This window comes from Mytilus edulis, chromosome 9 (genome assembly GCF_963676685.1).
Source record: "Mytilus edulis chromosome 9, xbMytEdul2.2, whole genome shotgun sequence".
In the NCBI taxonomy this organism is placed as follows: Eukaryota; Metazoa; Mollusca; class Bivalvia; order Mytilida; family Mytilidae; genus Mytilus; species Mytilus edulis.
Window position 1 is genome coordinate 5,808,115 of NC_092352.1, and position 288,358 is coordinate 6,096,472.

General features: G+C 31.9%; 7 protein-coding genes across 66 annotated transcripts; 4 read left to right on the forward strand and 3 right to left on the reverse strand.

The window, feature by feature from the left end:
- Positions 1-2,416: 2,416 nt before the first annotated feature.
- On the forward strand, positions 2,417-171,500 carry LOC139489457 (uncharacterized). 50 transcript variants are annotated; one of them, XM_071275791.1, is made up of 60 exons: positions 8,380-8,670; positions 34,272-34,373; positions 37,918-38,016; positions 41,642-41,740; positions 43,033-43,131; positions 45,198-45,218; positions 47,841-48,029; positions 48,424-48,453; positions 49,649-49,747; positions 50,073-50,171; positions 50,479-50,577; positions 51,273-51,371; positions 52,604-52,702; positions 54,584-54,682; positions 55,249-55,446; positions 57,080-57,097; positions 59,089-59,286; positions 59,550-59,747; positions 60,124-60,222; positions 60,817-60,915; positions 61,192-61,290; positions 62,220-62,318; positions 62,705-62,803; positions 63,884-64,058; positions 64,810-64,872; positions 71,667-71,737; positions 72,655-72,813; positions 74,994-75,155; positions 76,241-76,477; positions 78,023-78,207; positions 78,975-78,992; positions 84,621-84,845; positions 92,728-92,882; positions 93,272-93,489; positions 94,185-94,389; positions 95,897-95,920; positions 97,896-97,992; positions 98,622-98,850; positions 99,455-99,706; positions 100,696-100,774; positions 101,014-101,217; positions 101,707-101,835; positions 102,215-102,315; positions 104,552-104,618; positions 107,445-107,609; positions 108,782-108,922; positions 110,980-111,144; positions 111,673-111,807; positions 113,452-113,520; positions 116,447-116,599; positions 118,575-118,664; positions 138,960-147,230; positions 147,902-148,507; positions 149,760-149,822; positions 151,866-159,113; positions 161,148-161,207; positions 161,891-161,977; positions 164,673-164,723; positions 166,265-166,313; positions 170,227-171,500. In XM_071275791.1, exons 1-60 carry the CDS (start codon positions 8,473-8,475, stop codon positions 170,423-170,425), a joined length of 23,145 nt encoding a protein of 7,714 aa, XP_071131892.1. In that variant the 5' UTR covers positions 8,380-8,472; the 3' UTR covers positions 170,426-171,500. The 50 variants fall into 50 exon arrangements, with proteins under 50 accessions (XP_071131920.1, XP_071131905.1, XP_071131908.1 ...); XM_071275788.1 differs by lacking the exon at positions 64,810-64,872 and adding an exon at positions 66,482-66,577; XM_071275795.1 differs by lacking the exon at positions 64,810-64,872.
- A 4,983-nt stretch (positions 171,501-176,483) lies between these two features.
- Positions 176,484-220,427, reverse strand: LOC139489460 (uncharacterized). Of its 4 annotated transcripts, XM_071275848.1 has the most exons (8): positions 220,338-220,427; positions 218,267-218,322; positions 186,972-195,732; positions 185,679-185,729; positions 181,270-183,380; positions 179,118-179,201; positions 177,812-177,895; positions 176,484-176,866 (listed from the first exon to the last, which is right to left on the reverse strand). In XM_071275848.1, exons 3-8 carry the CDS (start codon positions 195,719-195,721, stop codon positions 176,823-176,825), a joined length of 11,124 nt encoding a protein of 3,707 aa, XP_071131949.1. In that variant the 5' UTR covers positions 195,722-195,732; positions 218,267-218,322; positions 220,338-220,427; the 3' UTR covers positions 176,484-176,822. The 4 variants fall into 4 exon arrangements, with proteins under 4 accessions (XP_071131949.1, XP_071131947.1, XP_071131948.1 ...); XM_071275846.1 differs by lacking the exon at positions 220,338-220,427 and having other exon boundaries at positions 218,267-218,372; XM_071275847.1 differs by lacking the exons at positions 218,267-218,322; positions 220,338-220,427 and adding an exon at positions 209,900-210,036.
- A 209-nt stretch (positions 220,428-220,636) lies between these two features.
- On the forward strand, positions 220,637-236,734 carry LOC139489461 (clusterin-associated protein 1-like). 6 transcript variants are annotated; one of them, XR_011656186.1, is made up of 13 exons: positions 220,637-220,766; positions 225,744-225,855; positions 226,217-226,301; positions 226,655-226,837; positions 227,306-227,401; positions 228,131-228,214; positions 228,527-228,660; positions 229,436-229,577; positions 230,105-230,204; positions 230,793-230,879; positions 231,134-231,150; positions 235,384-235,445; positions 235,898-235,971. XR_011656186.1 is itself a non-coding variant. In XM_071275850.1 (13 exons), exons 1-13 carry the CDS (start codon positions 220,745-220,747, stop codon positions 236,054-236,056), a joined length of 1,290 nt encoding a protein of 429 aa, XP_071131951.1. In that variant the 5' UTR covers positions 220,637-220,744; the 3' UTR covers positions 236,057-236,734. The 6 variants fall into 6 exon arrangements, 4 of the variants coding, with proteins under 4 accessions (XP_071131951.1, XP_071131952.1, XP_071131953.1 ...); XR_011656187.1 differs by having other exon boundaries at positions 230,105-230,195; XM_071275850.1 differs by lacking the exon at positions 231,134-231,150 and adding an exon at positions 233,154-233,177 and having other exon boundaries at positions 235,898-236,734.
- A 9,664-nt stretch (positions 236,735-246,398) lies between these two features.
- On the forward strand, positions 246,399-258,300 carry LOC139489462 (serine hydroxymethyltransferase, cytosolic-like). Its single transcript, XM_071275855.1, has 8 exons — positions 246,399-246,502; positions 249,507-249,730; positions 251,540-251,898; positions 252,179-252,391; positions 252,722-252,835; positions 253,673-253,795; positions 254,839-255,066; positions 256,297-258,300. Exons 2-8 carry the CDS (start codon positions 249,522-249,524, stop codon positions 256,461-256,463), a joined length of 1,413 nt encoding a protein of 470 aa, XP_071131956.1. The 5' UTR covers positions 246,399-246,502; positions 249,507-249,521; the 3' UTR covers positions 256,464-258,300.
- Positions 258,301-263,167: 4,867 nt separating this feature from the next.
- On the reverse strand, positions 263,168-275,547 carry LOC139487542 (large ribosomal subunit protein bL12m-like). The gene is made up of 5 exons (XM_071272421.1): positions 275,413-275,547; positions 267,379-267,562; positions 264,666-264,731; positions 264,261-264,395; positions 263,168-263,340 (listed from the first exon to the last, which is right to left on the reverse strand). The coding sequence occupies exons 1-5, from the start codon at positions 275,466-275,468 to the stop codon at positions 263,224-263,226; spliced, it is 558 nt and encodes a 185-aa protein (XP_071128522.1). The 5' UTR covers positions 275,469-275,547; the 3' UTR covers positions 263,168-263,223.
- On the forward strand, positions 275,463-279,245 carry LOC139487543 (translation machinery-associated protein 16-like). Of its 3 annotated transcripts, none has more exons than XM_071272422.1 (2): positions 275,463-275,600; positions 278,606-279,245. In XM_071272422.1, the coding sequence occupies exon 2, from the start codon at positions 278,606-278,608 to the stop codon at positions 279,140-279,142; it is 537 nt and encodes a 178-aa protein (XP_071128523.1). In that variant the 5' UTR covers positions 275,463-275,600; the 3' UTR covers positions 279,143-279,245. The 3 variants fall into 3 exon arrangements, with proteins under 3 accessions (XP_071128523.1, XP_071128524.1, XP_071128525.1); XM_071272423.1 differs by having other exon boundaries at positions 275,533-275,642; XM_071272424.1 differs by having other exon boundaries at positions 275,572-275,658.
- A 3,979-nt stretch (positions 279,246-283,224) lies between these two features.
- On the reverse strand, positions 283,225-285,978 carry LOC139489408 (uncharacterized). Its single transcript, XM_071275726.1, has one exon. It carries the CDS (start codon positions 285,976-285,978, stop codon positions 283,225-283,227), a length of 2,754 nt encoding a protein of 917 aa, XP_071131827.1.
- Positions 285,979-288,358: the final 2,380 nt, after the last annotated feature.

The window sequence follows — 288,358 nt, forward strand, 5'->3', positions numbered from 1 at the left end:
GCTCAAAACGGACAAGCTATGACTCCCTTGAAAGTGGTCAGATCCAAATGATGGTATCTTATGGTAAACTGTTATACAACCCTAGCACATATGAGAGCTTAAGAAGCTCTAAGAGGAGTTGCGCTAACATGGTGTTTTAATTTTGGCACAACTTACTGCTAAATATTTAAATTTATTTTTCTGTAAAATGAAGGAACTTCTTTACAAGTAACAATCTCACATTACGTATTAAAAATATGAACATTATGTTTAAAGTGACTTATAGCTGGGAACAGTATATCTAATATATATGTTCCTGATTATAGGTCTAACGGGCCGGGTGTAAATTTATTTAACTATTGTATTCTTATTATGTAATATTATTTATGCTACACATGTCACTATAATAAATGATATGCTTACTTACTGGTAATAAATGATATACTTACTGAATGTGTTTTTTTTTTAATTTGATAGAAACTTTTTGTGCTTTTTTGTAAACGTTTGTTTGTTTTGAGATTGCTGACTGCTGTAACCATATTTTGACTATTTTACCTATTATGTCTGTTTTGTTCACGCATCGTTGTAAAAATAGCGGAAATTGATGCGACTGTCATTAAGTGAGTGGTTTAGCGCTATAAAACCATGTTCAATCCACCATTTTCTACATTTAACATGCCTGTACCAAGTCAGGAATATAACAGTTGTTGTCCATTCGTTTGATGTGTTTTGTCATTTGATTTTGTCATTTGATTAGGGACTTTCCGTTTTGAATTTTCCTCGGAGTTTAGTATTTTTGTGATTTTACTTTTTACTGGTAATCAATAATATACTTACTTACGTACTTACTTCAATTCATTGCCTAACTTCTAAAAAATTGCCAAAGTTGCATAAGCCTGTAAAGATCAATCAAGAGAATATAAGGACAAATAGGAACACAAATATGAAAGTTCTATGTCAATCGGTTTCAGCAAATTGATGTGTTTGGTACAGGCGGACACCTAGACTCAAGGACAAACCGATATGCAGACTGAGACCATCACTATATCCCCGAGCAACGAGCGGCGATAATCAAGGTGCGGGCAACCAAAAAATGACTTACTCGTTTCTTAAAAATGTTATGAAAAGACGGAGATCTAGGGACACCTAGTTTACATGTCTGTTAATACTTAAGGGTCTTGTTTATATAGTGCATGCATACTAGTATATATACCGACCAATGCTGCTATAAAGTATTTATGAGCATAACCAATCTATATGCAACTTACCTATACATATGCTGATATGCAGCGGCACAGATTGTTTATGTAGGGTTTGAAGACCACAAATTAATTCCTTGAATGAGGAGGATATATGTAACACCAGTGGCTTAATTGTATATAATTTTCCTGTTTCATTATTAGATGAAATTACCAAACTGACAAGCAATTTCTTAATAAAACGATTCATTATCCAATATTTCTTCACTCGCAAACAGGTTAACAAAATGTATTTACTTATCTGATATCAAATCTAAGATAATAGGTATGGATTTTTCTCATCGTTGAAGGCCATAAAATAACATGATAATGTCTGTCCTCCAAGAGAATAAAACAGAGGATTTTTAGAGTATCGCTTATCTGGGTTAATGTACATCTTCACCATTTGAGGTCATATTGAAGATTCAAGACATATTGCTAAGATATAAGAAGATGTGGTACGAGTGGAAATGAGACAACTTTCTATCCAAGTCACAATGTGTAAAAGTAAATAATTATAGGTCAAAGTATGGTCTTATACAAAATACCGCCAAATGAAATAAAAAAAATGAACACAAGGTGAATGAAAATTGTTTTGTTGTTAATTTCTCTCGTCCTGATCATGCATGAAATATTTGCCACTTGACGTTAAGCAACCAACAACTAATCACCAAATTAATGACGTGGATATCATTTAGCAATTATCATGTCATTTTATGGCCTTCAACAATGAGACAAATCCACACCTTTACGTATAGTCGTCGATAAAAAAGGAATGGACATGCAAGACACATGCGAAGCTATTGAAACGAGAAAACTATAACAACCAAGTGATCACCATACAAATCCTCGATTACGAACAGCATAATTTATAACTATACAATTTACGAAAACATACACAAAGAATGTGCATAGTACCATAGAAATCCTTGCATACATGGGCCATTAAAAACGCCGGGCCACTGAATATTACAGGGACAACCCCACAAGGAACATTACAGACCCCCTTTCCCTCTCACTGAGTATATGCAGCTAAAAGTTTTAAAGATTGTTTAATATTCAGTCGAGAAAAAAAAACATTGTCTATCTTGAACTGATTTTTGCCTGCATTAAAAAGACCTATTCAAATGATATATGATGAGATTGACTCTTCTGCATTAGTAGGTAACGTTAACTCAGAAAATACACTAAAATAAACTAGAGTTAGTCCCCTTTTCTTAAAATTGCCAAAATTTTGTACTACCTACCTGGTCACACCTGTGTTTGTAATGAATGGTTTCTTCTGTGTATGACTTTCTACCGCCATTGAATAGAGTTGTTGAGTTCAGACGCTAGAGGAAAATAGGGGTGTAATCTTACGGAGGGTGCATATTGTGCCTCCAAAATTTGAAATCTACAGAGGAGTTTGCAACATTGAAATAGTTTGGGAATTTTCTAGCTATAGAAGATGTCGACAGCAGAGGAAGCGACCGGTGACAGTAATCCGGATCTGAGAGAATCAGACGAAGAGGTTTGTTTTTATTTTTATTTCGAGTTTTAAATATCTGTCGATCTGTCATTTATTATGTGACACATTGTATACAACTTGGTACCCGATCCCTTATTAAACCAATTCCCTCCAATAATGCCATGTACAAAACATCTACCTGTACTTCCGGAACACCTGTGATTGATTTTTACCTGTCTAGACTTTCAATTTAATTAATGGAATTGGATTAAATTTTAATTATTTTTAGTGCCCACTTTAGAAAATTTGATGTTTTAAAAAAAAAATATCTTCACTTCAGAAATCAAAAAAAAATATTGAGTGAATTTAAATTAATGTTTGAAATTCAAAGTATTATAATGTGACATTACAACTCAAAAATAATATATAGCCTCAGTGGCAAATACTATCATTAAAGATGTTAAAGGAATTCTTATGGTTGAATGATGTAGAAAGGTATAAACAATTTTGTTGTAAATTATAGATGTTTTGCCATTGGGTACATTACAGTAAAATAAAATACATGTTTATAGTCTTAGGTATACAGGTATTGGTTGGAAGGTTTTATAGTTATGTAATGTTAGCCTGCCTTGAATCTAAATCACATAGTTTTTATTTTATTTGAAAAATCAAGGATTTATATAATATGTCCTTGAAATAAAGTAAAGTAAATTCTGTAACCTAAGATTCTAGCATGTATATTTTAGTCTAGAACCATTAATAATGGCACATCCTTCTTGACCCTCTTAAAATTTGCAGTTATAAAAGATTGAAAATCCAAGAATGAATATTGGATAAAATAAAATAAACAATATTTTCAGTGGCGGATCCAGAACTTTGCCTAAGGGGGGGCCCGCTCCAGTCATGCTTCAGTGATTCCCTATATAATCAACCAAATTTTTCCCACGAAAGGGGGGCCCGGGCCCCCCAGGGCCCCCCCCCCTGGATCCGCCTATGATTTTTGTATCCTATGATATTACAATATCTTAGACAGTGTGTTGACAAACATGTAAATGAGTTATTATGTAATACTGGAGGGAATTGATAGAACTATTTATGACATACAAAGGTACATGAGGGCCGTTAAATGTCACTATCACTCACATAGATAGGAAGTGTAAACTTTAATAAGTCGGTGAAATATTTCACAAATTAGAATGTAGCTAATAATGATATTTGGAATTTTTAGAAAGGATGATGTCCTTAATTTCCCCCTTATTATTTTGTTCAATCTGAATTTTATTTTACATAAAAACTGGGACTTATAGATATAGATGTATTTGTCCCAGATTAATGAGACTTGTCTGTGCAAAAGTATGTGAAATTGTATGATGTATGATTTATCATTTAAACTTGGAGACATAACTATACTGCTGCATTGTTTTTACAGTCAAGTTATAAAAGTTTAGGGGAATATTTATCCATTTAGAAAGGATGGTAAACTTGATCTGATTAGTGAGAAAGCTAACATAAAATTCTGAACCAAAACAAATTACAATTGCAGAGAATAGGATGTGTGTATATAAAGGGCAGAAGTGTATGATGTAAATAGCATTGATAATTACCATTATAACAGTGCTTTATCTGACAGATGGTTAACACATTCAGTCATTAACTGACTACACAACATTGTCATACACTTCACTCTCTCTCTCTCAGAGATCTCTACATTACATATAGATTCAGCATATATATATAGAGGTTTAGCACACTTCTCTGTATTTCTTGAGTATTTATAGATAGAGTTTTAATGCAGGAATGTTGTAAAATGTTTTAATTAGCAACACAGCTGCAGATGTTGTTTGCTATTAATAAACTATAAAGCATTTTTTGCCTTTGATGAGAAAGTGTAAAAAAATCATGTATTGTTTTTCTAATTTTCATTAATTTATGCTGTAATTAAGACTCTTTTCAGTGGAAAAACTAATTTTGTGGTAATTTTTTTTCTCATGTATCCTATTAAAAATGTTATTTCTCTAAAATTGAATGAAATATATATGTCTGGAACATTTCTAATTAGAGGTAAAGGTAGACCACTTCCCCCATGATGTTCCTTTCTGAAATTCAGGGTTGGAATCTTCCATTATTCTATTAGTAAAAACCAGAGACTGTTGTTTGTTCTATGGTTGGGTTGTTGTCGCTTTGACACATTCCCCATTTCCTTCCTCAGTTTTATGTATAATATGTATACAAGTACCTGCAGAGATTGCCAGATCTTTAAGCGAATTCTTGTTACGTCACACAAGCCTCTAGATTTATTAAAAAGTTAATGTGTATGAATTAAAATCTTTGCATCATAAAAACCCTGAGTAAAAACCACAAAAAATATATAAATAATTCTAATAATACCTGCAAATTCCTTTCGTCAACTCATTTCAATTTTCATGTTTATTGTTTCATATTTGTTTAGACTGTCTAAAACCAAAAAGAAGTATCAATCATCCAAGACAACCCCCTACTCACGACTGTTGTTTATACAATATCTTGATATCAATTTTAGACTTTGCTCATCAATCTCTATTTTAAACTTTATTGAAAAGCACTTTACGCCCATATTTAAAAGATTCATGTTTAAAACTTTTTTATAACATATTTGGAAAACTTCTAAAAACTAACAAAAGTTAAAACTTTAAAAGGACTATGTTGTAGTCTGAAAAATAAAGAGAGGTATAGATGTTATTCAATAAATCATGAAATGATAGGGTCATTAAATGTGAGTTGTCACATCTTTGGTGTTATATGTCTCCAGTGATATTGTTTGCTTTAAATTTCCGGAGAATAAAGGCTTTTTCCCCTGGAGAAGAATCCCAATTTGAAAAAAAAATGGCTTAAAATTATTCCCAAAAAGACAAATTTTTTTCCAAACAGTGCAGTTTCAGTAGTAATTGTACATGAATACAAACTGAAAAACACTAATTTTTACATTTTTCATGCCTAAAATGACTACTTAAGCAGATTTGAGGGTCTATTTGTGTATCATCACTAACAATAAGGGGTCTTATTTCAAATGAGGGTTTACCTCTTGAAAAGGGGTCTGCAAATTGAAGTTCCAGTCATATTCATGGTTTCTTAAAAATTTCCCAATTTGATAGAAATGACGCATATTTTCTGAATAAAAAAGGGTAGAGGTAGTTTTGAAAAAAGCCAACAATATCACTGGTCTCTAGTAAAATGAAAATGATACAACCTGATCTATTGAAAGTAGTCATTTCTAAATAGATGTGCCATTCAACTTTCTTTTTATGTGACAGTTTCATTTTGCATGTGCATTATTTGTCAGTTGTTTATGATATTAATGTGCCATAAGTTCAGAGGAGATAATCAGTCATTGTTTTAGGACAGTGGAATTCTAATTAAATATTGAAAGTCCTCTTTAAAATAGACAAATTTTGACCAATCAAGTTCTGGCTGGAAAAAAATAGATCCTCAACCTGCAGACAATTTCAATTTCAAAAAAGAATTTAGGACTGATAAGTTATCACAAATAATATAATCTTTATTTGTCTTATAAGTAACAGTATACTTGTGACATAAACAAAAGTAACAACAACAATAAATAAAGTTAAAAATGATTTTTTTGGGCTAAATTTCTTTTCAATAAAAAATAGTTGCTCATGTTTTTTTTGCCTTTGTTGTAAATCAATTCTTAACTTTTGCTCACCCAGGGGCCTTGGTACCTGGATGGTCTAAGAAGTTCATCTACTGTATCACTAGCTTGTAAGCATATAATAGTTGTTAGGCACAGACATACATGTAACATGTACATTTGACTTAAATCTTTATGGACTATGAATGTATGTTTTTGTTGCTCTTCGACACATTCTCATTTTAATTTCCTGCTTATTGTCATTGTTCTCTCTGGGCCTTCCTCCACCATTAAAAGTTATAGCCAATAGGTTGTAAGTCATTGTTCTCTCTGGGCTTTCCTCCACCATTTAAAGTTATAGCCAATAGGTTGACAGTGGTGCTAAATACCAATCAATCAATTCTTTGCTTTCATCTTTGTCATGTTTGTATCTTATTGTTTTTTTTCCTCATGTTTTTAGGTTTATAGTAACCGTAATATTATTTGTCCCCAAAATGACCATCTCCATCTTGTCACTTCTAAAATGTGAACATTCCCCATTTCAATTTTCAATTTTATACTATATCATTTTAAACTAAAGTGGACTCTCAGTTTTGTATTAGAAATAAGTATTCAAATTGATATTTTATAGTGTCTTTTACTATGTTGTGATGTTATATTATTGTTTCAGAAAAGGGAGAAGGTTTGGTACTATTAAAACGTTTAATCCCCCTGCTGTTTGCACCTGTCCTAAGTCAGGAATCTGATGTACAGTAGTTGTCATCTGTTTTTGTAATATTCACGATATAGCAATGACCTGTAAAATGGTGCAAATGTATTTTTTTTGTTGGTACAAATAAAATGCAACCTTGTGACGCAAATAAAAGATTGGATTATGTAAAAATTGGTGTGAATTCATTGCGGTCTTATATAATAATAATTGAAGTTTTTACATGACGAGGATGATGTAATACCAATTTAAAGAAGTTTGAAAATTTTATTCAATCCTCAAGCTCAAAGTTAATATTGCAGAAGTTGAAATCTAGATATCAGGTTTCCACTTGTCAATATCATCTGACAGTTCGATGTAACTTTTTAAAAATTTTACAAATTGAAGAATTTGTGATTTTTCTGTATATTTTAAAAATTTTCTAAAACTTATTTTTCAACTTTCCACGTTGGTAGTATACTTGAAAAACTTTGTTTCTGAAAATATGCATTAGTTTGGATTGGTTCAGTATTAAATTATTATTTTTAGTTTTTTTATCCTCATTGGAACTATCGTTTGCTTTATAATATTATTTTGATTTTGGATTGAGTCATTTGTTGAACTAATTGTTGTAATTTGATTAGTTCCCTGTTCAAGATTTGTCCTTTACTGAAGATTGTACAAGATATTCCCATTAACTCTTGTTATGCTTTAAAAAGACATATTGTATTCAGTTCTGTCACTATTATAAATATTCAAAAACATATATATGCTAGCCCTGTCAAGATAACTATTGCATTAGGTAAAAGTTAATTTGAACTAAAAAATATGATATTTATCTAAATGTTGAAATTAAACGTTAGATCATGAGAATGAAATCGGTAATGACAATCATCTAGCCATGCATACTCCTATTGTCGTTCTAATAACAAGTCAATTATAGGTTCTGTCTCCGATAAATTCTACAGAACTGTCTTTTACTTCAATAATCTGAAACAAGCTTAAAATTAATGGAATGGAATGTCAGTGGCAGGACTTAATGCATTTGTAAGGTCCTATAGTAACCTTAGGAAATATATCCACAGATTGTTTCATTGATAAAAGTACTTTTATTGTGCAGTTAAATGCAAGGTTACTTGTGACAGGATTGATTATTTTTTTCTCAACACTTAAAGCTGTCCGATCTATTGATCTCCATGGATAGGTGGTCAGCAATTAACAACTGTTGTAATTACTAGGATGTGATTCATGTTTAACACTGATTTTCTCCATTGGAAACTAACTGTTGATGGGGAGTATAAGTGAATTAGAGTAAATACAGCTATTAGCAATGATGTAACTTATTATGGGATGGATCCACAGAGACCAATGTAATCAAGGAGTATTAAAACATTCTCTTTGCCTTAGGAACATTCTATATATTGGATTTACACAGATTTCAAGCACTTAATAAAAATAAAACCACCATAAATGATTGTTATATTGCCTATTAAAAATGGCAAATATTTTTACTTCAACTTCTGCACAGTTTGTCTTAGAGCATCAACAACGCAGGCCATCACGTGTGGAATTTCGTGATAATCCACATCCACCTCGCCATGTGAATCATTATCACGTCCACTATCTTGATGCTCCACCGCCTCATCATCATCATCATCGTAGAGCTTCACACGAGTTACACACTCATAAAGAGGTAGGACCCATTTTTCTTTCTTCACAGAAGTATTTTTTTTATTTGAAATGATTGAAAATCAATTTATTTAACAGAATTTATAAATAGTCAACCTATCTAATTTCACACATTGGTTGTGGTGTTTCATTCTTTCAAAGAATATTCTTATATAGAAACCAGTGTCTTTTGTTGAAGAGTATATGTTGCCCTGTAGATGTCTTTAGTTTATTTTGTTGTTGGTTTGCTGGCTCATCTTCGTATATCATATTCTGTTTGGTTGAGATGTTTTGTGACTGTCAGAGTATCCTAAGAAAAAAATTAGAATAAATCGAACCATAAGATTATTTAGCCTAGACTTAATCTGATTTAATCCTGTTATCCACAGTCAGTTGATAAGATACCAATATATATATATACATAAATGCATATTCTTCTTGTATGCATTACTTTCTTTAAAAAAAAATTTGTGTTCCAAATTTGTGCTAAAATTAGTTAATAAAACAAAAAATTGCTAATTTACATTAGATTTTACTGTTCTTAGTTATGTACAAAACCACAAACACAATATACCAATTTATTTATAATGTGTAAACCACAAAGTGTTAAATGTAGGTGAAGGTACTAACACATTACACAAATTATTAAAAAGTCACTGATTCTGCTACTTTTTCCAAGGAATTAGTGATGCATTAATTTGAAATATTAAAATCAAACTACCCTGGAAGTGAATCACTTTGTAAAAGGCACTGTCAAGATATTGTTTTGTTAAAAGGAGCGCTTGCGTAGAAAGGACATATTAAGCCAATTATCTTTTGTGTAGAAGGCACATATTTCGCCTCAGAGTGCCTTAATTTAGCACATACATGATGTAACATCATTTAAGCATAAAAGTAAAATATTCAATTCATACATGTATGATTTCAAGTAAGGTTCAGGTAAAGCAATCAAACAAAATAGCTAAAATTGTAGAAACTTCAAATGAAATGAGACGGTTTAAATTTTTTATAACAATAATGTTGTAGAAGATGTTTTATTTCTATTAAATGGGCTCACTGTTTTGTAAAGCCTTTTTCAACTGATTTTTATAGTTCGCTCTTATGATGTACTGTTATACCACTGTCCCAGGTTAGGGGAAGGATTGGGATCTCGCTAACATGTTTAGCCCGCCACATTATGTATGTATGTGCCTGTCCCAAGTCAGGAGCCTCTAATTCAGTGGTTGTCGTTTGTATATGTGTTAAATATTTGTTTTTCGTTCATTTTTTGTACATAAATAGGGCTGTTAGTTTTCTCGTTTGAATTGTTTTACATTGTCATTTCTAGTCCTTTTATAGCTGACTGTGCGGTATGGGCTTTGCTCATTGTTGAAGGCTGTACGATGACCTATAGTTGTTAATTTCTGTGTCATTTTGGTCTCTTGTGGAGAGTTGTCTCATTGGCAATCATACCACATCTTCTTTTTTATATAAAATTCATACATTTATACATTGTTACATAGATCTAATTTATTATATTTATGAATTACAAATATAAGGTAAACTAATATTTCGATCTTGTGAAATATTTGAAATGTAAACAATAAATGAAACTGATGATTGATTGTTGTTCTTCATCTTACAGTAACAGCTGTTGGAAGGTCAGCGTCTTCAGCAGTGACTGGAAAACGCCATTTATTACAGCAAAACCATAGGGTTCAAAATACATTGGCCAGGCCAAGGTCACTTGCTTTAGAACATTTTTATAAATATATCTTACACCCCTTAAACATTTTCATTTATTTTTCATATAATGTTTTGATTATTTTACATACCGGTAAACAGTTTATTTAATGTCTGTTAAACCATGAAAGTATTATATTGTCAATATGATATACTTCCATGGTTAAACTTACTTTTAAATGAATTAATACAGAGGACCTATAAAGTATAGGAATCATAATAATTTGTTCCTGACTGTGACAAACCGATTCAGTACAATTTGTCTTCAAGCAACACAGAACTTTCCTCTTGTCTATAAATTGTAATTTTATATATACAAAGTTACATTAAAATTTATTAATTTCAGGAAACAAAATGGAAAACCTTTCATAAATTCTGTTATTTATTGCCCAATTTTAAACATGCAGACATGAAAAGAGTTCTATAGAAATATTTCTTTGGGGGATTAATGCAGTAAAATCTATAACAACAAATGGGACATAGTCAATACGAAGTCTCACTGTAATAAATTCAAAATTGAATTTGAAAATAAGGAAATGAAAACATGTGCCATTAAAGGTGAAAAGATCATGTTCAGGTCTATAATACATGGCCTAGTCAGGTTTTTTCTTCAGTTGACAATTGAGATTTCCACGGAAGTGTAAGTTATCCTCAGTCCACGAAAATTGTTACCCGAGAAAATAACTGAATCCACAGAATGTTTATTTCATTCCGGAATATGTAACTACATATTTAAAAATTTCTGTTATGACCATTATATTGTTAAAGCCTATAGTAATAGACTCACAGACAACTTTCATTATAGTCAAATTGTGGATGTCTATCATGTATATAGTGTATGTCTATCATCTATCAAGTGTAGTCATTCTCCTACGATCACAAACAAATAAACTGGTGGGAGTGAAAACCTTAAAACTGTCATCCATTTTATCATAGTAGTGTGAATAACATCTATACATGTAATAAATGAAAAGATAAAAGACGTGAGAAAACACATCTTAAATAAGATATTAGAATTTAAATAGGTATCTCACTGGCAGAGTGCAATAAAGCGTTTATAATTTAAAATTTGGTTAGATAAAGTATGAATCATTGTATCATTACACAGTTTTATAAGAGACTATACCAGGTTGGTGATGTTAATGTAGTCCTGTACCCACAAACTGTTTTATTATACTTAGACTTGGTGAAAGCAGTGACTATGAGATCCAGGCATAGTGTGAATATGTAATTGCTATTTTTCTAAATATTCTTTTTACCTTTTGTATGATAATTTTCTATCTCAAGCTACTCAACCGACAATTTAAAGCATATAGTGAGAACATGATGACACTATAAACATAAAATTATGTCAGTGTTGTCGATGTTGTCTAAGAAAACAGAGGATTATCAATGGTCTTTCGACTGGAAGAAGTTTCTTGTCTACATCTCATCTGAGGTCTATCAGTCTTCGATAAAATTGGAGCTGAGAAAATCTCTCATATTTGCAAAACCCCCCTGATAATCTATAAATATGTTTCCTAGTCACAGTTACATTGCCTATAAGCTGGTGCTTTAGAAGTTGCAATATTAATGGAATCAGTATCTGTGTATCAGAAACCAGCTTTAATCTGATTGCCACAATAAATTAACAATAAGATGACAGTGGCTTAAGAAATTGCACACCAAAAATTACAATTTATATCAGAAGTGGCAGTATAAATACCACCAATAAAAGTTGCTGTTGGTAATTTTATTGTAATTGATTATTCTACTGCTTCTACAATACTACAGTAATGGAATTTTATTTTATTCATGCAATTCTTAACAAAGTTTTTTGATTGAGTTAAGCCATTCCAGTTGATATTTTATAGTAAGTCTTTCTTTTTTCTTTTCATATTTTACTTATAATTGGACTTTTCTGTCAGTTAACATTACATTCACTCTGTAGTTAAAGTTTTTTTAAAATTTTAATAACTTTCATTAACTTTCCCCGGATTTCTATCAAACTTGAACAGAAGCTTATTTATGATCAAAAGCTAGTATCTAGAGGGAAATTTGGTAAAAATGTATGTCCAGTTTTTCAGTATGTTAAATATATATATGGACTTAGTTTTTCATCCAGTTAACATAACATACAGTCTGCAGTTAAAGTTCTTTAAAAACCTTTATTAGATTCATTAAGTAGGTAAGACACTGGGTTCTGAGAAACCCTTACAATTTTTTCTTATAGACTAGACTGTTGGATTTCCCGTTTGAATGGTTTTACACTTGTAATTTTTGGGGTCCTTTATAGCTTGCAGTTAGGTGTGAGCCTAGGCTCCGTGTTGAAGACTGTACCTTGACCTATAATTGTGTACTTTTATAAAATGTGACTTGGATGGATAGTTGTCTCATTGGCACTCATACCACATCTTCCTATATCTAATGACTGGATAATTTGTTTAATTGTTGAAACTATAATAATGAAAATGGCTTTATTACTACCCCAATACAATGTATCATAAAAGTGGCATTTTGTTTATTGTTGCCACTTAAATTGATTTGGTTGTATTTTTTACCCTGTATCATGTGTGGAAATTTGTTTTATTGTTGCATCCCCATTGACCATGAAGATTTGTTTGATTGCTGCTACTTTAATACCGGTAGTTACTTTTGGCCGGATAATAAGCACCACATCCATGGGTGTGCAGAGTGTGGACTCTATTCATGCCACCATTATATTGCTATTCATGATTGTTTATATAAAATTGGATATAAGCTGTAATAATTGCCATTGTAATACTTACCATTTGCTGTATTTTAGCACCAGAACAATGGGATTGCCTTTTACAGCTTGCTATGCATAAAGGCTTGTTCATTGTTGAATACCTTACAGTGACCTTGTTGTTAACCTTCTTAATCATTTGGTCTCTGGTGGGGAGTTGTCTCATTGGCAATCATACCACACCTTCTTAATCATTTGGTCTCTGGTGGGGAGTTGTCTCATTGGCAATCATACCACACCTTCTTATTTTTATATTGGTCTATATATAGATATTTTGGGTCCTCAATGCTCTTCAACTTTATACTTGTTTGGCTTTTAACCATTTTGACCTGAGTGTCACTGATGAGTCTTATATAGACGAAACCTGTGTCTAGCATATCAAAATAATAATCCTGGTACCTTTGATAACTATTATGTCACTTTAGTATTGCTGTTCATTATTGGTTCCATACAAGTGGCTATCAGTTGCCACTATTAGTGTGGCAATTTCATTTAGTATAGTCTTTTTACGATATTTTGTCTGACTAATTGGGTTTTTGAAAAAGAGGTGAGGGTTGAGATCTAAAAAAGCTAATTTGTATTACCCAGCCACATAATGATGTACCTGTCCAAAGTCTGTCAGAAACCTCATCTGGTGTCTTCTTTTGTTATGTTTGAGTCATTTAGGAACTCTGGTATTGATGACAGATCTTTTGTAGTATCAACTAAACTGATTCTGATCTTCTAGCCGGTTATCTTGACGTATATCATATAGACAATTGAAATATAAGAATATTTTATTATTCCAATCAAGGGCCCTTGATGGGCAGCATAACATGTACACATAGAACAATACATCATGATTTGTAACAGAAAAACATTTTTTATATAATATATGAATATTTTCAAAGATCATACTGAGTGAACTCTTTATTAAAATAGTCTCTTTATTTCTATTGTGGAAGATCATATACTGATCTCTTTATATAAAAAAATTTAATTTACATTGACCTAAAAAATCTCTTTATATTAGGTCAACATATATTAATTTTATCTTTCTGTAACACAATCATTTGATGATAATAAAAGCCTTTGTACAGACAAGTCATTATAAAACAGGTATAATTATAGTGTTATCATCTATTGTTTATTTCTCAATGTTAACCTGAACCAGGTTTAATCATAATTGATCCATCCATCAGTAGGTCATGATCTATTTACACCTGATGAAATAGGGTCTATCAACTTTGAACTTCATTAGAGGAAACAGTGGTAATAAAACATAATAAAAAGTCCAAATTTAGTTAAATATTTTATTACATCCAGGTAAAAATGAGAAAACATCAAAGAATAGAAAGTAGTTCAATGTTTGCCCATCTAATTACGGAATTGTTAAATCAAAGTATTGATAAAGCTGGAGTTTATAGAAAAGCCATCACAGGGTAGAAGTGCTGATAAAGTTTTATTCTGGTTAAGATATAATTTGTGAATTATGTATCTTACAATATAATGACAGATTAAATACAAGATCAATATAGTTACAACATTACGCTCAACAATAGTTTTTCTCTATTGATTTTCATCTCTACGACTGCCGCGTTTCCTTTATTGGTTGTGGCATCCAGAATAATGCCAAGACATTTCTGTGTCAACATGAATCTGGATTGTCATTTCTGATATAGTATGATATGTAGATGAAGTCCCTTGAGTCATGTTTATTCAGAAATAGTTTTGCTGTTATGAATTATTGCCAGGGTTTATATCTTGGGACAGCATTAAGTGTTGGTCATTTATGGCTATATAGTAATAATAAATTGGTCAGTTCTATCTTTACAGTAATAACCAATTTGTCTGTCACAATAAATGAGATACTGGAAAATTTACGACCTTTTAAAAGATATTAACCAGAATTTTAATATTTTTGTGGACTGAGGAAAACATGAAAATTCATAGTTTTTGCCAAAATCTGCCCAAAATTACTCTTTCAGATTTTTGTTAACTTTTTTTTTTGCATGAAATCCATGAACCTTGGCATCACACAAACAATAATGAATCCACAGTTGGCATCACACAAACAATAATGAATCCACAGTAACATAAATTAGAAGAACAACAGAGTTCATATGGCCAATACCCAGTGGAATTTTCATTTGAACGACTTACAGACAAAGAAATGAATTTTGAATTCTGATATGTATAATGAAGACTAACCAAACAAAATTGGGATAGCCATGTACGCTTGTCTATTAAAGGGAGCTAGTTAGTATACACTGACAATTTTTAGGGCCCTTTATAGCTTGCTGTTCGGTGTGAGCCAAAGCTCCGTGTTGAAGGTCGTAACTTAACCTATTATGGTTTACTTTTATAAATTGTTACTTGGATGGAGAGTTGTCTCATTGGCACTCATACCACATCTTCCTGTATCTTTATGTTTTTTCAAGGAGGTAAAATGCAAATGAATGGCTTGTCCACTTATTTGAAGGTCAAGTTTATTTACCGGTTGTGCTGTTGTTTTTCAATTTTTCATCTTTTACATTAGAAGTTCACTAGTTATTCCTTTTTTATTATAGATTTTCTCAACTTTTATTTTAAGATACACTTGCACTTTTATATAATAGTGATTTGTTGATTGATTATAGCTTGCTTACGGATCAATACACTAGTGCTGTCAGCAACAAACTGATGTAATACAAATAAACAAGGAAAATTAAGATAAATAAACAAATTAATTATTCTCTGAATTTCCAAGGTAACAGAACAGAAACATGCCACATGTATCAGGCCTAGATTATTATAGTGTTTGTTTCCCCAATCCCGACCCTGCCCAGCCAGGTGTGGGTAGGTAGGTAGGGAAATAATTTTATTTTTCCAAAAAGCTTGAACATTATGGGACGATCCAGCAAGCTTGAAAATCAGAAATGAATAAAATAATATTTGACTTAGTTTTGACAATAAAATTTTATGAGTAGCACCATTTTTGCAGGGTCGGTCGGGATTGGGGAAACAAACAATATTTTATTTTAGGCCTCAGTCTGATTAATTTGTCAAATGTTTTTTTGTAGATTACATTATGCAGAATATAATGAATCATATATATGTATAGTATATAAAAACTTAAGATTTGGGTAACGATGTTATACACGAAATTTAATGCTGTTTTCATATTCTCTTAAAAACAATATACCTGATCCATTATATTTTGAACCAAATCATTACCATAAGTCCTTTATCCAGAATTAGAAGATGGGGTATGAATGCCAATAAGACAACTTTCTTACAGAATTCAACAATGCTATAAACCCATATGTATAGTTCATTTCAAAAGGCCCAATCATGACACAAACTTTGAAAGCATTTGCTTTCCAAAACACACCATCAATCATCTTGGTTTTTGTTTTGAAAATCGGTGCTCTATATGTTAATTTTAGATGAAAGATTCAATCAATTTTAATGATAAAGTAAACTGTCATTCAATATAGTTAGATTTTTTTCTCATTAGATTTGCTGCCAAAAAGATTGTTTTATCTCATTTTAATGGGTTGAAAATCACACTTAATGTTTTAGTGAATTGTTAAAAATGATATCAGTAAAAAATATCATCAATGAATACAAAAATCAGGATTTGAGCAACTGTAAACCTGTCTCTATATATCTGTATATAATATGACCATGATGACTTTAATGTAAAGCTTCCTTGGTTACATATTGAAATCAGTTATAAAACAGGAGATGTGGTATTATTGCCAAGGAGACAATTATCAAAGTCCAAATGCCAAAGTTTTTTTTCTATTTTGGCTCAAAATATCACATTATTATATTTTAATCGGGAAGTTGTTTCAACCAGTTTTCAACAAGAGTTCCCATTGAGTAATCAGTATTAAAAAAAGAAAATCAAAATTTACTCATGGATTAAAGAAGAAGTATTAAAAGGGTATAGTTTCTAACATCCATGTCATTTGGAGTCTGGAGGGTATTTGTCAATTTGCAATTATACTATATCTCATCATTTTTATATTTTGTTGAATGTTCATAATATTGGAATAAGATAAGATAAGATAATTTTATTTACCAATCATGGTGCCCAAAATTTGAGCTATACAATCAAATGAATTACAAAATAAAGCACAGAAAATGATTAGAATGATTAAAGTACATTTAAACAAAAAAAAAAACAAAAAAAAACACATGAATATACATTTACACTAATTAACCTGATATAAACCAAGTAATTGACAACATAGTTGTTATGGGTGCCACTGTGACCTGGAGAAATTACATAAATCTTTATAGTTCTAGGTGTATGGGAGACAACTCCTGATCAATTTTATTTCCTATATATATATATCTATATATATTTTTCTTCTATTTTTTTTTTTATTTCAAACAACAATATTTTCTATAATTTTCTTTCGTTCTTCAAAAAGAGAGTGCAATAAATTAGATAAGTTTGAAGTAACAAACAAATCTTCAGATGAAAGAATCCAAACAAATTTCATTTCATCAGATAATCTTGAAAAATTTTTGAATTTTGAATTTAAATTAGATAGATGTTGAGATCGAGTATCTTTTAGAACAGGACATTTTAAAAGAAAATGTAGTTCGTCTTCAACTGCGTTCTTACATAGCTTACACTTTCTGTCTTCAGCTTTAATTCCAATATACCTCCCTCTTTCGATTTCAAGATCATGACAGCTAGTTCTAAATCTTGTGATTATTTGCCTATCTTTTTTTGAATTCATTTTTAAATATGGTTCAAACATAAAAATATTTTTAAATTTTCTGTAAGTTCTTAATTTATTGCCAGATTGTAAATTAGTACACTTCCCAGAATTGTTTTCTAAACTAGCTAACCAGCTTTCTTTAAATTTAATAGTTAAAGATGTTTTTACTTTTTTTAGAATATGGTTTTGTTTAAAGTTTGACTGGTTAACAAATAGATATTCTAAGTCTAGAAATTTAAATATATGTTTAATGCTTCCTATCCAAGATTCCTGGTTATGTTTGTCCATAGAATGAGATAGATTTATGGCTTCCCTTAGAATAATATTTGAAGGTTCAATATCTTTCATAAGATGGATTCAATATTTTACCATATTCATTATTACATAATACAGTGTAGGGAGTGAACCTAGTTCTCCTCTACATGCCATATTTGATGTTTTTATATTTACTCCAAGTGAAAATTTACAAAGCTTAGTATGAATTTTCTCTAGTACAAGATAATCAGTTTCTTTTGATATAAAGTTATCCAAATGTATTTGTTTCTTATGTGGTATATAACCCCAAATTTCAGATCCATACAACAAGATTGGTCGGATTGTATGGTTATAGATGTGTAATAAAGTACTAGGTTTTGGGCTTTCCACTGAAAAGGTCTTCCTTAATTTGAAATATGCTTTCATTCCTTTGTTATAAAGTTCTTTCTTTGCTATTTGGAAACTCCCAGATGATGAAAAATTTATACCTAAGTATGTGTAGTTCTGTACACATTCTAAAGTCTGGTTTCCTAATGATATTTTAATATTTTTAAGTCTTCCTGATTTGTTAAATACAAGAACCTTGGTCTTTTTTGTGTTAACTGTCATTTTATAATCAACTGTAAATTTATTTAATTTGTTAACACAATTTTGAAGTCCTTGCTCTGATGATGATAAAAGAACTACATCATCAGCATACATTAAAATATTTAAGGGATGTGTATTTAATGGGATTGGGTCACATGTTTGGTCAAAATAGGTTGGCAAATCATTTAAATATATATTAAAGAGACAGGGACTGAGATTATCCCCTTGTCTTACTCCTATATTTGATTTAAAAAGGTTTGTCCTGTGTTGGTCTATTTTTACACAAGTTTCTGTGTTTTCATACATACATTTTATAATGTCATAAAATTTTGTTCCAACACCTATACATTTAAGTTTATAAAAAAGGTGGAGATGTGAAACTGAATCAAATGCACGCTTAAAATCTACAAAGCATGCATACAGAGGCTTCGAATTATTTTTCACAAATTTTTGAATGATGGTATTTAACACATACATATGGTCTGTTGTGCAACATCCTTTAGTAAAACCAATTTGCTCACTTCTAATTATATTTCTAGTTTTTAAAAATTTTGTCAACCTGTTATTTAGAATTGAATTAAATAACTTGCCTATGTTATCTGCAATAGTAATGCCCCTGTAGTTTGATGGATCATGATTAGATCCAGACTTGTGAAGGGGGGTGATAAAGCCTTGACCCCATAATTTTGGGTAAATACTACTTGAAAATACTAAATTAAAGAGTTTTTGTATTAGAGGGATACAAACGGTTTGACTATACTTTATCATTTCATTCGAGATCATGCTGAATCCACTCGATTTAGAATTCTTAAGACTTTTTATTGCTTTTTCTATTTCCTCAGGTGTAATATTAAGTAGTCAAGTTCATTAAGAACATTTTCATTATGGAATGATTCAAGTTTCTTCTTAATCAAATCATCACTATATTGTTCATTCTTATTTAATTTTTGAAAGTATTCTTGCCATTCAGATGGGTCGATAGTATTCTCAGATTTGTTTTGACTATTATTTGAGATATTTTTAATTTTATCTAGTAGTTGCCAATAGGCTTTGGGATTTTGATCATATAAATTATCGAGTTTATTCATGATGTCTTGTTTGAATTTTCTTATTTTTGCTCTTCTTTGTTTTCGATACGATTTCAGGCATTTAAAAAAGGACCCTCGTACATAAGGATCTGTATTGTGATTTTGCATTAATTTGTATTTTCGATATAAGTTTTGTTTTAAATTTATTATATCTTGATCTTGCCATTCTCTATTCTTTTTAATTTTCTTCTTCTTGCTTTTTTTTGGTTTTCTAATAATTTTCTTTAGTGATAAATCTGTGGCTTTTAGAAAAATCTTATTTAAATCTTCTGCGGCATTATTAATTGAATCTTGATCATAAATTTTATCTTTATACTGTCTAATAAATTTTTTGATTTCATTTGAATTTATGGCATCTTGAAATGCTGAGACTGAGTTATCATCCCATATATATTTATCTGGCATTAAAGCTAGATTTAAGTTTCTTTCATAAATTTTAGTGTTGCATTTTAACATGCATGAGATCTGACAATGATCTGAGAAATCAGGTAAAAAATTATGAGTGTGAAAATATGTGAAATTTGGTAAGAGTTCCTCAGATGCTAAAAAATAATCGACAACACTACTTCCTAAAGGTTGGAAGCAAGTGTGTGCACCCATTAAATCACCCATTGTTCTACCATTAAGGATACGCAATGATGAAGATATACATAGAGATAGGAGTTGTCTGCCCCTAGTGTTAATAGAACTATCTTTACTTTTTCTTTGAATTAGACTAGAATCACATTTGTAATTGTCAAATAATGGAATATGTTTGTCTGAATCCATTTGAATATGATCAATTTCACAAGCAGTTCTTGCATTTAAATCTCCTGCTATCATGATTTTTCCTGATTGGGAATATTTTACTATATCATTTTCAATCATTTCAAGAATATTATAATTCAATTTTCTATAGTAGGAAGAATTTTCAGGTGGATTGTATACAAAACAAATGTATAAATCTTCCTGAAACCCGAAGAATGTTCTGTCTAACTTTAACCATATAAAATCATTTGTGGCATGTTCTAAAAATTTAACACCCGGTCTTATTGTATTAAGTATATATACTGACAAGCCACCATGTCTTTTCCCACTAGGTTTGGTTCTAGGTCTTATAAGATGAACCGGTCTTTGAAAATTTGGAAGTTTTAAACAATTATCCAGATCACAGTGGGTTTCTTGCAAGCAAAAAATGTCTTGCTGTAAAAGATTGTCAACAAAAATATCATCTTCAAATTTGTTAAATCCCTTACTAATATAACCATTGATATTCCATGTTGAAATTTTCAAGTTTTTTTTTGTATAAATCATTTGTGCTTACAATGATCAATAAAATAAGCATACACTAAAACCAGTAAATATAAGTCATAAAAATATGAGTTGCATGTAACTGTGTACTATAAAGATTTGTGATGTATAAAATAAAGTACATATACATTTGTTTATATTCATAAAATTGTACATTTTCTTAGGAAATGTATACATATTATTATTTACAATATTTTATTGTTATTTACAATATTTATATAGCGCATTATCTAATTAAAAATTACTCTAAGCGCTTAACATAAAACAATCAATGCAGTTAAAAAAACCCCAAAAGGTGTTAAACATTAAAACAATCAATGCACAGAAAAGTTAAAAAAAATTAATTATCATAGTTAAAAGACATATTATACTACAACGAAAAGAACAAAGTTAAAAAGTCAAGTCAGTATAAAAAAAGTTACATGTAATCACTAAAAGCGAGTCTAAAATAATGGGTTTTCAAATTTTTCTTAAAAAGTTCGATTGAGTGTTCATGTCTTAGATGGTTAGGAAGATTGTTCCAGAGGCTCGCAGTAGCTTTGTCGAAGCGTCTTTCTCCATAGATTTTGGTGCGTACACGAGGTTGTATCAGCTGCATGGCATTTTCCGATCTAAGAGATCTTGATGGTTGGTAGGCGCTAATGAGTTCCTCAAGATAGACGGGCGCTAGGCCATGCAGGATTTTGAAAGTATACAAAATAAGTTTATATTGTATTCGGTACTGCACCGGGATCCAATGAAGAGACACAAGAACTGGTGTTATATGGTTATGTTTCTTTGTACGTTTAACGAGCCTGGCTGCCGTATTCTGTACTCGCTGTAACTTATTGACTAAACTGGCATTTACTCCATAAAGCAGAGCGTTTCCGTAGTCTAGACGTGACGTGACGAGCGAGCAGACTAAAGTTTTACAGGCATCCTCAGTGATATATTGCCGAATTCGACCAATATTCCTTATTTGGAAGAAGCACGACTTCGTGATGCCATTGACCTGCTTTTCCATGCTTAATGTTCTATCGAAATAAACACCAAGATTTTTTACGACAGATGGATTACTTACTATTGATCCATCAAATAACAGATGACAATTCGAAAATTCCTTTACACGATGTTTTGGTGAAAATAAGATTAGTTCCGTTTTGTCTTGGTTCAGTTTCAGCATGTTTAAGCACATCCATTTACTAATGTCAGCTAAACAAGTCTCTAGACGGGAAGATATGTTGTCCCAATTATCGAGTGGTTTGATAACTAGGTAAACTTGTGTGTCATCAGCATACCCATGATAGCTAAAGTTGTGTCGCCGACATATTTCACTGATCGGTTTTGCAAAAATACAATACAATCGGGGTCCCAATACCGAACCTTGTGGAACGCCATATTTAATGTTTATTACATCTGACAATACAGAGCCAATTGCTACACGTTGAGTTCGACTTTCAAGATAGGATCTCATCCATGACAGCGCTGAGCCAGTTATGCCGTAAGAGTATTCTAACCGATTGATCAGGATGGGATGATCGATAGTGTCGAATGCAGCGGATAGATCGAGCATAACAAGTACCGCACAACAGTTATTGTCAAGTGCCAATGCTATATCATGGTGAACCCGTAGTAGAGCCGTTTCTGTTGAATGACAAGCACCATATGCCGACTGCATGTTGTCAAAAAGTGAGTTTGCTTCAAGATGCTGTTCAAACCGAGTTTCACTCACCTTTTCCAAGATCTTTGAAGTAAAAGGCAAGTTCGAAACGGGACGATAGTTTTTTAACTCATCAGCGTCAAGACCGGGCTTTTTCAACAAAGGTCTTAAAACCGCTTCCTTGTAAAATGCAGGAACATATATCAGTTGTTGCGTGTGTGTACATACATGTATTTATATAATTTATAGATTTGCACAATATTTATGTCTGAAAAATTGTTACTTATGATATACATTTATAATATAATTATTTTTTCTTTTTTTCTTTAAAATCTAGTTCTCATTCATGTATCTTTTAACATGTTTTACAAATAAAAAGTCAGTGTCATGATGGTCTTTTTAAATAACTTTATCTGTCCTGATTTTAATATTATTAACTTTTGTATTACCACATATCATTTGCACCAGTGTTTTGAGTCTTTAATCTCACATTAAAAAATTAAATAATAATCCATATACAGATCATAAAAACAGTGACCATGGTACTTAAATTCTTAACTAGAGAAGTACATGTATATGTAGGAAACTATAAGTATATAAACATCTATAATAATGCAAAAATAATAAACAATTTAAAGTCTTGTTACATTTTTACATATATATATGTGCCTATTCAATCATATTATCTAAAGTATGGATAATTCCAGTCATAATTGTTTTGATCTGAATAAGAGGCAGTTAGTATAATACTGTGAAAGGGAGATAACTGCAATTAAATTGCAAAATGGTTTTACATTATATGGGAGACAACTCTGTCTTTCTTACTTAAATTACTGAATTGCATATCAAAAAAGTAGACCATGGATCATATTGAATGATTCAGTCCAATTCTCCTTAATGAGTAATATATTAAGCTGTTAGTTATTATCAGACTCGTTTTTTTGAAATATAATGATTTAAGGCTTATTAAGATTTTCCATTTGAATGTTTATTTAAAAAATATAAAATCAAAAATGGTAAGTCAGTTCATTGTAAGGTTTTAAATACAGTTTTTCTATTGGTAGATAAGTTTTGCTGTCAGTAGGAGATTATATTTAATATTTATATGAGAAATAGATAAACATAATAGATGATGAGGAATTTGTATATTTTATTTCCTGATAAGTGCATGTTGCAGCTATATTTTTTCTTCATATCTTATATTTTAGATATTTTTTAATGTGAACTTGTGTTCTAAGGTTGCAGGTCTTCTTGATTTGATGATTTTTAACTGGATTAACAAATGAAAATATCAGTTTACCGTTATTATTTTGGTGATGTACGGTGCCCAGGCATCAGCGAGTGTGTAGGGCTGCCAAACAGTTTCCATGCAATAATTTGACAACGTTTTGACGAAATCTTGTTGAGTTGTAGACTTTTAAGTAGAGACAATTGATACTTAGAGTGTTGTTTCTGTAATGACTTGATTACGCTTTGACTAAATCTTTTCAAATTTCGGTGGCCGAATTGGTCTAAGTAGTTACTACTGTGATCACTAGCCAGTCAACACTGAGGTTGTGAGTTTGAACCCCGCTCGCGCGGGTGCTCTTGACTCCAATCTTAATTGACTAGGATTGTCAGTTTTCCTATCGAAGGTCAGTGGTTTTCCCCAGGCACTCTGGCTTCCTCTACCTGTAATAACTGGCCGCCACGATAAAGCCAGTGCTTAAAAGTGGCGTTTAAATACCCCCAAAAAATTTAAAAATCCTTTGACTAAATGAAGGTCAAGTTTGATTTTCATAATTTCATCATTGTGAAGTTGTAAAACTTTAAGAAGTTAAAGGTGATTCTTAGATATTTTTGTCTTTCTATTTCTGCACCCTACAATTTTTTGTTTACTTGATCCTGTTTTGGGGTTCATGTTTACTAATATCAATTTCATGCAGAAAATCTGGTTTGTTGTCAATCTGACTGCCTCTTGTTCTATATATTATTATGAGAACCATTGCAACCAAGATATAGTTGCAAAGACCCTTTGTGGGGTTATGTTCAAATATTTTTACTTTACCTAATAATTGAGAAAAAAGGCAATTGTTTTAGGATGTTCATCTTTGATCAACAGGTTGAGGACAGTTAAGTGAGAATATGAAAATTAGTAGATGTGATTTAATTGCCTACGAGTTGATAAATATAATTATCATTCCCATTCTGATTCTGATTATGAATTACGCACATGCGTAACAGCCTCTCAGAACCATGTGTTATCTAGCATGGAAGATGACCTCTGACCATTAATGTCCATGGAATCAGGAAAGGTGTTTCTGCATGGCTTTTTCAGTTTAAACAGGGGAGTGACTATTTTAACAGAGAAGAAGTCCAATATATGGTTAATGCATAGAATTTTTACAGATTCATCCTGCTCTTAATATTGTCTTGCCTTGGGTAACTCTCTTTTTCTAAACCTTGGATCAGCATCTTTGATTCAACCACTCAACCATTTCTTTTCTCATTTTTTTATGCTTTTTGTCGAGCCTCAGACTTTAGTCGAAATAGCAAGACATATCTATCCTACATTCCGTCGGTGTCGTCATCAGCATTTGTGGTTAAAGTTTTTGAAATTTTAATAACTTTCTACCAAACTTGGACAGAAGCTTGTTTATGATCATAACATAGTATCCAGAAGTAAATTTTGTAAAAATAAAATTCCATTTTTTTCTGATTTTTACTTATACATGGACTTAGTTTTTCTGTCGGAAACATTACATTCACTCTGTGGTTAAAGTTTTTAAAATTTTAATAACTTTCTTATACTATTTTGGATTTTTACCAAACTTGGACAGGAGCTTATTTATGATCAAAATCTAATAACTAGAAGGAAATTTTGTACCTGTGTATCCGTATTTTACTTATAAATGGACTTAGTTTTTCTTCCAGTTAACATTACATACAGTCTTCAGTTAAATTTTTATGCCCCACCTACGATAGAAGAGGCGCATTATGTTTTCTGGTCTGTGCGTCCGTTCGTTCGTCCGTCTGTGCGTCCGTCTGTGCGTCAGTTCACTTCAGGTTAAAGTTTTTGGTCAAGGTAGTTTTTGATGAAGTTGAAGTCCAATCAACTTCAAACTTAGTACACATGTTCCCCATGATATGATCTTTCTAATTTTAATGCCAAATTATAGTTTTGAACCCAATTTCATGTTCCACTGAACATAGAAAATGATAGTGCGAAATTCAGGTTAAAGTTTTTGGTCAAGGTAGTTTTTGATGAAGTTAAAGTTACATCAACTTGAAACTTAGTACACATGTTCCCTATGATATGATATTTCTAATTTTTATTCCAAATTAAAGTTTTTACCCAATTTCACGGTCCACTGAACATAGAAAATGATAGTGCGAGTGGGGCATCCTTGTACTATGGACACATTCTTGTTTAAAACATTTATTAGATTCATAAACTATCCTGGATTTTTACCAAACTTGGACAGAAGCTTCTTACAATCATGACAATCAAAAGATAGTATCAAGAGGAATAATTTTATTGATTTTTTTTCTCAGTTTTGTTGGGCCTGCGATTAACAGCAAAAGTAGGCGAGATACTGGGTTCCGCGGAACCCTTACACATTTTTCTGATGATAAAATGATGTCAAGTTCCACTTTTGAGGATTTTCACTTTTTGGTGTTCATAAATCATTTATTGATTGGAAAATGGCATTTTTAAGATTTTAAGTTATTTCTTTGCAAAATAGATTGAAGACTTCATTCAATCCTTTAATATTTTATTATTGATGACAAAATTAAGGTTGAATTTGGTATTGACAAACATCAGTTAATGTGCCATTCAGAAGGCTTTAAATCATGACATTAATAAATGTAATAAAAACCTTGTTTGATGTGGTTTTGACAACCTCTTGTTTAAAATTACACCACAAATTAGGCAGAATGCAATATTTCCTTAATAAAAAATGATTTAAGATAAAACATTGCTTTTGACTGTATTTACATATTTTGAATATATGGAACCTTATTAGGTCATTGGAGTGTTTTGAAATGGCCTAATTTGTTTAAAATTTATCAAGCAGCATGAAGACCTTATAATTCTTATTCTAACACTCAATTAGACAGGAATATTTTTTGACACATCTGAGAATTTTATTAATCCATTTATGAATTTATGATTATTATTACCATAAAAAGAGAGAATTTGAACAGTAAATCGTCCATTACTATAATTGGGAAGGATTAAATTCTAGCATTAGTTGATAATAAAATGTCTTACAGCATTGTAACAAGAACCTAAGATCAATATTAGATGTTGATGATGTTGATATTGATTTTTGTTGTTTCCCTGGACAGGTTGAGCAAATAAGCCACATCTAATATGCAGATCAATATACAAATCTATACTCAGTCTATAGCATCCATAGTGTAATTTATGTATTTATTTGACGGCAGTCGGGGAGTATTATTGTCAAAGTTTTTAGACTAATAGCCACAAGTGGTCAAAAATATTTTCTCGGTGTGATGTCATGTAAGGATAAAAAACTGTTGCTGGTGTTTTAGACATTCTCTCATCATTAACCAATCAAATTTAAGGACATAAAATAGCCAAATTGGTGATTTTAACATGTGAGTCATGGTGCCACAGTAAGAAGTTGGTCAATAATTTGCATGACATTTTGTATGTGTTCATGTAAATATTGAAATGGTAAGTACCTATTATCATTTATTGTCAACAGATTACATTTTTCTCAATTTTTAACCCAATTTAGAAGTTATTAGGTAGACAACTCAATTGATGTTACTAAGAAAATGCCGGTACCTCATTTAATATGCAAAAGATTTATTCATTCAAATTTCATTGAATTTTTAAGATTGAAGAGAAAATATATCCACATGCAAGATAAAAAAATAACTATCTAGGTGTGACATATTTCTAGGATATTGATTTTTGGTTGTGACATTTGAAATGCTGATTAATTACCCTCTGGGATTGTGTTAGGAATACAAAAATCTAGTCAATATCATCAATTAAATTGATTAGAAATTTTTTATTAGTAGATTATTTAAATGTGATCTGTCTAGGCTAAATTACAGATGAGCTTTTACTGGTTTGAGGGATATTTTGAAATGGATATTTCAAAGTCCATTCATATAAAATTTTCTGAAAAAATGGCTGTATAAACTGATATTAGAATTTCCTCACAAAACGAAGAATGGTTTTACATATGATTATTGTGTGTCATAATGAAATAAGCCAATTGTCCTCTTAACTCTGTAGTAATATTTGTCATTTCAAAGGACTCTTTTAAAGTCTTTATGTAGACAATTTCTTGTAGGTAAAGAGGGGATGTATAGTAAGTAACTGCTACATAAATTTTATTCCTCAGGTTGAAAGTTTTGGTGTAAGGGACCTTCCATGTGGTAAAAAGATACCTTACAAGGAGGGTATATTGGCATAATATTGCATGATAAAAGATTTGACAACTATATTGATAAACTCATTTTTTAGCAGGCAGTTGTTATTCTAAACAAAATCTTTTTCTTCCTTTCTTTTTTTTTATAGATTAGACAGTGGGTTTTTCCTGTTTGAATAATTTTACACTTGTCATTTTGGGGCCCTTTATAGAGTGCTGTTTGTGTGAGCCAATGCTCCATGTTGAAGGCCATACTTAGACCTATAATTGTAAACTTTTTATATAATGTGACTCATTGGCACTCATACCACATCTTCTTATTTATATTAGATGTATTGATATTTTTGGTATAATTATATTTGTATGGTTGCACCTCTGCTCAGCCATGAAGTCTACTCCACATTAAATGATTAGAAGTTAATTTTGAGTTAGCCCCCTTTGCCTGCTGATTATCATAAAATCAATAGGTTAGAACATCTGTTGATTAATCAGTACACACATCTGTTTATGTCTTATAAATATGGTGTTGCCATTTTATGTGTGAATAAAGTGTCACAATATCCCTTATTTGTAATTCAATACCAAATAAGGAATGACATTGGTGGATGTTTATAAATTTCTTCTACAGTATTTTACCCTTTTGAAAGTTCAATGAAAATAAATATTCCACATTACCTTATACTGAATAATGCTCCCCTTCCCCCCTAATAATATCATACCTATATCTTGTATATTCATCATTTATCATATATTTCATTATTTACAGGCGACAATCACTAGAAAGGTAACATTTCTTTCTCCGTCTTACTTTATGTTGTGTTTTGTCCTCATCAGCTATTCGTCTTTTTTATGTTGTGTTTTCATTACTGCTTTTTATCAAGTTTTAAAGAGATTTTCCTATTATGTTTTCACCATAGCTTTTCCCCAAAGAAGAAAGTGAGAAATGATAAAAGGCAAATTTTGTCATTCTTATATTTTGTGTTGTATTTCTTCACTATTTGGCTTCACAGTTAAGTGATTGTTTTCTTTACAAACACATTGTCTTTTCTATCTATGTTGTGATCTTTCATGTTCATATCACTGTCAAAACTTACACTAAGTTATAAAAGTTAAAACTTACAAAGACTTTTCATTTTATATGGAATTGGAACACCTGATGTATTGGTTAGTTAGTAACAGGTTACAATTATCAACGTTTTGAAATTGATTCAACTTGACATTGGTAAATGGAATATTTTAGAATGAGAGAATTGACTTTAAATGAAATAGTGAAACTCAGCTTCAGTGTTGTGTAAATATATATGGGACAGGTAAAACAATATTCATTTAGGTAGTAGTTACAAAATTAGATTTATTTTATAGGGGAAAAAAAGCTTAGCTCTGCTTAAATATGCTTTAGTTTATAATTATAAGTGTTGGGTAATGGGACCAGCTTTTGAATTTGATGTTATATGTGCTGTTAGAATTATCACATGGCTCACATTCACCTATATTTTACCATTAACAGATACCAACAATTTTTATTGGATTTTTGTTTTATCTTTTTGAAATCCTTACATTATTATAGATTTTATATTACTACACTGAGTGAGTCATTGAATTTTTTCTGCTGCTAGGTGAGAAATCTTAAATCAGGTTTACTCAGTAGCAATTCAGCCTTTTTGGAGACTCTAGTAAAAATAGGAAATTAAATCAATTCTTATATTTTTCATATTGTTGTGTATTAATTTTATGCCGAGATTGACTTGGGAATTATAAGTACACAAATTTTTATAACATTTTTTATTGTTACTAGAAAATTGAAATACATGATAATAAAATATTTCATATCACGTTTAAAAAAAATGATATTATTATTTGTATAAAAAGTAAGCCAATGGGACAAAAGGGGATATATATTCGGATTATAATATAAATAAAGTCCAAAGCAAGCATTTAAGGAAATATAATAATAATCGTGCGCTTTTATCAATATCAAAACATCTATAATAAATGCACTCAGTACTTCTACATGAGCAGCATGTATATATACAAATGGTCAATTTGTGTAAAGGGTACTTGTTTATTTGGCAGAATATCCCATTATAAATTAGAATGTCTGTTTTCGGCTGTACAGCATTTTAAATAGGCAGTAATTTCTGGATTAGGTCTGTTAAATACCATGCTTTACATACACTGGCACTTGTCTCTGAAAAAATGACCAATAAAGAACACTTGTAACAACCTTTTGAGGGGTCCATAGCAGCATTGCTTGTTACAAGTCAATATCCACTATACCCTCATTTTACAGTTTCAGTTAAAATTCCTTCCTTTTCATCATTGCAGAATCTACTATGGGTAATTGGATTTATTGTTAAAAAAAATATGCTCTAACTGAAATGCATGAAATATTTGCCTCTATTAACAAACAACAATCTTCATTCTGCTTCAAGTTCAAATTAAATCCATCTTATCAAAAATTATATGAGAAATGGAAAAAAGATAGATATTTTGATTTGTTTTTGAGTTGACAAAATCAGTATAGATACAGCACTGATATGCAAGAAATTATTGGTGTCCTGTTATCTATTTTACATTCCTACTGCTGAGTAGACTATTCAGTAACAGTGATGCTGTATAGAGAAATTAGACTGTACCATTATGACCTGAAGGGATGATCTCAGTATGCTAGTTTCAGCAGCTTATCTCTTCAGTTGGTGTCAGATGCCCCACTCTATAATTACATTAACATTGTGTGAGTGACCACAAGACAAGGTCACTTATTTAAGACTCATGGACAATTAATTGTGAACTTGGAAGTTGGATTACCAAAAATTATTCCTTAGTTTATAAAACTTGAAAAACTTGGAATTAAAAAAAAAGTGGAAAATTTAAAAATGTTAAAAAAATGGAGGATGTCTTGGGTAAGAAATACAGATTTGTAGATTTTCTGATTAAAACCAATTTGATTTCTTGTAGAATGTTCAAAATAAATGTTAATGTTTTTATTTGGTGAATGATTTAACTTTTTTTTCATTTGATTTTTGATCAGCAGGTGCTTGATAAAGTTGTTTATCTTCAAACAATTACACAGATGTAGATTCCAGATTTTAGGGAAGCACCTGGGTTTTTATAAGAGGAATTAATTAGAAAATTAATTAAAGATTTTAAGGAGTATAATTCAGTTGCTCTTGCATAGAATCTTTTTTGTGTGTACAATGTATCTTAGTCTTAGATTTAACTGTCAGATTGATTTAGTAAACATGCAAGTACATTGGTAGTAAACTTGCAGCTTTCTTGAAATAAAAGTCTTTTTTTTCTCTCTTGAGTTTTTTTACTGCCTGTTTTAAAGTCAGTACATAAGCAAATAGATATAAACACTTAGGCATCCTACACTCTGTGGATACTATTATTATGGCATTGCACAAGGTCATTTTCTCTCTCTCAGATTTTGCATTAAATCTATTGCTGGGTATTGATTGATATTTTAGTCTGGGAAAAATGATAATGTAATAAGTTGTAATTAACATTGACCTACCTTTCAGAAACTGTGAGTTTAGTAAATTTAACTCTTGAAACTGATTTTAACAGAATTTTCTTTATATTGTGCTGTCCTAGCTAGGTTTGGAGAGGTTTGAGACTTGAGAGCTCACAAACATTTTCAAACTGCCACATTCTATAAATGAGTCTGTTCAAAGTCAGGAGCCTGTTATTCAGTGGTTGCTCTTGGTTGCTGTTTGTCATATTAGTTTGTTTGTTCATTGTTTTGAACATAAATCAGTCCTTCAATTTCTCATTTGAATTGCTTTACATTTGGCAAGTTTGGGCCTAACTATATCTTGCTTTTGGGTTTTGCTCAGTGACAGTAAGTGCTTACCTTGATGTCCGTTGGTGGCAGATGTTGCTTACCTTGATGTCCGTTGGTGGCAGATGTTGCTTACCTTGATGTCCGTTGGTGGCAGATGTTGCTTACCTTGATGTCCGTTGGTGGCAGATGTTGCTTACCTTGATGTCCGTTGGTGGCAGATGTTGCTTACCTTGATGTCCGTTGGTGGCAGATGGATAGCTGTCTTAAGGCCATATAATTTAATTAAAATAAAGTTATATTAGTATAGTAGTATTATGGTTATTTCTTTTAATTATCAATCTACAACAGAAACAGTTACTACATAAGCATAAAATTTATCCCACTTTGCAATATATTTTCTACAGTTCCCTGTTATTTTTCAAAGTTTGTATGAATTTTTTTAATTGCAGCTAAAGGTTTATCCAAGGTTGTCTTGATTTTACTAAGTGCACACACTTTACTTAAAAAAATCCATTGAGGTTTTTCTAATCTTTGATTATATCAGAGACTAACATGATTTGCTGATAATTATCATGTTTTGGCACATCATGACAAACACCATATGAACACTTACTACAACACATGTGTAGATAAAAAACACAGTTACTATAGTACACAAATAGATATAATGTGTGTATGGGGGAGGGGGTGTGTAAAAATCAAAATACAGATTATCTTAATTATATCATTATGATAACAGCATGAAAGTTTGGAATCTGTAGTAATATTAAAGACTAAACTAATGCTGTAATTTGAGGGGGTAGCTATCTAGATTTAAAGTATTTAAAGTATAGGAGGATCATCAGAAATTTGGTTTAGCAATTAATATACTATCTGAACTTAACATGTTTAATGAGGGGTTTCTTAGTATGCAAAAATAGATCCTTCCATAGACACATAGCAGAGGTATAACTTTTAAAAATCACTTATTTATTTTTGTATTGATTGTCTTGCAAAATTGGTAGATTTATGAGACATGTGTCCTAGCTTTGAAAAAGAAGTTAAAACAGAAGGTAATCCTTTTCATAAAGTAAAAGACTGGTCAAGAATATACTACGCCTAAGTTTTTAACCTACAAAGACTTTGTACTATGAATTTGACCATCTTGTTTGACTGATATGTATCTACATGTTTTTAAGGTAACACCAAATAAACAGATTTATAGGATAAACTGACTTGTCCCTCAGCATTGATTCTCCAGAACATACAAACTGAAGGCACTTTGATTATACTACATTTATACTATGTCTGGTCTTTTCTTATTTTCAACAAAGACATATTATTTTTTTGGAACATAAAGGTCAATTATCGGACATCTTTTCAAAAATAACAGATGAGATTATTTTGTTTGAAGAATGCACTGTGCATTCCCCCTCTTCCATATACCGATATGCTATATCAGTTGGGGGAAAAAAGAAGATTATCCTAAGAAGATATGTGATAATATGAATGTTATGTTCTGTCTTTAAACTTCTCAAAGTAATTCAAACAGACATCTTAAAAGGAAAACAACTTTTTGAAACCAGATGTGCACTTTATGTAAACCAAACAAGTCTTCAGTATTTATACAGCATGTTAAGTGTCTGTTTAATAAGCGTAAACGTGGTAAAGATAAAAGCATAAGTGCTTTAGAAGGCATTGAAATAAAAAAAAATATGTTTATTTGAATGCTTGAGAAAAACATATTTACTGTAGAAATTGATTTTTCCACAATCAGAAGATATTATTGCCAGTTTACAATAAGCTTTTCCAACACTAAAGTTTTGTGACCATTAAACCTAGATGGATGCCTGCAAGTAAATTCAAACACCATAGTACAATTGTTTTTTTTTTTAATTATTAATAATATAGAGGGAATATTTTTACTTGAGAATGGTAGGTCTGTGTCATATAGGATATTTTATAAAGCAGAACTAGTAGGTGAAAAGTTCTGCTTCCTTTAAATTTGTATGAAAAAAATAATACTATGTCTTGATTCACTTGAGTATTCAAAATATTAATTGGTTCCATCCAATAATGCCTTTGATATTGGTGTGGTGGTTTTTTGTAGTTGATGACGTTTGTCAGAATGTGGATACCATTAGTCTTATCTTAATAATTAGATAAACATGATGAAGATTTATAGAAAATAAAATGCACCAAGACAGGTGTAATATCTGTTAAAGTTTCTCAAAGTTTTTCCCTAAACTGTTATAAAGATCCTTTTTTTGTACGATACCTAGACTTAAAGCGGTATGGACTTTGCTAATTGTTAAAAGCCATACAGTGACCTATAGTTGTTAATTTCTGTGTCTTTTGGTCTCTTGTGGAGAGTTGTCTCATTGGCAATCATGCAACATCTTTCTTTTATATAACTAATGAATTGTTTTCTATTTTCAGGGAGATGGAAACAACAGTTTCCTGAGGGCAGCGAGGGATGGTAACCTAGAAGATGTGTTAGAGTACCTGAAGGGCAGTACTGACATCAATACTAGCAACTCTGTAAGAATTATCTCCCTTAGTTCATTATAATGCCACACAATGATTTCTCAATTAGATAGTGCAAGGATTTTTATAGTGAAATCTCTTAGTGTTTTATTCAAGAGTGACAGTTTTTAGACCATATGATAGACTAGGGAAATAACAAATTAATTTAACACAAGTTCAGTGGTCACACATAGGGGTGTATCTGGGCTTCATGTCCACATGAAGTCATGGATGCATGAACTATTAAAGGTATGCTGTTTCTGGTGATAATTGTGTCAGTAATTTGTGATTAGGCCAGTTTAAATTAAGGGGAACCACTTATTATAAGTTAATGATATTTGGTATATAGTTGTACTAGCATTAATTGGGATGTCTCATTTCCATGGAGATTTTTAACCCTTTCTATCTGTCAAGCTCCAAAGACTTAATTTTGATTTGAATAGTTCATATGTCAAAAAGTTATTAATATTAAAGTCAGTTAATTAAGGCAACCATTATGGTAAGTCAGTTATATTTGGTAGGCACCTAATTTTCATGGTGATTATTTGGCACTCCCCTCTGTCATGCTTCTTTTTTTTTGAAAACTTAACATAATTTTCATGTTAAGATTTGTGATTAGGTCTGTTTACGAGGAATCAACTATACTATACATCATGCAAGCAACAATCAGTCAATCAAAATCTATGACAAACTCTGATAATCTTAGAGTGCATTTGTTTCTAACCCGAAATTTTCTCATCGATGACTATCGTTTAGTAAACGTTAAGCTGCTAGAAACAAATACATCGTTTAACACTCTTTATCGACCCCACGTTGTCAGACAAAAATAGATTACACTCACGCACTGTAAACAAACAGGTAAAAGTGCGGGAAATAAATAACCAGGACTTTGCGAAAACAACACGTGCTCGTAATTATTTAAACGACAGATGCAGAAACAAATTTATCGTTTACACGTCTCAACGATAAACGATCAACGACTACGCGACTATTTTGCGCGTACATCGTTTATGTGAACGATGTCAACGTTGACCAAAAAATGTAAGAAACAAATGGATTAAACGACTACGCGCGTAGTCGTTTACATCGTTTAGGTAAGAAACAAATGCGCTCTTAGATCCTCACAGTCAACAAGATTCCTGGAGGTTATTGATTATATTGATTGGATTATATGCAGCATCAAACAGAAATTTATGATTGCATTAACATCCCTAATTATCATTTTCAGCTTTAAATTATCCATGATATCCTCTTAATACCATGTAATACTGTGTTAACTTATTTGTTAATTTATTTGAGTTCAGTATGGATACTGATGTCACATATTGGCCAACATCCTGACATTTTACTAATTGGGATATGTAGGAGGATAACATGCTGTTTTACTTATGTATCATTATTATTTTAGTAATGAGTTCTAAGCTAGATTCTTGCTTTAATGTTTGTTTGTTTCAAGTCTTGTTTTTTGTATGACTGCTGACTGTGTTTAAATCTGTCTAGATATTTATCTCTACCTTATCTCCAACAGGAAGTTACAAGGTTGAATCATTTACTTGTTATCCTAAATGTCAGAATATTTCTTTTTAACCCGGCTCATTTTCATCATTTATATACTTTTTGATGTAAATTCTCCATCAATTACATGATATTTTCACATCAGGTTGTTCATGTAATAATGTATAATTCCATGTTGTATTAGTGACACAGAATTTAACCAGAGTTTGTGCATATCCATCATTTATTCTTGCTAGTCTAAAAAATCTGTCTGTATAACTTTTGAAATCCAGAAAACAGTTAAAGTATTCACTATGTTGCTGGTTAAAATCAGTTTTCCTTTAGATGCCAGTGTTTACATATGATATTTCTTGGGAATTGATCTCTTATGGACATAATATATTCCTTCTGCCTATCCTGAAATCGATCAGAATATAATCTGCTTCACATGATACAAAGATTGTTCTAAACTGTTTACTCTGTCAAAAAGATCCAGGAATCATATCTTATTACTCTGCCTACACTGAATTTATGTCATAAGTATTGATTTTTTTCAACTATAATGATGGTCTCTAAACAAGACATATAAAAGATTTGGTATAATGCCAATGAGTAAGGCTTTTAGTTAGCATGCCAAACAGTTTTACGCTGAGTGTTTATAACAGTTTAACACCATTACAGATTCATTATTTGTCATTTTCTGTTTACCAAATATGCATATACATTATATATTCTACTAATAATGGCCAGTTTGTGAGATTTTATTCGGATTTTCTAGGGAACTACAAATAAGAGTTTCCAGAATTTTTTTTATAAGTCTTCATGTCAGCATTTAAAACCCAGCAGTGCTGAGCATGCTAAGTGTGGATTTTAACACCAAATATATGAATAAATCAGCATTTTCAAAACATAACTGCTAAGGAATTTTTTATGGTTGCATGAATATCTCCAGACGTCGGTAAAATATTACAACAATTGAATCACTTTCATTAAGGTCTTTCCTTTTACAAAAGGGAAAGACCTTACTGTATTTCTTCTGTTTATTATTATTATTATTATTCTTTTTCCGCCAAACTTTGACGAAGTTAGCCTCCGTAACCGTAAGACGTGTCGCTTTCAAATTCACACTTTGTATTCGTGTCATGAATACCTATCCGGAACTCACCCTGTTAGTCGAAAACTTTTGTCGGTTCGGAGTTATTCCTCCGAAACCAAAAAACCTTGTTATCGTTCCAACACCGTAACCGTAATAGGTAGAGAAAAAACAAAGGGTGAAATTTGTTCAGGACCAGACCCCGGTTCTTCGTTACATTTGGATCGAAAAGATTCAACGACTCATTGGTAGGGTTATGCCCCTATGAAAATTAACCGGTGTCGGTTGACCACCAAAACTCAGAAACCGTAAGTCGTAGACACCTAGGATCTTCACCATTCATCATCACTTCATGTATCTTTGAAAAATACCTCAAGGTCAAATTTGTATGTTGACCTTGACCTTTGACCTAACACCTTGTTATGGGATAATCTCAGAAACCATTATACTTACAGAAGTTTTAAATAGTGGAAAATGTTTGGGTCATTACGGCACAACTTTGTTACATTTTGACCGAAGAGATTTGACCTTTTTTTAAGGGGCATAAAACCTGTTTTAGGTTTCTGGAAAGACAAAATCATCTTTTACTATATAACCAAAGGTCCTAGACCCATGGGGTCTTCGACAATGACATTGGGGACTAATGACCTTGACAAAGGTCAAAAGGTCAAAGGTCAAGGTCATGTCCCATATAGCGAATTTGGTGTTTTTAACCTTATTTAAAGGTTTTTCAGTGTGTTTTAAAGCTTTTCAATACATTCTACGTCTATTTGAACATGTATTTTACATTACAAAAGGAAAGACCTCTCAATTGTTCAAGAACAATTGACAGTTTAATTATAAATTTATTTATTAAAACTTATTCATAGTAAACTCACAGATTACTATTTCATATCTCCGAAGTTTCATGTGACAGCAAAGAGTGCAGTCAGGAGTATCTCAATATAATTTTATGTGATATTTCCTCTTCAGAATGGTTTGAATGCTTTACACCTTACTTCTAAAGAAGGACATATAAAGATAGTTGAAGAGCTGCTGAGTCGAGGAGCTAACATAGAAGCTGCTACCAAGGTATTTTATAATGATGATAATACTGGATTTAAAGACTTTGAAGCTTGGAAAATAGGATATATACTCATATTTGTAACTAAATGTATAAGTGATAAGATAGAAGTCTGAAATTGTACTGATGAACATCTATACAAAAGGTGTTTAGATTAATTGTACACTGATATTTACTACTAAAGAGTTGTGTCCCTTTCAGTGGTCTCGCTAGCCCAAAATAGAACGGCGCTGCGCCCTGGGTGCCCTCAGCCGCGCCCTGGGTGCCTTCATCCGCGCCCTTCTGCCCTGACGTCTTTTTCCCAAATTATCTTGTGCCGTTTTGGTAAAATTTTGTTTCATCGATTTCTGATCTCCAAGTTAATTACATATATGACACCTGTGTGATTGCCCCCAGGTTAATCATGTCATTACAATCAATTACAATGATAAAGACTTCAAAGGTGTTAATAACTAGGTAATTTAATTAGGACAATGTAACTTTTTGTCATACTTTTGATGAATGTGTCAGCGAGTGAGTGTGTTTAGCTTGTGTCGGCATTTTCAATCTCCAAGTCACAATGGAAGAGCGTATATAAATGAAGACTTTCATGACTTTAGAATTGAATTTAAGTCATCAAAATAAAACTATGCCTTTACTGAAATGCCTTCCATCTCAACTTGTTAGCGACAAGCACAGTTTTTAATTAACCCAAACGTGGTGGAAATTGATTTTGGAGTTACTTCCCCTGTTTTAGCTTATTACAAATTTGTGCTCTAAAAATATTATCTAGTATCAAAAAAAGGAATAAATTACCAATTGAATATATAATAACATAATAATGTTACCTTAAGGGCATACGATACAGTTACACTGGGAAGGTAATGACGTTGCTAACGTAATTTGTTATTTTCGCGACGTCAAACTGTGACATATCGGGAAAAGATGCATTTTTCGACTGATTTTTATCATTCAAACTGATTTAATTTGAAAACGAGTTCATGGACCCCTATTTTTCAAAACGGCATTTGGTTTCATTTTGCAGGGAGATTATGTGACCCAAATTTTATAAAACTGTAAATAGAGGATTTTTTTTAATTGTAATAAACATGCAGTAAAAAATTACGTTTTTTCCTCAATTCATGAGCATTTGCTAAATATGAGTCATTTCTGAATAAAAAAATGCATATTTTTTAAAGATATTTATAAAATACAGAAATTACCGATTATTTAACAAAAAACAATTTGTTTTTATCTTTTATAACAAAAAAGTTATGTCTTTCTTTCGAAAAAGAAATTACGGCCACAAATCTGAATTTCGAGCAAATATACAAAATTTCGACCTCATTTTACGCAAAAAGTAGCACATGAAGGTATATTTTTTATTACATATTTGATTTAATCAGGTAAAAAATAGCCTATATGCAAATTTTCATGAACTTGTAAATACAGGATCAAAACTGTATCGTATGCCCTTAAAGATATTAACTGTCTTTGAACATATTAAAAAATATATATTGCAATTTCTACTTGATAATTATACTTTTAGCAATCCATGTTCTAAACATTATTAAATTAGTAATGCTCTCAGTTTCAGTTCAACCGACCGTGCAAGGGCTGTATAGCCAGTCAAGGTCGTTAAAAACTTCCATTTGTTGTTTCAGTTCATCCGACCGTGCGAGGGCTGAAAGGCCAGTCAAGGTCGTTAAACACCACCACATATATTTCAGTTCATATGATGTATTAAAAGCTACAATTCCTATATAGATAAAAAAAAAAAAACAAAAAAAAAACCTCACATGTTCTTTGATAATGGGTAGAGTGAAGTTGAACTGTAAAAACACAATATGTTGATGAAGATGTACTATATCATTCATAACTACACAAACAATGAAATAAAGACTATAGCTGAAAAGCATCTTTATTTAAAAAAAACAACATATACAGTAAAAAAAAAAGAGATTCGTTAACTCGTGATACACACGGAAATGTAGACAAAAAAATTAGCAGTGCCTTTTCTTATCATAAAAAGTGCCCTGCCCTCCACTGGCACCCTGCCCCTTTTGATTTCTAGCTAGAGCACTGCCTTTATATTGTAGAATGGTGAGAATATGTCACAGGTTTAATTAGGTATATATGTGATTCAAAGATACTTTTTGTCGAGCCTGCAACTTTTGTTGCAGAAAGCTCGACATAGGGATAGTGATCCGGCGGCTGCAGCGGCGGCGGTGGCGGTGTTAGCTCACTTCTTAAAAGCTTTATATTTTAGAAGGTGGAAGACCTGGATGCTTCATACTTTGTATATAGATGCTTCATGTTACGAAGTTTCCGTCAGTCATATGTCCAATAACCTTGACCTCATTTTCATGGTTCAGTGACTACTTGAAAAAAAAGTTCAAATTTTTTGTAATGTTGAATTCTCTCTTATTAAAAGTAATAGGAATACTATATTTGATATGTGCGTACCTTGCAAGGTCCTCATGTCTGTCAGACAGTTTTCACTTGACCTCGACCTCATTTCATGGATCAGTGAACAAGGTTAAGTTTTGGTGGTCAAGTCCATATCTCAGATACTATAAGCAATAGGGCTAGCATATTCAGTCTATGGAAGGACTGTAAGGTGTACATGTCCAACTGGCAGATGTCATCTGACCTTGACCTTATTTTCATGGTTTAGTGGTTATAGTTAAATTTTTGTGTTTTGGTCTGTTTTTCTCATATTATATGCAATAGGTCTACTATATTTGTTGTATGGAATGATTGTAAGCTATACATGTCTAGCGGGCAGATGTCATGTGACCTTGACCTCATTTTCATGGTTCAGTGGTCAAAGTTAAGTTTTTGAGTTTTGGTCTTTTTATCTAATACTATATGCCATAGGTCAACTATATTTGGTGTATGGAAATATTTTATGATCTTTATGTCAGTCGCGCAGGTTTTATTTGACGGTGACCTCATTTTCACGGTTCATTGCAGTGTTAAGTTTTTGTGTTTTGGTCTATTCAGAGGCGGATTTAGGGGGGGCCCAGGGGGCCCGGGCCCCCCCTTTTTTGGAAAAAATTTGGTTGCTTATATAGGGAATCACTGAAGCGTGACTGGAGCGGGCCCCCTCTTAGGTCAGTCAGTGGGCCCCCACTTATGAAAATTTCTGGATCCGCCACTGCTATTTTTCTTAAACTATCAGTAATGGGTCAACTATATATGTTGAATAGAAGCATTGTTAGCTGTAGTTGTCTGCCTGGCATGGTTCATCTGACCTTGACCTCATTTTCAAGGTTCATTAGTCTTTGTTTAGTTATCTTGGTTAATGTTAAGTTTATGTGACAGTTGTAATAAAGCTTAGCTTTATACTTAGGACTATCAACATAATATCAATGATTAGTATAGAAGGCGAGACATTTCAGCGTGTGCACTCTTGTGTTAAATTTATAGAATATATTATTTTTCTGAATACTTCATATTGTCAATACTTATCTCATATTGTCAATACTTATCTCACATTGTAAATACTTATCTCACATTGTCAATACTTATCTCACATTGTCAATACTTATCTCACATTGTCAATACTTATTTCACATTGTAAATACTCAGTTTTTAGAATATGATGAGTCTGTCTACAGTTCTAACTGTTTTATTTATATCTCATTACAGAAAGGAAACACAGCACTTCACATAGCGTCTTTAGCTGGACACCTTAATATTGTCAGTTTATTGGTAGAAAACAAAGCCAAAGTCAATGTACAAGCTCAGGTAACATCATTTTATCTAAGACAATGATACCTCAAGTCCAGTACTATACTGTTGCAGGGGCCTCGATAGCGAGGTTGTCTGTATATTTCAACTACTGTATACGTATCACTAGCCTGTCAACACTGAGGTTGTGAGTTCAAACCCCACACATCACTAACCCGAATAATTCAGTCGTTATATTCCGTTGATCTACGAAGGCTACATTAACGCCTGAACGTCTTCCTCGATAAAGACCGTCAAATGGAAAATTCACACCGCTATGCAATATGGGAATTTTTTTAACTAAGTTGGCAGCTAAAGAAGGAGGAGTTCCGGATGTAAATTGATGTAAAATGATGTAATCTGATGATAATTGATGTTAATTAATTATTATCGGATTTGTGTTAATTGAACACACGTGTTTGGTAAGACAATTACAAGACAGTTGCGCAGACTCATTATCCTGATCGCCGCAACTGGCTCTCTCTCATAGAGAGCAGGCGACGCGGCCAATGATCATAAGGAGTTCAAACCCCTGTGTGGGAGAAAATCGGACACGGAAAGTGCTTGAATTATTCGAGTTAACACATCACAGATACATTGGACCCCAGTCTTAATAGACTAGGATTGGTGAAGATTGATGGTTCTGTTAAAGAACCCAGGATTCCTTCATTAATAAAAACTGGCTGCTACTTAATAGCCAATTGTAGTGGAAGTGACATTAAAATCAAATAATAGTTTGTACTTATTGACTGGGTATGAGTGGAATAGTAAGTTTATTGTCCCTGTGCCAGTGTGGTGCAACTAATGCCATGAGACGTAGTCAAGGGCATTAGTTGTATTCCAGGGGACATCAACTTTCTATTCCACAAATATCCAGTCAATAATTGTTTTATTATAAAGAGACAACAGACAATAAATTATTGGGATTAATTAATTATTGTAATATAAAAATCAGAAAAACAACCATACTGTTTAATGTTGACTTCATATAAATTCTAAATGCTAAGGCTACATCTCACACTGATGTCAACCTTAGATACAATAGGTAAAACGCAACATCACAACTCCAGCAGTATTCTCAACATTATCCAAACCCTTAGATGCATTTGTTGTTGCAAAGAACTTTTCTCTTTCATCCCAATAAACGCTGTACATAATGAAAGAAACAATATATTTCTTTTTACCAAAAAGTTTTTTTATATATCCTGTAATCTTGAAGTGAAGTTCATAAACAGTAGGTAATGTGGGTCTGAAGCTTCTTTCAAGATATAATGCATTAAAAAGTGAAAATATAAACATTTGTGTTTCAGTTTGGTTTCACGCCACTGTATATGGCAGCACAAGAAGGCCATTCAGAAGTTGTCAAATATCTCCTATCAAATGGAGCCAGCCAAGGACTAGCCACACAGGTAAATATCTGATAGAGACAAAAACCATATAGCCACAAATATAGATCTCTGTTTTTCAGAAATAGTAAGGGTTTAGCCACACAGGAGGTAATATCTTATTAAATGATAGAGACAAAAAACATGCAGTCACAATCATAGGTAGGGCTCTGGTGTAATAGAAACAGTAAAGGTTTAGACACAGAAATAAATATGTCATAGTAAATGGTGAAGTTAGGGTCTAGTCACACAGATAAAGATCTATCATGGACACAACAAGTAAATTTATTCTGTTATCAGCTAGGATGCATAATTTAGCCAAATCGCAATATATCTGGGTCTATGGTAGATATACTGTGAAGTTATTGATCAGTTGATTGCTATGTCCTGTTTATATATTAGTTATGTTTACATGTAAATGTCTGGAGCTGGCTACTTTGGTTAACCAGTAAATTAAGGACACTATAGACTTTTTAGAAGGTAACAACATTGTAAAAACTGAATAATTAATGGATTTATGTAGCTATTGTAAAATAATACATGGTACTTTCAATAATAAAGTGATGCACGACAGGAGCCAGGCATGGCAATAGATATTATTCTTGAACATATCTGAATATTATATAAATGTTTGATCAGATGACTCAGTTTCTTAATGAAAAGCCTGATTTTACATCCTCTAAACATTTAGTGCTCAGAGATTTCAGGGCCCTTGGTTCTCTATTAGGGCACCCGGCAGCCCCACAAACCCATACCAGTGATATCAGAAATGTTTTATGTCACAAAGAATGAACATTGTATTTCTATTATTGTGAGAGCATCCAGCTGGGGTGACATGTAGAGATAATTTCTGTCATCTTGCATGCTTTAATATCTAGTCATGGTGTAATATTTGTTAATCTGAAGCTCCTTGAAAACTGCTCAACAGAATTCAACCTAACTCTTACAGATTCTTCTACAGTACATGTATGTTATTTCAAATTTTACTACATTTTGGATTCTTTAGAGCTTGACCTGTTGTATAGACTTTTGTCTATTGATGAAGTTCACATGTTACCCTCAGTCTGGATTACTGTCCAAATCATGTAAACGCCACAACCTCTTATTTTTTGTCTGTCAGTACATTTATGTTCTGTCATTCTGTAAATAAGACAAGTTAATAGTTTTGGCAGAGTATTGTAATGTACTTGTGAAGTTTGTGCCAGTAATAATTGATGACAAGAATGCTGAGTATCCTATCAATACACCAGTGGTATTAGACTGCTATAATGATGACAAAATGTATTGAATACTCTAAGATCAATACAACATCAGGTCTATGGAGAATTATTACATAGATCTATTATTGTTTGGGAACAGTTTGTACATTCAAATGAATAAAAGAGCAGATCAGTTAGTGATGGAGAATTATGTTATTGATGTTTGATGTACATACTTAATGTAATTGCAGGCATACTTGGATGACTAGGATGTGACAACATTTTAATGAAATCAAATTTTAGTTTAAAAGGGAAGGTGGGACTTGTAACATTTTGTCATTGAATTTAGGACTTTCAGAAATATGGTGATTTTACCTGCATATTTAACTGACAAAAAATTAAGTAGAAAAAAGTAACCTGCAAACCTTCATACTAAATTTTACTACAGAATAATTAAAGTAATTTATGTTTTACTCCCACTAACCAAGATATGTATAGTAAAAATCGTATTTTTTTCTTAACCCCTAGAATATTGACTACAGTATTGACTAGTAAATCATAAAAACTTTCTGCATGATTACCCACCAGGCTGCTGACTATTGGGGCAACAGCTGAACTATTTTGAGCATGTTATTTTTTCATAAAAGTATTAGTCTTCTTGTTTTCTAGGTGAACCATGTTTTTTTCCTTACTTCAAGATTTGCAAAAAATATTTAGTAAAGACAATAGTTAATGTATTTTCCAGCACTAGTTATTATTAAGTAAATAAAACTATTTTTCCATTACTTGTTATTAATAAGTTTAGTTACATGATTGCTACTTATCATTTAGTATAGTTATGCCAATTGATAATTATTATTCAGTATAGACACTAGTTTATGTTTGTTCCAGGATTTAGATGGTAGTACTGAGGTAAACATTGACCCTGTGTCTGTTAGTTCCTGTATTTTTTGTGCCATTTTCACCTAGTCTCCATTGTACACAATTCTTCTGATTAAAAGTTTTCTTTGCACACTTTGTATGAGCTTGTTTATATGTTTAGTCACAAATATAATTAACAAAATACTACAGAAAATAAATAGATAAAGACAAGGTTTAATAAATACAATTCATTTCAAACATTTTTATGAAATTTTAGTTTTGGTGAAAATGGCAGGTTGAAGTGTAGATTTTCTGCTGAAGTGTGGTCATCCTTAATTAACATTCATTATACTGACAATTAATCATACCAAGGAGGTTATATTAGAAGGAGAGTGAACACTCTGCTTGATACAAAATTATCATCCCCAGGGTAGCAGTTCGATCAGACAAAAATGATAAAAATATAAAGAAACCGACATGTTTATCACCCACTTGACATGGTCCTCTGATGTACCGGGCTGTTACCGCGAGCAATTCGGGCTAATAGATAAATCGCATATGTCACGTGGTTGTTATCAGTGAGTGGGTCATTAAAGTTCAGGTGTATTTTTGGTAACAATGCAGAATATAGGTGTTTAGGTATGGAAAAAGATTGGACTCGCAATTTCAAAATCAATCGTCTGTCTACCGTGAAAAACGATAAAGAAATGATAAAGTTATGAGGGTTTAAAGGAAAGTTAGTGTGCGATTTTTATTCAACACTACATTGCTTTAAACAAAGATTTTCGCTTCCCCTGTCAATTCCTGTTGATGAGAATTGGCAGGTAATAATCATAGAAAATATACGAATATGCAAAGTACTTTAGTTACGGTGACCGGTAACGACCGGAAAAAATATTTGCAATTGAAACATAAAGAAATTTATCGGGAGCAACGTAAAAGTGCTTTCTGTTGGTATTAACATTGACGGCAATGAGGCAGATATTCGTTTCATTTCTATTGGTTAGAAGTTAACTTTTAACATAAAATTTTTATTTTTAATTACTTAATAAAAAATATCACAAAAAATCGTATTAATATATCAATAATTATATTTTCGGTCAGTTTATGACACCTCGGGTGTTTCCGTTCTTACTCGGGTATGTAATTAGGACAAAATATCCCTCTGTGACAGAGTCGATCTCAAGTAATTAACACCCACTTACAGAAAAGTCGGTAACATTTTATGTGTAATTATCGTCTTTCGTCCTCTCTCCTTCTAATATAACCTCCTTGATCATACTTATAACTTATATAAGCCTGGGTTGATAGGAATTCCAGTCTTTAAATCTTTCATAAAACATACGAATATGTACTCATTTGAACATATATTGGACTGTAGACGGGGCACTTTTGTGTACTCCATTATTCTTTACCTATGGTACTTGAATTTAGAATTTCATTTCAAAGTGATGCTTTCAACAATAAAAAAAGTGAAGTGATAAAATTTTGTATGTAGTTAAATAGCACAAAATTCTTGTCTGCAGTCAATAAAGTAGAACTGTATTCTGATTTAGATAATTATTTATATATTGTCAAAGGGACGTTGGGAGAGGTACTAATATAGAATGTATAGTATCTTCTTACAAATTAAATATGTTGCTAACCAATTGTTTCATCAGGATGTAAAATGAAGAAGAAGATGTTTTATTTCCTTTTCATTAAATGGTCTTACAAGGAGCATAATACACTATAAGACAAGGAGCATAATACACTAAAAGACAAGGAGCATAATACACTAAAAGACAATGTTAAAAAAAAAGAACAATATTGAAGTAAACATACAAAGAAAAGAAAAGCAATTTGAACATAATGAACTACACAAAAGTTTTTTTTTTTTTAGTTATAACTTGTATCAAAAAGATAAGTATTTTGATAAGTTTCAGCTATTATGACATAAGTATATAAACACAAATACTAATGAATTCATGATTGTCACCAGAAATCCTATAATTCCTGTTTTTATCAATACTTGTTTCCATGACAGCGCAGTTTTTTGTTTGACAATCATGCCTTGTTATTAACAGCTATAGTTTATTGGTGGAAAATAGACGAGAATGTTACTTGACATTATTATGTATGTAGGTAGTCTGATTGTTGATGGTCATAATTCAGATCCAAATATTATCAAGTTCTGCCCTTTTAAAGATTGTAAGATTTTATCAATTCTGATGTTAAGAACAAAAGATAGATATTAAAAAAAAAAGACTGTCAATACAAATTTATGCTGTTATATAAATGCAGCTAAAGCAGGTATAGTATATGCTGGACTCTGTCCATCTTTCTGCTCGTCCATTTCAGAGATCTTTGGTAGAAACTCTTGCCAAAGTTTTCTGGGCTTCTATGAAAAGGAATGATTTCATATTTGATCTGCAACTTGATGATGTTGAGTTGTAATGTGTAAATAATTTTTAGATTTGCGGTTCAGCTACTTCCTATTTGCCGATAGTTTTAAATTCATTTATTTTTCATACATAGCCAAGCAGGTCAAGACCAAGTACTGATCTTGAAAAGATTTGTTGCTAGTCACTACTCTATGAAATCAATGAAAACAAGTTTGCCTTGCATGATTATAATTGTACAGTACAAATAAGAGAATAAAGGTCCAGTAATCAATTCATATATATATTTTAGGATGGATTCACTCCCTTGGCTGTGGCTTTACAACAAGGAAATGAGAGAGTAGTGTCAGTCTTGCTAGAGCATGATTCCAAGGGCAAGGTCAAATTACCAGCTCTTCATATTGCTGCCAAGAAGGATGACATGAGATCTGCAAATTTACTGTTACAGAATGAGCAAAATGATGTTAATGGAGAAACTAAGGTAACATCCTTCACCTAACAAGGTCAAATTAACCTGTTCTTCAGTGATCAAGGTCAAGTTAACATGTCCTTCAGTGATCAAGTTCAAATTAACATATCCTTCATTGACCAGGTCTAAACTAAGCAGACATTCATAACTGAAAAATATCTGATTACTGATTATCCAGCCACATATCACTGAAATGAAAAACTCTTAAAAAGATTATTCATGTTTTTAATATACTTTTTTTAGCATTAAATACTGTTTATTTGATATTTATAAAATAATAAAGAAGAATAATATCAGTAAGGACTAAAAAAAACCTAGTTTACACTAAAACAGAAAAAGTAAAAATTTGTAAAAACTTGTCAAGATAAATCTAGTTATCATGTGTTTGTTTTCTTGCTGCTCTCAGGATGGAGGACTTGTCAATGACACAACCAAGGTTAGATATTGTGTGTAGTGTTTATGGTTACTGGTATTATTGTTTATTTTTGTTTACTTTTATGTGTCACTATATATGTACAAGCAAATACACTATCCTCTCATAAAACTGCTCCTCAAATATGCATTAAGAATGCTACCTTGACCTTCCTTTGCTTTTCAAGACCAGAAATATGCCATAGTTAATTTCAACCTCATTAAATAATAAATGTTTTACCAACCAAAGGCTATTTCAATGTTTTATGACCTCTGAATGGAAACAATATAAGGATCTGCTTGAAGTTGTGTAAGAAGTAGGACTATCTTCTCATGTATAGGATCAAGATCTAATTAACACATCATAATGTAAAATCTGAAGTTGTTAAACCCAACTAGGATTTAAATATCAAAGAGTGAATATCATGACTATAAACATTTTTAGCAGTTGAACATATTTCCATGTCATCAAAATGTGATTCAGCACTTTGTGTAGCTGTAAAAGTCTTTTAGATTAGAATAGCAAATTTTACATATTTTTTCTAAAATATTGCTTTGAAGGATTGTCACTTATCAAAACGAATTAATTTCTATTAGAAACACTATATTCTTATACATTTATGATTTAATATTTAAATTTATCAAAATCTGTTGAATTTGCAGGTTTTTTTTTTGTCTCTAGATGTTTTATAATGTTATGATTTGTTTAGAAATAGTCTGTAATATTATTAGAACCTAAAAAATGTTAAAACACTTTGAGCTATGATTCTTAGGAGTATAAGTGAAGATTGAAATATTTTTTTTTGAAAATGGCCCCACTGTGAAATAAATCTAGGGAAAATTGACCCTGACTCTTTATATTATGTGCATCTGATTTATTTTATGGCAATAGTTAATTCTAATGCAGCATTTAGACTGACAATGTGTTGTGAAAAGCACTAAAACTTGCAGGTAGCTTATAAACTAATGTATGCAAATTTTCCTTTCTTGAGATGGAGTCGATCCTTCTACATTAAAAGTAAAGGTACAAAGTACAACTGTAACACAATAGGAGAATATTGACTTGTGAATTATTTAAATAACAACAATTTGAAAACTGGTACCTATCTGTTTCATGAGTATAACATTGGAAGTAATAATACTGCATTAATAATATAATGGTTATCAAGTAGGTTGTGTTAATAACAGAAATCAATGTGCATTTTTATTTATTTTTTCAGAGTGGATTTACACCTTTACATATTGCTGCTCACTATGGTAACATAAACGTAGCAACACTTTTGATTTCCAAAGGTGCAGATGTCAATTTTAGAGCCAAGGTCAGTAGGTTAATAATGTGACAAAGTTTAAAAATGGCAATTGAGTTATATTTTCAAAGATATTTTGAATGTTTGTGTGTTCCTTGAAATGCTTGGACTAATTTTGGCATAAGTATGGATAAAAACTAATTGTACTTTATATCTTAGTTTTGTTAAAGGAACTAGACAAAAACATCAACGTGATCACCATATCTTTCATATTTTAATCTGTTTTTATATTAATTTCTTACAGTCGCTTTAAATCAACATGTGCGTTGTCTTGTGCAGAAGAAATTGCAAAATATTATTCTGTAAAATTATTAAAACAATATAATTATAATTACAGAACAATATCACTCCACTCCATGTAGCATCCAGATGGGGCAAGGACAAGATGGTTACCTTACTTCTGGACAACAAAGCTGTAATTGATGAAAAAACTAGAGTAAGTTATCTCCCCTTGATGTGTTTGTATGAACAAATTATTACATTGGTACCTAGGGGTAACAGTCATTAAGTTGTAAAAGTAACCTTATTTGTATAATTAATATTTAATGGTAAAAGTTTCCGCATGAAATTTTAGAAATGGTTATTGCCCATAACGTGTTGAAAATCATTGATAATATAAAAATTAAAGATTGGGTATGATTGCAAATGAAACAAGTCATCTCATCTTGATCTCCTGAAAAAAAGATAGAATTATGTGAATTGCAAACATTTTGAAATACCAATTGTTCTTGATTTTTTTCTAGGATGGATTATCTCCCCTTCATTGTTCAGCTAGAAGTGGCCATGAAATGGTTGTGGATACTTTACTGGAAAGAGGAGCACCAAAATCTTCTACAACTAAGGTAAATACAAAACAAAGTCTCCAAGATGATGAGAAAGGGTTGTCAATTTCTAATAACATTCAATTATATTGATCCTCCAAATTTTTTTGTATCAAGATAAAATATTGCAATATTCTAATGCAAGACAAGTTCATAATTAAATTTCAATCATTATTCAGTGTAAAATCTTCATTAAAGAAAATTCCGCAAAAAGATGTTATCTTCTTTGGTCCCTTCACTAGGTGACGTCATAGGTATACTTCGGACGTCAAACATAAACACTGGGCGTTTTCTAGCTTCTGTGTCGCTTCAGAATGTAATATAATTTGATAAAAAGAAAATTTTTAGGTGCAACATGTGAGTTTTTTTGCTTATTATTGTAGAAATTACATGTCAATACATTCAGCAATTCAAAATGTCGGCTTCCTTAGTTACAGACAAGGAGATAGAGAATTTTACGCTAACTGTCATCCAATCAGAATCATTGATACAAAACAATTGCATTAGAATACATGATCTCAATTTTACCATTGAAGAATTATGATTATTTCATTTCATTTTACCCTCATGATATTTCTAATAGAGATCAAATTTCATTTATAGTTTATTGGCTTTTATAATATCTTTGACCAAGTCCAGAAGTTTGTTACAGAGTCACTTTTTTTATCCAATAAGTAAGAACTTATATTGACATTTATTTTTGTTTTATTTTTCAGAATGGGTTAACTCCCCTGCACATGGCAGCACAAGGTGATCACATGGACTGTGCTAGACTTCTGTTATACCACAAAGCTCCAGTTGACGATGTCACTGTGGTAAATTATTACTGGATATATTTATTGTGCATGGACATACTTTTGTGTTAGATATAATTGTTTATCATATACTTAGCATTAATATGATAGCTTTTGCATATGTGTAATGGGCGGAAGTGCACAAGCCATATCTTCCCACCCGTGCTGATAACCCATATCAAGTGCCTCTCGTGCAAAAAACCCATATCAGTGCCTCTCGTGCAAGTTACTTCCAGTGTTTCCGGTATCGGTTGTTTACTCTTCCATTGTGACGTCAGATGTTTTTTATGACGACGTCAAAATTTACGGGAACTTTTGTGGGGATAGTTTTTAAATACTTGCTAACAAATGCCATTGACAATTATGAATCATTTTATAGTACAACAAACATGGAGTAGTAATGATCGTAAAACTCTTCCAAATTTTCAATGTTTCAAGATGCCTCTATAGGAAATGTTACCATAAATATATAAGGAGTTAATGATGCTGTTGTTGGACAACTATAGTATATTTGATTCATAATTTTAATTTTCTTTATAAAATGTTTGACTGTTTTAGTTATTGCATTAGTTTATTTGCCTTACATAAAACTATTGTCGGAAGTATGTGATAAAGCGATTAATACATGGCCTTTTCCATATCAGCCTGGGTATCATCCCTCGACCCATATCAGCACCTCGACTCTGTCTCGGGCTGATATGGGGGTCTCGGGATGATACCCAGGCTGATATGGAAAAGGCCATGTATTAATCTCTATATAATTATGACCAACGGTATGTAGCTTGACATTCACATATAAAACATTACACTGATTTCTCCAAACATTTTGACATTGAAATGAGATATCAAATGTTCATATAATCATTGACCTACATATGTTTCTTCATCTTATATAAATCTTTATGAATTGTATTTTAAAAATAATAATGGTAGAAAGATAAGTTTGCAATTCAATATTCGTTGGTTTCTAAATTTATCAAAATCTAAATTTTTATAAAGCATTTCTTGCGACTAGACTAAAATGCCTAAAAACAGGATAAACTTTATTATAAATCCTTTATAAAACAAAAAAGTATGAAGCATCCAGGTCTTCTACCTTCTAAAACACAGAATTATAAAGCAAGCTTATACAAAAAATATTTACATGAAGGAACTGACTAAAACTGACAACTTTTGGAACTCATAGTTTTATAAGTGGATAGTGATTTTGAGATTTGTTTCGAGCTGACACACAGTATTTATCTTTTGAACAGGACTACCTGACCCCACTGCATGTTGCTGGACATTGTGGAAATGTAAAGACAGCCAAGTTACTTCTGGACAGGAAATGTAACCCTAATGCAAGAGCTCTGGTGAGTACTGCCAACTCAATTATTTAAATGCTTATTATTGAAAAAAATCTGTCTGTAATGTTTCTGCTCTGGTGAGTACAAGTTAAAAATAAAGAAATGTGGTATGATTTCCAATAAATATCCACTAAAGACCAAAGGATAAGGATGTCAACAATTTAACATCACTGTCAGCTTTAACCCTTACCATGCGATACCTGTCATATGACGGGCGTACCCAATAGCATTCCATACTTTTATAAGTCGGCTTTATGATACTTATTTCAAAAGTCATGCATGTTCCGTCAACCTGAGATTATCTATAGTCATGTTTCTCATGTATTAATTGCATTTTGAGCACAAATATGGACTTAGAAAATTGAAATTGGATGAAACTCAGTTTTCTGGGGGGATTGGGCTTCCCTTGTGTGTCTTACACAGGAAGTTCAGAGGCCTAAAACTTGCAAAAATAGTGCAAACCCGCAGGCATATAACTACTGATCGTAATTATTACTGAAATACGCATAGAAAACGACTACTTCTGGTTTCAGGACCATTTGAAGTAAAAAATTGGAAAAAAATTGTGAAATTCTGTATTTTTGATCCAAATGACCTTCTGTAGACTGCTGAACCAAGATCAGATTCACTCCCACCTAACAACTGTTGGGGTCAATTTGTTAACTGGGGTCCACTCTACATGCAGACTACAGCTGGATACCTTTACCAACATCCCTAGATCTTCTTGGGCAAGATACAGGACAAACAATCGTCAAAATTGACGCTTTTTGCACCTGATGACAAACTTTGGGGCATTTTCAGAAAACAATTAAGCATGGTAAGTGTTAAGGCCCTTGATGGTAGAAACCAAATTTTTTCCAGTTTTAGCTCCAGTTTGGTTGTTTTTTCATCTTATTTTGGGTTAGAATGGGTTTATAGTAAGGCCTCCAAATACACGGATAAGCTCAAAAAAACTTTAAATTTTTTTTTTTTTTTTTGGTTTGTTAACCCTTACCATGCTGTACCCGTCATATGAGGGGCATACCCAGACCACAGTTATTTGGCTCCAATGGCATTCTATACTTTTAGAAGTCAGCTTTATGATACTTTTTTCAAAAGTCATGCATGTTCCGTCAATCTGAGGCTATCTATAGTCATGTTTCTCATGTATTAATTGCATTTTGAGCACAAATAGGACTTGGAAATTTGAAATCAGATGAAATTCTGGAGGGCTGGGCTTCCCTTCTGTGTCTTACACAGGAAGTTCAGAGGCCTAAAACTTGGAAAAATAGTGCAAACCCGCAGGCATATAACTACTGATCGTAATTATTATTGAAACGACTTTTTCCTGTTTCAGGTCCATTTGAAGTAAAAAAATCGGAAAAAATCGTGAAATTCTGTATTTTTGGTCCAAATGACTTTCTGTAGACTGCTTAACCAAGATCAGATTCACTCCCACCTAACAACTGTTGGGGTCAATTTGCATGGGGTCAATTTGCATATAATTTGCATATTTTTGGAAATAAACGAAAATTAATCATTTTCTGAAACAAAAACCAATCTGTATTCTTAGCTTTAAAGGGCACTGTCATGACAGAATATGAAGCAATTCAAAAGATACAACCAACACCCTGAATTATACCAATACTATAAACCAAAAAATAAATATGGCTGACAAAGGAATGGAACAAATTGAAGAATGAATTATTACTTTCACATCTCACTCTTTGATTTGTAAATTTCCAATACCTATTTCTGAAGAGTTCATTGGTAAAGATGAACCTTTCATTTACATGTTCATATGAAGTACAAAATTTCTATCGGATCATACCTGATTATGGCAATTTAACAACATATTATGACAATGTATCATAACAGTTCTATGACATTTTGATATTGATATTTCAGAATGGATTCACACCACTACACATTGCTTGTAAGAAAAACAGAATCAAGGTCGTTGAACTTCTTCTGAAATATGGAGCATCGATACAAGCCACCACTGAGGTTTGTAGAATTACACATTGTTGTTTACACATTGTTCTGTTAACAGAAATGCTCTGTGCTGAGTTAAAATCACACCAATTGATCCAAAGGAGAAAGCAGTTCATGCTTTTATTTGGCACCTGTTGTATTGCTCTAGAAAAAGTAAAAAAACATTCAGTGATGTCATACTTGAGGAAAAAGGGAGGGGATTGTTCCAGTATTTTCCAGTACATTAATATTTTGGTTACATGATGTATATGTAATTATTACTGGTAAAAGAGCTTATGAATTTATAAAATATAAGAAAATTGTCCTTATATTATATTCTACATTTTTTTAAGAGGTGTTTTTCTGCGAAATCTTCACTATCATTTCACTTGATTGCATTGTACATAGTCATAAAATGCTTAAAGGGAAATACTCCATCCCCCTTTTATCCATAAGAATAGAGAAAGTCTCTAGAGAAATAGTCTAGCTTTACATCTTTATTCCTTTTTTTGGATTGAAGCATGACCTAATGCTCCTCAGTGTATCCTTTATAATACCCTGTATTCCATTATAATAACCTGTTATCACTTAATTTGTAGTCTGGACTAACACCTTTACATGTGGCCTCCTTCATGGGACATATGAATATTGTGATTAGTCTAATCCAAAACAATGCCAGTCCAGACCATCCCACAGTCCGTGGAGAGACATCCCTACATCTGGCAGCCAGAGCTAACCAAACAGACATCATCAGAATCTTACTCAGAAATGGAGCAACCGTGGATGCAAGAGCTAGAGTAAGATATACTGTACTCAACTATAAAACTGGTTTATGTTGTACAAATTTCCCTTAGATTGGTGTTGTGTTGTAGATAACATTTTCTTAAATTGAGTATTCTAAAAGAAAGGGGTGCAATGTAAAAAAGAAATCAAGATGCAAACAAAAGCAATTGCAAAGAAAAGTAGAAAAATAACAAAATCAGAATCCAAACTTCAAATACATTTATCTGTTGTCAGATTTGGTAACATAACATGTTTTTATAATCGATTTTAAAGATACAAGTTGGCCTGTTCAGTTAGTAATCAATGAATTCAGCTTTAGATTTCAAAGATCTTGTAAGCTTGCACAGTCCGTTTCATTCTGTTATCAGGAAGATAAAATTTTAAGAATTTGTGAGAAGAAGATACAGTTCATTACTTGTGTACCAACTTGTTTAATTTCTTTTTATTTACATAAATTATAATGCCCAGACAAATACATTTTTTCATTCATCAAGATTCAAATCATGAAATTCCATATAGGACAGACCAACAACAGAACGCTGCAAGTTTCAGTTAAATCGTACTGGTAACCTTTCATAGCTGATTTCTTGTATCAGGAAATGTATACACTAAATACTCTTTAGGATTAAAATTAGTCAGCAAAACCATTATAATCTTCCAATTCTGAATTTCACTGTACTTACAAAACTATAAAAGGAAGTACCAAAAGAAATTAGAAATGTATTACAGAGATTCTTGCTCGGTGTCATTCACAATAAGATCAATCAGTATGGATTATGTAAGGTACTAAATTTTACAGTTAACTCCCTGGACTTGACAATAAAACGGAATATATTAGGCAAAAAAGTTAGAAAAAAGTTAAGACATGACCATTAATTTAGCATTACAGTCTTTGATACATTCCTATTTCCATATTCTTAATTTAGCCTCTTGTATGTAGAACAACTTGATGAAAATAGTATATAATTCTTGCTTTTCTCTATACCCTTGGAGCCATTTTTCATGTCATCCATATAAACAAGTGATTATTGTACTTTTATATCTCCCTAGCTAACAGTTCACCAGACAAATTATGTTTTGGTAATTGACATTTCTGGTAATGTATTATACAACAGGAAACACTAATATTACGTAAACTTCATTATCCAGATGTGGTCATTAATATGTATATCATAAAATTGTTTGAATAATGTCGACAGTATTGATCAGCTCTGGTCTAATAAGTGATAAGGATTGTTATCTATTGATTTTCTCATGGAAAGCTGTTTGTGCTAATTTGCTACACATTATATGTATTGCCTCCATGAATCTCTTTGTCTGTTGATTTGTTTTAGAAATCTTTAGGGATAGACTCTCTGAAAAATATATCTAAGTTTTAATTTATCATTGCAACCGGATTGAGAATTTTGTCATTGCAATTACCCAGGGGGTACCATTGTAAACTAATACATGTATTTTAACATATTACCGTAAGTCTTTTATACAGAAAGTCATGGGGGATACCTGTCTTAGATTGCGAAAGTGATCAATCTAATAGACCTTTTTCATTGCAGAGAACTAGTTTGTTATTTATTACACAATAAATGTCTGCACATATTACAGCTTTACCTTTGTGATAAACCAAATGTTTGATTATATTATTTTCAGAAATATTATATAGAAAATGTAGGTATAGAAAACCTGTAGATCTGTCAAACCTAACCATTTGCTTCCAGTTCTCTCATGTCTACAAATTGTTAAATATTTCAAGCCCCAACATTACAAAATATCCTGTCTGCAAAATGTGCATTTTCCTGACATAATAAGCAAAGCTAGTTATTGCTGAAAATAAATGTACAGTTACTGCCTTTCAAAATGCATGAAGTTTCAGTGATGATAAAACACACATTTCTGTATCGTAAGGCTATTAATTTTTCGCTGAGTATAATTTCTTCAAATAGGAAATGTTAATTGAAAATATAACATTGATTTTAACTTCATGTTATTCTGCTTAATGCAATTGTTTTACTTTTACTTTAAAACATGTCTATTTATGAAAATTGTTCTATTTGAACTATGTTACCATTCATATGACTTTCAAAAGAAATTATTGCTCTTAAACAATCATTTAAAGCATTCTGCCACTTTTTGTACCAGCAAAACATTAATTCCTTTACAACATTTTGTAGATTTTAAATCATGCATGTTTTTGAATCACTTTTTTCCAAGAAATCACTTTTTAAGATACTGATACATAAATTGACCAAAAGGTCACAAGACCTTAAAGACTTTGTTTCTTTTGTGTTTCAAATAGTTGACAAAACTATTCCCAACACGGACAACATTATGACTAACTAAGACAAAACTACCTTTTACTAAAAAATATCAATATGTATATTACAGTCTTTTAATTTCACTTTTCTGTTAATTTCATATATATTTAGTTTCAAAATAGGTATATAAATCTTATCTAATTTAAATATACATTCACTTTCAGACAGAAATGTGTACATAAAAAAATTGAAATTCCTAACATACTAATAGGATATATTTATTTGTAGATTTTTTTATGCTCCACCTACGATAGTAGAGGGGCATTATGTTTTCTGGTCTGTGCTTCCGTTCATTCGTTCGTCCGTTGGTTCATCTGTGCGTCCATTCAGGTTAAAGTTTTTGGTCAAGGTAGTTTTTGATGAAGCTGAAGTCCAATCAACTTGAAACTTAGTTCACTTGTTGCTTATGATATGATCTTTCTAATTTTTAGGCCAAATTAGACTTTTGACCCCAATATTACGGTCCACTGAACATAGAAAATGAAAGGAGGAGTTTCAGGTTAAAGTTTTTGGTCAAGGTAGTTTTTGATGAAGCTGAATTCCAATCAACTTGAAACTTAGTACACTTGTTGCTTATGATATGATCTTTCTAATTTTAATGCCAAATTAGACTTTTGACCCCAATTTCACAGTTCACTATACATAGACAATGAAAGTGGGAGTTTCAGGTTAAAGTTTTTGGTCAAGGTAGTTTTTGATGAAATTGAAGTCCAATCAACTTGAAACTTAGTACATATGCTCCCTATAATATAATCTTTCTAATTTTAATGCCAAATTAGATTATTACCCAATTTTTACAGTCCATGGAACATGGAAAAGGATAGTGCAAGTGGGGCATCCGTGTACTTTTGGACACATTCTTGTTTCAGATTATATAAAAATGTATCATGGACAGATATGAAAATTTTAATTGTTATTCAGATTAACAAATATATCTTAGAAATTTAAAAAACTAGTTTATTTTTTTCTGTAGTTTTACTTAAATTGTTTACTATATAACTAATCATACTTTTAACATGCTAAATCAGTGCTATGCTGTTTTGGCTTTATAAAGCATCTGTTTCATAACATGGAATTTGAAAATAAATTTGTTTCAATTTTTTGCTTTTTGTAACCATAAATAAAATGATTATAAACACTTGGCAAAGACTGAACATTTTTTAATTATTTAAGTAACAATTTAATGTAGGAAATGTGTTTTTTTTTTTTTTTTACCTTTTCTCTGATTGCTGAAGTGATATCTACATAAATAAAACAAAAATGGAATTTGTACCGAAATAGACCAACTAATGAAGTCAGTGATTTCTTTTTGACATGTTTAACAAATATTCCATTATTTTCCAGGAACAACAAACACCTCTACACATAGCCGCAAGACTTGGTAATGTTGACAATGTGACTTTACTGTTACAACATGGAGCCAATGCTGATGCTGTCACCAAGGATTTATACACACCATTACACATTGCTGCTAAAGAAGGAAATGAAGAAGTAGCTTCTGTCTTGTTGGATCATGGAGCATCACATGGTCTTACCACTAAGGTATGTCTAATAACCAGTGGTGTATACAAAGTAAAGAGCTTCACAATTTGGTATACTGTTACCAAATTAGTCAAATGATTGAGAATTCCACATTATTTTTATATGCAGACACATTTTTATGTAATGGGCACACAGTAGAAGAAAATTCACTTCATTAGTAAGTAAATGCTTCTTATACAGAAGTTCAAATAACAATCACTTTTAAAAATCAACATGTAAACCTGACAAGAAAATTCTAACAAATAACTTGAATTGTTTTACAGAAAGGATTCACACCACTGCATATTGCAGCCAAATATGGCAATATTAAAGTTGCAAGTCTACTCCTACAAAAGGGAGCTAATCCAGATGTCCAAGGAAAGAACGGTCTGACCCCTCTACATGTGGCTACACATTACAATCATTCTAATGTAGCTTTTCTACTGTTGGACCACAAGGCATCACCACATTGCACAGCTAAGGTATAAAAATTGTTATAAATCTGTTTGTATAAGGTTGTGTTTTCTTGTAATGAAACATAGTATTATTCTACAGCTTTTATCTTATACATTTGAACCAATAAATGATATAATTTAGAATATTTTTTACAATTTTGGTGGTATAAACAAAGAGAACAAAAACAAACGAAATTGTAGGATGAAGTATCATGGTATTATGATGGTAAATTTCCCTTGTATTGGGACAACTCTGACCTATATATTAAAAAAATTTAATAGATTTTTGGAAAGATAAGATTGTTGGAAAAATTGTTATATTTCATACAATCTAGGAAATAATTGGGACTTTCACTAAATCTATAAACTAATTTTAACTGTATATAATGATAATATTATTCAGAATGGTTATACACCTCTTCACATTGCTGCCAAGAAGAACCAGATGGATATAGCTACTACACTACTGGAGTTTAATGCTGATCCTAACGCTGAATCAAAGGTATGGTCGATTCTAAATAGTTTAGAAAATTAAAATTGAAGTTTAAAGTCATAAATATGCAAAAGGTTGAACGTCTACCTAAAACTTCTTTAGTGAATACAACAAGAGATAAACTATTTAAAGTGAAAATCAAAACAATATCTGGTTCCATTCAGTTTCAATAAGTACAAATTTAATTCACTTTTTATAAAGGTTTTCAGGGGGTTAAGATTACAGTCATTTTGTGGATAGTTAAAAGTTCAATATTCCAGAATATATCCCTACTATTGAGATGAAACACAGTGCATTGAGCACAGTATTCTATAAATCCTATCCATTCAAGAAATTTATCAGTGAAATCCATGCTCAAATATTCAAATGATGTGTATGTGTATAACCATTAAATTGTGCATGGTGTATGATCTAGTAACATTTAAAGTTAGAGTTATCTTCCTTTGCCCATTCTTGTAGATGAAACAATTCACAGCATTACCTTCCTATGTTTATACAATGCAATGCTTATTTTTTTGTTCCCATTGTTAAATGAATGCAATCTTCCTTCAGAGCTCACAAGCATTTCGATTACTAAGATTTTTATGACATTGTTTTTTACAGAATGGTTTCTCTCCTCTTCACTTAGCTGCACAAGAAGGTCACACAGACATGGTTTCTCTTCTACTAGAACATAAATCTAATGTTGGTGCCAAAGCTCATGTAAGTTATTGTCAGACCTAGATTATTACAAGTATAAATCTGGTGTCAAAGCTCATGTAAATTGAACTTGCGCAATACTTTTTTGCTGTTATTTCCAAAGTTAAAGTAGCTACAGTTACACTAATGTTAGTACCAAAACATAGATATGAAAAGTTTTGTAAGGTTAGTACCAGTAATGACTTAATATTCTCATTTACAATTGCGTGTTCCTATTTTAGCCGATTTATCCTCGGTGAATATATGTTTTCTATATCTTTCCCCCTTTTCTATTTTTAGAATGGATTAACACCAATGCACCTTGCTGCTCAAGAAGACAAAGTCAATGTTGCTGAAGTATTGGTCAAATATGGCTCAGAAATTGACCCACAAACTAAGGTTGGTGATATATTAACATTATAATTGTGCAATCTGTCAGAATAAATTGTATAGGTCTTTAGGTTGTGATGCCAGTTGAGGAAAAACTGTTGTGCTGGAAGTAACCCATTAAGATTCATTGAGTGACTAAAGATATAAATAATGTGTTTTGTAAATGGCTAATACATTAGTTTCAGCAAATGACCTCCGTGGGACTTGACCAGATGTTACAAAGTACAGTTATTAAATTTTTTGTAAAATCCTATTTACAAATTAGTTAAGAATTGAATGCTTCTTTTTGTAAATTTATTGGGGTGTAAAAGCGTTGACCTAAGTACATTTCGCGCTTCATTCTAAAAATGTACGCACGGTCAACGCTTTTACAACCCTATAAAATTACAAAAAGAAGCATTCAATACTTATAATTACATTTTTTAGTTAGGATCATGAAAACACGATTTTTATCAAGTTTTATTTAATTCAACTGTGCACTTTATTGTGGGACCTTGTGTCATCATGAATGATAAATTTTATTGTCTAATGCAATTGCTTACGGAATAACATGTGATGTGCAGTTAGCCAATCAGAATAACGTATTATAATGAAACATACATCTAATGTAATTATTTGGAAATAGTATGCTCCTTAATGATGTTTTAAGAAAAACACTGGAAAAGATTACTGATGCAGAAAGTTAAAAACTATTTTGGATTCAGTTGTATATTGAGTTCTTAATAGATTTGTATACTGTTATAATGACCTTGTCCTCTAATACCACTGACCATACCACTACACTATTTGGATCTGAGGAATTATAGAAAGGGCTGTGGTAAGAATAAAAATTTGAAGTTTAATGATTGTAAAGTTTGTCTTTATAATTATGATAACTAATATGTAAAGATACCTTCTACAAAAAGATGAAACTAATTTCTATATTATATGTATTGTAGGCTGGATACACCCCTTTACACACTTCATGTCACTTTGGACAGATTAATATGGTTCGCTTCCTCTTGGAGCATGAAGCTTCCGTCAGTGCTACAACCAAGGTGAGTTACTGTTATGTTTTATCAATATTCAGTTTAGTTAAGTAGATGTACCATATAATAAATTGTATTTTCAACAATAAAGGTTTTTTGATTATTATTACCATGTTGACTTTATTTTGAGTTCTTTTTCATTGTAATACATATGTGTAATTTTGAGTTCTTGTTATATTAAAGAAAAATATAAGGTTGGAATATTATTAAAGAAAATAGAATGGAAAAAAAAGTAATTCCTTTTGCTGTTCTTGAATAAGTTATCCATCTTTTCACCTGATTTTCTTCACATGATGAAATTTTCAATAAGTGATCATTTCAAATTAAGTCATTTGGCCAAAAGAATAGTATGTCAAATTGCAAGTTATTTATACAAATACTATCTTTTCTTATAGCTTGGCTACACACCACTACACCAAGCAGCTCAACAAGGACATGTACAAGTTGTCAATCTCTTACTGAAAAACAAAGCTTCACCAAATGCTGTTTCTAATGTAAGTTTGTCTGTTTAATATCGGTATTAATGATTGAGAATGATTTCATGTTAAGAATTACATCAAGTACTTGTCATAAAAAAAACCAAAAACTTTTACTACCAAAGGGCTATATAAGTAGGTTATTTGAATTACAGTTCTGATGAACTCAGGTCAGAGCCCAATCGTGCTCTAAAATCCTAGGGGAGAATAAGATATGGAAAAAAAGAAGGTTTCAATTTGAGGTCCCTTTGAGGTATTTAAAAAACTGTTTTGATCCAAGTGTAAATTTCATACAATGATCTAAATTAAAACTAAGACTATCTTTAGTTTATGATAGAATTATCTCCCCTAGTATGATGGTATTAAAATTAATAATTTAGAACACTGGTAATTTACTGCGGATAGGAAAATGTCTTGTCTTACCAATCAATAAATAATCAAGTTTTCAACACTAATTTCTCAATAAACCATAAGTTACTATCATAGAAGTGGGAGGTATTGTGAAACAAAATAAGTTCTAAACGAGCCAGGACTGTGATGGTGGGCTGGTTATTATTGTACATTTGATTTTTTCCCTGAAGATGGCAGCCTTTATTGTGATTGTACTATGAATACCTTAGAGTTTAATAGGTTTGTTATTGTCTATTTTGCTTAAGGATAATGAATAGAATTTGGTTAAACCATCCTTCATACATTTACATACACCAGCTCTACTCAATTTCATACTGAATAACTAAATAGTCTTTATATGATAACATTGAGGTTCATATGTGTATGTATGTTTCTCTATTTACCAGATATCATTTAGACTTCTGTAAAAGATATTTTTGTTTTATTTGATTTGAAGAAACAATTTATTATTTAATTGATTTATCAATCATTCAGCAATATATACTCTATAAATGTATATTTAGGCTATCATAACTTCAAATCTTTAACAAGTTTTTTTTCTTGAAATGCCTGCCATTCAGCATGCATGATCTTGTATGCCTATTATTTCATTATTGGTTTAAATTTTTTTTTTTTTTTTACCAAATTCTCCTTTGAAATTCTTTTGAAAGACTGCAAATAGTTAAATAAATCTGTTTATATTTCCAGAATGGACAAACAGCTCTTTCCATTGCACAACGCCTTGGTTACATATCAGTTGTTGATACTCTAGCTGGTGTAACCGAGGTAACGGAAACCATTCCCACAGCAGAGGACAAATACAAGGTCGTATCTCCAGAAACCATGCAGGAGACATTACTATCTGATTCAGAAGATGAAGGAGGTAAGGACGCCATTAATGTTTATTTAGTTTCCATGGCATCATGTTATGTTAATACTATTGTTTGATAGAGAATGCAAGCTCCCTATCTTTTTAAAAAGAAATAACTTGCTTGGAAAAAGTTTGAGATATTATATTGTGTATTTTTGTCTGAATAGGCATGTTCTGATCCTGTATGTACTGGTAATAATCAGATTTTAGATTTAAGAAAAACATAAATTATAACAAGGATTTCTTTTTATCTTTCAATATGAATAAATACAAAAAAAGAGAATATTTATCATCAAGTTTATACAGAACTTGTAAACATAATATAAATAGGGGGACATTTTTTGAAATATAAGGAAATAAAATATGTTATTTTAATATGAAGAAGATATAGTTGATGGTGAGACATTGAGACTTTCCACGATTGATCACATTTTGAGCAGATTACCTTATATGTGTGATGATCAACGGTAAACAAAATTATCAGGAGAAATTCACATCTAGTGAAGGCATGAAAGATATCATTCTAAAAAACTTTGTGTTAAACATGTGTTTTAAAGAAAAATCAAAACCAATTGTACAGATTTTGTTAAATGAAAATCATAAATAAAATTATAAAAACATGATAAAGTGTATTTTTTGTTCACCACACATATTTGTTGAAGTGATTGGGACTTTAACGGACAACTAAAATATTTGAGTGTGATTTGTGTCAGGGGTGTGAATTTGAATGTGTAATGCATTTAACTTAATACTTTGCTGTTAGGTAGAAGCAGTGTAAGGTCTAGTGAATTCAGGACATCATGGTTGAGTGAACTCAGTTCATTTGGTGAGGAAGATGCAGCTACTTTATGTTGCTGTGTCCTAAACCTAATGCTAGATTATATTGTTACCTGATGCATCAGATTTAAATGGCAATGTTTTGGGGGAATAAAAGTTTAATATATGGAATTATTTTTAAGAGGGATATCTGAATCAGGTAACAAAAGTCAAAGTAATTTTCCAAGCTAGATCTATCCTATAAAACTCCAGTGAAAGTTTCTGATAATATTCCTCTGTTTAGTATTTTAACTATTTTAAATACTTTTTTAGTTTTAATAGTCACTGGAGAAATTAACAGCACAATTCACAGTAGCTATATATATAATTGCAAAATGGTGTTAGCTTTTAACAAAATCCTATAATAAACCATGAAACTCAAATATTTGTCATCCAATTCTATGTGTGTGTGTGTTATAGAGCTAGATGGAAATGGAAAATATTGGAAGCTCTCTTAAAGGGATTGACTCATTCATTCAATCTACTACTCATATTGCTTAGGAAGTAATTTTAGAAAAAAAACGTTAACTTAAAATTTGTAACCTTTCCTTTCAAGAAGAAATCATTGTCATAGCTAATGATGTAATCAACTCAAAAATTAACATAAAACTATGGAGTGGGAATAAGCCTATTTTTGCTTTTCTTTTTAAAGTTGAAATTGTCTTGAAACCATCTTGATGAAGCCTCTATTAGAATTGAATTTTGTCTTCTTTAGGAAGATAACTTGTTTCAAGGCAGTTCATATAGGCCATCTAGTTACAAATATAGAAAAGACGTGGGAAGCCATTCCTAACACTTTCTGCACTATTACATAATCAGAATTTATTTTGGATTAATGGCTTTGCATCTTTTATATATCTTTAAATGTTACAATGTTAAGCTTTGTGGATAAGTATGTAATAATTACGGTGTATATTTAGCGTTTGATTCGACTTTATTTGGTAAGTGTGGTGAAATGGTTGAATGTTATGTAATTTGTTATGGTTTCATTTGTTCAAGTTATTCTCCCTTAAATGTTTAATTATCTAAACTTCTAATTAAAAAATGCAAACCAAATGAATTAAAAATAATTTGATTCTTCATTTGGTTTGCTAACATATCAATGGCTGTTTGTACTTCAGTTCAAAGTAACATATTCATATCTACTTGCCAATTTTGAATATTTATATAGTTTGGGAGTTTGTGTCTAAAAGATTTTGTTACAGAAAACTGAAATTTATGTAGAGATATTTGTACTTCCCCATTGTATCAAGAACTCTCTCTCATGTTTTTTAATGAACATCAGTTTTGGTGCTTTCTCAGTCATGTTTACCCAACATCTCCTTATAAATTGAAGGAGATGCTAAGGTCATATTAAAATTATATTTTATATTATATATTGGAGATAAGAATTGTTTGACAATGAATACAAGTACAGAACAGGATTGATATTTTTGACTTGAACAATTTTTTTTTTTTATATATAATCAAGTTACGCTGGTTTCAGGTTATTTTATGTTATTTTGCACCAGTATATTTCAGATGATGTATGGCACATGTTAAAGAATTTACTACATTTTAACATTTTTGCCGCTCAGTACTTTTGTTTTTCCAATTTAAATTGTGTCAATCTTCCACAGGAGATGATTTTCTGCCCCAATCACCATTATTTGGGAAGCCTTTATATGAACAGCATATTAACTTGCCATTTTACGAGGGCAATCAAATGCAGTCTAGTAAGTCAGGTGTTGTCTCCCTTGTTGTGGCGTGGACTATAATTATTTTAATTGCATGTCTTTGATAATTTTGTATTTTTAGTTTTCAGTATATAAGGGTATACAACTTATAATTATATAAACATATGAAGGCCATAGCATATTAATTTCTCTAAAGAAACTATCATCTATTTTTAATGATACTGCTTTTTGAACGAAGAATTATTATTTGAATGAAATTAATGATTGAAATATTTATATTAAATACAAATTTTATACTTTCCAACTTTTAGCCAATGAAAATGTATGTTATGGCTTTCACACATACAGTGTTATTATTATTTCTAAATATACCAGTACTTTATTAGACAATTTATTTCATTATGATGTTGTGATATAAGCCTTTTTAATATGTTCTCTTTGAAGTGTTAATGACTTCTCCTTTATTTTGTGTTGTTTATTTATGATATTTAAGTGATTCCGAACCGTTGTAATGCCTTCATTAACAGAACAGGAAAACATATATGATGCTTCAGCTTGAATTTTGGCAAAGCAATTACTGCAATTTTTTTAGAATGAGTTACAAAATATATCACAATCATTAGCCATGGGTTCAAAGTTAACAAGCAAGCACAAGAATGTTTTATATATTTAACAGGCTGTTATTTGAACTTGGAATTATTTTCAATTGTGGAATTTGCATAATTTCTTGTGCTTGAAATTTTTAATAAATTCCATGTTTATTTGGTATTATAATGTTTTCAGCAGTTTATAACACTTTCCATGAGATGTAATTTGTATAGATAGTGTTGTGCGCGGCACAGTACATTCTATTGAAAATGTCTTATCTTCTTTGTAATAGAAAGTGCTGTGCGCAGCTCAGAACATTAAAGTACAGAATTAACATGGAATTTACTTAAAATTTCAAGCACAAGAAATAATGCCAATTCTTAAATAATAATTCCAAGTTCAAATAATAGCCTGTTTTTGGTCCTTTATACCCTTTTGGTTTTTGGTAACTTTATTTTTGGTCCTCAGGTGGTTTTTTAACTAATACCTTGTCACTTCTGAACTAACTTATTTATTTTAATGTAATTGGTTATGTATCAGATTTTTATGACCCCATGGAATTAAGTTTTACCCTTGTCCGTCTTTACGTCCATACGTCCCAAAATTTGTGTCCATTCTCTAACTTTAGTTCGCCTCATCCAAATGTTATGATACTTATACACAATGCTTATTACCACAAAACACAGGTCAAGTGTGAATTTTAGTGGCATCACTTTTTTAAGTTTAAGAGTAATGCCCTTTTACAAAAGTAAAAAATGCCGTTCTATAAATATAAATGTGTAATTTTTAAAATCTTCTTTGAAACCAGGAGCTATCTTTCTTTGTCCAGAATGTTAGTTGCATCAATTACAACAAATGCTTTATACCATGCAATATTCAATTCTTACTTCCCACTGATAAATGAAATGAAATGTATATATAATGTTTATTCCCACTTAACTCAGTTTAAGTTCAAATTTTGGAAGCTTTAGTTTTACAGTTCTTGAGTTATGTCCCTTTATAACATTATATGCTAGTGGGGGCATCATCTGTGTCCCTATTGACACATTCCCCATTTATTGTTTTTGAATCAAAATAGAGAAACATTATTTTTTCCTGGTCAGATTACAGAAAATACTATAAGTTTTCTGAATTATCTCTGATAAGGTTACAGTAGTGTTAACAGTTTTCTGAATTATTTTTGGTCAGATTATACAAGTGTTAACAGTTCTCTGAATTATTTCTGGTCAGGTTACAGAAGTGTTAACAGTTTTCTGAATCAATACTGGTCAGGTTACACAAGTGTTAACAGTTTTCTGAATTATTTCTGGTCAGGTTACACAAGTGTTAACAGTTTTCTGAATTATTTCTGGTCAGGTTACACAAGTGTTAACAGTTTTCTGAATTATTTCTGATCAGGTTATACAAGTGTTAACAGTTTTCTGAATTATTTCTGGTCAGGTTTCAGAAGTGTTAACAGTTTTCTGAATTATTTCTGATCAGGTTGCAGAAGTGTTAACAGTTTTCTGAATTATTTCTGATCAGGTTATACAAGTGTTAACAGTTTTCTGAATTATTTCTGGTCAGGTTACAGAAGTGTTAACAGTAGTTTTGTTGGTAGCAAAGGTAACACTATGTATACAATATAATCAGCAAAAATCCTTTTGAAAAATCTCAACATACTCCTTTGTCCTACGAAGAAACTCCTCAATTCAAATGAATTATTTTATATTTGCAATCAAAAATAGGAGAAATAGGGTGATGAAGCAAGAAACTAATACTTCCTCTAGAAATAGGATAAAAAAAAAGGATATAGGAATTTCAGTTTAAGAATTTATAATATAGAAAATGAAGGTATATTTTATTGATGATTATATAATTAGCACTTTTAGCTTAGTTGCAAAGCTTTACAAGGTTTACAGATGGCATTTGAATAAGAAATAACAGAAAGTTGTTACATTTTTTATTTTCTATTAAACCATAAGTATGGCAAAATTTACCAACTTGATTAAATATCAAAATTCAAGGTGAAAATAGTTACCTCTTCTGCTAATGCATAACCATAAAGAGCATGTACAGTAAAAATCATCTGTTACAGAACATGAACAAATCACTACAGCTCAAGTCAGTCCATAGATTCAAATATGCTTTTGTGCCCAAAGTATTTTTAGCAGTTAGACTTTATTTTTATGTCTTTTAATTGTTTATTAGGCTAATAAAAAAATGTGTAATATATTTCTGATGCAAATAAGATTTAATATTGAGAAACAAATACAAGATATAAACAGAGCTGAGCTTTATTACCATACCTGCTTTATCAAGCTTTATCAAGCTAATTGACGCACCCAGACAAGAAAATCTTATAATTTTTGTAATCCCACCATCTTTGGATGATTACCAGGCATTACAATACAGTCTTTTAATTCCATAAATCTGACTCCACTGCTCATGGATTATGGTTTTGTAAGGAAACATATTTATAGAAAGTTTCGTATGCACATCCATTATGATTAATAATATGTTAAAAGGGGAACTGCCCTCTTCAAATTTTGCTGTTTTCTGCTTTACTCAGTGGCAGATCCAATACTTTTGGATGGGGACATATGTTTAGAACCCCCCTTTATCCTGGGTTGAAACCCTCACTTTTAAAAATAACTGAATCCACTCTTGGTTCTGGTGAAAACTAGAAAAAAACATTAAGATTCTCACAAAAAGAGGTTTACCCAAAAAAGGAGTGTGTTGGATGATTTTTCTATGAACAATAATTGTTTGCTTTCTTAATTGTTTTTATTCTTCTCTCAAACAATAGCTTGTCTTTAATATTTTTCATAAAGAATAAGAAAAAAGATATTTGGTAAACTTTTAAGTAAATTATTGAAAGTGATCAAAGTCATCTAAAGTTTATAAAAAAAAGTATATAAAATCATAGAATTTTTTTGTATTGAATATCTTAATAGCTTGGACTTTCTCAAAATTCTCAAAAGTCTGTTATCTTCCATTCTAAGATTCTTTACAAGTTTCCTAAAAATATGGCAAGGTCACAGACCTGTGGTCAGGAAACCTGTAATAACAAAATTATGTTTATAAAATTGATACTATATCCATTATCTGTTATAAACAAAATATACTAAGCATGGACTGATCTAAAAGATGTACTGAGCATGGCCAAAGTTATCCTAACAGCTTGACTCTACAAATACTTATCTCTTTACACAACGCTAGACTTAAAAATGTTGTAATGAGTAAAATTAAATATAGAACCTTTTAACATCTCGATTGCCAAGGTGATGTTTGGTGATTACTAAGTATCGGTAGTACCTGATCTGTAATTGTTTTGACAGCGATCAGGTTTTTTTGAAAGTCTGTTTTAGTGTTTCTATTTGATCTGGCTTAAATCTCTTTTAATGTTCCTCTCTGATCTTGCCTTAGGGAAAACATGAACTGTTTTAGACGTAGTCGAGGTAAGGTTTAATAATTTACAAACTTTACAAAATTCTCATGAGAATTCATTTAAATGATGATCTTTTTAAAATAAGGTGGATAAAATTGATTTATCTGATTTATAAGTATGAGAATTTTTATTTGATGTTCTAAAATGACTATATATTTTGAAGACTGGCAATAACTGCATATAACTTGGTAAGGGATGCATTCAGGAGAATCTATCTTTGACATACTAAAGATGGGGACATATCTAATTATCTATACCATTCTGCCATTTACTGACATTCACATATAGGTCACCATGACACACATTTCATTACAACTTAAACTAAGGATTTTAAAGAGACTTTCTTACCTTCATTCATAGAGTTTGACATGGGGTCCATCGGTGGATGTTCATCACAAAAGCAGATCATAAATTATGGCCTTGTTTTAAAGCTTCAATTTCAATTGTTTAATATTTACCTACAATTATAATTTCTGATAATTCAAAAACAAATAAAAAAAGTCTAGCTTTTAGGAATTGAAGGGACACTGCAAACTTAATAATGGTACAATTCAAGTGTCGAACAATATAAATCTTAAATACATGTAATTATAAAGGGCAAAGACAAATATTCAGGCATGTTAAAAGGTTATATGTGATAATAAAAAATTGTATCTATTGAATTGCAAAAATCTTTGATATAGCAGGTGTCCTTGACAAGGTGCTTGTTTAAGATCAATTATCAAGAAGTCAAACATAAATGATCAACAAGAACATTTCAGATCAATACAAGTTACAGGATTGCCATCTTAATAAGGACAATGTGGGATAATCTTCTTACAAGGAAGTTTACATGGACAATTTTATTACGTTTCTTATATTTGGAAATCTGACTTTAATTCTTGATGTATATTTATTATTCTTTAACAGATGTAGAGGAAGGAATAATTATAAGACATTATTTTCATCTATTTCGTTTCTAGGAACTGTATGTATATATATTATGTATTATGTCAACCGTTTTTATATTAATGACTTTGGGATTTTTTTGTATGCATATACAAGATTATTAAATGTGGTTAGTGGTCATAGTTTATAATTCATGAGCTAACTTTATTATACATTTTATAGGAGAGGATACAATTTCGTTGGAGAGAGGTGAAAGTTCATCACCATTGGATACTTCCTATGAAGGCATGAAGGTAGGTGAAAAAATAAAGGATTCTGGGATATAGCTATCAGGTTATCCAATGAAAGTTTTGGTCTCTGAAAGATTCTGGGATAGCCAACAGGTTATCCAATGAAAATACAAATCTTTTAAAGATTTGAATGAATGTCTCAAGATACATTGATTTACTTCAATGTTGATCAATGCAGGATTTTTTAGATGACCCAAAGACTATGATGTAAAAAGTTATCTACTTAAAAAATGAAGCTTTGTCTGCATTCATTTACTTTACTGAGAACAGTATATGGAGAGAGTTTTATAATGAATAGACCCGATGTTTCAGTGCTGACAGACTTGTAAATGATCTGTGTATTCAGTTTTATAATGAATAGACCCAATGTTTCAGTGCTGACAGACTTGTAAATGATCTGTGTATTCAGTTTTATAATGAATAGACCCGATGTTTCAGTGCTGACAGACTTGTAAATGATCTGTGTATTTAGTTTTATAATGAATAGACCCAATGTTTCAGTGCTGACAGACTTGTAAATGATCTGTGTATTCAGTTTTATGCTTCTACTTGATATTGTAAACTTTTATATATATATATGTTGTCATACACAGCGTTCCTTTAAGTTATATATATATATATATATATATGTTGTCATACACAGTGTTCCTTTAAGTTATATATATATATATATATATATGTTGTCATACACAGTGTTCCTTTAAGTTATATATATATGCAGTTTTATTATTTTATTTATTATTTTGTAAATATATAAATGTGTCCAGTTGAGACTAAACGGATTGTAATAATAAACAAACCAAAAATTTGAGTTTTAACTTTTACAAAAGAATCCATAATTAGCAAGTTTCTTACAGCATTACTGGACAGATTGTACATTTACAGATTGTATATTGCATAGTTATATTTTGCTTTGTTAGGAGTTTCAGTTCCGTCATCCAGTCACTGATGATCAGAGACGTAGAATCAAGAGTGAAATAAGCACAGCCATGCGCTACCCATCTTATTTACAACGTGACCCTGATTATGAATCAGAGATGCAATATTTCCGTGGTGACACCTTGTCTCCCTCTTCCAGGGTAGGTTATTACAACCACTATATAAAATATTCAATGGTACAGATTTCATATTTGGCAAAACTCAGAACAATTGTTTATTGATGTGGTGAACTGACTTTGTAGTCGGTCAAATGCATTGATTTACAGAACAAAGAGATTGGCTTTCAAATTTGTTGGAAATTAAATTCATTAGTTTGACAAAGAAAAAGGTTTACTTTTCAGATTTTTTGAAGGTTTAGCTGCCTATGATTGCTTAAAAATTACTTATTCTTGGTCACATGGTACATAAGCCCCATAGTCATGATAGTAGTGGCGAATTAGGATTATATTTTACATGATAAAGCTATGTGTTTCTAGGTAAACTCAGTTTGAGACATAAGACTGTATGCTTTTAGGCCATGGTTCGTTATGGAAGAAATCACATACCTATATAACAAACTTGTTGCTGATTACAGACAAGAAAACAGGATTTTACCCCTAAAAATACATGATGGTGTCCAATCAAAATAGCTATATCAAAAAAAATTATACTTGAATTACAGATTTATTGTTCAATAGGCATCAACATCAGTTTAAAAACTTGTCTTGTGGAATTTTAAGACCCAGTATACAATACATTTACCAGAACAGTTTACATTGAAAAAAAATTATACATTTAGTTTACAGTGAGTTGACTGTTAGTGTTGCTCTCCACCAATTGCAACTCATTCAAAATTTTGACCCAATTGCAATTTGTTTTATTAAACCAAATTGTTCAACTGGTCAGAATATTGAACAAATTGTTCAGTCAAAATGTGAAAGTGCAAGGTGATAAAATAAAACATACTTACAATCCTATAAGACTTTAACTCCACTTTAATGATGTTGTGACAAAATTAGTTAATCAGTTTGTATAGTTATATTATATTCATTTCCATGCTGAAGGGGAACTGTTTATTTTGAATTGCTATTAAATTGTCCAAACTAAGCTTTCATATTGTTTTTCTTTCTAAAAGTATTCTATATTTATAAGAATCAGATATCAATTTAAATAAAACATCATATATTCAGTAAAATATGTGTGAAATAACAATATGCTATTGATAAGTTTTCAGGGGAGATAACCTAAAATATTATTCTTTTGAATAAAGACTTTTTGAAAGAAAAGTTATTATCTCCCCCATGGAAACTTCCTACAAACATATATTGCAATTTTACACATATTTTACTGAATATGAAATGTTATAATTCACACCAAAGAAAATAAACAAAATGACAATAATACATAAATAACAACAGACTACTAGCAGTTAACTGACATGCCAGCTCCAGACTTCAATTAAACTGATTGAAAGATTATGATTTCATCATATGAATATCAGGCACAATCCTTCACTATTTTAGATTATCTCCCCTGAAAACTTATCAATAGCATATTGTTATTTCACACATATTTTACTGAATATATGATGTTTTATTTAAAATGATATGTGATTCTTATAAATATAGAATACTTTTAGAAAGAAAAACTATATGAAAGCTTAGTTTGGACAATTTAATAGCAATTCAAAATAAACAGTTCCCCTTCAGCATGGAAATGAATATAATATAACTATACAAACTGATAAACTAATTTTGTCACAACATCATTAAAGTGGAGTTAAAGTCTTATAGGATTGTAAGTATGTTTTATTTTATCACCTTGCACTTTCATGACTTGTCTGTGGTTTTCTACAGCAGTTGGTTAAAATTTCTGACCAGTTGAACAATTTGATTTTATAAAACAAATTGCAATTGGGTCAAAATTTTGAATGAATTGCAATTGGTGGAGAGCAACACTAACAGTCAACTCACTGTAACAGTTTCTTTTTTTGTTGTTGTATTCTGTTATTTGATTATCTTATGATTTTATTTGATAAAACATATATTGTTATATCAATATATGTCTAAATGTACATTTTTTTTTTTTCTGCTTTGAATATAATTATTTCATTTACATCCAAACAGAATAATCACAGATTTTATTTTGCAAAAGAATGCACATTTATGTGTTTTTTCTTTATATATAGTTTAATATGTCAAGTATATATTCAAAATTTGGCTCATTTTAATAAAACATTTAATCTAAAAAGTGGTTTCAATTAATTTGAATTAAAAAAAATGCAGTTTAGGTATAAATCTGTGATTGTTAGATGCTATATCTATACATGTTGTTATCCCAGGAGAAAGGTACGTCTAGAGGGGACAGCGTGTTTGGAGCAGATTATTCTACTCTTGAGAGAATGGATCAGAGTAATTCCCAATCTGATGTACATATCCGTTCTGTTGATGCCAGTACTAGCGAACTCGATTTTACTGATGATTTCGATGATAGTATGAAGAAGGTAAACATTTGAAATGTTGAAAGAGTTATCCCCCTTTTCCCTCCATTGCATCTTACCATCACAGTTTTATTAATCAGTTTGTTTGCATGTTTTCAGGATGATCAACACGAAGAAATACTTGAATTAGAAATGAAAGTAAATTTTGTTTTATTGGCACTTAATTTGAAATGATTGGATTCAACAATTTTTCATGGCAAATCTTGCACAGATTGTGTTTTATATTGAATAGTGATGATGAAGATTAGATAAAATTCCCATTCAAATATTTATTGTATTTTTTAAGACATCATGTTTATGGATGGATAGCATTCAAATGTTAATAAGATTAATTGTACAATTGATGCCATCAAATGATTTAAAATTTGTTTAGTGCTATTAAGTATTTTAAATTTTTTTTTTATTAATTTGACTTATTTTTTTGATACAGTTGTTAAAATGTAAATTTTGTTCTACAAAACATTTTGACATACAGAAATACTAAAAAATCTAAACTCATAGAATTTACATCAAAGGGCTACTATTTTATCCAAATTACTGGGTTTTTTTTTGGAAAATTGCCATGAAATATAATGTTGAATCATGTTTTGGATGTGTTTGTCTTTGAAAGTTGTGTGATTTCTTGATGGATATGGGAAGTAACTACTATTTACTAAAACACTGGTTAATTTTGTGAAGTGTTTTTATAATACTAATAATTTGTTAATACTCTAAATGATAGAAGTAGAAACCCACAATGAGAATGATTACACATCTACACATCTAATATAATGGAAGCTAGGTAAATGTTGTAATATAACATAGGTGACGGATTCAACATTGGATAACTTCATTGAACAGAATTATGTTCTTTTGTGTACTTTTTAATTTAGAGTTATCTCCCATTGAATAATAAAGTGTACAAATCTTGATTGCATGAACATATCAGCTTGGCCTCAGTTATTTATCAAGTATAATCTTATTTCTTCTTTTACAAATGATATGAAACAAGTTGCACAATTCCCACTGAACAATGAGAATTGTATTGACAACTTGATTCTTATCTAGCTTTCATTTGTGTTGCATGTTTTTTATTTTTTGTTGCTCAGAGAGAAAGTGCTACCTTACCATTCTCTGAAGATTTCTATCTGCGCAAGTCTGTCAGAGCATACGGAAAAGAAGGTGTCAAGATTTATCCAGGCTCTGGATACAAGTCCTACCCTGACAAACCTTCTTTGTCAAACGCTGTGTCCTATAGTGTTGAAGGAATAGATTTAAACGATCAGTTTAAATTTCTCCCTGATGATTCAGTGGAAAGAAGGAAAGCCTCACAGGGTTCATCTCAGGTAATATGATAAGCTTGAGCTTATTCAGGGGTCACTTATGGTAATTTGATAAGCTTAAGCTGGTTGGGTAACCATAATTTGGTGAAATTTAAAAGCTTGCTTCTAAATGCTGAATGACAGTCAACAAGTGGGTCTATTTATGATATAGACTAGAGTTTGATATACTTCATTTCCTACAACAATCCCCTATTTTATTATAAACAGAAAACATAATTTGCTTTTCCCATCACAGATTTTTTTTAAGAAAGTATGGCAAAAGTTTGTAGATGAGGGATAGAAAAGAAGGACTTATTATTCCCATTATTAGAAATAACTATTGAAAAATTAGGAATTTTTATGGTAAATTACAGTGCAGTCTGATCAAAGCATAAAAAAGAATGAAAGTGTGATGAAACGAAGCACAGCTTGATCCAGGTTTTATAGGGTTCTTACATGTTGTAAGTGTAGGGTCTAGACACACAATGTACATCTTATCATGATATTAACTGATTGTAATCATGTTCCAATGTGAAATGAATTAGAATTTGGCCAGTATGAAGAACTTCCTAAGGGTCATTGTTAATTAACCCTAACTAACTACAGATTATCGCATGATATCAGCATGTGTTAGTTAGACTCACAAATTTAAACACAGTTTTTGGAATAATTTTGCATGTAAGGTGAAAGTTTCATTTAAATTTCTTGGAGGAGGAAATTTGTAAGTAATTTAGGCATGTTTTGGTTTCAAACTATTTAAGAAATAATGTATTTCTATAATACTAGTATCACCTTTTAACACTAGTTTATTATAAATAAAAATATATAGTGTAACTTGTCAAATATAGGGATTTGCTCTGATTATATCATAAAATAATGTAAAGATTATCTGAGTAACGGATTATCTAACTTTAAAAAGCTAAACTATGCTAATGAATGATTATGTTTTCAGTAATCAGACTAATAAAAAATTATCTTGTGTTCGAAGTTAAGCAAGATTAGAGCATATTTTTATGGGGTTTATATTGATAACTGAACCTCTTGAGAAAGAATAGAAACATCTAGTTTATCTTTTTTCAATTTTAGTTTTAAAAGATATATGACGAATGTTTTAGTGAAATATAATAGTTTAGAAATAGATTATACAAACTTCAAACTATTTACAACAATCTGTTAATTTTTTGGTATGTTTGGTTAGATACTTAGTTTTTAGTTAATTGAAACAGCAGTTGACTAAACAGTTGATTTACAGTTTTGAACTATCTTTTAATTTAAGTTCAGTAGTAAATTTAAATTTTATACTTTTAAAGAGGATTGTTGAAAATTTACTGAAATGATTTTCTGCTAAAATAAGAGTCAGTTAGTCAGAGAAATTGTGTTCAAATTTTGAAATCAGTCAAGTAATACAATTTGTGGTTGATAAATAGACTTTCGTATGATTCATAATAAACTGATAGATCTCTTTGTTATTGAGTGAATATTCAATTTTTCAAAATGGAAAACTTTTCTGACACTCTCTGAGGCTCTCTTTTTCCTGTGCCTTTCACATATAGTCATAAACATTTACAGGACTTTATGGAGAGAGAAGTGATGACTCAATCGTTTGCTACGTACTCCCAGAGTGCACCAGATACTCGACTGTCACCAGGAGCTCCAAAGAAGGACATGAAATGTAGTTCCTACAGCGGCTCTTCTTTTAACACATCTTTTGATCCTGACAATGTTGCTATAGAGAGAACACCAACATATTCTGGGTAAGTTGAATTTGTCAAGTGTTGATGTTAGCTGAGCTTACTTATAGGAGTTAACCTTGCCTGAAAGGTCTGTGTGAGCTTTTGCAACCAGTTTGCATCCAAACTCATCCATCATGTCCTGAAACGATTCAGTAGAAATAAGGTATTAAAGGCCCTCTATATATTTGACTTTTCTTTCAGTCTGCCCAAAACTGCCCAAAACTTATCGTTAACATTCTGGACTATGATTTGTTAATTTACAAAACTTCTTTTGCTTTTAAAATTGCAATACCCCATTTTAACTTGATTGAAAGTCTAATCTTATACAAAGATACCTCAGTTCAATCAGATGGGTTTTGCATACACGACAACATATACATGTATACCACAAAGGTTATTATTGAACTATACATGCTCTATGGGAAATCACATTCTCATCTTCTCTCTTTTGACTCAACTTAAATCAAACTATGGAGGAAAAATGATCTACAGAAAGTCTTTGTTGTAATTTGATCATCACCTATTGTGTTTTGATCATGGAAAAAAAACATGACTGCAAATATTGATTGTAATTCGTCAGTTTTCAAATATCTTTTCCTACCAAGTTACAAAGTCTAATTTAAAATGTGGTTTATTGGATCGGTTAAATTAGAAAACATTTTGAAAAAGAACAAATACATGGAGAATATAGCATTCTTAACAGTTTGAATAGCCATTATTATGCATAGGTACTAGAGGAGCAAATTATTGACACAATAGAATTTAAGAATTGTATATTATTTCTTCAGCAAACTTAAATGGAAAAGGTAACTGTATATACACAAAGTGTATCACTTTATTTTATATTTTCATTATAGTCCTTTTACTAATACATATACTTTTTATTTTATTTTTGAGTTTTGAGCATGTGTGTATTGTGCTTTATTATTTGGGCTTTATAAATATGGTCCAGGTTTGCTAAGTTTATTATGTACACATATCTTTACATATATAATGATGCATGTCTGTTGTCAGTGACCAATTGCTACTTACACCCATGTCCTATGTTCCCTCATCTTTTTGAGAGTTCAATAGATGTCTTCATGATTTGGCTGACCATTATAAAATATCTGTCACAGATCATAACCATGTGTTGTAACAACAATCTTGTCCTCTTTTCCTTGTTTGCAACGTTACTGAAAGTAACTAATCACCAAATTTTTAATTTAAATGAGTAACACAGTTGGTGTCATTAGTGGGGAAGGAACATGAGATCAAATGATTCCCTGTTTCCAGATTACTTGTTGTAATTTGTCCCCATAAAGTCAAGGTCATAAGATCATAAACAAGTTGAGGTTGGAAAGACCAACGATAAGTTCAACCCCTTTGATTTTAGTATTATCTGCAGTACATTACAGAATTACTTCATATTTGGCCAGCAACTTGACAGTGATGAGTTATAACATGTGTACACTTTCCAGAACTGTCACACACCTTCTTATTGTTTTCCAATATTTGAAATGGGTACACTTTGCACTGCAAAGGGTGCATTCTTGTTTTTGTTTGCTTCAACATTAAGGTTTTGTTGTTTAGATATATTTTTTCATGATCTCAAGAACTTTTCTTTGGTGAACTTTTTCTGATTGCTTTTGGTTTTGTTCAGGTGCATAAACGAATTTGATGTCATGAATGAGTACCCCTTATTCTTTTTTTATTCGACCGCAAAAACAATTTTTTGCGATCATATATTAGTATCATGTAGTCGTCGTCATCCATAGACATTTGGTTTTTGCACAATGACTAATGTGTAAGTAAATAGAAATCTATGAAATTTAAACACAAGGTTTATAAATACAAAAGGAAGGTTGGGATTGATTTGGGAGTTTTGGTCCCAACAGTTTAGGAATAAGGGGCCAAAATTAAACTTTGTTTGATTTCATCAAAAATTGAATTATTGGGGTTCTTTGATATGCTGAATCTAACCGTGTATTTAGATTCTTAATTTTTGATTCTGGTTTCAAATTGGTCTACATTAAGGTCCAAGTCAGGGTCCAAAATTTAACTTGTTTTTTATTTTTTAACAAAAATTGAATGTATGGGGTTCTTTGATATGCTGAATCTAACCATGTATTTAGATTTTTGATATTTGGGCCCTGATTGTCAAATTGATCCACATGCTGTGTCAACTATTTTTAAAATTACAATCCAAATTCAGAGCTGTATCAAGCTTAAATGTTTTGTCCATACTTGTCCCAACTATTCAGGGTTTGACCTCTGCAGTTGCATCAAGCTGTGCCCTGCAGAGCATTTTATTCTTATTGTATTCTATATTTCCTAGTTAGATGTTCTGGGTCAATTTTTCACCATCCCATTGAAGTTTCCAATGAAGCAACTTGGTATTGTCACAGTTGTACAAATATATAGTTTATGCTGATCGGCTGAGGAATGTTATTGATTATAAATTGCGTCCTGGATATTAATTGCACTGTAATAAGTTATAAATGAGACAATCTGATCACAATAACAGAGCATTTCCATTATATGTTGATTAATAAATTACATTTTATATTGACTCAAATTGATTTCTAACAAAATAGAGAAAATTACTCCATTTTCTATTAATTTTAATGTTCAGTTCTCCTCTTAATTATTTACTTAAGTGTAGTAGTACTTATTTTGTATATTTCTTAGAGATTGTGTAAAATCTTACTCAATACTGTAAATTCAGAAATGTTTGCTTGCCTTTATTGTTGCATTTGTCAAAAAATGAACCAAATTGATATACATGATTTATTACAGTGCATGGAATACTAGCACACAGAAACTATTAAAATTGCATTTTTTTTTTTAATGAAACCTTTCCAATGCAAATATCCTATTAATAAATACATCTTGAAAATTTCTGAATTTACAGTGTATTGTCTGACATTTTTTATTTGCATAGTTATTTATCTTATGTACATCATTGATATAAAAATGTTCTTTCCTGGTATATAGTTTTTATTCAAGTGAAGATATCTCCAAAATATTGTTTTGTTTTGTATGGATAGTTTCATTTACTATAATTTTATTTTGATTTCAAGCATACTTTTATTTTTATGTCAAACATTGAGGACCCATTGGTGGCCTTATGCTGTTGTCTGCTCTATGGTTGGGTTGTTGTCGCTTTGACACATTTCCCATTTCCTTTCTCAATTTTATACTTAGGTGGATATGTTTTTGTCTGTGCATCCATCAATCATTCTTGTTAGTTCTTCAGTCAGTCTATTTGAACTTTAGTCCGTTCCACAGTACACATTTTCTTTGTGAATTAAAAATAAGGAGATGTGGTATGATTGCCAATGAGGCAATTACCAACCAAAGTTCATATGAAGTGGATGAAATCAATTATAGGCAACTATACAACCTTCAACAATGAGAAAATGATGTTATTTACCAAATTATGGTTTTGACACTTATTTCACGACTCACTGAACATAGAAATGTGACAGTGAAAATAAGTTCCCTCTCAGGTTAAAGTTTTTGGTTTAGGTAGTTTTTATACGCCCGTCAAAATTTTGACGGGACGTATTATGGTATACAAATGTCCGGTGTCCGTCCGTCCGTCCGTCTGTCCGTCTGTCCGTCCGTCCGTCTGTCCGGCGTAAACATGTCGCACCGTAACTTGAGAACGACTTATCCAAATTTCATGAAACTTAATAAAGTTGTTTCTTATGATGGTCAAATGATCTGTATACTTTTTGGTGAAAATAAGATTTAAACTTTTTGAGTTACGGCACTTTGTAACTAAAACAGGGGTGTGTTTTTTTTCACATGTCGCACCGTATCTCAAAAACGTTTCTTGATTATTGCTTAAAACTTTACACACTTCTTAGTTATATTAATCTTAATATCTGTATACTTTTTGGTGATGATTCAAAATTTCATTTTTGAGTTTTTGAGTATTTTATAAAAAAGGGGGAGGGTTTTTTTACATGTCGCGCCGTATCTCAAAAACGATTTTTGATTATTGCTTAAAACTTTACACACTTCTTTGTTATATTAATCTAAAGATCTGTATACTTTTTGGTGATGACTCAAAATTTTATTTTTGAGTTATTGAGTATTTTGTAAATAAGGGGAGGGTTTTTTTTTACATGTCGCGCCGTATCTCAAAAACAATTTATGATTATTGCTTGAAACTGTACACACTTCTTTGTTATACTAATTTAAAGATCTGTATACTTTTTGGTTTCATTCAAAATTTTATTTTAGTGATATTTGTAAAAAAATAACAGGGGGGGGGGGGGGGGGTCACATGTCCCGCCGTGTCTCAAAAACAATAAAAGGTTATTGCATAAAACTTCCACACAAGACGTCGGGCGTATCATGCGCTCATGGCGCAGCTGTTTATTAATAAATTTGTTAACTTCAACTTGAAACTTGGTACACCAATTTATTGTATGACAAAGTTTGATAGGATTAATGCCAAATTAGGGTTTTAACTTTGATTTCGTGGTTCAATAAACAAAGTCATGTGAATCTGCAAGCTAAGCCTAGTGTCCTATGTGGTTACATTTTTTTTAAAGTAGCTTAAATGCTTGGTAAAAAGTAAATTATTTTGTTAAAGGTACTTTTACAACAATTGTATATTGCAACTGTTAAGTCGGATACAATTTGCATTATGCTTACTTTTTACTGGTGCTTATAAAATTATTATAGCTTAGACTTGATCCCTACTAATAAAGGATATTTGTATCCAAACAAAGTAAATGATTAGATTGATAGATCCATGGTTTGTCATTTGATGCATTCCCTGTTGCTGATCCCTGCTGCTTTAGAGTTAGAGTTTCTGTATTTTAGTACTTGTGTCTCTTCCTCAGGCATGTTAATATACAAACCTGAAATTATCTTCTTCACAGCATGTCTTCATGATATTGTTGATTATTTCCCTTTGTATGTTGCATGCATGCAGTGAAGTTGTTACATTAGAACATTAAATTTATATAAGAGCTGTATAATTGCCAGAAGAATTTTTGGCAAACTTTAAAGAATTTCATGCTTTGCACTTTCTATTTCATTTTGTATTATGAATTGTGTGTAATATTTATAAAGGGTGTGTGCTTTAAGAAACTGTTTAGTACTTTTATACAGAAATATGACTGTTAAAGCTTGTGTTTCATATGATAACATCATTTCAAAATCTGTCTATAATTTATGTTTAAATATTTTCTCCACTATTTTGGACCAAAATTATCCCCAAATTATCCATAGGGGTTATGTCAGATACCAAAATTAGATATAAGTAAATAATAACTTTTTAGTTTGAATGAAATGGTCCTATAGGGGTCCTTTTTAAAACTGTATTTGGCAACAAAGATGGCCACCCTTTGTTAAATTTTAAATAAAAATTAAACAAAACAAAAATAAGTTGGCATCTTATATGACAGTAAAAGGTATACTGTTGGACATCCAACTAGTTACATTATTGTTTTAACATTGGATCTCATTGTCTGGCCTGATTAAATCATCTTCCAATTTTACTTTGTGATCTGTTAATGAATGTTTGTTTACTAATCACAGGTAGAAGTTAGAAGGTCTACATTTCTTAGTCATTCTCTTCTTACTCAAGTGTTTTTTCTATGATTAAGTAACTGGATTTCTGATTATTCTGTTAGTAGAAATAATTTAATAAGTTATTGTCGGTATAAATCAGAGAAAAAGGCCATACTTCTAAGCAAAGTTATAACTATTACTGATGGCCTAAAACATAAGCTTAACTATTATGTAACAAATATTTTAAAATGGACTATATTTATAACATTTAAATGTCTAGAAATAGCTGTATAATTAGACACACAATACAAACTACTGTTTATAAGGATGACAAGTAAGGGATGTGTATTGATTCTCTGTTTCACCTGTACAATGTCCTTACAGTAGACAAATAGTTATTCCTGTTTGGTCCAGTGCTTTATTCTCCCAACACAATCAATACAGCTGTGTATAAAAATAAAAAATTAAAATCCAATATTATCCTTGATATAAGAACTAGGTACAATATTTCGGTTTGTTTAAACTTCTCCAGAGGTGAAAGGTTAAAGTGAATTTTTGTCAGATTGTTGTTGACCTAGAATTGCAGAGTGTTATACCCTGGGGAATAGTAGACTGTATGATTTACATGATAATTGAGTACATACATAATAAACAGTAATCAGGATTGACTTACTTATCTAAGGGTATAGGTAGTGGTATGTGTATGTGTCTGCAGACACAGGAATTATCTACTGTTTCAAAATATTAATGGAGTGAGTTTATTATTGTGAATGGTATTGATTGGATTTATGTCCTGTATCTGATTGGAGATTTCTCTGGAGGAAACTTGTTGATGATAGTCTTGTGTTAGTAACAGATATAGAATTGTTACTTGTTGGTTAAGGAATATATTGTAACAAAATGACGCTTATTTCTAACAGCTTCCTGATCAGTTTTATGGTGGATGCCAGGGGTGGAGCCCTCCGTGGACGTCGCCACTCTGGAGTTAGGATTATTATACCACCAAGGAAAGCTTCCATGCCCACAAGAGTTACATGTCGCCTCATCACTAAAGAGAAACTTAACCATCCACTGCCACTTAATGAAGGCGAGGCTTTGGCGTCCCGTATCCTGGAAATGGGACCAGTTGGAACCAAATTCTTAGGGTAAGCCAAATTTTTATAGATAAAATGGTTATTTATAGGTGTTAGTAACTAAGCATTGTAGGGAATGATTTGCTTGCTAATTCAGGTTCCCATATACAGATTATTTACTAGATTTACCTACCTAGATTTGGATATAAATCAGTTTTCTGTGGGTCAATAAAAAAAAAACCAAAGGTTTGCTTATGAGCTATTGAATACTGAAATTTTAGATAGTGAAGTGATGATTTTTATAAGCACCTTAAAACCACACTTTATACACTGATAGTGTATACTAGCACTTCAAATTGCCAAACTTAAATTTTTATCAGTTAATTGAATAACAAAACATGGCTAACAAAGTGAATGTCAGACCCTTGTGTGGTTTACATAGTACAAGGTCAATTTAATCTGCTGATTCAGCAAGTTTAATCTACATCAATACTTTTTACTTATATTCAAACAATTTGTGCACATTTAATGTGTTTTATCAATAGGAATTTTATCATAGGTGTTTAGATAACTTAAAGTTTTATGACCCATCTTATTTTGTTTATCTGTTTATGAGAAGGATGACATGTAGTATTTCTAGATCTAAAGTTATATTTTTAAAATAGAGAATCTGATATACTCAAAATGTAATAAACATTTTATCATGTTCATAGTCAAGTAAGAATTTCTGCAGTTGGGGATTGGGTTCAGACTGCTTAATGGAATGAGTAGACATTAATCAGTAATTGACCAAAAAGAAGCATATTTCTTGCCATTATGAAATGTATTATTAGAATTGAATTGCAAAATCCATTTGATTTAATTCCTCTGCATTAAAACATAAAAGTTTTTTGTAGAACATTATACATATACTGTATAACTGTACACACATATTTCATTTGTCAAAAACATCATAATCAAAATGTCAGCAAAAAATGACATTAAATATTTGTAAATATTAATGTAAAATAAATGTTAAATAACCTAAAGGCTTAATACTACAGACAAATATGTAGTTAACCCACTTAAAATATAATTGTATTTGGGTTAGACCAATAACGCTCCATTGATGCCACATTTCTGAAGAAATTTAAAAAAAAATCAACATGAAAATTTCAAAAATATAACTTCTTGAAAACATTTTCTTCTTGGACTTTAAATGTTGAATAAAGAAAGAACTTGTAGGATAATTGATTTTAAATATGTTATGGTCATGCAAGCTGTATGCAGATGACTACATGTTCAAAGGAAGTTGAAATTTCCGTTTTGTATGGTTAATATGACAATTAAAATAGCGTGTACAGGATAAAGGTAGTTTATATGAAACTCTACCAGCTACTGATCTATTTGTGGATCAATGGAAAAAGTCTACAATTATATATATATGTATATTGTCAGCAGATACATAAAGTAGATAGTTAATAAGAAATTCTCTTTATAAATAAATTATTCAGGTTTATGAATATTAATAAAGAACCCATAAACTAATTGATGATACATTTTTGTTCAAGTGATATTAAAGTTCTTTTCAATAATACATCCATGAGTCAAATGTCAAACCAGCACACAATTCTGAGCCTTTTAAATCTAAATAAGTGTTAAATTTCATATCATATAGACAGGGGATTATATTTTATTTAGGAGTTCAGGATTTAAATATATCATGATGCTGAAACATACACATTATTTTCCACAAGAGTCAGGATTTGGAAAAAAAATTTCTCAGGAATTTGTGACAAGAATCCCCTCCTTTCCCCTCTTTTATTTCAACTCACAAATAGAAAAAATAAGAAGCATAATTTGTAAAGCTTGCAAATAATTTTTTTTATTAGTAAAAAAAAGTATATTTTTCCTAACATGGTAAATTAAGGTGGTGAAATCTTTGCTTTAATTTAAAATGTATTTAGAGGACTTATACCAAGTTTTTAACAGGACAGTCACACATTTTGAGTCATAATAGGTGTTCCAAACAAGGGCCCTTAATCGACAGCATGACATATATGCATTCAAAACAAAAAACTAGGATTTTGTAAAAAAATTAAAATTAAAATTTAGTCATATGTACCAGTCTTTGTCTTTTATGTATGAGAAATAATTTAATAATGAATGAGTTAATTGTGATAATGAAGGTTTGTATACTCCCAGGTGTAAGAAAACACATGTCTCTGATTAGTTACATTCCATCTGTCAGAACACTAGATTGATGGACCAAGATAAAATTATCATCCATCTTATACATGTTATAATCACTAGAGTAAACAAATAATTGGTCAATATGTAAACATTAACTATTGATTGGCCCCAGATGTCCTTCAGTCATGGCTGTACAGTCACTGTTTAATGTTAATCCCCCTGACATAGTGGAGGGGACATTAAGTTTAACCCATGTCCGTCTGTACATCCGTCCGTCTGTACATCCGTCCATATGTACATCCATATGTTCCAAAATTGGTTTCCATTCTATAACTTTAGTCTGCCTAGAGAAAATATTATAAAACTTATACACAAATCAAGTTGAATTTTGAAGGTGGTCTTTTTTTACCTTTCTATAGTTATGCCCTTTAAAAATGGAAAAAAATGCTGAATTTATCTGTTCTCTTACTTAAGTTTGCCTCAGTCAAACATTATGAAACTTTATAATACCGAAAAAAGAAAAAAAAAAGAAAGATCAAGTTCAAATTTTGGCGATGTCACTTACCATTGTAGAGTTATTCCCCTTTTTAAAATGAAAAATTGCTGAATTTTGCGTTTCTGTTCTTTAACTTAAGTATGCCTCAGTTTAATTTTATGAAACTTATATACAATGCTTATTCCACCATATGTCGAATCAATTTCAAATTTGGTAGCATTACTTTAGCCTGGGGTCCTGGCTAATCCTGTTAGTATAGCCAGGCGTGTATCAATGTACTGCCTGTCAATGATTGGTTAATACTAATTTTGTCCTCAATGTTTGTTTTACATCTGTATCCAATCAATTATTGTTTAACATCAATTAGTAAAAATTAGACTGTAATTATTTTTCTTTATGAATTGATGTATAGTGTTATCATATCTAATTAGTAGTATGATGATAATTAGTAAGCAGAAAAGGGTTAATTCTTATCAGCAATCGCCTGGTGAGAAAGTTAAAAGTTTAAGATTTCACATGTCCAAGGTGTCAATTGGATTCCAATTGTGCTGCTTTACCTCAAATATCAAAATTTATGCAAATATTTATTCAGCCTCACTTTAGATTCAGAGTCAACTGGCACTGAATCGATCACATGGTATTTGTTCCCCACCTGGCCCTTACGACGCGCAGCTAGATTGGGCCGGATCCCAGGCTAGCATTACTTTTAATATTCATCAATTATGTCCCTTTATAACATTGTGTTCAAGCCCAGCATCATCTGTATCACATGGACACATTCCCCACTAAATGCTTAATAGTAGATGTCATCAAGATGTAAATAATTGAACTTAATAATGCATTTGGGAATTTTACATCAAGATTGAATTATTCAAATGATCATGTTGTAAAGCTGTAATATAATACAGGTTATTCAAGAACCCGATATCACCATTTTTCCTTTGTGTTTGTGTGTTTTCATTAATGTGTATAATTTTTATTCACCTGTTCCAAGGGAGTTGGGTATATGTGTTAACATCTCTCTGTGTTTCTGTCTTAATGTCTGTCACATAGATTTTAAGCCACATTTTTCTAATGAAAATATAAATCATAGCTTTCTTGAATTTAGTATTGAGTTTCTTTGGAGCAATGTTTGACTGTGATGAATTACAGCTTTATCAAAGCAAGCTTGGTTGTGATGAACTACAGCTTATCAAAGCATGCTTGGTTGTTACGAACTACAACTTGATCAAAGCAGGCTTGGTTGTGACGAACTACAGCTTGATCAAAGCATGTTTGGTTGTGATGAACTACAGCTTGATCAAAGCATGCTTGGTTGTGACGAACTACAACTTGATCAAAGCAGGCTTGGTTGTGACAAACTACAGCTTGATCAAAGCAGGCTTGGTTGTGACGAACTACAACTTGATCAAAGCAGGCTTGGTTGTGACGAACTACAGCTTGATCAAAGCATGCTTGGTTGTGACGAACTACAGCTTGATCAAAGCATGCTTGGTTGTGACGAACTACAGCTTGACCAAAGCATGCTTGGTTGTGACGAACTACAGCTTGATCAAAGCATGCTTGGTTGTGACGAACTACAGCTTGATCAAAGCATGCTTGTTTGTGACGAACTACAGCTTGATCAAAGCATGCTTGGTTGTGATGAACTACAGCTTGATCAAAGCATGCTTGACTGTGATGAACTACAGCTTGATCAAAGCATGCTTAGTTGTGATGAACTACAGCTTGATCAAAGCATGCTTGACTGTGATGAAATACAGCTTGATCAAAGCATGCTTGGTTGTGACAAACTACAGCTTGATCAAAGCATGCTTGGTTGTGACGAACTACAGCTTGATCAAAGCATGCTTGGTTGTGATGAAATACAGCTTGATCAAAGCATGCTTGGTTGTGACGAACTACAGCTTGATCAAAGCATGCTTGACTGTGATGAACTACAGCTTGATCAAAGCATGCTTAGTTGTGATGAACTACAGCTTGATCAAAGCATGCTTGACTGTGATGAAATACAACTTGATCAAAGCAGGCTTGGTTGTGACGAACTACAGCTTGATCAAAGCATGCTTGGTTGTGACGAACTACAGCTTGATCAAAGCATGCTTGGTTGTGATGAACTACAGCTTGATCAAAGCATGCTTGACTGTGATGAACTACAGCTTCATCAAAGCATGCTTAGTTGTGATGAACTACAGCTTGATCAAAGCATGCTTGACTGTGATGAAATACAGCTTGATCAAAGCATGCTTGGTTGTGACAAACTACAGCTTGATCAAAGCATGCTTGGTTGTGACGAACTACAGCTTGATCAAAGCATGCTTGACTGTGATGAAATACAGCTTGATCAAAGCATGCTTGGTTGTGACGAACTACAGCTTGATCAAAGCATGCTTGACTGTGATGAAATACAGCTTGATCAAAGCATGCTTGGTTGTGACAAACTACAGCTTGATCAAAGCATGCTTGGTTGTGACGAACTACAGCTTGATCAAAGCATACTTGGTTGTGATGTACTCCAGTTTCATCACTCCTTTACTTTAGGTTTACCAATTACTTATGTATTCAATATATTATGGTGAAGCACAAAATATTTGACGCAGCTTTCTGATGAACTTTACATCATGGCTTTTCTAAATTAAAAATCTTCTTATTGCAAGCACGCAGTAGACAGTGTCCTGTGTTTTCCTATCCATCACTCAGTTAAATAGTGAATACCTGAAGAACATAACTCATTAGTTCATGGTTCAACCTTTGTGTCATGATTTGATACACCATTTCCGTTCTTTTAAAAAAAATCTGAATGATTACAAATAAAACTTCAGCATTAAACTTAGCTATAAAAATATTTATAGTGGTGGAAAAATACTCAGACTAACCTAACAACTATACTATAGAAATAGAATGAATAAAATCTCAGCAAAACCCTTAGTTATAAAGAATATTGACAGAAGTGTTTTGATTGATTTATTGATACTTAATGATAGATAACAAAACATAAAATGTAGGGAATTCATGATGTTAAGGACTTAATAAATAGCATTTACTGTCATTAAAATGGTAAATAGTGATAGGACACACACATTCAGTAATTGTCTTTTTGAAAGTTCTCAAATTATATAAATAGAGTATGTAGTAAGCTTACCAGTGAAATATCTAGAAATTTTCTTGAAAAGGGGGCACACTGTCAGACTGCCTAAAGAGGGCCCACTCCAGTCATGTTTCATTGATTCTCTATATAACCAATATTTTTTTCAACAAATTGAGGAGCCTTGTCACCCTGTCCCCCTAAATCTGTCTATGCCAAAGTAGTATACATTTTTGAATCCTTACACTTTATAGAAAGTTCTCATAGATTGCAGGGAACACAATTGGTGACTTTATCCCTCTTTTGATTTTCAGATAAGTCATTCTACATTTATGAAACTGTGAACTGGGCATTTATTCATAAATCTGGTAAAACTTAAAGTTTGCTAAATCGAATTACATGCAACATGTTTTGGCAATATCTCAACGATATAAAAAGTAAGCTCTCTTTTACTTTATACAATTTCCTGACAAGTTGTTCACCAGATATATACTTTTAAAATTCACAACTTTTCAGGAAATTATCCAAACTTAAATAGAGCTTTCTTTTATTTAGTTCAGTTGTGATACATGTATTGCCACAACTGCACATATTGCATTTAAATCAATTTAGCTAACTTCAAGTCATTAACAAAGGGATATTTTTGTCCTGTAGGTATTTCATGTATTTTATATTTCTCTTCTTGAAAACTTATTAAATGAGATTTTCAAAACAGACTAAAAAGAGAAAGTTTGGCAATTGTTTATCTTTTAATCCGTTCGTTTACAGATTAGAAAGTTAATGATTGACCTGTTTATAAGTTATATGTAATGTAAATATAATGTTACATAACTCTGAATCCCTTTCAAATATTTCCTGTGTTTTACACTGATGTATTTTCAATTGTTTGTTTCCTAATTCAAGCCACACCTATATTTACAAACTGTAATTGTTCATTATATAAACCTGTAAGCCCAGGAAGACTTATTACAATCAAGCAAAGTGTATGTCTGTACTATTGTGGAAGCTGTCACATGATCCAGCTTGTCATGTGATAGTTTGAAGTAACATTATCACCCTCCTTTTGAATTGAAGTGTGAGATTAAGTGACTGTATCTCCGCTTTAAAATCTCATTCAAAATAATTACTGATATGAACTTCTTTAATTACAGGCTTTATAACTGTTATAACAATAAAATAAAACATTCAAATAAATAAAAGGTGGGAACTAAATATTCATCAGCAGCGGTCTTTACTCATGAAATCCCATAATAGAATTGAGAATGGAAATGGGGAATGTGTCAAAGAGACAACAACCCGACCATAGAACAGACAACAGCAGAAGGTCACCATATTAAAGTTTTTTTCAGTGAAAATATACTTTTGAAACTGCTGTTTATTTCCTATCTTGATAAAAAAACTGAAAAAATTGCTCTTTAAAGATTTCTATACCATAAATTTCAGTTTAATTTTAAAGGTCACACTTTAGATGAGAAAAGTGTGTTGTTTATATTTGCAACTACAAAAGAATGTGAACAATACAAGTTATAATATGATTTTAACATGTTTAGATTGAATACATTGTATACATTTGTATTATGGTTCTGCAAATGTTTCTATTTTTATGGTTAATTTGTTAAAATTATATGCCCACCTGAAAACCTAATTTTCTGAATATAAATTTTTATTCATATTCTTATTCTGTAATGGAATAAAATTAGAATAAAGAAAGTGTATTTATTGCATTAGAAATAAAATGTCCAGATGTGACAGTAGTTAAACCTTGATTAAATAATTATTAATGTCAGCACCTGCTTGTCCCACATACTACTACAATAGGTTTAACATCTCTTTGATGTGAAGCAACATGTGAAGCAAAATAAAAACATAAATTAACCCCACTATTTTTAAAGGGTTCTTAAATAGTTAAACTAATCTTCACTTTCCTCAACAAATAGATTTGACCATAAGAGGTTACTTTTTCCCAGATGGCTTTGAAATAGCGTGTTGTGTTTGCTAAGATAATTCTCTGAATTATAGAGTTTTTTTTAAATGACAGCCGATTGAATTATTTTCATCCTGTGTGCATCATACATGTAAAGGTGTAATCCTATTAGCATCTAAATCTACCTTTGTGGTGGTTTCTATCACTATTCTCTAGTTAGTACCTGTAGTAGTCAAGAATAACAAATTTATTCAAAGTAATTTTCTTTCTTTTACAGAAATATTGTTTTAGAAGTACCACACTTTGCCTCCTTGCGTGGCAAAGAAAGAGAAATTAAGATCTTAAGAAGTAACAATGGTGAAAAATGGGACGAACACCCAATTGTGGCCTCTGATGAAGCCGTTAACAAGGCTTTGGAACAAAGCATGGAAGGTAATACCCGTGGTAAAACTGAGGAGAGGGGGAAAATGGGTGTAAAAGTTATGATAAAGCATGGTTATTTTCCTGTCCTCCATTAATTTTCTCTGGATAAAACGAAACTCAATCATGTCAATTCTTGAATTGTTGATATATGATAAATAACTTGTTGTTCTGGATCTGCCACTGAATGGAAATGTAAAGGTGACATGAGGTAACTTAATCAGCACTGTTTTTCCCAAAATATATAGCACCAGGGTTCCACAGTGCTTTAACTTTATGTCCCTGGGTAGAACACTGATTACATGAATCCAAAATAGAAATGCATAACAATTTAATAATTCAACCTCTTTTGAGATGAAAAGAATTTTGTTACCAATTAATATTTGTTTTTCTTTGCTTAGTTTCTGATCTGGAACAAGAGGACGAGGCAACTGGAAAGAGAATTACCAGAATATTGACTGATGACCTTCCTCGGTATTTTGCCTTGGTCACTAAGATAAAGGAAGAGAAGCGACATATTGGTGGAGAAGGTGGTGTGATCAGTTCTACTGTTGTACCACAAGTACAAGCAGTTTTCCCAGAAGGGGCATTAACAAAGAAGATAAAAGTTGGTCTGCAGGTAGGGAGTCACATGAAAGCCATTTTGAGTCATGTTTGGAAAACTCCAAGACCAATTGAAAATGTTCTACTGAAAGTAGATTCATGGTCAGAAAATGACCCTATATTAATCAAACCATTGATTTTTACTTCAAGACTAAAACTTTATAGAAAACAGTAAATATATAAGGGGGACTTGGTTGTTTGCTTTTAAAATTTTACACAAAGGTAAATTACTTCTATTATCAATTATTGATATATATATGTGTGTATATATCTGATGATAGATGCAAGTTACTTAGTTTAAGTTGATTATGTTGAAAAATGACTTAAAAAATGTATTCTAATCAGTGTTTAAGCGGGTAAACATATTCTTTAATTTTATATTCTGTTGTTTCATGTGTTTATAAGGGTGTTAGTTTAGTACATAAAAATGCCAGAGAGTTTAAATACGATTTTTAAAAGTATGAAATTTCCTTTTGCATGATGTGTATACCCTTAATCAGTTGAATAGATATTTAAAACACCCCTATTTCTTTATATATTGTAGCCTACTAAGGGACAGGCAAGACTGGCAGAAATTGAAACAGACATTTTTTAATAAACAGTAAAATTTTGCACTCATGTCTTCCGCTTTAGTCTTGCTCTATTGTGTAGAAATGTATACTATTGTAATAATGTTGTATTTATCATGTGATCATCTCATCCAATCACCAGGCACAGAAAATAAATCCAGATCTTGTTGCTAAGATGTTAGGGAATCGTGTAGCTGTTAGTCCAATCGTAACGGTGGAACCAAGACGACGTAAATTTCACAAGGACATTATCCTGACAATACCTGTTCCCAAGGCAGCTCAGAAAGGCATGATAAACCAGTACAGTTCTGAAGCTCCGACACTCAGAGTACTCTACAGTATAGCAGGTAAACATTCATACTGTTATTATCTCTGTTTATTTTTAAAGCTTGTGTGGTGCAATGTTGTGAATAATGTTGCTACATTTAGCTTATACTTTTATATCTAACTAAACAAAATTATATTTAGCTTAGTCTATTCACAACAAGCTTAGTGGGTTTTTTTTATGTAATACATGTATGGTCAGACTAATCTATTAATATCAGATTACAAACCGTAGTATGGTAAAACAAAATATGTCTTATAGCTTTTGGTGTCTTTGGGTTGTTATCCCTGTAACATATATCCCACATCTCCTTTAGTTCATACACAACAGAAATAATTTTATGAAGAATATTTAAAAATCAAATGTTAAGCATGTAAATACAAAGTGATTTTCATCTCCAGCTGCTTTAATGCAGGTATAATATGGATATATACATGTAATTTCTGTATAATTGTAAAAAAACGTATGCAGAAAACACACTTTCAGTTAAATTGATTTGTGACTTGAATTAATTTTTAAGACTTGTTGCACAATGAAAACAACTGATCTACACACTAAATCCTTATTTTCAAATTTAGAAGGGGAGATAACTGTACAGATTACTGTTCCTGACAATCTTTTTCTGCAAAAATATTTTCATGTAGAACAATGCTTGAAGCAAATTTTTCTTTCTGTTTAAATCCTATTTTTTTTTACTTCAGTGTAAAGAAAAATTGTTTGAACAAAGTTATCAAAATTACTACACACATTTAAAAAGGGGGGTTGTGATATTCAACTCATGTGAAATGTTTGATTTATAGCTGATGTACTGTTTCATATCAGAAAGTTTATATGAGCCATTGAGGATGAGTTTATATATACTAGTGGACTGTCCTAAATATTCATGAAATATCTGCCACTGGACATTAGGGAAACAACAATCAATGAAAATTATAATGGAAAAATTAAAATATCTTTAAAGTGCAACCATTTAGTTAGCACTAGCTTTTTGTTGAAGCTTTTTTGTATGAGCACTGACAATGTTTGAATTTGAATATTTTATTTTTCAGCCATGTCTAGTATGTCAGTTGGTTAAAACTTAACATTTTGTCTAAAATTCTCTGAATAATATAGTTCTTGAATGAATTTATATATATGCCCTGCCATGAATGTAGATTAATTGTGTCAGTAATTCCCTTTATGATATTTTCGACACATATCCCTATAAGGGACAAACCAATAAACTATTAATTTTGCCTAAATTTCATTAATTTAGTCTAGACTAGGATGTCTTCACATAATTTGTATCATTTTTCAAAAGTTCACGGCAGTGCATCTGTTTCTGTAATGACATATTGTAATTTTTTCAAACTTTTTAAAATAAATGATAGAATATTTTCTATGAATGAGCATGAAATGGAATTTTTAATATTAATATTTCTATGCTAATTTTTTTGATTGTAAAGAAAGACAATTTCTATTTAGAACACTAAACACCTATGTATTGTAGCTTTATAATGTGTATCTTTCTCTCTTTGTGCTTTCGTTAGGCTCCAACCATTCCTTAAACAGAGGTAAATTCTTCCTCATGTTGTGTATCATGCATTGTTTGTGTATATGTGTGCACAGTATCCTCGTTGTGTAAACATTTCATCTTTCAGATTCTGAACTTTTTTCTGATAATTATTATTGCTTTCTTCAATGCTGTACTTATATCAGTCAAGTTTTCTATTTCTACTCAATGCTAAACGAACAAAATCAATTCATCTAACTTCAATAAGTGAATGTAAAATGTGCTGGGTAAACAAGTTTGTAATTATATTATTTTTGAATTGTATATAAAAAAAGAAATGTTATAGTTTGAATATTTTGAATAAAAATGCAGAAAAGATAACAGCCATCAACATCATATTATATTTGATATATAGCCTTTTTGCCTCATAACTTATCCCTGTAATTTAAGCTTGTAAACTATAACACTTTTGAAAAAGAGTGACCTATAACATTGTTTGATTTGAATCCAGCCACTAGGAATGAGATATATTATATCCAGTCCATTCATTGTATGTTAACTGTCCTAAATCACAGGAGACTGAAGTTTATATGTACCCCATCGATACAAGCCTTTACTGGAATTGATTAGCCCAATCCCTATCAGTCCTTCATCAAGTTATTTTAAAAATTGTTGTTTTGCATGTGAATTTATTATTATGGTAGTGTATACACATTGATATATATACAGATACAGTATAAACATGCACTTAAGCTTATAGGCAGACATGTATTTCTCTCATCTTTGAAACAGGTCTTTATAGAAAGAAGCATATGTGGTATGATTGCCAATGAGACAACTATCCAACAAAGTTCAAATAAAGTAAATATAAGCAGTTTTAGGCAAAAGAACATTCCGTTAAAGATCTAAAAGTATTAGAAATGAATAAATTAAAAACTTTAAATTGAGAAAACTTTATTAATAATGAAACAATTTAGAAAAACAAATATGACACATGAACTGACGATAACCACTGAACTACAGGCTCCCAACTTAGGGACAGGCACATTTAGAATGTTGCGGGGATACAAATTTCTATACTGATAATTGGTCAACAACATTTGGTCAAGAAATTTTATCAAGTGTAGATACATTTATGTCCAAAGGACAGAATGTAATTTTTATAGTACATCATTTTCTCTATGTGTGATGATCAAATATATTTGGTTTGCAGTATGGTTGTAAGATGTACTTGTTAGTCTAACAGGAATTCATGACCCTATCCTTTCCATGTATATGATAAGCGATAGGTTTTTTGCGCTATAATCAGTTCCTCCGAAACAAAAGATCATAGCTCAAATTCACGTTGTAGCCTCAGCTTGACATTAAATTCATGACTGATGGATCAATGTTAAGTTTTCGTTATACATAGTTGCAATGTTAATATCAAAGAGGGTCAACGTATTCAGATATCCTGGTCATTACAGAGTTCTCTGGAATGTTTTTAAATAGTATTGTTTCCCTAAAATCAAAGCACCACATTTACAATATATTCTATATTCTATGTTACAATAAATAATATTAATGTAAAACCAATCTATTTTTTTACCATGTCGCTATCTACATAATGTAGATAGCGACATTGTAAAAAAATAGATTGGTTTTATCAGGTAATGGTTGCTATAAGGCTCTGCAGAGAACACTGTAAAGATGATAAGTAGTTTTCAGCATGTTCAGCCCCCTGTTCAGTCTTTTTCATCAATAGAACTAATTGAATACAACCCGGATTCTTTTTGTTTTTTCTTGTGTAAAAGTATATAACTTTGCAATTTTTTATATTATTTTGATAAAAAGAATACTGTAGATCTTCATCTGTTAGATTAGATAAATTGATTAAATTATAACACAAGTGTGGATATGATTGTAGGTCGGTTTCTACTAATGGTTCTCTGTGATTTAGAGTATGCATAGTCTGTATGTTTAATATTGTAGATAGCTACCATGTTTATGATTTACCTTTATATACAAGTCTAATCTATTTCTATTGTTTTTGACAGAGGGAACTGATGTATCTGTATGGGAAGACTACACTAAAGCTGCCAACATTAAGTTTTCAGAAGATTGTGTCTCCATTACCACTAGTGTGTCAGGAAGGTTTGTAGTGTCCAGGACTTTAATAAAACTTGTACCTTGTATCTTGTGATGCTTTTTCAGTATTATAAAAAATAAAAAGATGTGGTATGATTGCCAATAAGACAACTCTCTACCAGAGTTCAGATGATGTAGAATGTAAAATAAAGGTCACCGTACAGCCTTCAACTATGAAAAAAAAAACTCATACTGTGAAGTAAGCTATATAAAAATGCACTGAAAATGTGAACAACTCAAATGAGAAAACTAAGGCCTGATTTATGTCCAAAGCAATGAACGAAAAACAAAAAATAATATGCAGCAACAAAGGACAGCAATTGAATTACTGTATTATCATAATCATGATATTATATAATTATGTTTACAATTATCAAAAGCATGGATTGTCTTGCAAGAAAAATATCAGTTTCAGACATTTTAACATGGTTAACAAAAAAACAAAGGAAATATTTGGAGAAAGACAACTGCATTCAAAAGTAAAAGGCAGAAGAAAAAACAATCTATAGAATATGACTTACTGGTAAAACTTCCAGAAACAGAGTGTTACATTAACTCCATCATAAATTATGCTTTGCTAACTTAATATCTGGAATTAGTAAAAGGGAGGAAATTACTGAAAAAAATATTTTCAGGTTTTGGTTAATGGACTGTCAAAACATTGCTGATGCCCCTCGGATGGGAACAGAATTATATCATGAAGCTATTACTATACCATACATGGCCAGATTTGTTTGTTTTGCTAAACGTACAGGAGAAGAGGAAGGAAAACTACGCATGTTTTGTATGACAGATGACAGACTTGATAAAACCTTGGAAAAACAAGAACATTTCGTTGAAGTGGCTAGAAGTAGAGATGTAGAGGTAATAAAAATGTGGAGCATCTTCAAGTTACTTCCTTTGGTAATACAAAATTGTGGAAAGCTTTCAAAATTGATGAAAATTATTGCTGCATGATGATGTTGTGCAGCCATAATCCTTTGTTTACATTTCAAAAGAAAGTTTTTCGAATAAAATCAATTTAACTCCTTGTATTCATAAGGCTGTTAAGTAAAAGAGTTTGCAGAACAAATAAAAAAAAATGTGTTTTTATCAGATTTCTTTTTTTTTTTTAACATTAAAATTTACCTAAATTAAATGGCTGTAGCTTTTATGTAGAAATAAAAAAATCCAAGAATAGTTAGGTCAGTTTAACTCCGCCACATGTTAATATGCATGTCCAATATCAGGACAGTTTGGTTCAGGGATATTTTTGTATGTCTTATAAAATATCATGGCAGATTATTGGCAGTCTCTGTTAAATTTTTGTACAGCTTGTTAAAATTCAGATCCATTTTGTTTGTGGCAGCCTTTAGGTTGACTTGTTATTATCTCACAGCTGCTTTACTGTTTACACCATACATGTACATGTATCTCCATTATTCCTAATATGATTTAATTGATATATTTTTGCATTTTGTTTTCACAGGTAATTGATGGAAGACCACAGTTTGTAGAAATGGCCGGAAATTTAATCCCTATCACCAAGTCAGGTGATCAGCTCTACATCAATTTTAAAGCTTTTCGTGAAAACCGGCTGCCATGTACTTTAAGAATTAGAGACCTAGATCAAGATGCTGCAGCCAGAGTTGCCTTTATGAAGGAACCTAAAGTTGACAGAGGAGAAGTACCCCAGACTCCAATTTGTAATCTCAATGTTTCGCTGCCAGATATGTCTACAGTAAGTCTAATATTGATAGAAGCTCTAAGTATGCTCCACCCTGAAACATTCCTATGTGAAAATGACTAGAGGTTGCTGTATGTAATTTGACTATCTCAAAATAGGGAATTGAATTTAAGACTTAAAAAATTGAGGTTACAAATTTAAAGAAAACTAATAATTAAATCCAAAATTTGTATGTCTGAATTGAGGGAAAATGAAGTTCAAGTTATGGTCATAATTCAACTTAAAATTTGGTACACTTCAAAATATTTTTTTTTTGACAAATCTAAAATGTATGCTTTAGAAATAAAGGTTTAACACAGATTTTGCAATTCACTGAGAACCGAAAGGTGCACAGGGACTAAAAAAAAATAACCAAATTATAAAAAGAAAATCTGAAATGACAAATGTAACCACACAAGAGAAAAATTGTTTGGTCTAAATCATGTTGTGAAACACATGCAATTATTCCTGTTTCTAAATTAATTTTGATAAAATTGTTCCTAAAGAAAACACTGCCGTGTTAAATATGGTTCATAAAGGAAAGATTAAGTTGTTTATTATTTGGACTTTTGTAATAAATAAATACCCTTCATCAAAGATTATGTTTTCTTTTCATAGGGATTCACTTCTTGGATTGCATTACATAATTTAGCATTATCCAGAGAGTTATTTCCCTTTATTCAATTTCCTGCTGTCTGCTACAAGATGGAATTAGAAGAAACTGAAGTGTCTAGTGATTTTAATGTAGCTTGATTTCCTGAATGCCTAATTTAAACAATTAGATAATGCATTTGTAACCAAGACCAGCAAGATATAGTACTGTACAAACTGTCAAAAAGGAAAACATTATAAAAAATAAAATGTAAAATTACAAAAATACCAAAATTGTAAGACTAAATTTTTACGTTTTTGCAGATATTTTGATCGATAAGTGATATGTTATATATGAATTTTTGTTGATTCCTGTTATACTTTAAATGCATTATGGTTTTGTTTTATTTCAGTCGTCCTCCATGGAAATGGATGGAGAGGCAGTTAGAGAACTTAGAAACAGAACTTCAATCATCAAAGAACATGGTATTGGTAAATACTTTAATAATATACATTTTAATTTATTAGTAGTTATCGAAATTAAACATATTTCTTTCAAAAAAATAAATAATCATGTGACTGTTCAGTTATTTAACCCTCTCCGTGGACTCCAGTTTTTTTCCTTCTATTAAAATATATAGCCAATAGTGCTTCAGTGGTGGTAAGCACCATCAATCAATCAATCAAAGGAAAATTAACTAACATTTTGTGATATTTCTGTGTAATTGTAGTTGTTCAAGACAGAGTACAACAGGCTAACATCAGACTGACAGATGTAGCAGATACACTCAAGGGAGATTGGGTCATGTTAGCTCAACAGTTAGATGTTTCCTCATCAGAAATTAATGACATTAACAACCAGTACAAAACTGTTAATGACCAAGCTCTTGCCATGCTACAGCTCTGGGTGGATAAAGATACTGAACCAAACAAAGGTAATAATTATCAATGAACAAAACTGTTAATACAGACAAAGATAAAAAATATCACATAAGCGGAAATATTTATGCTTCCATGTTAAAACTATTGGCATACAAAACATCAAACCTTTAACAAACAGAGCAAAGCTTAAAATTTTTATGTTTTAAAACTTTGGTATACACAAACATAAGCACAACAACAAACAAGATAAATATATAACTATCAACATCCAAGTCCATGCTAGAACTTTTGATTTAAACAACAATGGAACTGAATGACAAACTAAATCATTGCAGAAATACTATAGATAGATAATTGTACCAGAACTAATACAGAACATTTATTAATCCCTTTGAATAATTTACATTTTGTTAAACATTAAGCGAACAAATCCCTCTTACAGCTGTAATCATGAATTGAGTATTTCAAGTCGTTTTTACTTCGATTTTCTATGAACTGTTGAGCAGCAGGTTTTTTATTTGAATTTGAATGCTACTTTACAGGTCAAGCCTTAGAAAGATCTCTTATAAAGATCAATAGAGAAGATGTTGTCAAGAAATGTATATATAATGTAGAAAATGTTGAGGATGAGATGGAGGCAGCTGCTGCTAGAGTTGCTATGGACCAATCAGGTAATTATTGGTTGTTATGGTTACAAATTTACATTTATACAGACCTAGCAATGTCGCCAAAGTTTTATCAGTAAAGCTAGCTTTCATAGCAAATGATTTAAATTGCTGAAAATCTGTTACATTATATATATATATTTTTTCAATAATTATTTTTAGAAAGAAGTATGCTGTTTATAAGACAAGTCAGCAACCTTGAATGCTTTTCTGGTCTTTCATTGATTCTTTAATGTAGATATTGTTTTCCTGTGCTTGATTTTTTTTAGGAACCATTATGTATACCTACATTAAACTTAATTGAAATCAGTAATGAATTAGTCTCTAGTATAAATAATATTAAATGATCTGATTTTAAAAGTTGAGATGTTCTCTGTGTTTTCAGGTTTTGACACTTTTACAGAGGAGGTTGGAATATCTAGAGAAGATTCAATGAAGCGTAACATGTCATTAGATGTACAGTTTGATGAACAAGATATGGTAAAGGTATGGAATATTTCATTAACTGGATTTTCTGTGTTATTGTTGTAGTAACTTAATTACGGATTCTGAAGTTATATAGATTGATATAAGAGACCTTCGAAATATTAGCATTGCTATTCAAGAAAAAGATGTGATATATTAATGTTGGTGGTTTTAGTTGAAAGTCCCTTTTAGTCAAGCCTTGGACTTTAGTCTAAAAAAGCGAAACATAGCAATCATACATTCCATCGTCATCGGCGTCAACAAATATTCACCTGTGGTTAAGTTTTTTAAATTTTTATAACTTTCTTAAACTATACTGGATTTCTACCAAACTTGGACAGAAGCTTGTTTATGATCATAAGATAGTATCCAGTAGTAAATTTTGTAAAAATAAAATTCCATTTTTTCCATATTTTACTTATAAATGGACTTAGTTTTTTCTGCCAGGAATCATTACATTCACTCTGTGGTTAAAGTTTTTTAAATTTTAATTACTTTCTTCAACCATCCTGGGTTGTACCAAACTTGGGCAGAAGCTTGTTTATGATTTTAAGATAGTATTCGGAAGTAAATTTTGTAAAAATAATATTCCATTTATTCCGTTTTTCACTTATAAATGAACTTAGTTTTTCTGAAAATGTGTTGTTTCCTGGCAGAAAATCTAAGTCCATTTAAAAGTAAAATACAGACTTATGGAATTTTATTTTTACAAAATTTACTTCTGGATACTCTCTTAAGATCATAAACGAGCTTCTATACAAATTTGGTAGAAATCCAGTATTGTTAAACCACAGAGTGAATGTATTGTTTCCTGGCTCTGTGGTTAAAGTTTTTAAAATTTTAATAACTTTCTTATACTATTTTGGATTTGTACCAAACTTGGACAGAAGCTTAATTATGATCAAAAGCTAGTATCTAAAATTTGAACCTGTATCTTACTTATAAATGGACTTAGTTTTTTTTTCAGTTAACATTACAAACAGTCTGCAGTTAAAGAATTTAAAAAAATTATAAGATTAAAAAAATATCCTTGATTTTTACCAAACTTTGGACAGAAGCCTCTTACAATCAAAAGATAGTAAATTTATAAAAAGATAAAATTTGTACCTGTATTTTACTTATACCGTAAGTGGACTTAGTTTTTCTTCCAGTTAACATAACAAACAGTCTGCAGTTAAAGTTTAATTTTTTTTTATAAGATTCAAAAATTATCCTGGATTTTTACCAAACTTGGACAGAAGCTTCTTACAATCAAAAGATAGTATCAAGAGGAATAATTTATTTGATTTTTTCCTCATTTTTGTTGAGCCTGTGATCAATTGAAAAAGTAGGCGAGACAATGGGTTCAGCAGAACCCTTACGATTTTTTTCTCTCCAATCCTCTTCACCTTAAGATAAAATAAAAAAAAGTTAAGCTTTTGGTTCCTTAAATATTTTTAAATCCTCCCATTCATAAATGTGTTCATTAATAGCATGCATACACATTTTCATTTAAAATTTTCTTATTATTTTTGCACGTTAAGATGATGGGTGACCTTGAGGTGAGATTGCTTCCCTTTTATGTTTAATTTCTAATTTTGCCGTGAAATATTTTAACATCTTTTCCCTAATTTGTTACAATTATTTTTCGGTGTGACATTAAAAAAAGCATTGCACTCTTTAATACTTTTATTGTAATCTAGTGATTTATTTGGCGTGATATTTGTAGAGTAACAATTTTGTACACATAGTTTGATGCAGTTTAGACCATGTTTGTTACATTGTTCTTTTTAGATTGCTGTTAAATATTGAGTTAGAAACATTCTAAAATAAGTTCTGTTAAAAAAGATGAAACTTTCTGAGAACCGTGTTAATAAATCTTGTCCCTCTTAATACATTTGTTATACCACATAAAAGAGTGGTATTTTTATGATTGCCAGAGTAAATTTTGTTTTTAGATGTAAGCAACTACAGGTCTTCAAGCTAAAAAAGGATCAGAATTTGGCAAATTCGTTATAGATATTGTGGTATGAACTTATGGCCAATTATTCAAGCCATTGCAGAAATAAAATATAAAATGATATAAACACTGTCAGAGATAAGTAATTTCAAAAATATTAAAGAAAAAGTTACGGTATCGTTTTACAGTTTAAATTGTCAAAGCTTTATACTAAAAAAAATGCATGAATATGACATTTTTTGTATGGAAAGTTTTCTTTTTTTATTGGTTTGATGCAGCCTTTGAAGAATATTTATTAGACTTTAAATTTATTTTTAGGAATCTGAATCTGTAGTAGAATCTCCAAGTTCTGATGACAAGCAAGCTCCTCAGGCTTTAGAAGAAGGTATGTCGTCCTCAGCCATGACACAACTTTATACATAAACAAAAACAAGTAAAATGGCAACAATTAGAAATACAGTATATTAAGATGGGGAACATTAGAAATACAATACATTAAGATTCAACAAATTTTAACTATAATGGATTCTTTATTATTCATTGGATATTAAATTCCTAGACATTGTGGGTATATCTGAACCACAAGCTTTAGTGTTAAAAGATATACAAATTTTCTGTAATCTTTTATATATAAATCAAGTTCCCATAAAAATGCTTTTTCTCAATCCCATGAAAAATTGAATATTCACACATATTTATATTCCTAAAACATAATTAAGAAGATACTGTTAATGTTGTAGAAAAATTCACACTTTCTAGAGGTTTGTTTATACTTTTAATCTACCTAGGATAAAAATGGACCATCCTTATTTGTTTTGCTTGCTTTTGGTTATGTTTCTTGAGGTGACATATATATACTCAGTTTTTGGTTTTTTTTTTTGTACTTGGTAAATTTGAAATACAAAAGGAAGGTGTATGTCCTAATATAAATTTACATCATTATACAGTTATTGCAATTTTTATTGTGTTTATTTACTTGAACACAAAGTGTAATACTGGACTTCATCTTGTTGTCACTACATTTGGTTAAACATTTTTCTGGATTAAAAAAATAAAATTGTTCTGACTTCATCTGCTTGCCATCAGACCCCTTGAATAACAGGAACCAGAAGAAGGACTTATTATTTTTGTCAGAATTCACAAATAGTAAAATTGCTTTTTATAATGACCCAATCATTTTGGTTTCACACTTTTTTTTAAATTTTTGTTGAGCCTGCAACTTTTGTTGCAGAAAGCTCGACATAGGGATAGTGATCCAGCGGTTGGGCAGCTACAGCTGCTACGGCGTTGGCGTTAGCTAACTTCTTAAAAGCTTTATATTTTAGAAGGTGGTAGACCTGGATGCTTCATACTTTGTATATAGATGCATCATGTTAAGAAGTTTCCATCAGTCACATGTGCAATGTCCTTGACCTCATTTTCATGGTTCAGTGACTACTTGAAAAAAAAAGTTAAAATTTTTTGTAATGTTAAATTCTCTCTTAATATAAGTAATAGGATAACTATATTTGGTATGTGCCCGTCAGACAGTTTTCACTTGACCTCGACCTTATTTCATGGTTCAGTGAACAAGGTTAAGTTTTAGTGGTTAAGTCCATATCTCAGATACTATAAGCAATAGGTCTTGTATATTTGGTGTATGGAAGGACTGTAAGGTGTACATGTCCAACTGGCAGGTGTCATTTGACCTTGACCTCATTTTCATGGTTCAGTGGTCAAAGTTAAATTTTTGAGTTTTGGTCTTTTTTTCTTTTACTATATGCAATAGGTCTACTATATTTGGTGCATGGAACGATTGTAAGGTGTACATGTCTAGCTGGCAGGTGTCATCTGACCGTGACCTCATTTTCATGGTTCAATGGTCAAAGTTAAATTTTTGAGTTTTGGTCTTTTTTTCTAATACTATATGCAATAGTTTAACTACTGGTATATTTGTTGTATGGAAATATTTTATGATCTATATATTAGTCGTGCAGGTTTTTTTCTCACCTTGACCTCATTTTCACAGTTCATTGCTCAGTGTTAAGTTTTAATGTTTTGGTCTGTTTTTTATAAACTATAAGCAGTAGGTCAACTATATTTAATGTATGGAAGAATTGCTAGCTGTACATGTCTTCCTGAAATGGTTCATCTGACCTTGACCTCAATTTCATGGTTCATTGGTCCATGATTTGTTATTTTGGTGTATGTTAAGTTTATGGGACAGTTGAAATAGAGCTTTATATTTAGGACTATCAACATAATATCAAAGAATAGTAAAGAAGGCGAGACATTTTAGTGTGTGCACTCTTGTTTATATTTTTCTTCCTTTCTGAGTTAGACCCTAAACATCCAAACTTTTATTGGTGGCTTCTTTACATTGATTTTGATCCTTATTAATTGTTTTTTTTTTTTTTAATCAGTTTCATTATACCTTATAGCTAAATGGGCGATTTTTTTAGATTCTATAAGCTTGAATTTTCCAGTCCATATTTCATATGTTGTATAAGTAAAGATAAACAATTTGTAAACTAAATATTGATATGAAATTTAGATGCATGATATATAAGACATATATTGATGTTGATAAGAAACATACAATGATATTTTAAATAAGTAGTTTAGAATCATTGTTCCTACAGTGCTTTATAAATTAATGTGAAATGTACTAACATGCTTGATTGTCACTGAATGGGACTTGTGTGAATAAACATTGTGTATTGTATTCCAAAACTGACAGATCATAAATTCCAACTCTTTAAACTCCATGATACTCAATGGATTCTGTCTTTCATTTATGTTTTTCTAAAAAAAGACCATAGTTAGTTTCAAAATGCATATTGTTTATCAATAATTATGATATGAAATTGAAAACAAAACTAAAAAAGTTAATTCATCTGAAACAACTCCTTAAGTAGCAAGATAGCAACATCATTTTGGGAAAGGAAATGTCTAATAGCTAAAATAATTGAAAATTCTTATTTCAATAACTTCATTGTTTTTTTAATAGATTATTAACTTGAAAACTGATGATTGTGACAGTTCTTTTATATATTAGACTGGTTTACAGTTTTCTTTTTGATTCTCAAATTTTATTTCTATTTATATGCTTTTGAACCTAATTGTGAGTTTATTAACAATAGAGCTGTGAATTTTGGTCAGTGTTGGAAATGTAGAATAAATGTTGTTTTTATTGCTTTGTATTTGACTGGCTTATTCAATTGACCTTTAGAAACAGAAACAAGGGAAGATGAATTTGTGGTCAGAGTTGATGAACGACGGCCACAAGCAAAGGAAGAAGTTAAAGTAGAAAAGCAAGATGAAGACTTCTTCGATTTAATTGATCAACTTGATAAATATAGCGAGTCTAAACAAGCTAAAACAGTAACCAGAGAAGGTACACCCATCTGCAATCTGTCTACATCTGCTGGTTCCCTGTAACATTAGTTATTACTCTCATCAACTCATTTTATAGGGGGGGAAGATAAAAGTCTTTTGAAAAGTAAATTAAACTTCAGTCATATTTGTTTATAACTGAAAGGTCAAAGGATAGTATATTATGACAAGGGTTTTAACCAGTTGAGTTTTTTAAGACTTTAATAGCATATTGCAATGAGTTAATGAAACCGGGAACCAGAATTGCATGATGAACATTTCCATGTTGTAATCAACCTAATACACATAACATTAGATACTAACACATCTTTCTTTACTCTTCATCCTTAACTTTAAATACATTATATACAAAATGTACAAATCTCATTAGCATTAAGGAAACTTTTTATTTTATGACTGTTATTTCACTGAATAAATCTCTTCATTTAAAATGTTAACTTGATAGACCTATCGTGATACGGGTATCAGAAACACTAACATTCAAATCATTTTTAAACTAGATCTTTTGACTTCATGTAACAATTCCTTTTCTTTTGTTTCATCACACAATTTCTTTATAATGTCAAATTTTCACAAGACTACTTTATAATGAGGAATAGTGTATAAATAGCAATAAGGTGTATAATTTCTTTTTTCATGTAAAATGTTGATGTATTTTTTCTTAGAATTAAAAAGCTTAGAAACAAAGTTAGCTTAGAACTTTTTTGTATTAATATTGTTATAGGAAAGAAAGATATATTGCAATAACTGATCATGTTTCACAGAATGCTTTAAAAAGAATAAGATATAATATAGCTTAAACTTATTTAGGCAGACATACATATTGATATCAATGTGTTAGCTTAAGCATTTTATTATGTTAATCAGTATTGAGCAATATTTCAGGTGAAAATTAATTTTGTATTGCTGATGTAGAACTAATTGTTTGAAAACTGTTTGTGATCTTCTATATTGTGGTTTGACTTTAATAACAAAAAAAGGCTTATATTAATGGCTGCCTTATATTTCATGAGAGAAGTAATAAGGACCGCATAGGACTCCAAAGACTGATAGCATGATATGCAGATTCGAAACATTTTACATGCAAATCAGTTAAAATGCTTCGCTGTTGTTACTTGTGGTTTAGCTTTACTAACTACTCATTAATATGTTTATGATAATGTAACTCTGTAGATATTGATGACAAGCCAACAGTAACTGAGGATGAAATCGTTCATACCAAACATGAGCGTCTGTCACCAGAAGAGATAATATCGATTGTAGAATCTATTGATCAGCAAGCTGCTCCCCCTCCACAAAAACAACAACAGCAAGGTACCAGTTGCATGGTCATCCCTGTTGGTGTGGTGATCAGTAACACTGCATGATCTACTAATCTGTTGTACCCTATGTTTATTAAACTAATTTTAAACTTAACTTACACTGTCTTCATAGTTTTTGATTGCCAATAAGTCCATTCCATTTTATTTTTCCCTCCTTTCTTAATTTCTTTTTAATTCTTGATGAACGTCTTTCTTGCACGTACAACTTTTAAAAGGAATATATTCTGTGATGTGGCTAGTCCAAATATTACGAGACACCATTTTTGGAGCTGGGTGATGAGTCCTGGTTGTTTTATTTTTTAAAGTTGAAATTTTTTAATTTGAAACATTTTCTTTTTTCTTTTTTGCATTTCAAAAACTTGGAAGGAATTTAGAGAATAACTTTTCTTTCAGATGAGCTATAGTCTTAGAACTGGGACTTTAGAATAACAGTCCTTTTTTATTTGAAAAATAGAGGACAAATGCATTATTTTATAAATATATTCTTTATATAGATAATAACATGGTTTATTATATATAGGTTAAAAGAAACTAGATTTGAAATATTAGATTTTATCTTTAATATTGCATATTTGGTTTTAAAGAAACTGTTGACATGGATATATAGCTGTCTTTATCAATTGTTTGAGCTGCCATGGCAAGAAACTATTGACATGGATATATCGCTGTCTTTATCAATTGTTTGAGCTGCCATGGCAAGAAACTATTGACATGGATATATCGCTGTCTTTATCAATTGTTTGAGCTGCCATGGCAAGAAACTATTGACACGGATATATCGCTGTCTTTATCAATTGTTTCAGCTGCCATGGCAAGAAAAAGCATGTCTCAATTTTTCTTTTGCCTCAAGTGATACAACTGGAAAATTTATTAAATAAAAACAAATCTATTTTCTTTGTTGATACGCATGTTTCATTTAAGTATACTTTTTGTATGTATAGTCTTTTTATAATAGATTATTATTGTTGTTTATTCAAATGTTGTATTCATTATTTTATCCTTTTATAACCCAAATTGAATAATGCATATCATACAACGTTATAGAAATTCCTCAGAAATTACAAAGATATAGCATCATTTTATGAATTTGCATTGATGATGTTGTCTTTACTATTCATCATATCAATGGTAAACAAATACAGTGTTACCAGCTTTAGATTCTAAACATGGATTCAATGTAATTAAATTGGACTTGATACACAATAGACCAATAAAACAATGTGTGGTATAATGCATTATTTATAAGTATTTATGTTGTATATGTATGCATCACTTTATTATACAATTATGTTTTCTGTATGATGTTATCCTTTTTCCTTAACACTTATACTTCTGTGGTTATATAAGATTCTATTTATCAAACACTGAATGCACATTCCAATACGTTTCACCATATTCACATGTTTCTCTCAACTCTTGTCTACATTTAATAGACAGCAAGTTTAAACAGATGACATTATATAAAAAGTAAATCTACGAAAAAGAAAGGTTTTATTGTTGATAATATTTTAACATTTACTATCACTGTCTATCAGTCATCTCAGTTTTAAAAGTAGGAAATAAAGATTTCTTATGATTTTAAGTATTTGCTTAAAGCCTTTCAAGTAAGTTTACTTGTTATACTAACATTGTTGAGGCTTTAGTAAAGAAGGTTTTAAAGGTTAGTGTTTCCAAAGGGCATCTTGTTTAAAGTTTTGCTTTTCATGTCCTGTTTTGAAGTGTGTGACATCTAACATTTTAGATTTGCAGGGTATCCTTGGATTTTTATCTAAGAACATACAGATTTTGTGAAAAATTTTATGTACCTAGGTATTTATGGAAAAAATTGAAAAAGGTGTACAGTTATTTGTAAGAGAATTTCAGTTATTTAACTACTTGACAGAAATATTTAGATTTGGAATAAAGGAGAATTTGTCTGCATAAGCAGACCAAAATAAAAATGGATAATATTATTTGAAAGATTTTTTGAAAAAAAACTACTAAGAGATGTTTCAGCAGATATTTTAATGTGTATTGTATTGTACATGAATAAACCTTGAATTAATGTAGAGAGAGAATCACAGGATGATGAAATGGTGGTTACAGTCGATGAGCGTAGACCACAAGCTAAAAAGGAAGTTCAAGTTCAAAAACGAGATGAAGACTTTCTAGATTTAATTGGACAGCTTGACAAATTTTCTGATTTGAAACACCAACCAGAAAAAGAGAGAAAAGGTAGATTGATCATTGTCATCTACATGTATTTCACATATCACATGAATCATAAAGTTTGGGAAGCAGAAAACATCCATGTCACTCACTCATCATTTGTCTGATTTCTATTGTTCTATAAAGTATGGGAAGCGAAGGACTTCTATTTCATATATCACTGGACTGATTACTAAAATATCATTCAAGTATGGGAAGCATAGGACTTCTATTTCATATATCACTGGACTGATTACTAAGATATCATTCAAGTATGGGAAACAAATAATGTTAAAAGAATTTTTCTCAAGATTTCCATGGCCAAAGCTTTTTATTTTTGTTTTCCTTATTTCTGACTGTGATTGTCTCTAAAGATTATTCTATTCGATTTAGTTCATATATAATTTCATATAATCGTGGAAGTTGTGAAAATAAACAGTACTTTAATTTTCTGGCATTTACAGTATTTTTCTGTCACAAAAGAAATTAAAGTTTCAATCCTTCAACATTAATGAAGATTGCCCATGTAAACTGAATAAAATTATAAATCTTCAGAGGAAGTTCAGCCTGATTTGAATGAAGATGAGATTGTTACTACAAAGAATTCACGAGCAAGCTCTCAAGAGATTGTTATAGACATGGTCGAGGCTATGGAACAGTTATCAATACCTCAAACACAAAAAATCAAAGGTAGCGTCATGCATGGACAACCCGTAGATTTTTGTGTTTCATTTTTAGTGTTTTATGGTACTTTTCTTTGAAAGTTCCTAAGCATGACCTTCACTACACAGTCAAGTCTTCACCACAATTGGAATTGTTTTCCAAACAACAATTTTTATGTTTCACCATCTCTGAACTGTCACAGTTGACATAGTAAATGGCTTTTCGTATTTTAACATACTTGAAATGACTCAAGATTTGCTATTTTTCAGCTGTTTCTTCATGAGCTTTTTTCTTTTCAATTGATAAGACAGTTTTTCTCAAAAGCTTGAAATTTTTGTCTGACATTTGATTAATCAAAGAAAAATTTTACATAACCAAAATATGATTTGCCTGGAAGATATAGATAATACATAGTCAAATAGAAAAGATTGTCTGACATTAATAAGACAATTGAAATTTCTTTTCTAATTGAACCAACATTTGCCTGACATGTCCAGAGGTCAGTCATATTTCAAGACTTCTATTCAGAGTTGACTGATGTCGTGAATGAGAAATTTGATTTGTATTTGATATCGATAATTCTGGAATTTTGCAATGATAGTAATAAAACATGTGTGTATTTTAATATTCCTATGTTATGTGCATTCAGTGTTTGACCAATTTTATTTTTAAGTTTGTACTAAAACCACACTTAATTTATATTTAATTTTACAGTTTATGTTAAGATTTTGCATACAAATGCAAATATTGTTTGAAATAATTTGTTTTCTACCATATGGAGATGTACTTTAACTGTATATTGATTAGTATTGTTTGAAAATCTTTTTGTGACAAGATACATTATTTATTCATTTACTTACATACAAATATTATGATTTACTGAACGTTTTTATCATTCTTTTATTTTGAAGTCTTTTGCATGTCTTTATTTCCACAAATGTCATAAATTTTTATATGAGCAAAAAAGAAATTATGGGAAGAATCTCTTTTTGACAAATACATTTTTACCTGTTCAGAAGTTACACATATAATCTTTTTAACTCAGAAACAAATACTAGCTTCAAGGAACATTTTAATTATCAATAGATATTGGTATCTCAGGTTTTGATTAGAACAGTAAATTTGGTATTACATGTTTATATCCTCAACAATTAAGAGATTTGCTTCTAGGCATGGAATGATACTTGTATGTATGTTTATGTAAAGTGGAACTTCTTAGTAGAACTTATACAAATTCATTAAATGATATTTTTCTAGGCAACAATTAATGATTTCAAATATTTGTGTAAAGTTGAATTGCAAAGAAACAAATTTACTAAATTCTTCAGGAAGTTCCACTGCTATTATTTAATACAGCGTACTAACATAATTAAGTTGAACACAGATATTTATATCAACTAAAGCTTTATATCTGTAGGTTTGCAGAAGCATGAATTTTAGGAGTAGTACTTTTAAAAATATTGTTTCCTCTGTTTTATTTATATTTTATTTATTTATTTATATATGTTATATTTTCTTTACTTAGAAGAAATTATAAGACTGATTTATGTAAATACAAAAATGTACTAATCAGATTCTCTAATAATTATTTTGTACTATATTAAGTATTAACTTGTACTATATCAACTTTGATTTGCATACAATTAAGATAATTACTTACAATAATTACAGAGAGCGTAGAAGATGAAGAAGGCTTGCATACCCCACCTCCCAGCCCCGTTGAGAAAGATACATATGAAGGTACAACATTGTAGCCATTATTACTGCTAGTCCTCCATGTTTTCTTTTTGTTTCTAATCACATTTCACACTTCAGCTGCTTTTGGGATAATTTGATATCCTTAATTAGAACTAAATAAACAGTGCATCTCAATTTCCCCCTTCTTTATAGTCTTGACAATGTCATCGTGTTAACATCATGCTGACCTCTAAATGATGTTTTGGTTTTGACGTGTTTTTGGGTTGCCTCTTTGATAAATGATCTGCTTTTCATTTAACTCACAAATCAATAATGCTTTAAAAGATCCAATATCCAAAATTAATTTCAATCAAGCCAGAAAAATATATTTTATACAGATACTTTTAACCTTGAAAAACAGTTCAGAGATTAAATATAATGAAAAAGAAGTCAACAATTTATATCTCAGTCCAAAGAAATTAAAAAAAAAAAAAAAAAAAAAAAAATTCTATCCAAGCAACAATGAACTTAAACAATGCCTCAGTACTGTACATTCTGAGAAAAAATTATGACAAAATTGTTAAAGAAAAGAAGAAAACTGACAAAAATTCTGAACAAAAGTAGCTGAAGTGTTTAGTTTTTATTTTAACATCTAAATTTGTAAATCTTTCTTCACATACATTTGTTGTTGTTTCACATCTGAGTGCTGGTTTGTAAGGTTACTGTTATTAAGTGTGTGTGTGTGTGATGAATTGGTCTGTATGGTTTTTTAAAAGATTCCAATTTGATATTGCTGTCATCAGTGTGTTTATTGAACCAGGTTTCCTTAAATAACAAAATATATCGCTGTCACTAATCTCAGCTTCAATTAAGTCTTGTTTCGCTAGGAAACTTTCTGTATTTAAACATGTAAAGGTTAGGAACCGACTACTAGTGAGCAAGGAGTAGGTATGTGTTGAACAACTACTACAGCTACTTGTAGAATTTACGATTGGACCGGAATTTTTTTCTTTATCACCAGCTCTATACATGAGTATTTTATTAAATTCCTATATGATGGTAAATCCTTTTTCATAAATATTTAAAAATGACAAAGAATCTGTCAGATGTGTTGCTAACTCGGAATAGATGACGATAGCTCTGTAATCCTGTGTTATTTAGATCTAACAGTTTCTTCACATTTTAGAATTTATTTTACTTTATCATGACCACTTCATAAAAATAGTCATCATTTTTGAAATTTTGTAATTGAATCTTTTTTGTGTCTCACAACAGTGAAAATAAAGTGTAAAGATAATTGATAGGTGATTGCCTTACGCTGCATCAACATGAGTTTAGATAAAGTATAAATAGGTGATTGCCTTACGCTGCATCAACATGAGTTTAGATAAAGTATAAATAGGTGATTGCCTTACGCTGCATAAACATGAGTTTAGATAAAGTATAAATAGGTGATTGCCTTACGCTGCATCAACATGAGTTTAGATAAAGTATAAATAGGTGATTGCCTTACGCTGCATCAACATGAGTTAGATAAAGTATAAATGAGGTCTAAAATGTGATGATCATGTTTGTTTGTTTTTACTAATGGTTTCCAGTTATAGAACTTAAGCTGTTGATGTTACTCTATTATTTGTACAGTTTTGTAACTCATTCCTCTCAAAATAGTAGTTAATGTAAAAACTTCAATATAACAAAGAATTTTCAGTCAGAATCAAACAGACTTGAAATTGAACTCAAAACAGATATCAAGTAAATCAACATTAATCTGTGTAAATTACTTCCCTTTATATAAGAAGAACTTGAGTTGGACCTATGTTGATAAACTCTACAGATACCTTTATATAAGAAGCACTTGAGTTGGACCTATGTCGTATATTTTTTCTCTCAACTTTCTATATTTAGCTTATATCGACCACTTTTTAGATTTAAAATTATTATTGTAATACTGAAGTTTTCACGTGTACATTGTTTGTTGTTTAGTATTGACAAACTGTCCTTACCTGACTGGGTGGGGCTACTTATTATACCCAGTCAGATAAGACAGTCAACTCTACCTGAAGTCATGTCAGTCTCAATTCAATTTCAACATTTTTTTCATTAATAGTTTTAGAATTTACATTCTGTTTCCATTATTTTTTTGAAAATGAATGAAATTTCCTGTTCACTTAACCATGACATGGTTTGTCATTTGTTTAATGTTCAAAATCGTAGTTACTAAAATATGAGGTACAATGATATGAAAAAAGTAAATTGTAATTGTTTTGGATAACATGCAACTAATTATATGTTTTTGTGTAGTTACTTAACTAACTTACCATTAGCTGATTTATCATATAGTTAACAATCATTAACATAATAATATGGTGGGCATGTTTTAATATGTGGTTTGAAAAAGCAGTTTATATCTCTTTGTTTATTTGATATGTTTTCAGCAAAATCAGCATGTAATTTTGTTTTCAAGCCAATATGGCTGTGTGTTCTGTTCACGATTATTTTCAAGCTTACAAAGTAATACTCATAAACTACTTTGCATGAGATTGAGAGGCTGTTTGGAAGCATGAGAAATCTTCAATTGAAAAAAATACATATATATAAAATAATGATTATTTTGTTTGGTTAAATGACAGAAGCAGTAACCTCAATGGTTGATATTCAAAAAAGGAAAATAATAAATCAATTGATTGTCTCCATTGATTTAAAAAAAAGTAACTAGATTATTCCCCTTGATTCATAAAGGTACAATAAGTAAGCATATTATTAAAACAACTATCCCCATGGTTACTGTTTAAGTCATAATCAGAGTGCTGCCAATAGAAAATAACCTCAATTATACAACCATGTAGTTTTGAAATCCAAAATAGAATAAAAGAAATTTTATAGGGTAAATTCTACTAGTCTTGAAATAGAATTGAATTTAAAAAAACAGTGCAAGTCTAAACAATAAAGGGATATTAAGACCTATTTCTTACTTTAAATGCTGCAATAGAAGAGAATCAGTCTGAAGAAGAAGAGTGTGAGGAAATAACAGAAATTGTAGAGACTTTCACTGAATGTCTTGACGGGAAAACTGTGAGAACAATAAGAAAAACAACCACCATTAATTCTCAGGGTACAACCATTAGAACTGAAATACTAAAAGGTATTTCTTACCTGCTTTCGGTGGAATTTTATGTATCACTATTTGCTCCTTATTTTACTTTTTAATTGTCACTTCAACTTACAAAAATTATTTATTGGACTACGTTACTATTTTAGTCCTATTCTGGTGTGTTGTATGGCTTTTGGTGGAATTCTTACTTCTTTACAACAGTATAAGTTCTTTGTTTAACCTGTGACTGGGTAATTCTACATTATAATTGCCCCTAAAGTTTAGCTTTTGATGTTGTTTTGTACTTTATTTATACTGATGGGTATATTTTGTAGCTATATTAACAATTTTATGTATGATTTAAGAAATCACAGAATTTTGCTATTTTGGGGATAATAATTTAAATAAAGTACTTTTCTGTAGTTAGGCTTAATGTGGTGGGAAAGCAATGGTAAATGAATCTACTCATGTTTTAAGAAAAATGAATTGATAAAGAATAATAGTACATAGATAAAAGATAGGCAAACTCATAAGTCAAAAATAAGTTGACAACGCCATGGCTAGAAAAGAAAAAAGACAAACAGACAAATAATAGAACAAAACACACAACATAGAAAACTAAAGACGGAGCAAGAACTATAGTTGTTAATTTATGTGTCATTCGGTCTCTTGTGGAGAGTTGTCTCATTGGCAATTGTACAACATCTTCTTTTTCATACCTACTGAAAACTAAGGGTGATCTCAGGTACTCAGTAAGGGTAAGCAGATCCTGCTCCACATGTTGCACCCGTTGTGTTGTTCATGTTAGTACAAACCCAATGATAGTCTAATTTTGTATAGGTAACATTTGTTTGAAATCGTTGAAATCTCTTGGACCACACAATAATAAGGAAATAAGATATCTAAAGGAAATAAGATAACTAATCTTTTGCTTTTTTTGAATGTTTGCATGGTAAATGTTGTGATGCATGGTAAGGCTGAACTTTGTTATGCATTTCTTTCAAGTAAGATTTCTCTGAAGCTTAGTTGAGGATATACAAAGAACCAAAAGAAACTGACAGAATTGAGATAAAATAAATTCCTAAATGTGTCAACCTTAGATCTTCTTTTAAATGAATAAATAAACAAAGTTGGAAGATCACAAAAATAAATCATTAATTGAAGTCAATTTAAAGGAGCTGAGTGTGAAAATAAGTTGTTTTACAAGAAAACTTCAATGAATAGATTTCTTATTTAACATCCAAAATCATTTTTTTAAAGAATGTAGTAAAAGAAATAGATTGTTATTCAGTGATGAGTATTGTAACATTGAACCTATGTTCATTGCATGTATAATGTTGGGATTGAATAGATCATGAGACTTTTTCATAAAATTCATGATTGTTTGTTGTTAATCCAGAGCAGTTACATTTTAATATTGTAAAATTTCATTAACATCATTATCATTTTTTACAGGCACCCTATATTGTTCTCTTCAAATTTTATCTATTGACCAATATGGCATCTGTATTGAAAAAAAATTCTGTAATGCGGTATAACATATCAAGCAGATGATAAACAGTAATATTTTCCCATTCCTAAGTGACACTAACATTTTCATAGGAGGCAGAGGAAAAGGTTTTTGATGCACACAGGAGCTCCTAGAGCTGTTCCTGTCTGTTTCTCACCTCTAATCTATTCATATAAATATTGTCATTGTAATCAGTGTATTGCTGTTGTGTATTACTGTTACAAAGTATGACAATTAATGATATGCATAATTTTATTTAATGTGTTCTAATTAGTTACTTAATCAAATATTTTGCTTAAATCTCTTCATAGTTATAAACAGTTAATAATATATGCAAATGTATTTTTAAATGGTGATAATTTTTTTTAGTTTGGTTTACTCTCTTCACAGATTTATTTTAATCTTGCTGCACAATTATTATTTCTGTCATAATTGTCATTATTACAGTGTAGATATCAACACTATTTTCTAACAACTGGGGACAAACAAAGTAATTATTTTTTTTGTTCATTACAGAAGAAACCCGTGAAACCTCTCTGGACACCCTTGCTGCTCGTCTGTCTGTGGGTGATGGAACATCAGAGTCCCAGGCAGGAGATGAAACTGGTGTGTAATATGTTAATTGTCTTCTGTGTTATATGGTTGTCTGTTATGTCAAAATTTGTTTATTTTAGTGAAATGAACTGAAAATGGCAAATAGGGATATTATATTTATTATGGTTGTAGTTACCTCCCTTGTATTATTCACATCTGTAGAACAATGTCTTATATGTGTCAATCTCATTTACTAAAAATCAAACATTGATTTGATTTATGTCTTTAAAATTGTTTCTGAATAATAAATTTGGTCAAATTTAAAAAATGATTTATTATAAATGCAAGAGTTTGGAGTTACGTTTAAGATTAAGAGAAAGATGACTATAGAACTATTGTAGACGTGAATAATTCAAGGGAAACATTTAACGAACAGATGTTACAAAATTTTTACAAAACGTACTAACATTTTTACATAACCGCAACATTTTACAATTATACGCAATTAGCCGATTTTTTTTTATCCCAGTAACACTTTATGAGAATGTTGTTTTTTTATGTATCAAGTATATACATACAGATATTATATGGTAGTTTTATATTTTAGTATATTTTAAGAAGGTTGTAGGGTTATATACATTTCAAACCAGTGCAATTGATTTTTTAGCTAGAGAGCTTTTTATACCTCAAAATATAAAAATATTTTACAGTATTTTACAATTTAATTTTTTACATTTATCTTTTATGATATTGGATCTCTGGGTAAATGCAAAAATAAGGGAACATGACTTAATTCTAATTATTAAATAAGCTTTTAAAAAAAATTGCTTGTGAAATGGTTTTCTATTGAAGTAAATAAAGTCTTGCAAAATAATTTTAAAACATGCCAACAAAACTAATTATCTGAGGTTGAATTACGTACGGTTTTCCCAAAGTAATTTGTGAGAAGGTTTGTTTTCGAGATTTCGTGAGGTGAATACATCTCAGACTTAAAGCCTCTCACAAACATGAGTAGCATTTACAATAAGTCAACAACAGCAATAGTTGCATGTAAAAGACAACTCAGGTCTATAAATAAAACTAATATTTTTTTTATGAGGCAGCTAAGAAAATTTGTTAATTCTACATGAAAAAGAAGTTTAACTGCTGTTAATTCAAATGTTATTGTTTAATTAGATATATCTTCCGTTGAATTAGATGAAATTTTATTAAATCAGTAGTTTTTGTCTAAATTTTACTGTGATTTGAACCAATTATTTGGTATTGCTTAAGTGAGCTTAATGTTTTTTTGTTTTAATTGCTTAAAGTGAGCTTGAATTTAAGATTTTTTAAACCAATACTCAGAAGTCAGGGACATGGAAAAAAATCTCTTTCTGAAACAATGACGGAATAGATCACTGCCAATATTTATAATATAAGATAGAAATAGTAGATGTATGTTGGAAAACAAGTTTTAATGTAGTCATGATATTCACATGATTATATTAAAAAATTTATCCAAAAGCTTCATATATATTGCTGTGTAAAATTTGTATAAATTAGAATAAACTTTTAATATGAGCCTGCTTATATCTCTTCTCAAAAAAATATATGTTAGGGTTGGTTGTTCATACTTAGAAAATGTTAAAATAGAAAGTATAAGAAGCTATTTCATTAATCTATCAAAACTTAAAGGCATATATGTACCAAGTGTATATTGTTTTATTTAAACATGATTACATTTAGATTTGGTTTAACTGAAAGAAAGATTTTTTTTCTTCTTCAAAATTTTAAAAATACTGTCAAATATATTTGCAAAAAGGTTTTTATCAGAGAAATCTTAAAACACTGTATGAAGAGATATGAACAGTCTATAATTATTTCAATTTTTTTTTTAGGGGGGAGGGTTTCAGTTTTTCACCAGTAAAATTAATTTATGTAATTTGTACCAAACTTAACTTAAATGAACTGAAAAATAAAATGCAGAAGTAGAAAGATTGTAGTAAACTGTATAAAAAGGTGGAAGTTTTAACAGCATGGTTAGTGTGTAGTCAAAAGATTTACGAAGAAGAATGTCAATTAATGCATGGGTTTTATTTGATGTGAGAGTTCAACATATATATGGGGTCAGTTTGACACAGCTGTAAATTATAGAATTAAAACACACTATCTTAAAGACTACAAACTTTGTATCTGTAATTTATTTTCCAGTAACATGCATGTCTTACCATATGTGTTTGTAAAAGATAACTTGATGTAAACATGAACAATTTTTGTCATATTAAGCTTTTTGCACTAATCTGTGTTTGTGGCATTTAATAATCCAATAAAATTGGAGAAAGCATCTCATTTTTGCATTGTTTTGTTTGGCAATCTGCTTTGCTCATTGTCATTGAATGGCTGTCCAATCACTGCTCAAGGTCACCTGTTGTCTTTCAAGGACGAGGCTTTAATATGTTTATCTGATGCTTGAAAACTTATCATAAGGAAAGTTTTTTTCTATTTTGTTGTTTCTCTTTAATGTTTTTTTAAAACTAGAAATGAGGTGCTTAATTTTACAGGTAAAAGAAATAAAATTCAACCATTTTTTTTTCACTGGTTTCTCTCATTTGCATTTTATTTAGTTTCTTTGTTTCCTATTTTGGTGTTTGGTGTATTTTTTGGTTAGCCTACTAAATTAACAAAAACATGAATTATTTTAGCCTAGTTTAATTGTTTAGATTAGTGAATACCTCTGAGTAGTGATGGTTTTGAAGGACACTTTTCATAATGAGCAGACCAGAATGTTATGCTTTACTCATTTTGGTTGATTAGCTTTATTTTGTCTCAATGCTTATTTCACTTTAGTTCACTCTCTTTGCTGATTACTTGTTCATTTTGTTTGCTTTTTTAGTATACTTTATTTTGCATGAGTGTGACTTTTCTGTTCTTTGTTCATTTCTGACCATAACTAGAACAAAAAATCTAACAAAACTAACTCAGAAATCACTAAGCATTGGATCATAATACATTTATCAATAAGAAAAAAAAAAAACTTTCAGAAATAATTCATTCCAACTTTGGGTTTAAAACTTACAGATGATAAGACAAGTATGTAGGTTTAATTCACAGAACATTAAATATTAGATATTTCAGGTGTTAAACCTAATCATAAAAGTATAATAAAGAAAGACAAGTTTTAATCAAAAGAGCATTACTTACATTAACAGTCTTAAATCAAATTTATAGAAATCTTAAGGAGCAATTTTTGAACTGTAAGGAAATAAAAAATGTTTGAAGAAAGATAATTTTTGAGCATCTCTGTGTCAGATTGGAGTTTTAGTTTTCAAGGTTCTTGGTTGTCTTGTTTTGAGCAGTTTGATTGGACAGTTCAGTATAGCCTTTATCTGACTTCAGACTAGTTTTCTGCTTGTATTGGTATTCTGATACTTGGATTTAAGACAGAAGTTACCAGTTCTTAGTGCCAACTTGTACTACTCTATTAAGCTGATGATCTTCTTAAAACTGGTACAAACATACTGCACCTTTTGTATTGGTTATACTAAAAATTTATATCTCTGCCACGATTTGAATCTCTTGAAACAATACAATGCTTACAATACTACAGATATAATCTGCACTTAGTCTGCGTATATCTCTGTTTTATAGCTGGTAATCAACTATGAAACAGTGTACATTGGTAGTAGTGACACTTGGTAATTATAATGATAATTAAATCCAGAATAAGCATTGACATTCATCAGTTGCCTTATAGAAGGTTCAAACTGATACTACAAGGCTTTTATACCTAAACTGTGATATATTGTAAATAATAAGACAATTATCGTCTAAACAAAAAACGGATAGCTTTAATCCACCACATGAGAGGTAGACAACTTACCATATAGTAATCTGAATGACAAGAAATACAAAGTCAATTAAGAGGCAGGAGGACAATACGTGTGATATCAAAGCCTAAAAAAGCTAAATTTGGGAATGGGGGTAACACCTTTGAAACATATGGCATTATTAAAACATTCTTAAATGTCTTGTTTTGGAAATCTAAACTATTTTAACTGAATTTGACCTTCAAGATGGCCAACAAATATGAATATTGTTCTTAACATGACCACAATGAAAAACAAATATAGTTACTTTACATTTCACTTTATTCATATTATGGACACGGTCCTTATTTGTTTTGTTTTGAAGATTAAGATTAAGTAGAAGCGAGATAATTTAGGACCTGTAAGCCTCTGGATATATATGCATATCATTATGTATTGATGTATTGATGAAGAGATATTGACCGACATTGACCCTGTTTTCTGGTACTCCAAGAGATTACTGGGGTATAAAGAAATAAAGCAGATTTACACAACTTTACCCAATGTGTCAGTGTCATATTCAGTCATCTGGCATTCTTCAAAAATAGAAATTCTGTGTGTTCTGATATGTATGCACATAAACAAATGTACACGATTCAGTATGGTTTTCTTTGGACTAGTGCAGACATAGAAAAAAGACAGTGCAAATAAAACAAGAAAAAAAAGAAAGCGTTGGATATATCATTACTACATTAGCTTTGTTTAATATATAACTGTCACTACTACCAACCAAACTTTATATTCATATCTATACTCCGACTATAGCTTGAAAAACATCATGCTAGTAGCTTACTTTATAATACAGTTAGAAAGTATTGAGTGAGCACACATTATTATAACTGATGCTGTCTAATAGTCTCTGCTATTAGTGTGGAATAATTAGTATTCCAAGAAAGTTACCATTCTGGACTTTAGTAGTTGCAATTACCTCTACTAAATAACATCTTAGGGACAAGCTAGTAGCATATATCACTCGCAACCAATCAAGAAACCTGCTAGTAACTTTCTTATCTACTAAAATGACCTATGAGGGACAAGCTAGAAGCACTTATCCAATCAAGCCATAAGAAAGCAGCTACTTACTTTTCTGTCTACAAAACGACCAATAAAGGACCAGCTTATAGCATATTCCAAAGCAACCAATTGGGGACCAGCTATTATATTTTGCACCTCATTAAAGATCCCTGATGAATAATCTATAGAAAACTATCCCAATTACTAATTAGAGACTAGCTAGTAGCTTGTATCCTTAGTCATTAGCCAATGAAAGATCAGCTTCTGCTCCAGAACGTTCTGCTGTCACTGCTTCCACTAGAGAGAGAGAGTTCATGGCCACCATCATATCTCATTATATGTATGGATCAGCACTGTATGTATCAACTACTTTTATCTTCTTAATATTAACAAATTTTTTTTCTTATTTCGGTAGCCAGGAAGCATGAATTATTTTTGAGGGATACTATGAAATTCAATTTATTTCTTAAATAGACTCTGCATGATTTTTAATCAAAATAAATTAACAGCATGCTTCCTATAAAAGTCATGTGATACCTCTAGATTTTTTAAGAGTTATTCCTGTATAAGACACACAAAACACTTTATGAAACGTTTGGAATAAAACAAGAATATGGGAAAGATCTGGTTCAAAGTGTTGTCCTGTTGAGTCTACTGGAACAACTTTTTTATAATGTAGATGTTTTAAATAACCCATCCTCCAGTTTCCTACAGCTGCAAACACAGATAACAGAGTTATGACATATCATCATAAAACAATCTCAGTAATGCTTAACTTTTAATAGACAGCCTCATTAAACCTGTTTGATTGTATGAATACCAATTTATGTTGTCTAGCATGTATATGTCAGAATGTCTTGTTGTGCACTGTTTAATATTTGCACTAATTCAATTTTCAGGTGTCCTTCCAGAAACTGAGATTAGAGAGAAAATTGTACAAGTAGAATCAGAATCTCTTCAATCAGCAGCTCCACCTTTTGAAGGAGTTGACTATGACGCATGTCAAAAAACCACTGAAACAGAATCCATTCAACAAGAACAATATAAAGCAGGACAAGTTGAACCAGACATGGCTCAAATAGTTGAAAGTCTTAGAGAGGATTTAATGCCAGAGGGACGTGATGTTACACGTAAAAGAAAAATGACAACATCTTCATCTTCTTCTTCCGATTATGAATCTGACAAAGAGGTCGAAGGAATACCACAAGAAACAAAGAAAATTTCTATCACTGAAAATGAGGAGACCAAGGCTGAAACTTTAGGAGATGGTGGTAAACCTAAACAGGAAACAAACATAAGGGAGACAATTGATGAAGAAAAGAGAAAAAGTTCTTCAAGTTCAAGCTCAGAAGATGAATCTGATAGGAAAGTTAGACCTCCACCTAGTACAGTAGAAATTGAGGAAGTAAACAAGGAAATAAAAGAGCAACCAGCAGATGCCAGTGGCGATCAGCAGCTACCAGTTAAACAGATAGAGATTACACAGGAAGTCAAATCTAGATCATCATCAAGCAGTTCTTCTGCATCTGAGAAAAGTTTAGAAAGGGGTGAAGTTGAAAAAGAGGCTACAAAATCTTCTGAAGAACAGGTTCCTCAAACTAAACAAATTGAGATAACAGAAGAAAGAAAGGAAGTTGTTGAGAAGGTTAAATCAAGGTCATCATCATCTAGTAGTTCATCAACTTCAGAACAAGATGTTGAAAGAGGAGAAGAAACTGTTGAGATGGAAAAACAAGAGGTTATAAAAGGTAATAAGATTCCGCCTGCTAAACAAACTGAAGAAAGGAAAGAAGTCATAGAGGAGGTCAGAACTAGATCTGGGTCATCGTCAAGTAATTCATCTGGAGGTCAAGAAACTGACAGGAAAGAGAACACAAAAGATGTTTTAGAGGCTACTGAACAACAGACTGTGTTTGAAAGAGATGACATTCCTGCATCTAAACATGTTGACATATCTGAGGAAAAAAGAGAGGTTATCTCAGATGTGAGACCAGACAGAACAAGGTCAACATCATCATCTTCTTCAAGGTCATCAGTCTCAGACAAAGAAATTGACAGACAAGAGCAAACAATTGATGTGGTAGAAAAGGTAGTTGAAGTTAGGAAACAACCAGAACATCAAGTATCATCCACCAAGCAAACATCTGACCAATCAAATGAGGAGACAAAACCCAGGTCATCATCTTCATCATCTAGTTCATCCAGTGAAGATGAGAAGACTGATGTTAAAAAAGATGTGATTGAAGTTACCAAAACAGAAGTTGTTACTAGCCAAATACCACCACCTATACAGTCCGAGGGGATGGTTGGATCCAATTCTCCATCTAGTTCTGATGACGAGGATTCACGACCTGGATGTGAAGTCAATATTACTCAGACAACCGTCATTAAAATAAAGGAGGAAAGACCAAAGACAACTATTCAAGAAATTGAAGGAGAGGATCAAAGTATAGAAAAACATCCTGGATCTAGGTCATCAAGCTCTTCTAGTTCAGGTCCGAAATCACCTAAGAGAAAAGGAAGTTCTGGCTCTGATGGTGGGGGTTACAGTTCTGGATCATCTAGCGAAGGTCAAGATAGCAGCTCTAGAGTGTTATCACAGGTTGAACGTCAAGAACGATTTGAAACTGTAGAGAAGAAAACATTACTTGGTAGAGATGGACTAAGTACAGTAGAAACTGAAACAGAAGGTATTTTTACATTAGATTGAGAGATGTGTGAAGGGATAATAGCTGTAGTAACATGTTTGTTGATCTGGCTGTTATTTAAAAGCACTGAATTTAGGGCTTCTTAGATTCAGTCATTTTGTTTTCTGCTGTTGATGTGTTGGTTTGCTTTTGATTTACTTGGACAGTCTTGATAAAATGTTAGAGTGTGTTATAAAAGTGAAAGTGGAGAGAATGATAAATAGTGGTACATTTGTATTTATAATTAGGAAAAGAGGGAGAATTATAATTGCAAAAATAGGGAGAGAGGTAATATTGAAATGTCAAAATAAAGAAAGGGGAGATAATAATTAAGTTAGAATATGGAAACAGGAGAGAATAATAAATGACTAAAATAGGGATAAGGGAAAGACAAACTAAGTGTATAAAAAGAAAAGGGAGATTAATTAAGTGTTAAGAAAGGAAGAGGGGAGATAATTTTAAGTTATATAGATGGGAAGATAGGATATAAAAGTTAGATGAGAGAAATTATGTGTTAAAATAGGTTGAGGATAAAATACAGTTTTTATTGAAACTTATCTTTGAATTTATTTAAGATAACATTAAATGCAAAAGAGAGAATGTTATACTAAATCCTGGAAATTTATCTGTATTTCTTGATTTATTCATTAAAATGTAGTTTTATAATCTTTTGAATATAATCTATTTCTCTTTTCATAGTGTTTCTCTAATGCTTTACTTACATCTTCATTTCCTTCAATAGGATGATTAACCTTTGATTGTACTTTATGATTATAATCAGTAATTATTAAAATATCTGAAACAAAGACATTTATTATGGAAGAATTCAAACATAAAATTTCTAGTAAAGAATTATTCAAATTAACTGGAGACATGAATGATATAGTTTTGGAAAACAAACAAAAATCAAAAATCAAATCATATGTTTATGTAAATTATTGTGTATTTATAGATAACGAATAGGAATTTGATTTTGGTGATAAGGCAATGGTTTTGTATATTGAATGAATTTAAAGGTTATATAACAGGTATCTGTTATTTATATCATGATATTAACAATAAATTGTCTATTTAATAATTGTTCATTGGGTTGGAATTATTCACAGGGCTGATTTAAATGTGTAAATGAATGTCTTTATATACAGTGTTATATATTGAAATGGACGTGGTTTATAATTGTATTATATATAATTGACTGGACTTTGAAATACTTTGAATGTGGTAATTGTAACTATATATAGATAACTCACTGCTAGCTTATAATTGATTCTGCTGCTTTACACAGTTAGCTATGTATATTGAAACTAAAAACAAATTTTATCATGACTATTTCTGTGTTTTTTGTTATCAAATGCCTGTGTTTTGATTGGGTAGAACATTGACCTTGGGATGGACTTCCACAAATTAAACAAATCAATTGATATTACCATTGACTGTTCCAGAAAAATATGTGTTTTTGGAGATGCTTTGTTAGAAATCCCAGAAGGCCATACAACTTTTAGATTTGTTTTATATCAAACACCAATAGAATCATAATTTGAAATACCTTCATTGGTCTAATTGATCACATTTTCTGGAATATCTCTTGACACGAACAGGAAGGTCTTCACATTTCAGTCTGTGATATAAGCCACTAGACTTTGCCAAATTATACTGGTAAGATTTTGTAATAAAAAAAAAATGTTCTTAAAACTGGAATAGTTTTCTCTTTTATATTCTGCTACTAGTTTCTGATTTCATCTGATCTTGAACGTCCTTTTACACTCTCTTAGTGTTGTGCATGACTCCTGCACGAGTTGTATATATCTTAACAGTACTTTGTTAGGTTTGGATATATACACATAGATCTAAATGTTGTGTTGTATTCAAGAACTATGTATGCAACTTGGGTATAAAGTTTGACTGAAATCTACAATCTGATGTATAAATGGAAAGTGATGTCTCTTGCATGAGGTTGATACAGGATTCACTGGTCAAACTAAGGCATGACATACTTTTATCTATGGATGGAAGAATGCATTTCAATGGTTAGAGACATCTATTGGATCTACTAACTATTTCTGTGTTGGAATAAACAAATTATTTCATCTAAAAAAAATAATGCACTTTTGACAGCTGACCAATTGATGTTAGATGAAAATTACCAAATAGACCATGATGAGGAGGAATACTTTTCTGGACCTGACGAGATCGTAACAAAAACCTGGAAAATTGATGATGATGGAGAGATAATAAAGGATAAATATCCCCTCATAGATGTCAATGTCAAAGGTAAAAACAGACGGACAGAATCTGTTTCCTCTTTATCTTCGTCATCATCATCATCCACAGAGAATGAGAAGGAAATGTTTGTACAGTGTGAACGCGGAGAAGAGTTTGAAACCATAACAAAACCAAGCTACTCTTCAAAAGATATTCCCATCAACATTCCAGATACAGATGTTTGGGACTTTGAGGAGACTCAGCCTGCCAGAGAGGAGGTCTTTGGAGATACTCAGTGTGCTAGAGAAGAGGACTTTGAGGAAACTCAGCCTGCAAGAGAGGAGGTTTTTGATACTCAGTGTGACAGAGGGGAAGATTTTGAGGTTGAAATCAAGGCAACACTTCCTAAGATTAAACCTCAATCCACTGGAAGTTCAAGGTCAATTTTTTCCTCGTCAATGTCTGAATCCAGTATGGGTGGTACAGATGTTGTAGAGGAGATCTATGATTTAGCAAGGCAGGTAGAGAGGGAAGAACAGTATGAAATTACATCACGATCTGTCTTGTTCGCCAAAGATGATATAGAACCAGGTAAAATATGTCCCCTCAATTGATACCCAGGATATAAATTTGTTTACAAGTTGCTTTGGTGTTTTTGTCATCATAATGTTGCTAGGTTGCTTAGATTGCAGTTGGTTCAAGGTCACATTTTGCACTTAACAGGTGTTTTATTATTGCATGGGCAAGGATGGATAGTCTTTTTCAGATAAAAAATCAATAAAATTCTTATTTATCTGATTATATTAATCAACATTTCTTAAAGGCTTTTACTTAATTATTATAAAATAAAATAAAAAACTAAATCTTATATCATCAATTATAGACATTATAATAAATAAAGATTAAATTTAAAAGTTCCAAATATTGGTAAGTATATTTGGATGAACTGTTCGAGCATTAAATATAACTTAACATATCTTATATGTTTATTACTAACCTAAACTATAATAAATTCACTAAAAATGAACAATTATTTATTATGCTTTTTTCACTGTTTTTGCTATTTGTTTTATTTTGCTGGCTTTTGTTTCAGGAAACAGTTTACACAAACAAAAAAAGACAAAAAATATGGGGAGAAATGAAAGTTGATTTCAACTAAAGTCAGAAAAATATTGTAGTGATTTGTATAATATATTATTGTACAATTTCTGTGGTGTATGTTTTTGCCCTAAACATACATTATGAATTTAAAGTAGTTATCCCTCAATTGACTAGTGTTTCTGATCTATGGAATATAGCTCTGGTAAAAAGTAAAAAAAAAACAAAACATTTGTAAATTCATATTAGATAAAATTCAGCGAAGAGTTGGTGTTCCTTATGGCTCATTGACCTAAATTTTAACCTTATTTATGTTGAAGTGTTTATTTCCTGTGAATTCAATAAAAGTTATAATAAAGCTTAATTGATTTTTGGCGACAGATTTAATGAAAGTAATATATGAATAACGCAGAGTCCTTCTATATTGTAAGTTTAAGACAAAAACACGTGTAATAATACATACTAAATTATTTGAATGATGGCTTAATATAATATATTATTATTTTGAGAGAAAAAGATATAAAGAAAAAAGCAACATGAACATTTTTCTTTTGCATGCTTTAGTGTATGCTTTCCTGCATGTATTACCTTTATTATTATTTATGTACACTTAATCACGAGGCTCCAAAGGGTAAAGGAATTATACTTTTCTCAAAATGAAATGACATAGTTTTGATCTTGAAAAGAGTATAAAAAAGAAAATTAAAATGCTCTTCAAATACAAAAACAAAAACAAAACTACAAATTTTCTTATTTTACCCATAGTATGTGTGTTTTACATTGCACGTTATATAGTATTCACTGATTACCCTTTTGGGGTCTCTTACACATGCCTTGCTTGTCAATGTCTTATTTGTCTTGTTCCTTCCTTGCAGTATTTGATGCTAATTTATCTGGTGGACAAAGCATGTATGAAGAAACTTTACCCGATGGCACTGTTGTTAGACACACTAAGATGCACACAATACAGCACCCTTCAGTTTCTGGGGATATTGAATTAGTGGAGGAAGAAGGGCCAGAGAGAGAAGTTGTCGATTATGATGAAGACGAGAATATTTTACCTGATGGGACTGTACATAGAGTGACGAAAATTAGACGACATTCTCTAAAACATATCCATCGCAGTGTCAAATCAGAAGATGATGAAAAGGAGATTTTTGAAGGAGAAGTTGAGGTTCCTGGTAGTACTAGAGAAGAAATTGTAGAAGTATATGAAGATCCACCAAGATTTGTCAAAGACGTTGAAGAAGTAGAGGTACGCCAACCAGATGGCTCAATTATCATACGTAAAGTGACCAGTGGCCGTGTGGTACATAAGATAAAAACTCGCTCGTTATCCATTGATGAATCAGGAAATGTTGAAGAAGAAGAATACTCTGTAGATGAAGTTGTCCCTATGACAGAATCTGCCTTTGCCGAGGGTGTATCTAGTAGTAGCAGTAGTGATACTGTGTCCAGCGACTCAGAGGACGATGAGGCACAACAAGTCAGGGCTAACCCAGGTTTTATGAAGGAAAACAGAATGCATGTACATTTCAGATCAGACGAACCCGACTTTGAGGGAGATGACTTTTTACCAGAGCAAGGTAAACCTGAGTGATAACATTGTCCCCCATCACCAGTCAGTGTGTAATCATGGCTGACCATAAGTAGATTAGTCTTCATAGATTAAGTTGTTATATTGCCGTGTTATAACATTAGTTCTGGTGTTGTCATGATTTGTCAGTGTTTGATGGTAGTTAGATTATTGTGGCTTGATCTCATATATATACCTTACCATTTGCATGGAATTGATTTTGTTTGTCCATATTTTTTTTTAAAGTACTAAACTGTTAAAAACCCCAAAGAGTTTTTAACTTTATGAAAAAAAATGAAGTTAACATGAAATAATATATTGACTATTTTAAAACTTTGTCCTTTTTCAGTTTCTAACTTCTGGTGTGTAAACTTATATTTCATTATATATATATAGTGTCCATATAACATAGGGTTTTATCTTATTTGGTTGACGTCTTCTTTGATTCAGAATTTCATGAGTGTGATGAAAGTGGATTCGCCAAAAGGGACATAACTAAGATCAGCTATGAGCCTCGCCTTCAGGACGAGGAGTCTTCATCATTTGAGGAATATGACGAAGGTAGAATTTCTTGTTTGATTTGAATGTTTTTGTTTGGCCTTGGACTGTACCTAGTGTTTGGTTGAATGGAGTTTTAGATAGAGTTTGTTAGATTTGCTAGACATCATACTGTAGTTTTGATTGGGATGATTATGAATTGTTTGAGTTTGGATTGCAGTCTAACTGCATGGTTTTCTGTATGCATGGTTCTTAACCTGCAAAGTTGGTTTGTTTTTGTCCACAGAGTTGTTTTTTTTTGTGTGAAATGTGAGTTTATGTATGACCCTATGACCTAGTCACTCATCTTCATTAATGTGTCCTAGATTTTCTGTGTGATTAAGTCCTGGTTTTCCTTACCTTAGAAACCACTTACTTGAATTGTTCACTAAAAAAAATTGTAGCAAGCATTTGAATATTCCTGTATGTTACTATAGTTTCATGGATCTAATATACTATGGTACTATCATGTTTTGTGGACGTGTAGTTTGGTTATGAATGAATTTCAAAATATTTAGGAAACGTTTTTACCAATTTACCCGTTTGAGTTAATCTGTTTAAATAATAAAATGTCAAAGGTGGAGGGATTAGGCAAATGAATTATTTGCTTACACTGTAAATATGCCAATGGGTTGTATGAAGAAAGGTATTACTTGCCTATTAAAATTGACTTGATGCATCACAAAATGACACAATCTGAATAAGGAAAAGAATATGTGTCCATGCTTTGCTTCCAAGGATTTGACAATCCTAGTTGTACTTTTAATTGCAGACTTTTCAGAATCCTTTTGTTTTAAAGCAATTAATCAGATCTTTCAAAAATTGTGGTTTTTAATTGACTGGTGGAATAATTTCCAGATCAGAGAGTAAAACAGAGTGTTGTCAGATCCTAATATAAGTAAAGCATGAACATGATAGATGTGTATTTTGAGCCTGTTAAAAACAAGTAATACTTGAGACTTATTTACCAATATACTTTGTTTTTTTCTGGACTTTCTCTGATGAATCATTCACTCATTTTCTATTCATGTTATTTTTTTTCTATCAAGCAGGTTTAAGACTAGAGATAAATATTATAAAACATAGATCTTCTATCTGTCTGATGGGGAGCTCTGAAGAAATCACTTGATTTGGGCATACAAATAGAACATTTTCTTTCAGCTTTCTTGGAGGGGGTTCCGTTACACTATTCGTCTTCTGCATAGAAACAAATGCTTGATGTGTAAAATGATACTTTTGGCTCAGAAAAGATTATACTATGATAGTCTAGGGTGTGATGGTGTGAACTATTTATTATTAATGTGCTGTTTATTTTAAAGAGGACACTGACCAGTCTTTACCCCCAGCCATACTTATAACAGAAGACAACACTGTCCCTCCAGAGGAAGGATCCGATGTCCTCGCTTATTTCGGTATCAAAAATCCAGGTCAGAAGATAAAGGGAGGCAACTGACAATGATTAACTGATTATTCTTTGGTTTTGAATCAATCTTTAAATATTTCTGCACATTGTTGATAGATTTATTTTTGTCCATTGTTTAGATTAAAAAGATAAAACTTAGGAGATGCTGTGTTTAGTATTCAAGTACTTGTCACCGACCTTTTAAAAAAATATATATTAGTTTACTCACGTGACCAAAACTCATCAGCTCATTTACTAGTTTAACTTTGCTTGGAAGGAGCACATATTTAGCTTGATATGCTAACCATGACATCATTTTCATGTTTCAGTGATCTGGTTAAGTTTTCAAGATGAGATTTGTTTGTCAGTATCTTTACACCATCGTCCACATTATTTACCATTCATATTTCATGATTTCTGAATTTCTGTTAAAAATGGCAAAAAAGGCAAAAAGTAAAAATGAAATATAAAGCTATCTTCTTTTTCCATTTTCTGTGTCGGTTTCAACATAGAGCTGCAAAGAGGAATAGACGTAAACTGAAAATATATACGGATAGTAACATAGACAGGTGTCAGAAATATCTTTTGGATTGGTCGTTACCACAGTCATAGAAAATACTTTTTCAAGTTCTGCATCATCATTTCCATTGCTTTAAACTTAGTGAATAATGGTTTGCTTCATTTTTTATAGGATTTTATAGGTATACCTTGTAAAAATAGAAATCGTTTAGTTTTCTGTCCCATTAATAAACTATGATCATTGTCCAAAGTGTATTTTAGACCTAAATAGGCTCCAAGGACTTACTATTAGTAGTCTGTTTAAAAATAACTTATTCGTAACAAAATAGTAAAGAATAATCATGATCATTGTCAGTTTGTTGGTGTGTTAGGTTTCTCTTTGGTGCTTTAGAATGTATGCACTCATCTTGCATCTTTTCTGGTAACATTGGTGCTGTAGATTTGATGAAGGATTGGGGCTCTGTTCAGGGAGAATAGATTGCTGGTTAGCATGGATGGACTGGATTATCTAACCAAAGTAGTTATAAAAATTAAAAATGCTTAGAAACTGCCATATTAAGATTCAGTCTATACCCTGCTTATTACCGTTATTATACATTAACCATTACTGAAATTTCGCTCATATAAACGAAATGCTCTATTCTACCCTGCAGTAGTATGCATGATCTGCTTATTGGGATGATTCAAAAATTCAAATATTGTTGAAACTTGTTGGTCTTGCATGCCCATGTTATTGGGTTACTTTTAAAAATTAAAAAATTAGAATTATTAAATTGCTATATAGTTGTTTTTTTATTGCTTTAAATTAAATGACTGGTATTGTAATACACAATTTACAATAAATCTGGGCGTAATATTCATTTAATGCAATATAAATCCACATGCATAAAAGATCGAATTTAATTATAGATATTAAAAAAAAAGGATTGACTGTCTGTTTTCTAACTAGAGTTCAATTTAAAATAGTTCTGTTTATTTCCTATAAAGCTGATACTTCAGTACCCCCTGATATAACCATCACAGAAGACAACACTATCCCCCCAGAGGAAGGATCAGATGTCCTCGCTTATTTTGGTATCAAAAATCCAGGTCAGATTTTGTTGCAATATAAAACTAACATTTGGTATTTCTTTAGATTTTGATACAGACAATAGTTATCTGCACCTTAACAAACACGTGTTGATTTGTTTTATCACGAAAACACAATGCTTTTTTCTTCTAACAATTGCATTTATTTATTGTTTCCTGACAAGTTATGATATACCATTTATTCCCTGACAGATTATAATTTGAATCATTAGTAATTTTGGAGAATAACATTGAAAAAATTATTTTGAGATCTGGTTGATTTTCAATGAACTAGGTTCATGACACATCTACCAAACAATAAATAATAAGATAAGTTAAGATAAGAAATAAGTATATCATGTGACTGTAACTGATGGAGAAAGTCTCGCGGTTAAGATGGTAGAAAAAAGGGGAAAATACAAACATTTCCAATCTTGCAGTCCAACCTTCCACAATAAGAAAGATAACATAAGCATTTCAGACCAAAACATTTCATAGCCTAGGGTATTAGCACTATTTAACAATCATATTAAATGGTTTAGTAAAGTAATGTAATTTATACTTGATCGAAGATCCATTTTATAGGAAAAGAATATTAACAATAGGAATTTAGATTAATTCCTTTTCATCAAAAAAAAAATTAGATATTTGAAACAGTAGTAATGGAATTTAGATTTGCAATGGATTTATAATATTTTCTATAGTTACAAGTAGAAAAAAAACACTTTAAAAAAGGAAGAAGTCAAATTTTGTCTGTAGAAAAATTATAGAGAATACCATGATTAGTTTTTGTCTCGCCTTGACTGAGTCAAAAAGCAAGACATAGGTATGCTGTTTCCGGCGTCATCGATAGTTTATGGTGAACCACAAGCGGTAGGTCAATCATATTTGGTATGCAGTTGTATAAGCATTGGCACATCTCATTTCCATGGAGATTATTTGGCCCTGCCCCTTCAGTCATGGTCTATTGACTTCAAAACTTTGGCTTATTTTGATATTTGGTATGTAGTTGTGTAAGCATTGGCTTATTTCATTTCCATGGAGATAATTTGGCTCTGCCCCCTTAGTCATGGTCTATTGACTTCAAATTTTTTCTGAGTTCTCGTGTATTAGTTTGTGATTAGGTCAATTCAAGGGGAACCATTAGTGGTAGGCCAATGTTGATTGGTATTCAGTTGTATAAGCATTGGCACATCTCATTTGGCCTCACCCCTCAGTCACAGTCTAATAACTTTGAAACTTATCTTAGTTTACATGCATTAGTTTGTGATTAAATCAGTTTAAGATAAACTGCTAATGTTAAGTCAATGATATTTGGTATGCAAATTTATTGGCATTTGCAAGTATCATTTCCATGGAGATTATATAGCTACACCCCCTCTTATTGACTTTGAAACTTTTCTATAGTTTACTAGTTAATGTTTGTATTTAGATTTTGGAACGACTTATTATAAGTCAATGGTCATGATGGTATTTGGTATGCAGTTGTATAAGCATTGGCACATCTGATTTTCATGGAGATTGTTTAGCCATTGTAACTGACAGTCATGGTTCATTGACTTTGAATATTTTCATAAATTGAGTAAGATGTTAAAGTATTGGTATTTTGATTTCAACATTTGCATAATCAAAATTACAAAAAGGCGAGACATATCTGAGTGATAACAGTTTATTATATGAAGAATGAAGTTTTGCTGTGAGAGATTTGAAGATTTAGAATCATGCAGTTGGTTATATGTCTGCTGCATCTGAAAATTGAGAAACAGTTGCTGTTTAAAAATTGTTTGATGTCTGCTGCATTTAAGATTGAAAATCACTGGTAGTTGTGAACATTGTTTGTTTGCTGCATAAATGGTAATTTGAGTTCTCTTTAGAATAAAACTTCATATGTGTTGACAGGATTAATGTTTTTTTAAGTTTTAAAGAAACACTTTGACAGATTTAACAACAAAATTGAATTAAATATTCTTCAACTTGTGAAGAATACAGTTTTACATATGAAGATGCTTCCACAAAGGCTGGAGTCTAAAATTTTGGGGTTATTTTTTTTATTATTATTTCTTTTTTTGTACCTGAATGAGGAGGAAGATTACTTTGTTGGAGCAGTTGACGAATTCTGCTACACTGATGTAATAGACTATTTTCATATGATCGACTTTTGACTCCGACATTTATATTTTTTCGACAGGGTACCAGAGTGGTAGGACATTCTGGTACCATTAGTTAAGTTAGTGCAACGTAAAGAAGTAAAATCAAACTTTTAAACTGTACAATTTAGGGGGATAATTAACTGCTTCATATTTTCTTTACACGACCTAATCATTGGAAAACAGTAAACTTACCCCTCACATTACATTGATTATATGTTGGATTTTACTTATTTTGGTTGCTCTTACTTGACAGAGTACCAGGATGCCTTACCACAGAAAAGGTAACCTGTTGACAAATTATATAATCCAGAAACCTAATCAAATGTAACTAACATAAAAATAGTCCACTCTCAGGGAATCTCCTGTTTAAAAATAGTCCACTCTCAGGGAATCTCCTGTTTAAAAATATCATCTTTGGACATTGTAAGATATAGTATAGATAATTTAGAACAATGGACAAATTTCACAGTATAAGATAAAATTATTTCTGAAACAAGAAGTAGTACTGACTTTGTTGATATCTATGTATAAATACATTTTATTTTTTATTTTTGTTTGCATGGTAAATGATTTTTTGTGTATTTTCTTTTAATTAACTACATTTGTATTAATGCATTTATATACAGGAATGATTTCAGGAAGGGCACAGATTGATGACAACAAAAGGCTTTCGTTCATATATTTTGTGTATAACACAGATAGTCTTGTATAACAGATTTTTAGTCAAGACAAATTAATTAGTTGTTCTTTACACTTTGAGGATAGCAATAACATATTTTATTTTGGACAAGGTAGTTTTTGTTATACCCCTACTCTCAAGTCTTTTAAAAATTTGAGTCGGAACTAATAATGAGATTTTGCTTGAATTTGTTTTGTTAAGTTTCCAGTGTATAGTTTAATCACATCAATTTCACATTTTCTGAATTTATCTGTTAAGTTTCCAGTGTTTTATTCACATCAATCTGACATTTTCTCTCTGTTTACTGTACAGAAGGAGTATCATAATAGTAAGCAATAATTCATATGGTTTCAAAAACTTTGTGTTTCATTTTTCTTTTATAAATTTTTTAACTGAAATTTGTCAGATAACCACATTAAAAATAGACGGTAGGCTGTGTTTCTTGTTTTTCGTAATAGAATTTCAATTTCAAATATAATTAAACAAAAATTAGGAGTGAGCAAGTCACAAGAACAACTAATTAGTTTAAAATTGTTTTTCAAATTCATCTGGTATTTTTTGTTAATATGTTATGGTGGTCCTGATTCATACAATTTATTGATTGAACATATTCACATGGTAAAAATACAGGAATAAATCCTAAACAAGACCAGAATGCAATTCATCAGTGAATGTGTAAATGATGAACATGACCATATTTAGTGATTTTATCGCATTTTTTCAACTGCAAATACAGGATATTTTTTTACATGATTTAAAAATCCTTTCAAAAGGATTTTTGTTTGGTTCAAATTCAATATTTTTTTTTATTGTTTTAAAAGAAAGAAAAGCTTATAAGGGGAGATAACCCAGATAATATAATCTTAAAAGGAATGAACAAAACTTTTTTTTCTTTTTTATTGTTTTAAGAAGAAGAAAAGTAGTAAACCCATTTTAATTTATGAAAAATATTTGTTTGATTGAAGTATTGTAAAAACGTGCTACTTTAAGTAGCAATGAACTCTAATAAAAAGTTGAGTTGATAATTAAAAAGAAGGTAAAAAATTTTGTAACATCAATTTTACATTTTTTTGGTAATTAGTTTATCTTGTCTATATGATTGATTATTTGTTAATTGAATGTAATAAGTGTTTAATTCACCAGATGAACCTGTCTGTAGAGGCATGTAAACATATATTACAGCTATGAGGACTGGTATTCAATTCTTTTAAAATTTATTTGAAATGTTTTTTTAAGTAAGCTGGATTTGTTCTGAATTTCACTCATAGCTGTAATATATATCTTGAATTTGTTTTAACTAATACATTAACTTTATTTCCAGAGGTTAGGACGTTATATTTGAAATCAGAAAAAAAAAAAATTTTGAAAAGAAATTTGGGATAAATAGTTCATTCCAGGGATCTGACTTGATTTTTTTATTATTCAAAATTTTAACAACTTTTTTTAACTATTGGTGGGGATTGTGTTAACTTATAAGATAAAATAATATTTTCATTGATAAATATGTCCATACTTACACATACTAACAGATTTGCCCTTTTTCTTTCTAATTCTTTTAATGCCTTCCTTTGGATTTGATTGGATAATCAGAACGAACTATTCATGAGCTGACCCCAGAGCAGGCAAAATCAGTTTCTCAGATTATAGATATGTTTGAGAAAGATAAAGTCGCATATGGGGATAAAAAATATATTCTACCTGATAAAACTCTTTCTAGGGAAATCGTTTCGGAAGAGTCTTTCGATAAATTGGAGTCGAGTACAAATCAAGGGGTACTAGAAAAAGAACATGAAGTCAGGGAAACAGAAGACAAAGAAATTGATTACTATGAAGAAATGGATGAAAATGCAATGAACAAATCTGATATTATGACTCGTAGTAAATTAGAAGAATTTTTATCAGAATCACCAAAAGTTAAACGAATGATTGAAATGTATGAAGAGGCAAAAAATCGATCATTTGATGAAGAAACAACCTCCTCGAGGAGTTCAATTGACAAATCTGATTCTATAGATAAAGAGGAGAAAATTGTGTTGCCTAAAAAAGTTGGATTTGTTTTGGATACTGAGCAAGAAACTCAAGTGCCAGTAGAAAGGCCTTGTGATGTTGAAATTAAGGAGACCGTTGTAAGTACTGAAGTGCCAGTAGAAAGGCCTTGTGATGTTGAAATTAAGGAGACCGTTGTAAGTACTGAAGAACAGAGATCTCCTCTTGTATTAGAGAGTATAAGCCCTGTCGTACATATCGTTGAAGACATTGAATCTTGTGTTGAAAAATTAGAACAAGTATTGTCAAAGGAACGAGATGAAATTGATGAAGATGAGGATTGGGAAATATTGGAAAAACCGGAAGAAGAGGATGAGGTGGTGCCATATAAACTTCCATCTCCTCAGGTTGCTACTGCTAAAGGAATAGATTATTCAGATGACTACATTCATGAGGAGGAAACATCCACTTGTTTCACAAAAGTAACCACAAGAGAGGTAATTACTCTTGAGGAGAAAATACCTCACAGACATGAAATAGACACATCAGAAGGAGTGGCATCAACTGACATTGCGGAAAAACAGACTTTTGTTATTCAGTCTGAGCAGCCATTAGAAGTAGTCAAAGATGATTTGAAAAAGGTGGTAGTTGGTGCTGAAAAAGAACCTTATATATCCTCAGATGATGAGGCTACAACAGAGGAAATAGCTGGGTCTAATGAAAGTGAAATAGATAGTCCACCAGAATTCTCACAAGATGTTGTTAAAACTGAAATTGATAAAACTTACATGGAACTTAAGCTCAAATCTTTACCTGATGATAGAGTGCAGGAGGAAACTGAACAAACAGCTGATAAACCTTTACCTGATTATAAAATAGGGGTAGAACCTGAACAATCAACCGATGAACCTTTACCTAAAGAGGCATTGCTTCAGGAAGAGGTTGAAGATGACATTGATCAGGAAAGCACAAGTTCACATGATTATGAGGAATATAAAATACCAAAATATGAATATGACCAAGAAATTAAAGAAAAACAACTCTTTGGTCAAGAAATGTTTGGAGAGCGTAGGAAATCTGAGCCTGAAGAACAAGAACTTCTTACACCAAAAGAGGAGTCAAGAATGATTGAGTCAAAGGAAGATGTGAGTTTAGTAGAATCTAAAGGTGAATCCACTTTCAATGAATCCAAGTCATCAGAGTTTGTGTTAGTGGATTCTGAAAACAAGGAAGTGAGAATGATAGATTCTACAGATGAGATGGACGATATAAAGGATGAAATGGTGATTTCTCTAGACTCAACAGAAGATCTTGATACAAAACCAGAAGACATATATTCTGATGAATCCTCTACTCCAGAGCCAATAGCTCAATCAGAATTAGAACAAGAATTCGCTGAAAGAGACTCAGAGCAAATAGCTCAATCAAAATTAGAACAAGAATTCGCAGAAAGAGACTCAGAGCCAATAGCTCAATCAGAATTAGAACAAGAATACACAGAAAGAGACTCAGAGCCAATAGCTCAATCTCAATTAGAACACGAAATTGCAGAAAGAGATGCAGAGCCAATAGCTCAATCTAAATTAGAACAAGAATTCACAGAAAGAGATGCAGAGCCAATAGCTCAATCTCAATTAGAACAAGAATTCACAGAAAGAGACTCAGAAACAATAGCTAAATCTCAATCAGAACAAGAATTCATAGAGAGAGACTCAGAACCAATAGCTCAATCTAAATCAGAACAAGAATCCATAGAAAGAGACTCAGAGCCTATAGCTCAATCTCAATTGGAACAAGAATTTACAGAAAGAGATGCAGAGCCAAAAGCTCAGTCTCAATTAGAACAAGAATTCAGAGAAAGAGACTTGGAGCCAATAGCTCAATCTCAGTTAGAACAAGAATTCACAGAAAGAGACGTAGAGCCAATAGCTCAATCTCAATTAGAACAAGAATTCACAGAAAAAGACTCAGAAACAATAGCTAAATCTCAATTAGATCAAGAATTCACAGAAAAAGATTCAGAGTCAATAGCGCAATCTCAATTAGAACAAGAATTCACAGAAAGAGACTCAGAGCCAATAGCTCAATCTCAATTAGAACAAGAATTCACAGAAAGAGACTTAGAAACAATAGCTAAATCTCAATTAGAACAAGAATTCACAGAAAAAGATTCAGAGCCAATAGCTCAATCTCAATTAGAACAAGGTTTCACAGAAACAGACAAAGTTGATTTATTAGTATCTGAGGGTAAAATTAATGATTCAGAACCTGACGAACTAAAAAGTGAGAAACATGTACCAGTTACTATAGAAATATCTGATGCAGCTGAGTTTGAGGCATTTGAAGAACAGGAGAAACATGTTCCAGTTACCATAAAAATATATGATACAGCTGAGTTTGAGGCTTTGGAAGAAAAGGTGGAACATGTTCCAGTAACAATCGAAATATCTGATACAGATGAGTTTGAGGCTTTAGAAGAACAAGTTGAACATGTTCCAGTTACTGAAGAAATGTCTGATACAGCTGAGTTTGAGGCATTAGAGGAACAGTTAGAACATGTTCCAGTTACCGAAGAACTGTCTGATACAGCTGAGTTTGAGGCTTTAGAGAAACAGTTGGAACATGCTCCAGTTACTGAAGAAATGTCTGATACAGCTGAGTTTGAGGCTTTAGAGGAACAGTTGGAACATGCACCAGTTACTGAAGAAATGTCTGATACAGCTGAGTTTGAGGAATTGGAGGAACGGCTAGAACGTGTTTCAGTTACTGAAGAACTGTCTGATACCAATGAGTTTGAGGCTTTAGAAGAACAAGTTGAACATGTGCCATTTAGTAAAGGAATGTCTGATACAGCTGAGTTTGAGGCATTAGAAGAACAAGTTGAACAAGAATATGGAGTTGATGTTATAGATCATGGACATGAATCAGATCATGAGGTTCAGTTGGAGGAGCTAGTTAAACAAGAAACTACATATGATATAGAAATATTAGATCCTGTTCAAAAACCTGTCACGACTACTGAATATGAAAATGAGGTTGATTTTGAAATTAAAGATCAAACCCATGAAATTCACGAACATGAAGATGAACAAGTTCTAGAACTGGAAGAAACAGAAGAACTTGAAACTAAAGAACAATTTGAGAAAGAACCTATGAAACCTGAAGTTCTTGAACCAGAAATAGACACTGAAACTGGACCTGAACTAACAGATGTAATTGACATTGAAATTAGAGAACAACTTGAGCAGAAAACAATAGATGAAGAAGTAACTGAGGCTAGCGAACATGAAAAGGAACCAGTTCAACTTCTGGTGACTGAAATGCTTGAAGATACTACTGAGACAAGTGAAAAAATTGAAAAAGAATCAATGATACAAGAAATAACAGCAGAACAGCCCGAAATAATTGAAAAGCCACAAGAGGCAACAGAACTTGAAACCAGAGACCAAACCATAATAGAAACTATAACGCAAGAAGAATTCAAAACTGAAGAAAAAATAAAAACTGATAAAGTTTTGGTTGATGAAAAACTAGATGCTAAGCATAAAAAAATTACTGCAACGGAAATGCTTGAAGACTCTGTACAATTTGAAACTCATGAACAAATTGATAAAGAACAAGAAACAACATTAGAACAATTAAGAGAAACTGAAAAACCAACAGATACAATCCAATTTGAAACAAGAGAACAAATCAGGAGAGAGATCCCTATCAAAGAAGTTCTTGAGGCTGAAGAACAAGAATCTGAACGAGAGACTGAAAAACCAACTGATGCAATTGAATACGAGACCAGAGAACAAATACATAAAAAAATAACTGATGTTGAAACACAGCCAGTTGCACAGGCCTTGTTTGAAGCTGAACTGGAAGAAATACTTGAGGTTGAAAAGACCATAGACATTGCTGAAATTCAACCTGAAAAATCAGTTGACAAAAGACATATTACACTTGAACAAGAATTTGAAATTGAAGAAGAATTTGAGGTTGAACAGGAATTACAATCTGATCAACTACAAGAAACTGAAAAACCCCAAGATCAGTTTGAGTATGAAGAAAGGGAACAGATAGCCAAAAAATCTGTGGATGAAAATCAAGCAGAAATGGAGAAAGAACATCAGACAGAACAAGTAGACCTTGTGGATGAACATCAAGAAAAACAGATAAATATCGAAGAAGAATACCAAGCAGAACAAGTAGAGATTGAGGAAAAATACCAAACAGAACAATTAGAAATTGAGAAAGAATATCAAGAAGAACAAATTGATATTAAAGAAGAATATCAAGCAAATCAAGTAGACAACAAAGAAGAATATCAGACAGAACAAGTAGACATTGAAGAAGAATATCAGGCAAAACTTGAAGACAATGCTGAAAAACCTGAAAAATATAATGCATATGATTCCTTTAAGACTGAAATACATGAAGGTACAGAGTTACAAGAGCTTGCACAACCAGAAGAAGTTTTAGAATATAAAGTAAGAGAGGAAACTTTAAATACATTGGATGAACAGGATAATTCAGACCAAGTTATCAGTATCGTTGAACAGGAAGTTGTGTATGTCCAAGAAAAAAATGAAATGATTGATCTTTATGATAAAAATGTTGAGGATAACTTGCAAGAGCAAGATATAGAAAAACAAGAGATCCATACTGTTGTTCAAGAGGAACCATTTAAACTAGAATTAATAACTGATCTTGATACAGAGATTGTAGAAACCGTAGAACCCTGTCATCCACGTGAAATACATGTAGTGGCTCAAGATATTCCCATCTTACTTGAAAAAACTGAAGACTTAGCTGAACAATCTGATGTAAGTAAAACAGAAGTAATATCTGATCAGAAAGAAATTTATGCTGTCACACATCAAACTGCCTATGATACCACAGAAAGTATTGTTCCAACTTATGAACAAGGAACAGTAACGGAGGTTAAAGATGAAAAACCTTTAGTTACAAAGGGACAGACATACGAAGTCAGTGAAATCATTGAGGATTATTATCCTGGTCAAGGCATAGAACAAATTCATCAAATGAAACCAGAAGAAAAAATTCAAGTGAAAACAGATGAGTTGTACACGTTAACACAGGAAGAGACAGTTTTCACTGAAATTGCTGAGGATATTAGCCCCCAACATGAAGAAAGAGTTGTTCGGCCACAGAATGAACAAACTATAATGGAGGATACTATTCAAGATATTGAACTACATACAACTGAGAATGAAGAAATGTTATTTACTGAAAAAGCAGAAGATTTATTTACTGAAGTTGAAACAGTTGTGAATACTGAACAGACTTCATCAGATTTGAAAGAAATTTACACAACTAGTGAAGAGGAAACAGTTTTTACTGAACAAGCAGAAGATTTAAGTCAAGAAGTACAACAACCTGGAACTTTACTAAAGGAAGAACAAATCATTCCTGGAGAAAAACCCACTGAAATGCATAAAATAACTGATATTGATTTTCAGACTGTACCTATAATAGTTTCTGAGCCAGATGAAGATAAATTAAGTCCTGAAGAAAGGGAAATATCTGCTCCATATGAAGAAACTATTGTTGTCAGCCCTGTATCAATAACTCGTATGGATAAAAAGGATTCTGATGAAATGATATTTCAGTTGGACGATGATATTGAAAGACCGAAAACTCACGAGGAAACTATACAGTTACCAACAAGGAAAACAAAGGACATTGAAAAAGAGTTGTCTTCGTCATCAACTATGTCAGATGAGGATCTCGTGGAAAAACCTAATCGAATCTCCTTTTCAGATGATCATGATAGTGGACAAGTTATACAGGAAGAAGTACAGTTTACATTAGATGATATAGAGGGTGAAAAATCATCTAATATTGAACAAGTACAAAAACAAGTGTCTGAAGAAAAGGTTGACAAGACAACGAACGAAATGGTCTTTTCCACCTTATCATCTAATGCTGACCTTCAGGAAGAGATTGTTGATATTGATGAATACACACCAGAAGCTAAGCGTATAGATCAAAATTTACAGAGAGAAGCTGATGAAGAAATGTTTGGTATTCCTTATGATTTTGTCGCTAGAAGGAAAAGTAGTGGGGAACCAGAGGAGAGACAAGAACAAGCAGAAGATACCAGTGCTCATGTAATCGATGTTATTGAACCATCTGAGAAAGTTGAAGATTTGGAAACAGAAATTCCTTCTGACTATTATGAACAAGCTGCCGGAGGAGAGGAAGAAAATAATGCATATTCTGATGCAGTTTTGTTTGAACTTATGCAACAGGCAGGTGGAGTTGATCAGTTGAGAGATTTAATGTCAGACGACACAATTAAGATGGAACTTGACTGGGAACCACCTTCAAAAAAGTCTACAGATGAAGACGAACTAAAATTTCATACTGCTGAGAAAAAAGTGGCCTATGATGAAAAACATGATGTCTCAGAAAGGAAAGATCAGTATAAATCTGATGACATGGAAACTTGTGATATCAAAACTAAAGAATTCCATAAAACATTTTCTGCTGAAATAAGAAAAGATACTTTGGTGGAAAGTAAAACTACAACAAAATCTGTTGCCATAGGAGATAAATTGTATGAAGAAGAGGAACATCAACAGAAAACTGTCACTGATGACCATGCTGTCACTAATTTAAAATCTGAAATGTCCGAACATGAATTCCATGCTGTTAAGCCAAAAGACTCAGACATTGATATTAAAGAAACTGAAAAGAAAGAAGTTTTAGATCAAACTTTTGCGATCTCAGTGAAGAAAGACACTGATTTGTTAAAGTCTGAGAAAAAACATGATGGCGAAATAAAAGAAATCACAACAGATGAAACAGAAAAAAGTGTAAGAAAAGATACTAACACTGTTATAGAGGAGAAAACTAAGGAGGAACTAGAATACAAAGTAGATAAGGAAACTGAGGAAATAAAAATGATTCGTGATGACAGCTTTACAGATATAGTGGAGCATAAAATTGAGGAAGAAATCACAGATAAAATTAGAAAAATTGAGAAAGTAAATTCTCAAGATTCAGAAGAAACATTCATAGATAGAAAAGAAGTAAAGCAAGAAATGGACATCAGTAATACGTTGACTGACGGTATTCAATCAGATAAACATGTTCGTTTTCTGTCAGAAACAGCAGAAATTGGTCCATATGACGATGAGGAAGATACGACAGAAACTGCTGACATTTGTGAATTTGAGGATTCCGACATGTCAGAATCATATATAGATAGAATGGAAAAGTTTCTTTATTTACCTGATGATACCGATCCAACAAAAGTATACAATACTAAAACTAAACAGGAGGATTTTACGGGAGAATTTACAGGTGATTTTACTGATCGCCATGATGATGCTCAATCACCAGGATACTGTGATGAGGAAGGTGATCAGCAGTCATATGGACCAACTGATACAACACCGCAGGTTGACGAGGAAGGAGTAGAAATAAAAGATTTTGATTTCTCTCGTAAATTATCAGCTGCCGAGGTTGATGAACTTGAACACGAATTAAGAATGGAACAAACAGAACTTGAGAAAATTATAAAATCAGAAACAGCAACAGAAGGAACAGATACACCACAGAGTGTGGACGACAGACCGTTGTCTCCTAGTTCATACACACTAGAAACTGACACAGACATGGAAGGGTCAAGGTCTTTTGAACCCGATGAATTAATGGATGAGAATTTTGATGTTTCACAACAAATATTCATAGAACAAAAAATACAAAGTGAGAAATCTAAATTAGAAAGACCACCCTCTCCTTCTGACTTTACTCTGATCACATCACTGGATCAAGATGCACTGACAAAACTATTGGGACTTGAAACAAAAGATGGAAAGTTGGAATTTCCTGAGCATGACCCACCTGTGCATGATAAAGGTAGATTTAAGTTTTTTTATTTTTTTAGTTAAAAGTTAGTAGAACAATAACAATCTTGCACCAATTTCTCAGGCATGTCCAAGTTTTTACACTGTTTGTGATGCACTAAACACACAAGTTTTGAAGAATAAATGAAAGATTATTTGTCATAGATATAAAAAAAACCTCACAAAAATCTTATTTTGAGCATGATCCATCTAAACACCATTCTTTTTATTTCAAGGTAATAACAAAGAACACAAAAAACACTTGTTGATATGCATGTACTTAGAGTGCAATACTGATCCAGTTACAACTAGAAATAACTTTAGATGCCTGGTTATAGTTGAAGTTAGTACAAGAATTGAATACCAAAAAAACCAAAAACATTCACATCTAGGTTTTGCAGTACACAAATAAAACTGTTTAATTCTATGTTGATTCGTTTGTTGTGAGTTCCAACATCTTCGAATTTTATGTCTCTTTTTTTTAGACAAAGTTCAAATTAAAAGTAAATGCTGATACAATAATGTATCAACGTCCTGAATTTTTTTTTAAACAGAAGTATTGGTTCTCACAAAATGATATCAATCCACAATTTGGCATGTTAAAATGGATGATTGGTGAAAGGTATATACAGGTAAATAATCACATGATATCTTCTTATTGATGTATTATGTTTTCTTTTTCAGAATCAGAGTTCTCAACCACCTCCAATGAATTAAATATTCAAGAACCTTTTGAATTTGACACATCAGAAAATGTGGCATCACAGTCAGATGCCACCACATATGTACCACCTATACATCAACAAATGGAAAGTCTTCAACGATCGGAAGGCAGAAATGTATTCTCTAGTTACGAAAATGTTTACGATGGAGTTCCTCTTGACCCAAAAATCAATCGAATGTCGGGAGATGCCAGCGAATTAGATATAGGAGACAGGTTTGATACAAAACAGAATGAGCAACTGCAGGCCTCAGATAGGTCATCAAGTTATGAAAAAATATACGAACAAGAATCAAGGGAGATAATAGGTGAGTCGAAAACCTCTCAATTACAAACATCTATATCATCTCGTCATGCATGTCCTATTTATATCACTGTTGAGGAAGGACTTGATAAGTTATCAGGGGAAGAAACCAAACATGATATCCATAAAGACTTCAAAGAAAGGTCATTGTCATGTGAATCACAGCTGGAAATAGGTTATCAGGAAGACCTCCGATATCGTCACAGCTCATCACCCGATATGTCTGCCTTCACCCCTTCCACATATCTTAGTGAATTCAGCAAAGGTAGCTTTCATCCACTTTAATGTCCTTCATTTAAGCTTTAGTTGTGCTTACACAGTCTGTTTGCTTTCAATGTCATGGGGATAGCACCTTTTTCAATTAAGTTCTCTTTTTAGGCACAAGAATTTTTGTCAAAATCTGTTTCAGTAGCATGTTTAGCTTCTTTTTTTTAGTCTCTTTTTTCTCATCTATTTATTTTTATAATAATAATGATTTATAATAAATTCTTTATTTAAAGAGGTTAACTATTTTCTCTTAAGATTGATTGAAAGTAAGATAATATACTTTTACAACAGCAAAAGTACATTTCAACATTTTAATCAGTAAAAAAAAACTAGAATTATACCTCAAAGGAAAAATCCAAATTAATTAGACAGCAATGAAAGGATAATAAGAATATTGAATGATATGTTATGATTGTATTATAATAGTTACAAAAAATGGTAAATTTGTCCTAAGGTGATCAATAGGTCATATATTTTAATATGTACATTTTTAATAACTTTTTCTGGATTATGTATTTATTTAATTATGCAGTCTCTTATTTACATATGCATGTTTGTTGTTAATGCTGTAATACAGAAAACATAAAGATACCTATCTATATTCAGAATTTCCAAAACAGAACATGAGATCCATTTATCATTATTTTTAGATGAAGAACCAAACGTATTGTTTTTCTTTCTTTCTTTTTTTGATATGACTGACAAATATATAATTTATACCCATCTTAAAGAATCAATTTAATGGTATCTTTATGTTCATATCTATTCATTCATTTTAATGTAACTGTAACATTGCATGGATGTTGTTTCTTCATCATTATTATTTATAACTATGTATTATGTTAGGATTATTATATAACTGAATAATTCATACTGGACATTATATCCTTTAGATACATATTCTTGTATACACATGTATTAAGTTTGTCTCATAGATGATGAAGCCAAAAACATTGGGTTTTGTTAAATTTCAACCAAGTTTTCTTTCATTGTTAACAGGCAAATTTAAAATTAGATTTTTGTACATAGAATCATTCTTAATTTCAAATTATTTAGAATTTAAAAATATGTTACAACTTTAATATCAAAATTTGTTTTTAATTTTAGTCGGAAAAAATATGATTTTGTAAGAATGCTTTTTACCAAAAAATGATTTATCAGAATTATGAACATTTTTGTTTTTAAGAAAATGTATCTATATATAAATGTAAGATATTATGTTAGAGGATGTTTGCTTTCTTTACAAGCAGCCTTGGAGGAGGATAAATCTTCTGTTTCCTCCTCTCACTCTGAGGTAGCTGATGACCTACAAGGTACAGTGTTTCTACGTTTATAGTATTGCTTTGTATCTTTGGTTCCATCAGGTAGTGTGATATGCTAGTGTATAAATTTGTTCTAATTGCTCAGCTTTTTTAGCTTTTTTACTTTGGCATTTTTTTGTCACAAAAACTTTTAATGGGGAATTACTTCATAATGAATTATGACATTACATTAAATATACATGTAACTAATGATATTAAGTTTTTGATGTATAAAATTCATATTTGTCAAGACTTTAGACATGTACTTAAGAATGTCTAAGACACACGTTTTATACAGTTACAAAATAAATAGAAGTAATGGTGTATTTTTTATACCTGAAGAAATGAAAATTGCTCAACCATCAACTTTGGTTTTCAAATAGATTGTTTTGTTGTTGATTGATAGCTTTTGAAATCAAAATTCTTCAGGTCAAAAGATTGATTCAAGTGACTTTACCTTGGATTGGGAGAAATCTGTTCGCTCCAAAAAGGAGCCACTAGTTTTCATTAAACATAGCGCCTAGTACATAGCACCATTTGTACAAAAAAAAGTATACAATTGAAATAAAAGACTTTCCTCCTTTTTTATATTCGTCGATATAGATGGTAGCACTTCTGATAATACCTAAAATGTTCAATCTGCAAAGACATTTATCACTGAAGTTTTAGTTTAGCTTTACAAAATCTTCATCATATTTGAACCGATTTCTAACTCTTTTATGAAATTTCAACTGAACTGGGTATAGTCTCCTTTTTTCCCTGTTAACAAATTGGCTGTTAAATGTAAAAGAATTTCTCTTCTATATGAATAGCTCTGAACATTGTATGTTTTTTTGTGTATAATCACCTTTAATTCTATTTTGTAAGCAATGCTGCCCCATAAGTTCCATAAATTATACTTTTTATGTCCCATTTATGGGCATTATGTTTTCTGGTCTGTGCATAGTCCATCCTGTCCATAAATTATACTTTTTATGTCCCATTTATGGGCATTATGTTTTCTGGTCTGTGCGTAGTCCATCCGGTCGTACAGTCGTCCATCTGTCTGTCCCTCTTCAGGTTAAAGTTTTTGGTCGAGGTAATTTTTGATGATTTGAAGTCCTATTAACAACTTGAAACTTAGTAAACATGTTCCTTATGATATGATCTTTCTAATTTTAATGCCAAATTAGAGATTTTATCCCATTTTCACGGTCCACTGAACTTAGAAAATGATATTGTGGATGGTATTTAAAAAATTTCGATATGTATGATATGTAAGGTAAATTGTTGTTTTGTATGTTGGTGCAGTTGATAACTTTGAGAAATAAAATTTCTCTTAGTTAAAGAATTTTGATTTCAACAGCTATTATGTTTTACAATAATCTGACTATTTGCAAGAAAATCTTTGCTACAATATGAGATTTATTTTTATTGGAATTATGAATAAATTTGATCTTGTTGTTCTGTTTGTCAGCAGTTAGAATGTATTTGTATACTTGACTTGACACTATCATCTGCATTTAAGTACAAAATTATCCTTAATTTTACTTCACTAAATTTTGCATTAATTGTACATTCCGTGATACTTTTTACACGATAAAACTTGGCACTGTATTGACTTGCATGAGATAAGCCTTATCTTACACCTAAAATCGAAATTTTGGTACAATAGCTTAAAAAAACTAGTAATTTTTATGAAAAGTACTTTTTGAAAATCATTAAATCTGTGACTTTAAATAGTTTATAAAAAATGTGCATTGAACTTGTATCTAAATGGATGAATAAACCTATTTTAGAAATCTTAAGTTTTAAGCAAATTTTTCCTAAAAATTAATTTCTGGAAATTACAGAATTACAGGAAATCTCAGAAGGGACATTGAATAATATAATTGTTACTTAAAATAGAAATACTTGTAATATTCAAGCAGTTATCATTGCAATAATTTCTGATGTAGTATAATTTTTCTTATATTATCAAAATGTACCATGACAGTTTTTATTAGATTTAGATTTAGATAGTTATAACAAGTTTGTCTCATTAATGACTTACTAACTCTTACATAATCCATTTAGATGCCAAGTTGGTTGATGTGACAGAAGAAAAAGTTGTGGATACTGACGTAGAGGAACAGTTATCTCCCCTTGCCCCTCAAACTTCAGACAAACCAACTTTTTCCTTCTCTGAATCACCTGTTGATTCAGTTTCTCCTACTTATATCCAAGAGGAACTACCTGTCTCCCCTGTACAAGACTCCTTACCTGTAACAGGGAATATATCTGTGGGCGTGTCTCCGTCAGAATTTATAATGGAAGAAGATGAGAATCTGGAACCAGACCAGAGACACTTTAAAACAATAGAGCAACCAATGAAAGAGAAAACAGATGTAAGTGAAAAGAGAGAAGAAAGAATGGAAACACAAATTATGTGTACTGAGATTAAATCAAAAGACATCTGTAGATCAAAGGAGGTTATAATGAAACAAGACAGTATCTTTTCAGATTCATTTGATGAACCAGTATCAGATGAAAGGAAAGATCAGCTTAATGATATGGCATTTGAAAATTATGCATTCAGCGAAGAAGACACTGAATTAGAACAAATAACTAAACAGACCCCATCTAAGGGATCTGGCAGGGAAATTTCCCCAGAAGACCTTAGAGAATCATTTAATGAGTTCAGTTTTAATGAAAATCAATTAACAGAACTTAAAGCAGACCTGAGGAAAACTGGACAAGAAGGTGTGTATGAAGCCAAGAAAGACGAGTATGCCCAAACTCATCGGACACCTAGCGATGATAGCTTTAAGATAGAACCTGCTCTAAATGAGGCAGACGAGGATGAAATGTTAGATGAAGCTGCAGGTGGTTACTTTGCACCACAAGACAATCAACTTCCTGTGTTGACTCAATCTGATACCAGTACTGACAGTTCTGGTGGTGTGTATGATGAGACAACAGGAACATTTACAAGAGAGCCATGGGAAGTAGCTCAACAGTTCAAACGTCAATTCTCTGATCCATTTAAAGAACAAGAAGATGAGCCCTCCTCGTCACAAATTCAAACGGCTCAATCAATAGACATGGGCAGCTTCTATAGACAAGAGCGTTTAGACATATCAGGAATATCAGAGTACACAGGAAGTGATGAAACAATCTGTGATTCATATCGTAAATTATCACAAATGTTTCATAGTGAACCACATGATCAAATCTCAGAAACACATGATAAAACTGTTATATCTAGTATCCTGGAAAGTAGGAAGTACGAGTTAGAGATGTTGCAGAGATCTGAAACAGAGGCTGAAGTAGAATCTGCAGAGGTTGCCGTTCAGTTCCCAGAATCCTTTGTTCTCAACATGCCTGGTGCAGAAAAAAGAGGTGCATCAACCGAATGTTTGATATCAGATGTACTTTATGGAAGAACTGATGATGTTTCTGGTGAAGATCTGTTTGCAAGGGAAGATGTAACCACTGACACTTCTCTGACTCCTGTGACAGAAAATGTACCGTTAGAGACAGAGGTTGTGAGTAGAATATCACGGATTGCTCAGGAGGAGTTATTACAGGAATCTTCTGATGAACGTGATAGATCAATATCTCCATCTATTGACAGTGATGATTTGCAGGATGAATGTACACCTCAGGAACGACCTTCAAATTTTGCATCTGGAAAATTCCCTATGGGTTTAACCCATTTTGGTAAAAACCTTGCTGACAATGAGATTTATGAGTCTTCAGAAACAGGTGGCGATACAACAGAAGAGAAATTATCACCCATTGAAGAAACGCCAACTGATGAATTTCCAGAGGAACTGGAGGAACAGGATGAAAGTCAGATACCTATAACAGAAAAACGAGTAACATTCCAAGCTGACACTCAACATTTACAGTCATTATCTAGTGAGGAATTAATCAAGACATCTACCTCGTCATCAGAAATGGAACCAACTCTGTTGGCAGCTTCATATGATTTAGAATCTGGTCATGTTTCCAGAGTAGTAGCCACGTACGATGTGTCTCCTGATTCTGTGGAGAAGCAGTTCCCAGTCCCTGCCATGACTAAAGCCATATTATCCAGTCCTGAAGATGATGTCTTTGAAGAGGAATCACAAAGTGATGTGGCAAGCCCAAACTTGTTAGTAGTATCACCTAGAGGGAAACAACAACCACTTCAAGTATCAAGTTCTACTGAGTCTTACGTCCCATCACCTCCTGCTCCTACACCAAAAGATGCTACAAATGGACATGATATACAGCCAGATCTAGAGGGAGCTGCCATCAAGCTTCAAGATACATTTGCTGAGCAAGAAACAGAAGATCAGTCAAAATCAGAAACAGAGGCAGTCACAGAACAAGAAATCGTTCAGATTGATTCAGTGGAACAAGAATTAGCTGAGGAACCCAGTTCTCCATTTGAACTGGTATCAGATACAGATTTAGAAGGGTTTAAAGACTACATGGAAGAGTATGAAAAGGTACAAATGCTTAGGTCAATAGAATCAATGGCAACATCTAGCAGTTTTACAGATGTTGGAGAAATGGACAAATCAGCACAATCATTAGAGATCATTAGTCCCTTGTGTTCAACAAAAGGGGAAGCAACTCCAGCTCAATCCTATGACAAAAGTGAATCATCATTTGAACATTCCTCACCGATCAGCAGTGAAGCCAGTGAGAAAGGCATAGGATCCCCATTTGATATTCCACAGATGGTAGAGTTTTCTAATCTTTTACCCGATCTTACTGAAACACCGGCTATAGTCAATGAAGAACAAACAGAAGAAAAGGAAGAGACAGTTCAGCTACCTAATGGTCCTACCGAAGTAGAGTACAGCCCTACTATAGATTTAGATTACAGCTATGGTGGGGAAGCCTCAGCCAGTCAAACAGAGGAGGTTCAACAAATTCAAACAACAGTACAGCAAACTGATTCAATTGTCCCAGATGAATCAGTTGTCCAGGAAGAATCAGTTGTCCAGGAATCAGAAAGTCCACAAAATGTTGATATTCAACCTAGGGAAAATGTGATGATTGAATCTAATACTGAAGGAATGATGGAGTCGATACCAGGACAGGATCGATTATTAATGTCGGATCAAACACTGTATGGATATGACATGCCATCAGAAGAAAGTGGTCTGCATTCTCTATCAACATCTCTTCTTGAAACATCTGTAAGACATGATACTGAAGCAGATTTGGATTCTGTTAGCTACTCTGTAGGTTTGACATCCCAAGGTGATGAGGAAGCCTCTGATCAAAGTGAAAGTAGAGATATCACCATGAGAACAACTGATCAAAGTGAAAGTAGAGATATCACCATAAGAACAACTGATCAAAGTGAAAGTAAAGATGTCACCATGAGAACAAGTGATAAAATAACCATGGAATTAGTACTCACAGAACAAACTCAGACTGAGACAGGAGGACAGTATGCTAGAAGTCCTGGTGAAGTTTATCCAGGCAAAAGAGCATTGCAGTTGTCTGACATAGAACAACAGAGAAGTCTGGAAAAGGAAGCTGAGATGGAAATCTTAGTTAGATCTTCAGAAGATTTAGAGGATTTATTAAATGACAAAACAGTTGACCCAGATTTAGATGAGGAAATAGCTGAGATATCAAAGCATTATGAAGAACAAGAGATGCCTGTAGCTATATGTAAGACAGATGAATTAGGAGCCACATGTATGTTGGATGAAGGAGATCTTGAGGTCAAGTCTATGGATGATCTTCAGAGGCCAGTATCAAGTGAATCTTATTTTTCACAGTTAGATTTTGCTGAAGGAGATGATGATGAGTGCCAGGAATTGTTTGATTTAAGGATTGATTCTGCTGATTTGGAAAGGCCAGTAACTCCTACACCAGTAGATCAGAAGCAGCATACTTTCCATGATGAGGGAGACAATGCGGAGGAGGATGATGAAGATATTGAGGAGGCTGCTGAAGAATTGGTAGATTCTGTAATACTTGAAGCATATAGCCGTGTGCATAGGGACGAGAACTCAAACAGCTCTGAGGTAGTGGATGAACAGATGGTAAAGTCAGTAGAATCTCTGGAAGAAAAAGACGAAGTGCCAAATCTTGCCCCTGTACAAATTACTGTTACTGGTCCAAGATTGATAAGGCAGCTATCAGAGGACATACCTGAAATAACAATCACACAGCATTTACATGATGAGGAGAGCTCAGATGAAGAAAAATACTTATCTTGTTATAAAACAGAACCAGAAGTAAAAACTGAAAGTAGAGAGGAAACAGAAAGTAAGCATTTTGTTGAAGAAGAGGAACTTATATCTGCCAGCCAATCCCAACAAATAATGGCCGAAATTCATGGGCAAGGAATTACTGCCACTTGTATCCCTGAAGAAGATGAGGAAGTTGAAGAAGAAATTTTACCTCAAGCTGTACAGCCTGTTGCTTCACGAAGACCAGATAGAGACTATACTGATTTTGGACCCACATGTATACCCGAGGAGGAAGACATCGAAGAAGATGACATGAAAGTTGAAACAGTATCAAAGTCATCAGCTACTAGACCCTTACAAGTATTTCCATACCCTGGAGTTGATTTGACAGATTCAAAGAAAGTCACTTCAACAAAACAAACCAGTTCATCAGAGTTTGATTCCAAACATTATCAGGAGTCAAGTAGTTCCTATAGTTACTCTGAAACCAGACAAACCACACATATAGAAACTTCCGTTACATCATCTGTGTCACATGATCTTGTGTCATTAGAACGGAGTATTAATCAAGGTGACAAAGGTCATGAAGATATTGACTCAGAATCTCTTGAAGACTATAAAGCAGAAAAACCTGAAGATGAAGATAATGAAAAAATAGAACAAAATTCAGATGACCATTTTTTTGAATTTGCCTCTGGTCTTGATACACTCACTGATAGCATAGTAACAGAACTGACTGAATCTAAACCAGAGGACATTGGTGCTGAAACTCCTACCGATAACGAATTCAAAAGTATTGTACCTGATGAACCTATAATTGAATCACATGACAGTAGTTTCCATGAGGATGCTGGAGACTCTTCGAGTATTGACAGTTTTACAACAGTCGTAGCTGCTGAGGAACAGGAAGATGATGATGAAAAAGCTGATAAAAGAATGGATGACTTTAGTTCTATGACATCATCTTTTCATTCTGATATTCAAGGACCTGAAGATGAAATACATGAAGCTTCGGGTCCATTAGTTGACTGGGGACAGGAACCTTTATTTGACCTTGAAAGTGGAGCTTTTCCTGTGGAGGAAAAACCAGTGACTGCCAGCAAGCTGATTCCTATTACTGTTAAACATGAAAAAACAACGGATGATACAAAAAAGAAGAAACAAGAACAGGAAGAAAAATCAAAAATTGAAACAGAAGCCTTAAAACGTAAATTGTTGGAATTAGAGGTAAAACATGAGCAACTTATACAAGAAGAAAAGGAGGATGAGGACTATGGAGAGGGACCTTTGATAGAGTGGGGCCCAAGAGAGGAAGATGGCAGTGAATCCTCATTTGAAAGTGATAGATATGAGTACATAGATAAAACAGCATTATCAATTATAACAGAATTATCAGAGGAAGATAAATTTGAGATGATAGACAAGGATGACATGATGTCAGAATCTTTATCAGATCGACCTTACAGTTCACCAGAGTATCCTCCTCCTAGTCCGGGCAACTTTAAAAGCAAGAGTGGGGAGAAAGATGATATATCTATTACTTCATCACTGTTGGAATTTGAGAGACTAGAGCAAGAGATTGAGCAGGGTGCATCTCGTGGTTCTATAGAAACTGACAAAGACAGTCAAAAAGGATCCGGGGACGATCGACTTAGAGATGATATCTCAATTACTTCATCTGTAGCAGAGTTTGAACGATTTGAGCGAGAAGTTTGTCAGTCTAGCTCTACAAGCTCAGTTGAAAAAATACCTTCGTCTGACAGTAAAAGTAGTGACATTGAAGGATCAAGGTCTTCTCTAGGTGAAGTGGAAAAATTAGACCAAACAATAGAAGAGAGACGCATCTCTGTAGAAAGTTACAAACAGAGGAGTGAGACTTCTTCAATGGCTTCACTAATTGAGTTTGAAAAAATAGAACAAGAACTCCTATTGGCTGAAGAACTTGAGGCTGAAGCACAAAAGATTGTATCAATATTGGAAGCAGGGACTTTACTATCGAAGCAACAATATGAAAGTCAGACTGACAGCATATCAGAAGAGAAAACGTTAATCAAAGATAGGGATATTGATAATGATTCTATTGATGGCAAAGAGGAATTAGAAGATTCTCTTGGAGACAAAAAATCACAGAAAGATCTGGAAGATGATGAAGATTCATTGGACGGTGAATCAGACATAACCTCTATGACCTCTAGCGTTGTGATGGTGGGAGGAGACTTGATGTCAACATCAAACATTTCTCAGGCATCCCAGACTTCACAAAAATCATCAAAAAGCTCATCAAAAGAATCAGATTCATTACGGGATGATTCTCTGATGAAAATATCAACTGATTCTTTAGGAGAACAGTTTGGATTCAAACCTCACAAAGATAAATATGATAATGACTCTTTGCTCGATATGGAAGGGGTCATGGAAAGGTCAACTGACTCACTTGAAAATGAGCAAAAGGTTGAAACTGATTCACTTCAAGGTCATGAAGATGTCATGCAGACATCTGGTGATTCATTGGAAGAGCAGCTAACTGGCTCAGACAAACAAGAAAGTATTATGGAATCTTCCTTCTACAGTATTACAAGTTCAAACTTCTCAAGGTCATCAGCTGACACAATGAGGTCAGCAGGGTCAAAAAGTGACTCAAGTACTGATATAATGCAGGTTTCAAAAGAATCAATGGAAGACAGGAAGAAACGAGAGAAAAATTGGTTAATAGATAATTACCATAGCTATAAAACAACAGGTATTGGCAGTCCTTTTATAGATTACCAAGGCAATGTAGAACCTGAACTCACAAGTTTTCATATAGAAGATAATTATGAATTCTCATCAAAACAATCTGATTGTAGCGAAGATACCCCAATCACACCAAAACCATTTTCATGGGGACCTTACGAGGAGAGAAAGAGAATTTACACCATGGCAGAATGGGAAGCTATGAAGGAAGAAAAGAGAAGAGCTTCAATAACACCAAAACTGGAGAAAGATGATGACGATGATGATGAGAATGACATTAAGATTGATACCAAAGATAAAACTGCCACTGTGATAATCTCAAAAAAATCCTCTAGCCAAACTGTAACTTCTTACTCCTCCTCCTCCTCTCACCAAACGTGGTCTACTGACAGTACTAACAAAGGTATTACTAATGTTGTCTTATGGTTGGTCCAATGTTCTTCTTTCTATCATTCATACTAACGCCACTGTCCACCCATTTACATAAACTAAAACCATTGTCCACCACTTCCATATTTATACTGATGCCATTGTCCCATCATTTACATATTTATACTGAAGCCATTAAGAACCATTTACATATAACAGCCTTAAAACATCCCTCTCTCTCTCTCTCTCTCTACCTCAGGATTATTCCATTTTTCATATAAACTTATATACCAAACTGAAATTTATTCTTTTTTATTATCTCTCTCTCTCTATTTGTGTTATTAGATATGTACTGTGATATAGATTTGCAGGCCTATTACATAGTCATTGTTTTAAGTAGGTTTCTGTCGTTGTATAAATCATGGAAGGTATTGGTTCATTCCATCTTTAGTCTACTTCATTAACTAACCCCTAACAGTACTCAATCTTTCTCTTCGTGGTATTACTCATTCCTTCAAACATTATCTTTGCCATTATTGACAGATTGTATTTCATAATTGATACACTAATTAATTATATTTAGATTATGAAAGGAACATTGGACCAATCAAAACTTAGTGCATGTCTGTAATACTTATATAGTTATATTTAGTTCCTTGATATTTAGCTTTCATTGTCCTGTGTTTTTCTCTGTCCATACTGTATATATATATATATTGATTTAGCTGCATTCAGTGTTATACAATACATTTTGATTCATTTATAGCTGAACATAGAAGCATCAACTATTTTTTTATTTTGTCCTTAGTAACTTTAGAAAGTAATGTACAGGTATAAACTTTTTGTTGTTATAATTGGTCCAAGATCTCAAATGGTCTCAGATTTAACATAAAATATCTTAAATAATATTTAATTAAAATATTATGTTAATATCAAAAAGGGAAATGTTCAATGTTGAGATATCAGGAATGCAAGATGCCATTTTTACCCTAACACAATTAAAACATTTTATTGTTAGAGCAACATTATATTTTTATCATTTTGAAAATTTTTCGATACAGTAGGGTTATTTTACAAATATTTTGGGTTTTGTCCCCTTGTAGAGTGGAAGATTATTTTAGAAATTTATTTTTGTTGAAATTCCTGTTGAATTCTATGAATCTGCATTCCTTCACACAGTAAACCCTCATTAATCCAATTCTGGATTATTTCCCCTTGCAGAATTTATTTCAGAAATTTATTTTTGTTGAAATTCCTGTTGAATTCTATGAATCTGCATTCCTTCACACAGTAAAACCTCATTAATCAAATTCTGAATTATTTCCCCTTGCAGAATGGAAGATTATTTCAGAAATTTATTTTTGTTGAAATTCCTGTAAAATCTGTGTTCCTTCACACAGTAAAACCTTGTTAATCTAATTCTATGGTAAAATATGTCTACTTTACAGAAAAATGTTTTATTCATTCCACTTTATATCTGATAAGTATAGATAGTCATGTATAACTTGGTTACGGTAAGATAAGATTCTTTAATAATACAGGCACTTTATAATTGAACATGTATTAGTTTTGTTTACTGTAAGGAAGAACTCTTTTCAGTTAAAGATTCATGGCATTGATGAATATTTGAACCATTTTATCTAGATTTATTCAAGGTGTTCAAATTTTGTCCAAAACTATAAATAGTCTTCTTTGAAAAATCACTGTTTTTGACTTGTGTTTATATATATTTTTTTATACTTCATTTTTGCATGTTTGTTGTTCTATTTTTTGTTAGTTATATTGTAATATATTCCAGATTATATATTATATTTAGATTGTACTTAAAATCAATAAAATAGGTTTTCAAAAAAATGTATTTGTATACAAATGAAAAGAAACTTTAAAATTTTATTCATAAATTTTAGCTTAAATTGTAATTTCAACCTCAAGTATAGTTGGAGATAGATTTATATGACTTTAATGGGTGAATAGAGAATATACAGTTTTGTGCTTTAATTGAGAGTAATGTACAGAAACCTTAGTTGATATGAAGTAAAGACCTTAAATATGTTCTGACCATTTTCAGACCAAGGAGAGGCGTTTGTAAGAGAAAAAGATTCTTCAGAAATTCCTATACAAATCAAAGGTGATTCTTGTGTTGTAAGGCTGTTGTTATACTCTGTTATTTTTATGTTCACTCTATTTATATTGAGGACAAAGACATTTTTATGTTCCTTTTTTTGTCTTGATATTTTTCAATTTTTCTGTCAATTTATTTATCTATTTTTTTCTTTATAATTTTTGTTAATTTCTGAGAAGCTATTTATTCTATATATTCACAAATTGTTTATTACTTAAATTTACATTAAGAATTGTGTGGGGTTAAACATTTATAAAGGCCCAAAACAAACTATAAAAATCGGTTGAAAAGGGCTGAACTCATCAGAACAGTATAGCAGCAATAGACGGGATTTAGTAGGGTATTGATACATCCCTCACAACAACAAATAGATCTCAGAGTACTCACAGACCTTTTAAGGAAAATTTTTGGTTGCTTATATAGGGAATAACTGAATCGTGGTGGGAGCGGCCCCTCTTAGGCTGTCAGTGGGCCCCACTCATGAAAATTTCTTGATCGCCCACTGAACATGACCTTGTGCAAGGCTAAGATATAGGTATCGAAAGATTGGGGAACGGTGATGTGCTTTTTTAAAGCATTATCCAGTGGTTTGGCATGATTTGAATAGGTTAAAGGCCTGAAGAAACTCATTTACAAAATATTTTTTTTGAACAAAAAGCAGTAACCGTTAGCATGTTTTATTTAAGCAGTACAACTACACTCTATAGATGATGGTACTGCTGAGTATGATATTACAGAACATCCTGAGTTATTACAGGGCATACCAGAACATTTGGGTACGAGTCCTGTCATGTTTGTTATTGTAAACCTACATTCATCACACTTGTTGTTACTAAATGTTATCTCTAGGTTTTGATAGTATTTTATTTGTTGTATTCACATTTCAGCAGGATTTACATGTGTTGTTTATCTTTTTTATACGGTATAAAGTGTTTGATATTATTGTATATAAAAACTAATCTGTCTTATAAATATTGCAGCACTTTTTATTATTTTTAAACATTTGTTTTGTACATTTTAGCATTTTGACAGGCTTTCAATATTTTATGCAGAGATTGTTGAAAGATTTACTTGTGTTATATGTCATATATAAACATTTGAGCTGGACGTCTTGTTTTTTTTTTATATGTACTTTAAATAGCAGGACTAGCTGGTATTTTATAGAGAGTGAACATTTGAATATGATGTCATAGGATTTCATATCATATGTTAATTAATTAGAAAGTCTTGCCAATGTTATAAAATTATATATGGACTTACTTAAGTGTTATTATTTGACAAGGTAAACATTTGAGCAAGAAATTGACAAGGTAAACGTTCAAGCTAAGATTTTTTCAGTTTTAACATATGAGCAAGAATTTGCCAGTGCTAACAGTAGGACAATACTTACCAGTGTTTTCATTTGAGCAAGAATTTGCCAATGTTAACATTTGAGCAATACTTGCCAGTGTTCACATTAGAGCAAGAATTTGGCAAGGCTAAAGTTTGAGCAATACTTGCCAGTGTTAACATTTGTGCTATACTTGTCAGTGTTAACATTAGAGCAAAACTTGCCACTGATAAATTTGAGCAGTTATGGCCAGTGTTAACATTTGAGCAATACTTGACACTCTTAAAATTTGAGCAAAACTGGCAAATTTAAGTATTTGAACAGGACTTACTGGTGTTTATACTTGAGCTGCAGTAATATTTTTATTATGCCCCACCTACGATAGTAGAGGGGCATTATGTTTTCTGGTCTGTGGCTCCGTTCGTCCGTTCGTCCGTCCGTTCGTCCAGGTTAAAGTTTTTGGTCAAGGTAGTTTTTGATGAAGCTGAAGTCCAATCAACTTGAAACGTAGTACACTTGTTGCTTATGAGATGATCTTTCTAATTTTTAAGCCAAATTAGACTTTTGACCCCAATTTCATGGTCCACTGAACATAGAAAATGAAAGTGGGAGTTTCAGGTTAAAGTTTTTGGTCAAGGTAGTTTTTGATGAAGCTGAAGTCCAATCAACTTGAAACTTAGTACACTGGTTGCTTATGGTATGATCTTTCTAATTTTAATGCCAAATTAGATAATTACCCAATTTCACGGTCCATGGAACATGGAAAAGGATAGTGCGAGTGGGGCATCCGTGTACTTTGGACACATTCTTGTTGTTTCATGCAATAGAATAATGATTGAATATTGTTTATGAATACTTCAATATTAGATTCACAAAAATGTTCCACTATTTAAATTAACATAGAACAACATCCTGCTCAAATTTATTTCAGTTGAAATTTGATTACTATTACAATCCTTCATAAGACTGTTGTAATGTGATTACTATTACAATCCTTCATAAGACTGTTGTAATGTGATTACTATTACAATCCTTCATAAGACTGTTGTAATGTGATTACTATTACAATCCTTCATAAGACTGTTGTAATGTGATTACTATTACAATCCTTCATAAGACTGTTGTAGTGTGATTACTATTACAATCCTTCATAAGACTGTTGTAATGTGATTACTATTACAATCCTTCATAAGACTGTTGTAATGTGATTACTATTACAATCCTTCATAAGACTGTTGTAATGTGATTACTATTACAATCCTTCATAAGACTGTTGTAATGTGATTACTATTACAATCCTTCATAAGACTGTTGTAATGTGATTACTATTACAATCCTTCATAAGACTGTTGTAGTGTGATTACTATTACAATCCTTCATAAGACTGTTGTAATGTGATTACTATTACAATCCTTCATAAGACTGTTGTAATGTGATTACTATTACAATCCTTCATAAGACTGTTGTAATGTGATTACTATTACAATCCTTCATAAGACTGTTGTAATGTGATTGTCCAATCTTTATATTTACAATATTATCTTCCTTCTTGAACTTTAGTTGTGTCAGTGGATATTTACCAAATATTGTCACATTGTTGTATCTAAAACAGAAGAAATCTATTTTTTCTAGTAATGTTGACATATTTTTTTCTCAATCTTGTTACAAATGTGCAAAAATATTCCATCAAGGAAATTTAAAGTGCTTTGTGCAAGCTTGAGATATAGTTCTTTGATTTATGTTGAGAACAAATAGTATTTATATCTAAGACAATGAAATATTATTGACTTTATAGTTTAATACTGAAAACTATTCAGAAGCAGATAAATTACTGAAATGAAGGGGGTTATAAGAAAATTATATGATCAGCCTCATACATTTGTATTTATAAATTCCTTTGTTTCCAGTTTTGGATATTTTGGACATGGAATGAATCTTAAAAGGAAAAGGAAAATATATTACTGTTAGGACCTTATTTGTGCTGCTACATTTTAGTCCATCTTTTTTCATATGTGAATTATCTGCTCTACATGAAACTTTTCTCAGTCATAGGGATAGTTCTCATTTACTTGTGGAGTCATAAATGGTTAAAGCTATTGAAGTCCATATTAAAGGTGTTAAAAATATTTGTATTTTATTAGCCCAGAAAAGTGGACCTGATTTTACAGAATTAAAAGACAAGCCAGCAAAAGGTTTGCAGAGAGTGTTGTAACAATTGTCACTGTCTTGTGTCCTTTTCTGCTCTATTTTGATAAAAATGGATAAAAAAGATGATTTTATTATTTAATTCTTATTTGTTTGTAAAAATTTTTTATCTGCTTTGTAATATTTGGTTAATAATTGTAATATGCTTTTTAGTTGTCAGCAACTATTTAATTTTTTTTAATTTATGTGTTTTGTGTCTATGATCAGTAGTTATTGTCAAACTTGCTTCTAACATATGTGATTCTTGTATGAGAAAGGAAGCAAATGGTTTATAAATGCTTGACACAAAATCCTTAATTTGCTTTGATAAAATTCAATGCAAAGGAATAGCACTTATTAATGGCTGTTCCCCATCTCAACAGTTACAGTGAGGCCTTTAGCATGAAGTAATGCTCATGCCTAAATTCGAGTTCAAGACCTCCCCAGTTTAGAACTGATAAATTTGCTTACAAGGTGTTTACTTTTTGCTCTTTTTAAACATGACTTTGTGACCTACTATGCCATTAAGGTTAAAATATGAAATATAAACCTCATTGATGGAGAAATTGTCCATGTCCTCAACAAAGCAGTAGATCTGACAATGTAATTGGGAAGAATGGTAGACTAGTAACAAATGATATATGCTAACAGTGTGCAGTGCTGCTTTTTTTATAGATTTTTATTAGCTAATTTGAGTTATATCTTTCTAACCAATCTAGGAACTAATGAAAATTGTTACTATGGATTCAGTTATTTTTGTTGGTACCTATAATTGTAGATTAAGGAATAACCGCATTCCCATGGATACTGAATTTTTTTGGGGTTAAAAACAAAGATTGAAATAAGTCTGTAACAAATTTGTATTTTGTGGAAAAACTACTATAATCTGTTGACCACCTTTATCCATGAAATCAACAAAAATTAGTACACCACTTATAATGATAAATCTACTGTTCCATATTTCTGAATAACACAACATAAATTGCTTTCTGCTATCTTAAAGAAGAGTCTCTGCAAATTGATTATACTTTAAAACATGAAGTATTGAAATTCGTGTTGTACTGATGTAAAACGTACATGTTTGAACAGTGGACACTGGACAGTAATGGTTGGGAAAGTACATGTTTGAAAAGTGGACCCTGGACAGTAATGGTTGGGGATAATTTGAAGGCTTGTTTGTTGTTTTGCTGTTGAAGCAGTGACTCTTGTTTGGTTCAACTTGCTATTACATTTGATTTGAACTTTGATTGTGCTGAAATTCTAATAGAATATATATGGTTGATGTGCTTTATTTTAGAGTTTGAAATGTATTATTCAATATTAATTGAATTCTTTAAAATCTAAATTAGTGCATGCATGTTAAAACAATTACAAGTTTCCAGTGAAATATTTTTAAAATAATATAAAAAGTGAAAGAAGTTTGGATCAGCTTCTTTATTTTGATACAACTATTTTCTATAGTATGAAATTTCGTTTAACATTGTTGTTGCATAGATACATAACTTATTGTTTAAAACCAATTTGAAAATAATTGTGTTTCTATTTATAGATGATGACCAATCAGAAGGAGCTGAAGGAGGAGAGGTACAAAAAGCCAGGTAGGTCATAACTCAAAACCCAATACAAAAAGCCAGGTAATTTATAACTCAAAACCATACAAAAGCCAGGTAAATAATAACTCCAAACCCAATAAAAAGGCCAGGTAAATAATAACTCAAATCCCAATACAAAAGCCAGGTAAATAATAACTCAAAACCCAATAAAAAGGCCAGGTAAATAATAACTCAAATCCCAATAAAAAGGAATAGGGTTTTTATTGCAGTTTTTCATTTCAGAGTTACTGTCAAGTTTTCTACATTTAGCAAAAACTCTCTCTTTGATGCAAGTTAAAGATATCCCTTAACAGAAGGAGAAGTTTGTTATACATGGATCAGACACTATAAAGCCAATGATATAAACAAGTTTGTTATACATGGATCAGACACTTACCCAATATCAATATAAACAAGTTTGTTATACATGGATCAGACACTAATCCAATGATGTAAACATGTTTGTTATACATGGATCACACTAACCCAATGATATAAACATGTTTGTTATACATGGATCACACTAACCCAATGATGTAAACATGTTTGTTATACATGGATCACACTAACCCAATGATATAAACAAGTCTGTTATACATGGATCAGACACTAATCCAATGATGTAAACATGTTTGTTATACATGGATCACACTAACCCAATGATATAAACAAGTTTGTTATACATGGATCAGACACTAACCCAATGATATAAACAAGTCTGTTATACATGGATCAGACACTAATCCAATGATGTAAACATGTTTGTTATACATGGATCACACTAACCCAATGATATAAACAAGTTTGTTATACATGGATCACACACTAACCCAATGATATAAACAAGTTTGTTATACATGGATCAGACACTAACCCAATGATGTAAACATGTTTGTTATACATGGATCACACTAACCCAATGATATATACAAGTTTGTTATATATGGATTAGACACTAACCCAATGATATATACAACCAATCAACACGTAGGAGTCAACATACAGTCTTCAACAGTAAACAGGGGTCAATCAAAATATCTAGGATATTTTTGAAGTGAAAATGATCAAAAAGATATGTGTTCAAGGCCAAAATCTCTTAATAACATACAATATTAAAATACTGGTATGATAACTACTTACAAAAATAAGTAGAGAGATTTAATACAGCTATTTAAAACAAAACCGCTGTCAGTAGATATATTGGTATATTATTGAAACAGCACAACCATTGGCCATTGTACATATATATAAATCTGTGAAGTTGAAACTTATTGTTAAATTAAGAAATAATTCATGGAAGCCATAGATTTGTTGGAAATTTACACATGGCCTGGGCCGTGATATTCGAATTTTATCCTGAGCGTTAGCGAGGGATAAAATTAACGAATATCACGGCCCAGGCCATGTGTAAATTTACAACAAATCTATGGCTTCCATGAATTATTTCGATTCTAATAGAACAAATACGATCATTAAAAAACTGAAGCGATGATGGGTATACCGTGTGTGTGGCTGTTCTATTTTACCCACTGTTCGATAAATGTAAAACAAATCTAATAAACCTGCATGAATGATTTCTTAACTAACCGCTAGAAAAAAAATGTGATTACTTTTTAGCTCACCTGGCCCGAAGGGCCAAGTGAGCTTTTCTCATCACTTGGCGTCCGGCGTCCGGCGTCCGTCGTCGTCCGTCGTCGTCGTCCGTCGTCGTCCGTCGTCGTCCTGCGTTAACTTTTACAAAAATCTTCTCCTCTGAAACTACTAGGCCAAATTTAACCAAACTTGGCCACAATCATCATTGGGGTATCTAGTTTAAAAATTGTGTCCGGTGACCCCGCCAACTAACCAAGATGGCCGCCATGGCTATAAATAGAACATAGGGGTAAAATGCAGTTTTTGGCTTATAACTCAAAAACCAAAGCATTTAGGGCAAATCTGACAAAGGGTAATATTGTTAATCAGGTTAAGATCTATCTGCTCTGAAATTTTCAGATGAATCTGACATTCCGTTGTTAGGTTGCTGCCCCTGAATTGGTAATTTTAAGGAAATTTTGTTGTTTTTGGTTATTATCTTGAATATTATTTTAGATAGAGATAAACTGTAAAAAGCAATAATGTTCAGCAAAGAAAGATCTACAAATAAGTCAACATGACCAAAATGATCAGTTGACCACTTTAGGAGTTATTGCCCTTTATAGTCAATTTTTAACCATTTTTCGTAAATCTTAGTAATCTTTTAGAAAAATCTTCTCCTCTGAAACTGCTGGACCAAATTATTTGAAACTTGGCCACAATCATCATTGGGGTATCTAGTTTAAAAATTGTGTCCGGTGACCCCGCCAACTAACCAAGATGACCGCCATGGCTATAAATAGAACATAGGGGTAAAATGCAGTTTTTGGCTTATAACTCAAAAACCAAAGCATTTAGAGCTAATCTGACATTGGATAAAATTGTTAATCAGGCGAAGATCTATCTGCCCTGAAATTTTCAGATGAATTGGACAACCTGTTTTTGGGTTGCGGCCCCTGAATTGTTAATTTTAAGGAAATTTTGCTGTTTTTGGTTATTATATTGAATATTATTATAGATATAGGTAAACTGTAAACAGCAATAATGTTCAGCAAGGTCAGAGTTACAAATAAGTCAACATGACCAAAATGGTCAGTTGACCTCTTTAGGAGTTATTGCCCTTTGAAGTCAATTTTTAACCATTTTTCGTAAATTTTATATATCTTTTACTAAAATCTTCTTCTCTGAAACTGCTGTGCCAAATTGATCCAAACTTGGCCACAATCATCTTTGGGGTTTCTTGTTTAAAAAATGTGTCCGGTGACCTGGCCATCAAACCAAGATGGCCGCCACTGCTAAAAATAGAACATAGGGGTAAAATGCAGTTTTTGGCTTATAACTCAAAAACCAAATAATTTAGAGAAAATCTGACATGAAGTAAAATTGTTAATCAGGTCAAGATCTATCTGCCCTGAAATTTTCAGATGAATTGGACAACCTGTTTTTGGGTTGCGGCCCCTGAATTGGTAATTTTAAGGACATTTTGCTGTTTTTGGTTATTATATTGAATATTATTATAGATATAGGTAAACTATAAACAGCAATAATTTTCAGCAAAGTAAGATCTACAAATAAGTCAACATGAACGAAATGGTCAATTGACCCCTGTAGGAGTTATTGAACTTTGTAGTCAATTTTCAATCTGCTTCCTTTGTTTAATATTCACATAGACCAAGGTGAGCGACACAGGCTCTTTAGAGCCTCTAGTTTTACTTCTCAGTAACCCCAACATTTGCAATTTTAAATTTACATTTTTTTATCGTAAGCTACCGTTAAATTCACTGTTGACATGTTGTAACCAAGGAGCCGCCATGTTGACTTGCTGAAATTAGTAAATGTGCGAATAATGCAATAGAACAGAAAACAAGCAACACCTACCTCAATACTTTATTTTAATGCAATTGTATCCGAGTTGAGAAGGTAAACGCAATAGAAAAACCTTCAGCTTTGACGTTTTCATTCGTTTGACGTCATGTTTTGAAATGACGTTAATGCGCCAAAATCATTACCAGAATTTCGCGGAATTTTAATTTATTTTGTTTTTGTCCATTTTTCTGTTCTCTAAATGTGTAAATTCTTTTTGTTATGCGTCAGAATCAGAATAAATGTTCTGTAGGGTTTTTATTCAATTGTAATTGTTGACACAGCGAAATCCACAACCGTTTACACATAGGTTACAATACATGTGGATTTACGTGGGAGGCATATGTAAACAGCCATTTATGTACATCTTGGAGTCTGCGCTAAGTATAGATATATGGAGAATTTTATCACGGTGTTGTTTACAAGGCGAAAGAAGCACGTCATATTAGAATGTCCCATATATCCTCAATGTTTATGTTTTCAGAATGGTAATGACAAAACAGATTCATACAACCACTGTACTAAAAGATGGACAAGAACAGACCACTGTACACGAGGAAACAAATGTACAAGAAGACGACACTCCCAATGTCCTACGCGAGAGCATGCAAGGGATTATTGACCAGTTTATGGAGCAGCCACCAAACAAGGAAAAACCAACATCACATGAAACTGAAATCTAAGGAACTCTTACCAAAGTCGGAATTCTCCAAGATTTGTTTTTAACTTTGAGGCCCAATAAGGGATCGTATTACATTTTATCTTTTTGTTTTTTCATCCAAATGTTGAGAAACAATTTATCATTTAATCACAAAGATATACTAGGTACTCAGTTACACAAATTGCTTCATAAAGGATTTATAAACAGTGAAAGTTGGAATGCTTAATCATTGTAATCATTGTAATCAGTGTTTAGAAGGGCATAATCAGTAAAATCATTCTCTTGTGTCAAATATATACCACTCTCCTGATTTGTAAATGTATTTGCATGTCAAATATAGATCTGAACTTTTATTGTCATATATTTATAATTCATTAGAGGGTATACAACTATTCATAGTATTGAGGTGCTGTATTAATGATAGCTTAGAGATGTTAATTTGGAAATGTGCATGTAATAAATATTTCTAAAAACTAGGTGTGTGTGTGCACTTTGAATTGACCAATAGATGTCATTGTTATATGGAGGTTGTATCCCCTCAACTTTCGCTTTTGTTATTAGTATGTCATGTTTTAGCATAGGTTTATTATTATTAGTAATGTTAATTTTATAAAAAATCATGTAAACTATTACATATTTTTATTGCCTTAACTTTTAGCTAAGTTATTTGTTTTGCTTAACATAAGATTGATTATCAATCGAACTGGTCTTTCGAGTTAAGCTATTAAGTAGATAATTAACCAGTCAGAAATTCACATGCATTTGATAGTTCTTGCCATTTAAAGCTTTTATATTTGCCTAACCATACTGTCTTGTATTCAGATCATAGTAATACTCCTTCTGTTTCGTAGTTCTGATTTTTTTGTTATTTTGCTTTTTTATACAAAATGAAGGATATATTAGGTGTAGATTGCATTTTTATTTTTCAATGGATAAAAATCTATCTGGCATTAAGTTTGAAATAATCCATAGCTTTTTTGCTAATTGTCTTTTCATTGTATTTCAAGAATCAAAATAAGAACCATCAGAAATGTTGTTTTGTAAAACTGAATCGTGATTGGTGAATTATTGTTTAAATAAATAGCTTAAAAGTGTTATTTGTTTTCAGTATTCCTTTTGCCATCTTTTATGTGTCAATCCTCTAACAATGTTTTTGTCCGGAACATAAATGGAAAACAATATCAGGGATACAAAATGAATTGCACGTCAGTTTAAGTTTCAAGTATTGGTATACTGTGGATTCATTTTTATTTGTTTGATACCAACATTTGTGGATTTCGTAAGAACAGGTGAACCACGAAATTAAATGTTCAAGGAAAAACAAATTTTCTATAGGCTTGTGCAGACCTCTGCAAAACCACAAAATTAAACCCTCACGACAAGCATGTTTTCCTTAATCCACAAAAAATTGATAACCACAAAAGTCATTAAGCAAAACAAAAATATAACACAACTTATGTCACCTGTGACTGAGGAAAATAAACCTCAGTGATGAATTACTGAGACATGAACATGGTATATATCTGTCCCTCTTAATTTGATCTTTAAGTCTCATAATATATAAAAGAAGATGTGGTATGATAGCCCAATGAGACAACTCTCCACATTAATTAATAACTATAGGTCTTGATCAACAAATCTAACATATTTAAAGTTTTATAAGGAAGAGCAAGACAGTAAAATCAAATTAAAACATGGAGTGGAGCTTTTATTAGACCTGAACACTCTGCAAATAACATTAAAACATGGAGTGGAGCTTTTATTAGACCTGAACACTCTGCAAATAACATTAAAACATGGAGTGGAGCTTTTATTAGACCTGAACACTCTGCAAATAACATTAAAACATGGAGTGGAGCTTTTATTAGACCTGAACACTCTGCAAATAACATTAAAACATGGAGTGGAGCTTTTATTACACCTGAACACTCTGTAAATAACATTAAAACATGGAGTGGAGCTTTTATTAGACCTGAACACTCTACAAATAACATTAAAACATGGAATGGAGCTTTTATTACACCTGAACACTCTGCAAATAACATTAAAACATGGAGTGGAGCTTTTATTACACCTGAACACTCTGTAAATAACAGGCTTATCATTTGTTACGCCAGACATGCATTTCTCCTACATAATTCTTGACAGTGGCGCTTGAAAAAAGTTTAAAGTCCAGATCAAATACAAATTTGAAGAGAAGAATGGAGAACCAAAACATCAGATGAATCTTGCCAGACAGACATGCACTCCTTCTGATCATTCTATACACCAAATATAGATGACCAATTACTTATTTTATCTGAGAAAGACCAAACCATAAAAATGAGAAGAAACTTACCAGACAAACATGTACCTTACAACCATTCTATTCACCAAATATAGTTAACTTATTACTAGTTAAAATGAAGTAAAGATCAGGCAGACATGTTCTATACACAAAATATAATAGACCTATTGCTTTTACCTTTAATAGAATCTTGACCGTGAAAACTGAACATTTACCAATGAACTATGAAAATGAGGTCAAGGTCAGATAAACCCTGCCAGACAGACATGTACACCTTATATTCATTATTTACACCAAATTTATGTGACATATTACATTCATCAATGAGGTAGCTAGCCTATTGCTAACATACCCTGAAAAATGGACGTCATCATGAAAACTTTACCTTGATCAATGATCAGTGAAATGAGGCCAAGATCAGGTGGACCACTCTGAAGACTATGCAAACCTTAGAAGGATCCCATATACCAAGTATAAGTATCCTTTTAATCAGATTAAGTGAGAAATTCAACTGACAAATAAACTGTTTTTTAAACAGCCATTGAACAATGAAAATGAGGTTAAGGACAATGGTCATTTAAAAGAAAGTTCGTAACATAAAGGGATCTGTATAAAAGGTATGAGGCATCCAGGTGGCCTACCTTCTGAAATATAAAGCTTGAGGCAAACTGTTCTCCCTGCCCAAGATTTTGTCCTAGATAAGACAAGTGAACCTATAGCGTATAGATAAGAATAAAAGTCACACGTGAAAACTTAACATAGAATAATGCACTATAAAAATGACGTTAAAGTCAAATAAATGTTCATCTTAAAATAATTCCACACTAAATCTAGTTGACTTATTGCATATAGAATATTAAAAAAGAGACCACAACACAATGACTTCACTTTAACCAATGAACCACAAAAATGAGGTCAAGGTCAGATGACAACTGCCAGTTGGACATGTACACTTACAATCATTCCATACACCAAATATATTGTACCTATGGCTTATATTATCTGAGATATGGACTTGACCACGAAAACTTAACAAATCATCTATGAAATTAGGTCTGTCAGTTGAAAACTGTCTTGATAGACATGACCTTGCAAGGTACACACATGCTAAACATAGTTATCCTTTTACTCAAATTAAGAGAGAAATAAAAGTAGTTATTGAACCATGAAAATGAGGTCTAGGACAATGGACATATGACAGACGAAAAAGACATAACATAAGTTCTCTACATACAAAGTATGAAGCAACAAGGTCTTCCACCTTCTAAAATGTAAAGCTTTAAAGAAATAAGCTAACACCGCAAGATCACTATCCCTATGTCAAGTTATCTGAGATTGTAGGTTATAGATATAACACTTATAGGGGTCACCAAATTTGGTAAGTCAAATTTATTGTACTGTACAGAAATGTTTTTAAAAACAAATACGTTGTAAATGAAAAAAATTGCTAACAAAGAGCAAAATAGTATAACAAGAACTCAATTGAAAGCTAGTTGTAAGCTGAGTTTCATATAAGCTTAATTCCATCCATATGTCTGCCAGTCCAGCAAATCAGTTTTGGTTTATTGTTTAATCATGCCAAGTTACAGATCATGTTCAAATTCTGTCCTGGCTGACAATTTTATGCAGTTATGTTCCAGGTAATTTTGCTCTTTGTTAGCAATTTGTGTTTTTTAGCCAATCTAAAACGTAAACCCCCATTCAATTGATTTGCACAATTTGTTTTTATGCTGTGCTGTTACACCAATGACCATTGTCCTAAGTTAGGAGAGGGTTGAACACAGCATGTTTTACCCTGCTATATTACCTTGATGTGCCTACTGAAAGTCAGGAACATGTTGACTAGTGGCTAGGTTTCTTTCTGCCATCATTGTTTTTCAATTCATGCTTCTAGCTGAAACATGGCCATTAGTTTTCTCTTTTAAATAGTTTTACATTTTCTTATTCTGAAACATAACATAGATTACTGTATGGTATTGGGGGTTTTTCATTGTTGAAGATCATGTGGTATACCTATAGTATACATCCTTATTGTTGAAGATCATGTGGTATACCTATAGTATACATCCTTATTGTTGAAGATCATGTGGTATACCTATAGTATACATCCTTATTGTTGAAGATCATGTGGTATACCTATAGTATACATCCTTATTGTTGAAGATCATGTGGTATACCTATAGTATACATCCTTATTGTTGAAGATCATGTGGTATACCTATAGTATACATCCTTATTGTTGAAGATCATGTGGTATACCTATAGTATACATCCTTATTGTTGAAGATCATGTGGTATACCTATAGTATACATCCTTATTGTTGAAGATCATGTGGTATACCTATAGTATACATCCTTATTGTTGTGTTAAAGTCAGTGGTTGTCTCATTGGAAATCACATCACATCTCATTCTTTTCAGTTAGAATACAATTTGGTGGTTTTTTTCTTGCTGGAATAAAATTCTCCACATTATATAGAGATACTTGTATAACTACATCTAAATGAGATCACTATGTTGAAAATGGCAACAAAAATAATAACAACAAAAATTTAATAACAGTTTATGTGAACACTTTTGAGATTCTGATTCAACACAAAATCATTTGGCACACAATGTTTCTCTAGTAAGTACACTTTGGCACTTAAAATTATTCATTTTATTCTTTATACAGTTCTAATTCATCTAATATTTACACATAATATCAAAACTAATATCATATGGTAATATGTGTAGTCCTCTTATTTCCTTTAAATATGGTAATGACCTCGGTCAAAACAGAAATAACTCTTATTACTACAACTACATGTACCATGCTGAAGTCATAATTGAACAATATTATTGAATTCTTATTTGGTTATTACGTCCTCAAATGTTTTCAAACTGGTAACACACCCTCATTACTTAAAATCAAATGAAAAACTGTCATGAAAACATTGAAATGTAAAAATTATTTAAATCAAATTTAACTTCTGAACATACTTCTTGGTTTAAGATTGTGTAAAGACCACAGGTTAGAGATTGTGTAAAGACCACAGGTTTCATAACAAATAAATGAATATAAATCAGCAGTTGATATCAGTAAAATAAAACATGATTAAATCTTGGTATAAATAAATACAAACCTGAGCAATGACATTGGTAAATCATATTTCATGTTACGGACATACTATCAAATATAACAGTACAGTTAATGAAGACAGCAGTTCAAACGAACAAAAACTGTTCATAATTGAATAGCAAATATAAAAGTATTAAAAGACAATAAATGCAGTAGTATAATTATATGAACACAGATTGTGGGTTTTTTGGTTTCAATAGCATGATGAAAAGTGACTATATAAATATAAACAAGTGGTACTCAAATGCTTTCATGAGGGGTAGTCCAAGAAAAAATGTATAACAACATGGGTTGGACCAAACATCTTTTTTTATTGTGATCGTACAAGTGTTATAGATACATATGTTACTGGTTCTTATCTGTCTTGTTAACATAGGTATTATACAGTTTATTACCATCTATCTGTCTAGTTAACATAGGTATTATACAGTTTATTACAATTTAACACTACTCATACATTTTTCCCTGGAATAGCACTTGTTACATATTGCAAGCAACAGAGGAAAATTTTCTATTGAAGGAAAATCGATTCAGATAAAAATAATGTCAAATAAAAATAGTCAAAAGACAAATTCTATAGTTCGTAAAGGGGAGATAAACAAATTGATTGAATGATAATGTTAAAATTTTCAATGGTTATATGAGTAAATATAATGCTGCAATATAGTGTGAATTCACATGGTTTCATAAAATGTTCTCTACAATATTACTATGAATAATGGACTGATACTGTTGCTGCCTTACAAGTTATGAAAATATAAACATTTGTTAGATAAAAACAATTTTTTAAGCCCTATATAAAATATTAAGCAAGGAGTTATTTCCCCTTGATACTAAGAGTTATCTCCACCTTAACAACAAATAAAGTACATGTACCAGAGAGAATTATCATTGCACTAAAATGCTGTCATATATACAATTATTTACATTTATTTACACTTATTAAATTTGGCACTATTTCATGTGATGGATTTCTAATGAAGGGACTCCTTTAGTAACATCAAGGAAAGGGTCATGACTTTTTATGAAGACAGTCCATTATTGATCCAAACTGGGCTGAAAATATAAAAAGTAGGAATAAATAAACTAGTTATGTTTGTTTATACAGAAATGAGCAATATACAATTGCATCTATAAAACAAATTAGCAACACAAAGTACATTTATTGGATACATAAAGTTTACACACTGATGTTGATATTATGCTTGTCATCTTCTAGCAATAAAGGGAGTAAAATTAATCCAAAACACAACATAACAGAGAGGAAGCCAAGAATGTTATACATGTGTAGTAGAAAAGGGAGTCAAAGATCAAATATCAATGACTCACCACTAAAGGTTCATCTATATAGTCACCAAAAAGGGGCAAAAGATACCAGAGCGACAGTCAAACTCACAGATCAAAAATAAACTGACAAAGCCATGACTTAAAACTAACAGGCAAACAGACAAATAATAGTACACAAGACACAACAGAGAAAACAAAAGACTTAGCAACACGAAACCAACCAAAAACTTGGGGTGATATCAGGTGCTCTGGACAATCTTTTAACAGGTAAAATATGCAAAGTTTGTAAGTCATTCAACCATGAATGGGGGAACAAGGCTGAATGAGATGTTCCTATTATACTAAATATCATTGACTTGAACATAAGTGGTTAATCTTAATCTTAATATGACATTATCACAGTCTTTAAAAAGTTTGATGCCAATGGAACCAGCTTGTAATAATTTTAACTCAGCAACTTCTTGAAGGGAGATAAAAATGATTGAAAATGGATAAAAGGACAGACTATAGGATCCTTATAACTTTCGCTAGTATACATTTAATATCATAAAATCATAGTATAGTCAGTTACAATGATAGAAGTTTGAAGTTAACTGCATGTTCAAAAAAATGTTTCTGCACTTTAGTTCGGTTGTTGTCTCTGACATATTCTTCATTTTCATTCTCAATTTTATTGTCATTCATCTAATAGCCATATGATATTGGTATTCTTACTTTCTAATTGCTCCAGTTTCTGTTGAGCATTTACATGACTAGCTTTCTCTGTTTCCAACTCTTTCTCCAACTGTTCATAATTTTCTGAAAAATAAAAGATGTTAATTAAAATCTAATTATTTATATTTATATATTATAATACAAGATTTTTTTACTAAAATACTTGAGTGTTATCTAATAAATATATTTTTCATAAGATTTACAACCAAAAAAAAAATGTTACTTACTGAAAAATCATTTTATCAACAAAGCAATTAAGGAAGGCAGAGAATAGAACTAGACCAAATTTTACCAGACTAAATCATACAGGATGGCCATTGGCTTTTACTTTAATATAGTATGTTTAATACCTGTATGATTAAGTCGTCCTAAATAATCTCTGATAGTGACAATAGGTTATGCCATTCATCTCAAGAAAGTATTATCAATACTGGTATTTTAATGGTGCCAAAGTTCATTAAACAAGAATGTGTCCACAGTACTTGGATGCCGCATCCGTACTATCATTTTCTATAATCAGTGGACCTTGAAAATTGGGGTAAAGACTCTAATTTGGTATTAAAATTAGAAAGATCTTATCATAGGAAACATGTGTACTAAGTGCCGAATTGATTGGACTCCAACTTCATCAAAAGCTACCTTGACCAAATACTTTAACCAAAAACGTTAACCTGAAGCGGGACAGACAGACGGACAAACAAATGGATGGACGGATGAATGGATGCACAGACCAGAAAACATAATGCCCATAAATTGGGCATAAAAAAACAAGCTCTATTGCTGTATTCAGTTAAATAATTTTTTTTTACTTTTAATCGAAAATTTTGAAATATTCAAAGTTGACATATACATCTATACTACTAAAGGAAAAGACTGATTTTATTGAGTTGCAACTTCTCTCTAACATACAAAGTTGTAAATATTTGTGATATGACTTATAAATGTATTTTTTTGTACTTCCTTTTGTCTTTAAAACAATCATTTTTTTCCAAAATTTTGAGAAAAAAAACGCTTCACCACATGCTCAATTGAAGTACTGCCTGTGGAATTTAAAAACTTTGTTTCAACACTTGCCCAATTGTATTGCAATTTTGCAGCATCTTCTTGTACAATCTTAATAAAGTTTCACAATGCAGCGACACTTAAGAAAGTAACAGTTACCTAATGTTCATTCATGGCAACATATCAAATGCTTTCAATTTTGAAATGTGAGAAAAAAAAATTGCAACATCTATTCTGTTACAGAATTGAAAAAAATTAAAAACATTGCCAAATTATTTGAGAATTTTCAGTATAATTTTCTTACCTTTATCTTTCTTCATAAGTTCCATCATTTTATTCATAGCCTGAAGTTGTATTTCCTGTCCAAACCGGAAGGCTTTTATGATATCTGAAAAAAAGATGTCAGTTCAAACTATAATTGTCATCCTACAGTACAGTTGTTTTCTATATTATCAACAAGAGTGCACACTCTAAATTGTCTTGCCTTCTTTACTAATCATTGATATTATGCTGATAGTCCTAAATATAAAGCTTTATTACAACTCATATAAACTAAACATTAACCAAGATAACTAAAAATTGACCAATGAACCATGAAAATGAGGTCAAGGTCAAATGAATAATGCCAGGCAGGTATGTGCAGCTAACAATTCTTCCATACAACAAATATAGTTGACCTATTGCTTAATAGTTTAAGAAAAACAGACCAAAATACAAAAACTTAATACTGAACAATGAACCTTAAAAATGAGGTCACGGTCAAATAAAACCTGTGCAACTGACATATATAAAGATCATAAAATATTTCCATACACCAAATATAGTTGACCTATGGAATATAGTTTTAGATGAAAAGATAAAAACTTAAAAACTTAACTTTGACTACTGAACTATGAAAATAAGGTCACTGTCAAATGACATCTGCCCGCTAGACATATACACCTTACAATCATTCCATACAACAAATATAGTAGACCTCTTGCATAAAGTATGAGAAACACAGATCAAAACACAAAAACTCCACTATAACCACTGAACCATAAAAATGAGGTCAAGTTCAGATGACACCTGCCAGTTGGACATGTACACCTTACAGTCCTTCCATACACTGAATATACTAGACCTATTGCTTTAAGTATCCAAGATATGGACTTGACCACCAAAACTAAACCTTGTTCACTGATCCATGAAATGAGGTCGAGCTCAAGTGAAAACTGTCTGACAGACATGAGGACCTTGCAAGGTACGCACATACCAAATATAGTTATCCTTTTACTTATAATAAGAGAGAATTTAACATTAAAAAAATTTGAACTTTTTTTTCAAGTGGTCACTGAACCATGAAAATGAGGTCAAGGACATTGGACATGTGACTGACGGAAACTTCGTAACATGAGGCATCTATATACAAAGTATGAAGCATCCAGGTCTTCCACCTTCTAAAATATAAAGCTTTAAAGAAGTGAGCTAACGCCGCAACCGCCGGATGACTATCCCTATGTCGAGCTTTCTGCAACAAAAGTTGCAGGCTCGACAATAAAATTTGGTTGAGGTAAACTTAAGTTAGAGAACAGAAATAAAAATTCAGCTTTTTTTTCCCCAATTGTAAGGTGCATACCTCTAAAACAGTTAATAATTATCAAAGGTACCAGGATTATAATTTAGTACGCCAGACACGCGTTTCATCTACATAAGACTCATCAGTGACGCTCATATCAAAATATTTATTAAGCCAAACAAGAACAAAGTTGAAGAGCATTGTTGAACCAAAATTCCAAAAAGTTGTGCCAAAAACCACTAAGGTAATCTATGGCTGGGATAAGAAAATCCTTTGTTTTTTTAAAAATTCAAAGTTTTGTAAACAGGAAATTTATAAAATGACCACATTATTGATATTCATGTTAGCACCAAAGTGTTGACTACTGGGCCGATGATACCCTCAGGATCAAAACATCCACCAGCAGTGGCATCAACCCAGTGGTGTAAATAGTTATCAAAGGTACCAGGATTATAATTTAGTACGCCAGACGCCCGTTTCGTCTACATAAGACTCATCAGTGACACTCAAATCAAAATATTTATTAAGCCAAACAAGTACAAGGTTGAAGAGCATTGTTGAACCAAAATTCCAAAAAGTTGTGCCAAATACATCTAAGGTAATCTATGCTTGGGATAAGAAAATCCTTAGTTTTTCGAAAAATTCAAAGTTTTGTAAACAGGAAATTTATAAAAGTGACATCCCCAAAATTCAAACTTGATCTGTGTTTTGTGGAAATAAGCATTGTGTATAAGTTTCATAATATTTGGTTGAGGCAAACTAAAGTTAGAGAAAAGAAACCAAACTTTGGGAAGTACATACATACATAGATACGTATGTACAGACGAACAAGAGTAAAACTTAATGTCCCCTTCGCTATGACTCGGGCATTAAAACAAAACTATATATGTATATTTACCTTCTGGTCTCTGGAAATTAAGTTGTCTCATAAAGTTTTGTCCTTCACTTGACCTTGATGGAGTAGTAACTGATGCTGTATTCCCTGATGCTAAAGATGACTTTAGTTCTAGTGTGGACGATGTGTTAGCAACCTCTGATGTTGTTGGTGTTTCAGTAAGTTCTGAAGTGGATTGGGTTTTTGCAAGCCCTGATGTGGATGGTGGGGTAGATAACCCTGATTTAGACGGTGACACAGCTAACTCTGATATGAATGGTGAGGCAACTAGCCCTGACTTTGATGGTGTGACGAATTGTCTTGATGTGGATGGTGAGGCGACTAGCCCTGATGTGGATGATGTTGCCACCTGTCCTGACATGGATGGGGAGGCCACTAACCCTGATGTTGAAGGTGACGCCTCTAACCCTGATGTGGACAGTGTGGTTTCTAGCTGTTTTGTAGGTGGTGTGGCACTTAGTCCTGATGTGGATAGAGTTGATTTTTGTAAAGACAAATTATCATCAGTCGGAATTCCTATACTGCATTCTTTATTCTGTTGACCATCATCTTCCTGAGAAGTTGTGCTTAATTTCCTCCTTACTTTAGGAATGTCAGAATCAAAAAATTTTCTTCGTTTAGCACTCAATGATGATTGTTTTCCATTACTGTAGAAAGCTGGATTCTGTCCATCAGCACTTGGTGATGATTGTCTGTCATTACTGTAGAAAGCTGGATTTTGTCCATTAGCACTTGGTGATGATTGTCTGTCATTACTGGAGAAAGATGAACTTTGTCCATTAATACCTGATAAATCAGGAGTAGTTCTACAACTTGGAGGAGTTTTATTCCTGTTGGAGTCTACTGATATACTCCTGTTAGAAACATCATTAGCCAATAATGGACTGGAGTTTTCTATGTTTGATGAAGATCTATTTTTCTGTGAAGGTGTCCTTGTCATGCTTTGATGAGCATCACTAAATACTGACTGTTGGTTTGTATTCCCATCTGTGCGCTGTGGTAAATTAGACACAGAACAAGAAGATGTATCTGAACACACCATTTGTCTTAACAAAGGACTTGTCTTATTTACATTCACTCTACTTTCCTGTCTAGGTAAAGTGGATCTGTTTTCTCCAGCTACATTATCAGTCTGCCTTTCATAAACTGCATTACTATTGTACAGATAATTCATTTGACTATTGACCATTGGCTGTGAAGCCTGAACAGACTGCTGCATTGTGGGTACATGCATATTTGTCCTATTAATTGGCTGACTTCCTGTTTGAAGTGTATGGTAATTACCAACGACCTGTGATGGTTGTCTAGATGGTTGAAATGTAGATTGACTAGTTCCAATTTGTGATGATTGTCCAGTTGGTTGAAACATTGGTTGATTGGCATATGAAGATGGAATAACTAGGGGATATGTTGGTTGATTTGTAACCTCATTTTGACTTGTTGGTTGAAATGTTGGTTGGTATGGGTTGGAGGAAATAACATAGGTTGTTGTATGGTGAGGTGCTCTTTGATTAGTGTCCGGTATGTTGTGTGGGATAATACCTCTGTTAGAACTAGGATTAATATTGGACAATGGATTTGCTATAACCCCACCTTGATGAGTATTCTGTTGTTGGTAGGCAGGTAAGTTACCTAAATGCTGACCGGTTGGTATCTGATGTGTTGCCTGATTCTGGTATTGCCTTGCAGTATTAACTGACTTCTGGTAAGTTGGAATTTGAGGTGCTACCGGATAAGGATAATGCCCTGCAGTATTGTTTGACTGCTGAGAAACAGGCATCTGTTGTGCTGGTTGATACTGCCTATCTTTATTGCCCAACTGCTGGCAGACTTGCTGTGCTGGCTGATATTGCCTATCTTTATTGCCCGACTGCTGGCAGCTAGATACCTGATGTGCTGGCTGATATTGTCTATCTTTATTGCCCGACTGCTGACAGACTTGCTGACCTGCCTGATATTGCCCAGCTGTATACTGGTTCTGATTAACCACAATGTGTACAGGATGGACATTGTGTTGTGTATTTTGATTGGAGTTGATTTCTTTCCAATGTTTCTTTGCCAGTTTAGATGCTTTATCATCTTGTTGTGATGTATTCTCTCCACAGTAAAGGGATCTATCAAAAACAAATGAATAACTGTTAAAACATATACCAGACCTTGCATAAACAAAAATTACTGCCCTTAAATAAGAACATACACAAGAATCTGAAAAAAACAACAGCAAATATATGAGTGTTAAAAGACCTGATTACTTAATTAGTACTTTGAGTTTCTTATATTCAAATGCAATAATTAATTCAGTGTAGATTTCACAGAGAAACATCATTAAATGAGCAGGAAGACATGGTTTTGTACTTTCCTGATGCAGCAATTTTTTTTAACAACTCAAAATTGATTCTCATAAAGGTGTTCTAAATACTATACATTCATATAAAATTATTTTCAGAGTTTGTTAAAGGATATCTACTCAATAGGTTATAATTATGACCTGATGAAAAAAATGTGTGAGATTGTTTCCTGATCTCTCACTGCAACAAAAACCATTAAATTCTTGAGAGATCATTAACTGTTAGTGTGCATCATGTATAACCATTGAAATTTTGTAAAGATAAGCATTTACATACTTAAACATATGTATTTTGTTTTCTATAAAAGTATCCTTATCATGAAAACATACTTATGTCTCATTCTAGTATGTGTATATTCTGCTTTGGATTACAGTTGTTTAAATTTATGATTTAATTGAATTGATAGTTGTATAGATTCTTATACTAAAGTTACAACTCTTGCCATTATAGTTAATAGTGCAGTGAGTACATTTATTATCTAATGTTAAATAATAACATGAATAAGTAGTGTCTGAAGCAGGCTTGTGTTAGCTGATGTGTCTGGTGAAGATTTACAAATTATATCAAATAGTTAAAACTAGCATATCAAAAACTGAAGATGTGCCGACTGAAATATCAAAATGAGACTTAAAACTGTTTATATTCTTGGGAATTAGGGATACATGTAGTCATGGTAACTGAAGGACTATGTATTCATTATTTTTCATTTGAAACCAACATTTGTGCATATCGTGGATAAAGAAAAGACAAGATCTTAAAGGTCGAACGAAGTGCAAATTTACCAAAGACTTGTATGCACACTTTGGCAAAACCATGAAATCAAATATCCATGAAAATACAGTTTTTTTTGTAGCCTAAAAAATAAATAAATCCACAGTAACCAAATGTAACTGCCTACTTCCATACAGAAATGATACCCCCCTCCCCCACCCCCTCCCACAAACAAAAAATAAATAAATCCACAGTTACCAAATAAAACTGCCTACTTCCATACAGAAATGATACCCCTCCCTCCCACAAACAACTGCATACTTCCATACAGAAATTATACCCCCCTCCCACAAACAACTGCCTACTTCCATACAGAAATGATACCTCCCCTCCCCCTCCCCCTCCCACAAACTGCCTACTTCTATACAGAAATGATACCCACCTCCTCCACCCCCTCCCACAAACAACTGCCTACTTCCATACAGAAATGATACGCCCTCCCCCCTCCCCACCCACTAACAACTGCCTACTTCCATACAGAAATGATACCCCCCTCCCACAAAAAAAATAAAATAAATCCACAGTAACCAAATGCAACTGCCTACTTCGATACAGAAATGACCCCCCCCCCCCCCCCCCCCCAACCAAAAATTAAATAAAGAATAGAAATCTTCTGATAAATCTTCTTACTGTCAACAACAAATCAAAGTTGTGGAAGTCAATATCACATTAGTCTCAGGTCTTTTTAGATGAACATTTATAAAGTATATATGTAAAAAAAAACATATACTGATGGTGATAAACAAAATGCTAAATGCTCTGTTATATACTGTTAAAGAAATATTTAAAAATGGAAATATGTATGTTCCATGCTTAATTTTATCTTCTAAAAGCATTTTTTGAGTAGTATAAATGCATCACTGTAAAATAAATGATATACTATTATATGATTATTGGCAATGTATAATTGTATAATGTGATGAATGTTTTATATATAAATTTATTTTTTTACTATTTATAACTTTTTAAAAGAACACCTAGCTTACAGATTTTAAAAATTTCTGTAAAAGACATGCATTATATAAATCTAAAAATTCATATGGGCATGTTTGTATACCATTATTTATTCACAGCAGGATAAAGAGAATGTATGCATATATTGTCCATGCTTAATCAGTTGTTTTATTTTTTAATCAGCAGAACACAAAATTGGGGCTGACTGATAGATATACTGGGTGTTCTTTTTTATCTGTATTTTAGCTCATACAAATTGTTAGATTAATACAAAATAATAGTGTGTTCATGTTAGAAAAATATGTGGTCAACATTTGTTTTAAATGAAACATTATATACCTCAAAACCTTGGCTGGGATGTCGTCTATGTTTTGAATTTTCTTGTTTTTGCTATAACAGAAACAATCAGTTGACAATGTCTGATAGTTCATACTCTATAATAAACTTGGGAATACAAAATGTTTGCATGCATCTAAATATTATTTAACAAGAATGTGTCCAAAGTACACGTATGCCCCACTTGCACTATCCATTTCCATGTTCCATGGACTTTAAAAATTGGGTAATAATCTAATTTGGCATTTAAATTAGAAAGATTATACTATAGGGAGCATATGTACTAAGTTTCAAGTTGATTGGATTTCAATTTCATCAAAAACTACCTTGACCAAAAACTTTAACCTGAAACTCCCTTTTTCATTTTCTATGTTTAGTGAACCGTGAAATTTGGGTCAAAAGTAATTTGGCTTTAAAATTAGAAAGATCATATCATAAACAACAAGTGTACTAAGTTTCAAGTTGATTGGACTTCAGCTTCCTCAAAAACTACCTTGACCAAAAACTTTAACCTGAACGGACGCAGAGACGAACGAACGCACAAACAGAGCCACAGACCAGAAAACATAATGCCCCTCTACTATCATAGGTGGGGCATAAAAATAGTGTTGTTTTTGTTTTTTATAGAGATACCTCTGAGTTCTGCAAACTACATGCGTTGAATAAGGTATCTCCGAAGGGTTTTGTTGTGGACTTATGTCCCACTGGGAAGGATAAGTAAGTAAAGGGTTTTAAGTTCATGTCTTAAAATCAATTGATATTATAATTTTTTTCCCTCCAAAATTCAAAATATATATAATGTTCATGACTTCAATATCTTTTTTTGTTGATTTTGTACTATTGATAATATTTTCTGTTTTCTGTCTGCTTTATTATTGCCAATAACAGAAAAATGGCTAAAAATCATAATTCAAGGGCAAAAACTCTTTAAAAAAGTGTACCGACAATTTTGTCTTTGCTGACCAATTTATACATTTTTTCTTGATATTCTTTTTAGCTGTTTACATTTTTTTTTCTAAAGTTTTGCAAAAAATTGTTTCCTATTTTGATTTTTCGTAATTTTCGTTTTTTCCATTCAGTTTGATGTCCTTAACTTGCATTTTTTTAATTTATTTTTAGATATTTCCAATTTTTTTTTCTCAATAAACATTTGAGACATAAGAGTTTGCCCTTAAGTCAATGATAGTAGGATGAGATGTTTACCAAAGAAAATAAACAAATGGTATGATAGTAAGTGATAAAACTTTCTGCACAGAGCATAGGACATGACTATTTACACACACAAGTATATAATACCTTAAATGTTTCTCCATCTGGAAGACATAGTACATGAGTTTCCACAGGACTTGGCTTGATCCTTGTAATTGTTCTCTAGGGATCGGCTGATTCTGTAATGATCTGTCTGACACATTCTTCCATTGTACACTACACACATGTCTCATGAACCTATATGGCGAATAGTCCCCGTTACATGTCAAACATTTTACACAACGTAATAAAACATCACACAGTTTTTTGGGGATGAATTCTCCAAATGTGTTCCTACTAGTTCCGTCTAACAGAATCTTCATGTGAGTAAAACAGATTGGTTTGAAATGTGAAAACTCGTAATTTCCATTGTTTGTTAGCCGTCTTGAAAATAAAAGCATACTATAAATCAGCCTCCTTGTTGGTTCCGCCATTTCAAAAGTACTTTGTTGTGATTGTTGCATGACTTGCACATCATCGTTTTCATTACTATTAGTTCTTTGTAAAGCCGGAGGAAACAGTAGGCTGCCACACACTTGCTTCCTTTGATTTTTTCCTGGTTTTGTTGACTTTGTTTGTCTACTGTGATGTTTGATAGAATCATACATATTCTCTGCTGACGATGGTCGGTCTTGTTCACTATTAACTTCATTATTTTCTGTTGATTGAGGTAGATCTAAAGTAGCACTATCATTTTTGTTAGAAGTTGGTTGTTCTGTTGTATGAGATCCTTCAGTTGAACTTGAATTTTCTACTACAGTTTCATTTTCCTTTGTAGTTTGTTCACTATCTACTGCTGCTGCTGAATCATGATTGTGAGAAATAACTTTCTTCACTTTATTTTTGAATGCCTGTATTTGTTCAGGGTATTTGTCAAATCTTAGATTAGTTAACCGATCCAAGTGACTGTCTTCTTCAGTTGATTTCTCTTCTGCAGAACCTATAACCTTTTCACTGCCTCCTTCCTGATCCTGGATGCCTTTCTTTGATTTATCATTAGACTCAGTTTCCTCTATGATAGGAGTTGCTTCATACTTAAAGTCAGGATTATCACTGACAAAGAACATATCACAGTACGTGTCATCTAACTGTGGAGATTCAGGCTGACTACTGGGCACTATACTACTGTTTCCTGAAGTATCATTGCCAGCTTTTGTCTGCGAGAAGATTTCAGGATTTTTCTTAAAATATTCATCGAGTTCTGGTAGTACTGGAGGTTGTTTAAACTCATCATCTTCTTCCTCTCCTTCATTGGTACCTTCCTCTTTGATATGAGGTGTGGCTGGTGTCCACGGACTTTGTGGCACACCTTTTATGTACCACATAATTTGTATATCATCATCGTCCTCATCAAAATCGCCGTCACTGTATTCTTCCAAGTCATGTTCTAAGTTTTCTGATTCCAATTTATTCTGATGATCCTGAGAATAGTCGATTGTTTCTTTAGATGATTCCATGTCGGATGTATTATGAGCATAGATCAAAGTTTCATCATTGTCAATACATTTTGACCCATCATCACTCAATGACGAGCTGTCTTTGGTTGTAGATGGAGCCTTACAATTCTCTTCCACTTGTACATTTTCTGACATGTCATTCAGAGACTCAGCTTTCTGCACACCATCTGACATGTCATTCGCAGACTCTGTGTTGTGCATACTTTTTGACATGTCATTCCCAGGCTCTGTGTTAAGTACACTTTCTGACCTTTCGTTCCCATACTTTGCATTGTGCATATCTTCTAACATTTTGTTCTCCGACTCTACATTGTGCACAATTTCTGACATGTCATTCCCAGACTCTATGTTGTGCATACTTTTAGTTGTAGAGTCAACAGTTGACAATTCTTTCAATAATTCCACGGTTTCTGTGGTACCTTCACTATTCTCTTTATCATTTGAGAGAGAAATGTTTGTCTGCTCTGCTTCAACTGAACTTCCGCCGGATAATTTACTGTCAGACTGCTCTGTATCAATAACAAGTTTATCACAACTGCTATCAAGTTCACTCTCATCTGTTGTAGAATTATTTGTCTCCATCGGAACAAATGATGCAGTTAAACTGTCTTTACGTGTACCTTTGTGGATCAATGAAGGCATGGTCACTACTACAAGCTTAGATTGATCATTGTTTTTCTCACTATCTTTTTTGGTAGTTTTATCGTACTTTCTCAATGGTGAACTGTTCATTATCATATCTATATTATCCAAAGACGGTGTAACAGGTCGTTCATTCATATTTTTTACATATTCCAAAAGCTCTTCTTCATCTTCTGATGAGTTTTGTTCAGGTTCATCAAAATTCACATTTCCACAAACAGAGATAATCTTCAGTCCACAACTGTCTCCCTCTCCACAATTATCTTCAACAACTTTTTGAGCATTTGCTGCATCATTCTTATTGTTACCAACCATGTCATTTTCTATGTTTGTATCTGTTTCTAGTGTTACTCCTTGATTGTTGTTAGAAGTTCCAGTGCGCAAAGTAGTATCTTGACCTTTTTTGGCAATTGGTTTATCTGTTTTTCCACTCACTTTTGAATCTGTACAAACTGATGCTTTTGCTTTCGGCAAAGATGTGTTAGTCTGTTTTCTCTTTATTGTTTTTCCTTCAAATTTCCTAAGATCTTTCCATAGTGATTTTTTCTGTTTTAGTGATGGACTATTATTTTGGGTTTTCACTTTACCTACAGATGTAACACCAGAACTTTTGTATTTGTTTTCAGAAGGAAGCTTTTTGTGTTTTTCTGATTGTTTCAGAGGCATAATTTTATCGCTCATTTTCCAGTCTTTCAGAATATTAGCTTTTGCCGATTTGCCTCGATTATCTGAAACTCTAGGTGGTAAATGGTGACGAACGAATCCCGATCCTGATGATTTGTTCCTGTTTGTCAGCAGCATTGGTCTGACAGGTGATTTCATAGACACACATTTAACGACTTTTGAAGATATCGTCAATTGTTCACTCGCCTTAGTCACATGTTCAGATTTATTTGACAATTCTTTCACATTCTGCATTTTTCTCTCTGATTTATGCACTGTTTTTAATTTCTGATCTGAGGTATCGTTTATATGATTTGAACTATCTTTATCCTTTTCGTGTGACACAGTACTATCACAATGTTTTGATGTAAGCGACAGATTTGAACGTTTACCCTCTTTCATTTCAACATTTCTTTCAGGATTTAACATTTCCAGTAGTTTCTGTTTTTTGGAATTGATTTCCATTTTTTCAAAAGTTCCATCTGAATCTTTGGTGGATTTCAATGCTGTAATAGATTTTGAAGCAATGGGTTGTGGAGTGTCAACAAAAACAGAATTCAATTCACTGATTGTTTTTGTCTCTGACAGCTTTACAGCATCGACAAAAGCTGATTTCTGTTGGCTTTCCTTTGTTTTATCACCAATTGTGAGATGACTATTTTTCTCTAATGTGTCCAAACTAACATTACTATCAATTGTGTTGATTTGATCTGGGCTTTTATCACTTGTGGTAATTTGATGGAGGCTGATGTCAACATTGTTTGTATTCTCTACTAAACTGCCACAGTTTTTAACATTCAACAGTTCTGCTGTTTCAGTTGCTTCCTCTGTTACAACTTCCAACTGTTCATAATGACAAGGTAATAGTTCTTCTGTAGTACAGACTTCAACTTCCTCAACAATAGATGAAGACGGCAAAATTTTGTCTGAGGTGCCTGAGACTAGGTCTGTTTCCTGAGATTTGTCCCCAGTCGGACAAATGGTTTCTGTATAATTGTCTTCAGGAGAAACATCTCCTGTCTTATTGTTGAGTTGACAACTTCCCTCGGTCTTTTCAGAGTTCTCCTCAAATGATGTTTGTACAATGACCTCCTCTGATACGTCAAGACAATTTACCTCCATGTCCCTCAAGAGTTCATCCTCATCTATCTCCTCTGCACCTAGAGAACTTGTGGTCATATTATGACTTTTCTGATCAATGTCTATTTCTCCAATTTTACTAGTTGTTAATGAGTTTTCTAAACTGACCTCAACATTTTGAACATTTTCTAGTCTTTCTAATTCATCAGCACTTAAGCTTACGGTGTTTAAGTCTACGTTTTCAATAATTCCAAAACACTCAAAACTTTCATCTGTGCTAACAGTAGTCTCTGCGTTGTATTCATCAGCACAGCTTTTATCAGAACACTCCATTGTACATGGGTTTTCGTCGTCAACATTTTTCTGATTGTCTTCATTGTTGTCCACTGAACTTTCAACATAACAATCAATATGATTGTGATTGTTTTGTTTGCCCTTCTTATTGATCATAAAAGAACCTGTTTCATTGTGAACATCCCGATGTTTGTTCCCTACTTTACACATTTCTCCGCTCATCAATACGTTACAATCAATATTTTCAGAAACTTCATTTGTTTTAGGTGTTATAACAGTTTTATCCTTAGACCCTGTCAACTTGTTTTTACAATTGTCTATATTTGTTGATTTTATCTTTGTATTGTCATTTTGTGCTTTTTCTTTCCTTGTTTGATGTTCTTTCTCCACAGACTGTCTTTCTCCCTCCTTCACACCACACGCAGAGGAACTTTTACTTTTGTCTTGACTATTACGTCTAATTTTCTCCCCTTGTTTTGGTTTGTGTTGTTTCAACGATTTGTGTTCTATAGATTTACTGTTATCTTTCCTGTCATGAGTTTTTGCCGATCGGTGAATATCTATGTTCAAATCCATTCCAGTCTTATCCTTCTGATTTTTCATTTCTTTATTTTTCTCTTTGTTTGTTTGTTGTTGCCTTTCACATAACTCATTTTCCTTTTGCTTTTCAGAATCTCTTTTTTCATTTTGATTGGTTGTTTCTTCAGTTTGTATACCAGTTCCTAATTTGACTGTTTTTGTCTTTGCTGGGTCTAACCTTTTTACAACATTATTTGTTTGACTGAGTTTTTTCTTCATCTTATGGAAAAGGTTTTCTGGAATATTATTTGTGCTACCTTTTCCCGATTCATTTGACTTTCCTTCACAGGATTTATCTTTCTTTGGAGTATTTATAAACGGTAAATCTTCCAATCCAGTTCTAATTTTACGTCCAAATAACGAGTGAACAGGAGGTGATGTAATATCGGATGTGTCAAAACTAGAAGTCATTTTAGAATTATCACACGTTTCAGATTTGTCAATTGTTTTTGATTTTTCATGTATAGATGTTACTTTCAGTCTAGTAGGTGTGGAATTGACATCATTTTTCTTAAGTAATGATGCCTCATTTAATTTTTCACAGGATGAAACCACTTTTGATTTGTCGTCTGATGATGATGACGGTGGTTTTGAATTTTGGTGCATCTCTTCTTTTCTCCTTTTGTGTTCTTTTTTCAAAGTCTTTTTTTCATTGTTCAAATTATTAGACTTTTCAAGCAGAACTTTTGTTTCTGGATCTTTATCAATAGATTGATGATGGCCATGTTTTGCTTTTAGAGCTTTCTTATCAGAATTTATCTTTTTAATCTCTGACAGTCTTAATGGACTTCTTGACCTTTTCTCTGACTTTTTCTTGTGAACAATTTTATCAAAAATGTTTTGGTTTGTGTCTGCTTCTTCCTCAATGTCTACCATCTCTTTATCAGCACTGACGTCTTTTGAATGCAGATCTGATGAATGTTTTGATTTTTCACCGGAGGTTCCCTCATGCCAGCTATCAACTACCATCAAGCTGTTAGCACTACAATCTGATTCAGACAATGTCTCAGACATGATCATACATTTGCTTGGTGTCTCGTTACTCCCTGAAGTATGACGTTTCTTTTCTTTTGACCCGCTTAATGTTTTTGGGTTCAGTACAGGTGATAAAAATAAATCTTTTTCACATGACATTGTTTTTCCAATGGTAACTGGTGTTGATGTCAATTTATCTTTAGCGAATGAATTAGTTTTTGGACTAGTTGGCACATTTCTATGGTTTATGTTTGGATTAAGCACCAAACTTTTCTTCTTTTCTGTCTCTTGCATCATTTTTTCACATGATGACTTCTCACTTTTGTCTTTTGATTTTGATGTTTGTTCCTTCGATTTAATTTTGAGACCTGAAGAATGCTTTTTCTCTTTACTTGATTTTGAAGATTGACTTGTTTGATTTTTCTGTTCACCTGATATTAACAATCCGCCCTTTCCTTCTGATGACTTAGATTTAGTAACTGAATGTGATGTTGTTTTTGATAACCCTGTCGTACGAGAACATGTGATCTCAGATGGATTTGAATTCTGACTGTTTTTATGGCTTGGTTTCTCTGTATTCTCCGTAACATTAGAAGATTTGTTGTTTTTATTTCCAGTAAGATTGTCTGATTTTGCATCTCTGTTTTCAGAAACTTTATTTGATTTCCTGACACGATGAACATTGTTATTATTATCACCACTGGATGATTTTGATGTCACAGTAATTTTTAAGTTCAATTTAGCTTCAGATTTTTTACTCTGGTCTCTTTCTTCCTTGTTTTCTGATTGTTCATAAAAGTTTGCAAAGGGAGTATAAATATGATGTCCGTCACTTTGAACTTCTTGATATTTCAATGAAGTTGATGGTGATGCTATTTCTGATGTGTCCTGAAGGGATGATTCAGCATTGTATGATTTATCATTGATATCAGTTTTTGGCGTATGACTCTGTGATGTATTTATATCACTCTTTTTGGCAGCATTAACACTACTGTCATTCTCTGGCAATTCCTTTGACGAATTCAAAAGATTAGAGTTGTTTCTCATAAACCAGTCTATAACAGAGTCTATTTTTTCCTTGTCTGGTATGTTTGGGTGAATTTGATCAGGTGGATTATGACAGATTTGAGGTGTTTCTGAGAGATTGTGCTGATTTGAAGATAAACAATGATAGTCATGAACAAAACTGTCTCTGCTTGCTGGTGTCGGCAGCAATGGTTGACGAGAGTTTAATTTTTTCACCAATGTCTTTGATCTAGATATGTTTGTAAAGTAAGGTACATTATCTCCAGCCTCATCAGGTTGTACATACCTCCTTGGTTTGTCTGTCTGTACATCACTATGCATGGTAGTGTCAATGTTATTACAATGCATAGGATACAAGTCGTTTGAATATTTATAATTTGATTCACGATTTGATATCTGATCATGACAGAACAGTTGATTAGTCTCTGACACACTTTGTAGTTGATTTGTAAAAGCTTCGATTTGATTAGTTGAAGGTTCATATTCATTTTCAATGGAACAAGAATTCTGTCTTCTATGAAAGTTAAACAATTTTCCACCATCCACAGTATCTTCTTTGCTATGAACCCTCTCACTGTGCTGAACATTTTGTTTTCCTTCATTTGTCTGGTTGATTGTTTTTCCATCCTTTTTATCATTGTACCGTTCTTCTTCCTTAATATCAGTAAAAGATCTTTTGCCGTCTGCAGTGATACGACCTTGACAGACTTTGGATATACCTTTGGCAATATTCATTACATTTGATGTTCTAGATTTGGTATTTTTGAAGCTGTTGTCAAACACGGCAGTGTTATCTGATGTTTCAGTTTTGGTATTTTTAAAGCAGTTGTCCAACATGGCTGCATCATTTGATGTAGTAGAGGATGAAGTTGTATCAGAGGATTTGTTAGGGACTCTATAGAAATGATAGCGATCATTCCTTTTGTGAAGGCATTCTATGTCCACAGATGTTAATACATAGTTCTCCATCCTATTCCTATTTCGTAATTCCTTCCTTTTGTTAACACCAGTATATTCCTTTTTTATAGGTCTGCCTTTTTCACCAAATCTGATTTCTCGCAATCCTTCTTCTACAAAATGTTGAACATTACTGTGTTCTCTTTCCGATTCCCTCTGGGACCATATCAAATTTCTTCTTTTATTGTCCCTTCTATCATTTTCTTCTTTTATCATATCATTTTCTAGAGGAGAACTATTATGTCTTTTTTTAGATGACCAATCATTTGACATGTTCATTAGTTTGTCATTCATGTTCGGCGAATATTTACATTCACTTTCTATGGGAAGTCCATTTTCTCGTAACTCTGCAGACCTCCGCCTATTTTCAAATTGGGGTTCATCACTTTTATGACGATCTCTACTGTTTTTAGAACGATCCCTTTTGTTACCATGGTGATTTCTATTGTTTTTGTGGTGACTATCCTTATGATGCTCAGTATTGTCTCTTGAGATATTTAATTGTCTAGTTTCTTCTCTATTGTAACATTTCTGAGTCCTACCACTACTATTGCGTCTTGGTGACCGACTACGGATTCTGTCTCTGGATCGACTCCTATATTTATCTTGACCTCGATGGGTATGATGTGACCTTTCTTGGCTAAGAGTCCTATGTGACCTTTCACGGCTATTAGTCCTATTTGACCTTCCTCTACTTTTACTTCTCCTTGATGAGGTTGGAGATTTTTCTCTACTTGGTCTGTATGACCTAGAATATGACCTTTCTTTTGAATCTCTTGAACTTTCTTTTGAATCTTTTGACCTTTCTTTTGAATCTCTTGACCTTTCTAGACTGGAATTTGGAGATCTATTTTCCTGTTCATGTTCATTCTCTAATGATTTTCTGTTTTTTCTTGTGTTGGCTTGAAAGGTGCCTCTGAATGGCTTTCCTCTTCCCCAGAAACTCCTGCCACGCCAATATCCTTGATGAAATGAACGTCCTCTTCCATGTTGATGGTATGGTCTAGAGTTCAGAATATAGTTGTCTGATGGTTTGTCAGATTTGTCTTCATCTTCTGGTGTCAGATATTGGCCTTCATCGTCTGGTGTCAGATATTGGCCATCTTCATATTCCTCCAAACTCATGTTCTGTCACACTGGAAATACAAAACAGAAACTCATGTTAAATCATAAAACATATTAACACCAGGTGCTCCGCAGGGCGCAGCTTTATACGACCCCAGTGGTTGAACCCTGAACAGTTGGGGCAAATTTGGTCACAATATTCAAGCTTGATTCTGTCTGAATTTGGATTGTGATAAAATTTTTGACATAATTTAGGTTTTTGTCACAAAATTAATGTGGTCAAAGATCTAACAAATCTATTGCACAATACTTTGCAATTGAAGATTTCTTCTTGAAACTTTTCAAAATTTGAAATTTGAAAATTTTTGAAAAAAAAGGAAGCCCTTCAAAACTCGTAAACAAAAAATCCCCCCCCCCCCCCACTTTTTGAAACCCCCTTGGAGCAATAACTCTTAAACTCAATTCCCTGCTTTCCATTGCAGTATTGAACCTTGTAGTACAATTTCAGAGAGATCCATACAATTACACATGAGTTATTGTCTTGAAACTAGAAAAATGCTTGTTTTGACCCCTTTTTGGCCCTTAATTCCTAAACTTTGGCCCCATAACCCCTAAAATGAATCCAAACCTTCTACTTGTGGTTTTAAACATTGTGATATGATTTCAGAGCAATCGAAATACTTCTACACAAGTTATTATCCTGAAACTAGAAAAATGCTTGTTTTGGACCCTTTTGGGCCCCTAATTCCTATTCGGTTTGGACCATCATCCCCAAAATCAATCCCTACCTTCCTTTTGTGGTATTGAACCTTCTGAAAAAATTTCATGAAGATCTATTCACTTAAACTAAAGATATTGTCCGGAAACCAATGTGTCTTCGGACGACGACAACGCAGACAACCAGACGACGACATCATACCATTATACGATCCCAAAAAATGTTTGGGGTCCTATAAAAATACAAAACAACAAGAGGCTGTCACAACGACAGCAAACCGGATTTATTAACATTTATTTGTGTCCTGGCTATATCACAAGAACCATTACTGATGAATGGTGAAAGTGAAAATCGTCAATATCAAATTTGACCTCCATTTTGTCATCAGTATCAACATATTAAAATTTGAAAAGCTTAGATTGAATGGTTCATGAGTAAATGCAACAACCTGAATGGAAACGCCATTTTACGATCTTTCAAGAACCATAACTCCTGAAAGGTAAAAGTCAAAATCGTCATTATTGAACTTGACCTCTATTTTGTCATCAGTAACAACATATTAAAATTTCAAAAGCTTTGGTAGAACAGTTCATGCATAAATGCACGGACACGACGGGAAAAACCATTTTTCAATCTTTCAAGAACCATAACTCCTGAACGGTAAAAGTCAAAATGGTCATTATTGAACTTGACCTCCATTCTGTCATCAGTAACAGCATATTAAAATTTCGGAAGCTTTGGTAGAACAGTTCATGCGTAAATGCACGGACAACTCCATTTTCCAATCTTTCAAGAACCATAACTCCTGAACGGTAAAAGTCAAAATCGCCATTATTGAACTTGACCTTCGTATAGTTGTCAGTAATAACATATTAAAATTTTAAAAGCTTTGGTTGAACGGTTCATGAGTTAATGCACGGACAACATTTGATTGCCCGACCGCCCGCCCGCCCGCCCGCCCGCCCGCCGTACATCCCCAAATCAATAACCGACATTTTTGTCACCAAAATCCGGTTAAAAACTCATTTTAAATCATTAAACATATTTACCATTTACAGCTATTTTCCTAATGTATGTAGTTTAAAGATTTGGTTGGCTGGCTTGCTTTGTTTGTATATATGTTTGCTCAAGCCTTCCATAACATCATACAAGAATGAAGGAATGAATGAATCTTTATTGCAAAAGCATAGACATGTTATGGCAAAATTAACAACATATATTACATAATATAAAACATGAATAGACAGCAGAGAACAATAGTATAATACAATGACATATAAAGTTATGAGACTATATTAGATCGAATATTCCATGCAGCTTTTAAATAATTACATAATTTGATCCTAAGAGACTTACTAGAAGCTTGTAGTAAATTTAATAGTTGAAACCCAACCTATCTGTTGATTAGAATTGTAAAACTTAATCAAAATGCATGAGCAAACAGTTATAAAAACAAAGCAAGCAAGCCAATCAAACCTTTAAACTACAAGCATCAGTAAAATAGCTGTAAAGAAATAAAACTTTCTGTACATATACAAATATATATAATAACATTCATTTCATGAGTTTTCAGTTGCCAAATGGTCTCCATAATTATTCCACTAACTAAATCACCTGAGCCCATTATGACTATGGTTGGTGGTTGATTGATTTTCCCCACTTTTCTCAACGACTGACCATCATTATGTATAACAAAATATGATGCTTTTAATGTTTCCAAACAAGATAATAAATCCTCTCACGAACTAATGAAAATCTGTGTTCTATTACAGAAGACAAATAAGAACTCTAACTACCTGTCTGATTATATTCTTCCTTAGTATGAGTCATCAAATGAAAGTAAGCAATTAAAATTAAGCCTTCACTTCAATCAATCATAAAGAGTTCTTTTAGATTTAATTGGCACTTTTGATCTTTTGTTCTTTTTATTTTACACCATGGAATGTAGGTATTTAATACATGTATCTACAATGACCTGATATTATGTAATAATAATCCTATAACAATGTCATTTACTGTGGAATACAATTCTTTGCTTATGCTGCTGAATATTCATTGTAATCATTAAGAAAGCTTTCTATATATCTATAATCCCGCTAATCCTGTACTTTTTACAAGTATTTAATATTAAACCATTCTATTGTTATAAATAATCACAAACATAATAAAAAATTTCAAAAATGTGGTAGACCTTTTATAGACACATGTTATTATTTCGTTTGACAAATTTGTATAGGTTACATCAATAAATTTAGTACTAAAATGATTTAACAGTGATTGACAGTTGACATTTAATACATGAGGGTAGAAATGGGGTACCCAACAAGACAAACGACAATAAAAATGTTTGTAAAATAACATTAAAGATAAACATTCTACTCCAATTGTCACTGACAGTAGCAACAAAATGAGATTTGAGAATGGCAATAATCAAATAAGACTCATTATGAAGCTAACAATAGCAGTAGCCTAATAAAAACGTTTGATGCATGACAGTAATGGGCATTCCTACCAGCATACATTGCATGATAAACAATTTTGTGAGCTTATATCAAAACATAATAATGTCAATGTTTAGATCAAATTAAATGAATTCTTTATTTTCATTCCACTGTCTTTAGGGCACAAATTTTTCAGAAAAGGTAATGCTGGTTTGTGAAAATGTAAAATACTGGTTGCAGATATGTAAAATGTTTGTCCCTATAATATATAAAATATATAAAAAAAAAAAAAAAAAAAATGTAATCTTGTTTCCAAAGATTTTGGTCTGTTGTCCTAAAATGCTTACATTTTATGCAGAAGTCCGAAATTAACTAATTACAATAATTTACTGAAAATAACATAAATGTTTTGGATACATGTACAAAGTAAAATGACTCCACACAAACATTAATTTACCTAAGGTCTTGTAAATATAAATTTCCAAGTTAAAAGTCACATGTTATGATAAAAGTTAATAACTGTAAAAAAAAAATTGTGAATACTGGTTTTTCCTGTAATGTAGACATTGCATGCAGCATGCAAGACCCAACATTTTGAAGTATATCCTGTTTCAACTATTGATTTTTTTCACCAAATGGAAACAAAGTTAGTTTTATTAACCTAACACCAATCGTTTGGCAGGATTTGAATCAAAGCTGCTTTACAGTATAGTGACATTTCCACCTGCCCTTTGTCAAGGACCCTTGATGACTAGGCCAGTATAGTTTTATCAAACATTTTTTTTTGTCCAGGATTTTTTCCTCAGTAGGATTTTAATTTCAATGTCTACAGCAAAAAGAAACCAGCTCAAAAGGTCATTATTCTGTTATCAACTTGGCAAACCAGATGAAACTCAATTCCGAAGTCATGAATATTCATTCAATTATGTTCCAAAAATCAGCTTAAGATTTGCAAAGCCAGGAAAGTCCAGGCCCTGGCGCCATTAAACTATTTGAGCAATTTTCAACTCCCAAAGACCAAAATTCTGAAACAAACATAAACTGCATCTTTAATAATTAGATACACCAATGAATATATTATTCCACGATATTCTCTGCATCTATTCAACAAAATTTTGCAATTTTCACAGCTTTCTTAATATTTTACCTTAAGTTTAACTTCAAAGAAACCAGGTATATCTTGAATTGCACATATATCACCTTTCTACATGCCGATTTTCAACCCATGTTTAAAGTCTTTTAAGAAAGAACAGCCTTTTGGATGACAAGCAGTGGCACTACTATAAACCAGATGCTCCACAGGGCACAGCCTTATACGACCGCAGAGGTTGAACCCTGAACGGTTTGGGCAAGTATGGACACAACATTCAAGCTGGATTCAGCTCTAAATTTGGATTGTGATTAAATAGTTGACACAGCATAGGTTTCTGACACAGAATGAATGTGGTCTAATGAACTTAAAATTTTTTTTTGCCTTTGAGCAATTTACTTATAATGCTGTTGATGAATATTAATCCTCTCAAAAAATGTTTGAAGAAATTTTCTTTTTATTTATGAAATCTGAAATGAGAACCAGATGCTCTGCAGGGTGCAGCTTTATACGACCACAGAGGTTAAACCCTGAACGGTTGGGGCAAGTATGGACACAACATTCAAGCTGGATTCAGCTATAAATTTGGATTGTGATTAAATAGTTGACACAGCATAGGTTTCCGACACAGAATGAATGTGGTCTAATGAACTTAAAAATTTGTTTTTGCCTTTGAGCAATTCACTATGCTGTTGAATATTAATCCTCTCAAAAAAATGTTTGGAGAAATTTTCTTTTTATTTATGAAATCTGAAATGAGAAAAATTTACCCCCCCCCCCCACCTCCCCCATTTTTTTTTCACATCCCCCTTTCCCTTTTTCCAAAACTGATCTCAATTTAAATTTCTAATGGAGTTTGCAACAATAACTACTCATTTAAATACATCATAAAATATTAAAATGTAAAATAAAGTGCTAGTTATCACTGAATGGTAAAGATTGTTTTAATTTATCAGTTGGTAGTAAAAGTGAATATACATTGTATATTGTATAAAACAATGATTTAAGTTGATTCAACTACTATTCTGGACAAAGAAAGATAACTCCAACTGAAAATATCTTGCTATTGCACAATATTGTGCAATTAGATATTTCTTGCTATTGCACAAACTGTGCAATTGAAAATATTTGCTATTGCACAATACTGTGCAATTGAAGATTTCTTGCTATTGCTCAATACTGTGCAATTGAAAATTTCTTGCTACTGCACAATACTATGCAATTGAAGATTTCTTGCTATTGCTGAATACTGTGCAATTGAAAATTTCTTGCTATTGCACAATACTTAATATAATAATTTTGAATCCTGATTTGAACCAAATTGAAAACTGGGCCCATAATCAAAAATCTAAGTACATGTTTAGATACAGCATATAAAAAAAGCCCAAGAATTCAATTTTTGTTAAAATCAAACTTAGTTTAATTTTGGACCCTTTGGACTTTAATGTAGACCAATTTGAATATGGGACCAAAAATTAAGAATCTACATGCACAGTTAGATTTGGCATATCAAAGAACCCCAATTATTCAATTTTTGATGAAAATAAAGTTTAATTTTAGACCTCGATTTGGACCAACTTGAAAACTGGGCCAATAATCAAAAATCTAAGTACATTTTTAGATTCAGCATATCAAAGAACCCTTAGGATTCAATTTTTGTTAAAATCAAACTAAGTTTAATTTTTGACCCTTTGGACCTTAATGTAAACCAATTTGAAAACCGGACCAAAAATTAAGAATCTACATACACAGTTAGATTCGGCATATCAAAGAACCCCAATTATTCAATTTTTGATGAAATCAAACAAAGTTTAATTTTGGACCCTTTGGGCCCCTTATTCCTAAACTGTTGGAACCAAAACTCCCAAAATCCATCCCAACCTTCCTTTTATGGTCATAAACCTTGTGTTTAAATTTCATAGATTTCTATTTACTTATACTAAAGATATGGTGCGAAAAAAACCAACAAAAATGCTTATTTGGGCCCCTTTTTTGCCCCTAATTCCTAAACTGTTAGGACCTCAACTCCCAAAATCAATACCAACCTTCCTTTTATGGTCATAAACCTTGTGTTTAAATTTCATACATTTCTATTTACTTAAACTAAAGTTATAGGGCGAAAACCAAAAGTATTCAGACGACGACGACGCTCATGCCAACGTATAACTACCCCCTAGTTTCCTGTAAATCTTAAATTAGTATATCAAGGTGTGCATTGATCCTCAATTCTTAATGCAAGCTCATAGACAAGTAAATTTTGGCTCACAATGGCCAAAATATATTTCTCTTTCACTAAAAATTTCATTTCTGCACATTTGTTGGTTAGTTTAGGTAAACATTGAAATAATTATTTTGTGTAAGAGTAGGGCTACCTTAACATACTTTCTAAATTGGATGGAGTGAATTGGTGGTCTGACACCTATAGGCCTGGTCCCTAGAAATTCAGTCATTATGAAGTTTTACAAATGGACATCATTCATAACATTGACATTGTCTTTGGTTTCATTATAAAATTAAAAGATGTTAGTTTAAAAATATTTTTTCCTAGTGGATTGGGAAACAAGTTATTGCAACTTATATCAATCCCTCTCCTCTTTGCAGGTGCGAGTGCTGCCTTGTAGCGGCATTAGTCTGCTCTTTTTCAAAATCTACAAGGATGTCTTTTAAGTGCAAGAGATATTGCTCTCTCTTTACACAGGTCAGCCATTTATTGTCCCCTTTCGAAGGACTATCATCGTTTCTCAAGACAATATTCACAAATGGTGTCAAGGGAGAGCCAAAAATGTAGAAACAAAATTTTCTCAACGGAATGGGGATCGAACTAGGAACTTTTGTGTTTGAAGTCCGATGTGCTAACCACTACACCACGGCTCTGAAGATGTTGTATCATTGCCAGAGATTTATCCATCAGAGACCAAATGACATAGAAGATTAGTAGTCACTGGGCCCCAAAAATCAATCCAAACCTTTCTTTAGTGGTACAGAACCTTTGAGTATAATTTCATAGAGATCCATACACATACATACTCAAGTTATTGTCTTGAAACCAAATGTAATTGACCCCAACAACAGCAAAATCATATAATTAACGACTATTAAAAAAATGTGGCTGTTAAAAATAAATCATACAGATCTTAGTTCAGATTTAAACAGGCATTGTTTAAATATTTTCTTCAAAATTATAATTTCAAGCAACTCCTTTCATATGAACACTTGACACAAAAGTCATTCATTTACAGAAAGGTCAATAGCACAGTAAAATGTGAATTTTATTTAAATGACCAGTACTTAAATTGATTACAATAACAAAACTGCCGCCTTTTATCTACTACGTTCATTTTAATTCATTCACATTTTGGAATTATTTATTGAGGTTAATTATTGTATGAAATTGATGGTTTCCCTTTAAATCCAGCGTTTCCTAATTCTATTTTCATGATAAATTTAGATTAAGTTTATCCCATAAAATATGAATAGACAAATAAATATAGGTGGATGGTTTCAATTATCTTCTAACACAAAAGGCAGCACTCACATCCGCAAAGTGGAAAGGGATTAATATAAGTTGCAATAACTTGTTTCCAAATCCACTATAATAAATATGTTTAATATAACACAAATTTATAAAAACCTCAATCCAAGATTCTTAAAAAGAAAAAAAACATGCCTAAACATATAAAATAAGGAGATGTGGTATGATTGCCAATGATACAACTGTCCACCAATGTTTATACTTTCTTTTTACCTATAAAAGATGTGAGGTTGCTCCCTCTAAAAATCTATATTCTAAGAAAATTTGTAAATAACATGAAGTTTTCATGAAGTAATTAATGTTCTGAAAAAACTTTTTTTTATCAAAGAATGTTATTGTTAACTGCAAAAAAAATAATTTCAATTATTGGTAAAATATGATAAATTGAAGAAAAAAAAATTTGAGATTTTGCTCTTGATCTTTTAATAAAAAAATTCAAGGTTTGGCAAAGTGAATGATGAAACACAAATCAAACCTATTAATGTTGACACCCCTGATATAATTTAGGATCGCTATTTCTTAAGCATATGTAAGTAACTCAGTTTGATATGTTTTCTAACACGTTTCTCTAGCCAAAACCTCAAAATATAAAATGTAGAAAAATAATGTCTTACACATATATAACTTTCTTCACCTAAAAAACCTAAAATAATGTAGGAAAAATCATGTCCAATTCATTTAAATACCCTATGCCCATAAGGAAAATATATTGTGTATAAACCATGTAAAAGTCCCTAAGGTTATGATATTTTGATAACTTAAACCTTATGAGTGGTCATATATTGGTCTAACTGACATATGACAGGTCATATTACACTTAGTTTTATAGTTATAGTATCTACATATTAGTAAAAAAAAGTTGTACATACTTTTACTACCAATCGCCAGAATATATCGTAAAACCAAATACCATGACATTATTATGTACTCTGAATCCAAAACTATGCTGTCTTAACAGAATGCTCTTGTCAAAAAATATGTCCAAAACCACTCTATAAAACAAACCACAAAAGTACTAAACAATGGTTTAATTTTTGTTGAATTTAAATTTTACAACTTCTAGGTCTGACCTGTTCAGAATGTTTTTATTTTCTGGTCCTGAATTTCACTTGTCCCTAAAAATTCAAAATCATGCTCAGAAATATTTTCATGACTTTTTGTTATTCCTGTTGAAATGGACATTGCATAATGTATAAGGCTGAAAGAAATTAGCAAAAATGAAAAAAAAAATTGAGAATGCCTTTAGAAAAGGTTCGTTAGAAGAACAGACAAATTTGGGACTGTTATGATGCTGGATAGATACATCCAGTGGCAACTATTACATGAACATTTTGAGATCGGCTTACTGTGAAATATGCAGGGGTTTCCTTATCTTTCACATTGACTGGTACTTTCCACGTTTGTAGGTATTACTTTGCTATTTATTCCATAAATACCTTATATAAAATTGGTACATTAAGGCGGTACTGGTCAATAGCATGGGGGGGGGGGGTAGAAGTTCTGGACACTGCCTTATCATGAATAGCCTGAATAAGGAAATGACACCTGCTTTGTACTTGATGGACACCTTGAGCCAGTGTTTAAACATGCTATTTAGTAAGATAACAGTCTGCATGAAGGCTTATCATCCTACTTGGTCATGTGATCAGTAATATGACTCTGAACTATCTTCTCTTAGTTCTTACTCCTAATGTCATGTGTTTCAAATGCCTATCTTGAAATCTCTGATTTAATCTGGTAGGTGATGGAACTCTAGAAAACCTCTGAAGTTTAGGTGAGCAGGCTAACAGGAGACCACCCAGACAGTTGGACACTGTCATAAAATAAAGTTTTCCATAAAAAAGTTTACATAGGTAATCTGAATTTAGATAATTTTTGAATAAATTCACTTTTATTAATTACATGAAGCCTTGGTTGTGTAATAATGGACCTTATATCTTGTATTATTTCAAAATTATAAGATTGTTTATTTTCATTTTGAGATAATGGTCAGTACTGGTAGAATAAATCAATTACTTCAATATACAAATATTGACATAGTCATGGTATATTTCCTAATGGTCAATAGCCGTTGTTAGGTTACATTGACCTTGATAAGGAATTACCATATAAGACTTGTATACAGTTATGTAAAACATTCAGTTTGTTGATTGGGGCATTTATCGGGTAGAAGTATTCTGAACAAATCTAAAACAGAATACAATCATAATGTTCACCTCTTAAAAAATTGTAATCACAACTTGGTATACTTCTTTATCAGATTAGCTAATCACAATTGGGTACAGTTTTTATCAGATTAGCCATAAAAAAAAGTTTTTAATGGTTTAGATAAAAAGTTAAATTGTATCTGAATTTCAAGAAAATAGATGGAGTGAAAAAGCTACCCCTTTATACATATATTTAACAACACTAGGGAAGGGTTCAGGGCTAGATTTACGGAGGTCTTAATTCAACTGTTTCTTGCCGAATACAAAAAAGTTGATATTTTTCTGACATTGACCTAATATGGTTTGTATACTGCAGCTAAAATAGGATTCAATTATAGAAAGATAATGAAAGTTACTCCTAACATAAAAATGTTTACGCTGAAATAAAAAGCATTTTCTATCCCCGAAAATTCCCGAATTGTGAAGAAAAAAACTGAGGTGAAATGAAATCAACATTGCACAAAGTTGTTACTATATTTGGCAGAAAACAGGAAATGTTCTAGTTGCAGTACAAATCTCTTTAACAAATGTCCTGACAAAAGTTGTTACCTAATCAGGTTCCATAGAAAGGACTTTAAAAAGCGTAAATAAAATACTTATATTTATTTCCTTCCTTTTGTCAAGGTCTTTAATCTACTAAGAAGATTTTTTTATTCAACAGGAAAGATTACAAATGACATGATATTAAAATAATGAATTAATTTTCCAGTGTTTTGTTTACACCTCCTTCCTACATTCCGATATATCTAAAAGTTTGTAAATTGTAGGTCTGGCATCCTTGCATCTGTGATAAGTTTACTCATATACTATTTAGTACATTGAAAACTGTTATCAATTAACATATAAATAAACTGCAGAAACTAGCAGCGTAACTTTTATTTATCAGTTCAGTTTAAAAAGCTTTTACTGTTTATAAAACATGAGATGGTAATTAAGTTTAAGTGTAAGCATTTGAACCATAACTTTATTCCCAGATAATATGTTGTATTCTCTCTGTATATCTGGCAGTGTGCATCATTCACTCAGGTTCCTGGTAAATAATTGATTTTTGGAGGAGGCTTAGGAAGATAATTTATTACTTGTCACGGTTCCAACAAGTCTAACATCAAATGTTACCAACATGATAACATTTGTATAGATTTTCTCTGTCAGCCAGAGTAGGCTGTAGCAAAATCTCTTCAACTTCAATACTAATCACATGTGATTTTGAAAAATAAATTATAGAAATCACTGAAATCTACCATAAGATGGAGGACAATATTATTAACATTAAATATTAGTTTTGTTATAATCAATAGATTTGATGTTATTATCAAGTAGGGGAGGCTATAAAAGAAACGGTCAACAGCAGTTGGACACTACACTTAATCAAGTATAATTGCCAATAAATGTCAAAATTTTTGATGACACATATATCAATCTTACATTAGCTGTGAAGGGTAAAATTCATTTTAGTCCAGTAAAGACTTTGGTCTTGTAAAGCATTTTTCACACAAATAAAAGTAACTCTTCAAACTATTAATCTTTAAAACAAATGATTGATGGTTGGTGTTTTATCACCACTTTCGTGGTGGCAAATGAAGACCGATCGATTATCATTACTTTACTGAAACTAGAATAATAATTGTGATCTGTGGTATGGGTTACTGAAATGGAAATGTCTTACTATCTGTGAAGTGACCAACATAAATCTAAATAACTTGTAGTTGCTGGACAAAACAAAAATAGCCAGCAACATAAAAAGGAAATGAAAGAACCAATCTTCCACAGACATAAAATCTACGAGATTATATTGTCCACTTTAAATTATGTACATTTCATTGATTGTCCGTCTTTAAAGTCACTTTCAGCACTTAAGCTTTACTATAGTGGTCAGTTTTTATTGGTGGAGGAAGCCAGAGTGCCCAGAGAGAACCACCATACTCCGGTATGAAAACATACAATCCTACTAACTTTTAGGCATTAGAAATCATACAGAAATTTATTTCTTTATCATCTACATATTTTCAGTTTTGTACTATAACAGAATGTTCCCTTAATGACCTTTGTGTTTTACTGGTTCATGTGCTTTAATCATGAGTAAAACTTGAACTTAGTGAACTAAGATTCAAAAACAATTCAATATAAGATTTCTTTATCATCTTTACATAGAAAACACTATATCAAGTGTTCATGTCTTGATAACAAATCATTAACCAGCTGTGCATGCCTGCTATTGTCATTCAAACTTTTCTCCCTTTTGACTATATTGAATGCATTATAAAAGTAGTACTTACAAGTCAGTGACTGTATAAACTCATGATCACACTATGTAAATGTAAATGTTGCAAAGTCAGTGACTATATAAACTCATGACCACATTTGCTGAATGTAAATGAAATGATTTTGTCTTTGTGGGCCTCAGTTTCAAAATAAAGTATCTTCCATTCATATACAGTACATTGATCTCAACTATATTGTTTAATTTTTTTCACAGCATTTTTTTCTATTATTACTGAACACACCCTGGTTTTTTTTTCTTAAATATTGTATTCATTGAAGTCAATGATCTTTAAAAAAAAATGTAATAAATCATGTGTTAATCTTCAGTAACACGACACAAATTTAATTCAACATTTGGTTTTCCTTTCTTTTTTTTCTTTTTATATTATAGGAAATGACCTTTGTACAGTTTAGAAAAACCCTAAATACACTGATGCTAATTATGACATTTAAAGATGCTGAACAGTAAAGAAAAGACATAAAAAACTGATGCTAATCAAAACAATTAAAGATGCTGCACAGGATGTGGAGCAGAGCATAACCCCATTTATAATTGGACAAAAAATGTCATGTTTGTAAAGTATGAATCTTTAAGAAGTATGTAAAAAATGGTACCAGTACAGAAGAAGGTCATTGCAGTATACCACCTACAACAAAACAATGATCCAACGTGGCTTAAGTTTTCAACAGAATAGGAATCACCATTGGTAGAAATAATTCTGTTCATAACTCGTATAACATATAAATCAAATCATAGAGACAGCTGAATCAATCATTGATCACAAATATCAGTCTTCTTTATGTCATCACTTCAAAAAACATGTCAAACTGAATAAATTATTCCCAATCTCAATAGGTACAGGATGTTTGCCCTTTTTTACCTGTAACATGATAGAACATTTGCGCTCCAAACATTATAGACATCTGCGCTTTACATTTTGATATACCTGTAGTAAAAGGACCAGACATTTGTGCTTTTTACCTTAACTATACAGAAATTATTGTAAAGCTCAAATGTCCTTTACCAAAATCGCAAATGTTCATATTTATAAAGCGCAAATGTCCTATGAAATGAAGTGCAAATGTCCATATAAAAAGGCGCAAAAATCCTGCGCCCATCTCAATATATCTTACTTTCATTCCCTCCTATATATATATATATATAAGAAATAGATTAAATTAATTCTTCTTTCATTCCATTATAAATAAGAATTGTTGTTTCTATTTCTTCTTTTCTTTCCATCAAGCAAACATAACACTGTAAGACATAGGTCTGTAGGTCCTGCTTTTTAGTTCATAACAGTAAGAATTTGCACTATCTTTTTAACATTCATTCCATTTTTAGGTAAGGATTATGACATATATATATTTTCTTCATTCCATGTAGATAGATGTGCATGTATTAATTATGTCTCATGTATTCCATTGTACATGCATTAAACACATATGAAATATCTTATTCAATGCATCTATTCTTTCATTTTCATCCTTATTTATTCTGTCATATGTTTATGGATGTTTCATCCTTCACTTTTTCCATCATTTGCTCCTTTCTTAGTGTGAGGAAAATCTTACAATATATTTTTTTCTCTTTACATCCACTTTCAGCAAATGTTACCATTCTTCCAGTCCATCTTCATCTTTACAAGCTTTATTTTCATTATTTTTTTTCATTCAAATTTTTTTCAAAGTCCATTCATTTTTTTTCATATATTTTTCAAAGTCCATTCATTTTATTTATATATATACATTGTCTTTTCCTTCTAAATTCCTCATTTTTATTCCTTTTTTCTTCTTTTTCCATTTCTGTCTGACTCTTTTCTACCATATGATTTTTGTTTAATAATATGATTCTTGCAAAATGATGCTAACATTATCTCAATCCTCTCTTTTTTCAATTAAAAACATAAACAAGAGAAACTCTGCAATGCATTTAATAAATTTACATAATTTAAATTACAGAAAAAATTTATAAAAAACAAACATACTATACTGTGCCAAAATCTGTCAAACTTTCATACTATTCCTAAATGTTCTCCCATGAAGTCTATCCCACCAGTAGAACTATCACTCTGGATGTTTACACTACCATGTGTTAATAATCAATAGAATTTTATTTATAAACAGTGATCACTCTGCCCTCTGGGGGATTTTATAATTAATGCCAGCTGACATACATTCAGTGCTTGTAATAAAACAAACTGATATTTTGACAAGACTGTGACATTTATTTTGGTCCTAACCTAGTTATTTACATAGCTGTAGGATGTTAATGTACACAGATGTGAATATAAAAGTACTGATGAAGTCTATAATCACAGATAAATATAAATGACCCAAATAGTTATCAAGGATAGTCAGATTCCATTTACTATAAATTAGTGGTTATGTAATATTGGTTTGCCCTGTGTGGTGACCTGAATAAGTTCAATAAATATTGATTGAAGTTCATCATAATGTTAAATACAAATTTGACCTATTTTATTATCTAATACTTTTATTTCAACAATCATTCAACTGTTTAACATGTTTTAACTTAAACTCCTCCTGTCCCAATCAGCATAGGAATATATCTATTTCTACTTTACAATTTAAATTGGACAAATTGATTGACTCTAGGTGTTTAACACCACTTTCTAGATTATTGGCTATATTGCTGCAGCCAGTTTTCATTGGTGGAGGTAGCCAGAGTTTATAAAATTGACCAACTTTGGCAGGAAAACTGGTGTTGAATGCCAATCAATTACAAGTCAAGTTCAGTCACACCTGCCACAAGCAGGGTTTGAACACTTAACCTCAGTGTTGACAGACTAGTGGTCACTGTAGATGAACTACTAGCTTAGAAAGTACTGAGGGTGGCATATGGCCAATAATCCTCCCACACATCAGACTTAGAAAGTACTGAGGGTGGCATATGGCCAATAATCCCCACACACATCAGAAAGTACTGAGGGTGGCATATGGCCAATAATCCCCCACACATTAGAAAGTACTGAGGGTGGCATATGGCCAATAATCCCCCCACACATCAGAAAGTACTGAGGGTGGCATATGGCCAATAATCCCCCAAACATCAGAAAGTACTGAGGGTGGCATATGGCCAATAATCCTCCCGCACATCAGAAAGTACTGAGGGTGGCATATGGCCAATAATCCCCCACACATCAGAAAGTACTGAGGGTGGTATATGGCCAATAATCCCCCCACACATCAGAAAGTACTGAGGGTGGCATATGGCCAATAATCCCCCCACACATCGTATCCTGACAGACACTAGGTATATACAAACATCTATTGCTATTAGAGTAAATTCCCAGATATAAGAAATTTGGGCTCAATTATTAAACTGACCTCACAGAGAGGATACAATAAAAATATCAAACATAAGCTTGTTTGTTGATCACAGTGAGAGGGTCATTAAAAACTCCCATTATCATAAGCCTGTTTGTATCATGCTGTTTAAAACCAAGTAATATGTGCTGTTCAGATGATACATACAGTGTCAACATAGTCAGTATTAACTAGTCCATCATTAGTAATATCATGGAAGTAACATTTAAATATTACTTCCATGGTACTATAAAGATTGACAGTAAACATGTCATCTTCTTTAATGATTACAGTTTTCTTAAGAGCTCAGCATGGAAGTATTATATATCATAGTCCATGGTCTCAGGAATTATAAACCATCTTGAAAATTATAAAAATACATGTCATAAAATTAAATAGCATTCAGGACATAAATGTGGACAATACATCAAATCTGTTTGAAAAAGTTGTAAAATTGGAATTCTGTTTGCTAAACGTTTAAATTTGTGGCCATACTACATGTGTATGTATCACCATGGTCCAAATTTACCGTACACTTAAAATAGTCCAGTCAATCTAGCATAAACCTTGAAGTAATTGTAACAGAAGACTTTTAAGTTTAAATCTTAAAGGGATAGTAGCTACGATTTTGAAAAAATTATGAACAAGTTTTAAAGCTGCTAAAATCAAAGATATGTACTAAAAATAAGCATCATATCCCAAATATACACAGAAAAAAGTCAAACAAAATCTAACTTGAGGAAACTAAAAACACTATTCAACAGAATTTATTGATTATTGATATTTTGGTCGTCTATAGAGCATAACAAACAACTCTAACAGTGTTTTCATTCTTTTATCAAGCGACAACCTAGATTTCATAATTAATTAGTTGACCATTTATTAGATCTTCTAACATGTCAAGGTAATGAATCTCAAATTTGATAAGAATAATTAAGCATATAATTTTTTCTTTTTGTAGTTTGAAGTTTCTTCAGTCGGAAACCCGGTTGAAATAGAACAAAAGAATCGAAGCTCTTTGTTAGAGAAGGCGATACATGTGTACTGTAATGTTTACTATAGTGACAAAAATTTAAAAGTTAATAGAAACACACAAAATTACAATTTTCTTCTCAATAACGAAGTGTTATATTTTAAAAACACCATTTGCATAAGCTTTCAATTTATCTAGTACATAGTTAAGAAGAACAATTAGATATCAGGTCGACGACATGGGTATCTTTCAAGTTGGATGTAAAAAATGCATATCCTCCGATTTCTTTAAAAAAAATTACCACGGACGGAAAACATATCAATCTATTAGTTCAGTAATTTTCGTGTCTGCCCTTCTATTATGTGACTCAAGAAATAATTCCAAAAAATGGGTAACAATAGTATCGAAAAGAGAAAATCGAGTGCACCTTTTTATGTTAGGGCGTGTTTGAGTGGAATATTTTGTCTTGATATCGTACAAAGCAAAAATATTTCATACACTGTCTCGCTTCAGATTCAATCATTTTTATATATCAAAGCTACAGGTTGACTTTATAACTTAAAAATATCACAGTACTAAAAGATGAAATATATGGGTCAAGTGAAATACCTATCTAATGAATCACAAAAACAGAGTAGGTGTGTTCGAATAGCTATTATTTTACTAAAAGTACTTGACGACAGTCTTTCAAGTTGGATGATGAAAATGCATATCTTCGAAAAATTATAATTTTTTGTGTGTGATAACTAGGGTTTATAGTCTTCAACCACTAAAAAAAATCTAGTCTGCCCTTCCACGAAATATTTTTTTAAATGTTTATGAATTTTCGAAAATTCCACATGACAACCGATCAGACAATAGTTTTAAGTTGAATCAATACAGACAAGATCATTAACTGGTGCTCATTAGCGAGTTGATACATTTCTCTTATAAAATGCAACTGACATATAAGGATCGTACTGGTGCAATGTGGATAAATTTATCGGTTTCCAAGAACAAAATTGGTAGCGTGTCATCCCTACAATGGCTTCGATTTCTACAATTGTGAAAATGAACTGGCATAATGGGGAGATAATTTTGACGAAGTAGGATCCTGACTGTCTTTAAACAAGGTAGAGGCTGAACAAATATAATTTACAGATATAACCAACACAAAATATTTACATTATTTTTTCAAAATGGTCACAAAGCCATAAATTGCAATTTCTTTGATGAAAAATGTGGAACAAAAATAAAAATACCCATGACACTTTGGTTTTGTACATTTCATGAGCAGAAGATTATATAATATAGTCAAATACGATCTTATAACTCCATCAAAGTATCACACTTTACATGAATTTTAAGAAATTCAACCAAAACTGACCCAAAAAACCCTCATTTTTGTGGAGTCGTCTCTCTTTCCAATGTTAATTTCCATAAGAAATTAAAAATGCTGATTTTGAGTTTTCCACAAGTTACATTCATTGGGACTTTTTTCTGTGTATATTTGGGGCTTAAAACTATAGATTAGACCTAAAACATTTTTTGTTGCTATTAGCTTAAGGTTCAAACTTAGTTTGACTGGACTAAAATATTTGATTTTCAAATAAAATTTACGTAAGGATTTTTTAATATCAGTTTTTTTTATCATTCAACACATTAAACATGCAATTAAGCAAAAGGATTGGACATAAGGCAAAAGCAGAAACAAATCCTTTACCATACACGAAGGACTGAATAATCTAATATTGCAGTGAGTCAGGGGAGGTAATCTTCCTTCTTGAAATTGCCTATAAATCAGTGTAACCTTGCTAGTTAACGCATTCAAATAATTGTATTATTTTATATCACAATAAAATTACTATCTTATGTATGTAATAGATTGATTTTTTTTTTCTAATTGAAAAACAAAACATTTTTTTTTCTATCAAAAATATAGCATTAGTATTGTTTGTATTGAAGCATAAATTCAGATGTTACACACTCAACAGAATAAGCTTAAATATCAGTTCGTGTTCATTATCGCATTTTTTTCACTACATTTTGTATTAACTTACATTTCATGATGTCTAATGATTTCTAAAAATCCTTAATTTTGACATCATATTTGTTTCCTGGAATTGATTTCTGTTTATTGAGTTATTGTAAAGTTCAAAGGTCTTTCACTGTCTGGACTTGATTTTTATTTTCTGCATTTATATGAAAGATTCATTTGAACTTTTGAAGACGTCTTCAACAAATTCCTCTAATGTTGATGACCTTGATTGAGATGAAATTATCTACTTTTCAAGTGATACACATTTACAAAAAAAGTGTCAATTCCTACATATATCAACATTTCCACTTGAACATTAATTGTACTAGTACTTACATAGAATGTTACAGCAAGGAGGTTATATGAGAAGCAGAGTTTTCACTCTGCTCGATACAAAATTAGCATTCCCAGGAAAACAGTTCGATCAGAGAAAAAGGATAAAAATATAAAGAAACCAACATGTTTATCACCCACTTGACATGGCCCTCTGATGTACCAGGCTGTTACCCCGAGCAGTGACTGGGTCATTAAAGTTCAGGTGTATTTTTGGTAACAATGAAGTGTATAGGTGTTTATGATATGGAAAAAAATCGGACGCGCAATTTCAAAATCAATCGTATGTCTACTGTGAAAAAAGATAAAGAAATGACAAAGTTATGCGGGTTTAAAGGAAAGTTAGTGTGCGATTTTTATTCAACACTAACTTTCCTTTAAACAAAGATTTTTGCTTTGCCTTTCAATTTCTGTTGATGAGAATTGGCAGGTACTAATCATATACAAAATATATGAATATGCAAAGAACTTTAGTTACGGTGACCAGTAACAACCAGAAGGAATATTTGCAAATGAAACATAGAGAAATTTATCGGGAACAACGTAAAAGTGCTTTCTGTTGATATCAACATTGACGGCAATGAGACAGATATTCGTTTCATTTCTATTGGTAATAAGTTTACTTTTAACATAAAATTTTAATTTTTTATTACTAAATAAAAAAATATCACAAAAAATCTTATTAACATGTCAACAAGGATTTGTATAGTTAACTATACAAATCCTTGATGTCAATAATTGTATATCCAGTCAGTTTATGACACCTCGGGTGTTTCCGTTCTTACTCGGGTATGTAATTAGGACAAAATCTCCCTCTGTGACAGAGTCGATCTCAACTAATTTAACACCTACTTACAGAAAAGTGGGTAACATTTTATGCGTAATTATCGTCTTTTGTCCTCTGTCCTTCTCATATAACTTCCTTGGTTACAGAAACAGTTGTTGACATTTTTGTTTATATTTCCATACTTAAAAAGACTCCTTATAGAGTTATTATCAATATACAAAATTCTTGTACAGCCTGTCTCATATGTGATGATACACCGCCGTTAATTCCCATTGGCAGATCCAACCCCCAGAACCCCCCCCATTTTTTTTTTAGGCAGACGATCTGAGCATTTGAATGGGGAATATGGTTGGAACCCCCTTTGTCCTTGGTTGGGTACCCCCCTTTTTAAATGGCTGAATAAGCCCCTGATTCCAGTGAAAATTCCCCTTCTTTCAACTAAAAGAGCAGTTGCATCAAAAGAATGAATTGGAAAAGAAAAGCAATTCAGCAAAAGAAAATACATCATGTGTAAAATGATACAAGTGTTCAGTTAACAGGAAGTTAATGAGTGAGGAATCTGAAAACACATCAAACATATAAACCCTGAAACTGGGGGATAGAACAATTTCAAATCTGATGCTATTATCTAGAAATACTGATAACTGGGGAGAACACTGAAACTGGCTTGAGCTATTTTTGAGAAGAAGCTTGTTTATTCTTGTAACAAATAAAATAAGTTTGTCAGAGCCACTTGACAATTTTCTATGGTTAAATTTTTAAATTGTTAAACAAATCCCTAAGAATCTTTCAAGCAAAAATCCATAATCAAAATTCCCCCTCCACCTCTTGTCTAAAAGAGATATTTGCCCTATTCTAAAAGTATTGCCTGCCAAATTATTTAACAAATATCTAGGTCTGCCCTGTGGTTGTCTTGTTTCTTGTTTCTGAATTTTACACTGAGATTGCCCAGCAAATTATGACATTTTTTGGTTAGACATCTTTATATAAATAAAGATATATGTGGTATGAATGCCAAGGAGACAACTAGCCACCAAAGTTCAAATTACAAAGATATATACAAATGGAAGTTTTTAATGACCTTGACTGGCTATAAAGCCCTCACACAGTCGGTATAAAGATATACTACTACTGGTCACTGTACTGCTTTTAAAAATTGACATTCCTACATTTTACTTAGCAATTTGTTGATTAAACCTAGTGTCTGGGTTCTTTGAATAACAAATGGAGCATTATGGCGACAAGTTAAGAAGTCAAGAAGTCGCAACCTAGCGCACTGGTAGCAGTGATGAACAATTGGCAATTTACATTTCAGGTAAAATTCCTGACAGATTTTATGGCTCCTTTAACATCACACTTGGATGAGAAAACAGAGACTGGAATTATCTTTAAATTTCTTGATTATTCATTGATAAAGCAAGATATAAATTGTATACAAGTTACAATGAAAGAGAAAAATATTTCAAGTTTTTTGGTAAATATTCAACAATATCTCAGTTTTCAAACACTTTGACTAAAATTAATTAGGCTTGTTTAATTTTCATAAAATTTTGACAAAATATTTACTTTGACCCTTTGAAAAAAATTAAATTTCAAAAACTGCACACATTTTGGAAAAAATTTCATTAAATATATATATAGCAGTTTGTCAAAAACTAATTTTCATCATTGAAAAGCTTAATATTTCCTTTACTATAGAATGTGATTAAAAAGTTCATCTGTTTTTACAGAGTTATCTCCCTGTAGTGTTATGTACCACCTAAAAGTGCAAATAACCTGCACTAATTCAAAATCATGATTCATTTTTAAACACAATTTTTACTTTGTTTGGTAGTAACAAAATAAACAAATATGTTCTGAAGATTTCCTTAATTATTGAGGGCATAACTTTTCATATTAAACAAACTCATATTTATATCATTCAGCAGAAGTTTTTATGAGGAGAAGTGCTACATTCACATTTGCTAAATCTTATCTATTCGTTGCAAAAAGCAATGCATGAAATTTCTTCCAGTCATACCTTATATTGCTATAGTCATATCAACTAAGACTAAGGGGCAATAACTCAGACTTTCTTAACATTTTTAATTTATGTTTACAAATATAATCGAGTACTTATTGTTTTACAGACCATACAAGAATATACTACAATTTATTCAAAAACAAATTTGTTGATCCTGTACCTTCTGTACCAATTTCAGTAAAAAAAAAATGAAATTAAGTGGTTATTACAAATACTGTTTAAATCAAATTTGCAGAAAAAATATAATAGTTAAATATTGATCTTCTTATAAATTTACACTAAGACATTTTTGAATACCCAGAACATAACATAAATAAAGGTCCCTATGCTTTGGCTGCTCCTTTTTTTTTGCATTTCTAAAAAACCTCAGAGATCACTCATCTATTTATCAGTCAGAAAGGCTTACTCAAGAATGTGTACTAAACCCAAGTAGTGACAGATGCAGACAAATACATTAATTACCTAAAACAGGCTATTAATTGAACTTGGAATTATTTTTAATTATGGAATTTGCTTGATTTCTTGTTATTGAAATTTATAATAAATTCCATGCTTATTCTGTACTGAAATGTTCTGTGCTGCGCGCAACACTTTCTATTACAAAGAAAATAGTATATTTTCAATAGAATGTACTGTGCCGCGCACAACACTATCTAACCAAAACACATTGTATGGAAAGTTTTATTAACCACTCAAAAGATCATAACACCAAATCATTGCAAATAAACATGGAATTCATTAAAAAATTTAAACACAAGAAATTATTCAAATTCCATAATTAAAAATAATTCCAAGTTCAAATAATAGCCTGTTCTAAACACCTTTAGCTATTATCCTATAAATACATAAAAAGTGCATATATATTAATCTAAATCTGTGGATATCTACTTACCATTAAACAGGATCTGTAATTTGCAAACATTTTATTCTTTCTAGCATCACAATGTCCTACAAAAAAAAGATAAAATACTGAAAAAGATGTTATTTTCTCAATCATTATGCCGTTTGTGTAAAACAAGCAACTGTCATATAGACTCTTTATTCTTCACTTGTCTTGTTATCAATGAAAACTATTAACATTTTCAATATCTTATTGAAGCATCACCACTTATATAAAATAAAACATTCTAATACACTTTAATATATACATCATAGTGTATACATTTATTGACATACATAAAACATTCAAAAACCTATATAAAATATAGCATATTATAAAGCTTATAGTAAAATATCATTAGCTTAAATATTAAATCTTTTTTTTTTTCCAGGCAAATCACTGATAACTTTTGGTGCAAAAAGGATTGGGCTAGATGATCTGGATTCTATTGAAGGGTGAAGTTTAGGTCACCAAAGGCTAAAGCAATGACAATGGGGTGAGTTATCTTTATATTCAGAGTCTGACTGCATATTTCACTGTTACTTACATGACTTAGTACCTTAAACTACCTTTACACCTTTATCTTCAGGTCCTCATCTTGAATTGTCGTAATGCGATTTCTTGTCTCATAATAATAATATATTTATATATATTAGACTTATTTAAAAAAAAACTTATTTAGGTGTTCGCAGCTGAACACTTAACACAAATTAAACATATGAATTTATATGGGTTCCAATTTTCACCATTTAATGCAGACTTAAAATTATTCAAAGTCTTTGCCGTCTCAGTTAAATCTGACAGGTTATTCCACTGATCCACAACTCGAATTGAAAAAGTATTTAGTCTGTGTGTCGTCTTACACTGTTTAATTAATAAGTTCTAATAAGTGACCTTTAGTATTATTAGATGGTGCTAAAGTAAATAGGCTCATTTTGTTTATGTGTTACATATTTGTTTTTCGTTCATTTTTCTAAATAAATAAGGCAGTTAGTTTTCTTGTTTGAATTGTTTTACATTGTCATTTTGGGGCCTTTTATAGCTAACTATGCGGTAAGGGCTTTGCTCATTGTTGAAGGCCATACAGTGACCTATAGTTGTTAATTTATGTGTCATTTGGTCTCATGTGAAGAGTTGTCTCATTGGCAATCATACCAAATCTTCTTTTTAATATATACAAATACAAAATAATATTTTTATTGGCACAAACTCATTAAATAAATGGTTAAGACCTATGGCATTACATAATACTATAATAATTGACATGGTAGAATGAAAGGTTCCATGATAACATATCATGCTATAAAGAAAAGTTACATATTGATGTATCATATAAGTTCACTATTTCTTATAATAGACACTCTGATATGAAAGAGGAAGACAGTTTAAGTTATAATGCTGAGCTATTATTAACCAATAGAGATATTTTTTCATCAACGGTAATGTTACGCTGTATTTGAAATAAAACATTTATTTTTATTTTCTAATATTTCTCGGTTTGAGGTAAATCTATTACATTTTAATAAGAAATGTTGTTCATTCTCAATTTCCCCAGAGACAGGACAGTATCTTTCCTCTCTAGGAATATTAAGATGTCTTCCCCTTTCAATACACCTTATCGCTAATCCCGGCTGAACCGGCCGCTTGAACTTTTGACGCATACATCAATCACTTTTCCATTGTGGCGTCAGATATTTTGTTTTGTGACGTCAAATTTTTACGGGAACCTGTGTAATATCCAGTAATGGCGGACAAATAGCGATGAGGTGTATAATTAAAGGATGTGCACTTATGTGTATTTTGCATATTGCTGCTCTATCATTTAAATTGTTTAGTGAATCAAAATATGATGGTCTTTGACCCATTTTGTAGACTTGACGAAAGAAACTGAGCTTAGAAGACTCCTGTATATTTATGTATATCATCCAGTTGATGTCATCTTATGATCTTATCTATCTAACAATTATTTAGTGTTATTGTTGTTAGGGAAGCAAATAAACAGTTTCATGTCATGCAACTCTGTAAATAAAAGTTGTAAAAATCTTAGTTTTACGTCAATTAATAACAGAGGAATTAACTTTACTCTTAAGTCTTTAATACTATGACTGTGTTATCTGTGATTTCCAAATTTCCAACCAAAACGCACTGGTTCTACATGCATACTTTTTACGTTGAAAAAGCAGTGTTTTTTTGACACCAGTTTTATCACGAGAGTTCTAATAAGGGCAATAACTCTTAACTTAATTCGTATTTTGTGATATTTTACAGTATCTAAGACAGTAAAAATTAAATTGAATGTGTATAGAATACGAAAATTGTTTAGAGGATGAAAGGGAGTTATAAAATTTATTTTGATAACAGATTTAGCAAAACTAGACAGGAGTTAACAAAAATGTTTCGCCGGATATTATTACTGCGCATGTCCAAATTCTTTGGCTTTCCTCGCAACAGAACAGAAATTCAAGTTCAGAACATATACAGTCCAGCAATATGTCTTACAGAGATTTAAGAAGTATATTCATTACTGTATTGTCAATTAACTAAACTCCAATATTGTATAACTAGTAAAATAACATCTGTGCTCACAGGATTTTTTTACGAGCTATTTTTTTTCATCATAAATTAGACATAAGTGTTAGACATAATTGACATAGCACTTGTCTCGCAAGAAATATACAATTCTGTCTCAGACTGCATTACTCTTACTCATGAAACTGTACAATCTGACCATATTGCTGTATACTTAAACATACAAAGTGAAGAAAATGTTGAAATAGAAGAAATGGAGGAAACCTGGAACTTGAAAAAAGCAGATTGGAAAAAATGGAAAGAATCAACAAAGGAGAGATTCGAAAATTTTATATTTAATAGAGAGGAAAAGGTACAAGAATTGTATAACAGATTTGAAAAGGAAATTATGGAATGCATGGAAGAGTCAATTCCAAAAATTGAGAAAAAAAAGTTCTTTGCTCATAGGCACCCAGTTTGGTGGGATGACGCCGTAAAAGATAGTAAAAAAAGCCTTAATCAAGCACAACGTAAATTTAAAGTTAAAAGTACTCCGAATAATTTTGAAAATCTTAAACAAGCAGAAATTAATTTCAACAAAGTAAAGGATTTGGCCCAAGAGGAATGGGGAAACAACTTAGCAGAAAAGCTTTCAAAAGCAGCTAATGTCAAGGACAAATGGAGTGTATTTAGAAAAATGACAAAGAAGCAAAATAATAACATGGTACTTCCATTTGTTGATGGAAATGGAAACGTAACATTTAAAGAAGAAATAAAATGTGAAGAACTAGAAACAACTTTCTTCAAGGGAAAACACTTAAATCCCAGTTCCTTTAATGCAAAATTTTATAAAGAAATAATGGACAAATATCATTCAATCTCAAATGATGAAGAACAACACTTAGAGGATGACAAGGATATTAATATCAACTTTGCCATAGAACAAGATGAGCTGGCTGGTGCAGTTTACAGACTAAAAAATGAAACTTGTCCAGGACCTGATAATTACTTTTCATTACTATTTATTAATGGAGATGATAATCTGTATAGCACTTTATTATATATAATGAATAAATCATGGGATGAGGGTTCCTTACCAAAATCATGGAAACAAGCAAATGTCAAGTTCATCAAAAAAATTGGTAAACCAAACTACAATAATCCCTCATCATATCGTCCAATTAGCTTAACAAGCATACTAGGTAAACTAATGGAAAGAATAGTAACATCAAGGTTAGAAGGTTATGTAGAGTCAAAATTTATATTAGATAAAGAACAAGAAGGTTTTCGACATTTCCGCTCCACCGACAATGCTTTATTATCATTTGTTCAAAACATCTTTAATGGATTTAATAAAGATGAAAGTACTATTGCATTAATGATTGACCTAGAAAAAGCCTATGATAGTGTTTGGAGAGAAGGACTTTTAACAAAACTACATGGATATGGAATTAAAGGTAAAATCTGGAAATGGATAGAGAATTTTTTACAAAACAGAGAAGCAAGATGTAATATAAACAAGCATCAGGGACAATGGTTTAAAACTCAAATTGGGCTTCCACAAGGATCAGTAATATCCCCCTTACTTTTCAACATCTTTATTATTGATATTTTTGCTAAAATTTCCTCTAACAAATGTAAATTTGCTGATGATGGGACAATCTGGAAAACAGGCAAAGACAAAGATGAATTAGTGAAGGAGTTACAAAAAGATATCAACTCTATCCATGAATGGTCAACAAAATGGAGAATAAACCTCAGTATAGAAAAAACAGAATTTTGTGTATTTTCCAGAAATGGTATGACAAAGGAGAACATCAAGATAATGTTACAAGGAAAGGAATTAAAATATAATCCTAACCCCAAAATTTTAGGCCTTACTTTAGATGAAAAATGTAATTTCAATAAACACATAGACACTGTTGAGCAAAAAGCACAAAAATCTTTAGGGATAATCAGAAACATCAAGGGAATAGCAAAGGTATCTACAAAAATTTTAATACAGATATATCAAAGTATAGTGCTGTCTACAATGTTATATGCTAGCAGTGTATGGCAAATCAACAACAACACGCATATAGATAAATTAAATGCTATTCAGAGAAAAGGATTAGCCTTATGTCTCAACCAACCAGCAACAGCTAGTATAGAAGCCTTGGAAGTAGTAGCAGGAATAGTACCACTGGACCTCAAAAGAGAAGAAGCTGGTATAAGACAAATTGCAAAAATAAAATCATATAAAATCACTATCCCTATTAAACAAATTTTTGAAGATTGGAAAAATATAAATGAACCTGAAAAGATAATCTCACCAATTGGAAAAATGGTATTACAGTCTGAAGACATGAAGAGGTCAACAGATATTGATTCTGATTATATAGAGTCTCAATTTGAATTCCGAGGGTTAGCAGCCTCAAAATCACCACCAGAGTATTGGAAAAATCTCGGAAGTTCAAAGACTAGATCAGAGGAACAAGCATTTCAGGGAAAGACTATCATTTTGAAAAAAATACAGCAACTTAAAAAGAATACAACATTAGCTTTCACTGATGGCTCCTGCAAAGGAAACCCAGGTCCATGCGGGGCTGGGGCAGCTATTTTAATATCAAACAGCACAGAACATGTGGAGTTAACACAGCCAGTTTCCAATAGAGGATCTATTTTATTAGGTGAATTAGTAGCTATCAAGCTGGTAATAGATTTTCTTATAATTCCAAACAACAGAAAAAACACTGAATCCATCAAAATTTTCTCAGACAGCCAATCAGCAATTGGAATTTTGACTTTAAATTGGAAATCAGATAATTACGGCAAAACTATTCATGATATTAAAATCGGTATATTGGCACTAAAATCAGAAGGAATCATTGTTTCCATTGAATGGACCCCTGGACACGCTGACATACAAGGTAATGAACTAGCAGACCAACTAGCTAAAAAAGCAGCACAGGAGGCAGAAAAAATACAAAGTATTCCAGTATTTACTAAACAAGATATACAAAAAGGAGCTAAAGACAGTGTTATGTTAAAATGGCAAAACAGATGGGACACCAGTGAAAAAGGAAGGAGATATTATGCATTTCAACAAAATGTTAAGAATACAATTCCAAAAGACAAACCGTCAACTGAAATATATAGAATAACTACTAGTTTAAGAACAGGATATTGCAATTTAAATTCATATAAATCAATGATATGCCCAGCACTCATCGACAAATGCAGCTGTGGACAAATAGAAACAGTTGACCATTATCTTCTGGATTGTGAAAATTATGAGGAGGCTAGAGAAAAACTCCGCTCTGCACTCTATTTCATAACATCAAAACTAACACTTGAATCAGAAGTACTATTAGCAACAACAGAAAATGATAATTACAAACATCACATAGAAGATATTCAAGATTTGTTAGGGGTTTTTATTAAAGATACTGGAAGGTTCACAAAATAGTTCGTTAAGGTTTTATAAGGGTTAATTATTTTTTTTTTTTTTTTTTTTTTTTTTTTTAATTAATTATTTAATTATTTATTTAGTTTCTCTGCAGTGCCACATCACAAATGTACTAATGAGTTTAATACAATAGAGACATAAAATTACCAGAGTGATCGAAATTACAGATAGAGATTATAGTGTCAAGTTGACACTTCTAAAGACTAAAGACTAAAGTAAAAAATGATAAACCTTGACATGCCAGTGAAGCTGAATTCAAGTCACTTGTATAGTCATTTCGGCATCCAGTCTAATCGGGACCTGATTGGTTCGGGACCCATGATTAACCAAACATTAATTTCGCCAGTGAACATTTTGTCCATATCTTCCATCCAGGTGTCAAATACGTCTCAAGAAGAATAATTTAGCGACAAGAAAACATTTTTTTTAATTTAAAAAACTTATTCCTAATAAATATTAAAAGAATATGCAAAAGAAAACAATTTTAGCGACAAGAAAATGAATATTCTATCAATAAATAGATAGAAAAAAATTTGAAACATAGATCTTATTCAATAGACAACTTTCGAGTTCGATGCATTTCCGTCAAAAACTCTGGTTTTAGTGAACGTCATTTGTGCGTTTAGGGGCGTTGTCACTTCCATTCCAATGTTGAGCGAGTGGTTGGAAAACTAAAATTCTATATTGTACGAATTATTCAGCAAATTGAATTCTCAAAATTGACAATCAGCATTGCTGTCATTAGGGAATTGTCATTAAGTACCTACAGAACATCCATTATTTCTAGTTTATCCTGCACAATGACGATCACTAAGACGCTTGATGAACGTAAATAGTGCAGGGATACAGGCAACCCACCCTATCTGGTAAATGACGTCATAAAAGGCGTGTATAATTGACGAGTTTTTTCCGGTGTATCAGATATTTTATTGTTTATTATGTTTTACTATTAAGCAAGCTTTACGTTTACTCTGTCATATTATGGTATTAATTTTACTTGTGTTTTTGAACAATGATATATTTATCTTATAATTGGTTCATATAACTCTCTTTGTACAATATATAATGCAAAATGCATTATTTGTTCATCATTGTCCAAAAAATACAGACACAAATTGTGAAATACAATGAACTGTCTGAAATCAAGCAAGAGGACAACATAATTAAAATGTGAATATTTTTTATCACTTTTGTGTATTGTCTCATTTAACGATGTTTATGCATAGTTCAATGTTGATTGAAGATTAAAGAAAATTAATGACAATGTTGAATTTTCAACAGGTGTTCACTAAACCTATGAAAGAAGTTTCTTCAAGATCATAAAAATCATAAAAAGAAATTTGTTTTGAATTTTAAAATAAATCTAATTTACTGAAAAAGGAAATATTTACATTTTTACACTGACCATAGAATTCACATGCAAAACACTGGGTTCTGTAGGACCCTTAACATATTTATTCATATCATGTAAATGTAACTATTTTTTGAATTTATTTACGAACAGGTTATATGACTGTGCTTGTATTATTTCAGATTTTACAGAAATGATGAGAGCACTTGGCTATCCAAGACTTATTTCAATGGAAAACTTCAGAAATCCTAATTTTCCATTGGTTGCAGAGGTGTTGAAGTGGCTTGTCAAGAGGTAAGGTTTTTTACAGAGACAAAATCTTAAATCTAAATGTAGAATCTTTCTGATAAATGTATAATGTGTTAAAAGGATTTAAAATTTATGCTTCCTAAAAAGAAGCAGTGCACATTCAGAAAAGATTTAAAAGTGTAGATGTCATTATTAAATAGGCTGAAAAGTAATTAAATGTTATACTTTTCAGTTCTTAAAAGAACATGAACTAAATGATAAATTTGTCTGGTATTGTTGCCAAATAAAAATACTGTTGAAAAGTTGGCCTCTTGGCTGAAATGTAAAGTCAAGATTTGTAATATGTAATTATTTTATATAAGATTGAAGCAAATAAAACAGATAAAAATGAGTGTATGATTTACAGGTATGATCCATCAGCTGATGTAATTGGTGATACAGACACAGAACAAGACAGAGTTATATTTATAAAGACTATTGCAGAGTTTATGGTATGTATTAAACCATTTGCACTTATGGTATAGATAAAAACATATTTTGGTGTCTGGATTATTTTCATGAGCATAATGATATTCAAAAGTTCTTACAATGAGTACAAATGATTTATTTATATATTGGGGACATAGTTTTAGGTTGATCTTGTCCATCTGAATTAGTTTTAGTTGAAGTATTTTATACAAGATAAAGAAGTTAAAAAAATATGTTATTATAGATATCTTTCCTTAAATCATGATTATGGAATATATGGTATTGTTGAATCAATAAAAGAAAATACAACTTACTGGTAGACTTCACATGCTACATGTATCTCAAGGTAGAAAAAATATATTGCTTTATTATTCAGGCTACCAAAGCTCACATAAAACTAAACACAAAGAAACTGTATCAGTCTGATGGATATGCAGTCAAAGAACTTCTCAAAGTAACATCTGTATTGTATAATGCCATGAAAACTAATACATCTAATCAGGCAGACAGTAATGAGGACTCAGATGTTTCTGCATTGTCGTTTGATATCACATCCAGGGTAAGTCATTTTATATTAAGTCAGGGTAATGTATTTGCTATTATCGCTATTTTGTGCATTTTTCTTTTGATCTTTTTTGTGATAATTTTCATATCATGCTTCTTGCTTGAGATGGAAAAATTATCGCTAGAAACTAAGGAGGCCACGTGGCGTTGCTAACGAAATTGACATGAAATTGACAACGTCGTCATAGGTAAAATAGCGATAAACAGATTATCACTGTACCAGCTCAAGCGAGAAAATCAATCTCATTGAGATGATCAACGATAATCTATAATTATATCCAGCTTGAGTCATGTAATATTACATCCAGGGTTAAATAATTAACCTGATGGTTAGTCATATTTTAAATTTATAAAGTCCATGATGCCTTTAGATAAAATATACTATCCATTTTGTTCCAGTAAATAATGTTTGATAGAAAACTAGTATAAAAACATTATTGATGATGTTTATTTATTTGAACAGATTGGAGATTTAAAGGAGGCCAGGAGACTTGCTTCAGAGATCACATCAAAGGGATCTACGTTGTATGATTTGTTAGGAAGAGAAGTGGATTTAAGGGTAAATGTCAATGTTTTGTTTGAGTATTATGCTTTTTACATAGAGATTAATACATGGCATTTTCCATATTGACCCAGGTATCAGCCAGAGATATTTTAAGCAGAAGTAACTTGCACTGTAATAGGCCACTCTGATATGGGTTATCTGCCTGTGTTGGAAATTATGACTTGTTTACTTCCGTTCATTATACCTATACAAAAGCTATCATAATTATGTAAAGTATGACAAATCTAGATAACACAGGTGTCTATATTAAAAACAAGAATTATGATAAAACTATCTTTACTTTTTACCTTATATGGCATACAAACTTGATATAATATCAAGGAAGAAGTGTGTATTGAAAAGTAAAATTGGACTACAGTATCTTGATTCGAGGCCTGACACATACAGATTGGTGGGATAAGGCATGTTTGTGAACCATAAACCCTTGCCTACTCTGTTATTGTGGTGTACAACAATTGAACAAACTGTAAAAATCTGTCAAAAATTGCTCAATTCATCAGATTGATACAAAAATAATTATCAATCAGTATTTCTCAATCTAATTTAGTATATATAGATAGATATCATATGCATCACTGGAAAGCATTCCTTGTGTTAAGCTAAAATATAAGTGGTAACAGAATGTAGGACCACAGGTGTTAACAACTAAATAGCAATATGTTAAGTTAAATATTCAACTTTTGAAAATGATACAACACTTTATGTTACAATATCTGCTTACAGGAACAAAGATCAATAGTTATAGCCAAGTCATTAGAAATAAATGAAGTGGAGAGAGGAATGTCTGATTCAATAAAGGCAGTAGAGGTGAGTATTGTGACATCACAGAATATTTGGTTACCAATTGCTGCTTAGAAATCTGGTAAAAGAAATCAGTAAAATATATTACTACATACATTAAAAAATACTAGTTCTAAGCAATCAAACTGTCACAATAGTGGTTATTTTGTAATGTACTACTTCTGGTTAACTTTTCCTGGTACAAACAAAATAAAGAGAAATATTTTATTAAGAACCAGCAAATACACCTATATGCTATCATGCAAACCACACACATCTTACTGTTAGCTAGCATTATCTTGGACAAACTGTTAAAATATAAATTATTCCATATATCAGAATGAAGTAAAGAAAACTATGATGATGTTAGACAATGTAGCATCTGATGAAGCTAACTTGGAGGCAAAGATAGAGAAAAAGAGGAATGAACTGGAAAGGAATAATAAAAGATTACAGACATTACAGAGTGTTAGGTAAAATGTTTTGTAGGCAAATATTGAGAATTAGTGAAATGAATATAGTAAAAAAGTACAAATTTGAATTATGAAATTTGGGATATTTGTCATGGAGATTAAAGCTTGATAACACTAAAACCCAATGACATCTTTAGGTCAACATTTAATCTGAAACATTAGATAGTGTGTATAATATTTAAAGCACTGAATTGATCTGAGTCCACACAAAATAAAAGTGAATCTTCATAAAGGAACTACCAGATATCTACATCAATGCCAAATCCCTAAAGAACAATAAACAATATACATAACAATAGAGAACGACTGACAAGGTTCCTGACATGAACCATGCACATTAAAACATGTAGCCGGTTTAAACAAGATTTTCCACTATTCAGTCATTATCCCCTTCTGATTTTGCTCTGACAACAGAATAAACATTTCCATGTAAGAATTATGTGGATTGAAGCCTGAATTTTTATCAGAAAAAAAGGCATTCAACTCTCAAATAAATCATCCAAAACAGCAGGGGTCATTGTCATTGACAACAATGTTACAGTCTAAGTTTTTGTAATCAGCCATTTGTAAAAATTAAGAAAAATTAGGACTGAAAAATAGAATATCTTATTCTTAAACTGCAGACATTGAACAGTGCTGGTTGGAGACACAGTTGAGAAACATATTATCAAAGAGAAAACTACACAATTTATCATCTGAATTTATTATTTTGTTTGTTCTATGTTCTCTCCTCTTGATTTTTAAATTGTCATTTCATTTTTATTTACTATTTTAGGCCAGCTTATATGGATGAGTATGAAAAGTTGGAAGAAGATTTACAAAAACTCTATGAAACCTACGTACTTAAATTTAGAAATTTGTCCCACTTAGAGGCACAGTTAGAAGATTTCTATAGATCTGAACAGGATAAATTTGAGGTAAACTATTAGAATAAATAAAAGCAAAATTTTTATGTCAGAAAGGGATGTGGTATTCTATAAGATTTGAATAAATGTAGGCATTTTGTAATGCTTTAGGATTCACATATTTTGTACCAAGCATTTTTCCCATAAAATATTTAGTTATTAAAAACATGTACTCCTGTTGATTTTAAACTGCACATTTAAAAAAAAAATGCTTTAACAGATATTGTTTACTGAAAGATTACTGATAAGAAATAAAGAATCTTGAAATAAAGAATCTTGATAACTTAATATAATCAGCCAGATACTGTGATAGATGAATACTTTTTTGTGTCATCTACATGGAATTATTGGCTATTGTTGTCACAGATTTTGTTTCTGAATAAATTCAAACTCAGTTCATTGGTTTATTAGACTATTGTAAAAAATATTGTTCAGAAAAACCATGAATAAAATTACTGGTTTTTAGTATTTGATTCTGAACGTTCTAAATTTAAGACTTCTTACATATTTAAACTAAGAACTTCAGGATTCTTTAACAGGAAACTGAAGAAAAACTGAAACAAATGGCAGAAAGATTGAAAACTGAGGAAAAAATTCGAGATAATATTCCACATCATGAAGAAGTTGCAGGTATGAATGGTAAATACATAAAATTATAACTAATATTCATAATTCTACATTTAAGCATTATTTTGTTTTTTGCAAAGTATCTGTTCATAGTAACTGCTGATGAAGACCGTACTTAACCCTTTAATAGTTTACTTTTATATCGGATGCAGTGTTGTCTCATTTGCACTCATACCATATCTTCTTATATCTATAGCCCAATTAAGCCTGAAAGTCATATTGGTAATTTTGAAAAATAATATAGGAAAATTAAAACTTTTAACAAGCAGACTATTGAAATTTTTTAACAAAAGAACATATAACGTAGTTGTTTAATGATAATACATACTGTTGCATGTTAAATAATTGTAAAGAGCATTCAACGGTTCCTTATCAGGTTAAAGAATTTGCCTATGTTTATGGCCAAGCCACGTCAACTTGAAACTTTCTCCACATGTTGATTATGATATTAAATTTTTTATTGCAATTTCAATGTTTAGAGAACATGAAAATTGGATGATGGGAGCAAGGGATAGTGTCCAATAAACACATATTGCTGTTTTATTTTAGCTTTATTCCATATTTGTGTACATGTAAATTCTTAAAATGTTGTTTTGATAGATGATAGTGAGGAAAGTGATGATGATGATTTAGATGATGATGAAGATGATGATGATGAACAGAGACAGATGAGACAAAGGCCTGATGGTAATTATCTCCCCTTTATTTTTCATGTTAATCAAACCCACTTCAAGATCAGATAGATTTGTTAGTGTAATTCTTTGATAGTATACTTTTCCTGTTTGAAGACATTTTGTTTTCATTTCCTTATTGTATATTAGTCCTGCAGTTGTCGGATAATATTTTTCTACATGATTTATTTTTATCAATAGATGAATTTGTGATTGGCATGCCTTTATTAATAAGTTTCCTTACTTTATTTATTATGAAAAATCTTCTAGGTAAATTGAGCAGTTGAGTAAGCCTCGTTTTTTACTGTTTTATATTTCTTTTATTCCATTTACTTATATTTTTTTTTCATTTGTCATTCATTTTATTTAATTGATTCAACTGTTTTAGATAAGAAAACTAAAAAAGTCAATATTTCAAAAAGAAAAGGTATTGAGTGTTTAACTTCACACAATGTCATCAATGTGTTCACTTGTAATCTTTAAATAACAAGTCATAGAGTCAAATTATGGGCTGTCCATATACACATGATATATGTTATACACAGAAAACATTGTGTGTGGACAGTAGGTTTTGTGGTCAATAAAGCAAAACTGTCTAATTTACCATTTAATTAATAGAGTTCAGGTAAATAGTAATTTTTAATTGTTAGTAAATTTTATTACTCTCAATTTTGTCCTGATTATACAAGAAGTATTTGCCACTGGATATTACTCAAACAACAACCAATCAATCCAGTAAAAACTTGTTATTCTATTAACTCTATTTGTTTTAGTTTCTTGTCTATGAACATATATGTTAAATGTAAAAACAATTTTCAGGCCATGAGAATTATTAAGTATGTCCCATTTTTCACATTTTGTAGTATTTCATTGAATTTCCAAATTTAATATATACTGTAAATTCAGATATTATTGGGAGGTTTTTATTAATGCTAATAATACGACTGTGTGAGAATCATAATAATAAAAACCCACATTCTGGTATCTCATACATATATATACCCATACTTTTCCAAAATTGCTATAATTAATCCTATATTATTGTCCAATTTTTTAAAATAGCAATAATAAATCCACACAATTATTTCTGAATTTACAGAAATGGAAATCACTGATTTTACTTTTTGGCAAGAATAAAATTGAGAGATTACAATAAATACCATGCAAAGTTTACCATATATATAAACAGAAATAAGGGGGTTTATTATTGACATCTTAATGTTCCTTGATGGGTGATTGTCTTGATAAAACCAAATCTTTTGCAGACAGTAGTGACAAAAATGACGCCACCATGTTTTATGTTTTGATAGAGCACAAATATTTTTATTAACATACATGCAAGTTTATGAATAGGAATTTTTAAATTTCATCAGATAGTGAATAATCTGCAAGAAATAAACTGCCTAACATTAATTCAGGGAATATAGTAATGTCTACAATCTGATTGGTCTACCTTTAGGCAATATACTTAAGTATATTAACCTATAGTAAGACTTCTGGAACAAAAATGCAATATGAAATATGATTAATGTTCTAAAAATGTTTATGAAACCTTATGTAACATTGTTGTTTTCAAAATAATTGAATGATATCCTGATTTTCACTTAAACCTTTTCGAAAAATTTGGAAAAGGAAAATTTGTAATGTCAGAGCTTATTGTATTACAATTTCTGCCTAAAGAGAATAAGCTTGTTTTTGAGAAACTCTTGCACTACAAAATCAGAAAATAGTTATCATTGTTTTTGTTGATATTTTAGTTTAACAGAGAGAAAAAAAGGTTGCATTCTATATGTTAGAGTACAAATCCATCATTCCGTTTCTAATAAAGAGAACAAGAATTCATTTACTATTAAGAGTACAGATGATTGCTTTTCATGTGTGAGAGTAAAAAAGTGTACATTATATAATTAAATCTTAAATGAGGAAATATTTACAATAGAATATCAATTTCTATCAAATTCTTTGGAAATTTTATTGAGAAACCACAATTTAACTTCAAATAGATTGCTGCTCTTGACTTCGCACATTTCTTTACTGTAATGGACCTTTCTCACAAATTTTAAATTGAGTATCTCTAGAATTAGAAATGTCACAATTTTTTTTTATACTCTGATGCAGTTTAATAATATGCATATGTAATTTCATCAAAATCTGAAATATTGCCTAATTATGTATACTTAGATAAGAGCAAAACAGATATATCTTTATGAACATGTAATGTACACAAACTACATGTGTACTGCTTCAGTTGTATGACACAAAGATACCAAATAGAGTTATTATTTTGAAGGTTTTGATATGCCAGAAGACCCAGGTACAGTGAACACCTAGATTTCAGTCTATATATATATATGTTACTTTTATAGTCCTATTAAGGTTTCTGTCTGTTCTTAATGTTGTCAGAGTTCACACTCCTATTTTCATGGCAAGATATATTTGGCTATTGGGACAAAATATATATTTTTGTGTTTGACTTTTATATAGACATATCCCTTAAAACCCCTTCTGATTTCTAAAAACAATATTCTTTTTTTCTGAATCTAAGCTTAGGTACTTTAACAAATCAATGCAGACCTTATTTTATATTTATCTTGGAATGGACAGAAATAGAGAATCTGATAGGAAGTAGTTTTTTAAATTACATTATACATTGGATACAGTATATAGTCAGGCAAGCTAGATAGTAAATGTTCATGTATAAATGTATAAATATAATATGAAGATTCTTATCATTATAGGCTAAACCACTATTTATCCTGCAATCAACCATTTTACAGTACAATTAAAAATATACAAAAACCTATGTAAGGAGATCATTCTTATCTTTTATGAGTAAACAGTAATATTTAAATAAATGTTTACATCACCATTTATTTATTTTTTATTTTCACCCTCGCTATGTGTCTGTAATGCAAATTTCATCCAATTACCTAAGACATGAACAGTGTTAAAATTAACATTCAAGCACCCGTATCGAATTGCAGGATAAAAAGAATATACTTAAAACATTGTTGGAAAATGTGATATTTATTTATACTCATTAAGCATCAGGAGAAAACAAGACTTTATGACTCTTACATTTCTACCTTTCCTGATGCTTATTGTGTATAAATACATTTTATATTCCCCAACAATAAGAAACTACAAGCATGATTGTATTTGGAGAGATCTTCAGTATATATACATTTATTTATGCAACACATTTATTTGCTTTTTTTTTTATCATAAATGGCTGATACAGATCAATACAATATCACTAATGATAAGTTCTATCTAACCACAGTACAGAAAAGAAGAAAAGCTTTTTACTAAAAAGGAGTCTAGATTTAGTCAAAAGTTCCTTAACTTCTGATTTTACTGTGCTTTTTATATATTTTATTATTGTTGCATGAAAATGTTTTAACTTTTGAATATGTATGAGCCCTATATTGAACAGGTTAGCTCACATGGTAACATCCGTCCATGGCTCCTTATTCTGACTACTACATTGTAGCTTCCCAACCAGAATCCTGGAAAAAGGACCTAATACCAATTTTATAGTGTTTGTCCTGGCAGGATAATAAACCAATGATCCATCCACACTTGACCTTTTATCTATTATATTACCTGCAATAAAATGTTAACAGATTTTGAAAGGCAGAATGTTTGAAATATTTAAGTTTTCTTTAGAAAATAGGCCCATCATAATATTTATAAATGTTTCACCTGAATGCCTTCATTTTTTCAACTTACAAATAATGTGCTTTGTTTTCTTCAAAATTTATTGATGTCAGCTTAACATATTTTGTGCCCTGGACTAATTGGTCTCTTATTTTTGTCTCCCCTGCACCCAGAATATGAAACACAGGAATGCTAATTCTGCTGTTTGTATAAAGTTGAAAATGAGACATTTCAGCATGAGTACTTTTGTTAAATAATTCTCTATCCGTCAACATTCAGTGTATCAGAAGAGTCTTTTTAAAGTAACATTATATTTGTGCTAGATGTTGTAATTGATTATCGGTATATATCACACAAATGATTAAGATCATATACTATTAAGTTATTTGAGATATCAATTAAAGGTCTTTTTGGGATAAGGCAAGATAAGAGTTGGTTTAGGATATATTTGTTCTTTCAAATTAAGTTGTTAGATATTCAGATTATTTATGGCACATTTCTAAAAACTTACGCTCATAACTATTTGTTAAGATATAAAATAAAATATTATTTCACATCATTGAAAGGTTCATATTAAATCAAAACTGTGCAAATGATTGTACTTACACTAGGAATAGATCTGTTTTGGTCAACATGTAGTCTTCAACAATAATGGCAAACTGGCTATTCAATATGTCTTACCTGGATTCTTCAAAAGCTTTACTAGTTCTTTGTCATCTGTGAAACAGATATCATAATTAAGTTCAGTCAAATTAGTGTTGTTCTTGACTGTTAGGTTATCTTACTACATTTAGTTCAAATTCATTTTCCAATGTTACTTTTTAGTTTAATTGATTAAATCATGTTATCTTATTTTGCAGCTGCAGCAGGGGAAAGAAAACAGAGGGTTATGGGTAATATGATGGGGAATATTAGTGAAGAGGTCAGTATTATTATCAATCATTATAGACACAACTTTGTCCTATTATAATGTATGAACATAGGGAATTAATCTTTCTTATTTTCATGCCCCCAGCGTAGGCAAAGTGGCATTAAGTATTTCTCTCAACCATCCTTTCTTCCTTTCTATGTTGTTTCTTCACTCTAATTAAGTATTCTGCATCCAAAAATTATAAAACTCATACAAAAGGCTAAGAACCAAAAACTAGCAAGCATAATTTGGGCAGTGCGTCATTCACTTTGTTGGATTCAGTTGTTTATATAGCTCAGCATTCATTGCTGCTTTAGTCTTTTTATTATTTTACATCGACACTTACAGTTTTAATGAATTTACAAAGTACTCTGAATTGTGGATTTGTAATTTGTGTCATTAACATTTGCCTTGCATCTCCTTTGAAACGTATTAAATGTGGTATTTTTTTTCTCTTTTTGCAGGATAGTGATTCTGACGATGATGATGATGACGATGAAGATGATTCAGAAATAGATTTAGATGCTGATGATCAGGATGATAGCGGAGATGATGTTGTAGCCCCTCCAAATCCTCGTAAACGACAACCACCACAACTAGATGATAGTGATAATGATTTCTAGTTATCTATGACTTATATCAATGAATACAGCAAACAAATGTGATATAGTATAGTAGGGGATTTAAAGGCAACAACATATTTAAGTTTTCAGAATTCACAGACCATTTTTATTTTTTTCAGCTCAAGATAGGTTTTTTGATAAATGAAACTGAATAAAAGTCCCTTCTTGTGTCATTGGCCTGAGATAGGTAATGAATTATTTTGTATGGCCTGACTGAAAATATTTAAATCTAAAGCATCTAATAAAGGAAATGGCATTCCATTTGATAACATATTTCATGGCTGGCCATGTTCAATATATAATGAAAAAGTGTTACGGTGATTTTCTGACAAATCTTAATTATTGTATCAAAACTTTAAACAAGGGATGATATAGCACATGCATTTACAAAGAATATAAAAGTTATAAGAGAAATCTATAATATCATCTGTACTTTCATTTTCTTGCATTCTAGAAAAATAAATCTAGTATATAAAGATCTTAAAAATGAATGTAAAAAATGTTCAATAGTTATTGTGAAGATAACTGTTGAAAAATACCAAGTAATATATCAAATATAATGTTAATGAATGAATGGATTTGAAAAAAAAGAAGAAAAATATTATTTATTAGGTCTTAATTATTTATTTCTTGTGTATGTTATTTTAATGTGATTATTATTACATTATTTTCAAACAAGTCTTGTTATTTTATTTGAACATCACGAACATTACGGTTAGTCAGATTGCTTCATTTTTATACGACCGCAAAAATTTTAATTTTTTGGTCGTATATTGCTATCACGTTGGCGTCGTCGTCTGCGTCGTCGTCATCGTCCGAATACTTTTAGTTTTCGCACTCTAACTTTAGTAAAAGTGAATAGAAATCAATGAAATTTTAACACAAGGTTTATGACCACAAAAGGAAGGTTGGGAGCAATTTTGGATGTTTTGGTCCCAACATTTTAGGAATTAGGGGCCAAAAAGGGCCCAAATAAGCATTTTCTTGGTTTTCGCACTATAACTTTAGTTTAAGTGAATAGAAATCTATGAAATTTTGACACAAGGTTTATGACCACAAAAGGAAGGTTGGGATTGATTTTTGGAGTTGAGGTCACAACAGTTTATGAATTAGGGGCCAAAAAGGGGCCCAAATAAGCATTATTTTTGGTTTTTGCACCATAACTTTAGTATAAGTAAATAGAAATCTATGAAATTTAAACACAAGGTTTATGACCATAAAAGGAAGGTTGGGTTTGATTTTTGGAGTTTTGGTTCCAACAGTTAAGGAATTAAGGGCCAAAAAAGGGCCCAAATAAGCATTATTCTTGGTTTTCGCACAATAACTTCAGTATAAGTAAATGGAAATCAATGAAATTTAAACACAAGGTTTATGACCACAAAAGGAAGGTTGGGATTGATTTTTGGAGTTGAGGTCACAACAGTTTATGAATTAGGGGCCAAAAAGGGGCCCAAATAAGCATTATTTTTGGTTTTTGCACCATAACTTTAGTATAAGTAAATAGAAATCTATGAAATTTAAACACAAGGTTTATGACCATAAAAGGAAGGTTGGGTTTGATTTTGGGAGTTTTGGTCCTAACAGTTTAGGATTAAGGGGCCTAAAGGGTCCAAAATTGAACTTTGTGTGATTTCATCAAAAATTGAATAATTGGGGTTCTTTGATATGCCGAATCTAACTATGTATGTAGATTCTTAATTTTTGGTCCCGTTTTCAAATTGGTCTACATTAATGTCCAAAGGGTCCAAAATTAAACTAAGTTTGATTTTAACAAAAATTGAATAATTGGGGTTCTTTGATATGCTGAATTTAAAAATGTACTTAGATTTTTAATTATTGGCCTTGTTTTCAAGTTGGTCCAAATGGGGGTCCAAAATTAAACTTTGTTTGATTTCATCAAAAATTGAATAAATGGGTTCTTTGATATGCCAAATCTAACTGTGTATGTAGATTCTTAATTTTTGGTCCAGTTTTCAAATTGGTCTACATTAAGGTCCAAAGGGTCCAAAATTAAACTAAGTTTGATTTTAACAAAAATTAAATTCTTGAGCTTATTTGATATGCTTTATCTAAATATGTACTTTAATTTTTTATTATGGGCCCAGTTTTCAAGTTGGTCCAAATCAGGATTCCATATCAAGTATTGTGCAATAGCAAGAAATTTTCAATTGCACAGTATTGCACAATAGCAAAAAATATCTAATTGCACAATATTGTGCAATAGCAATTAATTTTCAATTGGAGTTATCTTTCTTTGTATAGAATAGTAGTTGATAATATATGTTGGAAATTTACCAGACATGACTATGATGTCATTTTCTATTTTTATTTGCCAATAACTTTATGTAAATAACTTCATTGGAAATTTGCCAATTAAAAATGTCGCTGATGAAGTTTTTTTTTATTGTTTTATACAATAAACAATGTATATTCACTTTTACTACCAACCAATCTTTACCATTCAGTGATAACAAGCACTTTATTTTACATTTTAATATTTTATGATGTATTTAAAAGAGTAGTTATTGTTGCAAACTCCATTATAAATTTGAATTGATATCAGTTTTGGAAAAAGGGAAACAGGGATGTGAAAAAAGGGGGGGGGGGGTAATTTTTTCTCATTTCAGATTTCATAAATAAAAAGAAAATTTCTTCAAACATTTTTTTGAGAGGATTAATATTCAACAGCATAGTGAAATGCTCAAAGGCAAAAAAAAAAACTTTTAAGTTCATTAGACCACATTCATTCTGTGTCAGAAACCTATGCTGTGTCAACTATTTAATTTTAGATTTAAAAAGTTTGAAGAAGAAATCTTTAATTGATTTGTAAAATCTTGACATTTGTTTTGTGTAAAAAAAACACATGTAATGTCAAAAATTTGATCACAATCCAAATTCAGAGCTGTATCACGCTTGAATGTTTTGTCCATACTTGCCCCAACTGTTCAGGGTTCGACCTCTGCGGTCGTATAAAGCTGCGCCCTGCGGAGCACCTGGTTCTTATTGTGTTTGTCAAACTATTGACTTATGGATTATTGGTCTATTAATTTGTTTGTCCCTCTTCAATTTATGGCAGTTAAACATGAGCTAAGATTGAGAATAGAAACTGGGAATGTGTCAAAGAGACAACAGCTGAAGGCCTCCAATGGGGTTTGAATAAACCAGAAAATCTGCACCTGGAGCTTTCTTCAGCTTGCCCCTAAACAAAAATGTGTACTAGTTCAGTAATAATGGTCGCTATACCCAACTCCAAAATATATAAAAGAAACAAAAATTAAAAATCAAACAAGCAAAGGCCAGAGGCTCCTGACTTAGTACAGACACTAAAATGCGGAGGGAGTAAACATGTGCTTTGTAAAGAATATTACCATAAAAGACTGGATGTGAGTAGATTTGATATTACATCAGATTTGTTGAGAACATTAGTTATTGTCCCCCGACTTTGAAATTGTAATTATTTCACATTTTATTATTATGCAGATTACATTACGGTATTGGTTTTGCTTGTTGTTGAAAGCTGTAGTTCCTTTGGTATTTTATGAATACCCAATAGTTGTCAAATTGGCAATCATACCATCTTATCTTTTATGCTCCAAGAAAAATTTAGGGAGCGTATTAAACCAATGGTTTCAAGATAATTTCTTGAGTAACCCTTGCCTGATTGGAATGAATCTTATACAGATGGAAGATACAGGGTATGAAAAGATTCTTATTGATTTAGGTCCAGGCCACTACATACAAATAGAAAAGTATGAAAAGTGGGTTTTTTTCTTGATTGATTGAAATAAAAATTACTGGCACACAGCTTGAAGATATAGGAAAGGGAAAGGAACAAAAATATCAGGTGAGGGAAACAGGCTTATTGGAGCAATTAGTTTTTATAATTGATACTAATATTATAACCTATATGTTTACCAATCATCAGTTTTATCGATCTCCTACCAATCAATCATATAGGTCTCATTATCAATCATTTGGTTGCCTACCATTTTTTCTATAAGACTTTTATCAATCCTTTAGATCTGCCAATCATTAATTCTTTACGTTTCCTTATCAACAGGCATACAGCTCTCTCTATCAATAGGACCCCCAATCATTAGTTCTAATGGTCACTTTTGTCATACCTGTAGGTTTTCCTACAGATCTTCTGTTCATCTTTTCTTTAAAAATCATTACTTTCATTTGTATCGAAATAAAACTTAACAAAGATACAGACTCATAATTCTGTATGCAATATGTACGTTTCCTTTACAAAGGATTCACCAGGGAGGCTGGAATATAAAAGTTAGAAATTCAAAGGAATTATACAAGGATGAAGAGCATTGAGAAAACAAAATTTTCAATTTTTTTTGCCATATAAACTATGTAGATTTTCCTATCATTATTTCTAGAGGTTTACTATTCATTATTCTAAAGGTTTCCCTGTTATTATTTCTACTGGTTTCCCAGTCTATATTCTTCATATTTCCCAAGCATTGTTCTACTGGTTTCTTAATCATTATTCTTACAGGTTTCCTAATCATTATTCTTGCAGGTGTCCCCAATCATTATTTCTAAGGATTTTCCAATCATTTTTATAGGTTTCCCACTCATTTCTACAGGTTAACCACTTATTCCTTTAGGTTTCCCATTCATTCCTACAGGTTTCCCATTCATTCTTACAGGTTTCCCATTCATTCCTTCAGGTTTCCCATTCATTCCTACAAGTTACTCATTTATTCCTACAGGTTTCTCATTCATTCCTACAGGATTCCAATTCATTCCTACAGGTTTACCACTCATTCCTACAGGTTTCTCATTCATTCTTACAGGATTCCCATTCATTCCTACAGGTTTACCACTCATTCCTACAGGTTTCCCACTCATTCCTACATGTTTCCCATTCATTCCTACAGGTTTCTCATTCATTCCTACAGGTTTCTCTTTCATTCCTACAGGATTCCCATTCATTCCTACAGGTTTACCACTCATTCCTACAGGTTTCCAATTCATTCTTACAGGTTTCCCATTCATTCCTTCAGGTTTCCTACGCCTATCCTAAAGGTTCCCAACTCATTCCTACAGGATTCCCATTCATTCCTACAGGTTTCCCATTCATTCCTACAGGTTTCCCATTCATTCCTACATGTTTCTCATTTATTCCTACAGGTTTACTACGCATTCCTACAGGTTTCCCATTCATTCCTACAGGTTTCACATTTATTCCTACAGGTTTACTACGCACTACTACAATGAGGAAATTTTGAATTTTATGCATTTTTTATTTTTATGTATATAATTTTTAACTTCTCCGTGACCTTTGTACTTGCATGGTTTTATGAGAATAAACTATTTTATCTTATATTGCAGGTTTCCCATTCATTACTACAGGTTTCCCATTCATTCCTTCAGGTTTCCCAACCATTCCTAAAGTTTCTATCTCATTCGTACAGGTTTCCCATTCATTTCTACAAGTTTATCATTTATTCCTACAGGTATTCCATTCATTCCTACAGGATTCTCATTCATTCCTTCGGGTTTCCCACCCATTCTTAAAGGTTTCCAACTCATTCCTACATGTTTTCCATTCGTTCCTACAGGATTCCCATTCATTCCTACAGGTTTCTTTTTCATTCCTACAGGCTTCTCATTCATTCCTAAAGGTTCCGATTCATTCCTACAGGTTTACCACTCATTCCTACAGGTTTACCACTCATTCCTACAGGTTTACTACGCCTTCCTGCAGGTTTCCCATTCATTCCTACAGGTTTACTACGCATTCATACAGGTTTCCCTTTCATTCCTACAGGTTTTCTCATTCATTCCTACAGGTTTCTAATTCATTCCTACAGGATTCCCATTCATTCCTACAGGTTTATCATTAATTTCTACAGGTAATCTACGCTTTCCTACAGGTTTACCATTCATTCCTACAGGTTTTCCATTCATTCTTACAGGATTCCCATTTATTCCTACAGGATTATTGCTGGTTTACCATTCATTCTTACAGGTTTCCTATTCATTGCTACATGTTTCCCATTCATTCGAACAGGTTTCCCATTCATTCCTACAGGTTTCTCCTTCATTCCTACATGATTCCCATCCATTCATACAGGTTTCCAACCATTATTACTACAGGTTTACCACTCATTCATACAGGTTTCCTTCCTAGATGTTTCTAATCATTCCTACAGATTTACCATTTATTCCTACTGGTTTCCCATTCATTACTACGGGATTTCCATTCATTCCTACCAGTTTCTTATCATTATTCCGACAGGTTTCCCATCCCCCTACATGATTCCCATTCATTCATTCTAGTTTCTTATCATTATTCCGATAGGTTTCCCATTCATTCCTACAGTTTCTCAATCATTATTCCGTCATTTTTTCCAATCATCATCCGTACCGGTTTACCACTCATTTGTACAGGTTTATCACTCATTTCTACAGGTTTCCTATTCATTCCTACAAGTTAACAACTCATTTCTACAGATTAACCATTCATTCCTACAAGTTTCCCATCCATTCCTAAAGGTTTACCACTCATTCCTACAGGTTTCCCATTCATTCCTACAGGATTCCCATTCATTCCTACAGGTTTACCACTCATTCCTACAGGTTTCCAATTCATTCTTACAGGTTTCCCATTCATTCCTTCAGGTTTCCTACGCCTATCCTAAAGGTTCCCAACTCATTCCTACAGGATTCCCATTCATTCCTACAGGTTTCCCATTCATTCCTACAGGTTTCCCATTCATTCCTACATGTTTCTCATTTATTCCTACAGGTTTACTACGCATTCCTACAGGTTTCCCATTCATTCCTACAGGTTTCACATTTATTCCTACAGGTTTACTACGCACTACTACAATGAGGAAATTTTGAATTTTATGCATTTTTTATTTTTATGTATATAATTTTTAACTTCTCCGTGACCTTTGTACTTGCATGGTTTTATGAGAATAAACTATTTTATCTTATATTGCAGGTTTCCCATTCATTACTACAGGTTTCCCATTCATTCCTTCAGGTTTCCCAACCATTCCTAAAGTTTCTATCTCATTCGTACAGGTTTCCCATTCATTTCTACAAGTTTATCATTTATTCCTACAGGTATTCCATTCATTCCTACAGGATTCTCATTCATTCCTTCGGGTTTCCCACCCATTCTTAAAGGTTTCCAACTCATTCCTACATGTTTTCCATTCGTTCCTACAGGATTCCCATTCATTCCTACAGGTTTCTTTTTCATTCCTACAGGCTTCTCATTCATTCCTAAAGGTTCCGATTCATTCCTACAGGTTTACTACGCCTTCCTGCAGGTTTCCCATTCATTCCTACAGGTTTACTACGCCTTCCTACAGGTTTTCCCATTCATTCCTACAGGTTTCTAATTCATTCCTACAGGATTCCCATTCATTCCTACAGGTTTATCATTAATTTCTACAGGTTAACTACGCTTTCCTACAGGTTTACCATTCATTCCTACAGGTTTACCATTCATTCCTACAGGTTTTCCATTCATTCTTACAGGATTCCCATTTATTCCTACAGGATTATTGCTGGTTTACCATTCATTCTTACAGGTTTCCTATTCATTGCTACATGTTTCCCATTCATTCGAACAGGTTTCCCATTCATTCCTACAGGTTTCTCCTTCATTCCTACATGATTCCCATCCATTCATACAGGTTTCCAACCATTATTACTACAGGTTTACCACTCATTCATACAGGTTTCCTTCCTAGATGTTTCCAATCATTCCTACAGGTTTACCATTCATTCCTACAGATTTACCATTTATTCCTACTGGTTTCCCATTCATTACTACGGGATTTCCATTCATTCCTACCAGTTTCTTATCATTATTCCGACAGGTTTCCCATCCCCCTACATGATTCCCATTCATTCATTCTAGTTTCTTATCATTATTCCGATAGGTTTCCCATTCATTCCTACAGTTTCTCAATCATTATTCCGTCATTTTTTCCAATCATCATCCGTACCGGTTTACCACTCATTTGTACAGGTTTATCACTCATTTCTACAGGTTTCCTATTCATTCCTACAAGTTAACAACTCATTTCTACAGATTAACCATTCATTCCTACAAGTTTCCCATCCATTCCTAAAGGTTTACCACTCATTCCTACAGGTTTCCCATTCATTCTTACAGGTTTTCCATTCATTCCTACAGGATCCCCATTCATTCGTACAGGTGTACCACTCTTTCGTACAGGTTTCTCATTCATTCCTACAGGATTCCCATTCATCCATACAGGTTTCCCATTCATTCCTACAGGTTTCCATTCATTCTTACAGGTTTTTCATTCATTCCTACAGGATTCCCATTCATCCCTAAAAGTTTCCCATTCATTCCTACAGGTTTCTCATTCATTCCTACAGGTTTCTCATTCATTCCTACAGGATTCCCATTCACTCCTACAGGTTTACCACTCATTCCTACAGGTTTCCCATTCATTCTTACAGGTGTTCCATTCATTCCTACACGATTCCCATTTATTCCTACAGGATTATTTCTGGTTTACCATTCATTCTTACAGGTTTCCTATTCATTGCTACATGTTTCCCATTCATTCAAACAGGTTTTCCATTCATTCGAACAGGTTTTCCATTCATTCCTACAGGTTTCCCATTCATTCCTACAGGTTTCTCATTCATTCCTATAGGATTCCCATCCATTCATACAGGTTTCCAATCATTACTACAGGTTTACCACTCATTCTTAAAGGTTTCCAATTTATTTCTTCATGTTTCCAATCATTCCTACAGGTTTACCATTCATTCCTACAGATTTACCATTTTTTTCTACAGGTTTCCTATTCATTCCTACAGGATTCCCATTCATTCCTACCAGTTTCTTGTCATTATTCCGACAGGTTTCCCATTAATTCCTACAGGATTCCCATTCATTCCTACCAGTTTCTTATCATTATTCCGACAGGTTTCCCATTTATTTCTACAGGATTCCCATTCATTCCTACCAGTTTCTTATCATTATTCCGACAGGTTTCCCATTAATTCCTACAGTTTCTCAATCATTATTCCTTCATTTTTTCCAATCATCATTCGTACCGGTTTACCACTCATTTGTACAGGTTTCAGTATCACTCGATCATTTCTACAGGTTTCAGTATCACTCATTTCTACAGGTTTCAGTATCACTCATTTCTACAGGTTTCCTATTCATTCCTTCATGTTTCCAACTCATTATTATTACAGGTTTCCCACTCATTCCTAGAAGTTTACAACTCATTTCTACAGATTTACCATTCATTCCTACAAGTTTTCCACCCATTCCTAAAGGTTTCCATCAATTGTACAGGTTACAGGCGCGTGTACCACTTGTTCTTACAGGTTTCCCATTCATTCCTACAGGTTTTCCATTGATTTCTACAGGTTTCCAACCCATTCGATCATTGGTACAGGTTTACCATTCATTCCTACAGGTTTCCCCGTCATTATACTTACAGGTTTACCAATCATTCCTACAGGTTTCTCACTCATTCCTACAGGTTTTACCTCATTCCTATAGGACTCTTCATCATCAATCATGTAGGTTTCTTAATGATAATTCTTATAGCTTTCCGAGTTATCATTCCTATAGCATCCTATAGGAATCACTATCATTAACCTTGTTGAAGACAGTAAATTCAAGTTTTACCAACCATTGTCATAGGTGATCATAGGTTTAAGAACCATCATCAATATAGGTTACCCAATAATCATTCATATAGGTCCCACGAATATTAATCCTGAAGGTTTTTAAATCATATTTTTTCTAGTTATTGATATAGTACGTCTTACTATCATTATCAAAATAGGTTTCTCAAACAGCTATCCCATCGTGTTACTCCTGTAAAATACATTATAAGTTATATATGAAGTTACTGTAATGAGGAACCAGCTATAGAGAGGGGGATAGGACCTTTATCGGGACTCCGGGATCGGGTGTTTTTAAGCTCGGGATTTCGGGATTGACCCTTTCGGGATCCGGGAATTTTTTTATCAACTTTCGGGAGTTCGGGATTTCGTGTTTTTAAGTCCGGGATTTCGGAATTTCGTGTTTTAAGCCCGGGATTTCGCCTCTCTATAGACAACAAGATAAATGACTTTTATCAGATTATCCAACGACAAATCAAAATTAAAAAGTTTTTTGGAGATTTATTTTTGCTCTTGTAAAGCTATATATATTTTTTTTTTTTATCTTATATGATTCTTAATATGAAATACTACAAATAAACTATCGGTTGCATGATGATGGTACGTTTTGCGTGTACACGAGCGAGTAATTTTATTTCTTTCTATCATTTATTCTGATTGGATGATAAAACGTTGATTTTAATTGGTTATCGTTTATTATATTAAGCTGCCGTTTCACGTGTGCTTCCTGTTTACTTGTACCATAGTTCGAAGAAAGAAGGGTGGCGGGAAACCTTTTAGGTATTATTTAACTTATTTATATTTAGTTTTTATAAAATTAGAGATGATTTTATGAAAGAAAAATTTAATAACTGTTTGATCACAATTATTCAAAAGCATGACAATCAAATATAATAATTGTTTTCTTATTTTATTAGTTGCATATTATAAGTTATATACAAATTGGTTGTTAGTGTATACATATGATATTAACAGATACTTAAAAAATGACATTTAATACATTTAAAGTATACAATCTGTAGTTAGGACGTTTGTAAAGATTTAATAAAGTAAACATTAAGTAACTTAGTAAGTGCATCCTGATTGTACATTATTTACTAAAGGATACATGTAGATTAAGGGATCAAATAATTTGACAACTGTTGAGGGTAAATATGATGTTTGTCGGAGTATATTTATATTATTTTTATCATGTTAAAAACAGTTTATAAGGCAGTTGATGTCTTCAATTATTTCTAATTGATTAGTATTTTGACTGACAAAACTTTTGAGAAATGTAATTAAATTTGTTAAAGTTATGTAAAAGAAAAGTTAAGAGGTTATGTAATGAACAACAATCAATAAGTTATGTAAGCTGTTAAAATGGAGAAATATATTGAAAAATGTTTTTACTTACTAAGGCTGGTAAAAATCAGAATTAGTAATAGCAAATTACTAATAGAAGTTGAACACTTTTAAAACAGAAAATTTGTTAACTTTGAAAGAGTGGAATTGAAGGTGGCTCGAGAACACAGTTATTTTGTAGTGCATTTCTTTTAGACAATGAATTCAAATTACAAAAAAAATTGCACCTGCTATATCTCAAAAAGATTTTTACAGTGAAGTGTACTACTAGTGGGACAAATAATATCAAAATTATAGAAACTTCTACCAGCTCTCACTCAAAATATTGACAATTCTGTGTTAAGGGGGTCTAAAATTCATTTTGACAGCTTCAGAAGTAATTAAATTTGACCTTTTTAAACTGGACCAAATCACTACTTATCAAGATTCAGCACCCACGATAACTGTGTCCTTGGACCTGGTGAACTCCATTTCCTCATTAAATGTAAAGCGTTAGAATCTAATAGAAATATACTCTTTTGTAATTTAAGTGATTGTTGTTCCATCTCTTGTTATACGACAGCAACAAGAATTTTGGGATCGTATACATATGGTATAATGATGTCTGAAGACGCATTGATGTCCATACAATAATTTAAGTTTAAGTAAAATTGAGAATGGAAATGGGGAGTGTGTCATAGAGACAACAACCCGACCAAATAAAAAACAACAGCAGAGGGTCATCAACAGGTCTTCAATGTAGCGAGAAATTCCCGCACCCGGAGGCGTCCTTCAGCTGGCCCCTAAACAAATATATACTAGTCCAGTGATAATGAACGCCATACTAATTTCCAAATTGTACACAAGAAACTAAAATTAAAATAATACAAGACTAACAAAGGCCAGAGGCTCCTGACTTGGGACAGGCGCAAAAATGCGGCGGGGTTAAACATGTTTGTGAGATCTCAACCCTCCCCCTATACCTCTAACCAATGTAGAAAAGTAAACGCATAACAATACGCACATTAAAATTCAGTTCAAAAGTGAATGGATCTCTATGAAATTTTTTATGAAAGTTCAATACCACAAGAGAAAGGTTGGGATTGATTTTGGGGGAAATTAGGGGCCCAAAACAAGCATTTTCTAGTTTCAGGATAATAACTAACTTGCGTATAAGTATTTCAATTGCTCTGAAATTGTACCACAATGTTTAATACCACAAGTAAAAGGTAAGAATTCATTTTAGGGGTTATGGGGCCAACAGTTTAGGAATTAAGAGCCTAAAAGAAGCATTTTTCTAGTTTCCAGACAATAACTTGTGCGTCAGTGTATGGATCTCTCTGACACTGTACCACAAGGTTCCATATAACAAAGGGAAGGCTGGGATTGAGTTTGGGGTTAATTGCGCAAAACATGTACATGATGTAGGAATTAGGGACAAAGAAAGGGCTGAAAACAAGCATTTTTCTAGTTTTCAGACAATAACTTGTGTTTAAGTGTATGGATCTCTCTGAAATTGTATAACAAGGTTCCATATTACAAAGGAAAGACATGGATTGAGATTTGAGGTTATTGCTCAAAGTGGGTTTCAAAAAGTAAAGGGGGGGGGGATTTTTTTAGGGATTCAAATTTTTTTAATTTTTGGAAAGTTTCAAGAAGAAATCTTCAATTGCAAAGTATTGTGCAAAGGAATTGTAAGATCTTTGACCACATTTATTTTGTGTCGGAAACCTATATAATGTCAAATTAATGTGTAGCTCGAATAAGCAATATGTATAATTTCGAACATTCATTTAAACAAACATAGATCACCTTTAGAACAGAGAGTTTGTCAACTTTGCAAGGATCGAATTGAAGATGAATTCCATTTCCTCATTAAATGTATAACGTTAGAATCTAATAAAAATATACTCTTTTGTAATTTAAGTGATATTGTTCTATCTTTTGTTATTACATGTATGTCTGAACAAGATTTCATGTTGAAAAATAATGATACTGACATTAGTACTGTATGTGTAGCTGGAATTAGCAATATGTATGATACGAACATTCATAGGGTGACACCATTTATGGGCATTATGTTTTCTGGTCTGTGAGTCCTTTCGCTTGTCCGTCCCGCTTCAGGTTAAAGTTTTTGGTCAAGATAGTTTTTGATGAAGTTGAAGTCCAATCAACTTGAAACTTGGTTCTAATTTTAATGCCAAATTAGAGATTTTACCCAATTTTCAAGGTTCACTGAACATAAAAAATGATAGTGCAGATGGGGCATCAATGTACTTAGATGTACTTAGGACACAGTCTTGTTTTGGCCTGAGTTAACCAGTTCTAGACAATTTGAGTGTAGAAAATAAGGATGAAATACAAACAATTGTCAGATATAATCCAATAGTCCGATAAAACTTTTATCATGCAAAAAAAGCTATGCATACATGTAGATGAGTGTATTTATTTTATTTTACAGAAATAAAGAAGGAAAATGATGAACGGATCAGGAGATAGTTATTACCTTCAGAAGGACATCAAAGACGATGATCCAGAAATGACTGCAATTATTAGAAATGAAAAAAATAGGCAAATGAAAGGCCTAGAACTGATTGCATCAGAAAATTTCACTAGCAAGGCAGTAATACAAGCACTGGGTTCCTGTTTGACTAACAAATACTCAGAGGGGCAACCAGGTCAAAGGTGGGTAAAAAAGTTCATGGATTCTATGCAACATTTTTGGGGAAAGACGGCTTCAAGCCGTCAATCCCCTATGGGGTTGACCAGAGTGACACTCCCTCACATCATTCATTTTGTTTTTATACATGTTATAGTGTGGGAAAACCCCCAACAAATCTTACTTAGATTGAAGAGAAGGAGACCCAGAAATGAATAGTTTGACTTTAAACACTTTTTTACACATTTCCCTTCTGTTTCTCACGAAATTATCGTATCTTGAACTCTCCTTTACACTATTTACGTTTATTTAACAATCCGGAAAAATTAGTATGACGAGATATTCTAAATATATCCAACCTACATTGTATTTTATAGTGACGTCATTCTTGGAAGAAGCAGGGATATCCTTCACCAGTTCACTGGTTATTTAAATCATTCTTAGAGATCGTGCACTAATCACAAATTTGTATTTGTTAAATCTAAACATAATATTGTTTACTGTAGATGATTTAAACATCAACATGCAATACTTTAATTTGTAGGTCAACAACTTTCAAAATAAACAAAGATCGTGGGGTTACATGACACAGGGGAAAGAAACGATTTTATTACTTTTTTCGGGTCTCACTAATTAGAGACAAGAAGCGTCAAAAAGCGACAAGAAGCGTCAAGAAGACTATTTAGCGACAAGAAAAACATATTCTTCTTGTCGCTTCTTGTCGCTAAAATTCTTTTTGTTGTTAATTAGTTAGACCACTTGTTTCTGTAAAAATTCTGAGAATCTTCCTCCAATTCAGGAGCACCTCAATTGATGAGTAATTATCCACTAAAATAAAAGTTAAAGTATTTAAACACTTCAAATGTGACATTTCATTGGATTAGTAGTCTTCTATTAAAACTAAATTTTTGTGTACCTACATAATCATTGTAATGGTAAAAAAAAAAAAAAAAATTTGCATTTTTATAGTTTTAACATATATATATTTACAAATATTTCAAAATTATGATTTGGAAACAAGCTTCACACAGTTTACATCACTCATATTGTTTTTTTTTATTAGTACCTGTTTCCCTGTGATGAGAGTTGTAACTAAGAACTTTAACAATGGAAATTTAAAACTGAATAGATTTTTCAGTCCACACTTTCTAAAGAAAAAACTTTAAAATCCAAGAGTACTGTCACAAAAAATGGAAAATGGCCCTAGCCTGCAGTTCAGTGGTACACAATCAAGATTTCAAAAAATATTGTAGTTGTTGTGAAATGACAGAATTCAGTTGAGTTTTAGATAATTATAGCTATCAACTTTAATCAAATGTTTAGATTTAGAAGATGCAGATCACTTCCATTGGTCCAAATTGAATCCTAAACTAAGGAAATGAAATTACATAAACAACAATTGATTTCAATATTGTCAACCTTTCTACATGTTCTAGCGGTTCTCTTTTTCATTCTTCATATGTAAACTATCAAAAGATACCCCCCCCCCCCTTTCCAAAAACATAATAAAATAGAAACAAGGGCCGTCTTTCCCCTCAGAGCTATTCAGCTCTTTGATTTTAACGTGACATACAACATTGATCTCTCCTAGACTCTATGATAGGTATATGCTCATTTTACTTAAGCATTATAAGTATTTTGATTCATATGAAAGACACCCTATTAACATCAGAATTATATATTCCATAACATTTAAAATGATAACACCAGGGGATAAAACAAAAGTATGATTAAGTGTTGTGTTTCATATGTGATAAGAACTTGAGCAAAATTTACTGCTCTGAACTTTATTTGATGAACTGTGATGAAAGATAAAATGTATAATATACTCGCAGGTACTATGGTGGAAATGAATTTATTGATGAGATGGAAAGACTGTGCCAAAGGAGGGCTTTAGAGGCTTATAAACTTGATCCTGCAAAATGGGGAGTAAATGTTCAACCATTGTCTGGTAGTCCAGCCAACTTTGCAGTATATACAGCATTGGTAGGACCACATGGTAGAATTATGGGTCTTGATTTACCTGACGGAGGACATTTAAGTCATGGTTTTATGACACCTACTAAGAAGATCTCCGCAACATCTGTGTATTTTGAATCAATGCCATATAAAGTTAACCCAGAAACAGGGCTGATTGATTATGATGAACTCCACAGAAATGCCAAGCTGTTTCTACCTAAAATGATAGTAGCAGGTAAGAAAGGGTAGAATTTATCCAAACTCATGTTCAAGTTCATATTTCCATTCATGAAATACATTTTAAAAATCTTCAAATTCTTTTACATTTTTTTTTTTATTTCCTTAAAATGTAGTGAACAAATCTATTAGATTAAAACCTGTTTCTAGCTTAGAAATTGGTCTAAATTAATATTTTGTGACATTCTCATGAGTTTACCATTTAAGCTGAAAATACTGAAAAAGACATGCATAGAGGAGAGGCATTAAAATAATTTCTTATGTTTCTTGGCTTTCAGGTATCAGCTGTTATTCCAGAAATCTAGATTATGCCAGGTTCAGGAAAGTTGCTGATGAGAATGGAGCTTATGTGTTGGCTGATATGGCTCATGTCAGTGGATTGGTTGCAACAGGATTAGTGGCTAACCCATTTGAATATTGTGATGTTGTTACTACAACAACCCATAAATCACTCAGGGGACCCAGATCAGGAATGATCTTCTACAGAAAAGGTATGAAATTTATATAGTTGATACCTTTTATAACTTACTATTTAATGAAGTTTCAAACATCTGTTACTACATTTGATTACTATAAGAGTCTGAGAATAAAAATACTTAATACCTATTCTGGGTCAGATCATTTGAGAAAATTATTTGAAACAATTAGGCTAATTTAAACCATATTGCATTCAGTATAAGTAGTTTTGGTTTTATTTATTATTTTAACATTTCTTCTACATAGATTGAGGCTGTGTTATGCATGGTTAATAACCTGATTTTCAAATGATTGTTGAATGGCTCAATACAGAATCAATTGATGTTAAATGTCATTCTCTTTAGGTGTACGAAAGGTAACCAAAGATGGTAAAGAAGAAATGTATGATTTAGAGAAAAAGATAAATGAAGCTGTGTTTCCAGGGTTACAAGGTGGACCACACAATCATCAGATTGCAGGTGAGTAGAGTCATTATACATAAAACATTGAAAACATAAAATAAACTACAATACCCTTTTGATTTATCAGTGCAGTGCAGTAAAAAGCAAGCATGAGTATTGCATGGCAATACATTATCCCCTACTGGTTAAAAATTCATTGTATTAGAACAAAATTCTATCTTGACCTATAACTTGCCATTGTGTAAACTATATAACAAATTTCAAGTCAATATCTTCAAGCATGACGAAAAAAAGTGTTGAAAACTGATGATTTAAGTCCAAGGAGCAGAACACTGCTCAAAATCATCAGACTAGAACAAAATTCAATTTTGATCTGTAACTTGTCACAATAAAACAATACACCAATATTGAAATCAATATCTTCAAGAATAACAAAAAAATGCGGAAAACTGATTATTTTAGTGAATTTTTAAGTCCAAGGACCATAACTCTGCACAAAGCCATCAGGCCAGAACAAAATTTTAACTTGATCTGTAACTTGTCATGAGAAAACAAGTCCAAATATCATATCAATATCTTTGAGCATGAAGAAAAAAGTGTGGAAAATTGATTTGCAGGACTGACAGATGGACAGAGAGAAGGATGGAGTGCAAACCGAAAGACCCCTTCGACTTCGAGCTTTCTGCCAGCATTCAAATTCATCATGAATTTTTTTTTTTTTAATATTTGATACTAAAAATGTCAATAAAATCTTCAAGTATGTATGAAATAAAAGCTATAGATAGAAAAACATACATTGGTTTGTGCTGTACATGTATAGTTATTTGCAGATTAGTGTGTTTCATATTAATTTTCATTTTAAATGTATTTTAAAGTTTAATATTTGTGTTTTAGCTGTTGCTGTTGCCTTGAACCAGGCATGTAGACCAGAATTCAAAGTTTATCAAGAACAAGTAATAGCTAATGCCCGTGTAATGAGTAAAGTATTACAAGAAAGGGGATATAAGGTGGTAACAGGTGAGAATTTAGATACAATCACAAATTTTAACAAGCTTGTTACAATCCATGAGTGATGTGATTTGTTTTCTATCTGTAGACCAAATGTTTTTTTGCCCCTGCAGTCTTAGTGAAGGGGGCAATAAGTTTTACTCTTGTTGGTCTTTAAGTCTATCTATTTGTGCATCTCCAAATTGGTTATCCGTTCTCAAACTTATGGTTGCCTCAAACAAACATTTTGGAACTTGGAACACAAAACACTATTGGTAAAGTCACTTTTACCATTCTAGAGTTATGTCCCTTTACAAATTAAAAAATTGCTAAATTTATTGTTCCTGTTCTAAAAATTGAGATTGTCTAAACCAAATGTTATGAAACTTAAACACAATGCTAACCACAAAACACATATCAAACTAAAATTCGGTTGCGTCACTGACACTTCTAGAGTTAGCCCCTTTTAATTGGAAAACATGCTGAATTTTTCATTTTCATTCTAACATCTGACTAATATGTTTGCCTGAACTAAAGATATGAATCTTATACACAATGCTTATTTTACAATAAATTAATGTAAATGTTGACTGATGATCCTTATGACTCTAAACAAACATATATTTGCAATAAACAAAGAAATATAACAAGATGAAATAAATGCTAAATTAGACCATAAATGATAACAACCCTAAACCATTCAGATGATTGTCAATAACAGCCATTAACCTTTCTAATGATTGTCAAACCAAAATTAAAGTAGATGACAAAACTCTTAAACCAAGTATATAATTAGGTAATGGTGTAGTGTTAAGAATGATCTCCTGGATGATATTACTGTCATGTCCCTTCATTCCAGTGTGGCAGAGGAAAATAATAATATTGCGACCCAAATAATGTAGTGAATAATTTTCAGTTTACCACCACTATTGGCAAAAGGTTGAATAATTTACATGTCAGAACAATATTATTATAGATTCTTGGTGATTCTTTCTTGTATCAATTTCCCAGACTTTTATTAAAAACAGCTGGAGTCTAAATGTGTATAAAATTATTCCAATGATGTATTTCAGGTGGTACTGACAATCATTTAATCTTGGTTGACTTGAGACCAAATGGAATAGATGGTGCTCGTGCTGAGAAAGTTCTGGAAGATGTTAGTATAGCTCTGAACAAAAACACCTGCCCAGGAGACAAAAGTGCACTTAAACCAAGTGGTCTTAGAATAGGATCTCCTGCTCTAACCTCCAGAAATATGAAGGAAAAAGATTTTGAACAAGTGTCCGAATTTATACATCAAGGTAAATTTAATTGTTTAACATCTTATACCTAAAGGTATTGTTACCACATAGAACTTATTATTATATTCATACATTAAAAATACAATAACAGATTTTTTCATGGATCATTGACTACTTGAAAAGATATTTTGTAACGTTAAATTCCCTCTTATTGTAAGTAAAAGGATAACTATATATAGTATGTGCGTACCTTGCAAGGTCCTCATGCCTGTCAGACAGTTTTCACTTGACCTCGACCTCATTTCATGGATCAGTGAACAAGGTTAAGTTTTGGTGTTCAAGTCCATAACTCGGATACTATAAGCAATAGGTATAGCATATTCGGTGTATAGAAGGACTGAACGGTGTACATGTCCAACTGGCAGGTGTCATCTGACCTTGACCTCATTTTCATGGTTCAGTGGTTTTAGTTAAGTTTTTGTGTTTTGGTCTGTTTTTCTTACACTGTATGCAATAGGTCTACTATATTTTGTGTATGGAATGATTGTAAGGTGTACATGTCTAGCTGGCAGGTGTCATCTGACCTTGACCTCATTTTCATGGTTCACTGGTCAAAGTTAAGTTTTTGAGATTTTGTCTGTTTTCTAATACTATATGCAATAGGTCAACTATATTTGGTGTATGGAAATATCTTATGATCTATATGTCAGTCGGGCAGGTTTTATTTGACCATGACCCCATTTCACCGTTCATTGCTCAGTGTCAAGTTTGTGTGTTTTGGTCTGATTTTCTTAAACTACATGTATAAGCAATAGGTCAACTATATTTGTTGTATGGAAGAAATGTTAGCTGTACATGTTTTCCTGGCATTGTTCATCTGACCTTGACCTCATTTTCATGGTTCATTGGTCAATGTTTAGTCTTCTTGGTTAATGTTAAGTTTATGCGACAGTTTTAATAAAGCTTTATAATTAGGACTATCAACATAATATCAATGATTAGTAAAGAAGGCGAGACATTTCAGCGTGTGCACTCTTGTGATAATTGTCACTGAGCTTGTTAAATGTTCGTTACATTTTGTACTAGTTGCAATCGATACATTAAATGCAGAAACCTGAATTAATAAATTAATCAAATCATAATACAGCAGTTATACAGTCAGTGATTCTTTCCCGAGCACTTCTCCCAATAAAACCGACTGCCACAATATATCCAAGAGTTTTAAAAGTGGTGTTAAACATCAATCACTCATAGACACCTACAGTAGTATTTTTACTTATTTCATTTCAGGGCTAGTGATAACAAAGGAAGCTATGGAAGGTTGTGGACCATTACTGAAAGATTTTAAGGCTAAGATAATAACAGACGAAAAGATTAAACAGAAAATAGCAGCACTGAAGGCAGATGTTGAGAAGTTTGCCATACAGTTTCCAATGCCAGGACTTGATGGTTGGTGAAGGATTTATTGGAATGACACTGAGGGTGAAAGTTGTAACAGACATGTGTTGTAGTATCTGCTATGTTTTAATGGCATAATTTGTGGGTTAATAAATACATAATATAAATATTAATTTTTAAGAATGATGTTGGGAGTAAAAATGACATGGTGAATTTATTTAAATATTTTTAAAGTTATCGTGGATGTTTACAATTGTGTATATTTGTACTGTTTAAATGATGCATGCAGAGAATGATTTAGAAAGTACCAGTATATGAAGAACAACACAATTTTAATGTTACATGACAGAACTTGTACATGACTTAATTGTGATATTGAAATATTTTCCTTTGTTAATGTCAATAAATTCAAGGAAGAAATTGTTATGGCTGATGATTTGTCTAGGTTCTTTGTGTGTTCCCAGGGTACCATATTTAAATGAACTCAGCTTTTTGTTGTATTTGTTTTGTTTGTTTGTTTAATTGATGGAGTGTAGTACCACTTAATATGCATCTGCAAACTTCCATGATATTCATTTTTGTTTGGAGGGGAAAATTATGTCAAGGGTAAACAACAACCCTTTAGACTGTTAAAAGATGACCTTTGTTGTTAATTCATACTTAAAGGTTCAGTTCACTTTACCAATGTGCATAACCAGAGCAAGGCCCTATTTATGTATGAAACGATGAGTGTTTTAGCGTTTAATTTATGTTAAAGTTTTATTTTTACACGGTGAAAAGATTTGAGATTAATGATGTTATAGTTGTGTTTTTGTCTTGTAAAGATGACCTGGTTATAGCCATTTGTCCCTCCTCAGTTATTTAGAATATAGGACCAAAATTGACCATTAGTTATCTGAATATACAATTGTCTCAAAGAATATTCAAGATAAAATAGTTATTCTGAAATTTTGAATGATAGGAATTTTGACCAGTATCCATGTCTTATTGGTAGGTTCCCAGGGTGATCCTTAACCCTCTTATTTCTATGTTGGAAGTACCCCATAAATACCTATGCAAAGTGATTTTTTTTAACTTTGAATAAAGTACAAATTATCAATGCATTGTACATGATGTTATTTCCTAGCTGGGTTACAATTGTTAGTTTTTTGTTACTGTTCATAATCATGTTCATTCAATTACAAATGTATTAACGAAGTCTATAAAAACAGTCTGGAACAAAAATGTTTTCTATTAGATAGTTCCACACAACTTTATTGAAGGTGATTCTTATCTTGTTTACTTGACTTGTGTGTGGCAATCAAAATTTTGTTTTTTCATTACCATTTTCCATTGTAGTCCTCTTCATACCCATCATATAGTACAATGACAATCTTCCTATTCACCGTTTCAGAATCTTATGCATTCTGGGTAATATTTATAAAAGTGTACATCAAAACATCCTAAACAATTGAAATTCAACCAATGAAGTGTTATTGTTATTTTAGGGTACATTGTACTAACAATTGAATTACCCATAGTCCTTTAGATTCTGAAATGGCTCATTACCTATAATTTATTTTTATAATGGTTGATCTCTTAAGAAAATTCTTAAAGACTTCAACTGTAATATCTTTCTATGTCATTATGTGCCATTGTTTAGGAGCTTTCAGTAAGTATACGGTTAATCTTTTTTTCTTCTGTTTGAAAGATCTCTTAGATATTGAAATAAAGAGTTTGAAATTATGTAAAGGAATCATGTGAAGAAATCCTTTTTATTTATTATAATTGAAACATTTGTGATTGTGCAGATTAAATCTGTTTACTGCTTTTTTCTTCTTCTTTATCTTCATTTTGTGGAGAGGAACATTTTTGTATCACACAGAAACAACCAAATAAAAGCAAGATACAAATAAAGATTTAGTTATTTTTAATTTCTATTTGTCCGTTCAGAACAGAAAGGTGATAGTGGATGTGCGTAAAGTTAACTGCTACTTGTGCATATGAGGTTAGGTTTTGTGAGGTAACGATTGCATGATGTCTGTTCTAACAATATAAATGATGTCATTTTTATACGCCCGGGACGGGACGTATTATGGTATACCGTTGTCCGTCCGTCGTCCACACTTCGGACAATAACTCAAAAACACCTACACCAATTTCCATGAAACTTAAGTGAATTGTTTATATCTATTGACGTAAGCTCCCTTTCGTTTTTTTTTAATTTCAGATTTTAAGTTTTGGATTTATGGGGCTTTATTCATAAAAAAGGGGGGATTTTCAACACTTCGGACAATAACTCAAAAAGGCTTTCACCAATGTCCATGAAACTTTGGTGAATTGTTTATATCTATTGATGTAAGCTCCCTTTCGTTTTTTTTTAATTTCAGATTTTAAGTTTTGGATTTATGGGGCTTTATTCATAAAAAAGGGGGGATTTTCAACACTTCGGACAATAACTCAAAAATGCTTTAACCAATGTCCATGAAACTTTGGTGAATTGTTTATATCTATTGATGTAAGCTCCCTTTCGTTTTTTTTTAATTTCAGATTTTAAGTTTTGGATTTATGGGGCTTTATTCATAAAAAAAGGGTGATTTTTAACACTTTGGACAATAACTCAAAAAGGCTTTCACCAATGTCCATGAAACTTTGGTGAATTGTTTATATCTATTGATGTAAGCTCCCTTTCAATTTTTTAAAATTTCAGATTTTAAGTTTTGGATTTATGGGGCTTTTTTCATAATAAAAGGGTGATTTTTAACACTTCGGACAATAACTCAAAAAGGCTTTCACCAATGTCCATGAAACTTTGGTGAATTGTTTATATCTATTGATGTAAGCTCCCTTTCAATTTTTATAAATTTCAGATTTTACATTTCCGTGTTATGAATTTTTATGCTTAAAAAAGGGGGGATTTTTCCAATTTTGGGACAATAACTAACACTTTCACAAAATTTTATGTATGGATGAAAAATTAAAGACAACACCCTTAGTTAAATTTGAGGTAGCCTTAATAGTGCCAATTTTTTTGGGCATTTTTATTTATTATTTGGGGGGGGGGGGGTATTTGACAGGGCTCACACTATTTCTAGTTGATCATATAAATTCATTTAAAGCATAAAAGACAAGTTAAAAGAGCAACGGGCGTATCATGCGCTAAAGCGCAGCCCTTTATTAAAGTTATCTTAAACACAAAAAAATTGACACTGATCAATGAACCGTGAAAATGAGGTCGAGGTCAAATAAAACCTGCGGGACTGACATATAGATCATAAAATATTTCCATACACCAAATATAGTTGACCTATGGCATATAGTATTAGATAAAAAGACCAAAACTCAAAAACTTAACTTTGACCACTCAACCATGAAAATGAGGTCAAGGTCAGATGACTTCTGCCCGCTAGACATGTACATCTTACAATCATTCCATACAACAAATATAGTAGATCTATTGCATAAAGTATGAGAAAAACAGACCAAAACACAACAACTTAACTATAACCACTGAACCATGAAAATGAGGTCAAGGTCAGATGACACCTGCCAGTTGGACATGTACACCTTACAGTCCTTCCATACACCGAATATACTAGACCTATTGCTTATAGTATCTGGGATATGGACTTGACCACCAAAACTTAACCTTGTTTACTGATCCATGAAATGAGGTCGAGGTCAAGTGAAAACTGTCTGACGGGCATGAGGACCTTGCATGGTACGCACATACCAAATATAATTATCCTATTACTAATAATAAGAGAGAATTCAACATTACAAAAAATCTGAACTTTTTTTTCAAGTGGTCACTGAACCATGAAAATGAGGTCAAGGACATTTGACATGTGACTGACGGAAACTTCGTAACATGAGGCATCTATATACAAAGTATGAAGCATCCAGGTCTTCCACCCTCTAAAATATAAAGCTTTTAAAAAGTTAGCTAACGCCGCCGCCGGATCACTATCCCTATGTCGAGCTTTCTGCAACAAAAGTTGCAGGCTCGACAAAAATGGAAGTTATCTTCTAGAATTGCTGTGAAATCAACTACATTTTAAGAATTCTATCTGCGTAAAACACTACCATTTTGTACCTAACTTGGCCTGCATTATACTTTTTATAGAGTTCCACTATAACATGACAGCAAACCAATTACAAGGTTCTCAGCTCGGACAGGCACAATAATTTGGAGATTTGAAGCTTATAATGTTAATCTTTAACAAGAATGCAATTGCTGAAATGTCTCGGCTTCTTAACTAATCATTGACATTATGTTGATAGTCCTCAATAGAAAGCTTTACTACAACTTTTACATAAACTAAACATGATCCCAAGAAAATGAGGTCAAGGTCAATTATACCAAACGAGAAATAAATGTACACCTTGCAATCATTCAGTACACTAAATATAGTTGACCTATTACTTAAGTTTCTAAGAAAGACAACCCAGAAAACTTAACATTGACCAATGCATCCTGAAAATTAGGTCAAGGTCAGATGAACCATGCCAGGCAGACATGCATTACTAGATTTATTTCACTTGACTGGGCGGAGTTTAAACGGTTCGCTCACGACAGACCAGTTTATCTATAGATAGGTGTTTCTGGATAAACTCGCCAATGAAGTGTCCAGTTATTGTCATTGGTCTGGTAAAAATATGTAAACAGCAAGCATCCTTATCACACACATCTTCAAATACTGTCCTTATGCAAATTAAAAAGTAAGCTCTGCCCGATCAGTTGAAATAACATAGGTAATACAGCTTAAAATCCTTATGCATACAACAAATATACGGGAAGTTAACTTTTTGCTTATGAAAAACACACTGAAACACAAACATTAATACTGAGCAATTAACCGTTAAAGTGAGGTCAAGGTCAAATAAAACCTCAAGACTGACATGTACATCATAAAATATTACCATACACCAATATAGTTGACCTATTGCATATTGTATTAATAAAAAATAAACGAGGCTCTAAAGAGCCTGTGTCGCTCACCTTAGTCTATGTGAATACTAAACAAAGGACACAGATGGATTCAAGACAAAATTGTGGTTTGGTGATGGTGATGTGTTTGTAGATCTTACTTTACTGAACATTCTTGCTGCTTACAATTATCTCTATCTATAATGAACTTGACCAAGTAGTTACGGTGGAAAATGTTAGTAAAATTTTACAAATTTTGTGAAAATTGTTAAAAAAAAATGACTATATAAAGGGCAATAACTCCTTAGGGGTCAATTGACCATTTTGGTCATGTTGACTTTTTTTTAGGTCTTACTTTGCTGTACATTTTTGCTGTTTACAGTTTATTTCTATCTATAATAATATTCAAGATAATAACCAAAAACAGCAAAATTTCCTTAAAATTACCAATTCAGGGGCAGCAACCCAACAACAGGTTGTCCGATTCATCTGAAAATTTCAGGGCAGATAAATTTTGACCTGATGAACAATTTTCCCCATGTCAGATTTGCTCTAAATGCTTTGGTTTTTGAGTTATAAGCCAAAAACTGCATTTTACCCCCATGTTTTATTTTTAGCCATGGCGGCCATCTTGGTTGGTTGACTGGGTCACCAGACACATTTTTAAAACTAGATACCCCAATGATGATTGTGGCCATGTTTGGTTTAATTTGGCCCAGTAGTTTCAAAGGAGAAGATTTTTCTAAAAGATGACAATTTACGAAAAATGGTTAAAAATTGACTATTAAGGGCAATAACTCCTAAAGGGGTCAATTGACCATTTCGGTCATGTTGACTTATTTGTAAATCTTACTTTGCTGAACATTATTGCTGTTTACAGTTTATCTTTATCTATAATAATATTCAAGATAATAACCGAAAACAGCAAAATTTCCTTAAAATTACATATTCAGGGGCAGCAACCCAACAACGGATTGTCTGATTCATCTGAAAATTTCAGGGCAGATAGATCTTGACCTGATAAACAATTTTACCCCATGTCAGAATTGCTCAAAATGCTTTGGTTTTTGAGTCATAAGCGAAAAACTGCATTTTACCCCTATGTTCTATTTTAAGCCATGGCGGCCATCTTGGTTGGTAGGCAGGTCACACCACACATTTTTTAAACTAGATACCCCAATGATCATTGTGGCCAAGTTTGGTTTAATTTGGCCCAGCAGTTTCAGAGGAGAAGATTTTTGTAAAAGTTAACAACGACGGACGACGACGGACGCAAAGTGATGGGAAAAGCTTACTTGGCCCTTCGGGCCAGGTGAGCTAAAAAGACCAAACCTAAATAACTTAACTTTGACCACTGAACCAAAAAAATGAGGTAGAGGTCAGCTTGACATGTACACCTTACAATCATTCCATACACCAAATATAGTAGACCTATTGCCCATTACTTTAACCACTGAACCATGAAAATGAGGCCAAGGTAAGATGACACCTGTCAGTTGGACTTGTACAACTTACAATCTTTCCATACATCAAATATACTAGGCCTATTGCTAATAGTGTCTGAGATATGGACTTGACCACCAGAACTTAACCTTGTTCACTGATCCATGAAATGAGGTTGAGGTCAAGTGGAAACTGTCTGAAGGGCATGGGGACCTTGCAAGTTACGCAAATACCAAATACAGTTATCCTATTACTCATAACAAGAGAAAAATAACAAAAAAAATTAACTTTTTTCAAGTAGTCACGGAACCATGAAAAAGAGGCCAAGGACCATGGACATGTGATATTTTGTCAGAACTGGTTGAAATCAAATTTTGTTATTCACACACTCCTTTTTAAAAATATGCAACACTGAAGTTAATATTTATTTTCAAGTTTCATAAACAGAATTATATATATATTGTCTTCTAATCAATATCACATTTCCCACCAGCTGCCTCAATAGCTTTCTTTAAAGTTTCAGCTTCTTCTTTGGTTATGTCTGCTTTTATGACTTGTGGAGCAGATTCTACAAACTTCTTAGCCTAAAAATAATAATATAATTCAATAAGGGACATAACTCGAGAAATACAAATAAAAAACATATGCAACACCAAATTCTACTGAAGTCCATACAAAAACTAATGACAAAGGAAAGCATATCTCCTCAAAGTCTTTAATTTGACACATTCTGTAAGTGCCTGTAATTCAGTGGTTGTCGTTTGTTGCTGTAAATTATATTTGCTCTTCGTTTATTGTGTAGTACAGGCTGTTCGTTTTCTCCTTCAATTTGTTTTACACTTATCATATTAGGGCCTTTAAAAGCTTTCTATGCCTAATGACTTTTGCTCATTGTTGAAACCCATTCGCTTTATGTTATCATTATGTAGTGTAAATTTAACTTTTCCACCATGCTCAATGAGACCATGTCAATTTTAATTGTTTTTTGGGAAAAGAAAGATTTTCAAAGTGCATTGGTTGACCAAATCTTAGGTTGTTTTAGTTAGGCCAAATAAAAATATATGTGTGGTTCCAGTGACCCTACCTTCCCTACTTTTTTGTCTTGAAATTAGCCTACCCTAAAGATTTTATTGTCATTTTTCATTAAGCACTGTTAAAGTCAGAATGATGCTCCCATAGACTCAATGTAAAAAAAAAACATAAAATAAAAAAAAATCCCTACCTAACTACCCTAACTTTTTTCAGAAACTGGAACCACATATACTATTTTATTTGGCCTTAGAAGCTTTACTTAATGAATCTCCTTCTTTCATCTTAAACAATGAACTTAATATTAATTTGGGCCAAATAGAGCCCTAATCCCTTTTCACAGATTTTTCATGCACAACAAACTTCGGAGATAAACTCTGCCATAATTTAACAAACTACAGTACAACACTTCGGCTTTACAACAGGGAATTTTCATCTGTCTGATGTATTCTTATTTATGCATTTAAAGTTTTACCTGCACTAAATTCATATCTGGCACAAGACTTTTTATTTCTTTGATCAGGGTAATCTTCTTGTCTGCTGCGAATTCTAAAAGTTTGAGCGAGAAGAGAGTTTTCACAATTTTGGGAGCCTCTTCCTCCTCTTCTTCCTAAGAAAGAAAGTCAATTATAGGTCAAGGTCATACAGGTATTATTTGGAATTTTGTGAAAGATTGAAAATTAGTTTTTTTAATTTCATCATTTCCTGAAAACAAATTTTAGCAGATTTTTCTTTTGAGGAACTATATTTATATATCAATTGGTCAAAATAATATAAGTGGTCTTTAATGTCTGTATTGCATGCATGTGAATAAATTGTTCCCAAGATAAGAAATTGGTGCAAGAAATATAGGAAATTCTAACCTCTTCTTTGTGCTTACCTTAGGTGCAGCCATTCCTGGCATACCCATGGCCATTACAGGTGCATCTTGTATCCTTAAAGTTTTCTGAAAAATTCAAACAAGATTATACCTGTAGTACTTTTTATTCCTAGGTAAATGGTGTAACAGCTTTCAAAAAAATATATAAATATGGAGCAAACATAAAGTTTGTAAAAAAAAATACAGCAGTTCTGAAAAATGCAATGCAAACATTACTTCAAATAACAATGGCCTTCCATATATTTTTGTTCAAATTTTACATTTGTAAATTTAAACTATGAAAAATATTATTAGTATTTATCCAAGTGGCATAGATCTTGTATTCTAGCTAAAGGACACTTGGGCTATGATGCTGAAGCAATGGCACATTAAATAAAAGAATACAAGATGGGAAATGTTATTCAACAACAAAAGTACATTCAAAAAGACTAACTTCAAACTGCATTTTTTTATTATGTTACATAAATATAATACATATTGTTATAAATGGGTATTGATAATAATCGCAATGAAACAACACATTTTATATTGCTAAATTTTATTGGGATCAATATCTGAAAACCTGAAAAATAGCTGTCTTAGATGATTTTCATACACTAAGACAACTTTGGCAAACTCAATTTGGGGAGATCAAATTGCATATTTTTATAATTAGTACCAGATAACATATTATTTAACCTAACGTCTATCAACTTATCAAGTTGACATAGCGGTAAAATTCAACTGTCAGTGAACAGGCACTTCGATCACGATTTTCACAGGTCTACATTAAATTCACACTTTCAGGGGATAATGGGTTTGTAAAACATGTTTGTCATTACCTATTCATTCAGTCTCAGTGTTATTTGACACATCTTTTGGTTAGTTTTCCCTTAAATTCCATCGTGGCTAGTGCTTGTTTACGTATATTGGAAGTTGCCATTCCAACGAATGGTCACTTCCGGGTAACAGTACTTCTTTATAAAGTTATAATAATACATAAAAGTATTATTAAGATATGATTAAATTACTTGCTGGCCTTCCTTTTATTGTGTAGGATATTTAATAATAAGATATAATTACATTAAGTACGTTTTTGTGAAGCGCCGTTAAGGAACTATTTTGTGATTTCAATGACGTCAGAAAGAAACGTAGGTGATAAGGCTAAGAGTATGAAATTTTAAGGTTTATATTTATTATGTCACTTATTTATTGGAATTAAAGGCAAACTTTCGTGATTTTATGTATTTATAACGACATTTTGGGACATGAGCCAGAGTTTTCCTTAGTATTTCAAAGTTATAGTAGATTTTCAGTTCTGTGAGTCGCGGATGTATTTCACCGTCAAGTATTAATACGGCGTCGCACTAGCACTTTGGCATATCGTATCTGGCTATCAAGCAGAGCAGAACAATAAACAAAACAACCCTTAAAGTCAACCAAGCTATTTAGGTACAGGATGCATTTCGATATAAAGCTATTTTACCTTAAGCTATGCGATAGCATTTCAAGTCTATATTTATCTTTTTACATCTTTTGGAATATTAAACTAAAAGCTTCGTAAGGACGTCCAGGAACCTAATACAGCTTCTTATAAGTATTCCCGCTTAAGCAGGTCTTCAACAGCAAGTGGCTTCATATTTAGACAAGATGCGGAACCAGTTCAATATTTACAATTTCTAATAGCAGTTTTTGGCAAATTATACAATTATTAAAGATGTAAAGATACGATGTCCCACCACGTTGACAACTTTCTAATATCGTAATTTAATGAAATAAGTATATTTCATTCTCTCATTATTGTATGATTGATAGGATAAAGACTTGTAAATCTGTATATACATAAATGTATAAGTTACATCTGGGGTTTGGAAGGCCAGCATCTTACTATTCCAATTTATGATTATACTATGTTATTGCTGATATTTGCATGCGTTATTTATTGAGAGAGATATATATATATATGCATACTGGACAAGAATAAAAGTCATTCTTTTACGCTGGATTCATCATTATATATATGATTATGCTGGAGTCAACAAACTACATTCAAAACAAGACTAAGTGAAGGAACACTATCAATAATCAATCATGCGGAATTAAAAGTACACTCAACCCCTACTCGCCCGCCTGTAACAATATATATTTCAAACACACAAAAATTGTAGGATAAGTTGATTCAATTACCAATCCACTATTGCATTGTATTGTGTGATGCCTTTTATCTTGATATAACTTGTCAATATATCTTATAGGAGTAATACAACCCTATATGTGCAGCAGGATTTTCTAACCCGTCCAGAACACCTGAGATCACCTCCAGTTTTTGATGGGATTCATGTTGCTCGGTCTTTAGTTTTCTATGTTGTGTTTTGTGCACTGCTATTTGTCTTTTGTTTTTTTTGCATTGACAAATAGCAGTAGTACAGTACACAAAACACAACATAGAAAACTAAAGACCGAGCAACATGAATCCCATCAAAACCTGCAGGTGATCTCAGGTGTTCTAAACGCATTAACAGTTTTATTTTTATCAGCATGTTAACAAAAAGACAGGTATTATATTTATGGCTGAACAAGACATGATTGAAATTGTTTTTTATTCATCATTTGCTAGGACATGATATTGAGTCCACTTTCTTCACTTTTGATGAACTTAAATCTAATGTTGAGACCTGTATATTATAAATTGTCCCATCTTAATTTATGGAAACTAATCAAGACAGTGTAATACCTTAAGCAATTCATTCAAATCAGCTACTTCTGTGAGAGTGAGTTTACCAATATCATCTACAATGGTATGTAGTTTAGGTGGGAAAACTTTGTCCTGTCCATCAATAACTGGTTCTGGTAAGGTACTATAGAGACGACTTGTTGAACATGAGGAACAAGTGACCACTCTGTCACGCCTGCTTATTCTACAAGTAGAAATTAAATAAAACAACAAATGAAAATCTCAATTGTCAATGTGTCCAGATCCTTCACAATCTAGATCATTTGCAATTATTTAGTCTATGTTTGATGCTACAGAGAATGGCCATTGAGTTTGAAGTCCCTCTTTATTGGAATATATGCTGGTAAGTACTGCTTTCTACATGTAGGTATTCTTTGAGTTTGAACCTATTCCGAATCATACTGAGGAAGATTTTGTGCTGTCCTATTTTTCTTTTCTGTACACAGAATAAACTTTAACCATGTGGTAATTGATGGGTGTTGTTGTCTTTATTGTTTTATTTTCTGTACACAGTTGGATTTTTCTTGGCTTTTGGTTCTGTGTCATTTGATCTGTTGATTACAGATTGCCATAGAACCAGAGACATATTAGTTTTAGTCTGAACTTTTCTGTCTCCTGTCCATATTTCACTCTTCCAATATTTTATTTTCTTCATTTTGACCTTTTATATTCCCTCCTCCTTCTATACAACAAATGTAGTTGACATTAGTATTGCTAATAGTATAAGAAAAACAGTCAAAACACAAAAACTTAAAACTGAACAATGAACCGTGAAAATAAGGTCAAATAAAACCTATGAGACTCTGACTGACATGTACATCATAAAATATTTCAGTACACCAAATATAGTTGACCTATTGCATAAAATATTAGAAAAAAGACCAAAACTAAAAAACTTAACTTTGACCACTAAACCATGAAAATGAGGTCAAGGTCAGATGACAGCTGCCAGTTGGACATGTACACCTTACAATCCTTCCATACACCAAATATACTATGCCTATTGCTTATAGTATCCAAGATATGGACTTGGACCACCAAAACTTAACCTTGTTCACTGATCCATGAAATGAGGTCGAGTGAACACTGTCTGGAGGGGATGAGGACCTTTCAAGGTATGCACATACCAATTATAGTTAAACTTTTCACTCATAATAAGAAAGAAATTAACATTACAAAAAATCTTCAGTGAAATCTCAGAAAGACCATGACTTACTTCAAGAAGACCTTAAAAACCTGGTAGTATGGGCAGGTAACTAGGGAATGCGGTTCAATGCCAAAAAAATGCTACATCCTAAGCATCAGAAACAAGGGCCATAAATTCTACAGTTTAAATGGACACATACTACAGCAAGTCCAGCATAACCCGTACCTATGCCTACAAATTTCGTAGGACCTCAAATAGACCACCCACATATCAAACATGGCAAGAAAGCGAACTCAACACTTGGCTTTCGAAGAAGAAACTTGAAATACTGCTCACAAGATTGTCATCAAAAACCAGATTGCTCTGAGGGATACGATTGCCATTGTTTTCATTGACACATGTATGGCTGGATAGTATTATTTTCAAAACTAATTCCACTGCACATGTAAAATTAATGTAATTTACATAATCTGAATAGTTACTCAACTCTAAAAATAGCCAATCCTCGATACAAGTGTATGAACAATGTACTTATTGTGTTTTAGATTTGTACAATCAATTCTAAGTTTACTTTCCACAGCAGTCTCTGACAGTGAGAGAAGGTATTTCAGTTCGTATCTTGTCACCTATTTTCCTACGTTAATTCTAGGAGGAACCCCATTCCTCCTTTCTGTACACATTCCTCTGTTTAAATTGCGATCGTTTTTAATATAAGACAAAGTCTAATGACAGAACGAGTTAACTTTTCTCGATGTGCTGTCAGGGATGGGGTTGATTACTTTAAAATGTAATCAATTAAATTACAATCACTTTTCTAATAAAATGTAATCGATTACATTACAATTACACCCTTTTTCATATGAAATCGATTAAATTACAATTACTTTTCTAATAAAATGTAATCGATTACATTACAATTACACCCTTTTTCATATGTAATCGATTACATTTCTTTAATGTAATCATGATTACTTTATATTACTTATGATTACATTGTATATTGCAATATCAAAGTTTTTTTTATAATTTTGTATCCTCACAAAAAGCTAATTTTGGTGATTTTTTTAAAAGCCTTAAATTATTCATCTTAATTAAAAAAAAATATTGACAAGTACAGTGTAACATGTGTAATTTGATAAAATAGCTATTACAGACAAGTGCATGTCCTTTCTCTACATGTATGTAAAAGATATAACTTTATTTTTTTCTACAAATTTTAACCAACTGCCTAAATAACAAAAAACCTGAACAAGTAAGGAAAATTTAATTAAGTATAGTTTTATTGTCTGTTGGGACATAATTGACACATTCATTAATGTTTTTACAGGTGTTAATCACCACTTTCTCACAGTGCTGTGTCGTATTTTGATTCAGAATATTGACAAAGGTTACTTACGGAAGTGAGACAACTCGAAACAAGTTTCAAATTAATCAATGGAGTGGGGAGTCCAAAGCAACCATTCAATCTGATACCCCTGGAAGTCAAAACCAGGTGCTCCGCAGGGCGCAGCTTTATACGACCGCAGAGGTCGAACCCTGAACAGTTGGGGCAAGTATGGACAAAACATTCAAGCGTGATACAGCTCTGAATTTGGATTGTGATCAAATTTTTGACATTACATGGTTTTTTTTTACACAAAACAAATGTCAAGATTTTACAAATCAATTAAGGATTTCTTCTTCAAACTTTTTAAATCTAAAATTAAATAGTTGACACAGCATAGGTTTCTGACACAGAATGAATGTGGTTTAATGAACTTAAAAGTTTTTTTTTGCCTTTGAGCAATTCACTATGCTGTTGAATATTAATCCTCTCAAAAAAATGTTTGAAGAAATTTTCTTTTTATTTATGAAATCTGAAATGAGAAAAATTTAAACCCTCCCCCCTTTTTTTTCACATCCCTGTTTCCCTTTTTCCAAAACTGATATCAATTCAAATTTCTAATGGAGTTTGCAACAATAACTACTCTTTTAAATACATCATAAAATATTAAAATGTAAAATAAAAAGCTTGTTATCACTGAATGGTAAAGATTGGTTGGTAGTAAAAGTGAATATACATTGTTTATTGTATAAAACAATAAAAAAAACTTCATCAGCAACATTTTATATTGGCAAATTTCCAATGAAGTTATTTACATAAAGTTATTGGCAAATAAAAATAGAAAATGACATCATAGTCATGTCTGGCAAATGTCCAACATACATTATCTAAAAACATTTTAGATAAGATAAGGAAAAAAAGCTTCATCAGCAACATTTTATATTGGCAAATTTCCAATGAAGTTATTCACATAAAGTTATTGGCAAATAAAAATAGAAAATGACATCATAGTCATGTCTGGCAAATTTCCAACATATATTATCAACTACTATTCTATACAAAGAAAGATAACTCCAATTGAAAATTAATTGCTATTGCACAATATTGTGCAATTAGATATTTCTTGCTATTGTGCAATACTGTGCAATTGAAAATTTCTTGCTATTGCACAATACTTGATAAGGAATCCTGATTTGGACCATCTTGAAAACTGGGCCCATAATCAAAAATCAAAGTACATATTTAGATAAAGCATATCAAATAAGCCCAAGAATTTAATTTTTGTTAAAATCAAACTTAGTTTAATTTTGGACCCTTTGGACCTTAATGTAGACCAATTTGAAAACTGGACCAAAAATTAAGAATCTACATACACAGTTAGATTTGGCATATCAAAGAACCCATTTATTCAATTTTTGATGAAATCAAACAAAGTTTAATTTTGGACCCCCCATTTGTACCAACTTGAAAACTAGGCCAATAATTAAAAATCTAAGTACATTTTTAAATTCAGCATATCAAAGAACCCCAAGGATTCAATTTTTGTTAAAATCAAACTAAGATTAATTTTGGACCCTTTGGACCTTAATGTAGACCAATTTGAAAACGGGACCAAAAATTAAGAATCTACATACATAGTTAGATTCGGCATATCAAAGAACCCCAATTATTCAATTTTTGATGAAATCACATAAAGTTCAATTTTGGACCCTTTGGGCCCCTTATTCCTAAACTGTTAAGACCAAAACTCCAAAAATCAAACCCAACCTTCCTTTTATGGTCATAAACCTTGTGTTTAAATTTCATAGATTTCTATTTACTTATACTAAAGTTATGGTGCAAAAACCAAAAATAATGCTTATTTGGGCCCCTTTTTGGCCCCTAATTCATAAACTGTTGTGACCTCAACTCCAAAAATCAATCCCAACCTTCCTTTTGTGGTCATAAACCTTGTGTTAAAATTTCATTGATTTCTATTTACTTATACTAAAGTTATTGTGCGAAAACCAAGAATAATGCTTATTTGGGCCCTTTTTTGGCCCCTAATTCCTAAACTGTTGGAACCAAAACTCCCAAAATCAATCCCAACCTTCCTTTTGTGGTCATAAACCTTGTGTCAAAATTTCATAGATTTCGATTCACTTAAACTAAAGTTATAGTGCGAAAACCAAGAAAATGCTTATTTGGGCCCTTTTTGGCCCCTAATTCCTAAAATGTTGGGACCAAAACTCCCAAAATCAATACCAACCTTCCTTTTGTGGTCATAAACCTTGTGTTAAAATTTCATAGATTTCCATTCACTTTTACTAAAGTTAGAGTGCGAAAACTAAAAGTATTCGGACGCCGGACGACGACGACGACGACGACGCCGACGACGACGACGACGCCGCCGACGCCAACGTGATAGCAATATACGACGAAAATTTTTTCAAATTTTGCGGTCGTATAAAAATTATATGCATGTGCATAATTATCTAAACAAACCCTAGACTTGTGATTTGGAGCAACAACGTATATTAAATGTTAATTAAACGACCTAGATGGTTCTCCATTTCTTTATGGAAGAACAATATCAAATATCAGTTTCATAACGGTGACATATAAGAAAAACTCCACTTCAGTTCTAAAATGACAGAAATAGATTTATTGGAATTCAGAGAACTCTCACATTTGATCAAAACTGGGGAATTCCCTCTGACGTGTTTCTAAATTTAAGATAAAAACACTAAATATAAATACTGCTTAATTCTGATTTTCCGTGTTGTTAAAAACATGCATATAAGTCGAGGGAAATATCGAAATATGAAGATTACAAGAAGAACATTATAGGACAGTTGTTTAAATTCAATCCTTTTGTTTGTTTTTACCCTTTAAAGCAAGACAATCATAAGAATCTGAGATGTTCCTTAATGTTTAGAATAAAACAGTTGACGTGAGGGAATGGCTCTGAGTCAATGGTATAAGTCTACAGTCTAAAGCAATTGTATCAAAAAAAAACCAGCTTAAATCTGGCTTGTCAGATCAACGTTGGTAAATGGAGCCATAGTATGGGACGCTACAAGGTCAAAAACATAAATAAGCTTGAAAGGATACAACTTCATGCTGCAATATTTATCATCAGACATAACAAGTCAAGAGTGGACGGATGTGTCTCCAAAATGCTTGCCCAATTGGAACTACAAGATCTCAAGACAAGACGAACAAGCCAGAAGTTAATATTTATGTACAAAGTGGTTGTGGGGCTGGTTCCCGCTATTGAACCAGACAAACTCCTCAAAAAAGCATGTTCGAATAGAACCATAACTGTCAAGAAATTCGAAGAATACCAAGCAACAAATATATTTATTCAAGTAAAGAATAACACATAAGTGTTTTGACATTCCACCAAGCAAAACACCACAATATTCAAACTCTTTCTTCGTAAAGACTGTAATCTCATGGAATCAGCTAGACGACACTGTGGTGCGCGCATCAAGCGTAGAGAGCTTTCACCGACTCATGCCCCGTCAATAATTGGGCAGCGCTCTCATACTGTTGTTTTAAAGCCAGTATTGGTGTAGACAACGTATTCATACAGATACAGAGAACTTTGACATGTTGTGTAAGATCTCCCCCTTTAAACTTGAAAATTTTCATTTTTCAACTAAACGTCTTGGACTCATGGAGAGGTCTAGATCTAGTCTAAGAAGGCATCCCAGAAAAAAATTAAAATAGCCTTGCCAGACGTTATATTTATTTGGACTATATGTAGTCCTATAATATATGCCTTCGCATTATATGGGGACAAAGTCCCCAATTCCGGTAGAAAAATCAATAAAAAAAATAAAAAAAATTTTCATTCTACTAATGAACTCAAAATCGTTAACTTTTTTTTTCAGATCTACTTCCTGTTCCGGTCTTGTTGGCATGAGACTTTGAATAAAATGTATGTTTATCAACATATCAACAAATATAGGAAGGAATTCCACATTCAATCATTTTTAATAATTGTTTGATATGAAAAAAACGTTACCTGATAACAGCGTTTCTTTGTTTACATTGAATATGACGTCATATCTTAAATAACGTCACAATTAAATCCCTAACAACAGAACCAATAATATCGGAAACGTTACGGTATTTCCGTTTATCAACATGTTTGAATAAAAACAAATAATACAGCTTTCGTCCAAGGATCCGGAAATTTTTTCACCTAATTTCGGTCATTTTCATACAACTTAAAAGTTGATGTCCCTTTTCAAAAAATGATTGTCAAAATCACATTACTGCATGAGACTCATTATGAGTATGCTCATACTCGATCGTCATGTTCGTAGCATCAACAAACTTGTTTCACTGTTGCATCGCATTTACTTTATGATTTGTCCTACCATTTTCCAAAAATCGTTTAAGAGCAATTAAGGGAAGGCAACAGTTTATAAATAAAATGATTTTAATGACTCAAAACGATAATATTCTCAGTTATTGCTTACGTTTCCTTTGATTCTGAAGTCAAAATTCAAACCGGATGTACTGCGACAATACTAAAACGAACAATTCCGGACTCATTTCCGGGATTAGTTTTGTTTATCCAAATCACAGGAAATCATCGGCTTTTTAATATTTTACCTTTAATAGTGTAAGAATATTAATTAAAATAGTTGCACTAGCTTTATTTAGGATGAAATTATTTTATATTTACAATTAATTGTCTAAATCTGTGGAAGAGAATTTCAAACATGCGTATTACATAGTAAACAAAGCACGTGTGTTAGAAGTAAAAAAATATTTTTTTCTTCGTAAATTAAACCAAGTTTTAATTTAATTTTAAATCATAATTGACAATTGTCTGACCTGTTGAGTAATTAAATAATGAAGCCAGTTGGTATGGAATTTTTATTTCTTTATAATAATAGTTTGGAGCTTGTGATTAATTGCCAGGTGTGAATTAAAAACACAGGTAAAGAGATTAGCAATCATTAGCCAATAGCTCCCCGAGGCATTAATATAGTTATTAGGAGGGCCCTCAGGATTATAGCACTTTAATGAAGTGGCAGTTTAATTACAGGAAGTCGATAACAAAACAAAAATATGTTCAAAATGGCGATTTTGAAAGTCGATCTCAACGAAATGACCGAAATTATTACGGTTGAAAAATAAAATTTGACCTAAATCCCAATTAAAAGTTTAGGACATAATAGTTTCAGTTTAGGACATGACTGGCAAATATGACCGTTTCCGGACCCTTGTTTCGTCCCCATTCACAGGTAATGCCTGCCTCCTCATATTATATTCACAGTTAATTTCACTATTTAATGCTGATATTTTCATTTTTTATTATTTGTCTAATGGCACATTGGTGGTAAAAAAAATATAAGAACAGTAAATAGAAATAGTAAATAATGCCCCCGAGGTCATATGAAATAGGACTAGACTAAATGGACTAGGAGACTGGAGAGGTCGAGCTATTTTTCTCTGTTTTGGAGGCTGCTTCGAGCGCTAGTTCTCATGGTTTTTGCCTTTTGTTTCTAAAAAATCTATGATCTAACCTCAACTTAAGTTACCGATTACATTTAATATGTACCTATGAATATTTCTGGAAAGTTTTGAAGACAGAAAAATTAGCCTTCTAGATGCCATAATCTCAGTTGCAAACTGGTTTCAGTTTGTCAGTTCGCTTTGAAAATAGTTTAACTTAAACAGGGAACCAGTTAATTAAGTACGTTTTCTGTTTCTAAACAAAGAAGAGCATTGCACAACACGTGCTTGGAGGTTAGTCGTTAATATAGTCCAGCATGATCGTACAACACCACGGTATTATTATTTTAATGTTCGTGTATTTGTCTTTCTTTAATCAAGCAATAAAATAAAAATATGTGAACACGTAGGATACATTCAATTAAATATCAGTACTGCCAGTTTGGTACGGGGTCCGCTCGCCCCAAAACACATTCGCCCCTCAAGACCGTTCGCACCCTATTTTTCTGCAAATGCCGGTAAGTCGTCGTCAGTAAATCTAATTTGGCTTGGTTTCATGGTGCTCTCACCAGACACTGAGGTTCTCGTCAGCCCCCATTACCGTGGTCGCAATGCGCATGGTAAACAAGACAATATATCATGACTATGTACTATGAAATTCTGTCCTCATCTATAAAATTATGTCTTGAGATGGACAAATTTTCATAGTGGAATTTGGTCTGTTTGATTACAATAATTCACAGATGAATAGTATGAAATTTTGTCCTGCTAAAGGGAAGTAATCATTTGTTTATATCAGAGACATATATACACATACATGTCTCTGTTTATATTAAGACAATATTTCATAGACTGATTGTTATGAAATTTTGTCTTATGAAGGGGAGGTTATCATCATATATCATGATGGTTAAAAATATCATTAAAGTGTTTTCTTCAATTGACAATAACAAAAAAGAAAATAATAATAAATAGATACAGGTACATAAACATGATAAATAGAAAACTAGTTTTGTCATCATGGATGGCAAGGAGTATAAAATACTTTTTGAGTTTCTCAGTCTAAAAGTTTCACTGGAAGGAATTTCAGAAAATCAGAAGAGAGTAATTAGTAGAAAGTCTTATTACTTTTGTATACAGAACAATGAAATTTATTTCAAAAGTGTTAATAAGAAATCAAATGAAGTTATGAAAAGACTTGTGATTCATAAAGACAAATTATAAAGAGTGATGTATAGATATAAATATATATATTAATAACCAAATTACAAAATACATTTGTACTTTTTTATTATTATTCAAAAATCTGCATGCTGCATGTTTGTGTAATATAACTTGTATTAATTTGAACAAGAATTTTTATTATGGACAGTATTCTATAGGGAAAATTAATATTATGCTGTTGACAAAATTTAATATAAAATATTGTTAGCAGACACGTTTTCATAATGATATATTGTCATCAGAGACATGTATGTGTATGTTCCAGACCGTATGAGTATTTCGACCGTACACGTACGGTCTGGACCGTATGCGTACTTTTTCAAAATACTCATACGGTCAGACCGTACGCGTACGGTCTGACTATTATTAAAAAGTTGGTCAAGTTTATTAGATACAAATGCATATAGCAGATCAACATAACTTAACTATCAAATTAATATAAAAAAGTTCAATTGTAATTGAAACTAAAACTTTATATTTTAACTTGTTTTTAATTAACGCTAATTAAATATGCTAATCTCTTGTATTAAGCATGTCGATCAGTAGTACATTAATTGTATTATGAACGCTGAAATTGAACATATCGGAAGTAAACATAAAGTGGGAGTTCAATTGTTTTAAAATATTTAGCAACTTTACCAAAAAGAAAACAAATGCAAAAGAACATGCATGAACTGCATACATGAAATTGCTAAAAATATTACGTTACTTGAATTGTGTCACCTTGGGCGAGAGTACCAAAATAGGATTCATATATACAATTAAACAAATACCTAATTTCAATTGTTCGTTTGTTCATTTTATCTATCTAATTGTAACAAATTATCAATAACAATTTGTAAAACTAAAAATAAAGATTGTTTCAATTTAACCCATATGATCAAGTAACATGTATTGTCAGATCGTACTGGACCTTACGCGTACGGTCCAAATACTCCTATGGTCTGGAACATGTATATATGTCTCTGTTGTCATTGACAGAATTTCATAGTGAAATATTGTCATGGACAAAATTTCATAGTGAAAATTGTCATTGACAAAATTTCATAGTGAAATATTGTCTTTAAGGCGGTGACAAAATTTCATGGAAAAGCACAATATTTCATAATGAAATAGTGTCCTTGACAATATTTCATTATGAAATGGTGTCTTAAGACAATATTTCATATGAAATTTTGTCCAACAGACAATATTTCATGGAGGACAATATTTTATGTTACAATTTTTTGACTATTTATGGTCCACAAATAGTCAAAAAATAACATAAGGACCTAAGAGCTAAGGTTCCGCAGCTACATGAAACTAAATTTAGATATTTGTATTTAAAAAAAAAGTAAATAAATAAATGGGGTTTGCCACATCTCTGGAGTAGCAACTCTCAAGACAAATACTTTTTTATTTAATAAATAGTACCTGTATGACTATTTCAATAGTTTATTTTACAATGTTACATGTAAAATACTGTATGTTGTATCAATTATATATGTTATGTGTATATTTTTGGACCAAATTTGGAAAATAAAATTTATCTTATCTTGTATATTCACAGTTGTATCATATTCGAGTTCAGACTAGTATTATATTCAAATCATTATATTTTTCCTAAACATGCATAAAATATTTGCCACTGGACCTTAGCCTTAGGCAACAAAAATCAAACACAGATTTTAGTTGGTAATTTTGTGAGTTTCCAAGATTTAACCACATGCCACATGTGGAGCAGGATCTGCTTACCCTTCCAGAGCACATGAGATCACCCCGGGGTTGGAACCCCCCCTTTTTTTTGGACGATCAATGTATTTGAATGGGAATATGTGATTGAAACCCCCCCCCCCCCCCCTTTGTCCTGGGTTAGGAACCCCCCCTTTTTAAAATGGCTGGATCAGCCCTTGGACCTGCATTTTGGGGGTTGGGGGAACATGCCCTTTTCGGTGGTGAAATCTTTGTTTTCTATTGCTGATCACAATGAAGAAAAGCATAGCATATAGGAGTATTTCTCTGAGCCCTGTTTCTTCATCAAAAGTTTATTCATGATTTGTTACTGTATTCATAAAAACGTATTAATCATATTTCAGATGCCGAAGGCCGACAAAAATAAGATTAGTCTAAAGCAAAAGCCCGTCCATCCATTGAGTAGAAAAGCACAAGTGTTATCGAAGCAAGTTGCTCGTGAACAACGTGTAAATAACAGCCATGCCAAAACTACGATAAAGAACGATGTAATTGCGCAAAAGTTGATTTGGTTTCAACAAGAAGTTGACCAAGAGAGAAAAGATTTTACAAAGAGGGATTTAATCGAATATACTAAGAAATACTTGAGGCGATTTGACGATGAACTAGATCAGATTGCTATTATTAAAGCTGTAGGAAATCGCCATGGACATCAACATACAGCTAGAAAATCAGCAATTCAGTTAAGTATCGAAAGGGACCAACAGATGTTAGAGACCAGTGGATTAGAGGTCCCGGATATTATTAATAGGAACCATTTGGACATTTTTAGAAAATGGGACGGAGATTTATTTGCAGTTCAAAACATTAAAACCAGAAAACTATTTAAGAAAGACTTTGAAGAAGTTCCTGTAGAAGTGACAGAGAAAACAACTGAATAATTCAGAAAACTAATTTTGCAATAAATTTGAATTAAATATAACTCATTTAAAAAAAAATGGAGGTGAAATTCAGATTGAATTAAGAACAGATTGTTTTGTTGAACAGTTGAATTTCTTTCTACTTATATTATATACTTTTTACCAGTATATCACATCCTAAACTATATTAATCCTTTATAAAGTGGAAGGTAGCATGTCATATTGATATTCATATAAAAAAGAAGATGTGGTATGATTGCCAATGAGACAACTATCCATAAGAGACCAAATGACACAGAAATTAACAACTACGGCCTTCAACAATGAGCAAAGCCCATACCGCATAAGTGGCAAGAAAAGATCCTGAAATGACAAATGTAAAACAATTCAAACGAGAAAATGAACGTCAATCTAATCCACTTATAAATGCTCTATAGAGTCATCTCTCATCTTGTTAACGCATATCTTTTAAGTCAATGTGTGGTGTACGCAGTATTCACGAAAAACTGTTGGACCTACACGGCCGAAAGTATCTTTTTAACAATTTTTCATTTACATATGAATGTCTTCTAACTCCTCTAATTTTAGGAAAATTTTACAAGCCAAATATAATTTTACTTGACTGGACTATAGGGCTTATGGCAAATTTGCAGACTGTAATAGTACGCCAATGAAACCGCAAACCAACGATACAAACATCGAGAGATGTTTATTTCATCTTCAAATGAGGTGCAGGTGTAAAGCAAAATTATATCAGGGTGAAATTTGATCCGGAGGAAAAAATGTCACAGTAGTTGTTGTTATTTTTTTATCCGGAGGAAAATATTTCCCTGGGATATTTTTTCCTTTGCCGTGAAATTCTATCTGGGTAGTTAACTTATTGAAAAGTTATTAGAAAAAACTTATCAGCGAAATTGTTAAAAAAAAATATGAAATTATAATGGGAAATAATTTCACAAATTATCCTTGAAAAAATTTCCTGAAATATTCAAGTCAATATCATCCTTTTAAAAAGAAAATTATCATGAAACATAGGGAAGAAAACCAGAAGTAGTTGTGAAAATAATATCATGATTAAATAAGGTTAGTGAAACACATGTAAAAGTGAGTTGTTTTCAGACCTCAGTACCAATATAAATTTAAAAGTAAGGTAGAAATATAGTTGCATTACTACTGTCATAGATATCTATGCTACTGTTAACAGTAATAACAGAATTTGATTATGATGTGATGATATTTTTAACTATATAAATAGTTTTGTCTGGGGACAGAGATGTAGTTGTTGATAATATGGAAATCAGATAAATCATAACAACAATATACTGGAACAAAAGCATGTTTAACAGCTGGATAGTTTTTATACGACCGCAAAATTTGAAAAATTTTCGTCGTATATTGCTATCATGTTGGCGTCGTCGTCGTCGTCCGAATACTTTTAGTTTTCGCACTCTAACTTTAGTAAAAGTGAATGGAAATCTATGAAATTTTAACACAAGGTTTATGACCACAAAAGGAAGGTTTGGATTGATTTTGGGAGTTTTGGTCCCAACATTTTAGGAATTAGGGGCCAAAAAGGGCCCAAATAAGCATTTTCTTGGTTTTCGCACTATAACTTTAGTTTAAGTTAATAGAAATCTATGAAATTTTGACACAATGTTTATGACCACAAAAGAACGGTTGGGGTTGATTTTGGGAGTTTTGGTTTCAACAGTTTAGGAATTAGGGGCCAAAAAAGGGCCCAAATAAGCATTATTCTTGGTTTTCGCACAATAACTTTAGTTTAAGTAAATAGAAATCAATGAAATTTAAACACAATGTTAATGACTACAAAAGGAAGGTTGGTATTGGTTTTGGGAGTTTAGGTCCCAACAGTTTAGGAATTAGGGGCCAAAAAGGGACCCAAATAAGCATTTTTCTTGGTTTTCGCACCATAACGTTAGTATAAGTAAATAGAAATCTATGAAATTTAAACACAAGGTTTATGACCATAAAAGGAAGGTTGGTATTGATTTTGGGAGTTTTGGTCCCAACATAATAAAGGGCCCAAAGGGTCCAAAATTAAACTTTGTTTGATTTCATCAAAATTGAATAATTGGGGTTCTTTGATATGCCGAATCTAACTGTCATGACTGTGTATGTAGATTCTTAACTTTTGGTCCCGTTTTCAAATTGGTCTACATTAATGTTGATTGGCTATTTATGGCTTCAATATAATTCTATTGTCTATTCTAATGTCTTTACTAAACTATAAACTAAACCCACCAAGTAACATGTACCTGAAAATAATATAAACAAAATAATAGAAAACACAGTAGTTAACAATCTAATCCTTTTCTCTTTTCACTAGAAATGTTAATGTCCAAATAAAAATGAAAATGAAGGCAATTAAAATGTCATAGTATCAAGTATTTATCTGATCTTTCTTCTCCTTTTTTTTATTGTCAGTTGCACTAATTACAAAAGGCTTGAATTCAAAAGTCCTTTTTCAAAACAACGTAAAATGTCTTGTCCAGAAGCACCATGCTTTGTAAGAACATTGGCGATTTGTTCATTTGTCTGAATCCATTTTACTTCTTTAAGCTCTCCATCTTGAAGTAATTGCTTTATTGCATTGATCTCCACCCTCAATCTCTTTTCTCCAACAGGTTTATCAGAGTATATTGCATGATAAAGGTCTTTGTTGTCAACGAAACAATCTACTGGAGTATGCATCAAATCGTTCTCATTATGCATTAATTCCTTAAACAGAGCTGCTAAAGATATAACACAGTCCACACCATCAGCTAAGGCCAAGGCTTCACTTGCTAAAGTACTACGTACAACTCTTCTTAATTTCTTAGACTGCCAAGTGATTGGGTTCACTTTACCATCATCGCCCATCAAAAACACAACATAACCACCCTGACTTCCACCATCTGGAAGATTTCCAAATGATGCATCACTGAACAAAATAAATTTCACATCATGTCCAAGATTCTGGAATTGCAGTGAAACGGGATCGTTTTGCACCTTCCTAATTATTTTATTGACTTTCTTTAGATCTTCAATAGTGCTAGACTTAATTTTTTATGAAATAGCAGCAACATCAAACGCAATGTCTGGACGTGTTTGTCTTGCTAACCATAATAATTGTCCTATTTTTGACCTCAATAGTGTCTGTTCTGATGATGAAAGAGGAGATGTTTTAACTCTGTCTTTATCTATTAAAACCGTCTTTAACATTCTGACATAGTCTTGCTGGCTGAGAACAATAGTTTCATTTTCTTGGCTGAGGTCAAGACCTAAATATTTGAAAGACTCACAGGATTCTTTCCCTACCTTGAACATATCCCTAATTCTGGACACAACACTTTTCTCAAAGGTACTGGATCCTGCCCAAAGAAAGTCATCTACATGAACTGCTAGGACACCAGTCAAACCTTTTTCATTATACCAATAAAAAACTGCTGAATCAATTTTGGACACTGTTCCTCCACAATCTAGCAATGTTGCTTTAACTTTTTCATACCACTTTAAGGATGCATCAACAAGACCATATACACATTTGTTAAGGCGCCAGACTTTACCAGTTGCTTTAACTTCTTTAGGAGGTCTCAAGTAGACTTCTCTTTGCATTTTCTCTCCTTGAAGAAAAGCAGTTTTAATGTCCACAGAATTAATTGACCATCTTTTACTAGCAATAATTGATAAAATTAGTCGTAGAGACTGCTTTTCACATGTTGGTGAATTCTTTGGTATCTCATCTAGACTGTCTTCTTCAAAACCTTTTGCTACCAATCTAGCTTTTCTATGAAATTCGTTCTCTAATTCTTTCATAGTGTAAACCCATCTTGTTGAAATACAGTTTTGACCATTGTCTTCAACTTCTTCAAAAACATTGTGCTTTCTCCAGTTATCCAGTTCTGCCTCTCTAGCCTCAGTAAAATCAATATCACTTAAAAGTACATCTTCATTCAAGTCATCTGACTGGTTAACAACTTTCAAATCATTGACTGTTCTTAGATCAATTGATATCTGATCACCTCTCATATTTTCTGGCTGATTGTATTCTATATTATACCAGCTCTTTTTAACAGTTGTAGCCTTTCCTGCCCTGCCTAAAATTATTGCTTCTCTTGTGTCATTTTCACCAGGGATTTTAAAATCACTATCTGATCCTTCTTTAATTTCATACAATCATTTTCCTGGGACTCAGGATTATGTTCCATACTTTCCTCATGTATATCATTATCTGCCTGATTTTCCAAATCCAAACTGTCTCTCCCTTCAGACTCAGGACCATCTTCACCATTCAAACTACCATTCAAGCTACCAGCATGACTATCATCTTGATCAGCACTTTCGTCTGCAGATTCTTCAACATTTTCTTGATTTTCATCATTCTCAGTATCATTTTGATGAGGCTCTTCATCGTCACTCTCATAGTATACTAAGTCATGATCTGGTTCAGTGTTGTTATATGTTGCAGCTTGAGGCTTACGCACATGAGTTGACTTTGCTGTATGCTTATGAATAATCTTTTGTTTTCTTTCAACATCAATGTCTCTTTTTATTCTACTTTCATGTACACGCACATATGTACCTCCATATCTTACAAAAACAACTACGTTATCTTGACCAATTACCCAGCCTGGTCCTTTCCACTGATTGTCTCGTAGGAAGAAAACTTTGTCACCATTTTTGAATTTTTCTCCTGAAGGCCGGATTTGCTTACGTAGTGCCCTTCTTACTTTCTCAGAGGATTCTGCGGCAATAAATGCTTTTCTAGCTTCATGTAAGCCAACTAAATGCTTTCCCATAACATTACTAATTGTTGTACCTTCTAATGCAGGAGGCTTGTTAACTATAGACGATGGCATGTTTGGGTTCCTTCCAAAAACTATTTGATATGGACTGTAGCCATAGACATTCAACAAACTGACTCTGTTCTTAGCATGAACTGCCCAACTGACGGAAGTCTCCCATGAAAGGTTAGAGCTTTCTCTCATTTTATTGATTGTTTCTGTAAGCGTTGCGTTGTGTCTTTCCACTACACCATTGGACCAAGGACTATATCCTGCTGTTGTTTTAACTGACATGTTCAAGTTTTCTGCCATGTCTCTAAATATCTGTGAATTAAATTCACCTCCATTATCTGTGTAAACACCAACTTCAGGTGCACCATAAACGCCAACCCATATCTGCATGAACTTATCTACAATGACTTTAGAGTCCTTTCTTCTGATGATTGCAGCTGCACTCAATCTGCTAAATAAGTCAATAACATGTAGATAATAAAAGTTATGGTCAATTTCATGAAGGTCCATTGCCACAATTTGATTGAAATCATTTGCATGTGAAAAGGCAACCACTGGTTTAGCTTTTGGATGCTTGAACTTATGGCAAATTAAACACTTTGTGCAGATATCTTTAAGAATGGTCTTTGTTTCAGAATCAACAGAACCAGTACTTTGCAACAGGGATAAAAGTTTATCTGATGATGCATGTCCAAACTGCTTATGCAACTTTAAAAGAATCTCCTTTTTCTTCTTAAAAGATAATTTTGTGTCAATGATCAAAACCTCCTCACTCTCATTCTTATTTCTGTTTGTGAATTGCTTGTCTTTAATGTTGATACAGTAATGACCACTTGAAGTTAGGTTTACATCCACTAATTGTCCAAACATGGTAACCTTGTCATTTCTGAGATCTAGGATAGTGCTTGCTCTTTTCAGAGAGGTTTTACTTAATAATAACGGTATTTCACAATCCACCACTTCTGTTTCAATTGAGCACTTAACTGATCCAATAAGTGCTGGAATTTTCACTTTCTGATATGAATATACTGTTTGTCCATCACCAAATTTGAATGGTACATGACTTTCATTACAAGTAAGTTGATCAAGTCCTGGATCAAGTGATTCTACAAATTCGTATAACCATTTAGAACCACACACTGTCTTGGAACATGCAGTATCAATAACTGCAGCATTGTAGGCTTCTGCGACAAACACTGTTAGAGGTTTAAATTCTTGTGCGGAGGTAAATAATGTTATATTTACAATTTCATTTAACTCATCACTCTCATGTTCTGTTAAATTCACATCTAGCTGCTTGTGAGGACAATCCTTGACCCAATGAAATTTGGAATCACATATTTTACATCTTGAGACATTTCCATTAAAGACTGGATTCATTTTAGTCTTAAGTCTACTAGAGTTGGTTGATCTATCAGCTCGATTACGAGGAAAATTTCTTCTTGAACTTCGACCTCTCTGATAATACCCATCACTGACAAAAGCTGATTCTTCTTTAACAGTTACAACAGAGTCTTGTTCTCCAGGAAAATTTTGAGATTTTGATGCAAATATCCTATTCAAAGCAGATTTCATTGTGTCGAATTTAAGGTCAGAACATGCAGTTAATGCCAGCTGACGATTACTTTGACTTAAACCAGCATTGTCAAGAAGTTTAAAAGCTAGAATTGCATCTGGGAGTACCATTTCATATTTCTTACATTTATTGTATCTCTGCTCAAACTCAATGATATAATCAGACATGCTTACATCATCTATTCTGTGGAACTTATCAAATACAGTATATGCAGCATAAGCCTGATCTATTTTATCCTTCTCAAAAAGCTTGTCCAACTCAGTTATCAGCTTATCTACTCCTTCATCAACATTTAAATCAGTGGGATCTACTTCTAGGGCTACTTCCCTTGGTTTTCCTTGTAGCGACAAAGCTAAAGCCAAACCTCTCTTCTTCTTGTCAAGATCTGTCACGAGTTGCCACATTTTAACTTCATTTTTCCATTGTTGATAACTTTCATCTTTGGTCAAACCTGGTGGGTTCTTGTAACTAGGTGCTGTTGCCATCTTTATAAGCTCTGCTACCACTGTTGATTGGCTATTTATGGCTTCAATATAATTCTATTATCTATTCTAATGTCTTTACTAAACTATAAACTAAACCCACCAAGTAACATGTACCTGAAAATAATATAAACAAAATAATAGAAAACACAGTAGTTAACAATTAAGGTCCAAAGGGTCCAAAATGAAACTTAGTTTGATTTTGACAAAAAAATGAATCAGTTAGGTTCTTTGATATGCTGAATCTAAAAATATACTTAGATTCTTGATTATTGGCCCAGTTTTCAAGTTGGTCCAAATCGGGGTCCAAAATTAAACTTTGTTTGATTTCATCAAAAATTGAATAAATGGGGTTCTTTGATATACCAAATCTAACTGTGTATGTAGATTCTTCATTTTTGGTCCTGTTTTCAAATTGGTCTACACTAAAGTCCAAAGGGGCCAAAATTAAACTTAGTCTGATTTTAACAAAAATTGAAATCTTGGGGTTCTTTGATATGCTGAATCCAAAAATGTACTTAGATTTTTTATTATGGGCCCAGTTTTCAAGTTGGTCCAAATCAGGATCTAAAATTATTATATTAAGTATTGTGCAATAGCAAGTCTTTTCAATTGCACAGTATTGCGCAATGGCAAGAAATATCTAATTGCACAATATTGTGAAATAGCAAATTTTTTTTTAATTAGAGTTATCTTTCTTTGTCCAGAATAGTAAGCAAGAAATATCTAATTGCAAAATATTGTGCAATAGCAAGATTTTTTTTTAATTGGAGTTATCTTTCTTTGTCCAGAATCAACTTAAATCTTTGTTATATACAATATACAATGTATATTCACTTTTTACTACCAACTGATAAATTAAAATAATCTTTACCATTCAGTGATAACAAGCAGTTTTTTTACATCTTAATATTTTATGATGTATTTAAATGAGTAGTTATTGTTGCAAACTCCATCAGAAATTTTAATTGAGATTAGTTTTGGAATAAGGGAAAGGGGGATGTGATTAAAAAAATTGGGTTCAAGTTTTCTCATTTGAAATTTCATAAATAAAAAAGAAAATTTCTTCAAACATTTTTTTGAGAGGATTAATATTCAACAGCATAGTGAATTGCTCTAAGAGAAAACAAAATTTTAAGTTCATTAGCACACATTCATTCTGTGTCAGAAACCTATGCTGTGTCAACTATTTAATCACAATCCAAATTTAGAGCTGAATCCAGCTTGAATGTTGTGTCCATACTTGCCCCAACCGTTCAGGGTTCAACCTCTGCGGTCGTATAAAGCTACGCCCTGCGGACCATCTGGTTACCTGTGAAATGTTATGTCTTATTATATCAAGTTGTAAGTCATCTTTTTATATAAATGAATATATAAAAAATAAGATTCAAGGAAAAATTTCACTATAAAATAGATTCAGAAATATATTATATTAAATATCTTTAAAATATAAATTGCTCATAATTACCTCCCTTTGATAAATTATGCAAATTTGGTCTACCTTATAATTATAGTCCGATATTGATTGTGAGTAACTTACATAGTAGTTAATGGGACTCTATTTCACACGGTTCTGTGAAATATAGTACAGCAAATATATACCAGTACATACTATCCGCATAACACAGCTAAATAGATTTTCACTTCTCTGGAAAAAATCAACCTGTGAAATACCATGCTTGGAAAAAAATTACCTGGACAAATTATCCTCAGGATAAAAATCACAGAGGAAGAAATAAACTGTTACACTGGTACCATCTTTTAATTTAAAGAATCAAGATAGACTAAATATAATGAGCTTTTGCTTCGCTATAAATATCATTTTATTTTATTTTTGTTTCCCTCAATCTATGTTAGTTAATTGATATGTGTTTAAAGCACTTTCAGCACTTTTGGCTATATCTGAGTCGAGCAAACCGGGCCACCAGGAAACACAGAAATTGAACAACTTAAACCACGCCAATGGGAGGCCCTTACTGTTGAACCATGCGATATTCTGTATGTGCCTGTGAAGTTTCAGTGAATACGATTTTTATGTCCGATTTATGGGCATTATGTTTTCTGGTCTGTGCGTCCGTCTGTCCCGCTTCAGGTTAAAGTTTTTGATGAAGTTGAAGTCCAATCAACTTGACAATCAGTATACATGTTCCTTAAGATATTGTAATGCCAAATTTAGAGTTTTTATCCCATTTTCACGGTCAACTGAACATAGAAAATGATAATGCGGATGGGGCATTCGTGTACAAGAGACACATTCTTTTTTGTTCATAAATAAGGCAGTTACTTTTCAGGTTTGATTAGTCAGCAACCATTTGATTTTCTGGCGGAGGCTATGGATTTTTTTGGAAAAAAAAGTTTGTTTCCAGTTTTTGGAGAAAAAAAG

Bases quoted from the DNA above. Each gene is read 5' to 3' on its own strand.
- LOC139489457 (XM_071275788.1), top strand. From the start codon at position 8,473: ATGGCAAATATTTTTACTTCAACTTCTGCACAGTTTGTCTTAGAGCAT. The intron at 93,490-94,184 runs GTAGGGAGTCAC...TCCAATCACCAG, and splicing joins AGATAAAAGTTGGTCTGCAG to GCACAGAAAATAAATCCAGA. The intron at 148,508-149,759 runs GTAGCTTTCATC...CTTTACAAGCAG, and splicing joins TCTTAGTGAATTCAGCAAAG to CCTTGGAGGAGGATAAATCT.
- LOC139489460 (XM_071275848.1), bottom strand. From the start codon at position 195,721: ATGAGTTTGGAGGAATATGAAGATGGCCAATATCTGACACCAGACGAT. The intron at 179,202-181,269 runs GTAAATATACAT...TCTTTTTTTCAG, and splicing joins TAATTTCCAGAGACCAGAAG to ATATCATAAAAGCCTTCCGG. The intron at 176,867-177,811 runs GTAAGAATACCA...TTATATTTTCAG, and splicing joins GAAACTGGAGCAATTAGAAA to CCCAGTTTGGATCAATAATG.
- LOC139489461 (XM_071275850.1), top strand. From the start codon at position 220,745: ATGTCTTACAGAGATTTAAGAA. The intron at 228,215-228,526 runs GTGAGTATTGTG...TCCATATATCAG, and splicing joins ATTCAATAAAGGCAGTAGAG to AATGAAGTAAAGAAAACTAT. The intron at 235,446-235,897 runs GTCAGTATTATT...CTCTTTTTGCAG, and splicing joins TGGGGAATATTAGTGAAGAG to GATAGTGATTCTGACGATGA.
- LOC139489462 (XM_071275855.1), top strand. From the start codon at position 249,522: ATGATGAACGGATCAGGAGATAGTTATTACCTTCAGAAGGACATCAAA. The intron at 252,836-253,672 runs GTGAGTAGAGTC...TTTGTGTTTTAG, and splicing joins ACACAATCATCAGATTGCAG to CTGTTGCTGTTGCCTTGAAC. The intron at 255,067-256,296 runs GTAAATTTAATT...ATTTCATTTCAG, and splicing joins GTCCGAATTTATACATCAAG to GGCTAGTGATAACAAAGGAA.
- LOC139487542 (XM_071272421.1), bottom strand. From the start codon at position 275,468: ATGGCATCTAGAAGGCTAATTTTTCTGTCTTCAAAACTTTCCAGAAAT. The intron at 267,563-275,412 runs GTACATATTAAA...TTCTACTTGTAG, and splicing joins CTTTCCAGAAATATTCATAG to AATAAGCAGGCGTGACAGAG. The intron at 263,341-264,260 runs GTAAAACTTTAA...TATTATTTTTAG, and splicing joins CAGATATGAATTTAGTGCAG to GCTAAGAAGTTTGTAGAATC.
- LOC139487543 (XM_071272422.1), top strand. From the start codon at position 278,606: ATGCCGAAGGCCGACAAAAATAAGATTAGTCTAAAGCAAAAGCCCGTC.
- LOC139489408 (XM_071275726.1), bottom strand. From the start codon at position 285,978: ATGGCAACAGCACCTAGTTACAAGAACCCACCAGGTTTGACCAAAGAT.